The sequence below is a fragment of the Oryctolagus cuniculus genome, chromosome 9 (genome assembly GCF_964237555.1).
Source record: "Oryctolagus cuniculus chromosome 9, mOryCun1.1, whole genome shotgun sequence".
NCBI lineage: Eukaryota > Metazoa > Chordata > Mammalia > Lagomorpha > Leporidae > Oryctolagus > Oryctolagus cuniculus.
In genome coordinates this window covers 33,575,210-33,854,295 of record NC_091440.1, presented here as the reverse complement: position 1 = coordinate 33,854,295, position 279,086 = coordinate 33,575,210, and the positions used below count along the sequence as shown (strand labels likewise).

General features: G+C 39.6%; 2 protein-coding genes and 1 long non-coding RNA gene across 4 annotated transcripts; all 3 read right to left on the bottom strand.

Moving 5' to 3' along the window:
- Window positions 1-40,170: 40,170 nt before the first annotated feature.
- Window positions 40,171-205,920, bottom strand: LOC127492110 (uncharacterized). The gene is made up of 3 exons (XR_007921162.2): window positions 205,876-205,920; window positions 94,792-94,852; window positions 40,171-42,044 (listed from the first exon to the last, which is right to left on the bottom strand). It is a non-coding gene; the product is annotated as an uncharacterized lncRNA (long non-coding RNA).
- A 4,949-nt stretch (window positions 205,921-210,869) lies between these two features.
- Window positions 210,870-213,523, bottom strand: POU4F1 (POU class 4 homeobox 1). The gene is made up of 2 exons (XM_051850573.2): window positions 213,121-213,523; window positions 210,870-212,487 (listed from the first exon to the last, which is right to left on the bottom strand). Exons 1-2 carry the CDS (start codon window positions 213,241-213,243, stop codon window positions 211,345-211,347), a joined length of 1,266 nt encoding a protein of 421 aa, XP_051706533.1. The 5' UTR covers window positions 213,244-213,523; the 3' UTR covers window positions 210,870-211,344.
- Window positions 213,524-224,145: 10,622 nt separating this feature from the next.
- OBI1 (ORC ubiquitin ligase 1) lies at window positions 224,146-273,776 on the bottom strand. Of its 2 annotated transcripts, XM_051850571.2 has the most exons (7): window positions 273,616-273,729; window positions 257,444-257,507; window positions 254,141-254,276; window positions 251,672-251,763; window positions 247,719-247,967; window positions 246,247-246,335; window positions 224,146-226,934 (listed from the first exon to the last, which is right to left on the bottom strand). In XM_051850571.2, exons 4-7 carry the CDS (start codon window positions 251,738-251,740, stop codon window positions 225,395-225,397), a joined length of 1,947 nt encoding a protein of 648 aa, XP_051706531.1. In that variant the 5' UTR covers window positions 251,741-251,763; window positions 254,141-254,276; window positions 257,444-257,507; window positions 273,616-273,729; the 3' UTR covers window positions 224,146-225,394. The 2 variants fall into 2 exon arrangements, with proteins under 2 accessions (XP_051706531.1, XP_002713039.1); XM_002712993.5 differs by lacking the exon at window positions 257,444-257,507 and having other exon boundaries at window positions 273,616-273,776.
- Between the last annotated feature and the right edge of the window lie 5,310 nt (window positions 273,777-279,086).

The following is a 279,086-nucleotide window of genomic DNA, read 5'->3' as shown; positions in this document are numbered from 1 at the left end:
TTCAAAATGTTTTAGGCTCATTCACTTCAGAAGACACACATTAGCAAACTAAGCATAACTCTTTTAAAAGCAAGTAATTTTAAATACAAAGTTATAAAATGGAGAAAATAGGTCTGTGCATTAGATATTTATATAGAATTTAGAACACATACATTGTATATAACATGATAATTTGAGTTGGTACATAACAATGTGAATATATTTGCTTTTTAAAAATTGTAAAAATTCCAATATTTATACCACCTAGAGGTGAAAATTTGAGAAAATTTTTCATTTTTCCAGGTAATAAAGGAAAGTAGTGATCTAGATCCCTTGATACTAGGAAAGCTTTTTGCAAGATTAAATGGGATTACCATCAATAGGCCCACAGGGTGTTTGAATTTGAATTAGAATATAGAAATGTTATTAACAAAATTTACATTCCTCCCTTAACCTTAATCTAATTGTACCAGTATCATGGCCTCTAATATAAAGCAATTCTGCAGAATGACATGTGGTTTATAACCTATCCTTTTCATCCTAATCAGAAGCTACTGGTTCTGCAGAGGAAAATAGATGCATGAATTTTAAACTGGTCATCATATTCACATTTTTTAAAATGTATTACAAACCAATATTTTATTCATGAAACATTAAATATTATATTACTAGCAAAACATTTTATAGTGCCTTGAAATTCATTTTAAAGTGAGAGTTTTCATTTCCTCCTTGCCTATATGCTGTTTCGCAGCTGACTGTGCGCCATATTCCAAAACACCAATGACAGCAGCTTCCCTCTCTTACAGGAGTGATCCACCTGGATCCTCTGCAGACAAGGCCTTAATCACAAGAAACTGCATTAATGCTGATAATTTTTTGCATGGACATTGGCAATGTTCTTTGTGGGAAGGAGAGAGACACCTTGGAGTTACACTTTTTCTCACAGTCAGTTTCCTTCACTGTCATTTGTAGGAACCAGGACAAAAAGAATGTGGCCTCAAGGTAAAATATGGAAATAAATTATTTTGAGACATTCTCAATGATCCATGATTAAAGGATCCATTAAAATATCCTTTCCTTGTATTTAAATAGTCAAGCAAATGACATAATTGAAGTTGGGGAAGGAGGTCACATTACTAAGCTCCACTTGCTCTTCCTCATGTATTAAACTAACACACTGAGAGTTATGGCCCTAAAGTTAATGAAAATGTATACACTGACAATAGATTTCAGTCTAAAAATCCAATTCAGCAAACATTTTCATACCTAAAAATTTCTAAGTTCTAAAACTTTTTCTATCTGGAATTTTCTACAGTAGCAGCTGTTCAAGGTTTTTGTAAAGCTGAGAAAAATAAAATTGATAACAATACTTTCAGCTTGTTTACTTTGCAAGAAAGAGACTACTTCTGTATACTCTATCCTGGATTTATAATAGAGACAAATTACCAAGTCTAGTTTTAAATGAGATGAGATGTTCATGGGCAAATGCAAAAAGAAAGAAGAAACTTTTCCTAAAGCAAAATAATCATGTAATCACTCTGATGACATAATGAAATGGCTGGTTTTCAAAGGTTTTGTTATTTTATTAAAATGGAAAAGTCTAAGAATTGGAATGATGTGGAAGGATTATGTGAACTTTGACTTTGTTCCAAATAGACTTTGTCTACAAAGAACTCAGAGAGTAGGAGATCTTAGGAAACAGTTTCTGAAAAGTTGATAAGACAATTCTAGTGTATTCTGAACTATGGAACACTGCAATGCTGTCCAAGAGCAACAGAGAGAAATCACAAATATGGAGTGATCCTTACCACTATAAATGTCCAAGTAGCTACATTTTTTTAAACTTTTATTTAATAAATATAAATTTCCAAAGTACAGCTTATGGATTACAATGGCTCCCCCCCATAACTTCCCTCCCACCCCCAACAATTCCATCCCTCACATCCTCTCTCATCCCATTCCATTCACATCAAGATTCATTTTCAATTCTCTTTATATACAAGAGATCAATTTAGTATATACTAAGTAAAGATTTCAACAGTTTGCACCCACACAGAAACACAAAGTGTAAAATACTGTTTGAGTACTAATTATAACATTAATTCACATTGTACAACACATTAAGGACAGAGATCCTACATGAAGAGTAAGTACACAGTGACTCCTGTTGTTGACTGAACAATTTGACACTCTTGTTTATGGCATCAGAAATCTCCCTAGGCTCTAGTCGTGAGTTTCCAAGGCTATGGAAGCCTCTTGTGCAGTTCGCTGACTCGATCTTATTTAGACAAGGTCATAGTCAAAGTGGAAGTTCTCTCCTCTCTTCAGAGAAAGGTACCTCCTTCTTTGATGGCCCGTTCTTTCCACTGGGATCTCACAGAGATCTTTAATTTAGGGTTTTTTTGTTTTTGTTTTTGTTTTTTGCCAGAGTGTCTTGGCTTTCCATGCCTGAAATACTCTCATGGGCTCTTCAGCCAGATCCGAATGCCTTAAGGGCTGATTCTGAGGCCAGACTGCTGTTCAGGACATCTGCCATTCTATAAGTCTGCTGTGTATCCCGCTTCCCATGTTGGATCGTTCTCTCCCTTTTTAATTCTATCAGTTAGTATTAGCAGACACTAGTCTTGTTTATGTGATCCTTTTGACTCTTAGACCTATCATTATGTTAAATTGTGAACTGAAACTGATCACTTGAACTAGTGAGATGGCATTGGTACATGCCACCTTGATGGGACTGAAGTGGAATCCCCTGGCACATTTCTAACTCTACCATTTGGGGCAAGTCTGATTGAGCGTGACCCAAATTATACATCCTCTCCCTCTCTTATTCCCACTCTTATATTTAACAGAGATCACTTTTTTTAACTTTTATTTAATGAATATAAATTTCCAAAGTACAGAATATTTATTACAATGGCTTTTCCCCCATAACGTCCCTCCAACCCGCAACCCTCCCCTTATCCACTCCCTCTCCCCTTCCATTCATATCAAGATTCATTTTCGATTCACTTTTTAGTTAAATTTAAACACCTAAGAATAATTGTGTGTTAATTAAAGAGTTCAACCAATAGTATTAAGTAGAACAAAAAAAAATATTAAAAGGGATAAAGTATTAAGTTGTTCATCAACAGTCAGGACAAGGGCTGATCAAGTCACTGTTTCTCATAGTATCCATTTCACTTCAACAGGTTTCCTTTTTGGTGTTTGGTTAGTTGTCACTGATCAGGGAGAACATATGATATTTGTTTCTTTGGGACTGGCTTATTTCACTCAGCATGATGTTTTCCAAATTCCTCCATTTTGTTGCAAATGACCAGATTTCATTGTTTTTTACAACTCTTTATAGTAATTTCTGATGATTCTTTTTATTTCTGTGTTGTCTGTTGTTATATTTCCTTTTTCATCTCTGATTTTATTGATTTGGGTCTTTTCCCTTTTTTTTAGTTGCAGGGCCAATGGTGTGTCAATTTTGTTTATTTTTTCAAAAAACCAGTTCTTCATTTGGCTGATCTTTTGTAATTTTTTAAATTCAATCCTGTTGATTTCTTCTCTGATTTTAATTATTTATATTCTCATACTAGATTTGGGTCTGGTTTGCTGCAGTTTTTCTAGATCCTTGAAACGCATTGAAAGCTCATTTATTTGGTGCCTTTCCATTTTCTTGATGTAGGCACCTATTACTATAAACTTTCCTTTTTAAAAAGAAAAAATATCACAAAAAGTTAATTTTAATGAAATATTTTATTTAACCCACTGTATCCAAAATTTGTTGCAATATATAATTGATATAAAAATTAATAAGGTCTCTGCTTTTTTCACATTAAGTATTCATAATACATTGTGTATTTACACTTAAACCACACTCATATTGAACTGCCTTGAATAGGCATAAAAGCTGCTATGGCTAGAGGCTTCCACCACAGACAGATTTACAGTATAAACACACACAAACACTTTCTCTTTTATTTTATTCTTTTTTAGGTTTCTTCCTTCTTTCCTCTCCTTCCTTTTCTTTCTTTCCTTCCCTTCCCTCTTTTCCTCTCTTTCCCTCTCTTCCCCTCCTGCCCCTGCCCCTCCTGTTCTGTCGCTGTCTCCTGTGTCTTTTAGTGCTATATGCCAGGCATACAACAGTGAGCGACACAGCCTGAAAACAGTACATTTTTACAAATAAGATGAAAAACATCACTGCATCATTTAAAGATATATGAACTCATATGTACTAGTTAAAACTCAGCCACAATATAGCTTCAAGCTTTTTAGCAGCCAAGAGGAAGTGAAAAACATGAACAATTACACAATTCACAGCATTCTTGACCAGAAACTCTACGATATATTAAGCCAATTGCTGTAGAGAAGTGTCTTTTGTAAATCTAAACCTTTATACCAAGCTAAAATATGAATACAAATGGTAAACTACTCTTCTTCTTTAAGATTTATTTATTGTTTTTAAATATTTATTTCATTTTATTTGAAAGGCAGAGCTACAGAGAGGCAGAGGCAGAGGCGGGGGCGGGGAGGAGAGAGAGAGAGAGAGAGAGAGAGAGAGAGAGAGAGAGAGAGAGGTATTCCACTCCTGGTTCCCTTCCCAAATGGCTGCAATGGCTAGAGCTGTGCTGATCCAAAGCCAAGAGCCAGGAGCTTCTTTCAGGTCTCCCGCATGGATGCAGGGGCCCAAGGACTTGGGCCATCTTCTACTGCTTTCCCAGGCCAAAGCAGAGAGCTGGATCAGAAGTGGAGCAGCCAGGACATGAACCATTGGCACTGCAGGCAGCAGCTTTTACCCACTATGCCAGAGTACTGGCCCCAAGATTTATTTATTTATTTGAGAGGCAGAGTTACAGACAGAGAGACAGAGAGAGAAGTCAATCATCCGCTGTTTCTCTTCCCAAAAGACTGCAACAGCCAGAGCAGGGCCTATCGGAAGCCAGAAGCCAAGAGCTTCTTTTAGGTTTCCCATGAGGGTGCAGGGGCCCAAGTACTTAGACTATCTTTTACTGCTTTCCCAGGCCATAGCAGAGAATTGGATGAAAGAGGAGCAGCTGGGACAGGAACCAGTGCCAATATGGAATGCCAGCACTGCAGGCAGAAGCTTAACCCACTATGCCACAGCACCAGCCCAGGTAGACTACTCTTTAAAGGGAACATGTAGTGCCTTTTCAGCAGAAATGGAGGATTTAAGACTCTGCTTTCTAACATACTGGAAACCTGGTAGGTTAGTGGCATGGCAGGGGGCTAGGAAAGGGAGTCCATCACTCAATACTTTCTGAGGCCTTGCTCCAATACCCATGACAAAAACTCATCTGTAAAATGTAGCTTGGTTCCTAGGGGGAAAAAATCTGGTTGTTTTACTGTTCTATACCTTTTATCCCATCAAATTCTTAATAGTAGATGAGCTTTCTTCATTTTCATTTTATGTGTGAAGCCTTGAGCCTTTTACCTCTAACACAGAATAATAAGACAATATCATATAGCTAAAACTAAGCCTGTGAAATGAAATCCATTACAACCTTTATGTAAAAGAAACACATTGCATTTTTAATTACCAATAAATGTTTAGGAAAAAATTTCACTGAAACATCATCAATTCCACAAAATATAATAGAACTCAATCATAAAATGGTTGTTAAGTAACTTGGATACCTTTGAAGCAACATTCACATTCTTTAAGAACTGAAGTTCATTTTTTTATGTTACACAAAGGCAGAGATTCACACCACATCATTTAATTGTGATAAAGAAATACTGTTTTAATATGATATTTTAAATTTCCAATCTGCATTGAACATTTATTTCCATAATTGATTAATTGATGCTAAATGTGTAAATGCCTCAAAATGAGGGGCTACCTTGGAATCAGCATAAGACCCTCCATTGAAGTGGAAGGATAACAAATATACAATCTTCTCAATCACACAAAGGGGAAAATTCATACTACAGGGCAGTTGTAATCAAAACAGCATGGTACTGGTACAGAAACAGATGGATAGACCAATGGAACAGAACAGAAACACCAGAAATCAACCCAAACATCTACAGCCAACATATATTTGACCAAGGATCTAAAACCAATTCCTGGAGCAAGGACAGTCTATTCAATAAATGGTGCTGGGAAAACTGGATTTCCACGTGCAGAAGCATGAAGCAAGACCCCTACCTTACACCTTACACAAAAATCCACTCAACATAGATTAAAGACCTAAATTTATGACCTGACACCATCAATTTATTAGAGAACATTGGAGAAACCCTTCAAGATATTGGCACAGGCAAAGAATTTCTGGAAAAGACCCAGGAGGCACAGGCAGTCAAAGCCAAAATCAACTATTGGGATTGCATCAAATTGAGAAGTTTCTGTACTGCAAAAGAAACAGTCAGGAGAGTGAAGAGACAACCGACAGAATGGGAAAAATATTTGCAAACTATGCAACTGATAAAGGGTTAATAACCAGAATCTACAAAGAGATCAAGAAACTCCACAAAAACAAAACCAACAACCCACTTAAGAGATGGGCCAAGGACCTCAATAGACATTTTTCAAAAGAGGAAATCCAAATGGCCAACAGGCACATGAAAAAATGTTCAAGGTCACTAGCAATCAGGGAAATGCAAATCAAAACCACAATGAGGTTTCACCTCACCCCGGTTAGAATGGCTCACATTCACAAATCTACCAACAATAGATGCTGGAGAGGATGTGGGGAAAAAGGGACACTAACCCACTGTTGGTGGGAATGCAAACTGGTCAAGCCACTATGGAAGTCAGTCTGGAGATTCCTCAGAAACCTGAAGATAACCCTACCGTTTGATCCAGCCATCCCACTCCTTGGAATTTACCCAAAGGAATTTAAATTGTCAAACAAAAAAGCGGTCTGCACCCTAATGTTTATTGCAGCACAATTCACAATAGACAAGACCTAGAACCAACCTAAATGCCCATCAACAGTATACTGGATAAAGAAATTATGGGATATGTACTCTTTAGAATACTATACCGCAGTAAGAAACAACGAAATCCAGTCATTTGCAACAAAATGGAGGAATCTGGAACACATCATGCTGAGTGAAATAAGCCAGTCCCAAAGGGACAAATACCATATGTTCTCCCTGATCGGTGACAACTGACTGAACACCAAAAAGGAAACCTGTTAAAATGAAAAGTACACTATGTGAAACAGTGACTTGATCAGCATAGCCCTGAGTGTTAATGAACAACTTAATACATTATCCCTCTTAGTAGTTTTTTTTTTGTCTGTTCTACTTAACATGACCGGTTTAATTCTGTAATTATCACACAGTTATTCTTAAGTGTTGAAATTTAACTGAAATGTGATCCCTGTTAAACATAAGAGTGGGAATAAGAGAGGAAAGAGATGTACAATTTGGGACATGCTCAAGCTGACTTGCCCCAAATGGTAGAGTTAGAAACATACCAGGGGACTCCAATTTAATCCCATCAAGGTGGCATGTACCAATGCCATCTCACTAGTCCAAGTGATCAATTTCAGTTCACAATTGATCATAATGAAAGGACTAAGAGTCAAAAGGAGCACATAAACAAATCTAGTACCTGCTAATACTAACCGATAGAATAAAGGGGAGCGTGATCCAACATGGGAAGCGAGATACTCAGCAGACTCATAGAATGGCGGATGTCCTAAACAGCACTCTGGCCTCAGAATCAGCCCTAAAGGCATTCTGATCTGGCTGAAAAGCCCATGAGAGTATTTCAGGCATGGAAAGCCAAGACACTCTGGAAAAAAACAAAACAAAACAAAACAAAACAAAACAAAACACCTAAATGAAAGATCTCTGTGAGTGAGATCCCAGTGGAAAGAACAGGTCATCAAAGAAGGAGGTACCTTTCTCTGAAGGGAGGAGAGAACCTCCACTTTGACTATGACCTTGTCTAAACAAGATAAGAGTCGGAGAACTCAAGGGGCTTCCATAGCCTTGGAAACCCATGACTGGTGCATAGGGAGATTACTGATGCCATAAACAGGAGTGTCAATTTGTAAGTCAACAACAGGAGTCACTGTGCACTTACTCCTCATGTAGGATCTCTGTCCTGAATGTGCTGTACATTGAGACTTAATGCTATAATGAGTACTCAAACAGTATATTTCTCTTTGTGTTTCTATGGGGGTGCAAACTGTTGAAATCTTTACTTAATGTATACTAAACTGATCTTCTGTGAAAAAAAAAAAAGAAGAAGAAGAAGAAATTATCAATTCCCAACTTGACTCTCACTGGGATTAAACATGACAATATGTCTGATCTGATTTAATCATCATTTAAATAAATCATCTATTATTTTTCACTTTATGTTTATGTGTGGGAGCAAACTGTTGAAATCTTTACTTAATGTATGCTATACTGATCTTCTGTATATAAAGAGAATCGAAAATGTATCCTCATGTGAATGGAAGGGAGAGGGAGTGGGAAAGGGGAGGGTTGCGGGTGGGAGGGACGTTATGGGGGGGAAGCCATTGTAATCCATAAGCTGTACTTTGGAAATTTATATTCATTAAATAAAAGTTAAAAAAAAGGAATTTTAATAGACAGTAAAGTGCACAAAGTGTGGTTAGTTTCATCAGTCTCCCTTGCTGCCATTCTCCCATCCAAAAACAAACACAAGAGAGAATGGATTGCTGTACACTGACATTACTTTCATCAAAAGGTGAAAGACAAAAAAAAAGAGTTACATGCATTATAGTTTGAAAAAAAGATACTGATATCATGCTACCATTATGTTCACTAGAAGACACAGCTAAAATATCAAGAGTCCCTGAAGACTAAATTAAATGGCTAAAGAAGTATTTATTGATTTCTAAAGAAATATTACTAAGACAATAGAATCATAACTCATCACCCTTGGAATTGAAAGGGTCTTGTCTATTTCTAAAGTGGGATACAGATACCTAGAAAATATAATGATGTTCAAACTACCGTATGTTGTATTATGGGGAAAAAACATTGAATTGAAAAGAGAGGGGGGAATTATATAGACATTTAACCTGAACTAAATCTATTCTAGATATTTTCTCTTACTGTTATTATTTTCTTTCTTTCTTTTAAAATACTGCAAATTGCAATTAATTACTTTGAAATCCATTTTGGAGCTGCAATCACACTCTTTCAACTTGAGTTGACAAAATGCATTTATGCATTGCCACATTTCTAAAAATATGTGAAGGGTATACATATAGATACTAACGTGCATGAAAAACTGCTACCCACTCTTTAGGAAATAATTTTTCTCAAATAAGAGAAACATGTGTAATGATACCTTTTTTCTTTTTGGTTGACAATTGTCCTCCTTTTCTGTAGATTCTAATGGTCAAATAATGGATCTTGCCAACCATTATGAGCTTCACCCCAACTGGGGACCCATAACTTTTATTGTGGTCCATTATCTGGCCATTAGAGGCCACGAGTGTCCTAAGCACAATTCTGTAACATTTTGCTGAGGAAAAAGTGTAGAAATTGTGGAGGCAGCAGGTTTGCTAGTATCTGAAGCCAAGGAAATTCCAAAACCTCCTATATTGAGACAATTCATTTTCCTTATGCTGAAAATTTTTATTGTGTATGCCTTGTTGGATAAAGTTTTCTTATCCAGCCCTGCCAGGAAACCAACTGTTCAACCCAGTACTGGCTTGAAATTTTCCTGTCTGTGGTTTTTATAGGATCAATCCTATAATGCTAAGAAAGTTTTATATATCTAGTTAGCTTATAAGTTCTACTTAGTTTAGAAAAGAAGATTTTTGCTTAATTTGTTTGGGGTTTTGGTTCTTAATTTTATTGGGACATAACTGATATACAAAATATCACATGTATATGACATATTTTTCATGTAATTTAATGTAATCTTGGTCAGTTTGTGTACAAACCCATGATACCATCACTACAATAAAGATTCTAAATATACCTATCATCTCCAGAAATTTCCTTGCATTCTTTATTGTGATTGTTTAGTTTTGTTTGTTTCATTTGATAAGAACAGTTTTCATGAGATCTATGCTCGCAGCATATTTTGAAGTACACCGTGCCACATTGTTAACTGTACATACAGCAGCTCTCTGGAATGGTGCAAAAGATCTATTACTAGAAGTCTGGATCTATTACATCTCTCTAGAACATCTTGTATAATAGAAACTTTATAATCATTGAAAAACAATTCTCCATTCTCACTCCCTACAGCTTTTAGCAGCCACCATTCTATTCTCTGCTTTTATGAGTTTGGCTATTTTAGATAATCCATATAAGTGGAATCATGTGGTATTTGTCCTTCTGTGACTGACTCTACATATTGTATAATGTCCCTTAAGCATAATGCCCACAGGATTGCAAATGGCAGTACTTCTTGCTTTTTTAAGACTGAATAGTATCCCACTGTATATATAGGCTACATTTTCTTTATCAATTCATCTGGTGAAGTGTGTTTGAATTGTTTCAATAGTTTGGCTTTTGTGAATAACACTGCAGGTACAGATATCCCTTTAAGATCCTGATTTCAATTATTTTGGATATATACTCAGAAGTGAGAATTCTGGATCATAGGGTGTTTTTAATTTTTGGAAGACCCTCATTGTTTTCTTTTTTTTTAAAGATGTATTTTATTTTATTTGAAAGACAGAGTTACAGAGAGAGGTAGAGACAGAGAGAGAGGTCTTCCACCTGCTGGTTCACTCCCCAGATGGCCACAACGGCCGGAGCTGCGCCGATCTGAAGCCAGGAGCCAGGAGCTTCTTCTGGGTCTCCCACATGGGTGCAGGGGCCCAAGGACTTGGGCTATCTTCTACTGCTTTCCCAGGCCATGGCAGAGAGCTGAATTGGAAGAGGAGCAACCGGGAACAGAACTGGTGCCCACATGGGGTGCCAGCAGTTCAGGCCAGAGCTTTTAACCCACTGTGCCACAGTGCCGGCCCTCATTGATTTCAATAACAGCTGCACCATCCCTCATTCTAACAGCGTATATGGGTTCCATGTTTTCCACATGCCTACTGATATTTGTTATCTTTGGTTTGTTTGTTTGTGACAGTACCCTTCCTAACACATACGGGTTTTATTTGCCTTTCTTAAAGATTACAGATGTTGAGCACCTTTTCATTTGCTTATATTCTGCTGTCCATTAACATATCTTCTTTGGAAAAATGTCTGAACAAATAATATATTCTCATCTTAAATATTACTTATTCCACTTATGTGACTCTGAGTAAAGGATTTAGAAAGAGGATGACTTTGGGTTCTCAAGACCAGCACTAAATACACTATTATGACTATTGTAAAACTAAGGAAAACTCAAATGACATTAAGTGAAGGATCTAGTCTGTATTAATTCCCTCATTGAAAGAAAACAAGAGCATCATTTTAGCTATCATGTCCTTTGTTAGCTATTGGCAAACTCTTTGCTACACCTGCAAAACATCAAAATCATATTTACTTAATATTTGTATTATGCCTTTGGCTATTACCACACACTTTTATTAACCTAAAAAGGAGCACAGTTCAAAGTGTTGCATGTATTTTATGCCAACTGTGACTCATCTTTATCTAGAATGTGGAGAGGGGGTGGATGCTGTATTCCTTGAGCAGTATATGGAGTGTATGTCATTCAGAATAGCTCCAGTCCTCCATAAGTAATAAAATAACCTTTCACTTCCTTGCCATCTATCTCCCTAATCTCTAATAATTATGAAAACTGTTATGACTAGCAGAAAATATTAGTGGTTATCCCCTGTTTAATTCTTACATTAGATCCTGCATCTTCCATTAGCAGGAGTGTAAGCAGGAAAGCTTTAGGTTAAGCCATTCTCTATGGCACCCTGACCCAAGGGCACAGAGAGCGTTTCTGAGTCTGCTCTAATGGTTTTATCCTGCTGAGTGTGAGGCTAAAATTCTAGAATCTTAATTAGGAAAGGGCAAAAGGATAACTTTGTGGTATTCCCCAAACAGGATAATTTGTGTTTTTACTGTTAAGTACCATCTACACACCAGTGACTACTCAACAATATTTAACAAACAATATTTACTAAGCACCTACTATGAACCAGATTTTTTCGGTTTGGTTTGGCTTGTTTTAGATGTCAAGGATGCTAAGTTAAACAAGACTGATAAAAATCATTATTTTCATCATGTTTTCACAATTAAAATCAAGAAAAATCAAAGTAATTAGAAAAGAAAATTTCACACAATTGTCATGAAGAGAATAGAAATAATTTATTTTTGCATGACCATTGTGTATTAGGTGGATAGTAGAATCCTTTTTCTGAAAGAGTGACATTTATTCTAAGAAGCAAGCCACCATGAAAGATCTGAGGATGAATATTTCATGCAGAAAGTGGAAGAGAAGGCTCCAGGACTTCGTAATGTAACATTCTCAAGGAATGGACAGTATGACAGGAACAGAAAGACCAGGCATGGAGTCTGAAGAGTATAAATTAGTAAATGGGAAGAAATCTAGGTGACATAGTGCAAGGTTGGGTTATTTAGGAGGGAAGGGACAAAAACAGCTTGAATTTTAATGCAGCAAAGTATAATTGAAAGCCTTAGAAGTATTCAAGCAGAATTGTGAATTTTTATGATTATTCATAGCTTCTTCACTCTGTCTTCTCAGAACCTTGGATAGTTCCTTGCCCACATTAAGACTTTTCATCTACAATTAAGACATTGTAATGAAGTGAAACTCAGTGCCATACCCTGCATGACGCTTGTGCTAAATTCCTTTCCTTATGAAATAAATCAACCCCTTTATTTCATCTGAACCCACTGTGCTATATACATAAGCTGAGAAAGCACCTGTAACACTTGATCACATTGATAACCTCTCCATTAGTCTATAAATTCCTTTCAGGATTTTTTTATACTTGTACCTTCTTTGCCCAAAAGAGTACCTGAGATAAAGTCTGATGGGCAGCACACGATAAGAAAATTATAATGCAAGGATATAATTTTGCAAGGCCATCAGAATCAGAGGTGAGAACTTCTGAAGATGTTTCACCTGTCTCTCACAAATATAAGACTTAAAATACAAACTATACATACACACATAAATATATATGCACACCAATGACCACCTTTCTGATGTTAGTTTTTCTGTTTGCTACAACAGCACAAAAAGGCCATTACAACACCAAATTCATTCAGCCAAGTTTTACTAAACACTTTTTATGTATGACTAGAAGATGTGATTTTTGAAACTAAACAGATTACAGCTCAAAGAGTGGTACACAAATCACCACCATACAGGGGTTATATTAATTCCACTGAAAAGCTGGAAGAAGGAGTAAAACAGGTGAGTTTCACTCTGAACAGACCGGGAGCTTGTCCTGGAAAGGAAAATAGGAGTTTGAAACAATAGTGGTTCAATTGCTTTTGTCAAATGAGTTGGTGGATTTTGTCCAGCTGCAAGTGGCTAGCTTTCCACAACACTGTGGCCACTACATTAGGCTGATGTGTGATCTGCTTTAGGCCTTCCCTCCTTGGGCTTCTTGGCTTGGGGTTCAGAATTAATGGAGGAAAATTGATTAAGATGGAGGAGTAGGGAGGGAGCTTGCTGCTCGAGTCAGGGAGAAGATAGTTTGAAAAAAGTAGAGAGAGTGCAGTCTCAGGGAATAGTTAGGGAGAAAACAGCAGAGGAAATTCTGTGATAATTGGAGGAATACAGTGGACCTACATGGAGGGTGAAGACACGCACAACTTAGGACCCCAGTAGCCAGAGCCTCAATACAAGCGTTGGAGAGCAAGGTGAGTCCAGACTAAGCAGCCCAGGCCACTGGCAAAAAAAAACTGCAGGAAGAGCCGAGAGGGAATCTGGCTTGGAACCCCATGGGGGATAGTGTACCAGCCAAACTAGAAGATAAAAAACAAAGGGGGGACATGTTCTCTCTCCCCGATCATCCTGTAAAGTCATCCTGTAATTAGCTTACAGAAAGCAGGCACCATTTTGGGTATACATAACAGCTGTGCCAGCTCATGTCCCAGCCCAGCAAGCAGCCAAGCAGAGACTCCTGAGTCTGGTGGCGAGAACAGACAAGGGGCTAGATGCTCACGACTGTGGGAGGCATGTGTGCCAAGACTGTGAAAACACTGAGGCTGCATGAGAGGACTCAGGATGTGGCTAGGGCACTGGGCAGTCACTGTGGGAGGCTCCACATGATCAGGGCTCCCTGCTTACCTGACTAGGGACATTGCTAGGGAACCTAAGCTTAAACTGAGGACTGTACAGATACTTTGTGTGGTCCTTGTGGCAGAGCAGACCAATAATATACTCACTGGGGCTAGCACCCAGGCACTCATCTCCTTTGAGACGAGTCTACTCAGCTGAGTCTACTCCAACAGACAAGAAAAAACCTCCACTCTGATTAAAAAAGAGAGCGATTTACTTCACTAAACCTGTGTCTGAGGTGACACACTCTTCACTCTAGAGCACTGGCCACTCCCACCATTATCCTCTAGGTATTCCCTGAAAGTAGACACTCCACTAATCCTATTCAGACATAATACAAAGATAAAAGCCACACCACAGAAAAAAAAAAAAAAGAAAAACCAAGATATTCTCACAAATGCTGAATAACAAATGCACCAATCCAAGAAACAAGAGCACACCTTGATACTAGATTGTGAAGATGATGAGATTGAAGAAATGCCAGAAATGCAATTCAAAAAATTGATCATAGGATTGCTTAGAATTAATTTGAAGAAAAATTCATGAACTAATGAAATCTGACATAACATTAAAGAAAATTTTTCCCAAGAAACTGAGATCTTAAAGAGAAATCCAAACAAAATCTTGGAAATGAAGAAATCAATAGAACAAATCAAAAATACAGTGAAGAGCCTTAATAACAGAACCAGTGAAGAAGAAGAAAGAATATCTGACTTACAAGACAAAGTGCAGGAAATTATACAGTCGGAAAAAAAAATAAGAAGAAGATATTGGAAAACTAAAAAACACCTTTGGGAATCTACAGGATACTATCCAATGACCTAACATACGGGTTCTAGGAATTCCTAAAGGCATGAAAAGAAAGAAGGGATTTGAAGGCCTTTTTTTAGTGAAATAATAACAGCAAATTTTTCCAATTTGGAGAAAGAAAGGGACATCCTAGTGCAGTAGGTACATAGATCTCCTAATAGATATGACCAGAAAAGATCTTCATCAACACACATTGTAATCAAACTCTCTACAGTAAAACATAAAGAAAAGATTCTAAAATGTGCACAAGAGAAATGCCAGATTATTTTCAGAGGATCTCCAATTAGACTCACAGCAGACTTCTCATTATATACCCTACAGGCTGGGAGAGAATGGTGAGATATATTCCAAGTCTTAATAGTAAAAAAAATTGTCACCCCAGAATACTATACCCTGCAAAGCTCTCACTGATGAATGGACATGAAATAAAGACCTTTCATGACAAACATAAAATGAAAGAATCTGTGACCACCCACCAGCCCTACAGAAGATGCTTGAGGATATGATACACACAAATATATAAACATGGTCATCACTATGGAAGAAGATAAAGGAAGGAATGATCCCTGTAAAAGTAAAAAGGAAATCCAAAATAAAAAATAGGAATATTTATGAAAAATGTCAGGGCAAATTCTTTACTTGGCCAATTGCCTTGAATGGTGATTAATGGCCTTAATGCTCCAGTTAAAAGACACAGACTGGCTAAATGGATTAAAAAGTAAAATCCATCTATTTGTTGCCTACAAGAAACACATGTCACCAACAAAGATGCATGTAGACTAAAAGTTAAAGGATGGAAAAGATATTCCATGATAACACAAACCAAAAAACAGCTGGTGCAGCCATCCTAATATTAGACAAAAGAGACTTTAATACAAAAATTGTGAAAAGAGACAAAGAAGGGCACTATGTAATGATTGAGGGATTAATTCACCAGGAAAATATGACTATTATAAATGTATATGCACCTAATTACAGTGCACCTGGCTATTTAAAGTAAATGTTAAATGATGAAAAGGGAGACATAGACTCAAATACAATAGTAATGGAGAACTTCAATACCCACTTTCAGCAATGGACAGATCAACCAGACAAAAATATCAGCAAGGAAACAGCAGAGTTAATCAATACTATAAACCAAATAGACATAACAGACATCTATGGAACTTTTCACACTATAGTTGCAGAATACACATTCTTCTCACCAGTGGATAGAACCTTCTCTAGGATTAACCACCATGCTAGTCCATAAAACAAGTCTCAGCAAATTCAAAAAATTGAAATCATACCATGCATCTTCTCTGACTACAAGGCAATGAAGCTGGAAATCAGCAACTCAGGAATTCCTAGAACATATGCAAACACATGGAGAACAATCAACATTCTCCTGAATGAACAATAAAATCCAGCAACACATCAGAAAGATAATTCACCTGGACCAAGTGAGATTTATCCCTGGTATGCAAGGAGGGTCAACATTTGTAAATCAATTAAGGTGATACATCATATTAACAAACTGAAGTACAAAAACCATATGATTATCTCAATAGATACAGAGAAATCCTTTGATAAACTACAACACCCTTTCATGATGAAAACTCTAAGCAAACTGAGTTTTATGTAGAAGGAATGTTACTCAACACAATCCAGGCAATTTATGATAAACCTACTGACAGCATCCTACTGAATGGGGAAAAGTTAGAAGCATTTCCATTGAGAACTGGAACCAAACTATCCCTATTTGCAGATGACATGATTCTATATATATGGGATCCAAAAGACTTCACCAAAAGACTACTGGAACTCATAGAAAATTTTGGTAAATTTTATTGAGGGTTTTTGCATCTATGTTCATCAGGGATATTGGTCTGTAATTTTCTTTCAATGCTGCATCTTTCTCTGGCTTAGGGATTAAGGTGATGCTGGCTTCACAGAAAGATTTTGTGAGGATTCCCTCTTTCGATTGTTCTGAAAAGTTTGAGAAGAATTGGAGTTAGTTCTTCTTAAAATGTCTGGTAGAATTCAGCAGTGAATCCATCTGATCCTGGGCTTTTCTTTGTTGGGAGGGCCTTTATTACTGTTTCATTTTTGTCTCAGTTATGGGTCTGTTTAGGTTTCCTATTTCTTCAAAGTAGCAGGATATAAAATCAATACACAAAAATCAACAGCTTAAAAAAAATAAAAAAATCAACAGTTTGTATATACAGATTATGCTATAGCTGAGAATGAATTTCTTTTTTTTAACTTTTATTTAATGAATATAAATTTCCAAAGTACAGAATATGGATTACAATGGCTTCCCCCCCATAACGTCCCTCCAACCCGCAACCCTCCCCTTATCCACTCCCTCTCCCCTTCCATTCACATCAAGATTCATTTTCTATTCTCTTTATATATAGAAGATAAGTTTAGCATACATAAAGTAAAGATTTCAACAGTTTGCTCCCACACAGAAACATAAAGTGAAAAATACTGTTTGAGTACTAGTTATAGCATTAAATCTCAGTGTACAGCACACTAAGGACAAAGATCCTACATGAGGAGTAAGTGCACAGTGACTCCTGTTGTTGACTTAACAAATTGACACTCTTGTTTATGGCATCAGTAATCACCCTAGGCTCTTGCCATGAGCTGCCAAGGCTATGGAAGCCCCCTGAGTTCACTGACTCTGATCATATTTAGACAAGGCCATGGTCAAAGTGGAAGTTCTCTCCTCCCTTCAGAGAAAGGTACCTCCTTCTTTGATGACCCAGAGAATGAATTTCTAAGATCAATCCCACTCACAATAGCTACAAAAAAATCAAATACCTTGCAATAAATTTAAAGCAGGATGTCAAAAATCATTATAATGAAAATTACAAAACATCAAAGAAAGAAATTGAAATAGATGCAAAAATATGGAAAAATCTTCCATATTCATGGATTGGAAGAATCCATATCATCAAAATGTCCGATCTTCTGAAAGAAATTTACAGATTTAATGTGATACCAATCAAAATACAATCAAAATATCAAAGAGATTCTTCTCAGATCTAGAAAAACTGATGCTGAAATTCATATGGAAACACAGGAGACCTCGAATAGATAAAGCAATCTTTTAGAACAAAAACAAAGCTGGAGGCAACACAATACCAGATTTCAACACGTACTACAAGGCAATTATAATCAAAACAGCCTGATACTGGTACAAAAACAAATGGATGGACCAATGAAACAGAATGGAAACACAGAAATCAATCCAAGAATCTACAACCGACTTATCTTTAACCAAGGAGCCAAAACCAATCCCTGGAGCAAGGACACTTTCTTCAACAAATGGTGCTGGGAAAACTGGATTTATACATGCAGGAGTATGAAGCTGGAACCCTACCTTACACCTCAAACAAAAATGCATTCAAAATCGATTAGAGACCTAATTTTTTAAAAAAAATTATTTTATTTATTAAAAAGATATAGTTAAAGAGAGAGGTAGAGAAAGAGAGAGAGGTCATCCATCCACTGATTCACTCCCCAGATGGTCTCAAAAGTTGGAGATGTGCCAATCTGAAGCCAGGAGCCAGGAGCTTCTTCCAGGTCTCCCACATAGGTGCAGGGGCCCAAGGACTTGGGGTATCCTCTGCTGATTTCCTAGGCCATAGCAGAGAGCTGGATCCAAAGAGGAGTGGCCGGGACTAGAACTGGTGCCCATATGGGATGCCGGCACTGCGGGCCAGGGCATTAACCCACTGTACCACAGTGCAGTCCCTGAGACCTAAATCTATCACATGATATAATCAAATTATTAGAGAACATTGTAGAAACTCTGCAAGACATTGGCACAAGCAAATATTTCTGGAAAAGAACCCAGAGGCACATGCAATCAAAGCCAAAATCAATAAATGAGATTTTACCAAATTGAGAGGCTTATGTACCACAAAAGAAACATTCAGGAAAGTGAAGAGGCAACTGACAGAATGGGAGAAATTATTTGCAAACAATGCAATTGATAAAGGATTAATAACCACGGGGCCGGCACCATGGCTCACTTGGTTAATCCTCTGCCTGTGGGCCCAGCATCATATATGGGTGCTGGGTTCTGGTCCCAGTTGCTCCTCTTCCTGGCCAACTCTCTGCTGTGGCCCGAGAAGGTAGTAGAGGATGGTCCAAGTGCCTGGGCACCTGCACCTGCATCAGAGACAGGGAGGAGGAAGAACCTGGCTCCTGGCTTCAGATTGTACTCTATAGAATACTATGCAGCAGTCAAAAACAATGAAATCCGGTTATTTACAAAAAAAAAAAATGGAGGAATCTGGAAAACATCATGCTGAGTGAAATAACCCAAAGGGACAATATCGTATGTTCTCCCTGATTGGTAACAACTAACTGAGCACTAAAAAGGAAACCTGTTGAAGTGAAAAGGACACTATGAGAAATAATGACTTGATCAGCCCTTGTCCTGACTGTCAAGGAACAACTTAATACTTTATCCCTTTTAATATTTTTTTTCTACTTAATACTATTGGTTGAACTCCTTAATTAACATACAATTATTCTTAGTTGCTGAAATTTAACTGAAAAGTTATCCCTGTTAAATATAACAGTGGGAATAAGAGAGGGAGGAGATGTACAATTTGGGACATGCTCAATCGGACTTGCCCCAAATGGTAGAGTTAGAAATGTGCCAGGGGATTCCACTTCAGTCCCATCAAGGTGGCATGTACCAATGCCATCTCACTAGTCAAAGTGATCAGTTTCAGTTCACAATTTAACATAATGATAGGTCTAAGAGTCAAAGGGATCACATAAACAAGACTAGTGTCTGCTAATACCAACTGAAATAATTAAAAAGGAGAGAACGATCCAACATGGGAAGCAGGATACACAGCAGACTCATAGAATGGCAGATGTCCTAAACAGCACTCTGGCCTCAGAATCAGCCCTTAAGGCATTTGGATCTGGCTGAAGAGCCCATGAGAGTATTTTAGGCATGGAAAGCCAAGACACTCTGGCAAAAAAAAAAAAAAAAAAAAAAAAAAAAAAAAAAAAAAAAAAAAAAAAAACTAACTAACTATATGAAAGATCTCTGTGAGTGAGATCCCAGTGGAAAGAACGGGCCATCAAAGAAGGAGGTACCTTTCTCTGAAGGGAGGAGAGAACTTCCACTTTGACTATGACCTTGTCTAAATAAGTTCAGTCAGTGAACTCAAAAGGCTTCCATAGCCTTGGCAACTCATGACAAGAGCCTCAGGTGATTGCTGATGCCATAAACAAGAGTGTCAATTTCTTAAGTCAACAACAGGAGTCACTGTGCACTTACTCCTCATGTAGGATCTCTGTCCTTAAGGTGCTGTACATTGTGATCTAATGCTATAACTAGTACTAAAACATTATTTTACACTTTGTGTTTCTGTGTGGGTGCAAACTGTTGAAATCTTTACTTAATATATGCTAAATTGATCTTCTATATATAAACAGAATTGAAAATGAATCTTGATGTGAATGGAAGGGGAGAGGGAGCGGGAGATGGGAGGGTTGTGGGTGGGAGGGAAGTTATGGGGGGAAAATCCATTTTAATCCATAAGCTCTACTTTGGAAATTTATATTCATTATATAAAAGTTAAAAAAAAGAAGATCAAGAAACTCCACATCAACAAAACACACAACCAAGTTAAGAAATGGGCAAAGGACATCAAAAGACATTTTTCAAAAGAGGAAATCCAAATAGCCAAACAGATGTATGAAAAAATGTTCAGGATCACTAGCCATCAGGGAAATGAAAGTCAAAATCACAATGAGGTTTCACCTCTGCCCAATTAGAATGGCTTTCATATAGAAATGAATAAAGAACAAATGCTGGTGAGGATGTGAGGAAAAAGGTACCCTAATCCAATGTTGGTGGAGATGTAAACTATTAAAACCACTATGGAAGACAGTTTGGAGATACCTCAGAAACAGGAATATAGACCCAGCCATCTCACTCCTGGGAATTTACACAAGGGAAATTAAATAAAAAAATAAATGGATATCTGCGCCCCCATGTTTATTGCAGCTCAATTCACAATAGCTAAGACATGGAATCAACCAAAATGCCCATCAACTGAACACTGGATAAAGAAATTATGGGATATGTACTCTACGGAATACTACACAGCAGTTTAAAAAAAAAAAGAAGTCCAGTCATTTGCAACCAAATGATGAATCTGTAACACATCATACTTAGTGAAATAAGGCAGTTCCAAGGTGACAAATACCATATATCTCCCTGATCTGTGATAACTAATAGAGCTCCTAAAAGGAAATCTGTAGAAGTGAAATTGACACTTTGAAAAGCAATGACTTGAACAGCCCTTGTCTTGATTGTCAAGGAACAGGTTTTTTTCTCCTAATGGACAATGGGACTGGGAATCAGCATGGGAGGAGGAGGTAGGTTGAGAGTGGTTGTGGGATGGCAGGTATGATGGGAATTATCACTATATTCCTAAAGTTGTACATATGAAATTTGTACGCATTAAACAAACAGTTTCTTTTGGGGGAAAATAGCAAATGTAGAAGTCACTTCAGAATATATATATACAGCAGTCAAAAACAATGAAATCAAGTTATTTGCAAAAAAATGGAGGAATATGGAAAACATCATGCTGAGTGAATTAAGCCAGTCCCAAAGGAACAAATATCATATGTTCTCCCTCATCAATGACAACTAACCAACCACAAAAAAGGAAACCTGTTGAAGTGGACACAATGAGAAACAGTGACTTGATCAGCCCTTGTTCTGACTGTTGATGTACAATGTAATACTTTATCCCTTTTAGTATTTTTTTGTTCTACTTAATACTATTAGTTGAACTCCTTAATTAACATACAATTATTCTTAGTTGCTGAAATTTAACTGAAAAGTTATCCCTGTTAAATATAACAGTGGGAATAAGAGAGGGAGGAGATGTACAATTTGGGACATGCTCAATCGGACTTGCCCCAAATGGTGGAGTTAGAAATGTGCCAGGGGATTCCAATACAATCCCATCAAGGTGGCATGTACCAATGCCATCTCACTAGTTCAAGTGACCAATTTCAGTTCACAATTGATCATAATGATAGGTCTGAGTCAAAAGGATCACATAAACAAGACTAGTGTCTGCTAATACTAACTGATAGAATTGAAAAGGGAGAGAACGATCCAACATGGGAAGTGGGATACACAGAAGACTCATAGAATGGCAAATCTCCTAAACAGCACTCTGGCCTCAGAATCAGCCCTTAAGGCATCTGGATCTGGCTGAAGAGCCCATGAGAGTATTTTAGGCATGGAAAGCCAAGACACTCTGGCAAAAAAAAAAAAAAAAAAAAAAAAAAAAAAAAAAAACTAAATTAAAGATCTCTGTGAGTGAGATCCCAGTGGAAAGAATGGGCCATCAAAGAAGGAGGTACCTTTCTCTGAAGGAAGGAGAGAACTTCCACTTTGACTATGACCCTGTCTAAATAAGATAGAAGTCAGTGAACTCAAGAGGCTTCCATAGCCTTGGAAACTCATGACAAGAGCCTAGGGAGATTTCTGATGCCATAAACAAGAGTGTCAATTTGTTGAGTCAACAACAGGAGTCACTGTGTACTTACCCTTCATGTGGGATCTCTGTCCTTAATGTGTTGTCCAATGTGAATTAATGTTATAATTAGTACTCAAACAGTATTTTTCACTTTGTGTTTCTATGTGGGTGCAAACTGATGAAATCTTAATATATACTAAATCGATCTTCTGTATATAAATTGAAAATGAATCTTGATGTGAATGGAATGGGAGAGAGAGTGGGAAATGGGAGGAGTGTGGGTGGGAGGGAAGTTATTGGGGGGGAAAGCCCTGTAATTCATAAACTGTACTTTGGAAATTACATTTACTAAATAAAAATTTGAAAAAAAGAATATATAATATACATATAAAAATATATCATTAGCAATGGCAAAGAAAATTGGAACTTGAAAAGAGAAAATTGTCAATAATAGTACTGGCATAGTTCTATAAACCAGGTTTTGAGCATAAATTGCTTGTGTATAAACACATATCCACACTATACACAGCAATTTTAGGCCTGTAAATCTGGATAGCAACAGTGATACATCTTTTGAAAAACTTTCCCTTATGATTCTGAGGCATATCACTGGTATGGAATGTTGGAGGCACAATGAAGTCAATGACCAGCATGAGCAGGCATCAACTTTTTTTCATTTTTATTGATAAAAATTATATTTTTATGGTATATAACATGGTATTTTAAAATATGTACATATTATGAAATGACAAAATCGAGCTAATTAATGTGAATTTCCTTACATATTTATTATTTTTGTGGTTATAACACTTAAAATATTCTTAGCAATCCTCAAGAATATTATACATTGTCCATTGTTTTTAACTACAGTTATCATACTGTACTTACTCCTCCTGTCTGACTGACATTTCATATCCTTTGATCAATTACCAAAACCTTCTCCTCTACCCCTGGCAACCACCATTCTACTCTCTACTTCTATGATTTCTACTTCTTTAGATTCTCATATGAGTGAGATCATGCTGTATTTGTCTTTCCATCCTGGCTTACTTCACTTAAACATAATGTCCTCTAGGTTCAATCACAATGTCACAAGTGACAGAATTCCCTTATTTTTTAAGGCTAAGTAGTATTCCATTATGCATATGCATCATGCTTTCTCAGTGCCTTCCTAACAGGCATCAGCTCTTAAGCTTCATATTTGGTATTTTCAAATGGGAAACATGATTCCACCCAAGAAATTAAAATCTAGTTGGAGAAACTGGACACCACAAGACAAACATTACTGTACTTTGGATTAAGTGCTAAATGATACTTACAGGCTATTTATGCTTTGGAAATTCAGAAGAGAGCTGATTTAGTTAGTAAAGAATTCATGAAAGGGTATTAGCTGTGCCTTGAAGCAGTGAGTCTAGGATAGCAGACATTTAGTCATGGTTAAGCCACAACACCTTCCCAGCCCATAGTAGACGTAGTAAGCACAGCAGTCCCTTTCCTACTGAACCCAGAGTGAACCTCTCAAAGCCCTTCTCACATCAGTATCCCATTCCAATTGGTAGCAGTTGGCTAGTACTACAAAATTCTTTGTCATCCCTGATACAAATATGCAGAAAGGAAATTTTAAAGCATTTTGGTCAGGAGCAAGAAATGTAAGCCAGAGTGGAGATAATTGAGTTCATAGCATATTTTCAGATTGGAAAGTAGAAAATACAGTGGAGAGCAACAGGACAAAAATTTAGAAAAGTGAGTCTGGTGCTGTAGTGCAGCAGGTTAAGCTGCCGTCTGCAGTGCCAGCATCCTACATAGGTGCTGCTCCACTTCTAATACAGCTCTCTTCTGTGGCTTGGGGAAGCAGTGGAAGAAGGCTCAAATCCTTGGACCCCTGCACCCGAGTGGGAGACCTGGAAGAAACTCTTGGTTACTGGTTTTGGATCTGCCTAGCTCCGGCCATTGTGGCCATTTGGGGAGTGAACCAGTGGGCAGAAGACCTTTCTCTCTGTCATGGCCTCTCTCTGGCTGTAGCTCTGCCTCTCAAATAAATAAATAAATCTTAAAAAACATTTAGAAAAGTAGATACAGTTCAGCTTGTTAGGAGCTGTGACATTGTCTCAAATGTATCATACAAATATTTGATTAGTACGGCAGTATTATCCAATACCTTGATTTTATGATATGCTTCTATACACATTCATCCACATTCTTTATGTCTTTTTTCTGTATCCTATCTCTTTTTATACTGTGTCACTCCCCAGGGCAGTAACTCCAGAAATATTTTCCCTGCTCTAAAGTCTCATCCCATCAGAAACTTTCTCTAGCCAAAAGTAAAAAAAGAAAAAAAAAGCATGAAAACACTGATGTAATTTAAAGCATTAGTACTCCTTGTTTCATGGGCACTGGCTTTTTTAATAGAGTACCAGAGGTCTTAAGCTGAGCAGAATTTCTCACTCTGGCATTGTACATTTTGAAGCAGATAAATCTTTTTTTTTTAACTTTTATTTTATGAATATAAATTTCCAATGTACAGCTTATGGATTACAATGGCTTCCCCCCCTATAACTTCCCTCCCACCTGCAACCCTCCCCTTTCCCTCTCCCTCCCCCCTTCCATTCACATCAAGATTCATTTTCAATTCTCTTTATATACAGAAGATCAGTTTAGCATATATTAAGTAAAGATTTCAACAGTTTGCACCCACATAGAAACACAAAGTGAAAAATACTGTTTCAGTACTAGTTATAGCATTAAATCACACTGTATAGCACATTAAGGACAGAGATCCTACATGAGGAGTAAGTGCACAGTGACTCTTGTTGTTGACTTAACAAATTGACACTCTTGTTTATGGCATCAGTAATCATCACCCGAGGCTCTTGTCATGAGTTGCCAAGGCTATGGAAGCCTTTTGAGTTCACCAACTCTGATCATATTTAGACAAGGTCGTAGTCAAAGTGGAAGTTCTCTCCTCCCTTCAGAGAAAGGTACCTCCTCCTTTGATGACCTGTTCTTTTCACTGGGATCTCACTCGCGGAGATCTTTCATTTAGGTTTGTTTTTTTTTTTTTTTTTGCCAGAGTGTTTTGGCTTTCCATGCCTGAAATACTCTCATGGGCTTTTCAGCCAGATCTGCATGGATCTGTTTGAGATTTTAATCTTATAATATTATAAAATTATAATTATAAATTATTAAATTTAATAAATTATAAAATTATAATCTTATAATCTGTAAGATTAAAATCTAAGTACAGAGACTGTGCACTACAGAAAAACATTACCACACATATAAGTAAGTATAAATGAAAGATACAAGTATAGATTACATATGTTAACCAAATTCTAAGCATTATTGACTAAATATTATGGATTACAGAAAAATTTAACTGCTAATCAAAGTTGATCAAGAGACATATTGGTATTCCAGAGAGGTTTTAAGTGTTGAGTATGGGTTCAAAGAGCCTGGATTTGCACTGTAGTTTCACCCTTCCTGGTTGTGTGGTTTGAAACCTATTGCTTAGACTCTCTGAGCCTCCATTATCTTGTCAGCACAATGAGTATAATAGTCTCCATCAGTAGGCTGACATAAGAAGATAGGAGGATTAAATGGATTCATCTGTGCAATGTGCTTAGACCATTAGCTGGCACACAGTAACTACCACAGAAGTGATTCCTATTATTACTCACTATAAAGAAAAGAGTTCAATGTGTCTGAGGTAGACTAATAGAAATGTTAGGAATGCTCACCCTGGAATCTGACCTGGGATCTGGTTGGTTGCATGACAGACCAAAATTGGGTGAGTCATGTAATCTTTTCTGAGTTTCAGTCTCCTCATCTGTACAATGTAATAATAATAACTGTGCCTACTTCTGAGGGTTGTTTGAAAAATAAAGCTAATGATATATGTTAAGTGCCTGGTGACATGTCTACTGTAGTACTTAATAAATATTATCTTCTAATATTTAAACATATATTAGAAACAGAGGGACAAAAGCAGGAAGAATTTATCTTCTACAGCCATATTAACAAGCACTTACTTAGAGCTCCCTTCGTACCATGCAGTCAGGGGTACAAAGGTGAACAAGAAGGCATGATTTCTGCCACAGAGAAGCCTAGGTTCTGAAAAGAATTTCCAAATTTCTAATAAATTTCCTAAATTTTGACAGTAGTTGTCACAAAGTGCATTATGTTAATTTATAGAGAACCTTACCAATAGCATATAATCTATTTGTGGTTCTCCTTCTGACTTCAAGTGCTTCCTCCACTTACCTGTTTATCCTCATGACAGGTATTACTGATATGGGTTATTAAAGTATGGTAATTCTAGTCGGAGAACTCAGAGGGCTTCCATAGCCTTGGAAACTCATGACTGGAGCATAGGGAGATTACTGATGCCATAGACAGGAGTGTCAATTGGTAAAGTCAACAACAGGAGTCACTGTGCACTTACTCCTCATGTAGGATCTCTATCCTTAATGTGCTGTACATTGAGATTTAATGCTATAACGAGTACTCAAACAATATATTTCACTTTGTGTTTCTATGGGGGTGCAAACTGTTGAAATCCTTACTTAATGCATACTAAACTGATCCTCTGTAAAAAAAAAAAAAAAAAAAAAAAAAAAAAGAAAGAAATTATCAATTCCCAACTTGACTCTCACTGGGATTAAACATGACAATAGGTCTGCTCTGATTTCATCATCATTTAAAAAAATCATCTATTATTTTTCACTTTATGTTTCTGTGTGGGAGCAAACTGTTGAAATCCATACTTAATGTATACTAAGCTGATCTTCTGTATATTAAGATAATCGAAAATGAATCTTGATGTGAATGGAAGGGGAGAGGGAGTGGGAAAGGGGAGGGTTGTGGGTGGGAGGGACGGTATAGGGGGAAAGCCATTGTAATCCATAAGTCGTACTTTGGAAATTTATATGCATTAAATAAAAGTTTAAAAAAAAAAAGTTAATAGAAAATGTGTACTATGGAAAAAACTATGCAGGGATTTAAATATTTTTGCACAAAGTACATATCTTTTAATTCCATTTTTCTACAATCTCAATATTCCTTGTGTATATATGCTAAGCAATCTCCTATGAATCCCATGTTGTTTTTGTACTACCCAGTATTCAATGTGAGTCTTAACCTACTTGTTCTAAGGTTATACATTATGACTAAAAAAAAAATAAAACATCACATCTGCAGTTGTTAAAAAAAAAAAAAAAAGTATGGTAATTCTTGGGGTTCACATTGTGGTACAGTTGGTTAAGTTGACACTTAAAATGCCTGCATCCCTTATTGAAATGCTGGTTTGAGTACTGGCTCCTCTGCTTCGGATCCAACATCCCACTTAATGTGTCTGGACAGACAGTAGATGATGGCCCACCACCACCCATGTGGGAAACCCTGATTGTGTTCCTGGCTCCTAACTTCAGCCTGACCCAGCCCTGGCGGTTTCAGGCATTTGGGAAGTGAACAAGATGATGTAAGATATCGCTCTGTCACTGTCGCTCTCATTCTGCCTTTCAAATAAAATAAATCATTTTTTAAAAGTACAGCAATTCTTGAAGGAGGTGCCCAACATTGTTCAGTTATGACACTATAAATGTATCATTTAGGAGTCAGAATGGATAAATTCTGTTTCTGTGACAAGAAAAACAGATTAAGAGGCAGGATGCTTGAGTTCTAATGCTAACTCTATCTTTATGGCTTGGACAAACTCTTCATCTCTTAGTGTCTCTTTGTTTCCACATAATTCATATGGGAATAATGACTTTTGGATATTCTATTTGCTGCTGTTCTACTTCACTACTTGACCATTGTAAAGTCTTAGGGGGAGAGGATGCATAGAGCTATTTCAAAAACAGCAGAGATGAAAGGCACCATGACAACTGAAGCTAAAAGTTCATAACAGGAGACCCATGAAGAGGATGTAAAGATATTTCTTGAAAGAGAGATAATTTTTAAAAATTCAATTATAAGTCATATGTGGAAATTCATGACGTAAATGATACTTTAATTAGTGAGTGCTCTCTGGGCTGCAGTGTGACAAGACCAGCTTTGCAGAAAGGAACAACTACAACTGAAAGGGCATGTGATTTTTACTATAGAGGAAGGCAGCAGTAGCTTCCTACTGCAAGAGCGAGGTTGACGTCTGTTGTGCCGGGAAATATTAGCAACCTTCTTTTCTTCTCTTCTCTGGATGTTGAGTGATCTGGGATGAAAAACTAACAAGCCTGTCAAATTTGAAGGCTCGGCTTTTCTGACAGAAGGTCTGCTGGACTTTCTTATCAAGAGAGCCTTTATGCAGTAACTGGAACTCTCTCCCTCAGAAAGGAAACGGAGCTCATCAGAATCCCTGGACCCTTGACTTAGGGGGCATGCTGTCTCCGATGAAGGTCTTTTGATCAGGGAGCTTTTTTATTCAGATTTGACTGCACATTATGGCTAATCAATACCTCGCAACTGTCCAAGCCCCCAGTCAGACACGCTTCTCTCCGTCAGGCAGGGAGGCCTCCTAATTGAGGAAAAGTCAGAGACCTAGGCACCAAGCCCTCAGGCCATAGTCCAGCGCCCACTCTCTTTTCATAGCATTCTAGAGATGGTGGAAATAAAATTTAGAGACATGACAGGCACAGCCAAAGAGGATCAATTCCTGTCACTTGCCACCAGTGTTTACTGCTTCCCTAGGTCTTCAGAGGGTGTTTTTCCTTCATAGCTTAGGGGAACTTAACCTTTTAAAAATGGGAAGATGGTTTCTTCATGAATTTTAAATTATTTTTATCTCTAATGTCTAGTATTGTTGATTAGATTAAAATGATTATTTGCTTTCTTCCCCTAGACACCAGTTTTTTTTTTTTTTCAGTCACTGGTGAGGAAAAATGTAAATTGGTACTGGTATGAGTGGCTCCTGACTGAAGGAAACCTATTAGTAACAATGCACCTCAAGAAAAGAGCATGTTCTCATGAACCCAGTGTTGAACAGGAAATTGAGGCAAAATTCTGTTCTCAAATTTGTCACTTATATCCACCAACTCTTGACTTATCCAGAGGGGATTATGGAAGTTCAAATATCTGAGTGAAAATTTAAAATATCTGATCATTATTTATAGTTATTTCTTAGTATCCAAATTCTATTTTCATAAAATATCTGCAAAGGAAATTTTTTTCAGTTTTCATCTGCTTGTTTGAATATCTTTCAAAAACAACTTAATTTCTCTGTAACTATATCAGATAAGAAAACACTATAAGATATTTACATAAGAATTCTTGGTTCACCAATAAGTTTATATAATTTTATTGCATTTTGTGACCAATAAACAAAAATGTTTCAAAATGCTAATATTTGTCTAGGTTTACGACAGCTTAATGAATACATAAGGACCTGTATCTTCACCCTCAAAATTACTGTCACTTGAGTGAAAAATTAGTGAATTCGACAATTAAACTGATTTAGCTGTTTCCTGTTCTCTCTGCCATATATTTATATACAAATGAAACTGACTGGGTGTTGAATAAACACAGGTGTCAACATTTTCTAGCTGACAAGATGAAATTTTCAAACCTCCCAACAGACAATTTGCAACAAGAAATTCAGATGAAGTCTCTATTCTTTTCTTTTACTCTGAAAAGAAATTTTTACTCACACTAGGTAAGTTGCATTTACAAAACATAATCTGGGACTTAATGAAATTTTACAGAATATTTAAGGAATTAAATAACTAGTATTTTGGGTTAAGTGATTAAGAAGTTATTCTTCCTCCACGAAGTTTTTAGCTATGAAATTTTTCTAAAACACATTACACAATTATGCTTTAGTTAGAATAGCATGCTGAATGGAATATACAGGTCCTTTGGGCCTGGGATCATTATTTTTAACACCATCTCTCCCCAAACAGAAATGTGAGCATAAAGTTCTGGAAAATTTAGTAGCATGAATATCAATTCTCTGGACATACCCCATAATCTCTATTAAACTCCTGCGTTGTCCACTTAATTTGTTTCCATGCGCTTTTTTCCCCTGGGTTGAATGCAAAAAAAAAAAAAAAAGAGGGAAATTTCTAGTTAATAATGTCATCATCATTAATCTAGACTTCTATGCTGTATGTCTACATATTTAACCAAGATTTGTATAAGATGAGCAATTTTTATCAGTTGAAAAAATATGTAAAACCAAACCAGCTTCAAAGAAACCTGACTCTAAGTAGAACAAAACACCTTCTGGGAGATAGAGTGCTCACCGGGTATAAGATAGCTGACCTTGGGTGTGCTATTCCAATGATTCATAGAAGATATCCATACTTAATAATAGCTCTTCTTGAATTCCTGGAATACATCATCTATCTCCTCTGGGTTTAGAAAAGATCTCTATGTTCTAACTTAAGTACCTATCATTACATTTTTATAAAAACTCCTGTATATGCTTTAATTTTTGGAATTTTTGTGTTGCTGAAAATAACAGTACAAAAGGGTCTTCAGTGGTGAAGCGTTATCTCAGTGTAGTAGCCCTCTCTCCTCTAGTCTCAGTTTGATACTTGATCTCCTACTTAGTCTAGAATTTGGAAGATGGCATTGTAGTTTGAGGCTCCTATTATACCTGTCTACTTTTTCTATAAGATTCCATTAATTACATTCTATTCTTTCCCCTTTGATATCTCATTAAAATCTTATAAATGATCATGCAGTGACCTTGAAGGCTATGCATAATACATGAAAGTAAACCTGCAGTAAAATGTATTCTTTCACTCCTGACTGGCTACATCCCACACTTCTTTTCCTCTCCCAAGTGAATCCAATTGGGAAAGTTTTGCTAACTGAGCCAAGGTATGTGAGGATGTGCACATCTCTCAGCTCCAGTATCTTTCTTAGTCATGACAGCTGCAATATGTTAATGGCTTCTGTTTGGACGTGATGGCCTGGTAACTACTTAGGGTACTATGCTAATTAACATTGGATGGCAACAACAGGTGCAAATGTCATTTTACATTAGCATCATGCACATGCAAAAATAACTAGCAGCTCAGAAGCAAGCCAAGAAAATGTTAACTTGAGTCAGCAGCCTTGCAGTCTCTGAGTATAGTCTTTAATACCCATGATTAAAGGATTCACAGACTGTTATTGCTTTTTTTTATTATTCCTGCAAGGATGGTATTTCTGAATATATGGCGATGTCTTCATAAGCTTTTTAAAGATACGTTTCAAGAAAATGCACTTCTATAGCAGATAAAGTAAGATACACAAGGTCTCTATTTATGAAGGTTTCCTTATTGAATAAAAGTTCTGCTGAGCTACATTTATTGCATCGTGCACCTTCTGAAATGCACATGGTTTTGTACAGAGTGAAATCATATTAGTTTGCATGGGGGATTTTCCCAGGAGATTTATTATATTTTATTTATTTATTTGTGTATTTATTTAGAGGTTGGTCCTTCTTGAATCACATTTTTCTTGTATTCTAATGAAATTTAACAAAAGGGGAAACAGATTCCTCCTACTTAAGGCACTACTGTATTAAATTTAATGCTGAAATAGGATCTTTCTTTACCCTAGTAAATGGAAAATTCTCATACTAACATTTTAAATAACATTCATTCTGTAAAACAATTTGTCATAATTAATATCAAATTATTTTGCACATGTTTAATAATGATCTAATGATCACTAATTTATCATGCAAAATAATACCCTAAAAGGAAGTTTGATTATTTAATATTTTTTCAAAAAATTCTAGTTTGAGATTTGCATCATACAATCCAATAACACTGGAGATTTAAAAAGAAAAGTGAGATAATCCTGATGACAACACAAACCCTGTGGACTGAATTGGCTACCCCAGTCTGCTACTAACTAGCTGGGAAACATTGGCCAAGCCACTTTCTCTCTGACCCTCAGTTTCCTTATCTGTAGAAAAGGGATATTGGAAACATTTCAGGTGATAAGGAACTGCAATAGGGGTTCTGAATTGAATTCAAATTAGAAGGACTTGCACTTTGTTTGCAACTCTGACATGGCAGCACTAAGTATCCCATAATTATGTTTACATGTCAATGGCATTCGAACTTTGTAGCTAGTCTAAAGCTGGGTCAATGTCAGGTCTACCTTTTAATTTAAACAGCAATGATTGAGCATATTATGTGTTCACCATGTGAGGCAAATGTTACAGTACAGCAATTAAGCTGCATCTTAGGATGCCATGGTTTAGCCCCACCTCTGTCCACTATCCAACTTCCTGCTAATTCTCACCCTGGGAGGCAACAGGTGATGGCACCAAGTGCTTGGGTCCTAATTTCACCCTAGCCCAGCCCAGGCTGATGAAAGTATTTGGGGAGTGAAAGACCTCTCTTTCTCCCTGTCTCTTTCTTTCTCTTGCTTCCCCTTCCTTTCAAATAAGTGAAAAAATACACTGGATATGTGAATAAATTTTCAGTAGTTCTAAAACCATTTTGTTCCAGAACCCAACAGACTATTGTTTATATTATTTACAGTATTAGAAATTAAAATTGAGGGGCTGGCGATGTGGTGTAGCGGGAAAAGCCGCCACCTCCAGTGCCAGCATTCCATATGGGCGCCGGTTCATTTCCTAGCTGCTCCACTTCTGATCCAGCTCTCTGCTATGGCCTGGGAAAGCAGTAGAAGATGGCCCAAGTCCCTGGGCCCCTGCACCCACGTAGGAATACACGGAGGAAGCTCCTGGCTTCTGGCTTCGGATTGGCGCAGCTCAGGCCATTGTGGACAACTGTGTAACTCTGATTTTCAAATAAATAAATAAATCCTTTTTAAAAAAGAAATTAAAATTGAGAAATATTTAAATTATTAACATGTTATCATTTTATTTTTTTTAACTTTTATTTAATGAATATAAATTTCCAAAGTACAGAATATGGATTACAATGGCTTTCACCCTCCCACCCGCAACCCTCCCCTTTCCCGCTCCCTCTCCCCTTCCATTCACATCGAGATTCATTTTCAATTCTCTTTATATACAGATCAGTTTAGAATATATTAAGTAAAGATTTCAACAGTTTGCACCCACACAGAAACACAAAGTGAAAAATACTGTTTCAGTACTAGTTATAGCATTAAATCACACTGTATAGCACATTAAGGACAGAGATCCTACATGAGGAGTAAGTGCACAGTGACTCCTGTTGTTGACTTAACAAATTGACACTCTTGTTTATGGCATCAGTAATCATCACCCGAGGCTCTTGTCATGAATTGCCAAGGCTATGGAAGCCTTTTGAGTTCACCAACTCTGATCATATTTAGACAAGGCCATGGTCAAAGTGGAAGTTCTCTCCTCCCTTCAGAGAAAGGTACTTCCTTCTTTGATGACCTGTTCTTTCCACTGGGATCTCACTCATGGAGATCTTTCATTTAGGTCATTTTTTTTTTTTTTTGACAGAGTGTCTTGGCTTTCCATGCCTGAAATACTCTCATGGGCTTTTCAGCCAGATCCAAATGCCTTAAGGGCTGATTCTGAGGCCAGAGTGCTGTTTAGGACATCCGCCATTCTATGAGTCTGCTGTGTATCCCGCTTCCCATGTTGGGAAGACACAGGAGACCTCGAATAGCTAAAGCAATCTTGTACAACAAAAACAAAGCCAGACATCACAATACCAGATCTCAGGACATACTACAGGGCAGTTGTAATCAAAACAGCATGGTACTGGTACAGAAACAGATGGATAGACCAATGGAACAGAATTGAAACACCAGAAATCAACCCAAACATCTACAGCCAACTTATATTTGATCAAGGATCTAAAACCTACTCCTGGAGCAAGGACAGTCTATTCAATAAATGGTGCTGGGAAAACTGGATTTCCACATGCAGAAGCATGAAGCAAGACCCCTACCTTACACCTTACACAAAAATCCACTCAACGTGGATTAAAGACCTAAATCTACGACTTGATACCATCAAATTACTAGAGAACATTGGAGAAACCCTGCAAGATATTGGCACTGGAAAAGACTTCCTGGAAAAGACCCTGGAGGCGCAGTCTCTCACCAGGCTGCCAAGGTTACCGAGTTTGTGTACTCCGTGAGTTCTCTCACCCACCCTCAGATTTTCACAGCCTCAGTTCGTTAGCTCCACACTTTCACTAGGTTCTAAGGTTTTTCTGCTTGGCTGATGGCAGGCGCCGCTTTACGTATGTCCAAAATGGTGCCTGCTCTTTGTCTTGCTCGGCTTTGTAAGGTGAGTGGAGAGAGAGGCTCGTGTCCATGCCAGTTCCCCTTATTTATTCATTTTTTTCTCTCCTCCAGTCAGCCTGGTGAACTTTCCCCAGCGGGGCTTCAAGCCTCATTCTCTCTAGGCTCTTTCTGCCTTTCCTCACCAATGTCTCGGTTACCGAGGTTTTTGTCTCACCTCCACTTCCAGCGCTGGCGCGCAGACTCCGCAGCTGGGCTTCCGTGCCGTGGGCGTCCTTGCTCTCCCCGTAGGTCTTCCATGTCACATCCACTAGATCTGGAAGAGTTTCCTCTGCAACTTTTTCCCGAGCCTTTTCCTGAGACTACAGTAACTCCATTTTTATAAACTATCTTTTCCCAGACTATCAGTGCACACCCTCACTATTCCGCCATCTTGGCTCTACCCCCGAGTGAGAGCTTTATCTAAGAGAGAGAGAGGGGGTAAATCTGGGTTCACACCGAGCACCAGGAACCAGCCACGTGGAGGAGCATCTAGACCAGGAAGCCTAGGGTGGGTGGCCCAAAAGCCACATGCCTTGGAGGCGCAGGGCTACAGCAAGCCCCCTCCTGGCAAGAGGCCAGGGAAGCAGAAAAAATTATCATTTTAAACAATAAGAAACTCACTATGTGATGTAATAGGTAGCATGTTTTTACAAAAACCTATATTTTCCAAACAAAATTTTTGTAAAAAAGAGCAATTTTTACACTGTCTTAATCTCTTCAAGTTCTATCTTAATAGAAGACAGAAAGATGTTCATTTCTGCCTCTGCAAGCACATTGTTTTGGGACTTCACAGATCTCCTAAAATAGTCAAAAGGACTTCCAAAGGTCCCCAGACCATACTTAGAGAACCACTGAACTATGAATCTCTAATAAAGCAGAATGAAAACACTTGGCAGTTTGTTGGAAACATGAATAAATGCATATCATATGCATTGTGAAGAGCCAAAAAGACAAAAGCATGTGATATAAATCATTAGCCAGCTCGTAAAGAATCAAATTCCAGCACCTTCAAGAGACCCGTACTATGTTATTAAAAGTCATCAATTAATATCTTTAGAAAGGATTTACAGAGAACTTAAGAATATAGATTTTAGCATTAGATACAACTGGGTTCAAATCCTATGTCTTACTTGTATAAGCAAATTAACCTCTCCACTTTATTTTTCTTTTTGGAACCATGGAAATAATCACTCTGACTCAAAGTACTGCCATAAAAATTAAATAGGATAGTGCAAGTGACGTATTTAGCAGTGTCTCACATAGAGTAAACCTCAATGAATCCCAATGATTAGCAGAAGGAGACAGAGAGGTAGGACCTTCCTATTTTAAAGGCTACTCATTTTACAACCTTGATAATATTATGATCCTATGAAGTCATAATTGCTGCTCTAATGCAGTCCAGTTCAAACACACACACACACACACACACACACACACACACAAACACACACACACAAATAAAAATAAATGCCAAGGAATTCCACTTTTCACTTCTAATATTTTTTTTGACAGGCAGAGTGGACAGTGAGAGAGAGAGACAGAGAGAAAGGTCTTCCTTTACAGTTGGTTCACCCTCCAATGGCCGCCACGGCCGGCACACCGCGCTGATCCGTTGGCAGGAGCCAGGTACTTACCCTGGTCTCCCATGGGGTGCAGGGCCCAAGTATTTGGGCCATCCTCCACTGCACTCCCGGGCCATAGCAGAGAGCTGGCCTGGAAGAGGGGCAACTGGGACAGAATCCGGCGCCCCGACCTGGACTAGAACCCAGTGTGCCGGCACCGCAAGGTGGAGGATTAGCCTAGTGAGCCGCGGCGCCGGCTTCACTTCTAATTTTTGAAATGCTCAAAAAGAAATCCATTCACAATCACCCAGCTAAATTTCTCATATCTTGTTTTCCTAGCCAGTTATTTTACTTCATCTCACATAAATCCATACTATCTCCCATCATTCCCTAACTCATTTTGCTGTTGTCCACCACCTTCATACTTTTGCCACTTCTGGTGCACTGCTTTCTCTCTTTTCCAGGGACCTTTCTCCCAATCTCCTCTCAGACCTGTTCTCTCCCTGTCTGTCCTCTGTTGTGAATATCCAAACTCAGTCACCACTCTGGCCAAAACAGAATTCCTGAAAAGAAGGATTAAGGAACAGAGAGGGCCTGAGAAGTGGGATTGAGTTGAAGGAAGACAAAATAACAAGTCTGTGAACATTCCCGTGTTCAATAATTTTATAAAGTTCCAGCTTCCACTAATTTTAAGATATTTTATTTATTTGAAAGTCAGAGTTACACAGAGAGAGGAGAGGCCGTGAGAAAGAGAGGACTTCACCCCCCAGTTGGCTGCAATGGCTGGAGCTGCACCAATCTGAAGCCAGGAGCCAGAAGCTTCTTCCAGGTCTCTCATGTGAGTGCAGGGACCTAAGGGCTTGGGCCATATTCTACTGCTTTCCCAAGCCACAGCAGAGAGCTGGATTGGAAGTGAAGCAGCAGGGACTCAAACTGGGGCTCATATTGGGATGATGGCACTGCAGTCAGCAGCTTTACCCACTACATCACAGTGCTGGCCCCTCCACAGATATTTTTAAGATTGATTTATTTATTTGAAAGACAGAGTTACACAGAGAGAGAATGAGAGGTAGAGAGAAAGAGAGAGAGGTTTTCCATCCGTTGGTTCACTCCCCATTTGGCTGCAATTGCCAGAGCTGTGCCGATCCGAAGCCAGGAGCCAGGAGCTTCCTCCGGATCTTCCCATGTGGGTTTGCCTACCCAAGCTACAGTAGAGAGCTGGATTGGAAGTGGAGCAGCCAAGATTCAAACTGGCACTCATATGGGATGTTGGCATTGCAACCAGAGGCTTAGCCCACTCTGCCACAGTGCCAGCTCTATCCACAAATATTGACTGCATACCTTCTATATGTCCATTGCTCTGCCAGGTATTAGAATAAGAGAATTCATCTCAAGAAATTGAGTATGGTGGGAGATAAACTGAAAACTTACAAATGTAAAGCCAAGACAGAAATGAACAACTAAGAAAAGATTGGGGACCTTCCTATAAAGGCTGTTTTCTGAAATTCCTATATTAAAAAAGTCCTCCCTGAAATTCATGCAAATGCTTTTTTGAGTATTTATTTAATAAGAGGGGAGAGAAAGAAAGAGAAAGTCAGAGAGGAGGAGATAGCCCTTATCTACTATTTTATTGCCCAAATGTCCACTAGGTCAAATTGCTCACTCTTTGAGTTTTATTTTCTTATTAAACATGGGAATATTAGAGGAAGATGATAGAATGAATAGATAGCAGACTGACACATCAATGAAATATTGAGCAAAGGGCCTTTGTATATTTACTCCAAAACACAGAGTAAATTAGCCCTATACATTACTACTTTAAGTGATGCAAGATAATAATTTTTGAAGTAGATTCTAATATATTTTTTCATATTTGGCCTACCCTGTCTCCTTGTGAGTTCCCATCCATTGAAGCACCGGTATGTCTCACTTAGAGATCAATGGTATTCTAAATAGAAAGCAGATTTTACTCAGTTTTGAGTTTCAAGTTTGAATTTTTTCTAAGACTATAGCCTTAAAAGTCAGATTTGTTGAAAAAAAAAATGGATTTCCTAAATTCCAGCAGCACTAGCACATTGCAAAGGCAAAACAAACCTGAGCAATTCCAGCACAGGGGAGTAGAGAAAACAGGCAGGGTAGAACTTCTGACCAGGTTCCCACAACTACAGAAGGAAATAAAAGTTTGCCCAATGAGGAAAGAAAATGAGAAGACGGGAGGAACCCTTGAACACACGCATGTCCTCAAGAGTCCCAATCATTGTGTGCCAGAGCCCCTTCCATCTGTTCCTCTATCAATCTCCCCCTCGCTACTCAGAGAGGTCAGAAAAGACTTCACCTCTCTGAGTTTCCATCGCCTCCTCTGTGAAGTGCAGGGAAGAGAATATGACTGAATTCAGAGGGTTCTTATGAGGACTGTATGAGATAGCATGTGTAGAGTGCCAGAACCGGTGTCAGGCACATGGTACTCACTTAACAATGGTTAACTGTCATTGCTAACAGTGTTACTATTATTGTTGTTATTATTTTTAAAAAGATTTTATTTATTTTATTTCAGAGTTAGAGTTACAGACAGGGAGAGAAGAGACAGAGAAATAGGTCTTCCTTCTGTTGGTTCACTCCCCAGATGGCCCCAATGGCTGGAGCTGCGCCAATCTGAAGCCAGGAGTCAGGAGCTTCCTCCAGATCTCCCACGTGGCTGCAGGGGCCCAGGGACTTGGGCCATTTTGTACTGCTTTCCCTGGCCATTGCAGAGAGCTGGACTGGAAGAGGAGCAGCCAGGACTAGAACTGGTGCCCTTATTGAATGCTGGTGCCTCAGGTGGAGGATTAACCTACTACACCACAGCGCCAGCCCCTGTGTTACTATTTTTATTCACACTTAGTTGTGGTATGTCATCCGCTTCAGTCACAGGTTTGAGAAGAGAAATCAGAGAGATGACTGGAAGGTAAATAATAAGGTGTTGGGAAAGAATTCTGTAGGTTAGTAAACACTATTTTTTCCATTTATTTTTGTTTATTTTCATTTCATTTGAAAGACACATCCTCTATCCAACTCTTTGATTTATTCAACTGAATATTAATGGAGCATCTAACAGGATTATCTCTGAGCAGGGTGCAAACTTAGTGACTGCAAATAACCAGTTGGATCCTCACAAAACCCACCTGCCCCTGGCAGGAAAAAAAAAAAAAAAAACAAGAATGCTCTGTTAAACTCCAGGGAGCAGAGCTACCTTCTTGCTTCCTGCAGCAGTGTTCTCCACTTGTGTGCCACTCTTCTGGTCAACACTGAGGACCAGCAGAGGTTGTCCACAAACCTCTTCCTTCTTTTCCTTCCACCCTGTGACCTCTTTACCTTCTCTACCGTGCCCCTTCCCCCACCAACTGAGCAAATCCAAAGTAGAATGGAGGGTCTGGTCCTGTATAGGTATATTCAGAGACAATCATGAGTCAGGCAAGGCACTGCAGGATTTTCAAGAAAGAATTTTAAGCCTTTTTGTAAAATCTGGAGTTTTCTTTGCAAGAAAAAATAAATCATCCCAAATGTGCTCTAAAAGTTTCACTATTTTGAAGTAGAAGTTTTGAAATACACAATTGGATCAGGACCTAGTAATTCTCATTATTGTTTCCTCCCGTGTGCTCTGATAATTGCAGTAACTCTAATTGCAATTTTCATTTCTATCAACTCCAATAATTTCACTCAATCTGTTCCTCACTAGATGATTGTAGCAATAATACACCTAGGATGGAAGAACTCTCTGTGTCTACTTATGGACACCTGGGAATAACCAAAAGTGAAGGAGTTATTGCTGAGAACTGTTTTTTTTTTAACTTTTATTTAATGAATATAAATTTCCAAAGTACAGCTTATGGATTACAATGGCTTCCCCACCATAACATCCCTCTCACCCGCAACCCTCCCCTTTCCCACTCCCTCTCCCCTTCCATTCACATCAAGATTCATTTTCAATTCTCTTTATATACAGAAGATCAGTTTAGCATACATTAAGTAAAGATTTCAACAGTTTGCTCCCACACAGAAACATAAAGTGAAAAATACTGTTTGAGTACTAGTTATAGCATTAAATCTCAATGTACAGCACACTAAGGACAGAGCTCCTACATGAGAAGTAAGTGCACAGTGACTCCTGTTGTTGACTTAACAAATTGACACTCTTGTCTATGGCATCAGTAATCACCCTAGACTCTTGTCATGAGCTGCCAAGGCTATGGAAGCCCCCTGAGTTCACCGACTCTGATCATATTTAGACAAGGCCATGGTCAAAGTGGAAGTTCTCTCCTCCCTTCAGAGAAAGGTACCTCCTTCTTTGATGACCCGGAGAACTGTTTTCTTGCTGTGGTTTATTTCTTTGTCTTACACTTAGGTTTGCCACTGAAAACTACCCTCTTAGAATTATTTTTCCATTAAATAGAAGGTTTGAGTTTATTTCATATATAAATAGGCTTCCCCTTGGTCAGATGTGTGTGTGATGAGAGGCTGACACAAATCACTTTCACTTTGCACTCTTTCACACACTACCCCATACCACACCCATGCACCAGCTGACCCTCTAAAGGGGCACTAACTAGGAGGGAAAATGAGGTGAAAGAGAAAGGAAGAGCAGAAATAGAATGGTAGTAGTAGTAGCTTATCTACTGTTACCTACAGATACTGACAAAATGCCCATTGATCAAGCCCAAATTGCATATTTCAAGAGAATTTTTGCAGTGAATCATCCAGTCTGACCAATTTACTAATATATTTTTAGTTTTTAAATTTTCTTATTTATTTAAGAAGTAGAGGGACAGCCAGACAGATTTCCATCTACTGGTTCACTCCCCAATACCTTCAACAGCTGGGGCTCCACTGGGCTGAACCCAGGAGCCAGGAGCCAGAAGCAATCCAGGACTCTAATGTGGGTGAAAGGGACCCAAGTACTTGGGCTATCATCTACTGCTTCCCAGGGTTCACGTCACTAGGAAGCTGGAATCAGAAATGGAGCCAAGAACTAAACCTGGGCACTGATGTGAGATGCAGGTATCCCAAGTATTAGCTTGACCACTGAGCCAATGCCCACCCCTCATTTGATCTTTTAAAAATACAGACTTTATTATGTACTTTTTAAGGTTGTAACTTAATTTCAAAGCGAGAATATTGATGTTAAAACGATTACCCACTCCCCCCCATCTCTCTTTAATAATTAAATCTCACTGGATTTTTCTAAATAAATAGCCCAACATCTTATCCCAAATGAAATCTACTACAATTTCTGAGATGAAATTTCCTGGCTGTTTATATTTGAACATTTTACTGACAGTTTTGGTTACTATCATTGTATAACAAATTAACCCAAAGCTCAGCAGGAAACACAAGAATTTTATAAGGATAACAGATTCTGTGGATCAGTAGTTCAGACGCAGTTCTGAGGGAATGGCTTGTATCTGCTATGTGGTGTCTGGATTGCCAGACAGAATACTCACGGCCGAGGGTTGAAGTCACCAGCAGCATCTTCATTCGCGTTCTTGGTGCTCAGTTCTTGGAACTCAACTAGAACTGCTGGTGAGTGCACCCACACAGGCTTCTCCCTGTGCCCTGGGCTTCCTCACAGTGTGGAGGCCTCAGGGTGATCAGACTCTCAGGGTTCCGAAAGTGAGTGTCTTGGCAACCAGGTGAGAGCTGTGCTGTCTTCTATGACCACATTTCAGAAATCACATTGTATTCACTTGTACCACATTCCACCAGTTTCAAGCAACGCACAAGCTAGCACAGATTTGAGGAGAGGAAAATCTGATTCCACTTCCTTGGAGGCCAATGGCAAGGCTGTAGAAGAACAGTTAGAACAGAAAATTGTGCAGCAGCGATCTTTGGAACATACACCCTGCCCACTGGATTTAATAAACAACAAGGATTTATCACTGAACCCATTCATTATACACCATGGTATATTATGATTCCAGGTTATTGATTTGGTTTCTCACTTTTCAGTCCGTTGTTTGGCAGCTGGAAGATCAAGAAACACATCATTATCCCCTTTGTAAAATATTCCTTTTCATTAAAAAAAAATTGATAAATGAATGTTGGTGAGAAACAATGTAACAAGTAGAGGTTCCTCAATTATGCTTCTGAACAGCTTGATGAAGGATACTATTTTGTGAAAATACAAAAGAAAAGTGTATTTTAGGATTTTTCTGTCTGTGTCATTGAAAGGAAAGATTCAGCTTAAAGAGTATGAGAAGGGCAGTGTTAAAAGATTGCAGTGAGGACCATCCAGCTCTTAAGCCATATTCAGAAAATTTTGGACTAAAATAAAAAACACAAGATGTGTGAAGATGTGCATACGAATAAGAGTTTCTACGGGACAAATAGCATTAGAATATTGCACTAAAAAAATGTCGGATTCCCTAAAATGTTTAAGAAGTATGTGTGCTCTGAGAAGAAGTTTGGCTCTATGTATGTAATTACTAATTTTTGTAATCTCTTGCATTTTGGATATTATTTGGCAATATAACACAGAAATGTTAAGCTCTCATGTATACTTTTAATAATTATATGACTTTAAAGCAATGGTTTAAGAGGAAATTAAGAGATATGCTTTGCACTTCAAACCCACCACATATTAGTAAGCACTGCTGAGCCAAAAGTTAACATGCCACATCCTAATAAAATGTTATCCTTTAAAGCACTGAACAACTCCAAGTCCTAGAAAAAAGTCTTCTTCAAGAATGGATATTTAGCTAATGGAATTATAACTCCTTGCCTTGGCTTATGAATTGTGCTTGCTAAAGACAGCTTTCTCAGGAACCTGTGCAGCATTTACGGGGCTTTTAACTCAAAGAGCCAAACCCTGGCTGGAACCACTAATACCAAGCACATATTATTTTCATGCACTTCCATTTGTGTGTGCAAATACCCATATTTGCTCATGGAAATTGCACAGGCAAGGAGATTATAATTTAGAAAAAGGACAACGCTATTCAGCATGCACCAATGCATGAAAAAATACATGCTTTCAGTGCATGCAGATAGCCCACTCTGTGAGCATTTCAAGAAGGGAAAAAATTATTGTGCTTGTGTGCATGACGGGTGAGCTGACAAATAATGAGGATGCATTTAAAGGAACCTTCTAAAAGTTACCATTTTCACAGTAATTTCATTCTAGTTTTGCTTATATAATTCTGTATTATTTTTCAGCTTAGAAAAAAAATCTAGCTGGGAACAAGAATTACCTACTCTATTTCCTTTTCTTTAATTTCCAGCGTCAGTTTTCATGGTTATTTTTGCTCATTGTTTCTGCTTCCTGTGAAAATATGAGTGTGGATAGCTCTTTTTTTGCCTAGTTGGAAGATATTCCATAGTATGAAAACCAGCCTCTCTTGCTTCTGCTACCATAATTAACTTTGTTAATTCTGATGTTTTCTCTTTCTATTTCACTCCATCTCCTTCCTTATCTAAATAGTGACTGATTGTCTCTCTGTAGCACTCATTATTTTATCTTCTTAAAGAAGGGATTGACTGGAAATTATATTGGAGACTAAAATATTGATGCGCCTCAGCATCTTTGTATGATGCTTTTGTGAGTTTGGGTTTCTCCAGCAGTCACATTTGCAGCAAGTAGAGTCAATGTGTAGTAACAACATAAATATCACCATTCTTACTTTCCAATAGCTCAGACCTCTGCAAAGTCCTAATCTTCACTAGCTTCAGGATATCTCCAACCTGTCAGTGTGATTACCCACTATGCTATAGCTGTTGGATGCACCGCTACACCATTTCACTTTTGTTGTATGCCACTGTCCACATGGTGCATGCATCTTCATCTGCCAGGAGCTATCTCTGGATGCTGCTGTCTCCACGTACACACCACAGCCTTCTATCACTGATAATATATCTGGCCCCATGAAGATCCAGGGTTATGGGTTGTTGTTTTGAGCACTGAACAAGAATGTGTATCCTCACGTATGACATTATGTTAGATGGTTGCTACAGAAAAAGTATGTTTGTGCCTCTAAACCTTGCCAAACAGGTCTCTTCATTTTAATTTACAGATCCTGCTCATGAGTCAAAATAAGACTCAGACACTAGTCCAGATGATACACGGAGGAGACTTTTCTGTGTCAAAAGACACTACTATCCAAGAAATGTCCAGAATATCCTAGGTGGTGGGGTTGGATCAAGCCTCTCATGCATGACAACCTCTCTGCACTAGATGAGTTATTATTGTGAAGTCTCTAGATCCTTCCAAAAATAGATTTTTAGTGGGCCATTCCCACCAATCCAGTTGACAGACTCACACACATTTTTTAACCTCAGCAATCAACACACCCTGGGATTTACTTAATGCCCCTGCCACACATTGCATTCTTTTCTATTGGTTCTTCTATCTAAAGTAATTATTTACCTCATTGGTTCTCTGAGGTATGGGGATAATATTAGATTCAAAATCTCTAGGGGAGTTCTGTCATTTTACAAGTTATTAAAAGTCACTTTTCTTATGCTATAAGAAAAAATGAAGGGCAAGAGAAGGAGACAGAGACAAATGAAGAGAGAAAATTTAGAGACTGAATAACTGACTACAAGAACTGACTAGCAGAGCTAGTATCGGGGTTGTCACCTCACATGTCACCACTCTGAGGAGAATCACCACACCAGAGCCACAAGAGAATTCAGAGAAAGGGGCAAAAAGAAAACTCATGTAAATGTCAGTCTCTTTGCTTGGAAAGCACTCATGTTTCCTGCTGTTAAAATAGTTACTTCATATGCTGAATGATTTTGTTTTAATCTTATTAGATTAGGCTAAAGGGACATTCACTTATTTATAAGAAAGAGACATGAAAGAGGAAAGCACTCAAAATATTAAAAAAGGAAGAAAGAGAAAGAAGGAAAGGGAGAAAGGTGGGGAGGAAAGAGAAATTAAAATTTATTCATTAACTATTTACCCAAGCAAATGTGTATGGATACATAAGGAATAATAGTTTAAAAGTCACTGTTTAGATTTGTCATAAAGTTACAAAATAAATAAGACAACCACTAGATTTATCAAATTATCTGATTGTAAGGGAGAATGGAAGAAGAAAGATAAAGACATAATGACTTATTTCTGAAAAACATCTAAGCCAGCATCATGTAAATTTTTAGCTTCTTCATGAAGGTAGTCCTTAGATATGAAAAAATCAATAATTCTTATAAGAAAAACTATTTATCTTAACTTACTAATGTTCATGAGTCATTTTGAATTGATAATAAAGTTATCTTTATCCATTTTATTCAAAATTAAAGCTTCACAAGGATAAAATTAAAAATTACCTATTTAAATCATGGTTCATTTGTTATTAAAGAAAATTCCATTTAATTATAATTATCTATCTAAAACTATAATATGGATATATAAAGGGTCTTAAAAATATTTGTGGAAATGGTACATCGTTAAATTCCATTTTTACATAAATGCTTTAAAGCCACTCATATATCTAGATATACTCATGGAAACCATGGTAATTTTGGCTAATCATAATTTGTTCTAATTTTGATATTTTAGGTATTTTAGGGACAAAAGGAAATGTGTTTTGATAAAGTCATAACATAGCTCTACTGTTAAGACTTGAATTAAAACAAAAAACACATAATTAATATCCATGGGCAACTGGACGACTTAACTCATAAAAGAAAGTTTTCTAATCAGACATTACTTTTAACATTGCCAATAGGAGGATTCCATCATGCCTCAATTTTTGAACCATTAAATCCTTACATGATAATATAGTATTTCAACAATTTATTATAAATGTTTCAACTTAATGTACAGCATGATTTGGAATACTCATATAAATGTGGATACCACAATTCTGAGAAGAAAATACTAAAAATGAAACATTTAAGCATGTTGTATAATTTTCACACACTGAGAATAAACACCAAATTACTATTTCCAAATTCCTCACTATTTAAAAATCAGTGAAGCTCTTTATTTGTACAATTTATTTTGCTTAGTCTTTGTTAATTAAAAGAAAAGTTTAAAAATCAAACTCTGACTAAACCCATTTTGTAGTTAATACATTACCACAGAGCAATTACTGTCTAATTACAACATATGTGTATGACTCAGCCTTTGTTCTTAGTAAACATTTAAAATTTTAACAGAGTAACTTGTTTATATTACAATATAATCTTCTTTCAGCTAAAGCAGGTTCAGCAAAGATCAGAGGTTAATAAAGTCTAGATTCATGTCAACAATGAGATCAACTCCAACTAAGCTGTAGCATCTGAGGTCTAGGACTGTGTGCCCTTTCTTGCCTGGGTAGTGGAGCTGCACAGAATCATAATTGTAATTAATTACAAAATTGATTATAGTAAGGACTTGTCTCATTTTAAATTCTCCTCTAAAAAGCCACAAAACTAAACTTTCTGTACTTTAACCAAGAAACTTGCCTTGTATTCACCAGAGGTGTCAAAAGACTGTCTCTTCACACACTTGATCTTAGCCAAAAGACCAAGAAGTGATGAGAGAGAGACTGTCTCTTATTATCTAGCATTGGCATATAATAGATGATAAATTAATGTTGAGTGGACAGATGGATGGATGGATGGAAATGTTCTGTTTCAACCACAATTACTTGCTAAAATCTAACCAAATGCATTTAATCAAAGCATCTTTTTCCTAAGTGGTTTTTGGTGCTTTAGGCATGTGCTCATTCTGATTCTGAAAATAACATGTTATCACTCTCTTTATTATTTGTCCAACAGCCTTCTCAAGCATTTGCTCAAAGAGTTTCTTCTCTTCATTATAGCTTTTCCAATAGCTCTCTTTGCTGAGCTTGAGCTGTGGGCTGGAGCTGTCCAGCCTTTCAGCATCATCTTTAAACATAAGTCTAATGGCCACCTATTTCCTTTCACACATTAATGGCATCTCCACTCTGTGGAGGATGTTGTGACACTACATATAAGACTTCCACTTGGGAGGCCCACATCCTATATCCGAGTGCCAGCTAGGGGACCGACCGACTACCCAGCCTCCAACCCAGCTTCTTGTTAATGAATCCTCAGAGGCAACAGATAATGGCTCAAGAGCTTGGGCTCCTGCCACCCACTTAGGAAACCCAGATGAAGTCCCAGGCACCTGCTTTCAGCCTGCAGCAGCCCCAGCCATTGTGGCCATTTGTGAGATAAACTGGCAGATGAAGGATCTCTCTCTCTCTCTCTCTCTCTCTCTCTCTCATATGAAAATAAAATATTGTTTTAAAAAATCCCCACTCAAGACAAATGCACTCTGCCTTTCCATTTATCCCAAACAGTTTCATGTATGTAACAATTTCATGTTCTAAATATTGGTTAGAACAGATTTATTTTGAAGAGGGAAATATAAAAAATGGATTAAACCATTTTATTAGTCCATTTTGCACTATTTGGCACTTATTTTCTAAAATCAGAAAAATCACATAAAATTCCATTTGTTTTCTTTATTTGATAAGTCCAGGGTTGACCAGACCAGAGATAGGAACCCAGGACTCAATACTGGTCTCCCATATGGTTGGCAAGGACTCAAGCACCTGTGCCATCACCTGCTGCCTCCAGGGTGTGCATCAGCAAGAAAGAAGCTGGAATCAAGAGCATAGCCAGGATTCAAACCCAGGTGCTCTACTATGGTTTGCAAGTATCCTAAGCAGGAGCTTAACCAAAATACCAAAGGCCTGCCCAGAAAAAAAAGGGTAAACTGCTATATATTACCTTTCTAGCTATCATTATAAATCTGAAATAAAGATCACAGTTATTACTACTAAAAGTTTTCCTTGCTGCTCATATCAAAGCACCAGTGAGATTCGTGGCTGTTCTGCTTCTCTGCTTCTCATCCACCTCCCTGCAAGTGTGCATGAGAAAATAGCAGAAGATGACCCAAGTCATGGGGCTCCTGCCACCCATGTGGGAGACATGGATGGAGTTGTAGGCTCTTCGTGTGGCTTGGCCCAGCCCTGGTTGTTATGGCCATGTGGGGAGTGAAGCAGCAGATTTCCCTCTGTATCTCTACCTCCATGTTTCTGTCACTCTGCCTTTCAATTTTTTATTTTAATTTTTAATTAGCTTTTAACAGATTTGATAGGCTTTGTAGATACAATTGTCTTTTCCCCCAAAGAAACCTTTTATTTAATTAATACAAATTTCATGCATTTCATAAGAACAACTTTACGAATACAGTGATTCTTCCCAGCATACCCGCCCTCTCACCCACACTCTCACAACTCCTCCTTCTCCCTCTCCCATTCCCAGTCCCATTTAAGATCCATTTCTAATTAACTTTAAGACCAAATCTATACTAACTAAAGAAGTCAACAATTTGCACAAAAAATTCTTCCTCAATAGTTGAGACAAGGGCTGTTCAAAGTCCTTGCATCTCAAAGTTAATTTCACTTCTTTTTTTGTTAGAAACTTACTTAATTTTGAAGATGCGCCCAAGAATGATACATCTTCTGTGAGCACTTAGACATAACTATGAGACATAAGAATATTCTACACTTAATACATTAACTGATAGAACAAGTTTTTATCTTTAATTAAGGAAACACCCAAGAAAACAAGGAATGGAATTGGACACTTAGGCGTAACTAAAACTTATGAGACTTATGAATATCTTCCATTTAATACACTAAAATTAAATAAATCTTTGAGAACAAGTTTTACTGTTAACTCTCATAATACAACTCTTTGAGGACAGAGGTACTGCATGGGAGTTAGTGCACAGTGAATCCTGTTGTTAATCTAACAATTAAAATTCTTATGTATGATGTCAATGATCATCTGAAGCTCTTGATATGAGCTACCTAGGATATGGAAGGCTTTTGAATCCACAAACTCAGTCAATATTTAGACAAGGCCCTAAGCAGAATAGAAGTTCTCTCCTCCTCTTGGAAAGAAGTACATACTTTTTGATGACCACTTCTTTCTACTGGGGTCTCACTAACAGAAGTCCTTCATGTAGGACACTTTTTGCCAGAGTGTTTTGGCTTTCAATGCCTGAAATGCCCTTGTGGGCTTTTCAGCCACACCAGAATGCCTTAAGGGTTGATCATGAGGTTAGAGTACTACTAAAAGTGATTGTCTTGCTATGAGTATGCTGTATGGACTGCTTCACTACTTTTTAATTCTATCTACTATTATTACCAGATACTTTTTATGTGATTTATTATTATTACCAGATCTATTTACATGATCACTTTATATTTTTAAAGCTTTATTTATTTATTTATTTGGTTTTTTTTACTTTGATTTAATAAATATAAATTACCAAAGTACAACTTCTGGAGTACAGTGGCTTTTTGCCCTCCATAACTTCCCTCCCCCCTGCAACACTCCCAACTCTGGCTCCCTCTCCCATTCCATTCACATCAAGATTCATTTTCAATTCTCTTTATAAATAGAAGATTAATTTAGTATATAGTAAGTAAAGATTTCAACAGTTTGCACCCACACAGAAACACAAAGTGTAAAGTACTGTTTGAGTACTAGTTATAGCATTAGATCACATAGTACAACACATTAAGGACAGAGATCCTACATGGGGAGTAAGTGCACAGTGACTCCTGTTGTTGACTTAACAAATTGACACTCTTGTTTATGGCGTCAGTAATAACCCTTGTCACGAGCTGCCAAGGCTATGGAAGCCTTTTGAGTTTGCCAACTCCAGTCTTATTTATACAAGGTCATAGTCAAAGTGGAAGTTTTCTCCTCCCTTCAGAGAAAGGTACCTCCTTCTTTGATGGCCTGTTCTTTCCACTGGGATCTCACTCACAGAGATCTTTCTTTTTTTTTTTTTTTGCCAGAGTGTCTTGGCTTTCCATGCCTGAAATACTCTCATAGCCTCTACAGCCAGATCCGAATGCCTTCAGGGCTGATTCTGAGGTGAGAGTGCTGTTTAGAACATCTACCATTCTATGAGTTTGCTGTGCATCCTCCTTCCCATGTTGGATCGTTCTCTCCTTTTTAATTCTTTTTTTTTTTTGACAGGCAGAGTGGACAGTGAGAAAGAGAGAGACAGAGAGAAAGGTCTTCCTTTTGCCGTTGGTTCACCCTCCAATGGCCGCTGTGGCCAGCTCGCTGCGGTTGGCGCACCGTGCTAATCCGAAGCCAGGAGCCAGGTGCTTATCCTGGTCTCCTGTGTGGGTGCAGGGCCCAAGGATTTGGGCCATCGTCCACTGCACTCCCTGGCCACAGCAGAGAGCTGGCCTGGAAGGGGTGCAACCAGGACAGAATCCGGCACCCTGACCTGGACTAGAACCCGGTGTGCTGGCACCGCAAGCAGAGGATTAGCCTATTGAGCCAAGGCACTGGCCCCCTTTGACTCTTAATCTTTTCATTATGATCAGTTGTGAACTGAAACTGATCACTTTGTTGGTGAGATGGCATTGGTACATGCAACCTTGATGGGATTGAATTGGAATCCCCTGGCACGTTTCTAATTCTTCCATTAGGGGTAAGTCCGAGTGAGCATGTCCCAAATTGTACATCCTCTCCCTCTCTTATTCTCACTCTTATATTTAACAGAGATCACTTTTCAGTTAAAATTTAAACACCTAAGAATAATTGTGTGTTAATTAAAGAGTTCAACCAATAGTATTAAGTAGAACAAAAAAATACTAAAAGGGATAAAGTATTAAGTTGTTCCTTGACAGTCAGGACAAGGGCTGATCAAGTCACTGTTTCTCATAGTGTCCCTTTCACTTCAACAGGTTTCCTTTTTGGTGCTCAGTTAGTTGTCACTGATCAGGGAGAACATATGATATTGTCCCTTTGGGACTGGCTTATTTCACTCAGCATAATGTTTTTTCAGATTCCTCCATTTTGTTGCAAATGACCAGATTTCATTGTTTTTGACTGCTGTATAGTATTCTATAGAGTACATATCCCATACTTTATCCAGTCTACTGTTGACGGGCATTTAGGTTGATTCCAGGTCTTAGCTCTTGTGAATTGAGCTGCAATAAACATTAAGGTGCAGACAGCTTTTTTATTTGCCAATTTAATTTCCTTTGGGTAAATTCCAGGGAGTGGGATGGCGGGGTTGTATGGTAGGGTTATATTCAGGTTTATATGATCACTTTAACACTTAATCCTATTTATATGATCACTTTAATACTCAACCTTATCTATATGATCACTTTGACACTTAAAATGCTATTTTTACCACCCAGCTTAAGAGGATTTGAAGTCACATGATGAGTTTTTAAACTGTATTGTTAGAAGTAAGTCCATAGGAGTATGTGCAAAACTATATAGCTTACACAGTTACAAACTTCATACATTCCACAATTACATCTTTAGGAACATAATGATTCTTCTCCCAGTGCCTTTCCTCCCACCCATGCTCCTACCCCTCTTCCTTCTCCTTCTCTTAATCCCACTCTTATTTTTACTAAGATCATTTTCAATTAACTTTATACACATATGAACTCTATGTTAAGTAAAGATTCAACAAATAATATGAAAAAAACTGTTCCTCAACAGTCAATAAAAGGGCTTCAAGTCATTGCTTCTCAAAGTGTCAATATCACTTCTAAAGATTGCCTTTTAGTAGCTCTATTAGTTATCAGAGTCAGAGAGAACACATGTTATTTATCCCTTTAGCACTGGCTTATTTCACTAAGCATAGTGATTCTCATATTCCTACATTTTGTTACAAATGACCAGATTTCCTTTTTTTTACCACTGTGTAATATTCTTTTTTTTTAAAGATTTATTTATTTATTTGAAAGTCAGAGTTACACAGAGAGAGAAGAAGCAGAGGGAGAGAGATGTCTTCCATCTGCTGGTTCACTCTGCAATAGGCCAAAATGGCTGGAGCTATGCCAATTTGAAGCCAGGAGCCAGGAGCTTCTTCCAGGTCTCTCACTCAGGTGCAGAGGCTCAAGGACTTGGGAAATCTTCTCCTGTTTTCTCAGACCATAGCAGAGAGCTGGATTGGAAGTGGAGCAGCAGGGTTTCGAGCTGTTGCTCACATGGGACGCTGGCACTCCAGGCTAGGGCATAAACCCGCTGGGCCACAGCACCAGCCCCACTGTGTAGTATTCTGTGGTGTACATATCCCATAATTTCTTTATCCAGTCCTCAGTTGACAGGCATTTTGGTAGATTCCATGTCTTAGCTATTGTGAATTGAGCTACAATAAACATGGGGGTTCAGGAAACTCCAACATATACTGATTTCCTTTACCTTGGGTAAATTCCCAGGAGTGGGATGGCTGGGTCACATGGTAGGTCTATATTCAGATTTCTGATGTATTTCCATATGGTCTTACATGGTGGCTTTACCAGTTTGCATTCCCACCAACAGTGGATTAGGGTACCTTTTTCCTCACATTCACCAGCATTTGTTTTTTGTTGATTCCTGTATGAAAGCAATTCTGATAGGGGTAAGGTGAAACCTCATTGTGGTTTTGATTTGCATTTTCCTGATAGCTACTGATCCTGAGCATTTTTTCATATGTCTGGTGGCCATTTGGATTTTCTCTTTTGAAAAATGTCTGAGTACTTTGCCCATTCCTTAACTGGGTTTTGTTGTTGTTGTCGTTGTTGTAGGTTTCTTGATCTCTTTATATATTCTGTTTATTAATCCTCTATCAGTTGTATAGGTTGCAAATAATTTTTCCCATTCTGTCAGCTGCCTCTTCACTTTCCTGAATGTTTCTTGCAGTACAGAAGCTTCTCAATTTGATGTAATACCATTTGTTGATTTTGGCTTTGATTGCCTGTACCTCTGGGGTCTTTTCTAAGAACTTTTTACCTGTGCCAATGTCTTGTAGAATTTCCACAATGCTCTCTAATAATTTGATGGTAATAGTTCATATATTAGGTCTTTAAACCATTTTAAATGCATTTTGTAAGGTGTAAAGTGAAGGTCCTGCTTCATACTTCTGCATATGGAAATTCAGTTTTCCCAGCTTCATTTGTTGAAAAGATTGTCCTTGTTCCAGAGATTGGTTTTAGCTCCTTTGTCAAAGATAAGTTGGTTGTAGATGCTTGGATTGATTTCTGATGTTTCCATTTTGTTCCACTGTTCCATCCATCTGTTTTTGTATCAGTACCAGGCTGTTTTGATTATAACTTCCCAGTAGTATATCTTGAAATCTGATATTGTGATACCTCCGGTTTTGTTTCTGTTGTATAAGGTTTCTTTAGCTCTCTGGGGTCTCTTGCATTTCCATATAAACTTCACCAACACTCTTTATGTATCTGAGAAGAATGTCCTTGATATATTGATTGGTATCACATTGAGTCTCTAATTGTTTTCAGAAGTATGGACATTTTGATGATATTGATTCTTCCAATACATGAATATGAAAGATTTTTCTATTTTTTGTTTTTTCTTTTATTTCTTTCTTTAATGTTTTGTAATTTTCATCATAGTGATCTTTGACATTCTTGGTTAAATTTATTCTAAGGTATTTGATTTTTTTGCATAGCTATTGTGAATGGGATTGATCTTAGAAGTTCATTCTCAGCCTTGGCATTGTGTATCCAAATGCTGTTGATTATTGTGCATTGATTTTATATCCTGCTATTTTACCAAACTTTTCTATGAGTTCCAATAGTCTCTTAGTGGTCTTTTGGATCCCCTATCTATAGAATCTTGTCATCTGCAAATAGGAATAGTTTGACTTCCTCTTTCCCAATTTGTATCCCTTTACTTTTGTTTTCTTGCCTAATGGTTCTGGCTAAAACTTCCAGGAATATTGAATAGCAACGATGAAAGTAGGTATCCTTATCTACTACTGAATCTCAGTGAGAAAGCTTCCAACTTTTCCCCATTCAATAGAACACTAGCCATGGGTTAGTGATAAATTGTCTTGACTGTGTTGAGAAATGTTCCTTCTACACCCAATTTGCTTAGAGTTTTCATCATGAAGGGTGTTTTATTTTATCAATTGCTTTCTCTGCATCTATTGAGATAATCATATGTTTTTATCTTCAGTTTGTGGAGATACTTGTTGGTTTCTTCTTTGTTTTTTTTTCACTGTGGTGGCTTTTATCTTTAGACTATGCCTCTGTAGATTAGTGGAGTGTCTACTTTTTCAGTGAATACCTACAGGCATGTGGTGGGTATGACCAGGGAGCTCTTTTCAGTGCTCCAGGGTAAAGGGAGTGTTCAAGGTGACACCCAAGTTGGGTGTGGTAAATCTTTTTTTTAAACAGAGGGGAGGTTTTTCTGCTCTGTTGGCATGGACTCAGCTCACCTCCTTTCCTCAAAGGAGACCATTGCCTAGGTGCTAGCCCCAGTGTGTATAATGTTAACCCACACTGCCATAGGAACCACACAACAAATTTGTGCAGACCTTGGTATAAGCAGATATTCCACATAAATGTCCCTCGCCAGGGAATCAGGGAGCCCTGAACATATGGAGCCTCCCATGGGGATTGCCCAAAGTCCCGGCCACACCCTGAGCCCTCCCACACAGCCTCAGTGTTTTCACAGTCCCAGCACACAAGCCTCCCACAGTTGTAGATAAAATTCTAAGAACATAATGATATTCCCTTCCTACTTCCCTCCCTCCCTCCCTCCTGCCTTTCTTCCCTCTCTCCTATTCCCTTTCTTTCTATATCATCTTTATTTTTTGAGATAACATATTTTAAATTGACATTACAATAAAAAGGCTTAATACCTCACCAAATAAGAAATTTAATAAGTAAAAAGCAAAAAGACCCTAGATTAGTGGGAATACAGACAATAGCTATAAACAATAATTGTACCCATATACAGTAAAATTTAAAGTAATGACAGATCATTAATACTGTATAACATTCTTATCTATTGCTTTCACAAAGGTATAAAAGAAAGCTTTACAAAACTATATTTGCAGCAACCCTGATAACACACAAATGTTTCTTTCTTCTGTTTGATTTTTAAATTTTAGCTTCCAGTTATAAGGTAGAACATGCAATATTTGTCTTCCTGTGTATGGCTTATTTCACTCAACATGTCTTACAGTTCCACCCATTTTGCTACAAATGGTAGAATGTAATTCTTTTTGATAGTTATATATATGCACCACATTTTCTTTATATACTCATCTGATGATGGACACCTTGGTTGATTCCAAATTTTGGGTATTGTGAACAGTGCTGCTATAAACATGTGATACATTTATTTCTTTGATACATTATGTTCTTTGGGGTATATAGACAATGGTGGGATTGCTGGATCACATGGCAAGTCTATTTCTACTTTATTAAGAAATCTCTACACTGTTTGCTACAGTGGTTTCACTAACTTACATTCCCATCAACAGTGTATAAGTGTTCCCTTTTCTCCACATCTTCACTGGCATTTGTTATTCTCTGTTTTGAATTTTAGCCATTCTGACAGGGTTGAGGTAACATCTTGTTCTGGCTTTGATTTACACTTCCCTGATGGCTAGTGATGTTGTGCATTTTTTCATATATTTGTTGGTCATTTGTATTTCTCCTTTTTGAGAACTCTGCATTGAAGTCCTTTGCTCATTTCTCAACTGGGTTGGTTGTATTTTTTTTTTGTTATTGTTGAGTTTTTAAAGTTGTTGGGGCCAGCACTATGGCACACTAGGTTAATCCTCCACTTGTGGCACCAGCATCCCATATGGGCACTGGTTCTAGTCCCAGTTGCTCCTCTTCCATTCCAGCTCTCTGCTATGGCCTGGGAAGGCAGTGGAGGATGGCCCAAGTCATTGGGCCCCTGCACCCGCATGGAAGACCAGGAGAAAGCACCTGGCTCCTGGCTTCGGATTGGTGTAGCTCTGGCCGTTGCGGCCATTTAGGGAATGAACCAACGAAAGGAAGACCTTTCTCTCTGTTTCTCTCTCTCACTGTTTGTAACTCTACTTGTGTAATAAATAAATAAAAATCTTAAAAAAAGTTGTTTAAAGTTGCTGATACATTCGTGATATTAATTCTTTGTCAGATAGGTGGTTTGCAAATATTTTTGCGATCCTGTTGGATATCTATTCATGCTATTGATCAGTTCCTTTGCTGTGAAAAAGCTTATGAGTTTGAAGTAGTCCCATTTGCTTAGTTTTGCTTTTGTTTCTGGTGCTTTGTGGTCATATCAAAGAAGTCATCCCCTAAACCAACGTCTTGGAGTGTTTTCCTAAGTTTTCTTCCAGCAGCTTCATGTTCTCAAGTCTTAAATTTAGGTCTTTAATGCATCTTGAGTTGATTTTTGTATATGGTCATGTCACTTTGCATTTCAAATACATAAAATAAATCTTAAGAAAGCTATCCTTCCAAAAACATCTTCTTTGGTATAATTTGTGTAGAAGTATTATTGACAGTAAAATAAAAAAGAAAGATGAAACCATTTAGTTTCTATAAGCACTAGGAAGTATTTCCACCCCCCATCCCCCAAATGCATTTTCACACTGGTGCTCTAGACCTGGAAGTTTGAGGAGTTTCACACACTCTCTGAAGTACATCCCAAGCCATAGAGTTTAAAATATCTGCTTTAATAAGAGAGTTAAAAAAAAGAAAAACACAAGACAGTGGTGTAAAACTTCTCACAGGTGAACTATATTGGGGCATGTGAGAGTTTCTAAAGACTTCTGCTGTTTTAATGGATTCATTCTTTCAGCAAAACTAATTGTGCCACTACTATGGACTAGGTGCATAGGTGTAGCAGTGAATAAATTAATCCACTGCTTTGATTATACAGATTTGATTGTGCAGAATCCCAGCACCTTTCCATGGAGACAGAGCTAAGGTTAAAACATCTCCTGGGAGCACAATCACAAACAATTCAGCACTGAAATGTGCTTGAGGGCCTATCAGTTGACTGTTTCAGCTGAGGGACAGCAGGATATTAAGTGGTTAGTGGATTTTCCCAGGTTTCCTCCCCCAAGAGCTGGAAAACACCAGCTTTAAGTGAGTCCTCAGGACTTAAAATTTACTCTAAAACTCATTTTGTTTAAAAAGATAAAAGAAGCATTTTTCCCAATTCCACTATAAATTTGTTCCTTAATGAAGGACAATATGTGTCAAAAGCCTCAAAATTCTTAGAATTCATTAACTCATAAAATGCAAAAACACACAATGTTTGTTTTTGCTATGTTTGCCTCAACAAAGAAAATAGTCTCTTTCCATCAACAGTCCACTGATGATATTGAGTTCATGCAATCATGCCATAAGTTCTATGTGGCCATGAAGAAGCATTTATCAGATGAGTGTGATCTAAACTGCAAGTTCTGAAATATATGTTTTAGTTTTATAAACTAAAGGTGCAAAATACTGTCTGTACATCCATTTGTGTAAAAAGAAAGGCTATATGGTAGGGGGAATCTTTAAAACATTCATAGGAAGTGTGCATCATGAAAATAATTGTGTGCCGATATCAAATTTTGCACCAAATTTTTGAAATCATCTTGCATTTTCCATTACACATTATCTGAGATTTTACTATATGTATGTATTTTAAAAAATAAATAAGATGATTCTAAAATGAAGAAAAAGGGAAATAACATACTGCTTTAGGCTAGGGAAAAATAGTAGCAAAAATGTGCAGTAAGTACATACCCAGGGCAGAGTTGGAGAGAAATCTGATCTGCAGTGGAAAATTTACAGAAGAAAGAGGGACCCGATGGATCAATGTGGAAGGTTAGGACACACAGCAACAAACATGGACATAACATACCCCTGTAGCCAAGAGCCACAGGAAGCATCAGCTTTGGAGAGTGAGATGACAGCAGACTGCAGCAGCCTGTGTCACTGACAATATAGTCAGAGGGAGAGCATGGAGGAGTACACTGTCTCTGAGTCCAGCATAGAGTGCTAAGGGGGACCCATCTAACCTGGTGGGAAAAAAGGGCTAACAGTGGTGCCCAGAAACTGGCTAGGAGAGGGTACCATTTTGACATCGTAGTAGCTGTGGCATGCACGCAGCAACTGATAGGGACAAGGCACTAGCTTTACATCACTGACTTTGAGATTGGCTGGGAGGACTGAGAGGGACCTAGGCACATATGTAGGACTGTGAAGTGCCCTCAGCCTCTCTCAAAATATCATAGGCTTTGGGGTTTAAACCACCAAGGTGGAACACACACAGGCAGCTGGTTCTGGGAATGCCTAAGCTTCTCTGTGGATGGGAAAGGCTAGTGGGGCAGAGTGGATCCTAGCACCCTGTGAGTGTGGGAACCTCAAGTGATGAGACAATAGGGTGCAACTTGAAAGAGAGGAGGTGAGGGTGTGATTATGCCAGCAGAGATGATCATATCCTCTTGCCTGCTAACAACAGAGAAGATATACCATGCCCAACTTAGTTGTCACCCTGGATACTCACCCAATGCTTGAGCACTAACCAGAGCTCCCTGGCCATACCCAACACATGCCTCTGGTTATTCATTTAAAAAGCAAATACTGCACTAAGCCACAGAGGCACAGTTCAAATATAAAAGCCATCAGAGGATAAAACCAAGAAGCATTTCCACAAATGCCTAAAAATAAAGACAGAAATTCAAGAAAAAAAGAATAAGAAGACAGCGTGACTTCCCCAAAGGAACATGACAACACTTCAATATTAGAATTTGAAAACAAAGAGATGGATGAAATACCTGAAAAGGAATTCAAAAGATTGATCATAGGATTAATCAGAAACAATGAGAGGCAAATTCCTTTAGGATTCCATATATGATATGGAAGAAAAATTCTCCCATTAGATTGTGATTTTGAAGAGAAATCAAACTGAAATATTAGAAATGAAGATTTCAATAAGTCAAATAAAAAATATAATGGAAAGCCTTAACAAAAGATTTGGTGAGGCAGAAGAAAGAATCTCTGAGCTACAAAACAGATCTTTGGAAATTTCTCAGAATAAAAGAAAAAAAAGAAATTAGAAAAATTAAAAACAGTGTGGAGATTTATAGGATACTATCAAACAACCCAACATATGGGACTTAGGAGTTCCTGAAGGTGTGCAAAGAGAGAATAAATTAGAATACTTATTCAGTGAAATAATTATAGAAAAGTTCCCTAATTTAGAGAAAGAAAGGGACATCAAGTATATAAGGCATATAGAACTCCTAATAGACATGACCAGAAAAGATCTTCACCATGACATATTTTAGTTAAACATTCAACAATAAAACAAAAAGAAAAGATTTTAAATGTTCATGAGAGAAATGCCAGATAACATTCAGAGGATCCCCAATTAGACTCACAGCTGACTTCTTATCAGAAACCCTACAGGCTAGGAGAGAATGGAGACACTGTCCAAGAATTAAAAGAAAAAAAAAAACTGTCAACCTAGAATGTTCCACCCTGTAAATCTCTAATTTATGAATGAAAGTGAAATAAAGACCTTCCATAACAAACAGAAATTCAAAGAATTTGTCACCACTTGTCCAGCTTCACAAATGATGGTTAAGGATGCTCTACAAGCAGAAACACAGAAAAAAGTCATCATTATGAAAGAATATGGAGGCCAGTGCTGTGGCACAGTGGGTTAATGCCCTAGCCTGAAGCGCCATTATCCCATATGGGCGCTGGTTCGAGTCCCAGCTGCTCTACTTCATGTCCAGCTCTCTGTTATGGCCTGGGAAAGCATTGGAAGATGGCCCAAGTCCTTGAACCCCTGCACCCACATCGGAGACCCAGAAGACCTGGCTCCTGGCTTCGGATAAGCACAGTTCCAGCCATTGCAGCCAATGGGGGAGTGAACCAGCGGATGGAAGACCTCTCTCTCTCTCTCCCTCTGCCTCTCTTCTCTCTGTGTAACTCTGACTTTCAAATAAATAAATAAATCTTTAAAAAAAGAAAGAAAGAATGTGAAGGCAGACAATCTCCCAGTAAAAGCAAAAAGGAAATCCAAAGCAAACAATAGAAATATTATGGGAAAATGGTATGGCCAAGTAGTTACTTACCAATAGTAATCTTGACAGCAAATGAAAAAATTCTCCAACTGAAACATACAGACTGGCTGAATGGTTTAAAAAATAAGATCCATCTATTTGCTGCCTAAAGAAATAGACCTCACCAACAAAGATACACACACACACTGAAAGTGAAAGGAAGGAAAAAGATATTCCATGATAATGGAAAATAAAATTGAGCAGGTGTGGGCATCCTAATATCAGAAAAAATAGACTTTAACATAGAAACTATTAAAGATAAAAAGAAGGGCACTATGTAACAATTAAGGGGTCAATTCAACAGGAAGATGTGACTATAATAAATGTATATGAACCCAATGACAGGGAACCTGTCATTCAAGGTTTGAATTGAATTTGTCATTCAAGACAAATGTTAATGAAACTAAAGGGAGACATACACTCCAATACAATAGGAATGAGGGACTTCAACATCTCACTTTCATCAGTGGACAGATGAACTAGAGAGAAAATCAACTAAGAAACAGAAGAAACTCATTGAAACTATGGACTAAGTGGACCTAACCTGTATCTTCAGAAGCTTTCATCCCACAGTTATAGAATACATATTCTTCTCATCAGGGCATGGAACTTTCTCTAGGATAGGCCATATGACAGGCCACAAAACAAATCTCAGCAAATTCAAAAACACTGAAATGATACCATGCATTTTTTCTTACCACAATGGAATGAAGCTGGAAATCAACAACTCATGAATCTCTAGAACATATGCAAACACATGGAGAATGAACAACATGCTCCTGAATGAACAATGTGTCATCGAAGAAATCAAAATAGAAACAAAAAAAATTCTGGAAATTAATGAAGATGACAACATATCAAAACTTATGAGATACAGCAAAAGCCAGTCATAAGAGGGAAGTTCATAGCAATTGGTGCCTACATCAAGAAATTGGAAAGCCATCAAGTAAATGAGCTATCAATACATCTCAAGTACCTAGGAAAATAACAACAAACTAAACTCAAACATGGTAGGATGAAAGAAACCATTAAAATTAGAGAAGAAATAAACAAAATTGAAACCAAAAAGCCAATACAAAGGATCAGTGAAACAAAGAACTGGTTTTTTGAAAAAACAAACAAAAGTTATACACCATTGACCCAACTAACCAAAAACAAAAGGAGAAGACCCAAATTAATAAAATGAGAGATTGAAAATGAAATGTAACAAAAGATACCACAAAACAAAAATTATCAGGAACTACATACAGGGAGCTATATGCCAACAACAAAATGGAAAATCTAAAAGAAATGGAAATTCTTGGACACATATATTTACCAAAATTGAGTCAAGAAGACATAGAAACCCAATGAGACCAATAAACAAGATGGAGATTAAATAAGTAATAAAGATCCTCCCAAGAAAGAAAAGCTCAAACCAGAGGGCTTTGAATTCTACCAGACTTTTAAAGAACTAATTCAAATTTTTCTCAAGCTTTACCAAATAACTGCAAGGTAAAGAATCTTCCCAAACTCTTTCTATGAGGCCAGAATCATCTTATTCTAAACTAGAAAAAGATACCACAGAGAAAAAGAACTATAAACCAATACCCCACATAAACACTGATGCAAAAATCCTCAACAAAACACTAGCTAATCGAATCCAAAAACACATCAGAACAATCATTCATCCAGACCAAGTGGGATTTATCCCTGGTATGCAGGGATGGTTCAACATTTACAAATCAATAATTGTGATACATCACATTAACAAACTGAAGAATTGAAAAAAGTATCTCAAGAGATGCAGAGAAAGCATTTGATAAAATACATCCTTTCATGTTGAAAACCTTAAGCAAACTGGGCATAGAAGGAACATTCTTCAGCACAATCAAGGCAATTTATGAAAAACCCATGGCCAGCATCTTAATGAATGGGGAAAAGCTGGAAGCATTTCCACTAAGATATAGGAGCAGACAAGTTTTCCACTTTCACCATTGCTATTCAATATATTCCTGGAAGTTTTAGCCAGAGCTATTAGGCAAGAAAAAAGAAATGAAAGGGATGTGAATTGGAAAGGAGACAATCAAATTATCCCTGTTTGCAGATGACATGATTCTATATATAGGGGATCCAAAAGACTCCACTGAGAGATTATTGGAACTCATAAGAGAGTTTGGTAAAATGGCAAGATATAAAATCAACACACAAACATCAATAGCCTTTGTATACATAGAAAATGACATGGCTGAAAAAGAACTTAGAAGATCAATCCCATTCACAATAGCTACAGAAAAAATTAACGATCTTGGAATACATTTAACCATGAAGGTGACAGAATTCTACAATGAAAATACAGAACATCAAAGAAAGAAATAGAAGACACAAAAGAATGGAAAAATCTTCCATGTTCATGGATTGGGACAATTAATATCATCCATATGCCCAGGCTACCAAAAGCAATTTACAGATTCAATGTGACTCTAATCAAAATACCAATGACATTCTTCTCAGATCTAGAAAAATGATGCTAAAATGCATATGGAAACACAAGAGACCCTGAATAGCTAAAGAAATCTGACACAATAAAAACAAACATTTATAATTATTAAATAAAAGTTTAAAAATGCTAGGAAAAAATTAAAAATGCTAGGAAAATTCATGCAGAAGTATGAAACAAGAACCCTCCCTTACACCTTATACAAAAATCAATTCAAAATGGAACAAAGACTGGGGTCAGAGCTGTGGTTTGGCAGGTAAAGCCACCTCCTGCAGTGCCAGCATCCCATATGGGTGCCAGTCTAAGTCCTGGCGGCTCCACTTCTTATTCAGCTCTCTTCTATGCCCTGGGAAGGCAGTAGAAGACAATCCATGTCCTTAGGCTGCTGCCTCCATGTGGGAGACCTGGAGGAAACTCCAGGCTCCTGGTTTTGGATCGGCCCATCTCCGGCCATCGTGGCCATTTGGGGAGTGAACCAGTGGATGGAAGACTTTCTCTCTCTCTCTCTCTCTCCTTCTCTCTCTCTCTCTCTCTCTTTCTCTCTCTCTCTCTGCCTCTGCCTCTGCCTCTGCCTCACTATAATTCTGCCTTTCAAATAAATAAATCTTTTTAAAAATGGATCAAGGACCTAAACTTATGATATGATACCATCAAATTACTATAGAAGAACATTGAGGAAACTGCAAAACATTGACACATGCAAAGACTTCTTAGAAAGGACCCCAGAAGCACAGACAATCAAAATCTATATAGAATTACATCAGACTGAGAAACTTCTGCACTGCAAAAGAAACACTCAACAAAGTGAAGAAGCAACTGACAGAATGGGAGAAAATACTTGCAAACTATAAAACTGATAAAGAATTAATATTCAGAATCTATAAAGAACTCAAGAAACTCAACAACAAAACAAACAATCCAGGTAAGTAGTGGACAAATGACTCGAACAGGCATTTTTCAAAAGAGGAATTTCAATTGGCCAACAGACACATGAAAAAATGCTTGGGATCTCTAGCCATCAGGGAAATGCAAATCAAAATCACAATGAGGTTTCACCTCACCCCAGTTAGAATGGCTCTCATACAGAAATCAACAAACAAAAAAACTGGCAAGAATGTGGGGAAAATGGTGCTTTAATCCACTGTTGGTGGGAATGTAAACTAGTACAGCCATTGTGGAAGACAGTATGGAAAGCTTAAAATAGATATGCCATATAATACAGCAATTGTACTCCTGGTAATTCAACCAAGAGGAATGAAATCAGCATATGAAAGAGTTATCTGTAACCCCATGTGTGGGGAGCAGCCCGGACTGGACTGAGTTACTGGAATTAAGACTTATTCTATGCATCTGCTCTCCCACAATATGGCGCTGGGAGAGAAGTAAACAGCTTCCGCACAGCTGCCTCCAGTTCAACTAATAAACTGTAGGACTTGCTCCTGATTGGAGGAGAGCAGCGTACTCGGCGTGTGGGCAGCCGAGTTAGGATTGGCGGAGGAGGACTATAAAGGAGGAGAGAGACAGCATGCACCAGGAACATCTATGGGGAACATCTAAGGGAACCCGTGCAGCCCCCGAGAGAGCCGGCCGGCGGTGTGCTGCTCCCCTGCGGAAGTGGGGAATGTGGCCAGGGGGAACTGCCCTTCCACGGAGGTGGAAGGGATAGTAGCCAACCCGGGAAGGACCAGCAGCAAACCCGGGGAGGGCCGAGCAGACAAAAGAACAGCGCAGGGTCCTGTGTCGTTCCTCCACGAAGAGGGGGAGCGACATAATGGTGCCGTGACTCGGATAGGAAACCTAGCTTGGATAGAAAACCTAGCTTGGATAGGAAACCTAGGACGGATATGAAACTTAGGAGGGAAGAAACGGGAAGAAGCAGGAAAATACCAGAGAGAGAGACTAGCAAACAGCCTAGGGAAAAGCCGGACGAAAAGGGTGCCGGAAGAAGCTATTGAAAGCCTAGGCATAGATTTGGATACGGACTACGGGGGGAAGCTGGGAGAAATCTCTAAGGTCGAAAGCGAAAGTGAAAAGCTAGAACAAACAGACTCGGATGCGGACTGTGGGGAGAGGCCAGGAGAAATGAGGGAGGAATATTGTTGGAAGAAAACTTAGGGAAACATACCGGGTAGAGAAAAATGTTAGGGAAATTGAAGCCGTGGGGGGCAGGCCAAGGCGGACACGAAAGCCACTTTGGGGTTCTCAAGTTAGCCCGGGAATGGGGGGCGAAAAGTTGAAACCAGAAGCTGAAACGTAAGCCAGATTGGGATCCATCTGATTAGCCCGGGGAGCAAAGGACGGGAAGCCAAACCATGGGGCGGAGACGTATGCTGGGTTGAATTCGCCAGGCTAGCCCGGGGAACTTAGATTGAATGCTAGTGGCGGACACGTAAGCTACGCTGTGTTACTCGCGGAAGCCGCCGCGTGCAGAGAGAGCACGGGGCGTGAGTAGATAGGGAACGGGGCTGGCGCGAGGCCGTGGTGCAGACGCGAAGGGCATGGAGACCGCAGAGCTCGCGAAGCCAAGCCGCGCAAAGCCGAGCCGCGCAGATGAGAGAGGCTGAAGCGGCTCAGAGCCAGCTAGGCGCCGAGAAGCAGCCTCGGGGCGGGGCGAGGCGCCGGGAAGCTGCGCGGAGCCGTGAAGCTGCCGGCAGGGCGAGGCGCCGGGAAGCTGCGGGGATAAGAGAAACAGAAGTTTGGAAGTGGAGTGAGAGAAATGGGAATGTTGGCAGACAGAAGTAAAATGGGAGAAATAGGAATGCCCGGAGATAGAGAAATAGAGAAATAGAAAGGCCTCCCTACAATACAACAATTAGAAGGCTTGGATTCGGTCTGCCCGATTAGTGAGGCGATGAGCACCTGGGCGGCTAGCAGCTTATGCGCCGCAGGTCACCGAAGACAGGCACGAATTAACATCAGTAAGGCCTCCCCACAAAAAGGCAATGAGAAGGCTTGGATTCGGTTTGCCTGATAGGGCTTGTAAGCCCCTGCAGGCAGAGCAGAGCATGCGCTGCAGGGCACCGAACACAGGCACGCATCAGCGCCTAAAAACCTCCTCACAACATGGCGAAGAGAGGACCCGGATTCGGTTTGCCTGATTGATAGGACTTGTAAGAGCCTGTGGCAACTCTAGCAAGTAGAGCAGAGTGTGTGCTGCGGGACACTGAAGACAGGCGCGTATCAACGCCAAAAAATAAAAAGAAAGGGGGATCTGTGGGGAGCAGCCCGGACTGGACTGAGTTACTGGAATTAAGACTTATTCTATGCATCTGCTCTCCCACAATATGGCGCTGGGAGAGAAGTAAACAGCTTCCGCACAGCTGCCTCCAGTTCAACTAATAAACTGTAGGACTTGCTCCTGATTGGAGGAGAGCAGCGTACTCGGCGTGTGGGCAGCCGAGTTAGGATTGGCGGAGGAGGACTATAAAGGAGGAGAGAGACGGCATGCACCAGGAACATCTATGGGGAACATCTATGGGGAACATCTATGGGGAACATCTAAGGGAACCCGTGCAGCCCCCGAGAGAGCCGGCCGGCGGTGTGCTGCTCCCCTGCGGAAGTGGGGAATGTGGCCAGGGGGAACTGCCCTTCCACGGAGGTGGAAGGGATAGTAGCCAACCCGGGAAGGACCAGCAGCAAACCCGGGGAGGGCCGAGCAGACGAAAGAACAGCGCAGGGTCCTGTGTCGTTCCTCCACGAAGAGGGGGAGCGACACCCATGTTTATTGCAACTCAATTCACAATAGCCAAGATATGGAATCAACCCAGATGTCCATCAGCTGATGAGTAGATAAAGAAATTGTGGTATATATACACTATGGAATACTAGTCAGCCATAAAAAAGAATGAAATCCCGTCCTTTCCAACAATATGGATGCAAGTGGAATCCATTATACTTAATGAAACAAGCCAGTCCCAAAGAGACAAATATCATGTGTTTTCCCTGATCTGTGGTAACTAACAGAGCACCAAAAATGTAATGTATAGGAGTGAAATTGACATTTTGAGATTTGATAATTGTTTACAGCCTTTGTCTCTACTGTTGAGGAGCAGTATTTTTTCTTCTTACTATTTGTTGAACTCTTTGATTAACATAGGGTTAATTTTATGAGTATAAAGTAAGTGGAAAGTAGATCATTTTAAAAACTGAGCAGTAATAGGAGAGGTAGGAGGAGGAAGGATGAGAGCATGGGCGGGACAGATGGTAACAGGAAAAGAATCACTATGTTCCTAAATCTGTATACATGAAATTTTACACCTTAAATAAAATTTAAAATAAATAAGTATATAAAGGCTAGTTTAAATATTGATAAGGGGTATTTTTTGAGAGACAGAGAGATAAAAAGTCAGAGAAATCTCCCACCCTAAGGTTCACTCGTCAAATATCTGCAATAGCTGGAACTAGGCTAGAGCCTAAACAGGGAGCTAGGAACTCAAAGAAGGTCTCCCAAATGAGTAACAGGAACTAAACCACTTGAGCAATCACTGTGGCACTGTCGTCTCATAAGGTCTGCTTTAGCAGAAAGCTGGAGTACCAAGCCAGACTAAGGTATCAAACCCAGGTTTTCTGATAGGAAACATGGGCATCTAAACTGCTAGGACAAACATCGTTCCCAGGGAGAGGCTTTTTAAAAACATGATTTATTAATTTTTTGAAAGCCAGGATTACAAAGAGAGTGAAAGATGAGAGAGATCTACCATCTTCTGGTTGTACCAATCCCCAAATGGATGCAACAGCTGGGCTGGGCCAGGCTGAAGCCAGGAGCTTCATCTCCCACATGAAGTACAGGAGCCCAAGCACTTAGGCCATCTTCTGCTACTTTCCCAGGTGCACAACAGAGAGCTGGGTGGAAAGTGGAGCAGCAGGGACTCGAACTGATGCCCAAATGGGATGCCAGCATTGCAGGTAATGCCTTTACCCACTAAGACAAAATACAGGCCACAGATGGGCTTTTTTATGCATATTTTAACTGGAAATTCTAGGTTTAACAAGTTCCTAAGAAAACAATTGACAAGAAAGCAATATGAACTATAAAGAAACCTCGTTATTCTAATAAGGAAAAATGGGAGCAATCCACATATGCAACAAAAAAGAGTGTGGAAATTAATGATAATGTTCTTAAAATAAAATTTTCCAGACATAGAAATGTCATAGAAATACAGTTATTGACATGAAACACTTTAATTAAAGACAGTGTAAGTAAAAAAAATGCAGGAAATGAATGTATATGAGTTGTGCCTGTGTGTGTGTGTGTGTGTGTGCCCATGCATTGATTAATGGTGTTTACTGGGTAGAGAGATTATGAATACTTTGTATTCTCGTATGTATTGTGGGGAGCAATCCGGACTGGACTGAGTTACTGGAATTAAGACTTATTCTATGCATCTGCTCTCCCACAATATGGCGCTGGGAGAGAAGTAAACAGCTTCTGCACAGCTGCCTCCAGTTCAACTAATAAACTGTAGGACCTGCTCCTGATTGGAGGAGAGCAGCGTACTCGGCGTGTGGGCAGCCGAGTTAGGATTGGCGGAGGAGGACTATAAAGGAGGAGAGAGACGGCATGCACCAGGAACATCTATGGGGAACATCTAAGGGAACCCGTGCAGCCCCCGAGAGAGCCGGCCGGCGGTGTGCCGCTCCCCTGCGGAAGTGGGGAATGTGGCCAGGGGGAACTGCCCTTCCACGGAGGTGGAAGGGATAGTAGCCAACCCGGGAAGAACCAGCAGCAAACCCGGGGAGGGCCGAGCAGACGAAAGAACAGCGCAGGGTCTTGTGTCGTTCCCCCACGAAGACGGGGAGCGACATAGTGGTGCCGTGACTCGGATTAGGAAACCTAGCTCGGATAGGAAACGTGACTCGGATTAGGAAACCTAGGGCGGATAGGAAACTTAGGAGGGAAGAAATGACTTGGATTAGGAAACCTAGGTCAGATAGCAAACTTAAGAGGGAAGAAACGGGAAGAACTGGGAAAATACCGGAGAGAGAGACTAGCAAACAGCCTAGGGAAAAGCCGGATGAAAAGGGTGCCGGAAGAAGCTATTGAAAGCCTAGGCATAGACTCAGATACGGACTACGGGGGGAAGCTGGGAGAAATCTCTAAGGTCGAAAGCGAAAGTGAACGCTAGAACAAACAGACTCGGACGCGGACTGTGGGGAGAGGCCAGGAGAAATGAGGGAGGAATATTGTTGGAGGAAAGTTTGGGGAAACATACCGGGTAGAGAAAAATGTTAGGGAAATTGAAGCCGTGGGGGGCAGGCCAAGGCGGACACGAAAGCCACTTTGGGGTTCTCAAGTTAGCCCGGGAATAGGGGGCGAAAAGTTGAAACCAGAAGCTGAAACGTAAGCCAGATTGGGATCCATCTGATTAGCCCGGGGAGCAAAGGACGGGAAGCCAAACCGTGGGGTGGAGACGTATGCTGGGTTGAATTCGCCAGGCTAGCCCGGGGAACTTAGATTGAATGCTAGTGGCGGACACGTAAGCTACGCTGTGTTACTCGCGGAAGCCGCCGCGTGCAGAGAGAGCACGGGGCGTGAATAGATAGGGAACGGGGCTGGCGCGAGGCCGTGGTGCAGACGCGAAGGGCGTGGAGACTGCGGAGCGCGCGAAGCCAAGCCGCGCAAAGCCGGGAAGCTGCGCAGATGAGAGAGGCGCGGGCTGAAGCGGCTCAGAGCCGGAAAGCTGCCAAGAAGCAGCCTCGGGGCAGGAGCAGCCGGGAAGCCGCGGGGATAAGAGAAACAGAAGTTTAGAAGTAAAGTGAGAGAAATGGGAATGCTGGAAGATAGAAGTAAAATGGGAGAAATAGGAATGCCCGGAGATAGAGAAATAGAGAAATAGAAAGGCCTCCCTACAACACTGCAATGTGAGAGCTTGGATTCGGTCTGCCTGATTAAGTGAGGCGATGAGCACGATGAGCACCTGCGGCGGCTAGCAGCTTATGCGCCGCAGGTCACCGAAGACAGGCACGAATTAACATCAGTAAGGCTTCCCCACAATGCAACAATTAGGAGGCTTGGATTCGGTCTGCCTGATTTAAGGCGGTAAGCACCAGCAAGCAGCTCGACCAAAGTATGAGCTGCAGGTCACCGAAGATAGGCACGAACCAACACTAATAAGTCTCCCCCACAATACGGCAATGAGAAGGCTTGGATTCGGTTTGCCTGATAGGTTTTGTAAGCACCTGCAGGCAGTTCTAGCAGAGTAGAGCATGCGCTGCAGGGCACCAAACACAGGCATGCATCAGTGCCTAGAAACCTCCTCACAACATGGTGAAGAGAGGACCCGGATTCGGTTTGCCTGATTGATAGGACTTGTAAGAGCCTGTGGCAACTCTAGCAAGTAGAGCAGAGTGTGTGCCACGGGACACCGAAGACAGGCGCGTATCAACGCCAAAAAAATAAAAAGAAAGGGGGATCTGTGGGGAGCAATCCGGACTGGACTGAGTTACTGGAATTAAGACTTATTCTATGCATCTGCTCTCCCACAATATGGCGCTGGGAGAGAAGTAAACAGCTTCCGCACAGCTGCCTCCAGTTCAACTAATAAACTGTAGGACCTGCTCCTGATTGGAGGAGAGCAGCGTACTCGGCGTGTGGGCAGCCGAGTTAGGATTGGCGGAGGAGGACTATAAAGGAGGAGAGAGACGGCATGCACGAGGAACATCTATGGGGAACATCTAAGGGAACCCGTGCAGCCCCCGAGAGAGCCGGCCGGCGGTGTGCCGCTCCCCTGCGGAAGTGGGGAATGTGGCCAGGGGGAACTGCCCTTCCACGGAGGTGGAAGGGATAGTAGCCAACCCGGGAAGAACCAGCAGCAAACCCGGGGAGGGCCGAGCAGACGAAAGAACAGCGCAGGGTCTTGTGTCGTTCCCCCACGAAGACGGGGAGCGACATGTATGATTATCTGTGTTTTCTAACAGTCCTAAGACAAGGCATTGTCATGTGTACACGATCAATTAATGAAAGGAAAAAGGTCAGCTTTGGAATAATAAACACCTCCTATTTGCAAAGTTGCATCAGTAAACACATTTGCACAGTTTTGTTCTGGGATGAACAAATAATCATGGGATGGCAAAATTCAAAACTGCAAGGAAAAGGGACTAAAGAGAGGCAAGAATTACTATTACATAAGGACATGGCCCAAGGTAGAAACCTAGACTGAGGGCTCTTGAGCTACAGGTACAATGGAATCAGGTAGCCCTGGTAGAAGGAAGAGAGAAGTGGATACACAGATCACCAAGAGAAAGGAGAACCCTAGAAGAGCTTTGTAAGTGCTTTGTAAGTGCTTAATGAGATTTGCCTTGGCTGCCTCAAACTCTCCAAGAATAAGCAGCAGGAAAATAATCCAAGCTTAGTTTTCTTTAAACTTACATGGAAGTTCAGCTGACTTGTGAATTGCTTTTCTTGAAATTATCTCTCTCTTTGAGGCTATTCTACAATCACAACATAAATGGCATTTTTTTTCGTTTTCACCAGATATTTTCTAAGAGTAAAAGCTAGCTGGAGGCTGCAGTGGCCATTGGAGGGTGAACCAACAGCAAAGGAAGACCTTTCTCTCTGTCTCTCTCTCACTGTCCACTCTGCCTGTCAAAAAAAAAAAATCTAGCTGGAAACTTAGTTTTTGACCTGAAAAAATGCAAAGGACTATTTTCTTTAAGTTATCTTGCTTGGCAGACATGTATACCAGCAAATGTACTTAAACCTGCTATTTGGAGATTCCTAAAACTTGAATAAGACAAATTTCTTCTGTGGGTGTGTTATTCCTCAATCAACCTTCAAGACTGTTTTATTTCTTCTCCTTTTCTAATCTGTTTAAGCTATAGGGAAGAAATTAGAGTTCTTAAGTGTACTATTTCGGTATTTACCCCTCTCTTTTTTAACATGCTCACAAATCAAAAAAAATAAACATTTTTCTGTATTCTTCCATACTTATACCTTCTCTGCAAAAAGTGTTGAACTCAGACTGTGTACACAGGATAAGTGTCAAATACTATAAAAGTGAAATAATAGAAGTATCCCCTTCCACAAAGCACTTAAAAAGAGAAACAAAACATACAGTCCATGCCTTTGCAAAAGAAGCCTCTAAAATAGATAACAAATTGCACTCTATGTGTGGCACATGTATTTCCAACTCAAGACAGGAGAGATTTCTTATCCAAGGATATATACGAGCCTATGACAAATCAAGGTATTGAATGACATTTACAATCTGGTTCTATAAAAATTCTTATGTAGCAAATGAACAGAAAATTTAAAAAATCAAAGCAAAACAAAAACAGAATACATATGATGTCAAGTGCTGAACTGCATCACAAAAAATGTAAATCTCATAGGAGTGATATGAATGAGATTCATTTGAGCTGAGAGTCTTTTTTCCCATGTCATTGAGATCTAGTAAGTATGTAGTAAAATGCAGGAAACATACTAATGAGAAAAAAGCTGAAAAATTTTACACAGATATCAATCTATGCAACCAGCATTCACATCAAGATGTAAACAACCCAGCACCCAGGTGGAAGACTTGCTCCTTCCAGTCAATGCATACCCCAACAGCAAAGTTCACTACTTGTATGCTCTCTGGCAAGAGAGATAAGTGAAGCAAAAACTCTGATGTGCCCAGAAAGAAGGAACAGAATGTAATTACAGAATTGGGTTGAGGGGAAAAAGGCGGTGCAGTAGGGAAGGAGATTACTTCTCTCATATAGGAGAAAATAGCTTTTTAAAAAGTGGAAAGAATGCAGTCTCAGGGAAGAGTTAGGGAGAAAACAGCAGAGTAAATTCCTCGCAAATTGGAAGGATAGAGTAGAACTACATGGAGGGCACAGATACATACAACTCAGCATCTGGCCCCAGCAGCTGAGAGCCTCCACACCAGCATTGGAGAGTAAGGTGAGACCAGATTGCAGCAGCCCAAGCCACTGGTGAAAAACTTGTGACAAAAAATGTCCTACATGAAGGAATTCTGTGAGTGAGACCCCAAAGGAAAGAAGGGGTCATCAAAGAAGGATGGACTTTTCTCTGCTTTGCTTAAGGCCCTGTCTAAATAGTGACGGAGTTTGTGGTCTCAGAAGGCTTCCATAGCCTTGGTAGCTATGTGAATTGAGTAGCAAGAGCCTTGGGTGATCACTGACATCATAAATAAGAGTGTTATTTGTTAAATTAACAACAGAAGTCACGTGCACTTACTTCCCATGTAGGACTTTTGTCCTTAATGGGTTGTACTATGAGCATTAACTGCACAAGTTGTTCTCAAACAGTACTTTATACATTGTATGTGTGTGTGGGTGCAAACTACTGAAATCTTTACTTATATAGAGTTGGTCTACTGTATGTAAATTTAATTAACAATGAATCCTAATGAAGAATGGCCTGGGATAGCAGTGGAAGATGTCCCAAATACAGGTTCTAGGAGTTCCTGAAGGCATGAAAAGAGAGAAAGGATTAAAAGACCTTTTTAGTGAAAAAATAACAGAAAGTTTCCCTAATTTGGAGAAAGAAAGGGAAATCCACGTTACAGGAAGCACACAGAACTCCTAATAGATATGACCAGAAAAGATCTTTACCACAACACACTATAATCAAACTCACCAGAGTAACACATAAAGAAAAGATTGTAATGTATACAAGAGAAATGCTAGATTACTTTCAGAGGATCTCCAATAAGACTCACGGGAGACTTATCAGAAACTCTACAAGCTAGGAGAGAAAAGCAAGATATATTCCAAGTTTTAAGAGAGAAGAACCATCAACCCAGAATACTGTATCCTGCAAAGCTCTCATTTATGAATGAAGGTGAAAGAAAGACCTTCCAAGACAAACAGAAATTGAAAGAATTTGTCACCGCCCATACAGCCCTGTAGAAGATGTGTAAAGATGTGCTGCATGCACAAACACAGAAACATGATCATCAATACAAAAGAAGGTAAAGGAAGAAAATCTTCCAGTAAAAGTACAAAGTATTGGAATTCCAATACAATCCCATCAAGGTGGCATGTACCAATGCCATCTCACTAGTCCAAGTGATCAATTTCAGTTCACAATTGATCACACTGATAGGTCCAAGAGTCAAAGGGATCACACAAACAAGACTAGTGTCTGCTAATACTAACTGATAGAATAAAAAGGGAGAGAATGATCCAAAATCGGAAGTGGGATACACAGCCGACTCATAGAATGGCAGATGTCCTAAACAGCACTCTGGCCTCAGAATCAGGCCTGAAGGCATTAAGATCTGACTAAAGAACCTATGAGAGTATTTTAGGCATGGAAAGCCAAGATGCTCTGGCAAAAAAAAAAAGACCAATATGGAAGATTTCTGCAAGTGAGATCCCAGTGGAAAGAATGGGCCATCAAAGAAGGAGGTACCTTTCTCTGAAGGGAGGAGAGAACTTCCACTTTGACTATGACTTTGTCTAAATAAGATCGAAGTCAGCGAACTCAAGAGGCTTCCATAGTCTTGGCAACTGATGACTAGAGCCTAGGGAGATTTCTGACGCCATAAACAGGAGTGTCAAATTGTTAAGTCAACAACAGGAGTCACTGTGTACTTACTCCTCATGTGGGATCTCTGTCCTTAATGCGTTGTCCAATGGAATTAATGCTATAACTAGTACCGAAACAGTATTTTACACGTTATGTTCTGTGTGGGTGCAAACTGATGAAATCTTTACTTAATATATACTAAATGGATCTTCTGTATATGAAGATAATTGAAAATGAATCTTGATGTGAATGGAATGGGAGAGGGAGTGGGAGATGGGAGGAGTGTGGGTGGGAGGGAAGTTATGGGGGGGAAAAAGACATTGTAATCCATAAACTGTACTTTGGAAATTTATATTTACTAAATAAAAGTTAAAAAAAATAAAGTAAATCCAAAGTAAAAAAATAGGAATATTTATGGGAAAATGGCAGGGCACAGTCATTACTTATCAATAGTCACTATGAATGTAAATGGCCTCTCCAGTTAAAAGACACAAACTGACTGAATGAATTACAAAAACAAAACCCATCTATTTGCTGCCTACAAAAAATCACTTGTCACCAACAAAGATGTATGCAAACTGAAAGTTAAAGGGTGGGAAAGATATTCCATGATAACAGAAATCAAAAAACAGCTGGCATAGCCATCCTAATATCAGACAAAATAGACTATAACAAAAAATGTTAAAAGAGACAAAGAAGGGCACTATGTAATGACTGAGGGATCAATTCAACAGGAAGATGTAACTATTATAAATGTATATGCACCTAATTACAGGGCACCTGGTTATTTAAAAGAAATATTAAGCTATCTAAAGCAAGGCATAGACTCAAATACAATATTAATGGGGACTTCAATACCCCATTGTCAGCAATGGACAGATCAACCAGACAGAAATCAGCATAGAAACAGAATTAATCAACACTATACCAAATGGAACTAACAGATATCTATAGAACTTTATATCCCATAGTTGCAGAATACATATTGTTCTCACCAGTGCATGGAAGTTTCTCTAGGACTGACCACATGTTAGGCCATAAAGAAAGGCTCAGAAAATTAAAAAAAAATTGAAATCATACTATGTATCTCCTCAGATGACAATGCAATGAAGCTGGAAATCAGAAACTCAGGAATCTCTAGAACATATGTAAATCATAAAGACTGAACAACATGCTCCTGAATGAACAGTGGGTCACTGAAGAAATTAAAAGAGAAATCAAAAAATTCATGAAAGCAAATGAAGACAATAATACAACAAATCAAAATTTATGGGAAACAATAATAGCAGAGTTAAGAAGAAAGTTTATATGGCCGGCGCCACAGCTCAATAGGCTAATCCTCCACCTAGCGGCACCGGCACATCGGGTTCTAGTCCCAGTCGGGGCACCAGATTCTGTCCCGGTTGCCCCTCTACCAGGCCAGCTCTCTGCTATGGCCCGGGAGTGCAGTGGAGGATGGCCCAAGTGCTTGGGCCCTGCACCCACATGGGAGACCAGGAGAAGCACCTGGCTCCTGGCTTCAGATCAGCGCAATGCGCTGGCCGCAGCGTGCCAGCCGCAGCTGCCAATGGAGGGTGAGCCAATGGCAAAAGGAAGACCTTTCTCTCTGTCTCTCTCTCTCTCTCTCACTGTCCACTCTGCCTGTAAAAAGAAAAAAAAAAGAAGAAGAAGAAAGTTTATAGCAATTGGTGCCTATATCAAGAAATTGGAAAGGCACAACATAAATAAGCTATCAATGCATCTCAAGGATCTAGAAAAACAACAGCAAATCAAACCCACAACTAGTAGGAGGAAAAGAAATAATTAAAATTAGAGAAGACATCAATGAAATTAAAACAAAAAAATCAGCAAAATGAAGTTGATTTTTTGAAAATAAAATATATAGACACATCATTGGCCCAGCTAGCCAAAAAAGGGAAGAGAGAATACCAAAATCAATAAAATTAGAAATTAAAAAGGAAATGTAACAACAGACACCACAGAAATAAAAAGAATCATCATAAATTACTACAAAGAACTGTATGCCAACAAACTGGGAAACCTAAAAAAAAATGGATAGAAAATTCCTGGGCACATACAACCTATCTAAATTGAGCCATGAAGACACAGAAAACCTATACAGATGCATTACCAAGATGGTAACTGAATCAAAAGTAAAGCCCATCCCAACAAAAAAGGCCCAGGAGCAGATCGCTTCACTGCTATATTCTTCCAGACATTTAAAGAAGAACTAACCACAATTCTTCTAAAGTGATTCAAAACAATTGAAAGGGAGGGAATCTTCCCAAATTCTGTCTATGAATCAGCATCAACTTAATTCCTAATACCAAAAAAGACACAATGAGAAAGACAACTACAATTTCCCTGATGAATGTAGATACAAAAATCTTCAACAAAATTCTAACCAATTAAATCCAACAACAACACATCAGAAAGATTGTTCACCTGGACCAAGTGGGATTTATACCAAATATGCAAGAATGGCCCAACATTATCAAATCAATCAATGTGATACATCACATTAACAAACTGAAAAACAAAAACCATATGATTATCTCAGTAGATGCAGAGAAAGCATTTGATAAAATGCAACAACCTTTCCTGAGGAAAATTCAAAGCAAATTGGATATAGAAGGAACATTCCTCAAAACAATCAGGCAATTTATGAGAAACCTATTGCAAGCATCCTATTGAATGGAGAAAAGTTGGAAGCATTCCCACTGAACCAGAGAAGGATGCACGCTCTCACCTTTGCTGTTCAATATAGTCCTGGAAGTTTTAGCCAGAACCATTAGGCAAGAAAACAAAAGTAAAGGGATACAAATTGGGAAAGAGGAAGTCAAGCTACCCTATTTGTAGATGACATCATTTTATAGATAGGAGATCGAAAATACTCCACCAAGAGACTATTGTACCTCATAGAAGAGTTTGTTAAGTAGCAGGATATAAACTCAATACACAAAAGTCAACACAGACAATACTCAGACAATGACAGGTTGAGAAACAGCTTCTAAAATCAATCCCATTCATAACAACTACAAAAAAATCAAATTCTCTGGAATAAATTTAACCAAGGATGTCAAAGATTTGTAAAATGAGAATTAAAAAACATTAAAGAAAGAAATAGAAATTGAGAAAAAAAAATGGAAAAATCTTCCGTGTTCATGGATTGGAAGAATCAACATCAATATCATCAAAATGTCCATTCTTCCAAAAATAATTTACAGATTCAATGTGATTCTAATCAAAATACCAAAGATATTCTTCTCCTATCTAGAAAAAAAATGATGCTAAATTCATATGGAAAAACAGGAGACCTTGAATAGCTAAAGCAATCTTATACAACAAAAACAAAGCTGAAGGCAACACAATATCAGATTTTAAGATATACTACAAGGCAATTATAATAGAACAGCCTGGTACTGGTACAAAAACAGATAGATGGACTAATGGAACAGAATAGAAATGCCAGAAGTCAATTCAAGCATCTGCAACCAACTTATATTTGACAAAGGAGCTAAAACTAATCCCAGGAGCAAGGACAGTCTCTTCAACAAATGAAGCTGGGAAAACTGGATTTCCACATGCAGAAACATGAAGCAAGACCCCTACCTTACACTTTACACGAAAATCCATTCAAAATCGATTAAAGACCTAAATCCTGGAGAACATTGGAGAAACCTGCAAGTCATCAGCATAGGAAAAGAGTTCTTGGAAAAGATCCCAGAGGCACAATCAAAGCCAAAATTAATAACAGGGGTTCCTCAAATTGAGAATCTTCTGTACTCAAAAAGTAATTCTCAGGAAAGTGAAGGGCAACCAACAGATTGGAGGATATTATTTGCAAACTATACAACTGATAAAGGAATAATAACCAGAATCTACAAAGAGATCAAAAAACTCCACAACAAAACATACAACTCAGTTAAGAAATGGGCAAAGGACATAAACAGATATTTTCAAAAGAGGAAATCCAAATGGCCCACAGACACAAAAATGTTAATCAAAGCCACAGTGACGTTTCATCTCAGCCCAGTTAGAATGGCTTTCATAGAGAAATCAAACAACAAATGCTGGCAAGGATGGCAAAAAAGGTACCCTAGTCCACTGTTGGTAGGAATGTAAACTGGTAAGGCCACTGTGTAAGACTATATGGAAATATGTCAGAAATCTGAATATAGACCTACCAAATGGCACAGTCATCCCATTCCTGGGAATTTACCCAAATGAGCATATGAAAGAGTTATCTGCACCCCCATGTTTATTGCAGCTAAATTCATAATAGCTAAGACATGGAATCAATCTAAATGTCTGTCAACTGAAGATAGGATAAAGAAATTTTGGGATGTATATATTTTATGGCGTACTACACAGAAGTTAAAACAATGAAATCCAGTCATTTGCAACAAAATGGATGAATATAGAAAACATACTTAGTGAAATAAGCTAGCCCCAAAAGGACAAATACAATATGTTCTCCCTGATCTGTGAGAACTAATATAACATCTCAAAGGAAATCTCTAGAAGTGAAATTGACACTTTGAGGAGCAATGACTTGAACAGCCCTTGTCTTGACTACCAAGGACAGTTTTTTTTCTTCTTTTCTTCTGCTATTTGTTGAACACTTTACTTAACATAGAGTTAATCACATGTGCATAAAGTCAATTGAAAATAGATCACAGTAAAAAATAAGAGTGGGAATAAGAGAGAGAGGAGGAAGTTTGTAACTGTAAAGCTGTATAGTTCTATAATACATTCCTACAGACTTACTTCTAATGGTACAGTTCAAAAACTTGCCATGGAACCCTAAATCCCCTTAAGCTTGCTGGTAAAAAAGCAATCTTAAGCATTAAAATGATCATATAGATAGGATTCCGTGTTAAAGGGATCATATAAGTAAGATCAAATATATAGTAATAATAATAGAATTAAAAAGGAGAGATTATTCCAAAATGGGAAGGAACAGTCTACACTGTAGACTCAGAGTGCCAATCACTTTAAATAGCACTCTGACCTCACTCAGAATCAGCCCTTAAGGCATTCTAGTCTATCTGAATAGGCCATGAGAGCATTTCAGGCATGGAAATCCAAGACCTGTTGCAAAAAAAAAAAAAATGACCTACATGAAGGGTCTCTGTGAGTGAGACCCCAGTGGAAAGAAGGGGCCATTAAAGAAGGCTGTACTTTTCTCTGAAGGGAGGAGAGAACTTCCACATTGCTTATGGCCTTGTCTAAATACAGATGGAGACTTTGGATTCAAAAAGCTTCGAGAGATTTGGCAGCTCATGTCAAGAGCCTGGAGTGATCAATGTTAATTGTTAAATTAACAACAGAATTCACTGTGCACTTACTTACCCTGCAGGGCCTTTGTCCTCAATGAGTTGTATTATGAGAATTAACTGTAATACTTGTTCTCAAACAGTTGTGCGTGTGTATATGTGTGTGGAGTTGGTCTTCTGTGTATAAAGTTAATTGAAAATGAATCTTAAAGGAGAATGGGACTGGAAATGGGAAAGGGAGGAGGAAGTGGGTTTGGAGGGCAGGTATAGTGGGAATAATCACTATACTTCTAAAGTTGTATTACGAAATTTGTACTCATTAAATAAAATTGAAGACAAAAAACCACTGAAGTTCCTTGGTAATGATGTAGGATTTCGTAAGAACAAAACAGATGGAGAGAAAAAATTCTATGAATGTTGTGAAGGCCATAATACCATGTATGTCAATTTTATATATTCTGACAGTCATAAATTTATTGTAAAAAGAGAATATGCCCTAATATCAGGAATGATAACAGCCATGTTGAATAAACCAGTTCCGTTGTGGAAAAATGAAGCCACTGAATTAAATTTTAGAATGAATTATCCCTTCACATATATTAATATTAAATATATTTATTTCATCTCTAAGGTTTGCTACACTAACTGCTCCACTGAGAATGTCAAATTCCCAACTGCACCTGAAATTACACTGGAATTGCTAGTAGCTGTGAAATTCCTAGAATGTTAAATAAAATAAAGTCAAATAAAGTGCTAAATTTTTTAAGCATTTAATTCACATAGTGAGAAATTGTCTCATATTTTCTGTTGCCTACATGAAATGAAGAATTATAAAAGTTTACTGAAAAGCAGATAGGTTATTGTCAGAGCTGAAATTTGTTCTCTGCATAAAAAAGTTAATGACATTTTGACAACTGAAAAAAAAATTGTAGGTGGTTATGCTCTATCATTTGGATGGGACTTTTAAAATTACAGCATTAACCATAAATGCTGAGAATTAAGTATTAATGCGCAAGTATTGCATGTAAACACTGTAACTACCTTTGAGATATTTTAGTAGCTTCCTAAAAAAACTTGTTTTTAATTTATGATAGCCATCCCCAGCATTGCTCAAGTTACATTAATATTTCAGTATAAAACATAAGTTAGTTAAGATACTAATTTCTCAAATACATAAGAAATGACTTCATGAGTGTCATTTGATGAAAATAAGAAGGGATGATCAGGCTCACAAAATGGTAAGAAAGCTATTGCCGTTTCTTTTCAATATTTCTTGGATCATCCTAAGTAGCATGGAAAGTAAATGAAGAAATAAAGAAAGAATATCAGAAAACAAGATAAAATTATCGTTATTTGCAATTAGTATGCCTGTGTGTGTGTAAAAATATATATATAATTCAAATAAATCTATTAAAATGTAGTAAAATTAAATATTGGTTTAAGAGATTCCTAAATTTATTGAAATTATTGAAACTAGCTGATGAGCATATATTTCTTATATTTGAAGATTCCCACAATGAAATTTTGGGTAAAAATGACTTTAGCAACATTCCTAAATAAACACCAACATATGGGACCAGCACTGTGGCTTAGCCGGTAAAGCCACTGCCTGCAGTGCCAGCATTCCATATGAGTGCCATTTCGAGTTCCGGCTGTTCCACTTACAATCCAGCTCCCTGCTGATGTGCTTCGAAAAGCAGTGGAAGATGACCCAACTGCTTGGGCTGCTCACCAATGTGGGAGACCTGAAGAAAGCTCCTGGCTTCCAACTGACCCAGCTCCAGGCACTGCAATAATTTAGGGAGTGAATAAACAGTTGGAAGGCCTCTATCTCTGCTTCTGCTTCTCTCTGTGTGTAAATCTGCCTTTCAAATAAATAAATAAACCTATTTTTTAAAAAATAGATGAGCCGGTGCCACGGCTCACTAGGCTAATCCTGCAACTTGCGGCGCCGGCACACCGGGTTCTAGTCCCAGTCGGGGTGCCGGATTCTGTCCCGGTTGCCCCTCTTCCAGGCCAGCTCTCTGCTGTGGCCCGGGAGTGCAGTGGAGGATGGCCCAGGTGCTTGGGCCCTGCACCCCGTGGGAGACCAGGAGAAGCACCTGGTTCCTGCCATCAGATCAGCGCGGTGCGCTGGCCGCAGCGCACCAGCCCCGGCGGCCATTAGAAGGTGAACCAAGGGCAAAGGAAGACCTTTCTCTCTGTCTCTCTCTCTCACTGTCCACTCTGCCTGTCCAAAAAAAAAAAAAAAAAAAAATAGATGAGACAACTTGCTCCACCAGATACCAATGATTATTATAAAGATATAATATGATGAAAGTGCTGATGGTACATGATAGCCAAGTAGACCAATGGAAGAAAAAACACAGAAACAGATCATTACATAAAGAGACAGTGGTTTACAATAATAATGCCACTTCAGAGTGGTGGAAAAATAATCTTTTCAGTAAATGGTATTGGATAGGTCAAATGAATATGCATGAAGAGAAAAACTGATCTCTCTATCATAGATAAAATCTATCCCAAGTGATTTGTAGGGATAGATGTTTAGCATAGGGGTTAAGACACCACTTGGGATGCCTGCACCCCATTTCAGAGTGCCTGGTTTGTGTCTCTGTTGCTCTGCTTCTGATGCAGCTTCCTTCTAATGCATGCTTTAGAAGGCAAGTAATGATGGCTCAAGTACTTGAGAATCTGAAACCCATACAGGAGACCTGAATTGAGTTTCTGGCTCCTGGCTTCAGTCTGGCTCCACTCCAGCTGTTTCAGGCATTTGGAAGGTACACTAGAGGATGGGAGATATCTCTCTGTCTCTTTCTGAGTTTTAAATAAATGTAAAGGATATTAATGTTAAAAATAACAACAAAGAAATAAACAAGTGTTTTATAGCTATATATATGAATACTGAATAATAAGAACATCAACAATAATAATGGAAAATAATATACAACAGTATCTTTAAGATCCTGGATTAGAAAACAGAATCAGCCCTTAAGGCATTCAGATCTGGCTGAAGAGCCCATGAGAGTATTTTAGGCATGGAAAGCCAAGACGCTCTGGAAAAAAAAAAAAAAAATCTCTGTGAGTGAGATCCCAGTGGAAAGAACAGGTCTTCAAAGAAGGAGGTACCTTTCTCTGAAGGGAGGAGAGAACTTCCACTTCGACTAGGGCTTTGTTTAAAAAAGATCGAAGTTGGTGAACTCAAGAGGTTTCCATAGCCTTGGAAACCATGACTAGAGCTAGGGAGATTTCTGACGCCATAAACAAGAGTGTCAAATTGTTAAGTCAACAACAGGAGTCACTGTGTACTTACTCCTCATGTGGGATCTCTGTCCTTAATGCGTTGTCCAGTGTGCAGTAATATTATAACTAGTACCGAAACAGCATTTTACACGTTATGTTCTGTGTGGGTGCAAACTGATGAAATCTTTACTTAATATATACTAAATGGATCTTCTGTATATAAAGATAATCAAAAATGAATCTTGATGTGAATGGAATGGGAGAGGGAGTGGGAGATGGGAGGGTTGCAGGCGGGAGGGACGTTATGGGGAGGGGGGAGCCAATGTAATCCATAAACTGTACTTTGGAAATTTATATTTACTAAATAAAAGTCTAAAAAAAAAACAAAAAAAGAAAAACATGTACTTCATAATTTTTTCATTTTAAAATATACATAAAAATGACACATAATTGTGCATATTCATGGAGTACATATTCATGGAGTATGATGTGATATTTTGATATGTGTATGCATTGTGTAATGGCAAATCAAGGTGAGTATATCTATCTCTTCAGATATTTATAAAGCATTTATGGTAAAAACATTTAAAATCTTTCTTCTAAATTTTTAGAAAAATATATAATACAACTTCATTATCTTTATTCACCCATCTATGTATTAGAGCAATAGAAATTGTTACTCCTAACTATTCATAACTTAGTACTCATTAAATAAAGATCTCTTACTTAGGTTAATAAATAAAAAGGTAATATATTATGCTATAATAAATTAACAACTTCTGTTGATTGAAAATAAGGTACCATCAGGAGTACAAAAAGGCAAGCTATAATGTAAAAAATACTCTCAACAATTTAACAAAGAATTCACATTAAAAATTAAAAATTCATAAAAATGTGTTACAAAGACATATAAAAAATTGAAAAGGGTGTAGGACATTTGAACCAAAATTTGCAAAAAAAGGATATCCAAAGAATCAATAAGTATATGTAAAGGAACCAAGTTCACAATGAGGTACCACAGCACAATCACCAGAAAGGTGAAAAATAAAACCAACTAATAGCAAATATAAGTATGCATTTGATGCAATGAGAATTCTCATATACTGTAGGAAGAATAATCTACTACAGTTGAAGATATGCTTCCACATATTTACCTAACAGAAATGTATGCCATGCATACAAAGAGACATGAACAATAATGATTATAGTAGCATTGTTTATAACAAATCCTGACTAATGTCTATAAACATTAGAATAGATAATTAAATTGCAACATATCAAAACAATGGAATACTAAATAACAATGGAAATTAATGAACTATGGTTCTCAGCAACAAGATAGAAAAACTGCATGAGCATAATGCTGAGTAAAAGAAATCAATACATACTATAAGTAGCTTTTTAAAAACATATCCATTGTCTTGTGTTGCTTAGCCTGGACCACTGGGCAGACCCTACAGCAATGACATGATTCTTTATATTCCCTAGCTTAAGGGGTACTGAACAACCAATAGCTCTATATTACATACTAGGAGGACAAAGTGGGGTATGTGCAATAACTAATTAAACCTGCTGCACTTACATTAACAGTAGATTCATAAAAAATATATCAAAAAGATTTATGATGAAGCCAAGTAGTCCCATGATTTTGGCAAGGGAAGCCCCCATCTTCCACCAAATGGGAAAAAGTAAAAAGTGATCTCCCTTCCCTGACATGGTTTCTTTCCTTACTCTTTTTTGCCCGACTTTGCTTATCCTAATTGTCAGATTTGTTTCCTCCAGAATTCAAGTTTCACACAAAAATGATGGTCATACAGGGAGTCCAGTCATTGCCAATGACTGATAGCACACTTTTAGCTTCTCAAACCAAATCTCTATATCAACTGGTGAAGGATTTTCTTCCCTGACTAGGCAGGGACAGCACTCTGAGAGAACATGAAGAAGCTACAGAAGATTGACCTTACTCTGTCAATCCTGCTTAAAGATTAAGGAAAAAAGTCTCCAAGCCTCTCTAATATGGTTGCAGGCTCAGCATACCCACACTCATCATGCACCTGAGCCACATTTCCCATCATGCACCAGATGCCATGACATTTCCTATATTCCAACATGTGCTCTGCAGCCACACATACACTAGACATCACAAATTCCTAGAGATCACATGTATTGCAACCCTGCCCCAAACTCCCCCTCCTTTAAATACTCAACCAGCCCCTGCCCCAGGCAACAGCCTATTCTGTAAAGGACAACCCTGAATCTTGTCAATTGTAGCACTCATTTTGTCATGGGGTTGCTCACAGTCTGAGTGTACATTATCTCCTAAAATAAATTCTACATTGCTGATTCTCTTATAAAAGGATACAAAAATATATACCATATGATTTTAATTATATAAACTTAAAAAAAAAAAACAGGTACATCTACAAGTTGGTGCCAGAATTCAGGGTACTGTTCATCTTTCTTAGGAAGAGAGGGTAGTGACTTGAAAGAGGCCTGAAAAGGGATTCTGGAATGCTGTCTCCCATTTTATTTCTTTACCTGTGCAGTAACTATAGAAGCAATGTCTGGGGATATATGAGTTATATATTTGTGTATTATAGATTTTAAAATATCTTGGAAAATGAAAAAGAAAACAACAAAATCAAGACAAAATTTTAAAAATAAAAAATTGAGATAGAAACAACCTTTTAGATATCTTAGATTATTTTTTAAATTATCATTAAAATTTGTTTTAAGCACAGAAGATGAAATTAGATCCAGACACGGCATAATTCATTGAACAATAATATTGTGGAAATCACTTTAACATAGACAGATGAAAAAAAATCTCAAAAAAGTTAGAGGAAAGGGAGGAGAGAACCTCCACTTTGACTATGACCTTGTCTAAACAAGATAAGAGTCGGAGAACTCAAGGGGCTTCCATAGCCTTGGAAACTCATGACTGGAGCATAGGGGGATTGCTGATGCCATAGACAGGAGTGTCAATTGGTAAAGTCAACAACAGGAGTCACTGTGCACTTACTCCTCATGTAGGATCTCTGTCCTTAATGTGCTGTGCATTGAGATTTAATGCTATAACGAGTACTCAAACAATATATTTCACTTTGTGTTTCTATGTGGGTGCAAACTGTTGAAATCTTTACTTAATGCATACTAAACTGATCCTCTGTAAAAAAAAAAAAAAAAAAAAAGAAAAAGAAAAGAAAAGAAACTATCAACTCCCAACTTGACTCTCACTGGGATTAAACATGACAATAGGTCTGATCTGATTTCATCATCATTTAAAAAAAATCATTTATTATTTTTCACTTTATGTTTCTGTGTGGAAGCAAACTGTTGAAATCCTTACTTAAGGTATACTAAGCTGATCTTCTGTATATTAAGATAATCGAAAATGAATCTTGATGTGAATGGAAGGGGAGAAGGAGTGGGAAAGGGGAGGGTTGTGGGTGGGAGGGACGGTATGGGGGGGAAGCCATAGTAATCCATTATTCGTACTTTGGAAACTTATATTCATTAAATAAAAGTTAAAAAAAAAAGTTAGAGGAGATAGTATGAGAGTATTTAACATTTTTCTGATAGGTATTCAGAAGGAAAAAATATGATAGACTAATAATACTTAAAGAAAGACAGCTAATAATTTTCTAAAATTGAAGAAACACCTGAGTCTAGTGGTAAATTTAAAAATCCCATATGAAGTACATGGTAGGGAAACTGAAGAATATCGAAGACCTGAAAAGCTGCCATGGAGAAAAGAATACCAACAAAAGAACAATAATTAAACAGTAGATTTCTCGTTAGCAATGGTGTTTAACAGAATACAATAACATTTCTCATGTTTCTAGAAGGAAATAATTAAACTGTAGATACCAGACTAACATAACATTTCTTCCACTATAACTGGTCTCTTTTAGACTTCATTTGTCACTTTCCTTATATAAATTCTGTAATATATTGTCTATCAAGTAAAGAATTCTCTCTTGAAAACCTTTAATGCTTACCTTTGTTTCTTTTTCCTACATTCTCCTAATTACCAGTTCTATATGAACTCACACAATTTGTCTTTCTGCTCCTATTCCTAGATTGCTGAGTATTGCTGAAGGGAGAGAAGGAAAGATGGAAGGAAGGAAAGGAGGAAAGAAAAATCAGCTAACTTGGCTATCTAAATTATGCACAACAACTGGGAGCTTCAATCTGCTTAATACTGCTTTTACTTATACCTTATTATCTCCACTTTACATTCTTCATGTTATTTATACTGCACTTCTTTTCCTATCTACAACCCTTTTGTTTTTACTCTTTATTGTCAGCAAAATGCTTCTTATTTCTCAAGGGGAAAAATGTACAACCTCAAGTTACCAATTTCTTTTTTTAAAAGATTTATTGTATTTATTTGAAAGAGTTACAGAGAGAGGTCTTCCATCTGCTGGCTCACTCCCCAAATGTCCCAATAGCTGGAGCTGAGTGGATCCAAAGCCCTAAACATAACCCTAACCCTTAATCCTAATCCTATCCCCAACACTAGCCCTAGCACTAAACCTAACCCTAGCCTTAGCCCTAAACCTAAACATAACCCTAACCCTAACCTTACACCTAAACCTAGCCATAGCCCAAGCTCTAATCCTAACCCTTAATCTAACCTTAACCCCTAAAACTAACCCTAACCCTAACTCTACCCTAGCCCTAGATCTAACCCTAACCATAGCCATAGCCTAAGTGCTATCACCAGCCCCAGCCCTAAACCATTCCAGGAGCTTCCTACAGGTCTCCCAAGTGGGCACAGGGGCCAAGGACTTGGATCATCCTCTGCTGCTTTCCCAGGCACATCAGCAGGAAGCTGGATCAGAAATGGAGCAGCCAGTACTAGAACTGATGCCTGCGCCACAGGCCTGGGCTTTAACCCGCTGTGTCACAGTGCAGGCAAGTTACCTATTTCGATGAGATCAAAATCAAATGAAATTTTAGAGTGTCTCTGTAATCAAACTAATTGAAATGGCTTAATTTCTTATAGAAAATATCCATAATTTCATGTTTGCTGTACACCATCACTATCATCACATAAAAATAACTATAGCTGAGACCAGTGCTGTGGCATAGCAAGTCTTTAAAGTCACCACCTGCAGTGCCAGCATCCATCTCTGCTACAGCCTGGGAAAGCAGTAGAAGACGGCCCAAGTGCTTGAGTCCCTGCACCCACATGGGAAACCTGGAAGAAGCTCCTGGCTCCTGGCTTTGGATCGGCACAGCTCCGGTCGATGCAGCCAACTGGGGAATGAACCTGTGGAAGGAAGACCTCCCTCTGTGTATGCCTCTCCATCTCTTTCTATGTAACTCTGACTTTCAAATATTTAAAAATATATAACTATAGCCATAATATTGAACTTTTTATCTCAAAATGAAGAGCTTCCACAAATAGTCTCACTATGTGCAAGATAAATTCTGGATCTCCAATCAACAGACAAGGATTGATTTGTACAAAATAGCACTGTGTAGAACTAAAAATAAAACTCAAGTTCTCTGTTTCCAAATCTACCCCTTCATCCACTGATCTACACTACTACTCTACTTAAAAATATTAGTGTATTATCTGTTTTGGGACAGGATGATTTTGCTGGTAGTTTGGGTAAAGTTTCTATCTTTTAGAGAAAACATTGCTAGACTAACCATTTCCTTCAACAGAAATGTCAGATGAAAAACTCAGGTATAGAGCTATTTATTAGATGAACTGCAAATTTGCCTTCCCTTTCACCCCAGTGAAATCCTTCCTTCCATTCAATATTGCTTGTTATCTTTGATGCCTACAGCTATGACTGCTCATTTACAAGAAGTATTCTCACATATGTTAGTGGAATGCAAAAACTCTTTGCTCTCAACTTCAGTCATAATATTGTACTTGACCTAGCTAGCAAATATTTAATGTTGATATGCTCTAAGCAAACATACAATTTTTTATTATCTCCTGCTGTAAATAAACAGAAAATTAAAACTCTTCAGGCTAGATTCCATTCCCAAATTTGACTTCCACTGAAACCATTGAAAGCTATATGTGCATTTACAAAAAATTTAACTTTTTTTTTGTAATTTACAGGTAACCATGAGAATTTTAGAAAGGACCTTTTGAACAAAACTGAAAACATTAATTTATTCATTAAGACTTTTTAAGTAAAAAAAAAAACATGTTCAAATGGTTTATAAAATTGTTGGTATATTTCTATTGTGATCAACAAGTTGAAAAGTAAAATTAAGAATAAAACAAAGTAAAAAACTGAAGTATGAGACAAGTTTCCACAGGGGAAAAAAGGTGAAGCTTTGAGGTCATAATGACATGATTGGAAATCCCAGATATGAAATTACTGTCTGTGTCCTTAAGCTATTCCTATAATGATTATGTAGTCATTTAAGAAATTGCTCTATGTGTCAGGCATGGCTTAAACAATTCACCAAAACTCGTTAAGTCGGTACTACTATTTGTCTCCTTGTTTAGTTGATGAAATTGAAGCTAGAAAGGTTAATTTGCTCAAAGTAATACAAAGTGTGGTAGAATTAGGATGCAGACATAACCAGTTAGTCCAACATCAATAATCTTAACCCAGAGTTTGAAGACTGATGACCCTGGTGTTAAATATAACCCACAGCATGTTTTGTTTTTCATGAACAGTGTTTGTAGAATTAAAACATTTGACTGAAAGTACAAATTTCTGGTTTCTGAAACCCTGGAAACCCAAGCAATAGCAAACTGACATTTCAGCACAGAATCAGTTGGCTGGGGCTGAGTAGCAGCTGCCCCTTAGACAAAGCACACAATTATGGGTCCCCACAACTGCATGTTGTACTACATCACCTGCTTCATTCACTAACATCACCTACCTGACTCCTGCACGTGTCTCTGGTCATATCTTTGAACACTGCAAGCAACATATGTCATCTCTCTGAGTATCATTGTTATCATATTATGAAATGGGAATATCAAGGCCTATTATACACTTCTACAAGAGATAAATTCAGCAATGTACTGAGTGAGCAAATAAAAGGCATTTAATAAAATAAGAATTGTTATTCTGTTAATTTAAAAAACAGGAAAATTAAGTATATCTTTCAGCCAAGGAGTCAATTTTAGATACCTTGAGAAATATTATTTATATCGTAGCTGTCAATCAATTTAAGTTGAAAATTTGCTGATTTTTTAAACACATACTTTCTAAAACTAACTTGCAACAAAAATGAAAAATAAGCAAAAAAAGACCCATTGCATTTTCTTTAGGAAACACCTTAAAATATAGTCAGTGCCCAAAGAGTTTTTAATCTAAAAAGTAGAGGCAGACAATTCTAGACAATTGACTATAGGGGACATAGAATAGCATATTACCTATGCATTTTTTTAACCTTTTCCCAAAAAGTATATAATACAAGGCCATCAGACTAAAATTAATAGTTAAGTTATCAAGTGAAGAAAACTTAAGGGTAGAAAAACTTGTAATTGGTAAATATCAGTACCACATGCCTCTCTGCTGAGAAAGGTTGCAATTTTGGCTCATGGTGTTCTGGAGGCCAAAGCTAAAGGAGAGGTAAAATCTCTCATTAGACTCACATGCCCATCAAGTGACAAACTCACATAGCTTTCTTGAAACTAACATTGGAGAGAAATATATTCTCACCATCAGACTTTTCATAAGAACTGAATATTAAAGTTTACATCTATTCTTTCTGGCAAAACTCTGGGTTGAACCCAGAAGCTAGTAATATTTTTCTATGAAGGACCAGATACTAAATATTTTAGTCTTTGTGAGCCATGTGATTTTTCTTGCAGCTACTCAACTCTGCTATTATAGCATGAAAGCGGTCATGGACAACATGTAAACCAATGGCTCAAATGTGCTGCAATAAACTTAGTTTCAGAAAACAGGCAGCAAGATGGGTTTGGCCAATAGGTTATGATTTACTGGCCCATGATTAATGTTGTTGGTTTAATGCAAAGTTGTTTGTTTCAAAAGATCTTTTTAAGATTTATTTATTTATTTATTTGAAAGGCAGAGTTACAGAGATCTTCCATCTCCTGGTTTATTCCCCAACTGGCTGCAATGGACAGGGCTGGGCCAGGTTAGTCAGTAGCCAGATGTTTCATTCAGGTCTCCTACATGGGTAGCAGAGGCCTAAGCACTTGAGCCATCTTCAAATGCTTTCCCAGGCCATTAGTAGGGAGCTGGATTGGATGTGTAGCAGCAAGGACCTGGACTGGTGCCCATATGGGATGCCAGCATAACAGGCAACATCTTAACCTGCTAAGCCACAGCACTGGCCCCTCAAAAGAGTTTTGAAGTTGAATTCGTGAAAAATAAAAGCTGTTTTTTGATCAACAATGACTTTATGGAACTGACCACCGCCCCCTCATGGCTTGAAGCAGAGGATAAGAAGTGGATCAAAACTGCTATAAGCATGAAACGGTGCTTCTTAACATTATGTGGCATTATGTGGGTACACTGGTTTATTACTTATGATTTTACAAGAACAAGGTAGGACAGACTGAAGTTGTGGTGCAGTGGCCATATAGAGTAGGGCCATGCAGATCCTGTGCCCTGCTGACACTGGAGGCTTCCAGGGCTCTTGACAACTGTGACAAACCAACATTATTTCCGAAGAGACCTATGACACAGATGGTTACTATGTGCCCTAGAGCAGCAAAGGGCCACTGTAAGGGGGGCTATAAAAATTGTCTAGAACATCTTCTGAAAGGTTCTGAGGAAATCAGAGACTTAAAGTTGCAGGGAATTTTCTTGTTATTTTTGTTTTATTATTTTTCATGAGCAGTGGTCAAAAATATCCCTTGTCTCTTAGATCTTTCCTTCCCCCAAGGGTCAATGACTCAGCAATGTCTGAAGGCAGCGAGAGTCCAACTCAATCTAAAAGAATCATCTTCTGTAAGTTTTTTTGTCAAGTGAAGATTCAAGAAATACTAAACATGAAAGTGATCATTCTAAAGTGAAACACTGAGTAATCATTCAGAAAAATATTGTTGAACTTGATTCTGTATCTTCATAGAGAAGGCAATCTCAGAAGCATTACTGAAAGGTTCAGAGACTCATGTAATAAATTATTTTGGAGAGGTCAGGGAAGAATCCACTGACCTCAGTGGAGGTCATTGAACTCAGTGAACTCAGTCTGAATAGAATTAGATGAAAAAGGTGTAGAGGCCGGCGCCACAGCTCAATAGATTAATCCTCCACCTGCGGTGCTGGCACACAAGGTTCTAGTCTCGGTTGGGGCGCCGGATTCTGTCCCGGTTGCCCCTCTACCAGGCCAGCTCTCTGCTGCGGCCCGGGAGTGCAGTAGAGGATGGCCCAAGTCCTTGGGCCCTGCACCCACACGGGAGACCAGGAGAAGCACCTGGCTCCTGGCTTTGGATCAGCGCGGTGCGCCGGCCGCAGCGACCATTGGAGGGTGAACCAACAGTAAAGAAAGACCTTTCTCCCTGTCTCTCTCTCTCACTGTCCACTCTGCCTGTCAAAGAAAAAAGAAAAGAAAAAGGTGTAGAAACCATTGAGGGGTAAGAGGATGCTCAGCAACAGAAACTTCCTGGACGAAGACCTGTGGCTTAAGGAACATAAAGATTATAGAAGGAAAGCATCTTCATCATATGTTTCATTGGAAGAAGACAAAGGAGACAAAGCTGGAGCATTAGGCAAGACTACCATTTTAAAGAAATGTTGAGAGAGAAAAAGGCCAGCAGCAGGAGCTTCCATTCCTCAGTAGTTCATTCCAGGGGATGGATCAGACAATAGTCAACATGTCCACCTTTGATGGGGGCCCTGATCTGAAAGAGAATGGATCAGTCATAGGGTCTACACATGACCTTGTAGCACACAATCTTCAGTAGCACAGCTATGAGAAGGATACAGTTCCCTAAATCTTACCAATAGACACCCTGTAAAGTAAAGAGGGCAACATGTCAATGCTCTCCTGGCACTAAAGCATTGAGGTGGAGGCCCTCGGGCACCTAGCCCTCTTGAACCTTCAGCAGGTTTTGGAGTCAGTTGCTCTTTTACCCAAGGTGAAAAAACTAAGTCTCCCTTTGTTTTCTTCACTTTCCCACTGCGTTCTTGATTCATATGGGATACAGTTGTTGGAGCTTTCCTGGAGCCAGCATTGTGGCTTTCACTGACAGCCTCCACTGTAACACAGGTAGCCCACAGTCCTGCTCTGTACTCAGATTTTATCCATGCCAGGAAGCCCTCTTCAGTATTGGAATATTCACACCTCTGCCTGGTTTGAAGGAGAAGAGATGTCTTGTAAATAATGTTAAGGCATTCAGACAGTAATCACTGTAGCCCTTAAAAACTCTATGGTTGTGTTTCATTGCGATCTTGATGGTTCCTAGACCTCAGACTCCCCAAAGAATGTCGAGTCAGCACATGCCATCTCTGGAAAAGCAGGTACAGCACTTGCAGCTATGATTTACCCAAAAAAAGGTGTGAGGGAGAAAAAAAGGAAACAAATGTATCCATGTAGCCAGACAGCTACCTGCCAGTGACACACAGGGGAAAAATTACACCGTATATTATTCTAGGAAATGGGTGAACAGTTTATATCAACAACTTGCCTCCTGCTGTAAGTTTTTTGTTTTTTGTGTTTTTTTGGCCCAGGGAGTTTTAGAATGACTTTTACTGTGTTCCCTTGTTTTAACAATAGAACTTGACAACAGAAACAGCAGTCATAAAGCAGTGAAGAATACAGTAAAGCCTCTGGGGCAGTGTGGTACAACAGGAAGTGTCAACAAACCATGTGAGTAATTAGAGCAAGGTTTGAGTCCTGCCACTACTTATCTATGTGACCTCAGTGAATATTTCAAATTCCTTGAGGCTCATTTTTTTTTATAATCATAAATACCTCATGAGATTGTGGAGGTTAAATTAGGTAATGTGTTGATTTATTTTCTCTATGAAAGCAGGCATCAAGACAGTCCATTAGGGAAACACTTGTTAGGGAAAATGGAGAGGGAGGCTGAGAAAGCAGTCAGATGGCAATGCAGCATTTGGATGCACGTATTTTGATTCTGATTCTAGGAAAGTTCAACAAGGCCAGTAGGGAGTACTCAGTCTGAAGTCACTCAGAGAACTTCACATTTCCCAGACACAGATCTGTCTCAGCACCCCTGTTATGTCCACCCACTGGCTGGAAACAGCCCATACAAAGCTGGTGGCGGACGTTACAGCCTTACAGCTGAAGCCAGACAATTTGCTGCCTGCTGAAGGAGCTCTGAGAGACTCATCTTATAGCCTCCCCCAATAGCATATAGAAAGCACTTGCACAATAATTGGCATATAGAAATCATTCAATAAATGTACTCCCCCCAATTACCAGGTATTTTGTTGGGATGGTGAATAATGAGTATAGTCTTCATAATTTAAATCAATTTTAAGATATAAGTTAACATTTGTCAACCTAAACAACAGAGAGTGTCTCAAAAGATTAAGCTCATTAGGGAATAGTATTGGAATAAGATTATGCGTCACATAGTAAACTAAGTGTGTAATCAAGGAGGTTGGAGTAAGTGAGGTTTATTAGCAAAAAGGGAGAAATTCATATAAGTTGGTTGGATGCCAAGTTCATTGGTCTTAGGGACAAAAGAGAAAAGTTGGCACTGTCTCATTGGTGTTTATGTTCTATGGACAGCATCTTATCTGAATTGCTGCAGTCTTATGGACAGTTAAGGTTAGGAGTGGGTATTTGGACTAGCAGTTAAGATTCTAGTGTCTTGGTTTAATTGCAGTTGTACTCCTGATCCAGCTGCTTCTTATCGTGTATGCTGGGAAACAGTAAGTGATGGCTCAGTAGTTGGGTCCCTGCCATCAACATGGAAGACCTGTTTGGAGTTCCTGGCTCCTGGGTTTGGTCTGGTCCAGCCCTGGTTTTTGCAGTGTTGCAGGCATTTAGAGAGTGAACCAGTAAATGGGAAATCAATCAATCAGTCTCTCCTTCTCTCTATCTCTCTCTCCCCCCATCCCTTCCTCCCTCCCTCCCTCCTACCCTCCCTCTCTCACTCTTTCACTCTCTCCCTCTCTTAAATAAATAAATAAATAAATAGATAAATAATTAAAACTAATCATTTTAAAAAGAATATTAAGGACAAATTTGTTACAAAAATATGTGTATGCATGATAGGCAAGAATTGAAGCAAGGGGTGTATGTAGCCTGTGAAGGAATTTCTTGTGTAGTTCCTAGAAAATCCTTGAGACAAAACTTACTTGTGATGAGTAGCATGAACTTTTCTCCTTCATGATTTCCTGGCTCTGATTTTATGTGCATCTGAAAAGAACAATTTCATCTTGGTATCAGCAGTTTTCACACTTTTGATTATTGTAATGCATTATGCAAATTGATAGCATCTCATTCAAATTTGGAAAAAAAGACACCCTTCATCATAAATTTTTGGAGAAAAAGATGGTAAAAGGTTAGCACTCTTCCAACAAGCACACATTGTCCATCTTCACTCACCATTAAGAGTAAAGTTCTCAGGATAGCAATGTTTTCCCAGATTCACAAGTCTAGAGGTAAAATATTTCTAGCCAGTTTACACAAATTTAACTCATGACCTTAATGTTTTCAAGAAATAAAGGCATACTCCTGTAGGTTCCATCTGTTCCTAAAACATTTCACTCTTTGACATCCACAGAAATCATCTGCTACATGAAGTTTTGATAGTCTAAACTACTATAGTCTACAACTCAAGAGAGTTCAAATTTCAGCCTCCCTTTTTTGTTGATGCAGGTTTTCCTATAAAAACAAGAGTCTACACTTGTGTATCACCATATCTTTCTAATCATTACACAAACATCTTTTTCTAGCAATGTACAGGTGGCAGATAATGCATATTTTATACTGGCTTAGTTCCAGGCATCCAGGGGTCCAGCACCAATCTTTTTTAATAGAAAACTTTTATTTAATAAATATAAATTTCAAAATTACAACTTTTGGATTATAGTGGCTCTTTCCCCCTTAACAACCCTCCCACCCACAAGCCATCCCATCTCCTACTATCTTTCCCAGCCCATTTTTCATTAAGATTCATTTTTAATTATCTTTATATACAGAAGGTCAACTCTATACTGAGTAAAGATTTCAACAGTTTGCACCCACACAGGAACACAAAGTATAAAGTATTATTTGAAGATTAGTTTTACTGTTAATTCTCATACTACAACACATTAAGAACAGAGGTCCTACATGTGGAGTAAGTATATAGAGACTCCTGTTGTTGATTTAACAATTGACACTCTTATTCATGGTATCAGTAATCACCTGAGGCTCTTGTCATGAGATGCCAAGGCTATGGAAGCCTCTTGAGTTTGCTGACTTCTATCTTATTTAGACAAGGCCCTAGTCAAAGTAGAAGTTCTCTCCTCCCTTCAGAGAAAGGTACCTCCTTCTTTGATGGCCCGTTCTTTCCGCTGGGATCTCACTCACAGAGATCTTTCATTTCGGTCATTTTTTTTTTTTTTTTTTTTTTTTTTTGCCACAGTGTCTTGGCTTTCCATGCCTGAAATACTCTCATGGGCCATTTAGCCAGATCCAAATGCCTTCAGGGCTGGTTCTAAGGCCAGAGTGCTATTTAGGGCATTTGTCATTTTATGAGTCAGCTGTGTATCCTGCTTCCCATATTGGATCATTACCTCTTTTTCATTCTATCAATTATTATTATCAGACACTAGTCTTATTTATGTGATCCCTTTGACATTTAATCCTATCTTTATGATCAGTTATGAACTTAAACTGATCACTTTAACTTGTAAGATGGCATTGGCACCTACCAACTTAATGGGATTTGGAGTCCCATGGCAAGTTTTTAGCTATACCCTTAGGGGTAAGTCTGAGGGAACATGTGCTGAACTGTACATCTCCTCCCTCTCTTATTCCCACTCTTATTTTTAACAGGGATCAACTTTCAGTTAACTTTAAACACCTAAGAATAATTCTGTGTTACTTAAAGAGTTCAACCAAGGGTATTAAGTAGAAAAAGAAAATACTAAAAAGAATAAAATAGTAAGCTGTTCCTCAACAGTCAGGACAAGGGCTGATCAAGTGTCAGTTTCACGTCTACAGGTTTCCTTTTAGGTGCTCAGTTCGTTGCCACAGATCAGAGAGAAAATATGATATTTGTCCCTTTGGAACTGGCTTATTTCACTCAGCATGATGTTTTCCAGATTCCTCCATTTTGTTCTAAATGACTGGATTTCATTTTTTTTACTCTAGCAACAGTCTTTTACTACATGTTTGACCTTGGAAGTATTACTCAACTTATGTGAATCTCAATTTCTTTATCATAATATTGGAATAATAGTAACATCTCTTGAAAAGTCGTCATGATGCCTAGATACAATGTACACAAAACACCTACTGTACAGCCTACCTAATACATAATAAGTAGTCAATAAAACTAGAGGTCAGCATTGTGGTACAGTGGGTTAAATCATTGCTTGCAATGTGGCCATCCCATTCCAAAGTCCCAGCTGGTCTTCTTTCAATATAGCTCTCAGCTATTGCTCCTGGGAAAGCAGCAGAATTCGACCAAAGTACTTGGGTCTCTGCTACCTCATGTGCGAGATCTGGATGGGGTTCCAGGGTTCTGGCTTTGTCTTGGCCCAGCCCCAGCCATTTTGCCCATTTGGGAAGTGAATCAGTAGATAGAAGATCTGTGTGTGTGTGTGTGTGTGTGTGTGTCTGTCTGTCTGTCTCTTCCTCTCTATCACCCTGACTTTCAAATTACAAACTTTTAAAAAAATAAATTATAGCTAATATCATACTTCCTAGCCACTTAACCAAAGGAAGAGGTACAGTGGATTTGTTTTTATAAGTCCCATAAAATGCCATAAAACTTATCAAAAATAAAACCTGCAACAGTGAACTCACAATAATTAATGCCATGATAGCTACTTTATATGATTAAAATAATAATAATAAATAAATAAGTATATGATTATGGGCTCCTTTCTTTGTAAAAATAGTAAAAGTAAAATTTAAAACTAATAATAACTAAGCCTCATAAAGCCAAAAGTAGAGTTGTTCTCTAACATAGATTCAAACAACTGAGGTACTTATTGAATTGTATACATAAAATTAAAGGTAAATGTTACCATATATTTGTTACCAGTTGCTTCATAGCATATTTGAAATCAAAGCACCGATAATCTTTACAAATCAGCAGCAGAGAATCAGCATTAGATATTTTTGGCATCTTCTTTAATATTTTCTTAGTTTATTTCATACTTTGATTTTTGTATGCCTGAGTCCAAGTATACACTCCTTTTCAATCAAATTGACTTATTCTTTCCCCTAGGAAACAGAGCCTTCTCTGAAATGTATGGATCCTCTCCTGCCAAGAAGAGAAAAGTCTCCCTATCTTAATCGGGTCAAGGCCCCGCCTTGCTAGGCCCAGAGGTTGCTCAGCAGTGGCCAGTACAGAGAATGATTCCTGCTCCGCAACTGTCTGTTACCATGGAGACATGCTAATTAGCGAATGATGAGAGAGCAGAGGCATTCAGTCTATAAAACGATGATAAAGAAAGGGAAATGAATGGAAAATTATGGACAAAGAAAACGGAAAGCATCTTGTGACTGTAGGTAAATTACAGCTAAAGATGTCCTGGAAGGATAGGATTATAATGAAGAAGTGGAAGAGGGTTGTGATGAGAGAATAGCAACATCACTCACAGACCATGAGTTTGATGAAATGAAGCATTGAGTCTGTAGCTTGAGAGAAGAAATGGAAAATTCCAATTGTACCAAGTACAAACTCACAGATACACACAAAGTTAAAGACTAGAATTTTAAAGATGTTGAAAATTATTTTTTTTCTACAAAGAAGGAGGTATGACATCTGGGATCATCAAAATAGATTGTAAATCTCTGAAGACATTTTTCTGCTAAAACTTGAATTCACATTAGCCAACCCATTACATATGCTGGGTAGAATGTCAATGCAGCAATGCATAAGATTCCCATCCAATTCTCTGAACCAAACATGCCCTTGGATTTTTCTATCCAGTCCTCCAAGAAATACCAGCATAGAACAGGGACTGTAGCTGACAATTTTGGGAGCTGTTTTTAAAAGATAATATAGAGAGAAGAGTGCTCTACTTAAACATGAGGACTTACTTAACTAAGGGATTTTGGAAACTTGACAACATTTCTCTTCTAAAAAAAAATTTCACATTAATATAGATGCTTTCTATTTTGTTTTTCACATATTATATATTTATTATGCATTATTGCTGTATTATATAGAGCAGTTAACACATTTTGCAAGGGATATTTTATTAAAACATAAAAATGTTGTGGATATAAGCAGGATAATCCAGCTACTAGTGAAGGGCATGCTATTATAATCAGAAGTAGCCCAGATATGAAGGAAGAGATTTGGCCCATTGTATTGGTTTGATGAGAGTAATGGAGTTAGATGATTTCTCATATGCAAAGTTCTTCCCATTTGTCCATGCAGATGAATGAACTCACAACCTCCAGGGCCTTGGAAATTCTCCCAACCTTGGATTTTCCTTTTCTATCTAAAAATATTGTCTTTACCCCACTAGACATTTGTACCTGCCTCCCTTACAGAGCTTAATTTCTGACATTCTGACTGTTTGATCAAATAACTTTCTTTTCTGGACTGTAAACTCTCCCAGGACAGGAATTGTAGTTCATGTCCTTTAATATTCTCCAGTATCCCCAGTATCAAGTATAGTGCTATGAATAGAAGTATTTGTTAAATATCTTCTGTATAAGTATTTATAGTAATTTACATTTTTTACCTATTTGAAAGGCAGAGAGAGAGAGAAAGAGAGAATCTCCCTTCCTTCCTCTGGTTCATTCCCCCGAATGCCTATAATAGCCAGGACTAGACCAGGCCAAAGCCAGGAGCTAAAGACTCCAGCCATATCTACACAGTGGCAAGGGCCCACATACTTGAGCCATCATCTGCTGCCTCTGAGGATGCATTAGCAAGAAGCTGGATGGGAAGCAGAGGAGCTCTTCCCCCAATTAGCACTCCAGTATGTGATGTGGGCATCACAAGTGGCAGCTTAACCCACTGTCCCACAACACCTGTTGCCCTATAGTAATTTATAACCAATAGCTACTTTGTACAATGATGTAAATTTTACAAAGGGATTTCATGCCACTTGAATGTAAATTCCTTAAATGTCGATGCATCTCTATCATCAGTACTTCTACTCAGTGGATAATTATTCAGGGACATTGCTTCTTTCCAAAGTAATAGTTCCTCAGCCGTATGATAATGCTTGAAACTATCTCTTCCTGTCAGTAGAGATCAAACTCTGCCAGTATGTATGTATTAAAAAGTAAACTTTCTTAGTTCATTTTCCTCTGGAGCTGATAAATGCCAAAAGTGAAAGTACTAGGAGATACAAAAAACTTGGGTTCTAACCAGTTGAATGGGCTCCTAGTTAGACCAGAACCAAGTCCAGATTCTAGGGGGAATAAGCTCAAGGGTAGAATCAGCTATAGGGTGGGTCCCAGCAAGGTGGAACCCATCTGACTGATGAGTGAGAAAGCAAGAACACTGACTATTCACTTCATTCTCTCTCACTCTGTTTTCTCTAAAGTTTTTTCTTAATCATGGTTTTAAAATTGCCTTGTCTGGCCAGCACCATGTCTCAACAGGCTAATCCTCCACCTGCGGCGCCTGCACATGGTTTCTAGTCCCAGTCAGGGCGCCGGATTCTGTCCTGTTGCTCCTCTTCCAGTCCAGCTCTCTGCTGTGGCCCGGGAAGGCAGTGGAGGATGGCCCAAGTCCTTGAGCCCTGCACCTGCATGGGAGACCAGGAGGAAGCACCTGGCTCCTGGCTTCAGATCAGCGCAGCATGCCGGCTGCAGCGGCCGGCCGCAGCGGCCATTGGGGGGTAAAAAAATGGAAAAGGAAGACCTTTCTCTCTGTCTCTCTCTCTCTCACTGTCCACTCTGCCTGTCAAAAAAAAATTGCCTTTTCAATGTAGATCACATTGAAAATGTTTTGTGAAAATCATGTTGAGGGAAGGAGTGTCACATGCTCTAGGAAAATCAACTGCTCTTCCTGCTTTACTCCTAGTGTCACTTGAGAGTTGAACAAATACATCAAGGAAGTATTTGGATTTACAGACATGAGACACCTAGGTCCTAACCACTCTCTTACTCTAAAATATCTCCTCATCCACACTGCAAGAGTATCTGAAACTCCCACAATAACAGTCATTATGGGTGGAGAACTCCAAGGCTCACATAGAAACATAGTTAGCTACCACCATCAAAGAATACTAAGGGACCCAAAGCATGTCCATTTGGATAAAGCAGAGGGAACACCTCAGAGTACCGTATCCCAGAGAAAGGGAAGGCCCAAGTGGTGATGCTTTAATAAGAGATTCTAAGCAACCAGCAAACACCTTGAGAATACAAAGTAACTGAAGACCACAAGGTCAAGTGGATGAAAAGAAGTCAAGAAACAAAGATGGGAAGACTACAATACAAATTCAATGTCACATGTTTTAACTCAAGACATCTTTGATGAAATTCAAAACTAGGTCATCTTGCCCTAGGCCACTACACACAAAACATGGCTTGCACTTTGAATAGGTGGTACCATGCCATACATTAGACTAGTTCCTGTTTATACTATAGATGACAATAATGTAATTGTAAATGGGTGTGTGTGTGGGTGGGTGGGTGCATATCCACAAAATTTTTAGTTTGCACTCAAGTAATAAACCTAGTGGTTCTCACAAAGAAATGCAAATCACAATGTCTTCCCATAGAATTTTAAACAAAAACATTCTAAAAATTTCTAAATTTCATTTCATGAATTATTTGTTTCCCTTCTACAACCACTCCACTAAATTTGGCCAGACACTTTGGAAGTTTAGTTGATCACAAGTACACTTTCCCAAAAAAGAGAACAGAAGAGCTTACAGTAAATCCATTAACTCAAAGCTAAAACCCTGGATTATCACTTTTTTAAAGATTTATTTATTTACTTGAAAGTCAGAGTTACACAGAGATAAAAGAAGAGGCAGAAAGAGAGAGAGAGAAAGGGGGGGGGGGTCTTCCATCTGCTGGTTCACTGCCCAGATGTCCTTAATGGCTGGAGCTGCACCAATCCGAAGCCAGGAGCCAGGAGCTTCTTCTGTGTCTCCCACAGTGCTGCAGGGGCCCAAGGCCTTGGGCCTTCTTGTACTGCTTTCCCAGGCCATAGCAGAGAGCAGGATTGGAAGTGGAGCAGCCAAGACTCAAACTGGCGCCCAAATGGGATGCCGGCACTGGAGGTGGTGGCTTTACCCGCTACCACAGCACTGGCCCATGGATTATCATTTTTATAGCAATATCACACTGCATATGTCAGGCAGCAGATATGTATTCCAGTTTATAAAACTGCCTAGGTGTGACAGAATTATTAATCTATCTTCACACAAAATATTTTTGCAAATTTTGAAAAAGATTCCTTTTCTCAGATCAACAGAGGACTTACAAAGGGTTCTTCAAAAAGTTCATGGAGGAGCAGGCTTTTGGCTTAGCAGTTAATTTGCCACTTAGGGATGCCTTCTCATATCAGATATCCTGGCTTTGAGTTTTGGATGCACTCCTGATTCTAACTTCTTGCTAATGTGCACTGTGGGAAGCAGTAGGGATGTCTCAACTGATTTGGTCCCTGCCACCCACGTATTGGACTTAGTATTGAGTTTCTGACTCCTGGCTTTTGCCTGGCCCAGCCTTGGATGATGTGAGTATTTGGGGAGTAAATCAATGGTGGGGTTTTCTCTATCTCTTTGCTTCCCAAATAAATAATTTTTAAGAGTGGGAATAAGAGAGGGAGGAGATATACAGTTTGGCACATGCTCACTCGGACTTACCCCTAATGGTAGAGCTAGAAACATACCAGGGAATTCCAATTCAATCCCATCAAGGTGGCATGTACCAATGCCATCTCACTAGTCAAAGTGATCATTTTCAGTTCATAATTGATCATAATGATAGGATTAAGAGTCAAAGGGATCACATAAACAAGACTAATGTCTGCTAATACTAACTAGTAGAATTAAAAAGGAGAGAACAATCCAACATGGGAAGCAGGATACACAGCAGACTCATAGAATGGTAGATATCCTAAACAGCCCTCTGGCCTCAGAATCAGCCCTGAAGGCATTTGGATCTGGCTGAAAAAGCCCATGAGAGTATTTCAGGCATGGAAAGCCAAGACACTCTGGCAAAAAAAAAAAAAAAAAAAAAAAAATTGGCCTAAATGAAAGATCTCTGTGAATAAGATCCCAGTAGAAAGAAAGGGCCATTAAAGAAGGAGGTACCTTTCTCCGAAGGGAGGAGAGAACTTCCACTTTGACTAGGGCTTTGTCTAAATAAGATTGGAACTGGCGAACTCAAGAGGCTTCCATAGCCTTGGCAGCTCATGACAAGAGCCTCAGGTGATTACTGACGTCATAAAGAAGAGTGTCAATTGTTAAATCAACAACAGGAGTCACTGTGCACTTACTCCCCATATAGGATCTCTGTCCTTAATGTATTGTACTACGTGAATTAACAGTATAACTATTATTCAAACAGTACTTTATACTTTGTGTTCCTGTGTGGGTGCAAACTGTTGAAATCTTTACTTAGTATATACTAAATTGAACTTCTGTATATAAAGATAATTGAAAATGAATCTTGATGAAGAATGGGATGAAAGAGGATGTGGGAGATGGGATGGTTGCGGGTGAGGGGGTGGTTATGGGGAGAAAAAGCTGCTATAATCCAAAAGTTGTACTTTGGAAATTTATATTTATTAAATAAAAGTTTAAAAAAGTGTACAGAAAATATGTATATTAAAGAACTATGCATGGATATCAAAAAATTTGGCATCAAACTAAAGGTATCTTTTAATCCATTTTCCCATCAACTTCTTGAAGTCCCTCATATTTAAATGGTAGCGTATATTTTCCCAATTTAAAGAAAAATCATTAATATCATTTAGCCTTACTAGTGCAAGTAGATTTACTCCTTAAATATATTCAACACAGACCTATGTCTGGTACTTAAATTATAATTTATTTTGTAACCATAGAAATGGCAATTTAGGAAGCATTCAAGAATATAAAGAAGTGATTGCAACACTGAGTAAAACACTGGCACTCAAGTGGTTCATCTCCTTGAAATTGCTCTGTCCTAAGCATTCAGAATCCCAAATTCCTGCACCACTTCTTATTACACGTACAGACTGCCTACTAGTCTAGATTTCTGACACAGGCTGCTATCTGCAATGCTGGTTCCAACTTACCACTCTTCAGTGCCTCTCGGTGGCTTCTGGTTTTTGTCATTTTTTAGTTCCCATGTTGATATTTCTTAATAATAGAAAGATGACACAACAAAAGTATAAATATTCTGCCCTACCCATCAGGTCCTCCCACCACACAAAAGGCTAGAATTCCACTTATGAGTGACCCTATTGAGGAAACAAGGGCAGAGAAAGCAATAAGGAGTTTCAAAGTACAAAAATATAAACTGGAAAGTAAATGTGTGTTTATTTTTCAGTGTGTCCCCTCAGGTGATAAACCTAGGGATCTTCACAAAAGAAATGCAAATCAGAAATGATCAGAGGTTCACAAGTAATAAACTAGCACTAAGTTAATAACAGGATGCTGTAATTTTTTTAAAACAATTCATAGGCACACAAAAGTAATCACATTCTCCATATTAATCAGTTCTAGTCAGACCTTTATCAAGATGCACTGCTCTGCATTAGAGTGTATTAAAGAGAAAAGAATAATTCAGGGCAGATTCAGAACATTGCCACCAACATGATTAAAATGCTAGGGAAAGCTCAGAGGTGGTTTAATTACTGTCTTCAGGTGTATGATGGGCTACACACAGAGCACCACGGCCATGGAAGAAAAGAATCAAAGCCATGTTTTAGCTTAGCAGAAAGCATTGCATGCAGACCTAAGGAAACATCTTCTGACTTTTTGAGTATTAACGAAAAATTGATTCAAACAATGAATTGGGTTAAAATTCATTTTCAAAGGTCTTTCAAAATTAGATAGTTCTTCATCATTATAAGAAAGGAATGAGTTGGAGAGTTCCTCTAATTTCTCTAGTTCAGTCGATTATTATCTGTGATTCTATGCTGATTTATCAATTATTCAAACAATTTAGAGAAAAGCAATTTTTCTCCATAAAGCTGATATTTAAGCAGCAGATACCCAATACCATGTGTCTAGCTTGCTTCAGGACCTCTTCAATTGAAAGGCATTACAAGATTGAGATTACCAACAAATCTAAAACAAATTTTTAATTTTGTTAGGCTCAGTAAGAACTTATGGTTTATTCTGAACTAGAAAAATATGTACTTACTTAACTAAAACCAGCCAAAGCCAAAGTGTTCTGACTCTAATGATATGTTCTACTCTACCAACCCCTGCTAAGTTGTTTTAAAACACTGGAGTAATCTCATAATGGTACAAACAGGGTACAACTAGGGAGAAATGAGAAATACATGTCTATCATGACAGATAATTTCTTCAAGGAGATGAACCCTTTTATTCTTTCATTCTCCCCATCCCAACATCTAACAAGCACTCCTATTGTGGTATTTTGTTCCTCAATAGAGGTAAAAGCATTTACATAGTTCATCAGGATTCTCTAAAAAGAGACTAAATTTTCTGTGCAATGTGAAGACAAACTATTGATGGTTTCGAATTTTTTAATGCTTATACTTTTTTTTTTTACCAATAATATGATGTGAAAAGAGTTTTAAAAAGATAACCTTTTATTCTTGGAAAATGGGAAGTACCTTTATAATAGGTGCAAAAATATTCAAAGAAATATCAAATAAATGCAAGATAATTAGGAATGGCACAAAAAAGTACAAAAGGGGGGAATTTTAAACACTGTTTCTCATTTGTTTAACTAATTAAGTATGAGGAAAGATATTTAGTATTTCACATGTAAGTTTTGCAGAATTTTTTGTAGAATGCCTTAATGTTACTCTTAAAAAATCATCTAAAAAATCTGGCTGTTTAGTACCCTCTAGAGTTAGCTGTCTTAATTCCTCTAATACATCAGATTTATTCCACCAATGTCAAAGTAAAGCTTACTTTTCCCACTGCTAACATATTAAACATACCAAGTAACTGCTCACACTTTCTGCTTATGAACTTCAATTTATGATAGCTATCCACAGAATTCAAATAAATTTATAATGCTTCATCAAAGGAAAACCACTTTGTGGTTAGATTGTGCTCGTAGATATTTTTCCTAGATAAAAATATTTATCTGTAGCTGTGTCTATAGTAAGAAAATAACAGTGCAGGATGGCATTTATTTAAATTATACAAGCTGAATTACCTTTGCTACTATTTTTGTCTTAAGTGGATTCATAGGCTTTTATAAGTTTAAACTAAAGTCTATATGTAGTTAGCACTTGATAAATATCAGTGATTTATTTGTGAAGAAAGAAGTATCTTAGTCTACACAATTTCTTTGTTTTGTTTTTGCTAAGTTAAGACAACCCAAAAAATGAAAAACTTTTGTTTTTTGAAAGAATGTTTACAAAATAATGATATAAACTCCACATTTGGGAAAAAGATTTGCAAAACATATATCTGATAATGACTTGCATCCAAAACAAAAAAATTCATTACTAAAAAAGAATACATAGTGCTCAGATTTTTTTAATGGACAAAGATTCGAAAAAATCCCCTTACCAAAGAGTTATGAATAGTAAAAAAAATATGAAAAAATACTCACGACCATTAGTCAATAGATAAATGAAAATTAAAACCACAATGAGCTACCATGACACACCAACCAGAACAGCAAAACGCTTTAAACTGACAGTATCAAGTATAGACAAGGATGCCCTCACACACTGCTGCTGGAATGTAAGATGCTTCAACCACTTGGAAGAACACTCATAGCTTGGCAGTCTTATAAAGTTAAACATACATTTACCATTTGACCAGTCAATCCCATTTATAGGTATTTGCCCAAGAAAAATGAAAATATATATCAACACAATAAACAACTGGTGAATGGATAGTCAGATTGTAATACAATCACACAAAGATTATTCCAGAAATAAAAAGAACAAACTATTGATATAAGCAACAACATGAATGAATCTTAAAAGCAACACGCTAAGAGAAAGAAGTCAGAAAAAAAAAGCCACATGTAATTCAATCCATATGACATTCTGGAAAAAAGGCAAAATTATACCAACAGAAAACAGACAAGTGATTATTAGACACTAGGAGAAAGGGACTGATTATATAGACATATAAAAGTCTTTAGAGATGATGGAAATATTTTATATGTAAATTGTGATGGCAGTTACATGGTCACACTTTTTTCAAAAATTAAAAAAAATTCCATTAAAAATAGATAATTTTCAGTTTATGTAAGTTATACTTAAATATATCTGACTTTTACAAAAATATATATGTGTGAATATGTATAATATTTGCATGCACATGTGCATACATATATCCACACAATGATGACAACAAAGCAGCTTGCCTTTCAACGGCAATGCAAGCTGTAGAAAGGATTAAGTCAAACCCACAACTGAATTCCATTTCACTGGTTAACTCTATGCCAGCAAAGCATTTTAAAAAGAACAAACACCACCCACAACTTCCATGAATTAACACTGTTACACTACCATTTCCAGTCACATAACTAAAATTTCATGTTTTATTTGACTTTTTGTTTTTCTTTTTCTTCAATTATTAAATTATCTAGTTGGTGACCCAACTACCACCACCTGTCATAACATGTGACACATGTCCTTAACATGATTTCAGAGTCATTTTCCAAAGAGCAATAATGATGATATACATGGTAAAGCTTTTATTTTCAATGGATTCTACCCACAAACATGGGAATCCTAACATCACTGTAGCAAGCCCAGGGTGGTGATAGCTGGGGGAAAAAACATCATTTAGGAGGATTCATTTCCACCTTCCTTTAGACCTTTTGCTGTAATCTCTTAAATAAAAATCTCTTTTTTACCTTGACCATTAATACTGATAATTATATCTGTATTTCTTAAGAATATTATGAGTTGCCATTTCTGCATAGTAGCAGATTGAATTTATTCACCTTACGGATATATTATTATCACAGATAATAACTGCAGCATGATAATTATCATTAATTATTCATTTGGATTAAGAGGCAAATAGGCTTGTATTCAAGGGTCTTCCAGAGCACTGTTCATTGTTCCTGAGCCCTGTGTGCCAGTGTGACTAATTCATACTCTTTTCTGAACCACTGTTGACATCTGACGGGTCCCATATGTATTTATTTGAAAATATAATAAAAGGAATAAGTACAACATCTCAGGATGCAGTCACTAAAATAGACATATGGTTTCTTCTTTGCCCTTTAAGTGAGGGTATGCAATTGTCTGTTGAAGCCAGGCCTCTGTGAGCAAGCACTGCTTTGGTAACTATGTATGTAATTCCCTTTTTGTGCCTCCTTGACTCAGACTATTTAAGCTCGTATACACCGCTGTATCTACATAACAGCTTTTTGCAAAAATAATAATGTAGTAAATGAAATACTTTATTCTTCATTGAATAAAGTGTTTTAGCTGGGTTGTTTGTGCTCTGATTTGAAGCTGACTTCAGTTTAAAATGCAGTAAGAGCCTCTGCAATGTTTAGGAAATCTACATAGAAATGGAGAAGGGAGACCAAAAAGAAAAGAGGATGATGGATGTATAAACACCACTATTTTGATGATTTTTAGCGAATATGCCCCAAAATTGAAATGTGTTAGCATGCATATTCTCTTTTGTTTCTTCCTTAGGTCTTCTTCCTTATTTTTTGGAATCTGTCATTCATATTTATACTTTTGAAGTAGATATAAAACAGCAGCTTGAGAAGTATGCCATTAGAGCTAATGTTGGAGATAGGTTGTAGCTCTTAAGTGTCTTTATCCTAGGACAGCATTTCAAAATGACTTCAGGGTTGTTGTTGTTCTTCCATTTGTCTGTATTGGTGATGCAAGAAAAGGACCAATCCCTGGCACTGAAAATTGCTTTTTAAAGAGTTTTAAGTCTATATTGGTCAATATATTTTCATGTCATCATTCATTTCCTCCCAGTTATATTCCACTGGGGTACTAGTAGGTCAGATAGCATTATTCCCATTTATATATAGGAAATTGAGTTGTCAGAAGATTAAGTAGTATTTAATTAGAAGTCCAGTGATGGGACTAAATCAGGAGCCTATGTCTTCTGACTCAGCTCCTCTTTCTGTCACTTCTGAGCACAGCTGTGAATAGGCTGATATGATGATGAAGAAATAGGAAGAAGTCTGAAAACTCTGCCAGATGGAACTGCACTAAATGTCAGAGCAAGAAGGGACGCCAGGAGTGGTGGCTCCGAGACTTTCTTTGCTGGTGTTATGCAATGCAGGTTTCATTTTAATTTATATCTTCACTATGAGAAACACCAAAAAAGAGAAGAGTCACCAAGACAGTTATCATGTAAGAATTTCTTCTAAGTTTCAGTCCACATTTCTAGGTCAAAGCAAACTCAGGGAAAGGATAAAACAGTGTTATGATGGGAATAGCATTTATAGCAGGTGTTATATACATTTTTCCTTTAAACTCTCATAACCTAGTAAGACAGATATTATTCTTATTTCATAATAAAGAAATAACTATTTTTTAAAAGTAGATTTGGCTGAAAAGAACCATGTCTGTCAAATATTCCTTACAATTTTATTATTATTATTTTCTCTAATGGCAAGAATATACAGCCTATGCCATTTCTCTCACCCCCGCCCCTGCCCCTTTTCCCTTTCAACACTTGGCTAATCAGGAAATAAAACAATGATTTGAATCTAATGACAGGGTGGTCATCCATGAAAGATCCAAATACAAATTTTATCCACTAAAATTACAACAGAAAAATGCCAAAATTTATAGAATATAGCAACAAAACCAACAAAAACATTATTAACAAATAGGACCAAATCTCATTATATATATTCACTACCCCACATCAATTCTACCCAGAGAAGGAAAATTAAATCAAGCAGGAACAGAGAATACAAAGCCATTAATTGATAAACTGGGATTTACTTTATAAATGCTGCATCTATTTCTCAGAAATTACACAAGGCTTTTGATCAGCCAGCCAAATTATTACAAATAAAGATAATTACTTATTAGAAAATAACTTAAGTCTTCACATGACCAAAATACGGTAAAACAGGTGGTGACTAAACTCTTAGAATGAACTTTATACAGCAGAATACGTGACAATACTGAGCAGCTCTTCAAAAAATGTATTGTGGGAACAATATTTAACATGAGATCTACCTCCTTAACTGATTTTTACTCATATGATGCAGCATTATAATCTGTGCACACATCTATAGCAGACCTCCAGAATTTATTTATCTGCTATCTATTGATCAGCAACAAGCTCCAGCTACTCGTCCTTTCCTCCTGTTCTTCACACTACTAACAATTCCAGTAGTCATTCAAATCTTACAGAGGAGCAATGGTCGGAGACATCTTGGTAAGCAGCGTATTTGTACTGTTAACAATTCAGGATGTACTCTTGAGTGGAAATCTCTTTTAATCTACAGTACTTATAATAATAATAATTGGCACTTAGTAACAACTTATTATATGCCAATTACTGCACTTGGTAAATTACATACATCATCTGCCGAGGTAATAGATATTCAAGTAGTTTTCCCTTACCAAGGAGTTATATAGGAAGGATTCTCAATCTATGGGAAATAAACTTCTTTGACAATTAGCAAAGTAGGAGATTCTGCCTTTAAAACTTTTTTCTTGTGGTGAGCATTTGGCTTAGTGTTTAAGACACCACTTAGGGCATCCACATACCATCTGAACAGTTTGGTTCAACTCTCAGCCCCACTTCCAATCCAGATTCCTGCTAATGAACATGCTGGGAGGGCGCAGATGATGCTTCAAGTTGTTGAGTCCTGCCACCCATGTAAGAGACTCAAAATGAGTTCTGGGTCTCTGACATGGGTTTGGCCTAGCAGCAGCTCTTTCAGGCATTTGGGGAGTCAATAAGAAGATGGAATCTCTCTCCCTATCTCTCTCTATCTCCCTTTCAAATAAAGTGAAAATTAATAGATAAAAATTTAAAAGAATGCTTCTTCTTAAGGATTGTACTTTATATTTACTATCCATTTATTCATCAATGAAAATTTACTGAGTACCTGACCTGGTACCAGGCTCTAGGAACCAGAGATATAACTGAATAACACAAGGAACACAAGTCTCCTGCCCATGGTCAGTGTACATTTTAGTAGGGAAGACAGATTAAATATGGATATTGATAGTAGTGAAAAGTACTATGCAGAATAATAATGTAGAATGAAGTAGTAAAGAAGGACATTATAATTGAGGGTAGTTGCATAGGATGGGGTAGTCAGAGGCCCTGTAAACTGATGTGAAATGAGCAAAGCTGTGAGAAAAGGGAAAGAGTGGGCTTGGTAGATGCTGGTGCATTCCAGGCAAAAAGCAATCAAATGCAAAGATATGCATATGAGTGCATGTTTTCAAAAAAAAAAAAAAAAGGAAAGAAAGAAAGAAAAAAATCAGAATCCACAAAGCATCTTGCACGGGGTAAAAATTTCTTGCTGACTATATTTAATTTGTTGTCAACCTCTTTAATTTTCCCGGAACATTTTTTTTCTCTCTTGCTCTGAATATATTCTCTTCTGACTGAGAGTCTTTGATCTGATTGTTTATGTATTTCTTTTTGGCCATGTTATGTTGGCATTCCTGTCAACCTCCTAAAATCAGATTCTAAAAATGGAATATTCTTCTAATAGTCGTGATCACTTGAATATAAAATAACCTGGCACCATGAAAAAAACAGAGCAGTGAATTGTAGTTGCTTTACAATTGAATTACAATAAGCTTTGATGGGTGGAAAGAAGAAGCCAGATTACATGAATTGTCTCTCCTGATGCTTTTCCTATTTCTGAAAGGAAAATCAACTTTAAATAAATCATGCATATTTTTAAAAAAAATAACTAAAAGCTATCACTTCTTGAAAGCCAACAACAATGCAAGGAACTCCATGAAGCACTTCACGTGTTATTTCTAATCCTCACAGTAACCCTGTGAAGTAGATACCACTGCCCCCATTTTTAGGGAAGGAAGCTGAGACTCAGAACAACTGAGCCAAGGTTGTCAGCCAAGTCTCCCTTGCTCCAAAGCTTGCACTCTAAATCATCATCTCCTATTCACAGTTAAGAAATAGCAAATATTTTCAAACACAGGAATGATACAGTCAGGTTTCTGTTGAAAACAGAGAATTATGGTAGCAGTGCAAGAGTACATTGCAAAAGGATAAGCTTGGATATAAACAAAATAGGAGAAAATTCAGTTCAGGAGAGAGAGGATTAGGACCTCAAACTAAAGGTGTTCTCAGTAGTGATCATTTAGCAATCAGCTACCTACCTTCTAGAGGATGTACATATAGTTTCCTGTGCAAAATCAAGTGAATATGGATAGAAATACCTCTTTAATATGCCACAGAATAATAACTTTACCATGTCTCATGTAGTCTTGCTTTAGCAGAACACGGCTCTCTATTGCTTTCTGTCTTGGGTCTCCCAGTGGTCCAAACCATACCAGAAAAGGAGTTACAATCAGTCCATGTGCACAACTATGGAGAGTTGTAAATGTGTCACTGGATGGACAATAAAGATGTCTCAATGACCCCTAATACTCAGAAATCCCAAGGAGTTCTCCTGAAGCAAGTGCTAGTTTCAGCTCTCTCCCCTGACAAAAGTGATAAAGAGGCTCTGATATGTTTACACAACTGCACAATTTTCAAACTTTATTGAAAATGTTACTGTAATTCAGTTCACTAATCTAAATCTCCATACAGAACACATTGAATCTACTTTTTTGCCAAGCTCTTGAAAAGATGGAATAATTATGCATATGAATGGTGTCTGCTTCCTTCATGTAAAAAAGAAAGACATTATATACAGATAAGATAAATAGAGAATGCAGAGAAAGAGATACAGTATAATAATGATAAGAAACCATAATATCTGTGTGGAAGTAAATACAAAATTGCCACCCATTACTCCAATGGGGAGAAAGTTAGTAGGCAATTAGCAACAGCAAATGCCAAGTGGAAGGATATTTGTAAGGCAACAATAAACATAGTCTCTACCCAATGAGACAGAAAGAAAGAGCAAGCAGAAGCTCCAATAAAGCAAGTACAGCAGCCACAGGAAGGACTGCATTTATACAATGAGAAAATAAAATTAATCTTTCCCATTTCTCATCATAACTTCCAGCAATTCCAGTGTTTAGCTTGTTCTTGACTCACAGTGGCAACTGCCACATTTGGAAAATTATAGTAATAATAAGCCACATGACATGAAAAAGGTTGCATTCAGCTAACTGAACATTATCAGTGCCTATTCATGGGACAAGGAAAACCCTTCCAAAAAAAAGAAGTATAAAATAGAAAGCAATGAATCAGCCCCTGAAAATTAAAGCACAAATAATTATGCAGTTATGAAGAAAGACCTAAGGGATATAAAGTAGTCTGCTCAGCTACATTTATACGCACAGGAAATAATTACAGTGAAGAATTTTTAAAATGAAAACACACAATCACTGGGAGAACATGTAACATAACAACTAATTTTCAGAATTTACCTGACCCACAACATTCTAGGTCAGTTGAAATATTCGTTAGCTTCAATTATCTTCAGAGAGACTTTATCATTTTCCTCAATAATTAATTCATTATACAGGGAAGTTTTTGACATACATGTAGATATAAGTTTATGTGTGTCATACATACAGGGGAGGAAGGTAGCAAATAATTCATACAAACATTTCTCAGTAATTGAGAAAAGTCCTGAATGCATGCACATTTCATATGCATTATCTCTTTGAATCCTCACAGCCCTTTTAGATGACTACTATTATTTCATATCTCACATGAGAAATTTAGCCTTTAAAACTTTGTCTTAAAGTGAAGCTGGAATTTTAAATCCAAATGTGTCCAATTGGTGAGCCTGAGCTTATAACAGTACAGAATAAAATATAAGATATAGTTTAGAAGAGGATTCTAGAAAATAACAGGGACTCAAGCCCAGGCAAAGAATTTTGTCTCTGGGCATGATATTCTCCCATTTAAAATCACTTAACAGCTTAAATCAATATTCTTTACTATGAAGGAAAACTGATGCTCATGGTGGTGGTATTGGTGGTAGTGATGGAGAAGGCAAAGATGACAGATTATAGTGATGACAATGATGATTATGATGATGATGATAAGGAGGAAAGGCAGACATCAATGACAAAAATGGCAATGTCCATTTTGTAGATGAAGAAAAGTAAGAGGTTAAGCAACCTGTTCTAGGTCACTTGAATAAACTAGAAGCCAAACTAACCCAACTAAAAAGTCTGTGATTCTAGCCATTCTAATAAAATCCTAGAACATTGCTTCCCCATCTAAGCACCATCTTTCATATTCCAGCTGCATTAGCTTCCTGTTAGTACATAACAGAGTACTACAAACTAATATGTCTAAGACACCTATTTATTATCTTGCTACCCACAGATCAGAAGTCTGAGTACAGCCTAGGTGCATCCTTTGACCATGGTCTCACAAGGATGCATCCTGTTCAGGAGTTCAGTGTCCTCTTCTAAGCTCACATGTTGGCAGAATTTAATTTCCTATGGTTGTAAATCTGAAGTAGCTCCCCTCTTGGGGCTATTACTCAGAGGCCTCCTTCAGCTTCTAGAGATCCCCCATATCCTTCGCCATGTAGCCCACTCACAGACCCTCGTCCAGCCTCGCAGTTTAGCTTACTTCATCAAAGATTGGAAGCAATCGCTCTCTGACTTCTTTTTCAAAGAACTCAGCTGGTTACATCATTTATACACAAAGCAATCTCCTTTTTGTTTCACTGACACTGATGAGAAACCTAAATTATATGTGCAAAACCCCTATGCCTTTGTCCTGCAATGTGCTATAACCACAGAAGTGATATTACATCATCCTTGTCATACTCTATAGATAGAAGTTGTCAGTTCCACCCATATTCAAGGGGAGGGAACTATAGAAGGAATCTCAAAAAAGTTCATTGAAAATGCATATTATGAGAAAACTGTGCATAGATTTCCATTTTCTGCACTAAAATAAATGTCTTTTAATTCCATTTTCTATGAACTTTGAGATAACCCTGCACAAAGCCATTACTCACTGGGGATTATTTTAGAATCCTGCCTACCACATCAGCTTTAGCACAGCTTCCTTTTTTTCATTTTTTTAAACTTTTATTTAATAAATATAAATTTCCAAAGTACAACTTTTGGATTATAGCAGCTTCCCCACCCCCATAACCACCTCCCACCTGCAACCATCCCATCTCGCACTCCCTCTCCCATCCCATTCTTCATCAAAATTCATTTTCAATTATCTTTATATACAGAAGATCAATTTAGTATATACTAAGTAAAGATTTCAACAGTTTGCACCCACACAGGAACACAAAGTATAAAGTACTGTTTGAATACTAGTTATACCGTTAATTCACATAGTACAACACATTAAAGACAGAGATCCTATATGGGGAGTAAGTACACAGTGACTCCTGTTGTTGATTTAACAATTGACACTCTTCTTTAAGACATCAGCAATCACCTGAGGCTCTTGTCATGAGCTGCCAAGGCTATGGAAGTCTCTTGAGTTCACCAACTCCAATCTTATTTAGACAAAGCCCTAGTCAAAGTGGAAGTTCTCTCCTCCCTTCGGAGAAAGGTACCTCCTTCTTTGATGGCCCCATTCTTTCCATGGGGATCTCACTCACAGAGATCTTTCATTTAGGCCAATTTTTTTTTTTTTTTTTTTTTTGCCAGAGTGTCTTGGCTTTCCATGCCTGAAATACTCTCATGGGCTTTTTCAGCCAGATCCAAATGCCTTCAGGGCTGATTCTGAGGCCAGAGGGCTGTTTAGGATATCTACCATTCTATGAGTCTGCTGTGTATCCTGCTTCCCATGTTGGATTGTTCTCTCCTTTTTAATTCTACTAGTTAGTATTAGCAGACATTAGTCTTGTTTATGTGATCCCTTTGACTCTTAATCCTATCATTATGATCAATTATGAACTGAAAATGATCACTTTGACTAGTGAGATGGCATTGGTACATGCCACCTTGATGGGATTGAATTGGAATCCCCTGGCATCTTTCTAACTCTACCTTTAGGGGTAAGTCCGAGTGAGCATGTGCCAAACTGTATATCTCCTCCCTCTCTTATTCCCACTCTTATATTTAATGGGGATCACTTTTCAGTTAAATGTAAGCACCTAAGAATAATTGTGTGCTAATTAAAGAGTTCAACCAATGGTATTAAGTAGAACAAAAAATACTAAAAGGAATATAGTAGTAAGCACCACTTCCTTTAGGAGTTCTTTGGTCACCCCTACAAATGAATATCTCCCAAGTCCAATCTACTTTCCTGCACTTAGCCATCACAGAATTTAACCCCCACAGCATCCTTTGTGCTTTTTACCCACTAATATTAAGTCCTTCCAGCCAGAGATCTCTTTGGAGTCACCACAGTATCTCTAGCATCCTTCCCATTTCCTGTCACTTTTTTCAGCATGAGAGAATGGGGACAATGATTATACAAACAGCCATACAAACAGCATGAGAGAATGGGAACAATGATTATACAAACATATAAAATACTAGCGTTTATTGATAAGTAAGGCTTAAATGTCAGGTTATCTTTTTGGATTTTTTCCCAGTGTTCATATTGAGCCAATATTTTCACAGACATTTATGACAACTCAATATATATTCTTCACATCACTACTAACAGCAGATTTCTGATTCATTTGTTTTCATACTATTTTCTGATAGAAATACTCCCACAGTTGGGATGTGAATTGTGTCTTACAGTTTTACAATGCATTATTGAGTTCTATGAGATTATATAAATGTATAAATAAAAATAACCTATATTAAAGACTGAAAAATAGTCCTAAAATTCTCAACAAAATGGATGCAACTGGAAACCATTATGCTCAGTGAAATAAGTCAGTTTCAAAATGGCAAATATCATATATTGTCCCTGATTGTGGTAACTAATATACAGAGTACAAAAAGATGTAACGTAAATGAGTGAAGGTGACATTTTCAGATTTGAATATTGTTTATACCATTTTTTATATTCTTGAGGAACAGTGGTTTTTCTACTTACTACTTATTGAATTCTTTATTTAGTGAAGGGTTAATCTTGTGATTATAAAGAAAATTGAAAGTATGCTGCTATAAATATTAAAAGAAAAATAAGAAAAGAGAAAGGGAGGATAGGATTGAGGAAGGGAAGGAGAGTGGGGTGAAAAGTATCATTATGGTCTTAGAACTGTATATATGAAATATATGAGATTTGCTCCTTCTTTATAAATCAAAACACTTAAAAAATAAAGAAAGTGAAAACATGGAAATGTTATATTAGTAGAATCTTTTAAAATCCTTACAAGCAAGAAAGTCCATGAGGAGAAAACAACTAAATATTTTGTAAAAAAAAAAAAAAAAAAAAAAAAAAAAAAAAAAAACCATAGAGGGCAAAGTTGTGGTAATTGAAAATAGGTGCAGTGGAGGGGAGTGGTGTTTAAAGTCCCAAGATGTAATTCCACAATTATCCATCTAGATAAGCAATTCAACATACAGTAAAACTATAAACTAATTCTTACCATTCACTTAAAAGTCCACAATGCTATGTCTCTGCATCATTGGTAATGTAAAATCCAAACTACTCATTTCACCCTTAAAAAATATTACTGCAATTTATTTTAAAATTTTCACAAGTGGAGGCACAAGATCACTGGAATATTTTTTCAGCTTGTAGCTGAAGCTCCCTGTTGTGTGAACTATTCTGCTTTAAGCTTTGTGAATATAAAATACAACAGAATGGACAATATTTTAGAATAGTTTGCTTTCTTTTTGTGTGAGACTATCATCAGGATAATTACAAGAAGGTACCAGTGCTACAATTATTAAAGACTAAAAAGGACACACTTGGAATTCAAATTATTGCCTAAAAGAGTCATTTTAAAAAGTTCTAACTCCATAACCAGCTTTTTGCTCCATTAAATAAAGGTGTATCATTTTTTTAAATGATTTCAGGATTCTCGATTAGTGAAGGTCCTAACTTTAAAAGTTCCAGGGAGAAAAATCTTGTAAATCATTCATGAAAATAAATGTGAGTCCACTTGCTTTGGGCTGTATGGAGTGGGAAGAGGAGCAAGGGTTGGAGAAGAAATGTCTGGTCTTTCAAAAAATAACATCCTTCAGATGATAAACAAAGGAGATGAGGCCCAGATAACAGGGTTTTTTTCTTAGTTTGGCACAGAACACTCTGTGCCAACTGTGTTCTGTCATTCTAATGAGAGCAAGCAGAAGGAGGATGCACAAAGCTCAACGAAGCTTTTGCGGGCTGATGAGAAATTAGCAGTGCAATGATACTTCAGATCTATATTTGTCAGGCTCTTACTGTAAACTCTGCTTTCTACTGTCTATTAATAGCTGGCATTTCTGCAAGTCTGTAGTTCAAAGATAGCCAATGTCCCTAATGATGACCTGAGGGCAGCCGGCGCTTCCTGCCCCATCAGGAGAACATGCCCTTTGCACCTGAGTTCCTATCATTCCAGGCAGGTTTTCATACTCTGCAGCACATCCTAGGAGGCCTTAGGTCTTTCCTAGAATTTATTCTAGCAGCTCAGAATTCTTTCTCATGGCAATGTGGCACTATAGCCAGTGTAGGAGACTCCATAAGTACTTGTTCAATTAACGAATGGAAATGAATACTATAATTGTTCCCCCATGCTTGTCTTAACTCTTTGGGCTAGGTATCAAGCACTTTCATGTAATGCATGTTGGTGACTTTCCTCATACTGATCATGATCCTCACCCTTTCCCAAACATATTATACTAATGAATCTCTGTACTCTGTCCAAAGGCTCCTCAGCATTTCTTTCTCACTGTTCCCTCATATTCTAAGAGCTTCCATTAGGGTCTGCCATGTAGTCAGAGCTCAGTACACTGCTTCGACCAGAATCTCTTTCCTAAGATGTTGGGAGAGATCCTTCATTGAACTCAGTACTTACAGACATATGCTCTATTCTCAATTGCTAGTAACTGCTTCTCAGACATTCCCAGATTTTCCTCTATCGGTTCCTCCTTTCTGCATGTCCTCCATGCTTGAGCCTGTCAATGTGCATTTTTTAATTCTCAAAGGCCTAGTTCAAATCTCCTTTTCTGACTTGAACAGGCATTTTTCAAAAGAGGAAATTCAAATGGCCAACAGACACATGGAAAAATGCTCAGGAACACTAGCCATCATGGAACTGCAAATCAAAACCACAATGAAGTTTACTCACTCCAGTTAGAATGGCTTTCATACAAAAATCAACAAACAAATGCTGGTGAGGATGTGAAGAAAAAGGTACCCTAATCCACTATTGACAGGAATGTAAATTGGCACAGCCACTGTGGAAGTCAGAATGGAGATATCTCAGAAATCTGAATATAGACCCAGCCATCCCACTCCTGGGAATTTACCCAAAGGAAATGAAATCAGCATCTGTATCCCCATGTTTATTACAATTCAATTCACAATAGCTAAGATATGGAATCAACTCAGATGTCTGTCAACTGAAGACTGGTAAAGAAATTATGATAAACGTACACGATAGAATACTACACAGCGGTAAAAAAAAAATGAAATGAAATCTTGTCACTTGCAACAAAATGGATGCAATTGGAAACCATTATACTTAGTGAAATAAGTCAGTCCCAAAACGACAAATATCTTCTCCCTAATCTGTTGTAACTAATACAGTACCCAAAATGTAATCAATGTATAGAAGTGAAACTGACACTTTGAGATGCAATGACCCCATGCAAATGTGCAATCTAGCCCATGTGAACAGTAGCACCTACAGGGTATGGTAGTGCCCTTTGCTGTGATGAAGACTAGAGTTGCAGGAATGTCCTCACCTGTTCTCCACCCCATTTCGATCCAGAGGGACAAGGTTAAGCAGGGTCTAGGAAAGTGCTGAAGGGAAACATGAGTAACTTGTAAGCATCTCAGCTGATTTTTGGAAATAAGCAGTGTATAAAAAATAGAGAGCAGGCTCTTAGCCTCCTGGTTGAGATATCTATGCCCTACATGGGAGCCTTCAAGATGAAATTTCTTGAAATTTAATCATGAACATTTTGGAATATTTGGAAAAAAAGCTGCATAGTATCTAACAAAATCAGGAGCATGAAAGAGTGAATATGTCAAGTTTACCCAAAGCTCTGATATTTACTCTCAACCTTATACAATGACTAAAAATCAATTCAATTTGGTAGACTAAAGAAAAAGAACAAAGAAAAAAATTACCATCACAGCTGTAAAATTTTTGAGGCAATTTATTAATTGACTGAATTTTTATTTTTAAAATAGTGTTTCCAGTGCTAAACAAAAAAGGTATAACCTTTGGATTTCTGAGCTGATAGCATGGTACTCTGCATTTCTGAAATCGCCTAATCAATTTGATTAGTGAATGTTTCTTACAAGGTTTGTAAATGACATGTACAACAAGGGTTGTTTTTTCCCCCAAGATAACTCAGTTAGCTTGACAGCCTGTTTACAATAGTACCCTGAAGACACATTCAACTGTGCTCAACTATATAAATATACATTTGAGATACATACTCTGGCTCATAACATTTGTTAACATCTGAAATGTGAAGTCAATTCAGTTAGCGTGTATTCTTTGTACTTCTTTAAACACTATGAAAGAATGAGTACACCTTAAATGTTCATCTGTGAAATCCTTGTACATTTGGCATGTACCACTGTGGAGGTCAGAAAGTAATTTAGATTTCAATAAAGTTAGGGATTTGTATGATCCAAAGAGACATTATGAAAATATATGGCAAGCAGAGATGGAATTCCAGTTATGAGAAATGAATGATGCTCTGCTAAGGCACACCCTTCTAGGAGCTAAGCTTTTACCAGTTAGAATTTATATCTTGTTCTCTAGCATGCTAAGTAAAATGTCAGTCATAGAAACACAAATACTGCATGTTCTCCATCACATATGGGAGCTAAAAAAATAGAAGGGCTGGTGCTGTGGCACAACGGGTTAATACCCTGGCCTGAAGCGCCAGCATCCCATATGGATGCCAGTTTGAGACCCAGCTGCTCCACTTCCAATCCAATTCTCTGCTGTGCCCTGGGAGAGGAGTGGAAGATGGCCCAAGTCCTTGGGTCCCTGTACCCATGTGGGAGACCCAGAAGAGGCTCCTGGCTCCTGGCTCCTGGCTCTAGCCATTGCGGCCAACTGGGGAGTTAGCCAGCCAGATGGAAGACCTCTCTCTCTCTCTCTCTCTCTCTCTCTCTCTCTTTCTCCCTCTGCCTCTCCTCTCTTTGTGAAACTCTTTCAAATAAATAAATAAATCTTTTTTTAAAAAATACAATACAAACATAGAATGGTGATTACTAGAGGGTGGGGAAGTGAAAATTTAGATTAGAAAACAGGAAATTGTGGCTTATGGATTATTGATAAGTATACTAATAAGATGTTAATTATAGGGGAAGCAGGGTGAGGGGTATATGGGAACTCTGTACAACCCTACAAGTTTTGTTCTGTAAATATAAAGGTATTCTTGAAATTAAAAAATTTTTAAATGTATCTCTTTGATCCAAAACATCCCATAGGAATGTTGTGTTGGAATGTAGTCATTATTCGGAATATTAATATAGATCAACTATCAACATCATAGACAAAAAGGATCAAGAATATCTCTGGAAAGCCAAGAAGAGTGGATGTGACTGAAGACTTGTAACAATAGTGTTAAAATACAATGTCTATGACTCTTCCCACCAGCTTCTTAAGAGCCCCTATTCCATTCAAATTCGTTCAGAGTAGCCCTGAGAATTCTGAAAGGGGGGTTTCATCTGCATTCTAAAAACTTCTCCTCATTACCAGGGTGCATCTACCTCTTTGGTCATCTTGTAGCTACCAAACACCAAAGGGGCAACTGGACCATCAACTGCCGATAGCTTCAGTGCTGTGGCTGCTGAAGTTAGATGCTGAAGGAATGCATGGATTTCCTTTGGATGCCACCTTCCCTCCACGTAAAGTTCTAGACTGTCACTGTACCTTTTGTGTTTTAGCCCTAACGTACCATGATTTTACAAATTTGCTTACTGTTTTCTTACAAACCTTATGTCCTAAGACTGGCTTGAATCCTTGGGATTGAATCACAAGGACATATTTAGTGGAGTCAAGTGGGAACACATGGCACTTGGTCCTTTCCATCAGGGAAATACCTTGGACTCCCAAATTAAGAGACAATAGAGAGACTTTCCGGTAAAAATAGTGGATTGAACATATACTTTAAATTATATTTTGTCCTAAAAATCCACTGAAATTAATGAAGTTATAATTTCTCAAAACTACATTGCTTTCTGGCTTCCAGTGTTTCTGTTAAGAAATCAGACCTATTTCTAATTTTGATCCCTTGTATGTGACTATTTGGTTTGGGTTTTGTCCTCTCTGAAAGAAAAATTTTAAGTCTGGATAGAGCCAAGCTACCACTTAAGTGTGAGATTGATGAAAGGTACTTTTAAACCCAAAAGTGTCTCAAAAAGTTTATGCCCTCAGAAACAAAAAAGCGGTCTCACCCTAATGTTTATTGCAGCACAATTCACAATAGCCAAGACCTGGAACCAACTAAATGCCCATCAACAGTAGACTGGATAAAGAAATTATGGGATATGTACTCTTTAGAATACTATACCGCAGTAAGAAACAATGAAATCCAGTCATTTGCAACAAAATGGAGGAATCTGGAACACATCATGCTGAGTGAAATAAGCCAGTCCCAAAGGGACAAATATCATATGTTCTCCCTGATCGGTGACAACTGACTGAACACCAAAAAGGAAACCTGTTGAAGTGAAATGGACACTATGAGAAACGGTGACTTGATCAGCATAGCCCTGAATGTTAATGGACAACTTAATACATTATCCCTCTTAGTATTTTTTTTGTCTGTTCTACTTAATATGACTGCTTTAATTCTGTAATTAATACACAGTTATTCTTAAGTGTTAAAATTTAACTGAAATGTGATCCCTGTTAAACATAAGAGTGGGAATAAGAGAGGGAAGAGATGTACAATTTGGGACATGCTCAAGCTGACTTGCCCCAAATGGTAGAGTTAGAAACATACCAGGGGATTCCAATTCAATCCCATCAAGGTGGCATGTACCAATGCCATCTCACTAGTCCAAGTGATCAAATTCAGTTCACAATTGATCATAATGAAAGAACTAAGAGTCAAAGGGATCACATAAACAAGTCTAGTACCTGCTAATACTAACCGATAGAATAAATAAAGGGGAGAGTGATCCAACATGGGAAGCGAGATACACAGCAGACTCATAGAATGGCAGATGTCCTAAACAGCACTCTGGCCTCAGAATCAGCCCTAAAGGCATTCGGATCCGGCTGAAAAGCCCATGAGAGTATTTCAGGCATGGAAAGCCAAGACACTCTGGCAAAAAAAAAAAAAAAAAAAAAAGAACAACAACAACAACAACAACAACAAACCTAAATGAAAGATCTCTGTGAGTGAGATCCCAGTGGAAAGAACAGGTCTTCAAAGAAGGAGGTACCTTTCTCTGAAGGGAGGAGAGAACCTCCACTTTGAATATGACCTTGTCTAAACAAGATAAGAGTCGGAGAACTCAAAAGGCTTCCATAGCCTTGGAAACTCATGACTGGAGCATAGGGAGATTACTGATGCCATAAACAGGAGTGTCAATTGGTAAAGTCAACAACAGGAGTCACTGTGCACTTACTCCTCATGTAGGATCTCTGTCCTTAATGTGCTGTACTTTGAGATTTAATGCTATAATGAGTACTCAAACAGTATATTTCACTTTGTGTTTCTATGTGGGTGCAAACTGTTGAAATCTTTACTTAATGTATACTAAACTGATCTTCTGTGTATATAGAAAATTTAAAATGAATCTTGATATGAATGGAAGGGGAGAGAGAGCGGGAAAGGGGATGGTTGCGGGTGGGAGGGAAGTCATCAGGGGGGTGGGGGATGCCAATGTAGTCCATAAGCTGTACTTTGGAAATCTATATTCATTAAATAAAAGTTAAAAAAAAAAAAGTTTATGCCTTCAGATGCTTTCTCCAGAAACTATTAGAACATTTGTTACAACAAACAAAGGCAATAATGAAAAAAAAAAAAAAAGAAAAGAAAAAAACGATGAGAAACAAGAACAGAAGACCTAACCTTTACAGGTGCAGGGGACCTGCAAAATGAAGAAATCTTCACAGGAGTATCGAGCAGCCTGTCCAGTGTGAGCCAGAGGCTGGAGGTTCTGGGAGAGACATCTTCAAGAAAATGAAGTTGTTGGTGGGCACCGCAGCTCACTTGGCTAATCTTCCGCCTGAAGCACTGGCACCCAGGGTTCTAGTCCCGGTTGGGGCACCAGATTCTGTCCTACTTGCTCCTCTTCCAGTCCAGCTCTCTGCTATGGCCCAGGAAAGCAGTAGAGGATGGCCCAGGTCCTTGGGCCCTGCACCCACATGGGAGTCCAGCAAGAAGCACCTGGCTCCTGGCTTCGGATTGGCACAGTGCACTGGCCGCAGCGCACCAGCCATAGCGGCCACTTGGGGTGTGAACCAACGGAAAAAGGAAGACCTTTCTCTCTGTCTCTCTCTCTCTCACTGTCTAACTCTGCCTATAAAAAAAAGAAAAAGAAATGTGTGCTGATCTGTATAGCTCCTCCCTCTCTCATCCCCACTCTTATTTTTAAGTGGAATCTATTTTCAATTGACCTAATACATCTATGATTAATTCTATGTTAATTAAGGAGTTCAACCAATGGTATTAAGTAGAGAAGAAAAAAAAGAAGCACCTGGCTCCTGGCTTTGGATTGGCGCAGAGCGCCGTCTGCAGCACACCGGCCATAGCGGCCATTTGGGGATGAACCAACAGAAGTAAGACCTTTCTCTCTGTCTCTCTCTCTCTCTCTTGCTGTCCACTCTGCCTGTCAAAAAAAAATTTGTTAACTAGCTGAGGTGAATGAAGGTGTTGATGAGAGATTTAAACAACATGGAGTGAATCAGTGTGAATAACAGAAAACTACAAAAACAATTCTAAGTTCAAGTACTAGTTGTTTAATGTGTTGAAAGGTTATCACTGTACCATGACTTAGACCTAAAATAGTTCACAGAATTAAAATCATGTCCAACATAAATGCTGATCTAATAAAAAATTTTAATAACTATATGGGAGGACAGGGCATAAGAAATGGTCTTCTGTGTGTGTGTTGGAAACAAGGGAAGAATGAGTGTAAGGTGTTAAATATTCTATGTGGGGAATCACCAGACAACCCCCTGAGACTGAAAAAAATCAAGAAGCAGCAATAAGTGTGTTATTTAGACATATTGTAGTAAATAGCAACATAATCAGCTTTAAATGTGAGAAATGGTTACCTCTGATGAAAGGGACGTTGGGGATTGGAGGGAAAATGGTAATGACAGCTGACTATTAACACAACTAATAAATCTGGATGACTTTAAAGCATTGGGCATATATGAGCATAAGTTTAATAAAAATAAAAGCTCAAAATTTTTCAGTGAGCCAGTCATCATCATAGGCAACCCTATGAGTACACTCAAATCCCAGGCTGTATCCAGGACTGGAACAAAGTTAAAACGAAGTATGTAGTCATCAGGAAGGCTATCACAGATACTGTGGCCCACTTACTTCTGACAAGAGTTCTTGAAGGATAGATATTTGTGTCATCACTTTGCAGATGAGAAAACTGATACTCGATGAGATGAAATGATTGCTTCCAGTCACAATTCATTCACTCATTCAGTTACTCAACAGACATATCTGGATCATCTCTTCTGCAGAGCCAAACCAGAATTGGTACAGTGATTTTGTTGACTCTTCCATTCTATCTCCCACAAATACAGATTCCCAAAACTAAAGAGATCTTCTGCAGACTGTTTAAAAAATATGATTCTAGAAGGAAGGAGAGCCTTTAAAAATACATAATTCTGACTATGCAAGTGAGACTAATTTAAGTGAGAAGGAAATGAGATTGAAGGTCAGAGTACCCAAAATAGTTACGAAATTATCTCCCTCATGAATTCAGATTTTTAATATACCAAATGGGCCAGAAAAAAAAAGCTCAGGACCAAAAAAAAAAAAAAAAAGCACATAAAAGAGGCACAAGTAAGTAATATTGAGTCACAAAGTTTGCAAACCAAAACAAGATAAAACGTTATTAGCATTTCAGTTCACTAGAAAAGGCTAGAAAGAATGTAGAAAGGCAAGCTATGTGTCTGCAGTGCAAAGACCACTGTGATGTTAACAGATATCAAAGCAAGAGCCAAGCTAGCCTTCAAGTTTTTGTTTTCTCCATCAAGGAAAATAATTTCTTGACTGAAAAGGGTAGAATAAATATTGCTGAAAAATGACTGGAGACCAAAGAATGAGAAGACATAGTGAGTTAATGCTTGAGGAACTTATTTGAACATTAATAAGCTTAATTCCTTAAGCTCAGTATAATTGCATGCAAGGCTGCTGCTGATTTGCTATATATCTCTATATAGATATGGTTAGATATATATTTACATATATATTTTTTCATATATATAATCATCTTTGAAAATAGGGGATCTCTGGAGAAACAATATCAAAATAAGAGTAAAGGTTAATTTCAGAAACTAAAGACTGATAAGATTAAATAGGGTCTACATCAGACTGTTCAGCTGTTTAATACATCTTTAGAATGAAGGGTGAAGCAGCAGATGCATAGAAGGGCAGATGTCCTAAACAGCACTCTGGCCTCAGAATCAGCCCTGAAGGCATTTGGATCTGGCTGAAGAGCCCATGAGAGTATTTCAGGCATGGAAAGCCAAGACACTCTGGCAAAAAAAAAAAAAAAAAAGCCTAAATGTAAGATCTCTGTGAGTGAGATACCAGTGGAAAGAACAGGTCTTCAGAGAAGGAGGTACCTTTCTCTGAAGGGAGGAGAGAACTTCCACTTTGACTATGATGTTGTCTAAATAAGATCGGAGTTGGTGAACTCAAGAGGCTTCCATAGCCTTGGCAATTCATGACAAGAGCCTAGGGTGATTACTGATGCCAAAAACAAGAGTGTCAATTGTTAAATCAACAACAGGAGTCACTGTGCACTTACTCCCCACATAGGATCTCTGTCCTTAATGTGTTGTACTATGTGAATTAACGGTAAAACTAGTACTCAAACAGTACTTTATACTTTGTGTTTCTGTGTGGGTGCAAACTGTTGAAATCTTTACTTAGTATATACTAAATTGATCTTCTGTATATAAAGATAATTGAAAATGAATCTTGATAAAGAATGGGATGGGAGAGGGAGAGGGAGATGGGATGGTTGCGGGTGGGAGGAAGGTTATGGGTGGGGGAAGCTGCTATAATCCAAAAGTTGTACTTTGGAAATTTATATTTATTAAATAAAAGTTTTAAAAAAGAATGAAGGGTGAAGCAAAGAGAACAGAGAGCATAGACTATGTAAAGTAAAAATTGTGTGAGTATCCCTAACCATAATGACCTGCTTTCACATCCTTGGCCTTATTATGGTTGCTAAAGCTACCTTTTCTCCTCCTTTTTTCCATTGAAAACATCTAGCTGTTAATCAGGAAACATGCAAGATTGATCTTAAATCAATCTTCCCATTTTCATGGCCACCAACTGGCTCAGCCCTTTCTTGTCTCACTTAGGTTTTTCCATAGAGTTCTATAACTCTATAGTTCTCTAACTCGTCCTCCCTCTTCCTCTCTCTCCCATCTCCAACTCCTTTGTCCAGAAAAGAGTCCTTCAAAAAATACAGACTAAGGGAAGGCATTTGTTTTAATGCTTAAGACAATACTTGAGATCCCTGCATTTCATGTCAGAGTGCCTGAGTTCAAGTCCTGGATACATTTCTGACTCTAGCTTCTTAATATCTCAAAGAGTTGGGTGCCTGCCCCCTGGGTGGGAGACCAGAACTGGCTCCCAACTTCTGTTTGGACCAGTCCCAATTCATTCGGGTTATTTGGAGGTGAACCAGTGGATTGGAACTCACTCTTCCTTTTTCCTCTCTCTCTCCCTGTCTCACAAATAAAATAAATAATTTTCAATGCAAAGTAAAAGATTTTGTTCTATTGCATGAGATGCCTTAGTGGCTTCCCATTGTATTTCATGTAAAAACCGTATCTCTTAACAACAGCTTTTGTATACACAGACAATGCCATGGCTGAGAAAAAATTTCTAAGACCAATCTCATTCACAATAGCTACAAAAAAAGTTGAATACCTTGGAATAAATTTAACCAAGGATGTCAAAGATCTCTACGACAAAAATTACAAAACTCCAAAGAAAGAAATTGAAGAAGACATTTTAAAAAAGGAAAAAATTTCATGTTCATGGATCAGAAGAATCAATATCATCAAAATGTCTATTCTTTCAAAAATAATTCACAGATTCAATGCAATACCAATCAAAATACCAAAGACATTCTTCTCAGATCTAGAAAAAATGATGCTGAAATTCATTTGGAAACACAAGAGGCCTAGGATAGATAAAGCAATCTTATACAACAAAAATAAAGCTGTAGGCATAACAATACCAGATTTCAAGACCTACTACAAGGCAGTTATAACTTAAACAGCTTGGTACTAGGACAAAAACAGATGGATAGACCAATGGAACAGAATAGAACTGCCAGAAATCAATCCAACCATCTACAACCAACTTATATTCAACCAAGAAGCTAAAACCATTCCCTGGAGCTAGGAATCTCTTCAACAAATGGTGCTCGAAAACTGGATTTCCACATGCAGAATATAAAGAACCCTACCTTACACTTTACACAAAAATCCATTCAAAATGTATTAAAGACCTAAACCTATGACCTAGTACCATCAAATTATTAGAGAGCATCGGAGAAACCCTGCAAGACATTATCCTAGGCACAGAGTTCCTGGAAAAGACCCCAGAGGCACATGCAATAAAAACCAAGATTAGCTGGCGCTGAGGCTCACTAGTCTAATCCTCCACCTGCGGCGCTGGCACCCTGGGTTCTAGTCCCGGTTGGGGCGCCGGATTCTGTCCTGGTTGCTCCTCTTCCAGTCCAGCTCTCTGCTGTTGCCCGGGAAAGCAGTGGAGGATGGCCCAGGTCCTCAGGCCCTGCACCCACATGGGAGACCAGAAGGAAGCACCTGGCTCCTGGCTTCAGATCAGCACAGCACGCCAGCCTCAACACACCAGCCATAGCAGCCACTTGGGGTGTGAACCAATGGAAGGAAGATCTTTCTCTCTCTCTCTCTCTCTCTCTAACTCTGCCTGTCAAAAAAAAAAAAAACCCACAAGATTAAAAAGTGGGATTACATCAAATTGAGAAGCCTCTATACAGGAAAAGAAACAGGAAAGTGAAGAGGCAACCAATAGAATGGGAGAAATTATTTGCAAACCTTGGAGCTGATAAAGGATTAATAACCAGAATCTATAAAGTGATGAAAAAACTCAACATTAGCAATGAGACAACCCAGTCAATAAGTGGGCAAAGGACTTAAATAGACATTTCTCAAAAAAGGAAAACCAAATGGCCTAAAGACACATGAAAAAATGCTTAGGATCACCAGCCATCAGGAGATGCAAATGAAAACCACAGTGTTTCACCTCACCCCAGTTAGAATGGCTCTCATAAAAAAATCAACAAACAAGAAATATTGGCGAGGATGTGGGGGAAAGGTACCCTAATCCACTCTTGGTGGGAATGCAAACTGGTAAAGCCACTATGGAAGCCGGCGCCGCGGCTCCATAGGCTAATCCTCTGCCTTGCGGTGCCAGCACACCGGGTTCTAGTCCCAGTTGGGGTGCCGGATTCTGTCCCGGTTGCCCCTCTTCCAGTCTAGCTCTCTGCTGTGGCCTGGGAGTACAGTGGAGGATGACCCAAGTCCTTGGGCCCTGCACATGCATGGGAGACCAGAAGAGGCACCTGGCTCCCAGCTTCGGATCAGCGTGGTGCGACAGCTGTAGCGTGCCTATCACAGTGGCCACTGGGGGTGAACCAATGGTAAAGGAAGACCTTTCTCTCTCTCTCTCTCACTGTCCACTCTGCCTGTCAAAAAAAAAAAAAAGCCACTATGGAAGACAGTTTGGAGATACCTTAGAAATCTGAATATAGCCCTACCATACAACCCAGCCATCCCACTCCTCAGAATTTACCCAAGGAAATTAAATCAGCAAATAAAAGAATCATCTGTACCTCTATGTTTATTGCAGCTCAATTCACAATAACCAAGACATGAACTCAGCCTAAATGCCCATCAACAGAAGACTGGATAAAGAAATTACAGGATATGTACTCTATGGGATACTACACGGTGGTTAAAAAAAATGAAATCTGGTCATTTACAGCTAAATGGATGAATCTGGAAAATATCATACTTAGTAAATAAGCCAGTCCCAAAGGGACAAATATCATATGCTCTCCCTAATTCATGACAACTAACAAAGCACCTAAAAGGAAACCTGTAGAAGTAAAACTGACACTGTGAGAAGAGTTTATTATTTCCTTTTATTTATTTATTTTTTATTCTTTTTTTTTCTTCTCTACTTAATACCATTGGTTGAACTCCTTAATTAACATAGAATTAATCATAGATGTATTAGGTTAATTGAAAATAGATTCCACTTAAAAATAAGAGTGGGGATGAGAGAGGGAGGAGCTATACAGATCAGCACACATTTCTTTTTCTTTTTTTTATAGGCAGAGTTAGACAGTGAGAGAGAGAGAGACAGAGAGAAAGGTCTTCCTTTTTCCGTTGGTTCACACCCCAAGTGGCCACTATGGCTGGTGCACTGCGGCCAGCGCACTGTGCCAATTCGAAGCCAGGAGCCAGGTGCTTCTTGCTGGACTCCCATGTGGGTGCAGGGCCCAAGGACCTGGGCCATCCTCTACTGCTTTCCTGGGCCATAGCAGAGAGCTGGACTGGAAGAGGAGCAACTAGGACAGAATCCGAGACTAGAACCCAGGGTGCCAGCGCCACAGGTGAAGGATTAGCCTAGTGAGCCCTGGCTCTGGCCCAGCACACATTTTCATATACTTACCCCTAAAGGTAAAGCTAAAAATTTGCTGTGGGACTTTGAATCCCATTTAGCTGGGTGGAACTAATCCCATATTATGTGAACACATTAAATATGGAATTAATCATACAGATAGGATCATAAGTCAAAGGGATCCCATAAATAAGACCAAGTGCCTAGTAATAACAATAGATAGAATTACAAAGGAGAGAAAGTTTCAACATGGGAAGCAGTCCACACAGCAGACTCTTGGAATGACAAACACCCTGAACAGCACTCTGACCTCAGAATCAACCCCTAAGGCTTGACTGAAAATACCATGAGAGCATTTCAGGAATGGAAAGCCAAGACATAGTGGCAAACACAGTTCTGCATGAAGGATCTCTGTGAGTAAAACCCCAGTGGAAACAAGGAGCCATCAAAGAAGGATGTACTTTTTTCTGAAGGGAGGAGAGAACTTCTACTTTACATATGGCCCTTTCTAAAAACTGACAGAGTTTGTGAACTCAAAAGGTTTCCATAGCCTTGGCAGCTCATTTCAAGAGCCTCTGTTGAACACTGACATCATGAATAAGAGTGTCAGTTGTTAAGAGTGTCAATTTGTTAAGTCAACAACAGGAGTCACTGTGCACTTACTCCTCATGTAGGATCTCTGTCCTTAATGTGCTGTACTTTGAGATTTAATGCCATAACTAGTACTCAAACAGTATTTTTCACTTTGTGTTTCTGTGTGGGTGCAAACTGTTGAAATCTTTACTTAATATATACTAAACTTATCTTATGTATACAAAGAGAATTGAAAATGAATCTTGATGTGAATGGAATGTGAGAAGGAGCAGGAGAGGGGAGGGTTGAGGGTGGGAGGGTGGTTATGGGGTGGGGGGAGCCATTGTAATCCATAAGCTGTACTTTGGAAATTTATATTCATTAAATAAATAAAAGTTAAAAAAAAGAATTAAAAAAAGAGTGTCAGTTGTTAAATCAACAACAGGAATCACTGTGCACTTTCTCCCAAGTTGGACCTCTGTCCTTAATGTGTTGTACTATGAAAATTAATGGTAAAACTTGTCTTCAAACTGTACTTTATACTTTGTGTGTCTGTGTGAGTACAAATAGTTGAAATCTCTCCTTAGTAAAGAGTTACTCTCCAGTATATAAAGTCAATTAAAATGAATCTTAATGGAAAATGGAATGGGAGTGGGAGTGGGAGGTGGGATGGGAGTGGGGGTTGGAGGGCAGTAATGTGGGGAACAAACACTATATCTCTAAAAGCTGTACATATGAAAATGTGTGTTCGTTAAATAAAAATCTTCAAAAAAGCTGTGTTTGTTGCCTGAATGTTAATGGACAACTTAATACATTATCCCTCTTAGTATTTTTTTTTGTCTGTTCTACTTAATATGACTGATTTAATTCTGTAATTAATACACAGTTATTCTTAAGTGTTGAAATTTAACTGAAATGTGATCCCTGTTAAACATAAGAGTAGGAATAAGAGAGGGAAGAGATATATAATTTGGGACATGCTCAAGCTGACTTGCCCCAAATGGTAGAGTTAGAAACATACCAGGGGACTCCAATTTAATCCCATCAAGGTGGCATGTACCAATGCCATCTCACTAGTCCAAGTGATCAATTTCAGTTCGCAATTGATCATAATGAAAGGACTAAGAGTCAAAGGGAGCACATAAGCAAGTCTAGTACCTGCTAACACTAACCGATAGAATAAATAAAGGGTAGAGTGATCCAACATGGGAAGTGAGATACTCAGCAGACTCATAGAATGGCAGATGCCCTAAATAGCACTCTGGCCTCAGAATCAGCCCTAAAGGCATTCAGATCTGGCTGAAAAGCCCATGAGAGTATTTCAGGCATGGAAAGCAAGACACTCTGGCAAAAGATCTCTGTGAGTGAGATCTCAGTGGAAAGAACAGGTCTTCAAAGAAGGAGGTACCTTTCTCTGAAGGGAGGAGAGAACCTCCACTTTGACTATGACCTTGTCTAAACAAGATAAGAGTCGGAGAACTCAAGGGGCTTCCATAGCCTTGGAAACTCATGACTGGAGCATAGGGAGATTACTGATGCCATAGACAGGAGTGTCAATTGGTAAAGTCAACAACAGGAGTCACTGTGCACTTACTCCTCATGTAGGATCTCTGTCCTTAATGTGCTGTGCATTGAGATTTAATGCTATAACGAGTACTCAAATAATATATTTCACTTTGTGTTTCTATGGGGGTGCAAACCGTTGAAATCTTTACTTAATGCATACTAAACTGATCCTTTGTAAAAAAAAAAAAAAAAAAAAAAGAAAAGAAAAGAAAAGAAACTATCAACTCCCAACTTGACTCTCACTGGGATTAAACATGACAATAGGTCTGATCTGATTTCATCATCATTAAAAAAAATCATCTATTATTTTTCACTTTATGTTTCTGTGTGGGAGCAAACTGTTGAAATCCTTACTTAATGTATACTAAGCTGATCTTCTGTATATTAAGATAATCGAAAATGAATCTTGATGTGAATGGAAGGGGAGAGGGAGTGGGAAAGGGGAGGGTTGTGGGTGGGAGGGACGGTATGGGGGGGAAGCCATAGTAATCCATTATTCGTACTTTGGAAACGTATATTCATTAAATAAAAGTTAAAAAAAAATATAAAAAAAAAAAGTGCTCACTTGCAATGAGCTGTGAATGTGATCATCATGGCTAGGCAGGACTCAGACAAACCATTATCTCTCTGCCTACTGTGACCACACCCAGTTTCTGTCTATAAGGAATTCAGTTTTATTTTAGCTTTGATAGTTGGAGTGCAGGCTTCAGATACAGACTTATACTGATCCCACAGAACCCTGTTATCCCATAGACTTCATGTGGACATCAGTGCAAACTTCTGGGAGTTACACTGTGGGAACCATGCTGTTAGTCTGAACGATTTTCAGGAATGAAACAAGATAGATGTCCAGAATTCTAAAAGTAGGACATAGGATAAAAGGAAGTGGAACTATTTAACACAAGAAGATAAATTATTTGAAAGTACCACTCGTCAACTTCATTTTGAAAGTGCTATATAATAACTGTGACAGTCATGTTGGATTTTTTTTTTACAGGCAGAGTGGACAGCGAGAGAGAGAGAGAGAGACAGAGAGAAAGGTCTTACTTCTGTTGGTTCATCCCCAAATGGCCGCTATGGCCAGTGTGCTGCAGACGGCGCTCTGCGCCAATCCAAAGCCAGGAGCCAGGTGCTTCTTTTTTTTCTTCTCTACTTAATACCATTGGTTGAACTCCTTAATTAACATAGAATTAATCATAGATGTATTAGGTCAATTGAAAATAGATTCCACTTAAAAATAAGAGTGGGGATGAGAGAGGGAGGAGCTATACAGATCAGCACACATTTCTTTTTCTTTTTTTTATAGGCAAAGTTAGACAGTGAGAGAGACAGAGAAAGGTCTTCCTTTTTCTGTTGGTTCACCCTCCAATGGCCGCCGCGGCTGGCGCGCTGCGGCCAGCGCACCACGCTGATCCGAAGGCAGGAGCCAGGTGTTTATCCTGGTCTCCCATGGGGTGCAGGACCCAAGGACTTGGGCCATCCTCTACTGCACTCCTGGGCCATAGTAGGGAGCTGGCCTGGTAGAGGGGCAACCGGGACAGAATCCGGCGCCCCAACTGGGACTAGAACCTGGTGTGCCGGCGCCGCTAGGTGGAGGATTAGCCTATTGAGCCGCAGCGCCGGCCTGGATCTGTTCTTAATGCCAAGGATGGGATGCCCAAGTGAAAGCTGAGAAAGGGAGATTTGCACTTCAAAGACAGATGGGTTCCAGGGTTGCTGCTGTGGCATAGAAGTTTAACCCTCCACCTGGCATCCCATATGGGCAGCAGTTCAGGTCCCGGCTGCTCTACTTCTATCCGGCTCCCTGCTAATGTGCCTGAGATAGCAATGGAAATTGGCCCAAGTTCTTGGGTCCTTGCACCCACACTGGAGACCCCGATGAAGCTCCTGGCTCCTGGCTTGAGCCTGGTCCAGCCCCCACCACTGCAGCCATGTGGGGAATGAACCAACAGATGGAAGACCTCTCTCTCTCTCTCTCTGTCTCTCTTCTCTCAAATAAATAAAATCTTTAAAAGAGAGAGAGACACAGAGAGATATTACAACATGGATCTACAGTTTCTCTGTAGTCTATTAAGAGGACTGACTCCCAAGCAGAGAGATGAACCACTGTCACTGGGGTATGTAAGCTCATGCAGCTTGTTCTTTTTGAAGTACAGACCAAGAACACATGTGTAATGGGAGGTCCGTGCCTCTAAGGTCCCTTTCAACTCTAAGTATAGTGGTTCTGAGCCAGTGGAGGGCCCACAGAGGCCCAACCAGGATAGGCTTGTGTGTGAAGTCGGTAAAAGAGCATAAGTTAAGCCATGTTCATGTTTGTACTGAGATTTACTTTTGTGCACTTATTCTCTGTGGAAACTGTGGAGCTGGTGAGTGCAACATTCCTCATAAAGCTTTCCTATTATCATTGATCAGGCCACCTGGCTGGTGATCATAAATGAATAAACAGATATAAATTCCCAAATAAGCACTCGGTTCTGTCTTTGTGTACACTAAATGCAATTTTTTCTGTTATATCCTGTGGTAGCAGAGGAAGGTTTTGATAATTAAATAATAGAAATGATTAAATTGGGAATCATTCTCCTAATGAAAGGAAATTACAGTTATGAACTTTTTTGGCAGCTTTAGTATATCTCATTACCAACTCCTCTCCCCCTTCCAACCTAAACACACACACACACACACACACACACACACGTGAGCCCTCTGGTAGGAGTCAATTGAAAACATAGCTAAAGCGCATTAACAGATATCTTCATCCCAACACTCACACTAAACTTGCCCTGGTAGAAATGTTTTTATTAATAACCTAAAAATTTAATGAGAGCCCTATCTTTTAAAAAAATATCCACTGCTCCTTTTACACTAAATTTATAACGAGCCTTTGGGAAATTTCTGAAGTTCTTATACACGTATTAATTCCCATTAATTAACATAAAGGCTAAAATGCAAATAAAAGTAGTTGCAGTCTTTAGAAAGGGCAGGGCTCAGAGTAGGAAAAGAATCCCTGACTCAGGATCTTTTCCATGCTTGAGTGAGCTGCTGCCTGATTCTCGGTGCTAGCTCCCTGCTAAGACCAACACTGGGCTGTAACAAGATTTAGACAATGCCACTCAAGAAACTGGGGTTACATCCCCAGAGCAGCATGACAGAATGTGCATGAGGTGATGGAAAGGCTAAGTTCATATCCAAGTTATATCTTACATGACTTTATACAAGTTATTTATTTGTACATGAAATTTAAAAGGTACCTCACAAAAGCAACATCAATCGGTAGCAATTGGTGGTCACAAGCATTTTTCTAGAGTCTACTTTTTGCTACTTCAGAAATATCTAAGGAATCCCCCCAGCCCCATTTAGGAATTGGCAAAAATGACATTTCCCTCATTTTGACCAGGAGAAAATGCAGGAGAGAAGTCAAAGGGATTCTCCCAAAACATAATGTTCTGAGATGCCTAGAATATTATTTCAGGAAATAAAAACAAAACCAGCTATTATGTCCACGATGCACAGATGCTGTAAATGCTTCCCCAGGCCCTGATATAATTGGAAATGGAGCTGCTGCATTGCTCCTGCTTAGCAACACACCCCTCCCCAGATGTACAGCTACACAAGCATTACTCAAATATTATGCCAGAACAAATGGCCACATCAGAACTTGACCCTGGCATGTGAAAGTTGATGCTTGGGCCTCGAATCCTTTCCTCCAGCATAATAGCCTCATAGAAGGAGGATGCTAGCAGGCATTCTTCATCATCTGGCTTTTGAACACTTCAGTTCTCTGATTGTCCTATAGTAAGCTCTGCCACACCAAGCGAAGTAATTATGTGCCCAAGGAAGGCACAGAATGTACTTGCTGTACTTACAGAATATGAAGGGATTACAAGGAAGATTGCTGTGTTAGAACAAGTCACTGGCAATTTATTCCAACATGAGGAGGGTGCCCCAGCCCGGCCAGTGGGTTACAGCCAGGAGACAAAAGGCTTCCACTGCTTCACTTTGGATCCAGAGAAAAATCTGGCATAACAGAGAGGAAAGAGGAAGGACAGAAAACTGAAGATAGGTTTCTTTTTTTTTTCTTTAATGGAAAGTAGCTACAAGTTAAAAGAGTGCTTCAGGAACACAAGGGAAAAGGAAGACATATACAAGCTTAATTAATAGAATTCAGATGAAAGAAGGGTAAAGCAATTAAATATTCATTATAGATCCCATAAAACTATGATAGAAAACAAACTCTCAATCAAAAGATGCATTGGAGAAACAAAAACTTTTAAAAGTAAGAATTTGGTGGAAACAAAAAAAAAAAGGAACAAGTTACTCAAATTGGATATCATTGTGTGTGTGGCCTAGGCTTTCCATTTATTTAGATGATTTGAAAGTGGCAGAGGAGACATTTGTGAAGGGAGATAGTGTGGGGGTCATAGAAGAAACTGCACATAGCAACTGGACAAGAGGTGATGTATCTGTGTGCGAGTCAATTCAATGTACTCCTTGATGAATCAAAAGCAGAGAAGTCCAGGACTCAGGAAAGTGAAAGCGAGCTGGAGGATAAATATAAAATTGTAAGAAGAGAAAACATTTTCTAAAATGCGCTCAGATTCCTGACAGCATCTTCAATTTATTATCTTGTTCATTCCTCACAATAACAGGTAGAAATAGGTTCCATCATCACCCCATTTCACATGCAAGGAAAAGGATAGTCAAGAAGATAAACGTGTTGAAAGATGCAGTTATCACCTGACAGAGACAATATTTGAATCCAATAACTCCTTGACTTCAATGTTTGAATTAAAATTTATTTAAAATTGTAATAACTGTATCACGTATGTCAAACTTCTCCTCAAAATCTCTTTAGATATGTATATATTTAAAAGAATGTTTTTTTCCAAACGTTATCCTCCTTAAATAACAGGTAAACTGAAAACTTAAGGGGGAAGGAGAGAGGAAGGTGGGGGCACCTAAAAGATGGGCCGGGAAACCGAGTTATGAATTTATATTTTAAAAGATTGAGAAAGTTTTCTTTGATTTGCATTTTCATCTGAGCTAATTGATGCTTTGGAAAACTCAGAGTATTTCAAAGCACCAGCCTTTTTTAAGTCCAGGCAAACGCTCTCATGTTTCTTCCCAGATCGCTCAACCACATCTCTCCAGCTCTCGCAAGACATTAATATGTAATCTCCACCGAGCCAAGGATCTGGTCACGCAGTGAGTGGCAGCACCATAGTAACATCACTGATGAGTGGATGGAGGGATTGATCACCCTCCTCCCACCTTCCCCAACATTACGCTTAGGGACTTGCTATTTCTACAAATCAAAGAAAAGTGTGTGTGAATCATGTGCTCTTCTCTGTGTGCATCTGATTCTGAGAAGAAACACTCTCTCCTCCCCTGATAATCATCAATAATCTCAAACCGCAGAGTAGGATCCTCAGCAGACAGACATCTGCAAAGAAAAGAAAAAAGCTGTAGCCCCAGCCATCCAGAACATTCTGGCAGGAAGTTCAGTGTGGCCTCAGATAGACCCAGACCTACCACTCTCCCCTCTTCCTCTTGCAGGGGATTGGGATGGGTGGTTAACAGCAGAGTCACTCCAATCCTGTCTGGTAATGAAAGACGTCATAAAGTTAGCAAGTCACCCTGGGCAGATCCATCCTGCAAGTTTTAATATTGCCATTCAACTGTGAGGCGCTCATGAGTGCAATGAGGGGCCTGTGTTTGGCATAGTGGTGGTGCTGGCATCCCATATGGGCAACTGTTCATGCCCCAGCTGCTCCACTTCTGATCCAGCTCCCTGCTAATGGCTAGGGAAATACATCGGAGGATATCCTAAGTGTTTGGGCCCCTGACACCCATGTGGGAAACTAGGATGGAGCTCCTGACTCCTGGCTTTGGCTTGTCCCAATGCTGACATTAGGGTCAGCTGGGGAGTCAAACAGCAGATGTAAAATCTCTCTTTCTCTGTCTCTCCCTCTCACTCTCTCTAACTTTTCCTTTCAAATAAATAAATAAATCTTTTTTTTAAAAAAAAGGAGAGTAATTAGGCAGAAGTGGGAAATCCAGTTTGTAGGTTTTAAAACAAATAGCATAGTAATCATTATATGCTATAACATCTTTGCTAAACATTTTGCTGACACTCCTTTCCCAGTTTCTTAACTGAGGTCTTAAACTGTCATTAGCTCTTCATTAATATAAAACTTCCATCCAAACTTCAACCTCTTCTGCAAAGAATCCTGCTTATTGAGTACAATTCTCTAAGTCCAAGTGTAGTAATTACTCCCAGGAATTAGTGCATTGTTAGACTAGAGGAATTAAACTTATATAGGTTGATGATAGTGTGCCTACCAGTCTCAATGAACCACAGGAATCTAGTCCTTCAATTTTTTTTTTTTTTTTTTTGACAGCCAGAGTTAGACAGTGAGAGAAAGACAGAGAGAAAGGTCTTCCTTCCGTTGGTTCACCCCCCATATGGCCACTATGGCCGGTGCACTGCGCCAATCCGAAGCCAGAAACCAGGTGCTTCCTCCTGGTCTCCCATGCGGGTGCAGGGCCCAAGCACTTGGGCCATCCTCCACTGCCTTCCTGGGCCACAGCAGAGAGCTGGACTGGAAGAGGAGCAACTGGGAACCGGCGCCCCAACCAGGACTAGAACCTGCAGTGCTGGCACCACAGGCGGAGGAATAGCCTAGTGAGCTGGGTGCCTGCCCAGTTCTTCAATCTTGCAACTGCCCCCACCCGCCCCCGCCAAGCACTCGACATTCTTTCCGCAGGACTCCCTCCCTTCCAAGTCACTCCTCTGCTGCCAGGTCATAAGAATACGTGTTTTTCCATAAGCAACCTCTGAGAAAGGAAACATGCAGTTTAACAAGCATTTGCTCCCCCAAAGATGGGACATTTACCTTTCTATACTTTCTCCAAGAGCCAAAATTAAATGAGTACCTTAACCTGGTTTACTAAATTAAGCAATGAAATGTATTCAAGTTTCCCCCTTCTGGTCTAGCCTATGTTTTTCCTTAAGCTTTTGCTTACCCATTACTTCAGTGTCTTCAGGAGCACAAGTAAAACAACCACAACAAAAAAGCCTATGAAAAGCAATAGCTATACTAGGGAGATTTTCTTTTCCCTGAGATCTCAGAAATTCTAAGTTCAACTTCTTTGATGTTCCACCCATGATGTTGCATAGTACATCACAACTCCTTTTTTTCTTATTATATATAGTTTTAATACCCTGAGAAAGAAAAGTGCTGAACTCTATCTGATATTTTACTGAACTCCTGAACTATTGTGAATTAAGTATGACAGATGCCCTAATGCTTGAGCTAGGGAAGTAGTTCTTTTAGTTCAGGCAAGGATTGTTTCCATTAAAAACCAGAGACCTCAGTTCTAACCCTGGCAACGGCCTCTCCACATGATTAATTATTTTTATGTGCACTGTAGTCCATTAGGGAAGTGTCAGTGTGCCTTAGGACGGAGATGCTTTCACATGGATTCTTTTGCCTACTTTGTCCTACCCTCTGTCTTCATCTAACAAAATAATCACATTTCCTGTACTTTGGTGTCAGATATTTTTAAAAGTCCTTATGAGTTTCCCAGTTTAAATAGTGCTTCTGTCCAGCATCATTTTCTTGAAGAATTCTATGTTAGTGTCACTAAGCTTGTAGAAACATAGAAAGATAAGTTAGAAAAATTCAATCAGTAACATGACTTTTCCATTTTTATAGATAGCATGATTGGCTAGAATTATTGCCTATTTGGTTCCAGTATTTTTCTCAACACTTCAGAACTAATGGCTGAGTTCTACCTGACAGGAAGAGGACCACTGATAATCTCTTCACATATAACTTCGTGAAAATTAAATGTTTTCTAGGATATTTAGAAAGAGGTAGACATTTTAAGAAATTAAGAGATTTTGTTTGTTTTGAACAAACTCAGTACATTTTCCAAATCAGTTCTTGTTCTGGAAGATAAAAACTGCATCTCTATCCAAGAGGCAGATATACAAAATATTCTCCTTGGTTTTGACTTTTATCTTGCACCATGAAATTCCATTATGGTACTACCCCTCAATAATTTATTTCCAGCCACCAATGTGTACAAGAGCTAGAATCTATAGAAATGTGTGTCATCCTCTATTTTGGTTGTTATGTCTAATTTCTTCTGAGAATAGTTAAAACTGGTTTTAAAGTCAAGTTTTCAAAGTTGTCACATTAATTGTTGCTCCTGCTTGCTTGTGGCTCTCTTGGTCAAGAAAAATGAAAAACAGAAAAAAGGAGAAAGAGGAATAAGCAGTGCATCATCATTTTCTAAGTCATGATTATATGGTAGGTGTTGGGCTAGATACTTTTTTTTAAGATTTTATTTATTTATTTGAGAAGTAGAGTTATAGACAGTGAGAGAAAAAGGTCTTCCGTCCATTGGTTCACTCCCCATATGGCTGTAATGGTCAGAGCTGCGCCAATCCAAAGCCAGGAGCCAGGTGATTTTTCCTGGTCTCCCACACAGGTGCAGGGGCCCAAAGACTTGGGCCATCTTCTACTGCTTTCCCAGGCAATAGCAGAGAGCTGGTTTGGAAGAGGAGCAGCCAGGACCAGAACTGGCACCCATATGGGATGCTGGTGCCTCAGGTGGAGGATTAACCTACTGCACCACAGCGCCAGCCCCGAGCTAGATGCTTTCTATCAATTATTCCTAATGTTCTTGTCTACCCTGTCACTTGTCTCATTTTACATTTAAGGAAATTATGACTCAGAAGTATTAACTGATATGTCAGAAGCCACACAGCTGCTAACTGGCAGAGTTGAAATGATCTCTCTCCACGTTCCAGTGCAGTACCACCTGGAGGATATTAGAATCTCTGCTATAGCCAAGTGTCAGGTCACTCAAAGCCTCACAACAGCTTCCCAAGCCTATAATCCAAACACAGGTATCAGCTAGTCACTCACTAAGTAGTTAATATTAGAGCTAAATTACTCCAGCTTAAGGATTTGATAAGTATCAAAAACCAAATGTTCTGATAGGGCAGAATAGAAACTAATTTTCACTGTAGATCCATCATACACCAAGGGCAGGGCATTCATTCTCACAACTCCAACACTGGTGCACTTGAAATTTCCCTCCACCATAATATGCTCAAGATGTGAATGAATATGTTTAGAAAGGCTTTAGTGAAAGAAGGATGAACAATACTAATAATTATAATTAAAATTAATATTTCCATAATTCTTGGTAATAACTTGCATGGATCACTTGGAGGAGGAAGAGTGAAAGGCTTAGAAGTAAACCACTACAGGTAAAACTTTACCTGAGCTGATAAACACTTTCAACTTCTCATTTTCTCTATTTACTCTCAAATTCTGGCTATGAACATATGATTTAACATATTTATTGAATATAGAAAAGTATAATAAAATATAAATGCCATACTTCTAACTCAGCATTCGTCCCATCCCACTAATGAATATTTTTAAAAAGTTTTGATCCAGTTCAAATTATATTTTCTGTGTATCCCACCAGGTTTGGTGTTCAAAGTTTTGTGAAAGATGCAAAGATGTGTAAGACACATTGGAAATGTAGTAAGAGTGCAAGTAATATTAAGATCATGTTGATCACAATTGTAAGGATGAAGAATAAATAATACCATAAAACCCAGACAAGATCCAATCAAGCCCAAAATAAGGAAGCTTTAGCTTCTAACTTTTTGACTTTAATGTTATAAATTTCTCTTCACTGTAATTCAGAAATTTTCAGGATTTGATTCACTTAGTCTATACCATCTCTATCAAAAACCAGACTGAATCATCTAAAAAATAAGATGAATCATGGTCTGTGTGGGGAGCAACTCGGACTAGACTAAGTTATTGGAATTAAGACTTATTCTATGCATCTGCTTTCCCACAATATGGCGCTGGGAGAGGAGGAAACAGCTTCGACACAGCTGCCTCCAGTTCAACCAATAAACAGCAGGACCTGCTCCTGATTGGAGGAGAGCAGCGTACTCGGTGTGTGGGTAGCAGAGTTGGGATTGGTGGAAGAGGACTATAAAGGAGGAGAGAGACAACATGCACCAGGAACATCTAAGGGGAACATCCGCATAACATCTGAGCAGCCCCCGAGAGAGCCGGCCGGCGGTGTGCCGCTCCCCCGCGGAAGTGGGAAAAGTGGCAGGGGGAACCGCCCTTCCACAGAGGTAAAAGGGACGGTAGCCAACCCGGGAAGAACCAGCAGCAAACCCGGGAAGGGCCGAGCAGACAAAAGAACAGCGCAGGGTCCTGTGTCGTTCCTCCATGAAGAGGGGGAGCGACATAATGGTGCCGTGACTCGGATAGGAAGCCTAGGCAGGGTTTAGTGTCGTTCCTCCACAAGACGGGGAGCGACAGTCTGGAATTCAGAAAAACAGAAAAATCAAGGAGGTGCTTCACTGGAACTTAGGTATTCATGCATAAAGTATGACTGGGTTCATTTACAAGCTACTTCCTACCTCAATTTTATGGTAGCACCTACACTACACAAAAGAGAAATCCAAAATTAAGAAAAAGCAACTTGCCCAGGATCACAAATAAGAGGTAAAAGGAATGAAGACAATCGATTTTAGACTCTGACTCAAAATCTCATATACATAATGCCAGGTTCTTAAAAAAATGTTGCTCCACTATTTTAAGATCATCGAAGGCAAAGAAAATTAATTTTGAGAGCATTTTATATTTGAAATTTCTGATTAACTCTATCTCCTTATTCTACTGCTTGTGACATATTCTGAAAAGTATAATCTGGTTTAAGTGATCAGATACTAAAATTACTCCTATTTCACATTTAGCTTTTTATTTTAAAAGCTCTGAAACTTAAACTATTAATAACAGATTAGTATGATATTTTTTGAAATCAAGGTGTCTCTAGATTTGATTCTGACAGTTTAAAGAAGTTATTGAATTATTTTAAGCAGAAATATATCATGATTACTGAAAGGCCATGGATGTTAAGAATAAAAATAACAGTGACCAGAGTTTCACAGGCAACTAAATTAAAAACAGACAAATGGAACTAAATCAAACTAAATACTTTCTATAGGAACTGGTATTGTGGCATAGTAGATTGGGCAATCACTTGCAAAACCTGTATGCTATATTGGAGTACTGGTTTGAGTCACAGCTTCTCCACTTCTGATCCAGTTTCTTCCTAATGCATCAAGGAAGATAGCAGAAAATGGCCAAAGTGCTTGGGTCCCTGCCAAACATGTATAAGACCGGGATGGAGTTCCTGGTTCCTTGCTTTGGCCTGGTCTAGCCCTGGCTGCTTGGAGGATGAAAGATGCTCTCATTCTGTCTGTCTGTCTCTCTGTGTGTATGTATATGTGTGTGTGTATCTGCCTGTTTTTGTTATCCTGCCTTTCAAGTAAGTTAGTATGTAAGTAATAAATAAATAAAATTTTTTAGAAAAAGTTTATACACAGCAAAGGAAATAATCAACAAAATTAAAAGGCCACCTACAGAAAACACCTGATGAAAGCCTTGTATCTGGTACAAGTCTAGTATAAAATATATAAGGAATTTAGACAACTTCATAGCTAAAACCAAATAATCAAAAACTGACCCCCAAAAAGCAAAACAAGACAAAAAAAAAAAAAACCTGAGTAGACATTTTTCCAAAGAAGACATGCAAATAGTCAACTCCCATGTAAATAAATAGTCAACATTACTGGTCATCTGGGAAATGCAAACCACAGGAGAAAGCATGTCACTCCCGTAAGGATGGCTACCACCAAAAAGGTAAGACACAATAAATGTTGACAAGGGTGTGATATAAACTCATTTTAAAAAGAAGACCCTGCCATTTGAGACAATGTGGATGGACCTGGCACAGGAAGACAAATACTGCATGCTGCCACTTATGTGTGGAATCTAAAGAAGTCAGACTCAGAAACAGTGGAAAGGTGGTTGTCAGCAGCTGACAGGGTACAGGTCAAAGTGTATAAAATTTAACTTATAAGATGAATAAGTTCCAGAGACTTAAAATTCAACATGGTAACTAGCTAATAATAATGTATTATATACTTGATGGTGCTAAGAGAGTAAATATTAAACGTTTTTAGCATACTAACACAAATAGTCACTGGATAAGGTGATAGATATGTTAATCATGGTCATAATAATGAATACATTTATCAAAGTATCATATTGTACACTTTAAATAAAAGCATTTTTGTATTAAAAATAAATTAAAATTATAACAAAAATACTAGAGTTTAGGGTGTGCATCAAGGATAATTAAGAAAGCCAAAAGGACAAGTTGCAATGGTATTGTAAAAGGCTTTATTTGCAGTCCTAAATAGTTCAAAAATGAAAGGCTACTGCTAGTCAAAACTAAAAATAAAATGTCTTTAAATAGAGGAGTGGCATGATGGCATTTAATCTTGAAGGTAAAGCCCCAGTAGTAGCAAAGGGTAGATTGGTGTGGACAGTGTTTGGCAGCAGAAAGACCACTTGGGAGGCTGAGGCAATAATTCGGGCTCAAGATTGCTCAAATCTGGGCAGGACAGAAAGGCAAGAACAGTTTGGAGAGACATTTATGAGGAGAATTTTTTTTTTATGGATTGGAGTTGGGAACTTAGAGGGCAAAAGGAAGATGGAATAATTATGTGTTACAGAGAAGGGTCTCAGGAGGAGGACTGGGTGTCAGATGAAAGACAACAAACTCAGCATGTGGTGTTTGACTTTGCTGAAGACTCCATAGATGTATAGACATTGTCCAGTGGGTAGCTGGAAGGAAAAATCTGGAGCTCAACATAAATGAAGTCGAATAATGAACTGAACCCACCTTGCTCTGAAAAAGTCCTGGCTGTTGAAAGGCTTTTCAAAAAGAAGATGGAGTCTTGCCCTCTTCCATCACCCTGTGTTCATATCCATTCCCTTCCATGCAGTGACTTAATCCATATATTAGAAGAAAATTGGTGTAATTAAATTTTTTTTTCATCAACACTACACAGTAGCAGAAGACTAAGGGTTATAAACATCTTTATAATTGAAATCTTCTGCCTGGAGCAGGCATTTGGACTAATGGTTAAGACATGGACTAGGACATTAGAGTATCTGGGTCCAATTACTTGGCTCTACCTCCTGACTCCAAATTCCTGCTAATGCAGACCTCGGGAGGCAACAGTGATGACTCAGACATTTGGGTTGTTGCTGCTACCCATGTGGCAGACTGGAAGACCTGGACTGAGTTCCTGACTCCTGGCTTCTGCCCAGGACAGTTATTGTGGGCACTTGGGGAGTAAACCAGCTGATGGATGCACTCTCTCTCTCTCTCTTGCTCTTGCTCTCTCTCTCGCTCTCTCTCTCACTCTCTCTCTCTCTTCTCCATTTTCCTTTCTCCAAAATAAATAAAAATTAAATAATCTATGAGAGGAATGACTATGTTTCAATATTGTCTTGAAAATGATCCTATTTATTTAAGAAACACTTTTCTATATGCCTATTATGCATCAGGCACTGTGCAAGGTCCTAGGAATATAATAGGAAACAGAAATATATATAAATCCAGTTCAAAGGATTTTCCAGTCAATGGAAAGAGACAAATCTCACTCAAATAATCACACAGGTGTAATTGAGGGCCCTAAGAGGAACAGAGTCCACAGTTCTGTGAGATATAAAAGAAAAAGTCACTGTCCTAGAGAAGACCTCTTCATGAAGATGATAGATGATGCTTGAGACAAATTCTGGAGGATGAATACGGCATGGCTGAAGAAAGTGAGGAGAGAAAGACCCTGGTGAGAGAGCATGATGAACTTGGGAAGCAGGAGTAAGACCTTCGAGGCCACGCACCCCAGTGAGGAAGAGGGAAAGGAATGCTGTAAGCCAGTGTTAGAGATGCAGGCAGGGCTTGCAGGCCTTATAAAAAGATTATTCTTTAAACCAAGAGCAGTGGAACAACTGGAGGGTTTATGCAGAGAGATGACATGATCCAATGTTCATCTGAGGAAATTTTTGCCTAACAATGCAAAGGACAGACTGGCTCCCTGCTTGCCTTGGTTAAAATGTTAATCAACACTGCTCTTTTTCAAGGTTGATTTTTTTTATCTTCCTTTCATCTTTGCAGAATGCTTAGAATGGGATTGGATCAAGCGAGGGCAGACTTGGAAATGAGTCTTGTGTAAGATTCCATTACCATCCTCCTGGTACTGTGGACAGCTTTGTAATTCTTAAAGTGGAAGGGTTGACTACTTAGAAATCCATGTCCAGTACAGAGTGTGTGATGGGAAAAGCAAGGTCACCCTGGCACTAATTCCCACAGTGCCACTTTCTGGCTAGAAAACCATGAGAAAATCATTTAAAATCCTCCCACTGTAGATTCTGCATCTTAGAATTAAGGCAGAACAATGAGCAGGCTCCTTTCCACCCTTCTGATTCTGTTTAACGAAAATGAAAAAAAAAACACACACACACAATTCTTAAATCAAAACCCTATATGTTTCCATAGGCAAAGAAAACCATTGACACAATGAAATTCATATCTATAGTAGAGCATGTGGATATATTCTCTAAAATGCAATGTATTTTTAACCCACCTTTTAAAATTAGACTAATTAGCTAAATGCGTGCTCCCATTTATTTCTACTTATTAGTGAGTATAAGTACTTTGAAATTTGTCTTTGGGCTCTTACAAATCCTGAAATAGGTACACTGTCTCCTTTTTATGTGAACCAGGTATGCAAATAATTAACAGAATCATTGGTAATTTTTTCTTTTCATAATCTCAAATCCATAAGGAATATGTAGATAATTTAAGCTTCATTGTTTTAAACTTTAGAATACACCATAAAATACTGATACTACAACTTGCATCAAACAAGTAAACATTTGTTATAGGGACAGTAAAATTTACTTTTCACAAAAGGAGCCTACAGTAATAATGCATTCAATTCTATTTCCCAGAATGCTTCTTAAGTATGTTAATAAAGTCTTTATTGTGTCTGCTTATAAAAGTCGCCACCATTTCCCATTAGAAAGTCTCTGTTTATTCATCAAACATTTACTGACAGTGACTGCTGGGAGCAGCCTCAGATTTCTACTCCATTACACGTTTGTGGCATAAAGCACATTAATTATAGATATATTACAATATTCAACTCATTGAGGAAAAATTAGATGATCAAGGCTCATTTTCCTTGACAATAAGCAAGTTAATGAAAATACTAATTACCTGATGATGAAGTGGAGCCTTCAGGATTGAATGCTTAGCATCTATAAAAGAGTTCTGTGAATCCAGCACAGAATATTAAAGCCAGAAGCATAGGAAGTCTATGAGGGGCACTTGCAATTGCCCAGTGCCCCTTAATCTGAGAGAAAAGGGTAGTGAGAGATGAGGCAGAGTTTGGGAAATCATTTGGAACAATTCATTGAAAAATTATACTACTTATCTAAAATTTTTAAATTAATATTATCTGGAACACAAATCAACTTCATTGCAAATGGTTATACAAGGAATAGGCTCATTGTCAGTGGGGACACACCATCTTTTAGTTACCCATCTTATAATAGTGGAACTATTTTCAGCCATTTTAAAATTACAAAGGAGAAACTCTCTATTAAAAATTCCTTCTCTCTACTGGAAATTTGGACTGAACTGTGAAAATTCTAGGCACAGGGAATTCAGTTCACATTAAAAAAAGGGGTTTGGGACCCTCCAAAACAGGGCCTTTCTAAGTAAGAATATAAAAACATGATTAACATCATTTGTTACCATGGGAATGTGAATTAAAAGTGAAATACCTTTATATATCTTTCAGAGTGGACAAAATGTTTTTAAAACTTGACAATACCAATTTCTGGCCAGGATGTGATGCAGTAGGAATGCTTATTCATTGGGATGTAAAACTGTATAACCACTTTGAAAGAGAATCTGGCAGTTTCTTACAAAATTAAATATAGTCTTAACATGATCACACATATTTACTCAACTAATCTGAAAACTTATGTCCACATAAAAACCTGCACATAAATGTTTATATCAACTTTTTCATGATCATCAAAAACAGACAACCAAGATTTCTTTCAGTCAGTGAATAGATAAACAAATTATGGTATGTCGACATAATGGAATACTATTTGGCAACAATAACATAGTGGGCTATCAAGCCTCATAAAAATTTGGATGAATGTTAAACGCATGTTTCTAACTGAAAAGGCTGCATACCAAACTCATATGATTCCAATTATATAGTATTTCATGGGAAATGCAAAACTATAGAGATCCTAAAGAGACCAGTAGTTGCCAGGGAATGAGGAATGGGAGGTGAGGATTAAATAGATGAATTCAGCTATTAGAGCAATGAAATTATCATGTATAACACTATAATGATGAATTAATGACTCTGTGTGTTAAAACCCTAGAATTTACAGCAATGAGAATGAACCTTAATTAGACAACTTTAAAAAAATCATTCAGGAGGCTGGAATATGCCAAGATGAAATGCCAAATGTGACAAAAGAATCTAAGTGTAGAGGCAGGTATTTGGCACAGCAGTTAAGCCGATACTTGGGACTCTCATACCCCATATAGGAGTGCTTGAGTTTCAGTTCTGGATCTGCTTCCAGTTCCAGCTGCCTGCTAATGTGGGAGACAACAGGTGGTGGTTCAAATGGTTGGGTGCCTGCCACCCACTTGGGAGACCTGGATTAAGTTCTGGGTTCTTGACTTCAGTTTAGTCAAGGCTCAGCTGGGCATTTTGAGAGTGAACCAAAGGATGGAAAATCTCTCCCTCTAGCATTCTCTCTCTCTCTTCCTTTAAAATAAAATGAAAATAAATATTTTTAAATAGTCTAAGTGCATTAGCAATGTAACTAAAGGGTATGATGGAAAAACACTGTAACTTAAGTAATTTAGAAATCAGTATAGTCTGTAAGACTACAGCAAAGGATACTACATATAAACACTGCACTCTCTAGTTGATAAAGTTGTTTTCCACAACAGTATAGGTTCGGAATTCTGCAACCACTATGCATGTACACTAGAATTAAATAATTAGGCAAATGATAGATGGCAAAAGTCCCATTCTCACTGTTGGAATGGAATATTGTAGATAATCAAGGAAAGTAATCTAGAATGATCCTTACAGTAATAGACTAGAGTTAGAAATCAGGATATTTTCAGTTTAAATATAGGTACAGATAGCTCTATGCATAGACAGGTATATTCTACATAAAATGTACATATTTATATTGCATATTTTTTAAACAAAAGTATAATGGCAGGAGTATCTCAAAGGGATACAGGAGCCAGTTGGAAGAGTTCCCAATGACTAAAGCTGAAAGAATTTGAGCAAAAGGTTAAAGTAGTATTTTTGCATTATAACAAAGAGAATTAAATGATTATCTTTTAGTCCCTACTGAACAGATAAACAAATACAAGTGCAAGAAATGGCAAATCTCTCATAATGTATGCAGCTATTCCTCTCTCAGGGAAGTGGAATATAACTCCTCCCTCCTTAAGTGAGGGTTCACATAGCGGAAGGAAGGATATCAGAGCAAGGATATCTGACATTCCCTGAGCCAGGTGACCAAGTTTGATATCAACAGTAGTAAGTTACATTGATTAAATTTTATGTACCCTTGACATATTATAAGAGCACTTTATTTCTATAGTCTCCCTCTCTAGCACCTCTGTGATCTTCCTTCCAAGAATGTACTTCAGTCTTAATTCCAATTAAGGGGTAGCCTACAAAATGTCCTCAAAACTGTCAGGGTCATCAAACTCAAGGAAAATTGAAGAAACTATCACATCCAAGAAGAAACCTAAGGAGATGTGACAACTAAATGTGTGTGGTATCCTAGACAGGATCCAGGAAGAGAAGAATGGTAGCTGAAAGCCAAGAAATATGAATAGAATATGGCTCTTGGTTGATAATAATGTAGCAATATTATCTGATTGACTGTGACAAATGTACCACTCTAATGTAGGAGGTTAGTAATATGGAAGGAGTGAATGTAGGGCCTAGTAATAAGTCACCAAATGAGACACCTGCTTCCCACATCAGAGTGCTTAGGTTCAATGTTTACCTCTTACTCTTAAGTCCAGCTTCCTGCTAATGAAGACCCTGGAAGACAGCAGTAATGGCTCAAACAATGGAGTTTCTGCCACAAACATGGGAGTTCTGGATTGAGTTCTGGGCTCTCAGTTTCCATGGCTTTGGCCTCATCCCAACCCAGGCCATTGCAGGCATTTGGAAAGTGAATCAACCAACAGGAGCTGTGTGTGTGTGTGTGTGTGTGTGTGTGTATGTATGTATCTCTGTATGTGTGTGTGTATCTGTATCTTTGCTTTGTAAATAAATAAATAATAGGGTAGGTCAGTGTGGCACACAGGGAATTTTATGTGTTATTTTTGCAATTTTTCTACAAATATAAAAATGTTCTTTAAAAAGGGGTTTATTTTTCTAAAAAATTGAGGCCTTTTCCACACTCACTGGAATTACTTATTTGATTTCTTAATATGGCCATCTAAATCAGAATAAGCAAACTGCTGAGTATATCTTCTGATTTCATTCCAGCATCAATTTGCATTTTCCATGCTCTTTTGAATTCAGCTAATGGTTCTACATAGCCTCTTCCTTTTCCTGTGCATTAGCCATTGAACAAATTCCAAATCACTCTGCTTCAGAGTGGCCAGAGATCCCATTTGATGGATGGACATTTCACACACCTGTTTTTTGGAGTCTTTGATTGATGTGCTGGGCTATGTTTAGTATAATTTCTCCTAACAGGGAAGAGAGGAAAAAACATGGTGCAAGTTGTAGTCCAGTTTGCTGCTAATTCAAAAGGCTTAATTTAGAAAGAGTTCCTTAATAATTCAACATGGACAATTCCTTGATTCCCATTGACTTTCAATTCAATCAGAAAAGCCACATCTTGGATTTTCCATTATTATGAAGACTGATGTCTTTTATAAGAGCAAACAACTATTCTGGCAGATTAATGGTCCTTCTTGTCACCCTGCAGTGAAAGCTTATTTGGAAATCTTGTGAAAGCACTTTGAATCCAAACAATTTAATCAGCTGACTACCAGTGACTTTAACATACTCCTCTGTCCCTGGGTCAGCTCTTACAACCCTTGCCTACCAAAGTTCAGCAAGATCTTGGGATAGATGGTGCCTCTCCTGAATTAAGTGTCACCTATGGTAAAATGTCCAAGCACTTGGCATTGAGACAAGTGGACTCACTCATTTCAGATTTCTCACTTACTCTGGAAGTTACTTAACTTCTAAAGCCTTTATTTTCTCTCCATTAAATGGGAACAACAATAATTGCCTGGCCTGTGCTATAAACATATGGAAGGATCATGCATTTATTCAACAAATATTTCTTTTTTATCTATTTTTTATTTTTCTCCCAGAAACCTTTTATTTAAGGACTAAAAACTTCATATATTTCATAATTACAACTTTAGGAACATGGTGATTCTTCCCACCATACCAACCCACTCACGCACTCTCCCTCTTTCTCCTCCCTCTCCTATCTCCATTCTTATTTTTCACTAAAATCTATTTTCAAATTAACTTTATACCCATATCATTAACTCTATGTTAAATAAAGAGCTCAATAAATATTATGGGGAAAAAAAAAAAACTGTTCCTCAGCAGTCAAGACAAGGACTGTTCAAAGTCACTGCTTCTCAAAGTGTCAATTTCATTTCTATAGATGACCTTCTAGGTTCTCTATAAGTTATTACGGGTCAGGGAGAACATATGGTGTTTGTCTTTTTGGGACTGGCTTATTTCACTAAATATGATGTTTTTCCCTGGAGCACTGAACAGAGCTCCCTGGCCACATTCACCACATGTCTTTGGGTATTCACTGAAAAAGCAGACACTCCATGATGCCACAGACGCTTGGCTTAAAGATAAAGTCAACAAATATTTCTTGAGTACACACAATGGTGCAGGTAGTGTGGAAGACAATGAACTGCAACAGTTAAGGGAGAAAAAAAGAAAATTGTTGATCTTAAAGAACTTAAAACCTGGGGCCGACACTGTGTTGTAGCAGGTAAATGCTGCCTACAGTGCTGGCATCCCATATGGGCATTAGTTTGAGACCCAGCTGCTCCATTTCTGATCCAGCTCCCTGTTTATGTGCCTTGGAAAGCAGTGGAAGATAGCTCAAGTCCTTGGGCCCCTGCACCCACATGGGAGACCTGGAGGAAGCTCCTGGCTACTGGCTTCGGATCAGCCCAGCTCCAACCACTGTGGCCACTTGTGGAATGAACCAGTAGATGGATGATCTCTCTCTCTCTCTCTCTCTCTCTCTCTGCCTCTGCCTCTTTATAACTCTTTCAAATAAATAAATAAATCTTTAAAAAAAAAAAAAACAAAATATGAGCCGGCGCCGTGGCTCAATAGGCTAATCCTCCACCTTGCGGCGCCGGCACACCGGGTTCTAGTCCCGGTTGGGGCGCCGGATTCTGTCCCGGTTGCCCCTCTTCCAGGCCAGCTCTCTGCTATGGCCAGGGAGTGCAGTGGAGGATGGCCCAGGTGCTTGGGCCCTGCACCCCATGGGAGACCAGGAAAAGCACCTGGCTCCTGGCTCCTGCCAGGATCAGCGCGGTGCGCCGGCTGCAGTGGCGGCCATTGGAGGGTGAACCAACGGCAAAGGAAGACCTTTCTCTCTCTGTCTCTCTCTCTCACTGTCCACTCTGCCTGTCAAAAAAAAAAAAATATACAGGACTTGGTTATTAAAACTACAAAAAGTAGTTATGAGGATAAGGATCCTTGGTGAGGGATAATTTTAAATATGGAGATCCAAATAAGCCTCACTGCAGGCATTGTGGTGCACCAGGTTAAGCTACAGCTTGGGACACCTGCAGCCTATATTGCCATGCTCCATTGCTTTTTTCATTAGCAGGGAGCTGGAAGGGAAATAGAGCAACTAGGACACAAATCGGCATTCATATGGGATGCCAGCATTGCAAGCAGCAGCTTTACCCACTATGCCACAATGCAGGTCCCTATTGCACACTTCTGATCCAGCTTCCTGCTAATTCTCTGGTGGAATTCCTGGCTGCTGTCTTTGGCCTTCCCCAGTCCTAACTGTTGAAGGCATCTGGGGAGTAAACTAGAGGATGGAACATCTCTCTCTCTCTCTCTCTCTCTCCCCCCTCTCTTCTGCCACTTGGCCTTTCAAATAAATAAATACATCTTTAAAGAAAAACAAATTTTTTAAACACAGCCTCCACTTGATAAAAAATAAGTTCTCACTGAGAAGAGACATTTGAGAAAAGAGCTGAAGGAGGTGAGGGAGACAACCAGGAAGGTATCTAAACAAAGTACCTTTCAGGAGAGAGAAGCAAGGGATTCAAGAGTAGAGGGGAGAGGCCCACATTGTGGTGCACCCAATTAAACTCCTGCTTGAAAAGCCAACATCTCATATAGGAACACTGGAGTCTAGGCTGTTTTGCTTTCAATCTAGCTTTCTGCTATATGTGGGAAGGCACTGGAAGATGCCTCAAGTGCTTGGATGCCTGAATCCAAGACCCAGATGGAGCTCCTGGCTCCTGGCTTCCAGTTGACCCACCCTTGACTATTGGAGCATATTGGGGAGCGAACCAGCAGATGGAAGATCTCTTTATGTGTGTGTCTCTCCCTCTCTTTCTGTTGTTTTGCTTTTCAAATAAATAAATGATTTTTGGGAAAAAAAGTAAATGGGAGTGCCTAATTTTGATCACTGGTCTATTATATAAAACGTTAATGTTGCAATAGAGAGAATACTAAGTGAATTCTCTGTACTATTTTTTTAACTTTTATGTAAATATAAAATTGTTTCATAATAAAATGTTGAAAGAGCTACACAGGAAGTAACTGGAGACAGTAGTACAGGCAACACTTTCATAAAGTTTTCTTGAGAGAGAAAAAACAATGGATGGTACCTTGAGGAAATGGGGTCAAGAAAGGTTTTTGTTTGGTTTTGTTTTTTGCTTGCTTTAAGTTAGGAGAAACAACACTATGTCGCATGTCAATGGCAGAAAGATAAAAACTGATGATGTAGAAAAAATATAAGTATCATTGAAGCAATGTTCTTGAAGAGCAAAGAAAGATGCAACCAGGGTCCCTGTGGATGCACTGGCCATAGCCACAAAGGGCAGGTCACAGATTTTAGATCCTGCATGCAGGCAGACATGCAAATCCTTTCAGATTTGCTCCATATTTCCCACCAAAGAGGGCAGCAGGTCACACATGAGAGTGAGGCTGGAGACAAAAGTGCAGGAGTGTTGGTTTTAAAGGGAGTGAAAAAAGCATGACACACTCACCTATAGATAGTAGGGAGGAGGACTGGTGACAGCATCTGAGATGCTGAGCAGTAAGTTGCATGCATACAAGGAAGAAAGACTGGGAACAGAGAATGCCAGGCGAACTGGTTGATGTTCTGCTCTCTCCCTTCTCATTATCAATAGCAGTAACCTAAATTGAGAAACAGGCCATAGCAAGGAAAAGTTCTGAGGCAATGGCAAAGCTCACCTCTAGTGCCTCAAGGATGCCATAAAAAGACCTAAGAACCTTCACATATCTAATGTTGAACAACTCTGCCTCAACTACTATGCAGCAGAAGCCAGATTATGCTACATGTTCCCATTAGAACAAACTAAGTGACACCTCACAAATACATGCATTTAATTCTGTACTTTCAAAATCTATAATTTTTTAAAAACAGTGATTTTTCTCATAAGTAGAAAATCCAAAAGGAAAGCCTAAAAAGAAATTGAAAAAAATATTCTATCTTTAACAGATGAAGTGCTGTCCTGTGATATTAATGCCCCTGCTGATTTCAGAGGAAGATATGTTTCCCCAACTACCAAGCTTCATCCCAGAAACAGGGTTGGAAAAGAGGAATATCCCGGAAGAATTGTATCTCTCCACTCAGCAGTCCAGAGGAAGACTCCTAATTGAGTGACATTTCAGCCAAGAGCCAAGGGAGATTGTTACCGCCTACCTAATAAAGCTCCTAGTGCTTCAAGCTGGTTCCTTATCCTTAGAGAGGGGGAAATGGGAAGTGGGGGTTGGGGGGAGGGAGGGATTGTTTAAAGTTCCTTGAGCTAGTGGCTAAATTCCTCTCCTGCAGAAGAGAACAGACGAATAACCATGAATAAAATGTCAGACACAATAAGATGGAAAAGCTAAGCAATTATTTTTGGTAATTTGGATTAAACACACCTGTTAATTAAAAAAAAAAAAAAAAAAAGGAGGGACTGAAGTTCTGTGTAGCTCTCAAAGCGAATCAGATTTCCAGATAATTGCATGTCACCCAGTTCAATTCCATTGAAGTAACTCAGAACAGATCTCTCTGTCCCCTGAAATCCAGATTAAATTGTGCTTGGCTTCTACCCCAGAGAAATCTGGGTGTCTCCCACCCTTCCACTGGCACAAAACAGCCCCCAGGAACCTAGGTTGTCCCCCAGATAGGGCACAAAGTCTGCATGTGTCTCAAAAATATGAACATGAGAAGTGACTCATTTTTCCAAGTTGTTTAATTTCAAACTTCTATCAAATTCTATCAGGGCTAGTGGCTGACCCAAGATATTTGTTAGTGTCCTGGTTTTGACCTGAGCATTTTTCTATAATTTTATCCCTCCAGCATGGCATGTTGCAGTTAAGTTAAAAAGACTGTGGGACTATTAGAAAGAAATTACAGAACTGGAATCTCAAGTACAATTCCAACAGTTGTAAGGAACTAGCTGGCCTGGAAGCCCTAATGCCTCCATTAATAAAGCTATTAATTTTGAAAAGCTTTGACAGCTATAACATCTTTTTTAAGAAAGTGAAAGCACTTTTCCTTTATCTCCAAAAGGCCTTCTCCTTTGTATGTAGCAGCTGCCTCAAGCCCCCTTCTACTGCCTGTTTTAATTTGTCTTTAATATCAGATGTGCCTTATCGATTTCTTCTGTGTATATTTTCATTCTGAATAATTCAGAGGCACGATTTTTTTCCCATTATGGTCAATAGCAGGAGCAAATTTTGAGGATAATCAATTGAGCCCTGACTGACGATTCCTGCTGTTGATATCCCAGAAGTGAGGGAGGGGGAACAGCAGGGGATAATACGACCTGACAGTCAATCACAGCTATCAGCAAACGAGCCAACACGGGCTTATGAGAGGAATGAAGAGTCATACCGCAGACCCAAAAGGCCTGCTAATAGTTCACTCTTTCTAATTCTCATCATACAGCACTCCAGCTGTGCCAGGGGGCGTTACAGTCCATTCTCATATTCTACTTTCTACTAATGGAGTTTAAATACCATGTTTTCAAGGTGCCATCTCCTTTATGTATATGGACACCCTCGATGTCTCAACTCTTAATGATTTGTTCATATTTTAGCCAAGCTTTTTTTCCAAAAAGGGGGAGGAAAATTGGAAAGCTTCCAGGGAATCAGCCCAGGGAATAAATAATTGTCACTTTTTAATTCAGATACTATGGTTGAAATTAATTACTGTAGAGCTGACAGACAATACAAGTTGATCTATTCTCCTCTCACCTGCAGTAAGAACAAATTTTCTGTGCCTGTTTTGACACTCATCCAAGTCTTTGACACATTCAATTTACTGCAAAATTGACAACCATTTATCTCATGAAGGAATCCAAGTGTAACAATAAATATGGGTCTTTATGCACAATATAACTAATACAAGTCAGAGTAAACCTAGTAAGTACCAAACTGTTAGGCTTCCATAATTATTTTATATCTTCCATTTCTTCCTTAGGATATTGTTATAAAAATCCTGATTTAACAAGATATGCTAGAGGCAGGCAGGATTTTTTTTTTTTTTTTTTTGCATTCTCTTAGGGATGTGGAGATCAGAACCAAGGGAGGAGAGGAGGCTTAGGTTAATACACACAGTTCAATTTCAATTATATGGAGTAAATGGTCTTTTTCAGGTCTGATGATTTTTGAAAATTATTAGAAGGTCTGGTGTGATTTACATGCAGTTTGCCTTGACCTATAAAGATAAAGACCTTTACATTACTTGATTTGAGAATTTGAGTGGAATTATGTCTGCTTGTCATAAACAGCTATTTCTCAATTTTAATCTTCTAATATGTAACACCAACAAAGCAATCACCAAAGAATTGTTGGTTATAAAATAAAGGCCATAGAATTAATATTTCCTACAACAGATATCAGGTTTTGCTTATCTCCTTAAGAAATCCATAAAATTTCAAAAAAACCATTTGCGATTAATTCCTAAATAGCTTAAATAATAGTTCAATGTATACAAACCAAAAGAGAAAATTAGAGGTCCTGTTCTAGTTTACCATAGATAACTTATTTATAAATCTCTGTGATTTATTATTAATATCCTTATACAATAATCACTCATGCATATAAACACAGTTAACCTTAAAATTTCATTCTGATTCCTGCTTCTTTACAAACAAAATATTTTGGACTTAGAAGTCATTAGTCTTAAAGAATTTTGAAGATATTAAAGAATTTTGTTATTATATTTTACAGGGAAAAGAAAAGAAGTAGTGATTCCTTGTTCATGATCTTATTTTATTCATTAATACATTTCATGGAGAAAAAATACTCTCCCTAGAAATGACAGTGCCTTTAAAATTAATTCTAGGATTAAGACCAGTATGTCAAAAAAGTAAAGAATAAGTTATTTGTAAATTTAGAATTTATTTTGTAAATATGAACAAGGCTCTCCTAAATTACAGTGTCAGTACTCAAATTATAAAGTCAGTGCTCCAATTGCTTTCTTTGAGATAGGTCATTATTTGGCTTGTTCTTCTTCTCAAAGGGAAAAACATAATATGGGGATGACGGACTCTGAGAATTAGGTGGTAGATGAAGCTGAGATGTTGCCTAAAAATGGAGAATAAAATGAGAGAAGAAAGGATTCATTTTGGTGAATGATCGGTAATATATGTAGCAACCCACATTTACTAGAGTTGACTTATTTCAGATGTCAATCTAAAACATGTAATCAGTAACAACCTGCAACACAGCCTATTCTAAACCAAAAACTGAAGATATTTAACTAAGTCAAAATTAATAATTCTTTCAGCCTTCTTTTCCTAGTCAGCTATCAATGTCTTATAGGCTGATATTAAAAGTTGATACCAATGTTGATACTGAAAGTATTTATCTGTCATGGGTTAAAATAAAAAGGAAAATGAATTGGTCTAAATAAGACTTGAGTTCTAACACTAGTACAAAAAGTGCTATGAACTAGTTGTGCCATCTTAGTTGGACTAGTAAATAAAAATAATAATAGTAGGAACTATCTTCTTTTTAATGTTTATTAATTTATTTTTATTTGAATGGTAGAGAGAAACAGAGATCTTCCATTCCTTAGTTCACTCCTTAAATGCCTACAATGGTTGGGGCTGGGGCCAGGCCAAATTTGGGAGTCAGAAATGCATTCTGAGTCTCCTACATGGATGACAGGGACCCACATACTTGAGCTATCAACAGTTGCCACTCAGGATGCACCTTAGCAGGAATCTAGAGCCAAGAGTAGAGGTAGGTCTCAAACCAAGGCGCTCCAGTATGGGAAGCAGGTATTGATACCCAAGCAGTGTCTCAACCACCATGTCAAATTCCCTCCCCAAGGGAGCTACCATTTACTGAAAATTTTCTTTCAGTTAGAGATAATCTCATTTCATCTTCACAAGACCCCCATGAGGTAAGAGCCATTGCTATTCCCATTTTGCAGATGAGGAACTTAAGGCATATGGAGGTAAAGAATTTTCCTGAGGTAAAATCCTTCCTTACTCATTTTTATATGCCCTTGACTTTTTATTTGCTTTGCTTTACTTTTTTTATGAAGGAGGTCCTTTTTCATTTCCCAAATGCTTCCTGTCACTCTAGGTAGAGAAGAGATAAAGAGCTTTCATAAGAAAGTCAGTGAAATAAATGAGGAAGGGGCATCACAATCAGCTCACTGTCCACCCCCTCAAGAATCTTGGCAAATGAAAAAAAGAAGGCCATAACAGGAGCTTATGATAATGACCCCAACATACCTAGATGATCCCACCCACTTTAAATCACCTTGCAAAGGAAATGCATGACTATAACAAGGGATAGCAGTATATGGTAAATAAATAACTAAAGAACATGCCTCATTTTTGGCAATGACCTTTTGTCCAGATTTCTAACTCTTAGCCCAGGGAGTCTCCGGTATTGTGAAACTGAACTAATTGGAATGTTTGATATAAAGCGCACCTCTGTTCAAAGAAGCTCCATGTCTTCACAGAGTTAATGAGGTGAGTTCAAAGAAACCAGTACCTACCTCAATTTCAGGCATAGTTGTATGGTCAGGGAATATATATATAAAAGAACAAGTATAACTTTGACCAAACCCTTTCTGCCATGCTCTGCAGAAAGTTTATGTAACTCCCACATAAGTTCTACAAAAGTTTATGTAGCTTCTTTGAGGTCTGGTTTCCTCCTCTAAAAAAATATAACAAAATCTGTTTCACAAAGCATAGAGTATTTATGTGGAATCAGTAAAATAATGGGGATACAGCACCTGTCCCAAACCAGGAGCCCAAAAATGATCAGTTCCTATGCTTTGACTTCTCATGACAAAGAGATGCTTCTCTCACTCCACTGTCAAGAGAAGATACAATCTTGAGAACTTACTCTAAGTTTGAACATTTCTTACAGAGGAGGCAGCAGGATCTCAAAACCCTGGATTGAGAGAAACACCAGAGAAAAGAACAGGTAAGATCAGTGTCCCCAGCAGGTGCCTTAATTTCCTATCAGTGTTTCCAAGCTAATCATGGAAGTCCACGTTTATTCTAAACAATACTGTCTAAGGAACACATAGCCCCCATGTCATGTGATTGGGTCCAGACCAGGTACCTTCTGAAGTGTCCCATAGATCCCCACATACCCAACAGCATACACTCATATCTATTATATTTCAGGTTATAAACATTCAGCAACATAGGATATATTGAATCATAATGGATTATATTTCAACAAAATAAATGACAGATCTTATATGTACATTTAAGACAGAAAAATGTGTCTCTTATGCAGGCCATAATTGTGGAACTTATGCTAATGGAAATCATTGTAACACTTTATTCATAAGGGTCATTTATAAATGATGTATGACTGTCCATAAATGTCTCTCTTATTTTCTATTAATAGTTAGGAACATTATTATTTTTACATAAGCCAAGTGTGATGCTTTTCAAATGGAAGTAACAATAGGTATAATGTGTTGGAATGAGTCTACAGATAAAATAAGCATATTTCTGCTTGGTTATTAACTACAATAAAGTATTTCCACATGGGTTATTTAAGGTTTTATTTAGATTTCATCTTTAATTTGGAAAAACCTCAGGGTGCTATTTTCAATGAAATGTATCAATCATAACACTTGGAGCCCAATTATTACACTTCAGCTAAATTACTTACTGTGATCTCACCATTTAAAGCACACTTCAAAACCACAAGTGGGTTGTCATAAAAAGATTTCCTTTTCTCAGACTCTTGTTTTTTCACTAATAATATTCTTTAATCTAATTTGTTTAAGGGGAAGGCTCCAAAACACATTGACATTACCAGGCTCAGTAAGGGGAATATAAAATCCACAGTCATTGCTCTTTTGGTTTGCTTTTCCATCAGATGCAATGAGTCAAACACTATCTGGCCCTTCTTCCCTACATAGAAGAAAGGAGGTTGGAAAGTAGAAGTGGAAGTTCTTGAATGATCTGTGGGGATCTGGCAGATCTTGTTTGTTAAATGTTTGTTTGATAGTATTTCACAAAATGGTTTTCTTCAGATGCAGAAGGGAAAGTCAGTTCTCTCCAGAATGATTTATCTAAAGATGTTTCCATCACAGGGAGCCATCCAGAGACAGCATTCATTCTACTCTAGCTCTGCGCACTTCCAAAAGGTAGGCATAGGAGGGTCATCTCTGTTGGGAAATCTCCCCAAAGGGAGAGAAACAGCATATAAATCTACCTCAGGATTAAACTGTGCTGTACCATATGAGATGAGAGTGTGCAGGGGAAGGCAAGGAGAAAGAGCATGCCTTCCCCTTCCTCCTACTTTTCCCACTTCTTTGACTATTTATCCTACCCTCTGCATACCCATTGGAAAGACTGAGTAGCGGCTTCCTGGTGCTACAGAACATTTGCATAACTATGAAGGCAGTAAAAAGACCAGTGGTTTCCAGGGACTGAAGGGAAGAGAGGAATGATTAAGTGGACCACAGAGGATTTCCAGTGCTGTGAAACCACCCTGAATACTAAAAAACTGAATATAGGTCATTGTACATTCCCCAAACCTACAGACAGTGCAACTCCAAGAGTGAGCCTAATGTAAACAACAGACTTTGTGTAATGATGATGATGCATCTATATAAGTTCATTCATTGTACTAAATGTACCACTCTAGTTGGGAGATGTTGGCAATGGAAGAGGCTGAGCATATAGTGCAACAAACATATTGGAAATCTCTGTACTTACCTCTCAGTTTTGCTGTGTATCCAAAATTACTCTTTAAAGCATGAAATCTAGTTCAAAAAGTGCACAGTGTATGTGAGGATAGCATTTTTAGTTTCTTCTGGGTGACACAAAGAATAACAGGCATCTTGGAAGATGACACAAGAGCTGGGAGGAAAAGCAGACCCTGCTTGGGAGAAAGGATCCCAGGCGCAGAGGCCACTAAGCAGAAGGCCATCTCAGTCAAACTCATATTTTTGCCCTGGCCCAGATGTGTCTAAAAGTTTCACACTTTTGCACAGTTCCTCCCCCAGGAGTATCAATTCACTGGGGGGGTCACTTGCTTATTTCCGCCAGTCTCACTGCCTGGGAAACGTCAGAAGAGCCGCAGCTGTGCCATTCAACTTCACTTCCATCCTTTGTCTCATGTGAATGAAGGCTTGGGGACAAGAAGGCTTTTTTAGTAACATGTGAAATATTCAATTTCTATGACTTACACTAGGAAGGCCTTTCAACCCCACCTGGAGCTGCCAGACACATGGGGCATGGCAGACGGACAGAGATTCTGGCTGGAACTTTGTATCTTATGCCAGGATCAGAAGCTTTATTTCTCTGGCTGCACCTTTGGAGTTCAATCACAAAAATGCAAGGCCAAGAGAAAAGAAACAGTGCTGAATACATATCATTGTCTACTTTAAGACACTGTACGCATATCCTGGCATATAGTAAGTCTGCAAATAAATGACTGAATAGAGAAGAAATGGATGGATAAATGGATTAAATGTACACAGGTATTGTTCACTTAACTCACACAATCTTATGAGGTGAAAATTCCTGCATCATTGTTTCCCACTTCTCCCACCATCATCCACATGACACTGAGGATGGAAGAAAAAAGATGAGGAAATGGAAACTAACACATAGAAGTTAATGTGTTCCAAAATCATTTTTGTGGCTGTTATGCTTAATATGTGCATTCCTCACACAAATCAAGATATTACTTCAGAAAACTGGAATAAATAAAATCCCAAGGGGACACGCTATGTTCTAGGTAGTATTACAGGTATGAGGATAGGAAATAAGAAAAATATTTTCTCTCTCTCACTGCCAGGGAGCCACCCAGTAGTCCCAGTAATGGATAGAGCTGCGTGTCTTGGGCAGTCCTCCTTTCCACGTTCCAGCTTTGACATAGGTGGTATAACTAAGAACAACTAGAAGATGTGCATCTATTTACCAGGGAAACTCATTTATCCCCAAGCTTCTAATTATTAAAATCCAGTAATACACAAGTCAATATCAAGATAAAGAGGGAAGATAAAGAGTGGAGAATAATGTGTTACTCCTTGAGGAGTCAGCTACTCTCAGGATGATAGACAATGAATTTGTATGTTGTAGCTAATTGGAGAACGCTTTGAGGATTGGAGGAAGTTTGAGGAGATACAACTGGCCACCAGCCAACTACAACACTGTTTCCCAAAAGGGTCTGTCCATCAGAGTAGAATAACAGAGTTCCTCCCAAACAGTCAAGGGAGGAATTCCAGGAAATGGCAAAATATATTAGATTTCACATCATCCACCAACATAAAATGATGTATTAACATTCTCCCTGAATTTAAGATGTCTATTGATTTTTTGAATCTTAGCTTATTTAACTAGGTTACATTTGCATTATGTAGTATAAAATAAACATTTTAAGTTATTTCTGCTCACATCTCAGATTGAGTATTTTGTACAAGATATTTCTTCTTGGCCTGAATTTATGGAGTGAACTGAGGTGTTACAAGTCAACCAAAGTTAATCATCAAATATTTATGTGTGTTAAATACTGCATTTATTCCTGGTCAGAGTCCAAAATAATTTTTAAATGAGAGCATATCTGATAGTAATATCAAATTGAGAGAGATTTGTGAATGATTTGTGGCATTTAATAACTGAGATGAAGTCTGGTGTTATATAAGAGAAAGAAAAAAATGTTCTGTCTGAAATAAAATAGAAAAAAGTGAGACGACAGTTTAAGCAAGTGTTTACTAATATCTTAAAGCATAGCACTTGCCTGGGAGTCTTATATCCCAGCAGCTAAACTACACAGAAAAGTAAGACCTAGGAAATAAGGGACAGGTGTTTTGGAAAATAGCAGGTTGAGCCGCCACTTAGGACACACACATCCAATATCAAGGTGCTGGTTCAAGTGCCAGCTACTGCTCTTCTGATATAGTTCCCTGAGCATGTATTTACCTGTCCCCTAAAAGACTGTTGTCAGGATTAGTGTTGACAGAAGTGCCTCAAAGCACCAACACATACGAAGACACTTCAAAAAGTTCATGGAAAATGGGATTAAAAGATAAGTTTATTTTGGTGCATAAAAAATTGAAATCCCCACACTTTTTAAAATTTTTATTTTATCTGAGGGAGAGAGCAAGTGAGAGAGAGAGAGAGAGCACACTAGGCAGGGGGAGAGAGAGAGAGAGCGAGCACAAGCGCTCACACTCACGCTCCTACCCACTGGTTCATTCTCCACATGCCCTCAACAGCTACGGTTGTGGTTGTGCCAGGAGACAGAAGCAATCAAGGTCTTCCACATGAGTGGCAAGAACCCAATTACTTGAGCTATCACTGCTGCCTGCCAGGGTCTTCCTTGGTTGGAAGCTGGAATCAGCAGCTGGACCCAGGTATTGAACCCAGATACTACATTATGGGGTACAGGTATATTATTATTATTATTATTATTATTATTTAAGGTAAACAAATTTCATATATTGCATATGTGCAGATTTTGGAACATGGTGATACTTTCCACCCTACCCTCCCTCCTGCCCATGCTCCTACCCTTCCTCCTCCTTCCTCTCTTATTCCTCTCTTAATTTTTATAATGGTATATTTTCAGTTTACTTTACACTCTAAGGTTAACCCAATACTAAGTAAAGAGCTCAACAAACAGTAAGAAGAAAAAAACACTGCTCCTCAACGGTAGAGACAAGGGCTATAAACAATCATCAAATCTTAAAATGTTAATTTCATTCTTGTAGATTAGATTTTAGGTATTCTATTAGTTACCACAGATCAGGGAAAACATATGGTATTTGTGTTTTTGGGACTGACCTGTTTTACTAAGTATAATGATTTCCAGTTGTATCCATCTTTTTTGCAAAAGACAGAAATAAAGCTATCTTAACCACCATCTGAACACTAGGCCATACATCTGCTCCAGTTTTTTTTTTCATAATATGCATTTTTCACAAAACTTTTTAAAGATCCCTCCCATGGATGGATTTCAAAATTTCATGCACCAAAGTTAACTTATTTTTTACTTCTATTCCCCACAAACTGTTTGAAGTACCTTCGTGACAGGATCTCCCAGGAAACTGATTATGGGCTTGTGTTTTCCCCAAATTCATATGTTGAAGTCCTCATCCCATCACCTGAAAAGGTGACTATACTTGGAGAGCCTTTAAAGAAGTAACTAAAACAATATGAGCCATATGAGGAAAGGGTAACCCAATATGACTGATGTCATCATACTAAGAAGACATTGCAGAGACACAGGCATACAGAGAAGTGACCACATGAAGGGACAGCAAGGGGTGGTCATCTGCAAGTCAATGAGAGAGGTCTCAATAGAAATCAAATTAGTGACAACTTGATCATGGACTTCCAACATCCAGAACTGTGAGAAAATACATCTCTGTTGGTTAGGCTGACCACATTAGTGGTGTGTTTTTATGGTAGCCCCAGAAAACGAACACAGACATTCATGACCATCTTCTTTGAAGAGCATTGTTTGAGAGAGGACTGCCGTCTGGCAGTTGATTGACCATTTAGTGGATGTACTCTCCTAGACTTTAAGCCTTTTTATGTGCTTTACATTCATCCCCACATCTAGTACAGTGGCCTGCCACACAATACACTCTCAGAAAGTATGTGTTGAATGTATTAATATGTGAGGATATAAGTGAATGAATAGATGCGTGCATGCATGCATATTATTCAGAGCTAAGTTTGTACTGCTAGATAACCTACAACAAACAGCTGACAAATCCACATGAACAATGGCTAACTGCTTGTTATACGCCAGGAAATGTGAAGTAACACTATAAGAATCAAATGCATAAATACTTTAGGCTTCTTGAGAGTTTTTAAAGTAAAAAAAAGATTCATGTTACCCCTTATAACTTTTGTAAACCCAGTAAATAATCACTGGTCCAGAAAGGCATTGCTATATATGGGAAAGACTAACAGGTTTAGCTTAAAAGATCGTTCTCTCCTTCTGCCACTTTCCCGAAGTCCCTAAAAAAAGTAATTTAGTCACTATCGACTTTAGTCTCTCTTTCCACAAACAGTAATATTGATATAGATCCTACTACGGCATAAAGCTACAGTGAAGATCAAGTGAGGGGGCTGGCGCTACAGCGTAGTGAGTAAAGACACCGGCTGCTGTGCCAGCATCCCATATGGGCGCCAGTTCTAGTCCCAGCTGCTCCACTTCTGATCCAGCTCTCTGCTATGGCCTGGGAAACCAGTAGAAAATGGCCCAAGGCCTTCGGCCCCTGCTCCTGCCTGAAGACCTGGAAGAAGCTCCTGGCTCCTGACTCCTGGCTCTTGGCTCCTGGCTTCAGATCAGTGCAGCTCTGGCTGTTGTGGCCAGTTGGGGAGTGAACCAACAGATGGAAGACCTCTCTCTCACTCTGTCTCTCCTCTCTCTGTGTAACTCTGACTTTCAAATAAATAAATCTTTTAAAAAAAATAATCATGTGAGAAGCTCATAATGGTAATCCTTTTAAAAAAATATTTATTAATTTGAAAGGCAGAGTTTACAGAGACAGAGAGAATTTTCTATCTGCTGATTCACTCCCCAAACAGGGAGTGAATGGTCAGGACTGTGCCAGGCCGAAGCCAAGAGCCAGGAGGTGGCTTTATCTGCTATGCTACAAGGCCTGCCCATATAATAGTAATCTTGAATCAGTAAGTAAATATGAATTTATATTCTGCACATGAAGCTTTCACATGAAAAAAACATCCATAAGAGATTTTTAAAGCATTTCATTTAAACAAATAATCTGCTTTGAAAGTTCAGTCCAAGAAAAAGTTTTCCTAGGAGCAGGTGTCATATCACAGTGGCTAAGATGTCACATGGGACCCTTGCATCCCTTATCAGAGTACCTAGGTTTCAGTTCTAGCTCAGCTTCCAATTCCAGCTCCCTGCTAATGCATGTCCTGTAATGGCTGTATATACATGGATTAATTTCAGGGCTCTCCATTCCGTTCCATCTATGAATTGATTTTTATGCCAGTCCCAAGCTGTTTTAATTACTGTAATTTTGTAGTATGCTTTGAAGTCAAGTATTGTGAGGCCTCCAAGCTTGGTTTTTCTTGCTCAGGATTGCTTTGGCTATCAGGGTCTTTTGTAATTCTATATGAATTTCAGGATTTTTTTTTCTAACTCCATAAAGAACGTAATTGGTATTTTGATAGGAATTGCACTGAATCTGTAGATTGACTTAGGTATTACAGACATTTTAATGATATTGACTTCTGATCCATGAGCAAGGAATATCTTTCTATTTTGTTCATGTCCTTGATCATTTCTTTCATCAATGTTTGCTAATTTTCATTGTAGATATCTTTCACTTCTTTGGTTACATTTACTCCTAAATATTTGATTTTTGTGGCTATTGTGAATGGAATTTCTTTCTTGGTTTCCCTTTTCTGTGAGTTCATCATCAGCATCCAAAAAAGCTACTTTTTTATGTTTATTTTGCAACCTGCAACGTTACTGAATTGGTTTATCAATTCTAACAGCTTTCTGGTGGAGTGTTTAGGTTTTTCCTATGTACAAAATCATGTCATCTACAAACATAAATAATTTGACTTCCTCTTTTCCAATTTTAATGCCCTTTCTTTCTACTCCTTAATTGCTCTTCCTAAAACTTTCAGTACTATATTTAGGTTTCTTTTTAAAGATTTATTTATTTATTTGAAAGTCAGAGTTACACAGAAAGAGGAGAGACAGAAAGCGAGAGAGAGGTCTTCCATCTGCTGGTTCACTCCCCAATTGGCCACAACAGCTGGAGCTGTGCCTATCCAAAGCCAGGAGCCAGGAGCTTCTTCCAGTTCTCCCACGTGGGTACAGGGGACCAAGGACTTGAGCCATCTAATGATTTCCCAAGCCATAGCAGAGAGCTGGATCAGAAGTGGAGCAGCCAGGTCTTGAACCTGGCTTTACCCACTATGCCACAGTAAGAGTGGTGAAAGTGGACATCCTTGTCTTGTTTCAGATCTGAGGGGAGGTGCTTTCAGTTTTTCCCCTTACAGTAGGATATTGGCTGTTTGTCATATATAACCTTTATAATTTGAGGAATTTTCCTTCTATATCTAATTTGTAGAGGGTTTTTATCATGAAGGGTGTCAAATCTTAAATGTTCCCTCTGCATCTATTGTGATGACCATATGGTTTTTGTACTTCATTCTATTGATATGATATATGATATTGATTGATTTGCAAATGTAGAATCACCCCTGCATTTCTGGATAAATCCCACTTGATCATGATGTAGGATCTTTGAAATGTGGTTTTCGATTCAATTTACTCGTATTTTGTTGAGACTCTGTACCTATGTTCAGTAAGGATATAGGTCTGTAGTTTAATTTTCGTGTTGTGTCTTCGGTTTTGGTATCAAAGTATTACTGGCCTCATAAAAAGTCTAGTGGAATTCTATCCTGTTCTATGTTTTGGAATAGTTTGAAGAGTATTGGAGTTACTTCTTCTTTGAATGGTTTGAAGAATTCAGTAGTAAAGCTGTCAGGTCCTAGACTTTTCCTTGATGGAAGACTTGATTACTGCTTCTATCTCATTGCTTGTTATGGGTCTGTTTTGGTTGTCTATATCTTCTTGATATAATGTTGGTAGGTTATATGAACCCAGGAATTAATCCATTTGTTCTGGGTTTTCCAGTTTATTAGTATATCTTAATAGTTTCTTATGATCCTTTGTTTGGTGATGTCAGTTGTAATGTCTCCTTTTTCATCTTTAATTTTATTTATTTGAGTTTTTTCTCTGTTAGTCTGGCTAAAGGTTTATCAATTTTATTTTCTCAAAAAAAGTCAACTTTTTGCTCTGTTGATCTTTTGTATTTTTTTTAGTTTCAATTTCATTTCTTTCTGCTGTGAACCTTATTATTTCTCATCTCCTGCTGATTTGGCATTTGGTTTGTTCTTCTTTTTCAAAGTCTTCAAGATGATCATGAGATCTTTAATTTGAGACATTTCTCTTTTTTTAATGTAAGTACTTAATGCTATAAACATCTCTCTTAATACTGCTTTTGCTGTATCCCACAGGTTTTGATATGTTGTATTTTCATTTTCATTTATTTCACAAAAGTTTTTAATTTCCTTTTTAACTTCTTCAATGACCCATTTATCATTCTGTATCATGTTGTTTAATTCCCAAGTATTTACAATTGTTCTATTTTTGTTCTTGTTGTTGAAATCTAGTTTTATTCCTTTATGGTGTGAAAAGATACATGGTATGATTTGAATCTTTAAATTTGCAGAGACTTGATTTGTGGCCTAATCTGTGATCTATCCTAGTAAATGTTCTGGGTGTTGATGAGAAGAATGTGTATTCTGCAGTTGTTGGGTGAAATGTTCTGTATATGTCTGGTAGGCCCATTTGCTAGATACTATGCTCCAACTCCAATGTATGTTTATTGATTTTTTTTTTTGGTCTGGATTCCCTGTCCATTGATGAGAGTGGGGTGTTGAAATCACCCACTATTGTTATACTGAAATCTTGGGATATTGAAATCACCCAGTATTGTTATACTGAAATCTATCTCTCCCTTTATGTCTAATAATATTTTCAGTATATCTAGGCAATCTTGTGTTGAGTGCATATATATTTATGATTGTTATATCTTCTTGCTGAATTGCACCTTTTCTCAAAATATAGTGTCCTTCTTTACATATTTTTTTGCTTTTTTATTTAAAGTCTATTTTATCTGATACCAGGATGGCTACTACACCTGCTGGTTTTTGGTTTCCAATTGCCTGATATATCTTTTTCCAACCCTGAAGGTAATTACTTAAAACTTTATTCTTTGATCAAGTCTGACTCTTAGATTTATGACTTTCTAAAATTATTATAGTAGTACCAAAGAGCATGTTGAAGTGAAAAACTGAATGACTTACAATGAGTGACAACTGTGCAAATCACAACAGAGTTTATTTTGTCTTATTTATTTTAATATATGTCGTTTCCAAAAATTTAATATAGAAAGCATAAAAATTTCTTTCATAGACATATCCATTTTGCCCTTAATTACACATAACTAAAAGAAGGAAAAACAAAAAGCAAGAGTGAGGAGAAAAGAAAGGGCAAAATGCAGAAAATAAACTCAATATTTAGCAAAATTCTGAGGTATAATCTAATTAAATTGTCAAAAATATTGGCAACTCTTTAACATTTTAATAAATGGTAGTAAAAATAAATAAGTGTATGGATTTCTAATATATGCAAAACATATCTTCTCAATTTCCTGTTCTTTACATTCAGCAGAGAAAATACCTAGCTTCGCGTTATACAAACATGAGCTATTGCATTTGTTCTTATAGAAGCAATATCTCAACACATGGTCCATTAGGAAATCATAGCTAACACTTTAAAATCCAAGCTGTGACTAATCCCATCGTATCATCTTATGTGATAAAGTGATCATATTAAGTATGGAATTGATCATATGCATAGGACCATCAGTCAAAGGGATCACATAAGACAAAGTGCCTGTTGGCAACTCATGACAAGAGCCTAGGGTGATTACTGATGCCATAAACAAGAGTGTCAATTGGTTAAGTCAACAACAGGAGTCACTGTGCACTTACTCCTCATGTAGGATCTCTGTCCTTAATGTGCCGTACATTGTGATTTAATGGTATAACTAGTACTCAAACAGTATTTTACACTTTGTGTTTCTATGTGGGTGCAAACTGTTGAAATATTTACTTAATATATGCTAAATTGATCTTCTGTATATAAAGAGAATTGAAAATGAATCTTGATGTGAATGGATGGGGAGAGGGAGTGGGAAAGGGGAGGGTTGCAGGTGGGAGGGAAGTTATGGGGGGGAGCCATTGTAATCCAGAAGCTGTACTTTGGAAATTTATATTCAATAAAAGTTAAAAAAAAAATACAAAGTGCCTGGTAATAACAATAGAATTACAAAGGAGAGAAAGTTCCAACATGGGAAGCAGTCCACACAGCAGACTCATGAAATGACAAACACCCTAAACAGCACTCTGACCTCGGAATCAGCCCCTAAGGCCTGACTGAAAACAGCATGAGAGCATTTCAGTTATGGAAAACCAAGACATAGTGGCAAACACAGTTCTGCATGAAGGATCTCTGTGAGTGAGACCCCAGTGGAAAGAAGTAACCATCAAAGAAGGATGTACTTTTTTCTGAAGGGAGGAGAGAACTTGCAATTTTCATATGGCCTTGTCTAAAAACCAACAGAGTTTATGAACTCAAAAGGCTTCCGGGCCGGCACCGTAGCACAGGTTAATCCTCTGCCTGTGGCGTCAGCATTCCTTATGGATGCCGGTTCAAGTCCTGGCTGCTGTACTTCCAATCCAGCTGTTTGCTATGGCCTGGGAAAGCAGTAGAAGATGGCCCAAGTCCTTAGGCCTCTGCACCCACATAGGAGACTGGAGGAAGCTCCTGGTTCCTGGTTTTGAATCGGCACAGATCCAGCTGTTGCGTTCATCTGGGGAGTGAACCAACAGAAGGAAGACCTTTCTCTCTGTCTCTACCTCTCACTATCTGTAACTCTACCTCTCAAATAAATAAAATCTTTTAAAAAAAAGGCTTCCATAACCTTGCATAACCTTGGCAGCTCATGTCAAGAGCCTCAGGTGATCACTGATGTCATAAATAAGAGTGTCAGTTGTTAAATCAACAACAGGAATCACTGTGCACTTGCTCCCTATGCTGGACCTCTGTCCTTAATGAGTTTTACTATGAGAATTAATGGTAAAACTTGTATTCAGACTGTACTTTATATTGTGTGAGTACAAATGTTTGAAATCTCTCCTTAGTAAAGAGTTGGTCTTCTGTATATAAAGTCAACTAAAAACAAATCTTAATGGAAAATGGAACAGGAGAGGGAGTGGTAGTTGGGAATGGGAGTGGGGTTGGGAGGGCAGGAATGGGGGGAACAAACACTATATCCCTAAAAGCTGTACATATGAAAATTTGTATCCATTAAATAAAAACCTCCAAAAAAATAAAAAATCCAAGTCCGAGTTGCTCCCCACAGCTATGTTTATTACAAACAAACAATCTCAAAATCTATTAGTGATAATATAAGTTTGGATTACTGTTTCCAGTATATTTTTGTCAAGTAAATCTGAAATAAAATTTCCCCCATTCTGTGTAATTGAATGGGTAGTAATAATTGATCTTAGTTCCACATTTATGATCCATGTGCCATCATAAACTAAACTGCTTCATTGATAAATGGAGATAGAAATCCCTGGCCTCTTTGCCTCCTGTAATTAGTGTGTGAATATAGTCAGAAGAGTAGATATATTTGATGAGAATATTTATTAACTATGGATGAATTCAGATTTTATGAATAAAAATACTTTACAAATGCAATATACCATTAATACAATGTTCCAGAGTTTACTCCAAAAAAGACAAAAAGAATGACAAATCATTTCCCAAATCTCATAAAACTTGCATTCAAGAAATTTTTCTAAGTGTTGACAATCTTTGAATTGTTTTTTTCTATGTGAATCTTATTTCCTTTTCAGATAAGCTTTGATTCTTCACTTCTAAATGTAACAAATTAATGAACTATTACCTATGCCATTGTAGATAGAGCTACTATTCTCATATATACAAATAGAAACTATATTTTTGTGAATTTATCACTTGAGTATCCCATGTATATTTCCTTTCTTAAATATTTTCTTTGGGACTGATATTGTGGTACCATGAGTTAAACTTCTACTTGTGATGCTGGCATCCCATATCTAAGTACCAGTTTGAGTCCTAGCTGCTCTGCTTCCAATCCAGCTTTCTAATAATGCACCTGGGAAGGGCAGCCAAAGATGTTCCAAACATTTGGGTCCCTAAAAACCATGTGGAAGGCTTGGATGGAATTCCTGGCTCCTGGCTTCTGCCTGGCCCAGACCCAGCTGTTGCAGCCATTTGCAGAGTGAAATAGCAGATAGAAGATCTCTTCCTACCCCCATCTATCCCTCTGTCTCTGATTGTCTGCATTTCAAATAAGTAAATACTTTAAAAAATATTTTCTAAATTATAAAAATTCAAAAAAAAACTTGAAAAAATAATACAATGGACACTCATATGCCATCATTTACATTTAAAAATCACCAGCACTTTCCATGTGTGTATAAGTCCAGTCTTTTCTAAAAATTATTTATTTATTATTTTTAACTTTTATTTAATAAATATAAATTTTCAAAGTACAGTTTATGGATTACAATGGCTTTTTCCCCCCCATAACTTCCCTCCCACCTGCAACCCTCCCCTTTTCCCCTCCCTCCCCCCTTCCATTCACATCAAGATTCATTTTCAATTCTCTTTATATACAGAAGATCAATTTAGCATATATTAAGTCAAGATTTCAACAGTGTGCACCCACATAGAAACACAAAGTGTAAAATACTGTTTGAGTACTAGTTATAGCATTTATTCACATTGTACAACACATTAAGGACAGAGATTCTACATGAGGAGTAAGTGCACAGTGACTCCTGTTGTTGACTTAACAAATTGACACTCTTGTTTATGGTGTCAGTAATCACCCAAGGCTCTTGTCATGACTTGCCAAAGATATGGAAGCCTCTTGAGTTTGCCAGTTTCGATCTTATTTAGACAAGGCCATAGTCAAAGTGGAAGTTCTCTCCTCCCCTCAGAGAAAGGTACCTCCTTTGGTGGCTCATTCTTTCCACTGGGATCTCACTCACAGAGAGCTTTCATTTAAGCCCAGTCTTAATACACCACAATATCATTTGCTTACTAAAAAATTTTAAATCATAAGCTTTTATGTAAGAAATTTTATAAATATCATCTAATATTCATCTTATATTCACGTTTTCCTAATAGTCCTTGACCAAAAAAAAAGTCTTAGAGCTCATTTCCCATTGATATAGTTGCTGTTTATTATAGTTACTTACTCTAAGATGTATGCATTTATTTACTTATTTATTTAAAATGTGGAGCATCAAAGACAGGGAGAGAGACAGAGAGAGAGCTTCCCTCTACTGGTTCACTCCCCAAATGGCTGCAACAGTTAGGGATGGGTCAGGCCAAAACCAGGGGTTAGAAACTTCATTTGGGTCTCCCACCTGAGTGACAGGAGCCCAAGAACTAAGGCTATTTTCCACTGCCTTCCCAGGTACACTATCAGGAAACTGGAAGCTCTTAGAGGGGGCAAGGTATATTACCTCATCCAGTTCAAGGTCCCACATACTTGAAAGCAGTAATTATACAATATCCAGGTAATTCTCTTTATTGGCCTGCTCAGTGTTTGCGGGAAAGTGATTTTTTAACAGAAAATTAATTTTGTTCTCATAATTAAACCTACCATTTGGAAATGTTTCCACCTAGGCAACCTGTATAGTTTCTAGCTATTTTTTTCTCCCCCATCCTTGTTTCTACTTCTTATTTCTTCATCTGTGAAACAGATCCAGATAAGAGTATATGGAGTTACGGAAGGCAGTAAAAGAATAGCTTCCAGATAGTATGCTAACTCTACTGCTGTTTACTTTAATTCCTCTTTTCTTTTCTCCCTATTTTCCTCTTTCTCACTCAATTTACACTATTCCCTCCTAGAAAGAAAAAAAAAATGTGGTCATTTGTGAATAAAAAGGCCTAATTTTATTCTTTTATTAATAAGTATTAAATTCAATATGCTTATGGTTAGACAGATATGACTCAAGATCTTACAGATTATGCTGTAAATGCAAAAATAAAGGTATGCCCAGCAACTTAGAGAGCTCATAGGAAGAAATAGCCTTAGCAACACGACTCAAAGAGCTGTTGAATGTCAACATCTGCCACCATAAGCACTGATCAGGGATGAAAAGTTGCATCATTTCCTTATAGCAAGAAAAAAATATTTGTAGTAGTCTGTCTATTTTAAAGAAATAAGAATCTAAGGTGGAGATTTTTATAAACATAACCTAATCTCAAAGAGTAAGTCTTTAGGAAAAAAGTTTCCCAAGAGATTTGTTGGAGATTGAGAACAAAGACCTGGGACCCTGGGAATAATCTTACTGGGCAGAATTTGTAAAATAGCCCTGCATGGGCCCTAGTAGTACTTTCTTGGAATTATTCTTCTAGCCTCATTTACCAGGCATCCTTCAGGAGTAGGTATGTATGAACTTGTCATTTGATGATGTCATACCAGGCAAGAAATTAGCTTAGTGGTTCAGATGCCAGTTAAGATACCAGTGGGTGTAGTGACACAGCAGGTAAAATCGCCACTGCAGTGCTGGCATCCCATATGGATACTATTTCGAGTCCCGGCTGCTCCACTTCTAATCCAGCTCTCTGCTATGGCCTGGGAAAGCAGTAGAAGATGGTCAAGTGCTTGGATCCCTATACCCATGTGGGAGGCCCAGAAGAAGCTTCAGGCTCCTGGCTTCAGATCAGCGCAGCTCTGGCCATTGCAGCCAACTGGTGAGTGAACCAGCAGATGGAAGACATTTCTCTCTCTCTCTTCCTCTGCCTCTATGTAACTCTACCTTTCAAATAAATAAATAAATCTTTAATAACAACTACAAAAAGGTACCAGTGTCCCACATTGAAGTACCTGAGTCCCATACTCAGGTACAGCTCCTGGCTTCAGCTTCCTGCTGATACAGACCCTAGGAAACAGTGATGAGAAAGCAATTGGGTAACTGTCACCCATGTGGGAGACCCAGATTGAGTTCCTAGCTCCTGTCTTAGATCTTGACCTCCTCATGGTTACTGTGGGCAATTTTTTAAAAGATTTATTTAATTTATGTGAAATTCAGAGAGACTGAGAGAGAAAGGTCTTCCTTTCACTGTTTCACTCCCCAAATGGTTGCAACAGCCAGGGATAGGTCAAGCTGAAATCAGGAGCCATAAGCTTCTTCCGATTCTCCCATATGGGTGGCAGTGGCCCAAGCACTTGGGTCATTTTCTGCTGCTTTCCCAGGACATTTTTCAGGGAGTTAGATCACAGAATGCTGGTGTCACAGAAAGCAGCTTTAGCCCACTATGCCAGGCCCTATTGTAAGCTTTTTGAGAGTAATCCAGTAAAAATGCAAGCTTGCTCTCTCAAATTTATATATATATATATATATATAAGAAAAAAAAGACTAAGCCTCATACAGGCAACAGTGCTTCAAGATTGATAAACTCCACTCCAGGACCCTAAGTCCAGCTGCAGAGAGCCATGTTCTAAAGTTCAATCAAAGTCACCTTTTCAGTGAAACTGCTGTGGGAGCTGCCACACAGACATTTAGCAGACTCATGTCTCAATTTCTTCATGTGTACAGTGGGGACCACACTGATGGCCCCAAAGGCCCACTTTGATGAACAGTTCATTAGCAATTATAAAGTACTTTGAAAATGTAAATGCTGAATTATCATTTTAATCAACAAATCAACCTTGGTGCTTCCAACTCAATCACTCCCTCCTGACAAAATGATAGAAAGGATCATTGACCTGGGCAATTCAGAGCCAAAAACTCACCCCTTACACAAACAAAGCTCCCCCAGATACCCACCTGGAGCCCTTTCATGCTCAGGAGCAATACCATTGCTGCATTTCAACTACTAATTACCAAACAGGAAATGCCAAATGTGATGGGCATTCAAGCTCCTACTTGACAGACACCTAAACCACAAGGAAATTCTGGGAAACCAAAGAACAGGCCAATCTCCAGTGATCTAGGCACCACATTTCTCTGAGTGCAAAAGTTTTCAGTTATAGAGGTATGTATTTATTAATTTTCTGACAAATATTTTCTAAGCACCTGAAATGTGCACATTAGAATGAAATTCTTCACTGCTTGGAATCCTTTAGCAATATGGGTATTGCTAGAGGGTTAGCTCTGTCTCAAAGCCAGGTATTCATGTTTCAGATGTACCTAATAGCAAGGATCAGGTTGGGGCAAGGATGGGGATGCACAAACTCAAGCACATGAGACCTTACTCTGTGCCTGACTTTGTCTGGCCTTCATCTCTCTCAAAACAGTTAGTGTCAAACATACCTTTGTAAAAATTACTCAAACTCAGATAAAGCAATCAAGCTCTGGATTAATTTTAACTGGACACTCCTTAGGTTACAATAATAAGCAAGTGAATTCCTTTAATATTAACACTACACATAGAGGTGAAACCAGAGATGTTTCCCTTATCATTTGTTGAGTAAATGATATCATTTGGATCATAAAGGTAAATAGAAATAAGTATTAAGAAAATACTCCACTAGAGGATCTGGCATATTTTTTACTAAACTTAGTTAATAATTTCAGGTAGAGTAAAACATAGACTCTTAAAATGGTTGTGTTTTCTTTCACGGTTAATCTGAGTCACTCAGAAGTTAATATACCTACTTATCTGAGTCATTCAACACTTCAGCACTTACTGTTAAACATAAATTTGGTACGACTGCACCTGTTATGAATTTGTAAAACAAAAGTAAAATACAGAATGAATTCTGTATTAAGAAATAGGAGATGAAATCAGGACCAAGCATACCATATTCAAAACCTGGGACCAGAGAGTCACTTAAATTCTCTTAGCTTGAATGTCCTCCCCTTTAAAGTGAGATGAATAGTAAGTTCTCTTCCTACACCTAGGGACATAGTGTGCCATTCAAGGGATGATGCATGGAAAAGCATTTTGTGAACTATAAAGCACTCTACAAACTCAAGGGGTGGTGAAGTTGATTACTTCCATTAAATCTTCATAAAATAAGTGGGTGTATTTGAATGAATAAAAAAGCTGGATAGATATTAGTACAGTGCCTGCGGGTAGCAATAAATTGATTTTTTTTTTTTTTAACAGGCAGAGTGGACAGTGAGAGAGAGAGACAGAGAGAAAGGTCTTCCTTTGCCGTTGGGTCACCCTCCAATGGCCGCCGCGGCAGGCACGCTGTGGCCGGCACGCTGCAGCCAGTGCCCTACGCTGATCCGATGGCAGGAGCCAGGTACTTATCCTGGTCTCCAATGGGGTGCAGGGCCCAAGCACTTGGGCCATCCTCCACTGCCTTCCCGGGCCACAGCAGAGAGCTGGCCTGGAAGAGGGGCAACCGGGAAAGAATCCGGCGCCCCGACCGGGACTAGAACCTGGTGTGCCGGCACCGCTAGGTGGAGGATTAGCCTATTGAGCCATGGCGCCGGCCAATAACTTGATTATTATAAGGAGAAACATGAGAAGATGTTTTCTTCACATTGTATTTGATTTAAAAGGTATAACTGGCTTTAGCTATCACATTTATAATTTTTGCAATAATCTCTAAAATAGTCATATTTAAGTGGCATGTGATAAAAAATAATCAATTCAGAAAGTTACCATAAGTGGCAATAATAAAGAAAAGCATAAAATATTCCTCTCCATTCCAAGAATGTCAAAGGTTTCAGAGTCATAGCTAATTGATAAAGTTTAATATGCTTTCAGTTTATAGTCATGAATAGAATATCATTTTCAAGATAATTTAACTCTCTGATATTACCTAGGCTTACGGTATACTGCCATTTATTATGAGTAGATACATGACAAAATATAATAAATGAGTGCCTAAGCAGGTGAAATGGAATATGGGTTTCCAAAAGAGTCACAAAACAAGCTTACAAATTTAGCAAATATCTAGTTACAACTGTTAGCAGTTATTAGTACAAAAAACTAATATAAAAGATTAAAATATCTTAATAATAATAAATTTTATGATAATGTATAGTCTTCATTTTTTTATACTCTCCTTAAAAATATTTGCCTTCACATTTTTCTAAACACTTCTGTTTTAAAATACTAAAAGTTTTGTTTTAAAAGTCTACATTCTTTTATTCTCTACATGGAGAAAACGTAGATTAATTTTTATATTATTCTATATGACCAGACTTCATATATTTGAAGATAAGTTTGGAAGTAAATGTACACTCAAGTCAGCTCTCTAAGATTGCTATCTTAGAAAGCAGGGAAGACACAAAGTGAGAATCACTGATGGAGTAAAAGAAAAGAAAGAATCAAGTTATTATCTCATAGCTTCAGGAATCTAGGTATGGGTTAGCTGAGTTTCTCTGATTCAAGGTTTCTTGAAGAATCAAGCTGTCAGCTGGGATTATGGTCATCTCAAGACAACTGGGCTGAAGAATCAGTCTGCAAATTCATTCACATTGCTGTTAGGCTGGAGATCTTCATGAGCTGTTGGAATGAGGGTCTCAACTCAGTTCCCCACCATGCCACATGTGTCTCTCTACAAAACTGCTCATAATATGACAGTCTGCCTCCCCTGGGGCAGGTACTCGAGGAGAGAGTGCAAGAGCACCACTAAGGAAATCACAGCCTTTTTATAACCTAGTCTCAGAAACTACATGCCATAACAATTGCTGTATTCCATTAATTACAAGCAAGTCACAAGATCCAATACCCCTTATCTTCTCAAAGGGAGACGATTACACAGAGCACGAGTACCAGAAGGCAGAAATTATTACAGCCCCTTTTAGAGCCTTCCTACCACAATAGCATTATATATCAGGTTTAGGTCACCTCAGAAATACAAAATGATGACAAATGAATTTGTGATAAGAATGAAATAAAATGAACATGATCACTATGATTACATTAATAAAGTACCTTTCATGAATCCATTTTTTTCTAAAACAATGTAATTTATTCATTTTCAAAACTGTTTTGCATCATGCCTCTAAACAACAGCAAGTCCCTAATATATGTCAAGCTCTAGGCTCAGTGCTAACAGGACAAAAAGAGACAGTCTAACTTCAAGGGGCTCTTAGTTTTGAACTTTAAATTTCCTTTTTACTTTTGTTACTCAGGCTTTTTGTTTGTTTGTTTTATTTAATCAAGGAATGATTTCTCAATTGAATGAGTGTGGACTCAATTGTGAACTTTCAAAGAGTTAAAAACTTAATTGTCAGTATTTCAGGGAACATAAAGCTTCCTTAAATAAATAGATGAAGACTAAATTCAAGTTATACAGACTAATGCATAATTAGATGGCCTGTCTTATGTCACAAGGTAAGTATAGATAATGGAATAAAAGAATCCATCTTATCTTAGTGTCTATACAGTTATCTGTACACTAGCTATTACTTCATTTCTGAGTTCAACAAGCCAGCCTTTGCAGAACCATCATTAATTCCGCAAACCTACTTACATAGTTCATTTTATCTCTTTAACCTATTAATACCCTAATTTATTGTCATCACAAAAGTCATTACATTCTGCTTCTCTGTTAGCATCATCATATTCAGCTTTTCTACACCTTTGTCTTTGCCTTAAAGCATTTAACTATGGCACCACACAGTTTTACATACCTCCTCTTTTACTTTCGAAATAGACCATTATTTACCATAAATATATGAGCCCTCCTTCAAAAAGCCACTTCATAAGTGCATAAGCTCTTTGGAATTCTCATTTTTAGGGAGTCTGTAATCACCTAAGATTGATTAAGTCTCTCTCAGGTGACAACAGCCTTATGGACTAATTTTTTTTTTAAGATTTATTTATTTATTTTGAAAGGCAGAGTAACAGAGAGAGAGGGAGAGACAGAGAGAGAGAGAGCTCTTCCATCCACTGATTCACTCCCCAGGTGGCCCTAACAGCCAGCACCAGGTCAGGCTGAAGCCAAGAGCCAGAAACTTCATCCAGATCTCCCCCTTGGGTGGCAGGGGTCCAAATACTTGGCTGTCTTCTGCCTCAATTCCCAGGCCATTAGCAGGGAGCTGGATTGGAAGTAAAGCAGCAGGGACACAAACTGGCACCCATATGAGGTGCTGGAGTCATAAGCAATGACTTAACCCACTATGCCACAATACCAGCCCCATAAACAACTACTTTTCCAATCTAATGGGTGTTGATTTTCACCTTCCTGTACAAATGAAATCATGCCTATTTCTATGATTCACATTGGAATATTTTATATCTCCAAAGTTTATTTTCTATTTTAAAATCAGAATAATGGATAATCTGTCAAAAAAGAAAGAGCTAATAAGGCAAGATAATTGTGTCTTAGATCTGAACTGACTCTATTTAAATAATTTTCAAGGAGAATCATAATAATATGGTGTGTTGATAGCCACCTACATAAAAGTGAATTCAGCTATGTTTCTTACATTTTAGTATGGCAAGGTGAAAACTACAACAAATAAAGGATACTAATCTATTCATATTGCTATTGACTTGACATGTCCTGGGAGATATAAAATGTTGTACAGGATACACTTACAGTTCTTGACACCATATCTGCTAAGTTTCTGGCATTGCAAGTCTAATTCATAGGAATAAGTATAATGAGCTATATGAGTTCCAGGAATCTGGAACTGAAAAATTTAAAGAGAAATAGATTTTCAAAGACAAGATTTTAAAAGATAGAATTGAAGGACCCAGAACTGTGGCATAGCAGGTAAATCTGCCACCTGCAGTGCCCATCCCATATGGGCATCGGTTCAAATCCTGGCTGCCCCGCTTCACATCCAGCTCTCTGCTATAGCCCTTAGGAAAACAGTAAAAGATGGCCCAAGTTCTTGGGTACCTGCACCCACATGGGCAACATGAAGAAGCTCCTGGTTCCTGGCTTCAGATCTGCTCAGCTCCAGCCATTGCAGCCATCTGGGGAGTGAACCAGAGGATGGAAGATTCTCTCTCTCTCTCTCTGCCTCTCTCTAGTTCTGCCTTTCAAATAAATAAATAAATATTTAAAAATGAATTGAATTACATAAACATCACTGGATAAATAGGTTGATATCACAAAATCTAAATGTATATAGCAATGAGTCTATAAAAATTTATGCATAAATTGCTGTCAGTTAACAATTAGGCAACATGGGACCTGTAGAGAAACTAAATGTGTTCATGGCTTCAACTGTGGTTAGTAATATACAATGAAGAGCAAAACTGGGCCTCCAGAGGAATACTGCAAAAAAGTTGTAGACAGATGTTCTGAACCTCACAGTCCAACACAGGAGTGTATTCAGGTCAAGATATAAGGTTGAACAAGCAAATAAAGAACAAGAACAGATTTTGTTGTGTTACTTACAGAAGCAGGTACAATAGAACATTTTCTTGATATGAACTTTCTAAAAAAGTACTTCGATTAGGTCAGAACTACAGCTATACTAACATCAGATATCTGAATCTAATTGTAGCTATATTTTTAAAATGTAGTGTTTAAGAGTTCTATTTGTGGTACATAGAAAATGGATTGTTTTTAAAAACAAGAATCCAGTGGACCAAAGAGCAATGTGATTTTTGTAAATGAATTTGTTTTATATTAGTCATTCATTTAAACTTTCTTAGAAAAGTCATTTTAAATCTTTTACATAGCCTTCCTCTTACTAACATCCAGATAAATATAGAAACTGATAAAGTCCATAAAAACACAAGTTACACTGGAATGACTGGGATTTCTTTACATACATTACATTTGATTCCTCAGTAAGAATATGACATAGGAGTAGAATTCTATGTGAACTTGGCCTGTATCCTAGATATAATTTTGCTACTACTATACATATGGAAACTATCTAAGATTATAACTGACTTCAGAAGTTAACAGAGTTATTTAAAATATTTCCCAAGAAGCCAATTTACCAAATTTCCACCCCATCCCCTGTCCTCTACCTACTGCCCACACCACTTACACCCCCAACCCTGTCACATTCATACATACAGACACACCACTTCTAAAAGTCCTTCAAAAAACCATAAGATAATTCTATTTCTAGAGTCAATATAAACCTCACTCCCAGCCTTCTCCAGCCCTGTCATGAAAAGAATCAGAAAATGACATCAATTGTCCCACATAGGAAAGGATGCATATAATTTATTAGTAAAAGTTAGCAGGCCAAATTCATACTTTCACACATTGCATCCTGGATCTAGTGAGATGGACCCAGAAGAGAGTGGCTTGCTGTTGATTAGGTAATACGCCCACACGATTAGGCTTCCTGTGAAAGGAAAATCCAAGTGCTAGTCTCAGCCTTGATTATTTCCTCCTGTTTCTGTAAAGCACAGCAAAGAATATAATTGGAATATCCAAAGGTTACTACCACAGTGAAGGTGGCTATTTTAAGAAGTATAAAAATATGCTTGTACAGGTAAACTACATTTCTGCTCCCTTATTTGGAGCTGTAAAACTTAGGAAGACAAGGTTTTAGCTAGTCTATGTTTAAAATATAAAAAATAATAATCAAGAAGGATGGCTTATAACTGCTATAGTGGGAACACTAAGTTTTCTTTTACATTTTTTGAAAAAGAGTGGCAACCAAAAATACATAGTATTTAATCAAACAGGTTTAATGTATGGAATTTTTGTAACTGAGACATAAAGTTAAAGCTCACCAAACCCTAGAACATTTAAGGTAAAATAACAGAAAGAAAAGGACTACTAGCAAGAACCAAAGTTCAGTATTTTTTACCTTTACTTTAGTACCCTTTTGTGCTCCTAGTTTACATATTTTATTGACCTGATAGTGAGAAGAAAGCCCAAAGAGAAAATCAGAGATGATTGGGTACTGCAAGCCCACCTGGTGGCAAAGAGCCTGGGCTATGCATAAAAACTCCAAGTACAAAACAAAATGTAAAGTACATGAGTGAATTGACATTTTGACATATAATGATTTTTTACAGCCATTGTCTATATTCTTGAGGCACAGCAGTTTTTTTTTCTTTTTTTTTTTTTGTTAAAATTTTTTTTAATTTATTTAATGAGCATAAATTTCCAAAGTACAGCTTCTGGACCACAATAGCCTCCTCCCCCCCCCCCCATGTCTTCCCTCCCATCCACAACGCTCCCCTCTCCCACTCCCTCTCCCCTTCCCCTTCACATCACAATTAATTTTCAATTATCTTTATATACAGAAGATCAATTTAGCGTATGTTAAGTAAAGATTACCACATTTTGCTCCCATACAGAAACATAAAGTGTAAAATACTATTTGAGTACTAGTTATAGCATTAATTAAACACCTAAGAGTAATTGTGTATTAATTACAGAGCTCAACCAATAGTTTTAAGTAGAATATAAAATGCATCTTTTGCATTGTTGTGGCTTCCCCCCGAGCTCCCTCCCTCCCGTGGCCCTCCCCTCACCCACTTCCTCTCCCCTCCCCCCCCTTCATCACGTTTCATTTTCAATTACCTTCATATACCGAAGATCAATTTAGTATATACTAAGCAGGGATTTCAACAGGCTGCACTCACACAACCGAACCAGGTATAGGGTATTGTTCGACTAGTAGTGTTGTTTTTGAGTTTCATAGATAAACATATTAAGGACAGAGATCCTGCGAGGGGAGCATGAACCCAGTGACTCCCGTTGTTGATTTAACAATTGGCACTCTTATTTATGACGTCAGCAATCACCCGAGACTCTTGCTATGAGCTGTCTAGGCTATGGAAGCCCCTTGAGTTCACCAACTCTGAATTTGTTTAGTCAAGGCCATATCACAGTGGAGGTTGCTTCCTCCCTTCAGAGAAAGGCGCCTCTCTCCTTGAAGGCCTGATCCTTCTGCTGGAGTGTTGTTCACCAGGATCCTTCATTTAGATTGTTTTTTGCCACCATGTCATGGCTTTCCATGCCTGAGAGACTCTCATGGACCTTTTAGTCAGATCCGAATGTCCCAAGGGTTGATTCTGAGACAGGAGTGCTGTTTTGGGCATTTGCCATTCTATGAGTCTGCTGTGTGACCTGCTTCCCCCGCATGATCATTCTCAACCCTTTTGATTCTATCTTTCATTATTTGCTTACACTGATCTTATTTGTGTAATCTCTTCGACACTTACCCTATCTTTTGGATCAGTTGTGTATTTATATTTGTCTCTTTACCAAGTGTGCTGGCATTGGTACCTGCCTCCTTGGTAAGATTGAGTTGAAATCCCCTGACACATTTCCAGTTCCACCATTGGAGGTAGGTCTGAGTGAGTATGGAGGCACAGCAGTTTTTCTACTTACTCATTGGTGAATGCTTTATTTAGTGGAGAGTTAAGCTTGTGATTATAAAGTTGAAAGTATGGCATTGTAAAAATTAAAAGAAAAAAAAAGAGGGAGGAAGGATGGGAGTGAGTGAAGGAGGGAGGGTAAGGTGGGAAGTATCATTATATTCTTAGAACTCTATATTCAAAATACCTGAAATTTGTTCCCTATATATAAATTAAAAAAAAAAAAAAACCTCCAAGTCTTTGAAACAAAGGGTTGTGCAGCTATTCATTTGCTTGTTGACTTCTGTTAAAGGTTTATGGATGTCCCATAATTTTGAGACCCACATGAAAAAGAATCACAGGCTTGTCTTAGTAATGAACTCTCAGACTGACATTCATGGTCAGTTTTTCTTGCCACTTAGCACATTAGGAGACCCATTTTAATCTAATTGATATAATCCACATGCACATGGTTTAATGCCTCCTTGTTCTTAGTTCTTTCTTGGCATTTTAGCAATGGCCAGAGAACAAAGCCTGCTTCCTGCCTTTCTTTAACATATGTTTGAACAAAAATACAAACACAAATATAACAAACATATAATGCTTACTCTAGACAGCACTGCAGTCTAGCACTGCACTATTTTGATATTAATGCATTAAATTTTCCCATCACTCAGTGCTGTAGAATAAATTATCATCACTTTTCTGATGGAAACAGTGCAGCGTGGAGAATCTATACAACTTGCTCAAGATTACATGGCTAATAAACCCAGGCATTCTGATTCTCCACTCTATATTCTTACATAACATGGTATACTGATACTCAAAGTAGTTCAGAGTTGCATGTATTTATTAAAAAAAAATAAATTAAAGCTGCTGATATTGCAATAGACTTCATAAAGTCAAATGGAAATAAAACTTGGTAAATGGAGTTTCATAGCCAGGAAAGAGGCAAGGAATTTTGTCAAAATGAAAAACAATGAACATGGAGTATCCACATGGAGAGTGAAGAAGTCAACCTTAGCAGAGTGGATGGAATAAGGAAAAAATTAAAGATCATTAGAATGGGGGCCGGTGTTTAAGCTGTTCCCCACCAGCCTGGCATCCTACTGGAGTACTGGTTGGAGTCCTGGCATCTCCACTTCCAATCCAGCTCCCAGCTACTGTGCCTGGGAAGGCAGCAGAAAATGGCCTAAGTCTTGGCTTCAGCCTGGCTCAGCCTGATCATCATAGTTATTTGGTGGGTGAAATCAGTGGATGGAAGAGCTCCTGTCTATGTGTGTCTGTCTCCTTCTCTCTCTAACTCTGCTTTTCAAATAAATAAATAAATCTAATAAAATGATAATTAGAATGCAAAAGATTATGGAAATCAAGAAAAGTTATAAACATGAATTTCTAAGAAGATGAACTTAAAATTTAGTTAAAACATATTATCTTTTTTTTTTTTTTTTGACAGGCAGAGTGGATAGTGAGAGAGAGAGAGAGAGAAAGGTCTTCCTTTTGCCGTTGGTTCACCCTCCAATGGCCGCCATGGCCGGCGCGCTGCAGCCGGCGCACCGCACTGATCTGATGGCAGGAGCCAGGTGCTTATCCTGGTCTCCCATGGGGTGCAGGGCCCAAGCACTTGGGCCATCCTCCACTGCACTCCCAGGCCACAGCAGAGAGCTGGCCTGGAAGAGGGGCAACCGGGACTAGAACCTGGTGTGCCGGAGCCGCAAGGCGGAGGATTAGCCTAGTGAGCCACGGCGCCGGCCAAAACATATTATCTTTAAAATGCATTTTTTTCACATTCCAACAGAAATAAGATTCTCTTGAGATGTAGAAATCACTAAATGATTATTTCACTCTTGGTAAAACTGAATAGGAGAAATTACTGACTGTTGGGTAAAGATCAATTCATGTTTATTTTTTTATGAGGGAGACTGGGCATACAAGAGAGCCAAAGTTTCAGTACATTACAAAAGTTATTTTGATTTACATATAGTCTTTTTGATTTCTGCCCACTAGAGATACAGTTCGGCACATGCTCAATCGGAATTGCCCCAAACCGTACAGTTAGAAATGTGCCAGGGGAGTCCAATTCAATCCCATCAAGGTGGCATGTACTAATGCCATCTCACATCAAAGTGATCAGTTTCAGTTCACAATTGATCATAATGATAGGATTAAGAGTCAAAGGGATCACATAAACAATACTAGTGTCTGCTAATAATAACTGATAGAATTAAAAAGGAGAAAACAATCCAACATGGGAAGTGGGATACACAGCAGACCCACAGAATGGCAGATGTCCTAAATAGCACTCTGGCCTCAGAATCAGCCCTTAAGGCATTCAGATCTGGCTAAAAGGCTCATGAGAGTATTTCAGGCATGGAAAGCCAAGATACTCTGGCAAAAAAATAAAAAAAAATAAAAAAATAAAAAAAAACACCACACCACACACAAAACCTAAATGAAAGATCTCTGCGAGTGAGATCCCAGCGGAAAGAAAGGGCCATCAAATAGGTACCTTTCTCTGAAGGGAGGAGAGACTTCCGCTTTGACTATGACCTTGTCTAAATAAGATCAGAGCTGACGAACTCAAAAGGCTTCCATAGCCTTGGCAACTCATGACAAGAGCCTCAGGTGATTACTTATGCCATAAACAAGAGTGTGAATTGTTAACAACAGAAGTCACTGTGCACTTAACTCCCCATGTAGGATCTCTGTCCTTAATGTGTTGTACAACGTGAATGAATGCTATAACTAGTACTCAAACAGTACTTTACACTTTATGTTTCTGTGTGGGTGCAAACTGTTGAAATATTTACTTAATATATACTAAATTGATCTTCTGTATATAAAGATAATTGAAAATGAATGGGCCGGCGCCGTGGCTCAATAGGCTGATCCTCTGCCTTGAGGCGCCGGCACACTGGGTTCTAATCCCGGTCGGGGCGCCGGATTCTGTCCCGGTTGCCCCTCTTCCAGGCCAGCTCTCTGCTGCGGCCCGGGAGTGCAGTGGAGGATGGCCCAAGTGCTTGGGCCCTGCACCCCATGGGAGACCAGGAGAAGCACCTGGCTCCTGCCTTCGGATCAGCACAGCACACCGGCCGCAGCGCATTGGCAGTGGCGGCCATTGGAGGGTGAACCAATGGCAAAAGGAAGACCTTTCTCTCTCTCTCTCTCTCTCACTGTCCACTCTGCCTGTCAAAAATAACAATAATAGAAAAAAAGAAAGAAAATGAATGGAATGGGAGAGGGAGTGGGAAATGGGAGGGTTGCGGGTTGAAGGGAAGATTTTTGGGGGAAAAAAGCCACTGTAATCCAAAAGCTGTACTTTGGAAATTTGTATTCATTAAATAAAATTTTTTAAAAAGAGATACATCAAATTCATATTTAACCCAAAGTGCATTTAGAATCATGAGGACTGCTTGGAGAAAAGAAGGCTGTGGGAAATTATCTCAATTCTCTTTAGAAGATTTTTTTAAAAGAAAAAAAAAAAAAGAGAGAAAAGAGAGAGGCAATGAGAAATTGTTTCCCATCCACAAACTGCACAGAAGTGAGAGGGAACACATCTAAATCATCTCTAGGGAAAAGGTGATATGATATATGACCTGGCCGAAAACACTGAAGCTAAGAAGGCAGACAGCCACCAGAAAAGTTAAGAAAGAGAGTAAAGGAGATGAGCTTAGGAACACTGCCAAAAAACTGGAAGAAAAGGGGAGCAGTTTCATAACCTCTCAGCCGTTTCCAACTTCTTATACTGTTCCAGAAAAGAAAAAGTGTGCTTGATAAGAATGATTTATTGAGCAATTATCTGTTTCCACCCCCAGCTCTCTGGAATTGGACAGGAGACAAGTCTGTGAATTATATTTGCGGAATTCTTCAGAAGAGCTTCTTCTAAAAGATGCACAATTTTCCAGTTAGTCACAAGACAGCATCAAAAGCAGAACCGGGCTCCTTGTTATTTATTAAGATCTGCTTTCCACACACAATTTCTGTAATTTCAACTTTCTCTTTGTCTCTGTCTCTATCCATGTGCAGATCTCACTAATTTGAGATCATGTATCACCATTCTCACATAAACAAACCATGAACATTTTGCTTGCTCAAAATTCTTGTTCCCTTTATAACCTCTCCCAGTGCTCCTTCATACTGATCCTCTAATGGACTGTTACCCCAAGCAAATTGCATTCCTCCATGTGATGCCCCATCTCCTCTTCCAGCCATGTTCTCTTGGTTTCCCCATCTATTTCTTTTTTAAAAAAAAAAAAAAAAGATGTATGTGTTTATTTGAAAGGTAGAGTTACAGACAGACAGAGGGAGAGGCAGAGGCAGAGGCAGAGGCAGAGGCAGAGGCAGAGGCAGAGGCAGAGGCAGAGGGAGAGGGAGAGGGAGAGGGAGAGGGAGAGGGAGAGGGAGAGGGAGAGGGAGAGAGGTCTTCCATCCACTGGTTCACTTCCCAAATGGCCACAATGGCCAGAGCTGGGCTGATTTGAAACCAGGAGCCAGGAGCTTTTTCTTGGTATTCCACATGGGTGCAGGGGCCCAAAGACTTGGGCCATCTTCTACTGTTTTCCCAGGCACATTAGCAGGGGGCTAGATTGGGAGTAGAGCAGCCAGGACTCGAACTGGTACACATACAGGATGCTGGCACTGCAGGCAGCAGGTTTATCCACTGTGCCATAGCACTGGCCCCTCGACTTGCTTATTAGCAAATACATCATAGAAGGAAAATTTCCTAAGTTCTCTACCCCAGTAGGTTTCTTAGCACTCCAGGGTTTGAGTCTCCCTTACTCTTGTGCTTCCCTGCTTCTTGTGACTGCTGTGGTTATCACTAGCTAATATGGGAGGAAGAATCTGGGGGAATGCATACTTTAGGTTCAGTAATTACTTACATTTGATTTGGGTAGTCTGAGTACTCAAAAATCTGTTTTATCTGTTCATCCTTCAGTCTCAATTGTGGTAAGTCAGTCTCATTTGTTATCTGCTGTCTTGGTGAACCGGCAAGTGCCAGACATGGGATGACTTCCTTAGCATCTCAGTCCCACACGTAAGGACAATCCAAGGAAGAATGATAACAAATTGTAGACCACTGGTTTGTGTTTATCTGAATTCTTTCAGCAGGGAATACCAGTATCTTAGATTAGTGAACATTATTTATTTTGCTTTTGTTCCTGAGCTACATGCACCTGATTGTTTCTGCATTTTCTGCATTATAAAATTGAAGGAAAACCAGGTCTGGGGCTGAATATTTTCAATCAAATCAGTGACAAGGTGACTGGTACCAAGCTCATTTCACTTAAGACTCAAATTGGGGTCCCTGACGAGAAAGACCAGTTTTTTATCCGTAAGTTAAAGAAAGCATTTCTTATTTCTATTGAACAACCAGGAAAGGAAAGCTTGTGCAACAATCGGAAGAGCACTGCAAATATCAGGGTTACCAAGAGTCACCCAGAAACCTGTAAAGTAATTTAAAGTAGTGATAGAACAAGTAACATAGTGTGCTTCTATTGATGCAGTAAACCTTAACCCCTGAACCCAACTTGTACTTGCAGTGAGAAGTCAGAAAAACTGTTTCTAGTTGATCTACCAAAGAAATTTCCTATAGTTTGGGAAAGATGTTGATGGTTTTGTCATTTAAATTATCGATAAAGCACTAAAATATGTGACTCTACTGAAATTCTCTCTCCAGAAAGAAAGTGGAAAATTCTTTTTTATTGTCCAGAATTCTTTTATTTTTGTTTTTAACACTAATTATGCCATGAATTCATAGGGAACGGGTTGCAGCAGCTCAGGCTCCTTTCCACAGGTTCTGACAAAGTGGAGTTGGACCCAAGTACCTTTCTCTTTGGCTTCCTTCTTTTCCTCTTCATTTTCCTTCACACATTTCAGAAACTATCTCAGCATTTAGAGTGCTTAATATGCTCAATAAACACATTAATTCTCTCTTGGCAAGAATCTTGCCCCTAACTTGTCTGTTTATAACAATGCCAACAACATGCTGGGTCACACTGTAGATTCCTCCAGTTCTGCATGGTCACATTTATGAGGCTTTCCTCTTTGAACAGTATCCATGTCCTTGATGTTTACAATATCACCTCTCTTGTAAATGCACATGTATGCAGCCAAAGGAACAACTCCATTTTTCCTAAAAGGCCTGGAAAACTTGTATCAGGTGCCTTTCTTCTTTCCCTTTCTGTTCATCATCTTTGCTAATTACTGGAAGATGGCGGTTCTTGCCAAAAGGCTAGAAAAAAAAATTTTTTTTTTTGACAGACAGTTAGTGAGAGAGAGAGAGACAGAGAGAAAGGTCTTCCTTCCGTTGGTTTACTCCCCAAATGGCTGCTACGGCTGGCGCTGTGCCAATCCAAAGCCAGGAGCCAGATGCTTCCTCCTGGTCTCCCATGCGGGTGCAGGGCCCAAGCACTTGGGCCATCCTCCACTGCCTTCCCGGGCCACAGCAGAGAGCTGGACTGGAAGAGGAGCAACCAGGACAGAATCTGGCACCCCAACTGGGACTAGAACCTGGGGTGCCAGCGCTGCAGGAAGAGGATTAGCCAAGTGAGCCGCGGCGCCAGCCTGGAAAATTTTTTAAATAAATTATTTTATGGTGATAAGTGGGTCAAGAAAACATTGTACTGTGAGATTTAAATACATCAAAGATATGTAAAGATACCAGAGTTATGATTTCCTCAATTCTCTGCAAGGTAAACAAGCAATTCCAAATCTGGATTTATTTAGAAACAAAATTTTTAAATATCACCTACCTAAAATTATAGTGAGCAGCTACCTTGGAAGTAGGATTAAGACAAGATTAAATTCAATGGTTTAAAAGTGAGTAAAGATGAAGCATGATACTTTGCATCATTAACAGTATAACACATGCACATAGAGATACTAAAACAGCTAAAAAGGCAAGGACAAAATTAAACAGTAATGATGATTTATAGTAAGATACTCTGAGACATGACAGAAGTCTCAATACACCAAAAGGAAAATCTTGTTTGCTCAAATTATTTGTTTCTTCTGTCTAATGAATGTAATTCTAATATACAAGTGATAACACTGGCATTTCTTTGAAATGTTGATTCAGTTTAATTATGAAAATCACCAAGGTATTTTCTAGCTGCTGCATCACTCCCTGTACTAAGATTAATCACATCAACATCATTCATTTAATCTTCAAAGAGGAAGCAGTTGTCCACAAAAGCCTTCAAATAGCTTCATTAGTGCAATTTTTCAGTCTCAAACACTTAGCTGGCAGCATATGATTGAGAGTAAGGTCATTATATTCATCTATTTCCTAATCTAATTTTTTAATATTTCTATATTTAATGTAGAAATGTGTGGAGTTGTTCCCCTTTCTTTGTTTGGCAAACAAATAAAAATAGGAAGAAAATATGGGTTTTGATTATCAAACATTGGGTCACACTATGTCGTCAAGTTATGAAATTTAATGCACAGGCCCAAAGATGGTTCATTTCCCCTTTTGGGGTTTGTTTAATGTAAAAAGGATTGGATCCAGAAACATATTTTCTTACCTCCTGTAGACAAAGAAAAACTTGGAGCAAGAGAGACATTTCCTTATTTCAGAAACTAGACTTAAAACTGTCATTGCAATTAAATTCCTTTGGTGTTTTAAAATGCAAGATAGATTTTATATTTAGAAACAGAAATCATCAACTTCACTTATATTTCTCCACTAATACCCACTTCAAGCATTCCTTCCATTAAAAGCATTAATTGTCCCTTCCCTCATTGGAAACCAATAGGTGTCAGAGTCCCATAAAATAATACTATAGATATTTGATGCACTGATCAAATCATAATAACAAATATTGAAAATCACTCAGTTGCAATCAAAAACATTCTCAGAGAGACTCTGCACAGCCTGGCACCTGTGGGGTAGAGTGGTAGAGTCATCTATAATTATCGTACCTACACCAAGGGTTATAAAATGTGTCAGAAAGTAAAATTTGCTGAGGCCAGTTACCAAGAAGCAAAACTTGCTAACTGGCACATTAAACATTGCATCTTATAAAGGAATGATTTATTTGACTTTTGACTGGTCCACTTGCAGAAATCATTACATTGCAATATTCAGTGACTGTGCAAAGGAGAAAGAAAGGATAAATCATGCAGAGACATTCTCAAGTTAATAGCTAGAGACTATAAGAGAATAATGCCAAATTTTAAAAGACAAGATCTGCCTGTGATGGCATAAATAATGTGGTATATGTGCAAGTCAGGAAAAGGGATCAGGGCTTTTGGTCATGAAAACTGTCTAACCAATTGCAATAATATTATGAAATTGCACAAATTTTTGTTTCCACAAATTCTGTTAAAAATCATCATATTTATAACCTTTTATAAACTGTTTTAAAATTAATTATGAGGTGTTTTTCTGAAACCGCACTCTAATTGACATAATTTTAAGATAAACTATAAATGAGAGTGCCTGATCTTTGAAAAGGTCAGAGTTTCCATTTGTCCACCTTCATGAGAAATCATCAGAGTAAAATGGGACTGTATGAGAGAGAAGAAGAAAGTACATTACTTACATGTGATCAATATGATAATCAGAAAAAATTTCTGTATTTTTTAATTCAAGTATATATGAAGTTTTAATATCTACTTTATGTAGAACTGTGTTAGACAGGAAATACAAAAATAGAAAAGAAAATCTCTTCTCTTGAGAAGACTTCACTATTTCGATAAGACAGAAGCACAAGTATGTCATTACACTGGATGCCAATGTAAGATAAGTGATGAGAGAGATAAAGAACACGCCTCACAGGTCACAAGCAGATTGTTCCCAGCTGGAAAACCATGGAAGGCTTCACAGCATAAGGACATCTGAACTTCACAAGATGGGTACTATGTAGAAAGGTCACCATTGAGGAAGGAAAGATTCAACCTTACAGTTTGAAATATTCCACCTACCCTCTCCAATATTTCATGCATTTATATCTTCTGCAGGGAATAATAAAAGTTTTTTTTTTATTTTAGAAACAGCAAGAGAATTATCTTATCGAAATAAATTGAAGAAAGTTCAGTACTCATTTCAGTCTACTTTTTAAAAAAGTGAACCTAAAAATACTCATTTTAATGGTTAATGCCAGACATATAATCCAGATAGATATAAAAACTAATAATAAAGCTGAGCAAGTATACTTAATTATACTATGAAATACATATTATGTTTGCTTTTCATGAAAGAAAGTAAGTTTATTTATATTCCTATAAAATCTGGCTGAAAACCTATTTAAACCTTTTAATCACATAGTTTTGTTAACTTTTTATTGTTTCTATATAATTTTTGTACTGCCTGTCTGGAGTTTAAAGTGGAAATTTCATTGTGGATATAGGGGAAAACCCATCAAAATATCTGCAGTAAAATAGGAATTCACTTTATTATTTAATAAAAGTAGAAATTAAAAAAAACAATTAGTAGAGCTCAAAGAATTCATCTAACTTGGAAACAACCCTGATTTGCTTCTGGTAATTTCAATTATCATCTTAAAAGTAAGCAACCCTGTTTTGAAGTACCTGAGAATATTGGGAAATCAACAAACTAAAATGTCCCAGGAATGCGTTTCCTGTTTGCAAGCATACAAAGGATAAATAAAGGTAGCCTGACAAAATATGAAGAGTTCAGGAAACAAAAATGATTTTATATAAGACCTAATCCAAGTCCCATCCTAAGTTTCTCAATATGTCTTACTAATATAAGAGGATGTATTGGCTATTTTAGTTCTGCAAGTAACTGAAAAGCCTCCTTCACAGAACTCTAAGGAGCTTAGAATCACCTTTCTGACCATCTTTCCTGTCTTCTATATATCCTCATAAAATATTTACTGTTCTTCTGAATGACCACTCTGATTATCCTTAGACTCCTTTCAGATTCCCTGATGATGTCATGGAAATGTTAAACCCATTATGCTAAGTTAGGACCTCCATCTGCAGTGACCTCTTGGCACAAGCTTCGAGGACAGCATGATATTTTTACATAAAAGTTAGTCTTCATTCAAATCCTCCAGGTCTGATCCTGAAAAAACACTGACAGCTCAATCAACCCTAATAAATACTTAACTAGGTTCATGGAAAAAAAAATAATAATACAATTCTGCCATAAAATCCATTACACATTTACAACTGAGTCATAAAAATATCTGTTAAATGCACAATTATTTTACATTTTTATTGGAAAATAAGCATTTATCCTCATTTGCAGGTTTAACCCAAAGGTGCTACATGACATTCTTTTTCATTAAGCTATTAGGGAGTGACAAGTGACAGTGCCCAACTCTAATTATCTTTAATGTAGTGTTTCAAATTGATCATGCATAATGCAATTACAAATCATAATTAAATTAATTTATATTGATTTAAGGTTTTATAAGTTGTTAATAACTACAGTACAGTACATCTATTTCCATAACCTAACATTAATATTTTCAAGCTGTCAGAGCACTTCCTCCTTTTCATTCCAGTTTTGTTCTCATTAAAAAGTTCACAAACTTCTAACTACTTCATGCAGGTAGAAGTTAACTTCAAAAACCTACGTGGTAGAAGTTTCAGTATTTAAATAAGGTTTCTAACACACTTGCACACTCAGGGTCATCTAAGTTTAAAAATCATCCACCTCAGAAGCAGCTTGTCCTCCCCTGCCTCCCCGCCATTCATGCCTCCTTGGCTGCCTCGCTGGCTGGTCGTACATTCCTTGCACACAACACTAAGTTCTCAACACCTATTTTGAAAGATTGACCAATTCAGGTACACCGTGGAAATGTAGAATTCCCCCCCTCAACATTACTGAGAGGTGGAGAAGGGTCTGGCACCCAAGGAGAAGCCGAAGCAGTCTTTGCCCAGCTAACAAAGCCTGCAGAGCTGGGTCTCCACAGATTGCCCCTTCTCTCCTCACCCTACCCATATCAGGGCCAGCAGTTCCTTCATCAGTCTCCCCATCTGAAGACCACGCGAACAATCAACAAATGGACACACAGTCCTGCAAAATCCAAGACCAACTCCTCCCTCCTCTTTCTCTCAAGAACTGAAGGGAAGTTGAGGGCAAGCTGCGGGTGAGATAAGAGGGCAAGATAGACTCAGGGCTGAAAGCCCTAATACTATCACTCAGTTGGTCGGACCGGTGTTGCCGTAAAGAATCATTCCCATAACCCCGAAAACCTGAAGTGTAGGTCCAGCTGGGACCCACTGTATAACCCTGAGACAGAACTTGGTCCTTCCCTACCCTTAAACCCTGGAACTGGGAGAAGGGCTGTGTGGACCGTCGTCCTAACATGCAAGGGTAGGCTCAAGAGTTGAAAACATTTTTTTAAATCTTCTCAGCTCCTCCCTGCATACATTAAACACCTTAAGGTTCTTAGAGGGGAAACATGAAAATGAAGTAATCAGATTCCGAAAGGCCAACTTGGAAATGGAACTGCCATGTTTATCAGAAAGGCTCAAAAACAAGGATTGCAGGGCCACCCGGACCCCACCAAAACAGCTTCGGGGTTAAGGGAGGCTCAGCCACAAGCACCTACTAGGGCGCCCACGCGGGGAGCAAGTAGAGGCCCGAAGTCCGCCGAATGCCCCAAGTCACGGGGACGCGCGCCCACTTGGCTGTTCACTAGCGCCCCCTGTAGGTCTTAGGAAGAAGGGAACCCGTGCCCGAGCGCATCAGGAGCACCTGCCCGCCAGTCCCTTCGGGGAGCCCCTCCTCCAGGAGCATGGCTAACCATGGGACCCAAGGCATCCTCGCCGCTGCCCCTGAGCCCTGCGCCTTGGAGACAGAGCCCGGCGCAGGGATGGCGCTCCCGGGAACCGAGACGCAGGAGTGCGGAGTTGCGTGGGGAGAATCCCACGACCTCACCACCTCTCCGCCAGCCATCACACGACCGAAAATCAGAGGACTCTGCGATCCCAAACATGAACAGTGGAGAGAGTTCAAGGGAAAATGCACGGACACCCAAACTCACTCGGTGCTGGCTCAGGGCTGCGAGGGGCAGTCAAGGTCGGGTGGGGGACTCAGGAGCCCTCCCTGTAGGGGCCGCCTTTGCTCTGAAATCTCTTTTTGCACCTGGGCAGGCTCCATCGGGACGGCTTTGGATTCAGGCAAGCTAGACCAACACTTGCTGCACTCGTCCCGTAGTTGTGGAATGGTTATGCACACGCACACACACAAACGCACACTCGGCGCCCCGCAAGAAAGCAGAGGGGTCCAGAACTCCGCGGAGCTGCCAGCGCCTAGTTCGCCTCCACGCGCATTGCGCAGTCCACTTTCTTCCCAGCCGACCCGACCGACCGGCGGCGGGCCTGAGCCCTCGCCACGCCCACGGAGAACCACAGCGCTGGCTGCGTGGTGCCCAGCCCCCCGAGGCCCAGGGTCTCCCAGACAGCTTTAACGGGCACTAAAGGGCTGTTTTCCAGCCCGGTTCTGGAAGCGTCCCTTTCCATCCGCGCACTCTGCCAGGACAGATGGGATGGTGTCTCCCTCTTCCCAACCCTACAGAGAAAAACCTCGTGTGGACCGCTTTTTTTTTTTTTTTTTTTTCCGCTGTGACCAAAGATTTCCGAAAGATTATTGAGTTATGAAGGGTTCTTTGAACTAAAAAGATTCCCAATGAAGGGGCAGAAGAGGGACAGCTGAAAAATTCCGATTTCCAGGCATTGTAGCTACACAGGAGGATACATTAATCTAATCACTTTTAACACATTATTTTCCTTAACCAAAAATATCCAGAAATGATGGTAAGGATTCCTCTGCACTTAAGTCACAGCTTGGCAGTCCAGGGGATATTGCAGCTCTGAGACTGGAAATGCCAGTCATGAATTCCGTATGAACTGAGTTTGGATAATGAAAATGAAGCCCTACCCACCTTAGTTTGGGGGTGCCTATCACCAAGAAACCTATTTTAGAATTTGGGGGGGGGACTCCCTGGTTTTCATAGTCTCCCAATTAAGAGTAACTTACTATTTGCTTGAAAAGGTGGGTTGAGGTTTTGTGGGATTTTTTTTTTTTTTGGCCTTTTTTTTCTTTTTTTGGCATCAGTATGTGTAACTAGCAATCCAGGTTGTTAAGTTTCCAAGCAGGAATCAGCTTAAAATGCATAGATTCTATTATATGTACAATTTAATCACAAGGTATTTAAAATAGACATTTCCATCTAAAATCCAATCAGAAATCAACCCAGTTCCTCTAGGCATTAGATGATCATCTCGATTTTGCATTTGTAAACTGGGAGAAATAAATGTGACTTGTGGATACCAAGAGGTCAAGTGCGGCTGCTCAAATATTTTTCTTACAAAATGACGGATTTATTAGACAAATAAGTAGCCCGGCTGATGCAAAACCCCCAGTGATTGAATTTTGACGTTAAGTCAACAACAACTCGAACTACATCAGTGCTTCAAGATTTAGTTATGATGGTAGAGATTACTGAACAAATAAGAGCCAGAAATGAATACAGATTTCAGAGGATCTGCCCCTGGCACCCTCTTTTTGACATTCTCCTCCATATGCTTCTCCTATTCACACTGTATTATAATTAAAGGACTTGCTTATGCCTTGCAATTGGAAAAGAACTTTAAAATAATTAGGCATATTTCTCTGTTTAAAAAAAGGACAGGCTCAGGGAGAAATCCAATTGTGTTTCATAATAAATTCCTTCGTGGCCTGAAAGTCACCCACCATTAGAAGGCAGGGAGTATACAGTGAGTGGTTTTCTTTCATTTTTTTTTTTAAGATCTTATTTTCATTAGAAGTTTTGAAGACCTCTTCTTCCCCCTCCCATGCCCATCCTATAAAACACAGCTTTCTAAAAGATTTGAGGACTTGAGCCACTTTAGTATCCAACTGGTGGGTCAAAATTCACTGCTAAATAATTAAGCTGCCTGTAGAATTTTAGGAATATTTAGATTTCACCTCTCCCATTCAATGGCTGCCCCCCAATAATCCCTCAGAGCTCTGTCCACGGTCCTGAAAACCTTACTTGAATCTTGGGGGAAGGGAGGGCATCACTCATGCAGGCTTTGGAAGAATCACTTGAAAGGAGGTCTAAATAATTGAGACTACATTTAAACATAAAGCAGTTCATTTCTCGTTTTTTTATGGAGAAAGAGACTAATCTGATCCTAGGGTGAATATCTGCTTTTTATTTATTCTATGTGTGATTTCCTTATTGTAGTGGAATAGTGACTCAATTTCCATTTCAGTCTTATAGATCCAGCCAGAATCCATTCCTTTTACTTTCTCCTTCTCTGTTCCATGATTTTCAGCTGCAGCTTGATTCCTCTTAGTTTATGGAACTGCTTATTTTTCCAGGCCAAATCCACATCTGATTTTAAGCCTCTGTCTGATCAAAGGCTTGAGACAATTTCTCTTTATAGCTAGAAATGTGTTTTCTGGGTATCTAGGCACAGGCTGCTAGAGCTATAAACTGGTACCAGATTTTTATCCAAGATTTTATGTAAATACAATACTAATCCCACTCTGCAAAAATAAGTTGACCATCAGGCAGGGCTTCCCTCCTTGTTGGCCATGTATTAGGGTCCCCCTCATTGGCACAGATGCCTTCCTCTTGCTAGGTTTTGAATCATCTATTGTGTTAATTGTTCCATTGGTAAGTAAACCCGGAAACCCAAAATTGCTAACCTTGAAACAGCAACAGAATCCACTAAGTAGGAAGGACTGTTTCATAATTATTTTTGCCATGCCCTAGGATTAGATAACTAATTGTACAATGAAGCTCTTATACTATGGAGGAGGAATTTAGGGAGGGAAGGGTGGTTCTCTTTTCTTCTTTCCTTTAAAATACTGAATGGTATCTTCAATACAGCAATAATTCTGTTTACAGTTTGCCCAAATTTGTTTCTGGATTTATATTTCAATATGCTCTTTAGGATGCAAAATTCCTGTCAAATTAAAGAGTGCTCATGTCTTGCCCGCTTCCAGCAAATCACTTGCAGCACCTAATAAATCCAGCGGGGGTTCCTTCCATGGCCTGATGCTGCTGAAATCATTATTGTCCTGCCTTGTTTCATGTCAGAGGCCTCTTCGTCTCATCTGTCATGAAACCAATTTCACTTTATTTACATCCATTTGCTAGTTTAATTACTGTGCTGATGAATAGCCTGAAGGAATTAAGTTACGAGTCTTTGGAAACCCAAAGCGACAGATATATGGGCTACCTTTTAACTACAGGGAAAGAAATGAAGGCTAGTGGCATGTACCAAAATTTAAAGATAATACGTGTTCCTCCCTATTCAGCTACTCTTGAAATTCAGGATGATGATTTCTTTATGGATTCATCATCTCCTAGGTGAAATTTAAGGCTTTAGAATTCCTCATATTTGTAGGCTGACTGCAGTTCACCAATACAATGAAATGCTTTTTTTTAACTAGGAGTTACAGATGATTTTCCAATCAAACCAAATAATCTCTAGTAGTGACACTTTAAATTAAAGGCACCTACCAGTATTAACCTTCCCCTGTAGCTGAGAACTTCACTTCTATATAAAGACAGATAGGTTTGAGAAAATGAAAAAACATTTAATACAGTCAATCTATTGTGCAGTACAAAGCACTCCACTTTCATACTATAAATATTGTAGATTTCATTATATAATTTTATTTCTTATAATTGAGCATAATTTCTCAATTACCTTCTATAATGTGTTTTTAAGTCATAAATAAGAACATTCTGCTGTGCTATCTCTCCTTTCTGTGTCCAGTATAATAGAGTACTATGGTCTATGTTAATGACAGAGAGCTTTTAGTGTGAGTGAATACTAAGCTCTCAAATATGTATAAGCAGTGAATCATTTGCATATATATTTTTCAACCTAAGATCAATAAACTTTTTAGTCATTCCATTATCTTATAAATCTAACTACTACAGCATAAAATTACTAATCATGACAATAATAAAAAAGAATTTTCTAGGATATTTTCCCAAATTCTATCATTAATTATAGATTTAAAAACAAAGTTGGTAATCTAGAAATTGTCTGCATGTGGCCCATTCTCACTCACTGCCAGTTAAAACAATTAAGTAAATATGCCAAAACTGATGTTTTATTTTCTATTTTGTCTAGTCCCAGGTAGCATGACACATGAAAAGAATGTAATTTTCAAACCTAAGTACCTGTTTTCCTTTCATTCTTTCTGAAACAGATTCTGACATTTAAAAAATCTATACTTTCATTATTTCCCTAGAAATGATGAGTTTGAGGCATATGACATACATATTCATCACTTCAAGAAAAATTTAAATATTTTTCATACAGATTTAGTATACTCCCTCAGTTACAGCATCTTCATACTGAGTATATAATTACTCCTCGAATTGTGCCAGCTTTCTTATCTAGTTATCTAATTGAAAAGTATTTTTAAACATTCAAAGGCAAGAGATATTTCTATACAAAGCAGAAATGAGAAAGATTGTGGTTTTAAATGTCTTCTCATTTCCTCTCATCCTATCAGAAAGAAATAACTTTTTTCATCCTGTTTCACTGGTCAAAAAGCCAGCTTAAAAGAAGGAACAAAAATGTAAACATTTTCTGTTTACTAGCAGAACCAAAAGTGGCAAAAACTCTACTGTCCCTGCACATATATTCCAATAAATTATGTATTCATTACAAATTCCCCAGGCACCTCCTCCATGCCTCTTTGCACCCCCTAAATACACATTTTCCCTATCCCCCCTCACGACTTTTAATAAAGCTCATCTACTAAACAGCATAGCAACAACTTTTTTTTTTTGTACCGAGATAGTCTTGGCTATAAATTTTTGCAATAAAGGAAACCTAAACAGGATACTCCAGGTAAAATTCCTTCTTATTTCAATAGAACCAGACCCTATGCTAATTCTTTAGCACACATGTATGAACAGCGTTTAACTTGACAGAAAGGGAATCTGTACTACTGGGTCTTCTTTAATATTTTTATGCATTTTTAAATAAAAGAAATGAACATGAAGGGGGTTTAACATGCTTCCTCTTTCCCTCTCCCCCTCCCCCATCTCTCTCATTCTCCCCCTTTGGAAGACTCTCTCCTCCCTCTCCAGCTCTTTTTGATTAATAGATCCATGTGGCTAACGGCCTGACATATGGTGTGCGAAGCAGCTTGAGATAGTACCTTAGGCATCCCCTACGGCCATTAACATATTAGGGGCTTATGTGCAGTCAGACAGTCAGACCTCATCTAGAGCCAGCATTTTCAGAAAAGCTGCACCCCAGAGCTGTTTGATAGAGAGTTTCAATAATGCACCACTCTCCGATTTTAAGGGAGTTGCTCTGGTGTGAAACACTGGGACAGAATTGGAACAAAGTTTAGAAATAAGATTCAGTTACACTGGACAACAGAAAAAAAAATGTGCTTCAGGTCTGTTTGTATATGGATATGCACGTGGAGGCACAGCTTTAAGCTCACAAATGCTCACCAGCTCTCGAGTATCATCAGTAAACAGGCAACGTCAGCTGCCTGGATTTATTTTGTTTAAAGATTCATTTTGCTTAAAGTCTTCTTTATACCTAGAATACTAGCAGTACAGTAACAGTACAGTTACCGATAGGAATTCTTCAAAAGCAAGACCAAAACAGTTAGAAGAGACACTACTCTGAAGCATGGAGCTTGATTTTCTTTCCTAGTAGAAACACTTTAAAATCTGTGAGCCATAAAACAAGAATGGATGCGATCATATTTTAATAACATTTGCAGATCAGAACCCCATAGAGGCAACAAATCTTATTGTACAAAATCTAAAAGTTTACAAACAAAAACGTCTTTACAACAACTCTGAAGGGTGGCTAAAAGTCTCTACGATGCACATGTGTTTACATTTTAAAAATTGTTTTTGGTGAAGGAGATATATTCAAAATCAAAGCATACGTGCCACTTGAAGCTTACTTAATTCACTTTAAGCTCATAACTTGAAATTCGCTTTGCCCAGGCTCTTCTTCCAGCCTCCCGCTGATAAACCACTGTACCCCTTTTGAACTGTACTCGGGCTGTTTGCTTGGCAAATAAATGCTGTTCCGCCCTATTAAACCTTTTAGGTGGTTTCATCTTCGGATTTCTCAAATACAGAGCTAATAAGGAGGTGCTTTGAAGCTGTTTTACTTTCAAACTATGGCCCTGAGGCGTTAAAAACGCGCAAAAGGTAACTAGGAAAAGTAAATTGCCACGAGCAAGGCGCACCTCCCACCCCTTTCAAAACCGCTCTGACCCTCTGCGGTGCACTGCGTGGTGGCCAAATATCGCCCCGTTCCTGTGCAGAGCTGCGACCCGTTGGCAGCCCCTGGGGTTCTGAACCGGTGCCACACCACCAACGGGGTGAGGAAAGAGTAGGCACTTTTAAGTTTAAACGCCCAGTCTCTTGGGGCAGGGGAAAGACGGGAGGTAGAGATCCAAAAGCTTTCCCAAAGTTTATTCTAGACAAACTGGTATGAAGTGGAAGGTAAAGATTCGGATTCTGCAACTTCTTTCAGCAGCAAGAAAACTTTTACATGAAGCGTGGCGGTGGTGCCCGAGTCTGCTCTTAGGCGCTGGGGAGGATTTCAAACCTCGGGTTCAAATTACACCTTGGAGGAAAGACTCTGGCTCAAATGCGTGCCTCAGATACACCTGATCCTCACACCCTCCGCGCGCACGCACACACATCACACACGCGCGCGCGCGCGCGCCACACCTTGGCTTAATACGGGCGCAGGAAGCAATTGAAACGTATCCGTTTTATTTAAAACTGAACAAAGGCGTCACTGACTCATTTAGGTCCATTTCCAGAAGAAATGCAAGCCCTCGGGAAATACCTCTGCCCAGAGTCCAGTGGATCCTATCTGCCTTTCCAAATGCATGAATTTCCATTGCTAACTCATAAAACACGTTTTAAAATTGCGCAAAGTGCAGAGCGGTAGAGCGCCAGTGCCAACCTCAGAGGTCCTTGTCACAGCTAGCTTCTCTTTCTTTCATCGCAACCCTTTCTCAAAGTCGCATAAGTGGTCAAAATTAACATAAATCATTATTAGTTATTAGAATTTGCTCTAAATTACATTGTGTATATCGCACCAGCCCCATCTGCCGCCCCTGCTCTCACAGCAATAGATTGCAGATAAAATAAATGTCCTTACCCCATTAGAAGGTTCCTGTCTCTGTAGCCAAAAGCCAAACAAAAGCAATAAATACCGGGCTTTTTCTCTCCACTATTCAGCTGTGACTCTTTTCATCAGCTCTTCCCCTAGAAAAGCTCAATAGCTGCCCGAAAATATTGCATTTTATATCAGCAAAGGGCGATTAATATTGCATTAACTGTATTTAACATTTTTTAAGCGCGAGTAATCTACAATGAGTTAGTTTCTGTTGGTAAGTACAGGGGGTATCAGAACTACTGCAGACCACGGAAGATATCCGTGTGAACGTATTATTTGCTTCACACCGTGCATTTATATAGAGAGATAGATATACACACATATGTATGTATGTATGTATGTATATAATGTTAGAGGGTACCGCGCGATGTTTGAAGTGGAAGAAGCCGCGCTAATGGTCTGCTTAAAGTATTCTGACCCTGTCTGGAGACAGCCAGGTCTCTGCCTTCATTAAATGTTTATTGTCAACACTTGGCGGGGCGCGGGGCGGGGGGAACAGAAGCTGGTTTAAGTGAATTTCCACGCTGGAAATGGTCAACACTTTCTTTCACTCTGATCCACGTATACGTTACGCTGCACGGAGGCCAGGCGTCAGAGACATCCGAACAACTTCTGTCGGTAATTCGTTTTCCCCACTCAGTGCTCGAGGTCGTTCTTGCCCCTCCACCCTTCCCTTAGCCAGTTCTCCTTCCAGGATCCCCTGGATCCCTTTCCGTTTCCCTGCGCCTCTTTTTATCCTCATCACTTTCTAAATCGGAAAGAAGCGACCTCCTGCGGATGCGGGCGCCGGGCACAGACAGGGACGCAGACAACTTTTTGCCCCACTACTCAGTTCCAGGGAGTAGGACCGGGATCTCTGGCTTCTCTCGGTGTCGAGACTTCCGACCTCAGCTTTGAAATTTAAGATCCCACTGAGGTGCCCAGGACGAAAACCTAGCAGCAGCCAGCTTTCCTAGCGCCCAGGTAGAAACCCTTGTCTGATAAAGTCCATTCGGTAACAGGGTTTGGTAATGTGCGCCTTAACACCACCACCGCCACACACACACACACACACACACACACACACACGCCAAGGCCGTATCCCTCTCAATTGTTTCAATTGCTTCAAAACACACAAACCAGTTTTGAAAGTTTTGTGGCGCTCAAGGTGACTGAGGCAAACTGGCCGGCTCGGCGGAGGGGCAAAGGGCAAGAGTCTTTAACCTCTAGGAGACACTGGTCCGTTCCCTTTCCTCTCCGAACAGCCTCAAAGACACTTACGAACGGGACCGGACCTCCGGGAGCGCCCACCTTGGAGCAGTGGGACGCCAACTCTCCTCGCCTCAGGGACTCGGCGCGCAACGCGCATGTGCGGGCTCGGCGCGCTCCCCGCACGCTCGGTGCGCGCCCCGCCACCCCCGCAGCCGGCGCCCTCCGGCCACCTCTGCGCACGCGCGCCGGATGCCCAGGCCTCAGGCTGTTAACCGGCTCGGGCCCTCTGGGTCCTGGCTGACACCCGGTCAGGCCCCGCTGGCCGGTCGCTGTCCCGCCGTCCGAGTGGCGCTGCGACCTCCAGCAGCTGGAAGCCTCAGGGCAGGCGGCGCAGGAGTGCCGACCGGGCGGGTCGCCGTCGTTCGCCACGGACGCGGGAGCCGCGGCTCGCGCGCTTCGGGGCGCTGAACCCCCCGGGCTGGGGGTAGCGCAGTGGGAGAGCGGGAACCTCGCGGCGGGTCAGGGGTGGGTGGGTCCCCTCCTGGCTGCAAATTCGACCCAATCAGTTCTGCTTGGAAAAGGCACACCTCAGCCTGTCCGCCCCGAAGTCCTAAAGCCACCGGCAGCCGGAGAGGACACAGAAGCCCCCCTGAGACCGCCTCGGAAGGGACTGCTGGAGTCGGGGTAGCGCTCGGCCGCCGACTCCCAGACCCGCGTCCGGCGCTTCCCGCGCACCGCGTTTCGGGGAGGGAGTCCGAGAGGGCCGTCCGTCTCCCGTCAGGCTGACTTGACAACAATTACGAAAGTTTTTAATTAGCGTCTTGTTATCATTCCTTTTATTAATTTCCAGAACTCTGCGGTCGTGAATTATTCAAAGGGCGAGCCGACCCGAGAGGCGCGGCCGCGCGCCCTCGCCACACGTGCGCGGCCCCACTCCGGCCGCGCCGCCAGCCCGCTGCCCTGGGAGCCCGCGCGGCGCCCGGAGCCGCGGTGGCGCGAAGGTTTGATCAAATATTAAATAACGTAATTATAGCGACACGGCTTATCTCGCAGGTGGAAAAGAGGCCCCCGTGAGAATTAGAATTCGGCTGCTATTTTTAAAAAATCAATTAAGCTTGCGGTCTTCTTTGAAAGGGCCCGTCAGGACCGCGCGGCTCGGGTCGTGGCGCTGACACTGAGGCGGCAGAACCGAACCGGCAGTGTTTGTGGACATCACCTCCAGCGTCCCGCTGGCGTCCAAGGCCATTATAATGGGATGGGGAATGCTGGCTTTAGACGAGGTCCAAAGCCCCAATTCCAACTCCAAGGACCAAAATGTTGAAAGCCCACCCGCGTGAACGACGGAGCAGGGGAGCGTTACGCAGGTGCGGCCCGGAGCGGCTGGGAAGCTGGGGTAGCGACCCAGGGCTGAGGCTGGGGAGTGGAGCAGGGGCTGGCCGGAGGGGTACGGCGGGCTGAGGGCCGGGTCCCTTCTCTGCGCGGCCGCGTGTGGGAGCGAAGTCCTCATACCACAAGAAAGTAAAAACCGGTACAATCAAGGCAGCGGGTGCCTACGGTTTATTTATGAGTGTCATCGAGTGTGAGAGCAATGTCAGAACGTGCATTAAACAAAAACGTATTCGGAAAGTAGTTGATGAGTCTTCAGAACGTCGTTTCTTAGACCTACAGAAGGAGCAGGACCCCGAGCTTGGACGGCAGAAAGGAGCAAACTGAAGACGGTGGCCTAAAGGTGACAGACGCATTTGACGCTTATTTTTCTTTTGCCTTCCCTGCTCCACCGCCTGGATTTCCTGAGAAGCTGAAATGCAAGCGGAGCCCAATTTTCCCACTCTTTCAAACTCACTTTGAGATTTTCTTTAAAAGAACCCGAGCCACACATTTTATTCGCAGCCACTCATAGGGGTGGCAATCCGTTTAGAATGAGGTTCTGCTCTTTAGAATCGGAAAACTTTCAAAGGTCAAGCTGTCACTGAGTGGCAAGACTGTGCACTCTCTTCTGGAGGGTATTTCTTCATGGACTGACAGTTAAAGGCGTCTTACTTTCCATCCATATACAGGTCCACTCACCAGAAAGCAAAACATTTTTTCTTTGTTTTGCACAGTTTCCTACTACATGAAATAGGAAACTCTGCAAAGCAGGTATGTTCAGGATCTGTTTTTATTAACATAATAGCTTTCTTTTTACTCGGTAAGGATTTTACTTAATACAAAACAATCGCTTAAATTCTTAATACAAACATTGGTCATTATGACATAATACAAATGTATTTGCCTGCAACTCTGGGGGCAGATTAAAAAAAAAAAAAACTCCGTAAATCTTTTCACTTGTTCATTCCTGGTTCTTCAACAATGAAATCCGGTCATACTTTTCTATAAAATAACATTCTTTTTACAAATGCACTTTATTTAAAACTTTGATGATATATCAAGTTAATAACAAGAGAAACAAATCAATTTTGATGGAAGAGATCTATTTTTAAAAATACCTCTAGTGCTCTTTTAAACATTAACAACTGTTTAAAAATCACAGCTTTTTTAAAATGTACTATTCTTTTTTGAACATCAAGTGTTTTTCACAGATTTGCCGGTAAAATTAAAAAGATTTGGCTAAAATAGGTTGACTTCAGAAGATATAGTCCCAGCAAGTAAGAAACTTTGTACATTTGGCATCTGCTTTTGTCCCAGGTCACCAAGAAATGAAGAATCCCTGGTCACTCTGGAGCAGTAGGTGGCACAGGAAATGTTCCAAAAGAACAGAAGCATTTACAAGGTATCTGGGCAAATCGGTGGATCATTTCGAAATTTGACTTCCAAAGAAAAGTCATTTGGTTACAACAGTTTTAGAAGCGCTTTTTAGCCTAAAACAACACAAATAATCCCCAAATGCCTTTGTTCCTAACCCTTGATTTAAAAGTTTCTCAGGTGCCTGGTTATTGTTACCTTCCACCACTCTGAATTGAGTGCTGTTTTTTTTTTTTTAAATAAGAATAACTTTGATAACACAGGCAACTAATATAGAATTCATTTTATTCAAAGCACCACTGTTCACATAAGTTTTTTGAAAGTGAATTCTGATTCAGGAAAAAAATCATTCTCACCCTTTGCTTCATTTTCAATTCACTATTCACCATATTCTCCTTCCTTTTTTGTTTAATTGGTTGAGTTTTTTGTTGTTGTTGAATTAGGTCTCATTTGTTCAACGGCTCTACCAGGACCTGGCCCAGTATAAACACAAAAATGCACCCAAATCAAAAAACTACTCTTCTTTCAGTTACGTTTTATTTGTAAGTGTATTGGGACACATCCCCCTGTTGTATTTTGGCGCACAGAAATGGTTCTGATAGAAATGGGGCAAGAGGAAGGTGATCAAAAACATAACCAAGGAGAAAGCTCAACAGACATACATGGACAGGTAGATCAATTCGTGAGACATTTCAGGATTAACACTGGCGGTTTGTAACCACTGTGTGAGTGTATTAAATAAAATATTTACAATAATCTTCCTTTTTTCATTTTCCTCTAAATACAAGAATATGACAAGAATGCTGTGTTTTCAGTGGAAACAGGCAGTAGACTGTGAAATCACACTATCCACAAAACGGTCTACCAGAAAGCTAGCCCAGTTTAGTGCTCAGTTTCAAATGCATAGAATGTTTGCGCTGCAAACAATGATATACAATATAAATAAATAAATAAATAAAGCCTAACCAGAGTGAGACCTAATTGTGTTTTTCTTTCTGCATCTTTCAGATCATGCATGATTTTAATCTTGTTAAACAGCAGGTTTTTTTTTCCTTTCTCATTTGTTCTTCTTTTTTTTAGTTACAATTAAAGAATGGTAACAAACCATCTCCACATGAGATCCAGAGTGTTTTGTACACGAAGCAGGCATTTTACCTAACCACCTTCAACTGTCTTTCTCATTAAAAAACAAAAACAAAAAAAACCATCAGCAGCTTATAAAGTACCTTGATTATTACTATGAAATACTATACATGATTTTCTATTTGGGAGACTGATAGTGCAAATTAAAGTTTTTGCTACCCAACATTTATCCTCAGTAATAAATGATCCTTCAATAATAATGATGATAGCAATAATAATAAGGAAATAGTTGTTTTGCTTCCCTCCTCCCTACATGCAGATCTCTTTGAAATAAACAAGGTGGGAGTGGGAGGCTTTAAATCTGTCTTCCTCTCTTCTGGGATTTAGAAGATTTTCTCACAGCCAAGTTCTGCCCCAATGGAAAGCACAAACTTCTCAACATTGCAATGACTCCATCTTCTCCAAGAGAGGAGGAAAGGGGACCTAGAAGAGCAAGATGAGTCTTGTTCAGTGGAGAAAACGCCCAGGAGAGGCTCAGAGTCTCTCTCCTAAATATCTCCCACCCCACCACCCTATTTGAATCAATAGGGGAGAAAATCCGTTTAAAATAAACCTCACTCTGTAAAATAAAGAGCAGCTAAGGTGAAGTTCTTTGGGGGGAAAAGCTTAGTTTGAAACTGTCTGTTTTCTGTATCTTAGATACAAAAAAAAAAAAAACTTGTTAAAATTGTTTTATTTTCCTAGGATAATTTATTTATTTTGGAGGCCCTACATTCCACCTTCTTGTCAGCTCCAAGACTGCCTCACTCTCCCTAATGTTCCACAAGCGACACGGAGCCAGGCCACAGAGGCGTAGGCTGGGCCATTGCAAAGTGTGGATTCCACCTAACCATACAGCCTGTCTCCCAGTCCCAAACCCCTTCTTCAGCTGTGCCCCTACCCTCCTTCCGGTGCTGGACAGCAGCCATTGTGGTTTCATTTGAAGGCAAAAAATAAACCCAAGGAAGATATGAATGGGGTGGTGAGACTTAGAAGGGAAAATTAAGTCAAACACGCAGACAGAACAACTAGCTTTGCTACCCAGAATTTCACCTTCCGATTCATTTGGTTTTCAACTCAGCTCCTGTGTGCAGGGTTGGGGCGGTAGTCATCACCGGGCCTTGTCTCTTCCTTGGGGGTAAATGAAGCTGCAGATTATGGTTCCCCGGAGTTAAATTTCTAAAGCATTTTTCTTCACTTTTGTTCTGTTTTGTCTTACTTTGTCTTTATTTGTCTAGCTTTATTTTTTTTTCTTTTTTGGTGGTTGGTAGGTTTTGTTTTGTTTTTGTACATAGTTCCTTGGTCCCAGGAGATTCTGATAAGTGTCTCTGGTCAAAAACTGTCCATTTCCCTACCCTTCCCGGTCTCCCCCCACCCTACCCCCAGAACCATCCTGCTCCTCAGAACCCATGCCCATCTTCCACTCTCCTTCCCCCAACTTCCCACTCACCAAAGGCTCCCCCCTTCGGGCCCCTACAGCTTCTCTGTCTCCACACTGGGTCCCTGGCTGCTAGGCTGGGGGACAGGAAGGGCAGGGGGCAGAGAGGAGCGCGCAGAGGACCTCCCCAGTTGCAAGCAGGATAACGGACACTAGGAACCAAGGGGCAGCAGACCGGGGGAGCCCCCTCCCCTCCCACCACCAAGTGCCCCACGGCTCCTCGCTCTGCCCCGCCCTCAGTAAGTGGCGGAGAATTTCATCCGCTTCTGCTTCTGTCTCTGGTTGCAAAACCACACCCGCACCACGTTCTTTTTGAGGTCCAGTTTCTCGGCGATGGCGGCGATCTTCTCCGACGAGGGCCGGGGCTGAACTGCGAAGTAGGCCTCGAGGGAGCGCTTCTCAGGCGCGGCGATGGAAGTCCGCTTGCGCTTCTTCTCGCCGCCGTTGAAGAGCTCGGGCTTGTTCATTTTCTCCCGCTGCGCGCCCTCGGCCTCCTCGAGCCACGCCTGCAGGATGGGCTTAAGCGCGATCATGTTGTTGTGCGAGAGCGTGAGCGACTCGAACCTGCAGATGGTGCTCTGGCTGAGCGAGCCCACGCCCGGGATCTTGAGGTTGGCCAGCGCCGAGCCCACGTCGGCCTGCGTCACGCCCAGCTTGATGCGCCGCTGCTTGAAGCGCTCCGCGAACGCCTCGAGCTCGCGCGGGTCCGTGTCCGAGTCGCAGATGGACGCCAGGCCCGCCGCGCCCACCACGGCCGCTGCCGCCGACGCGGCCGCCACCTGCCCTGCAGCCGCTGCCGCCGCCGCCGCCGCCGCACCGTGGTGCGCCGCGGCCGCCACCAAGCCGGGGTGCGGAAGCCCGGACGGCATGTTCATGGCGGCCGCCGCCGCTGGGTGCGACAGGTGGCCCAGGCCGTGCATGTGCGGGTGAGGGTGCGCCGAGCCGCCCAGCAGCCCGCCACCCGGGCCGCCGCCGCCCCCAGGGCCGCCGCCGCCGCCGCCACCGCCCCCCGGGCCGCCGCCGCCGGGGCCGCCGCCGCCGCCCGGACCGCCGCCGCCCCCCGGGCCGTCGTGGGCGCCACCGCCGGCCCCCGCCGCGCCCGCGCCGCCAGCGCCGGCCATGAGCGCGAGCGACGGCGAGGAGATGTGGTCCAGCAGGTCGCCGGGCTCGAGCGCCTGGTGGTGGTGGTGGTGGTGGTGGTGGTGCGCTAGCGGCACGGTGGACGTGGACGTGCAGGGCACGCTGTTCATCGTGTGGTACGTGGCGTCCGGCTTGAAAGGGTGGCTCTTGCCCTGGGACACGGCGATGTCCACGGCCGCCAGCGCCTCGGCCCGCGCCAGAAGCGTCTCGTCCAGGCTGGCGAAGAGGTTGCTCTGCAGCTGCAGGCGACACAAACCAAACCAAACAAAACCACAAAACCAAACAAACAAAAAAAGAGCACAAACAGAAAAAAATAACAACAACAAAACGCAACACAACACGCACACACACACACACACACACACGCCGGAAAGCACAACAAGCAGAGGGCAGACACACAGAGCAAACCAAAATAACACCAAGGGCGGGATGGGGGACACAGAGGGGACGGGGCACGGGGGTGTGCAGAGGGGGCCACAGGAACACATTCCAGGGACGGGCGTGGGAGACGAAAAAGGAGGGGAGAAGAAGAACGAGAAATGGAGATGTAACTCGCAGCTGGGGACCCGAGCACGCACACACCGCCTTCTGGAGGCGCGAGATTAACAGAGAAAGTGGAGGGAAGTCCAGAGTCACGGCCCCAGCGCTCCCGGCTCCGGTCGCGGGCGCCCGGCGCGGACACGGCGGCGGCCGGGGGACACAGCACTAAGCGCCGCCGGACAAAACGTGCCTCGCCGCGGGACTCCGCCAACACCCCCTGCCAGCAAGTCCCCGCACCCGCACCTGCACCGACCAGCTCCCGACATGCAGCGTCTCGGCCAGGGGGAAGGGGCGGGCGCGCGGGCCGGGGCCGCGGGCGTGGGGGCGCTTACCGGCGGCGTGGGCAGGCAGGCCCGCCGGATGGCCTCGGAGCTGGAGTGCAGCGACGGGTACTTGTGCTCAGGGAGGGTGGGATGCATGGCAAAGTGAGGCTGCTTGCTGTTCATGGACATCATCTTGACGGCTTGGCATGTAAATCCAAAAACACTCCGAAAGTCCGCGGGAAAGTACGCACGCCGGCTCCCCCGGCCTCCCTTCCGAGGCGGCGGCCGAGGCGGCCGCGGCAGCTGGCGGCGACTGCGCCGCGGGCGGCTGCTGCTCCTGCTGCCGCCGGATGCTCCCTTGGACCGCGCAGAGCGCCGCGCGCCGGGCTCGCGTTCCCGCTTCTCCGAGAGCTCTAGCCCGGCGCGCCGACGGGATGCACTCCTCTTACACCTGCGCCCCACTTCTCGCGGCCGGCCCGGGGAGCTCTCGCGAGAGCTCACGGCCCCACCGCGCTGACAGGCATCAGCTGTCTCCGTCTGTCTGGCGCGCGCTCTCCCTTTCGGCGGCGCGGTGCGTCTGCGCGCGCGCGCGCGCTCCACCGGCAGCGACCGGCGCGTGGGAGCCACTCTTATAGTGACCACCGGCAAGGACAGCGCAGGTGATGCACCTGTAGCTGCCGAGGCATGCGCACTGAACGCCTCACCTTTCCCACCGCGGGTCTACAAAGATCAGAAGGGCCAGCTATTGTCTAAGGGTAGGCACCTTTAGAGGGAGAAAGGATGCGAGCACGCCTCTCTGTGGGTTGTTTTGTTGTTTTTTTTTTCCCCTGTCATCTCACGCACGGAATATATGCGCATTATTTAGGCACACCTCTCCGGGATGCCTAACAAGCTGTTATATAATGTATACAGCTGGGCATTTGTATGTTAAATTATGCCCGTGAATTCTTCTGTATACAGAGAAAAATAACAACCCAGAGATTCAGAAGGTGCTGTCTTTTGCTGCAAGGACCAGCTCCTTTCAAGGTGTATAAATATATTCCTGGAGAATACTCGTGGTGACAGGCATTTGTTTGAAGCAGTCAGACGCTATTGATTTCCATATAATCTAATTTCCTCTGCATACTTTGTTGCTGTTGTTGTTGTTGTTGTTGTTGTTGTTGATATAGCTGTGTCAGGCACCGCCAGTGACAGCCACTTAGGAGCCAGAGGAGCGTGTGCTTTCTACTCGGAAAGGGATGTGTGCGTTTCTCGTATTGTTTGTCTCCTTTAACCATGTACAAGCCCACGTTTCAAACGAGCTTTGCGTGATCTGAGGCTTTTAGTAATCAAAAGGAAAAAATAGTGAACAGGGTGCAGCTTGGACCCTTTCCTCCAAGCGTGCGGGCGCGTGCACGCGCACACACACACACTTCCGAATGCTGGAAACTCCAGTAACAGGAGACTGCTTCAGAAAAAGATAAAATTTCTGTCCCTTCCCATCATTTTGGCTCTTTGCCTCTTACTTCTGTTTGTTTATATTTTTCCATTGAAAGTTAAGAAAGGATCAAGCTAACTTACAGGAAAGCGTGATTGAAAATAATTCAAACCAAGTTGAAAGAACAGGCATGAGCTCTGGTGCAGCCTTAATTCTGTTTTGTTTTGTCTTGTTTTGTAATCACTGTGAAATCAAGACCTAAGAAGAAGAGTAAATCAATTAGCCAACCTGTAATATGGCTCTTAGGTGGCAGGCAGATCAAGGACTTCCCGGGGGAGCCATAGTTCAGGTGCCCCGAGTCCCCAGAGATGCAGCGCTTACTCTGGGTGATAATAACGGCCCAGATGTTATCTCATCTGCGCAGGAGAGCTGCAGAGCTGCAAGGGGCTGCTCATGGGAGGCAGAAATCAGATGAGTAATCTTCCAGGTCTCTCCCACACCAAGGAGGTCTACATTTCCACCAGAGTACGAATCTCATTTCTGCAAACCTAGATCTGCAGTTCCCGTGGATTTTATCTTTCCTTTGCATGAACGCGTTTGTATTTAGCATACCCGCTCACCTACTCAGATTCCAAGAAGAGCCCACAGGCGTCACCAGGGTCTGCTGTGTCTGTTCTTTCCTGTCCTCCCACCCCCTCCCTTCCTTCCAGCCCAAGAGGGAAGTGAGAAAGATGTTCACTTGCTGGCACGATCGGGAGCCGCTTCTCCATTCATTACGCGATCCTCCAGGAGCGCTAAATGCAACTTTATCTCAGCAGGGAATGGACCAGGAGCAGGACGTCGCTGGATGGAGAGAGTGAGTCCTGTGGTACTCCTCACACCGGGTGTCCCGGCTTAACTTAATCCTTCCTGACACCCATCGCGGCCATTCACTGGTGCTCTCCCATGGGGCAAAAGGGTGGCAGTTGGAAGGGCTCCTGGCGAGGGCTGGTGCCTGGAGTCCTGCACTCCACCTCCCGGGAATCTCTGGCTTTTAGAGACCCTGAAGGGTAAAGGGCAGATGGAAACACAAATGCTGCAGGTTTGTGCCCAAGGTGGCCCTGCTGAGAGGGAGAGGAGCCCCCTAAATATCTCAAGCAGACTCTGGTTTACCCGTCAGCCTTTGGGAGGCCTTCAGTAACCCCAGCCTGGAGGCATGGCCTGGCCCGAGGTCAAGAGTCCACCATTTGTCATGGACTCTCTTCCTGGATCACCAGTCTTAGGGCAGTGTGAGAATACTTGTCCACCTGGCTGGGAGGTCAGATCTTTCCCCCAGAATATCTCCTTTTTGCTGAGGCTGTGAATATGAAGGCTGCAGGCAAAATCTTTCCTTTTCCTCCCCTCCCCCCAAGTAGAGTGGAAGCCCATCTAGGCCACATCTATTTTCCACCATTGCGTTTGTAGAAATAAATGTTCCCCGTCATACAACACGTGGGTATAGAAAGGAAAAGCAGTCAGTTGGAAGGGGCCAGTAGGAAAAAGAGGGGTTTCACCAGCAAGGACTGGTTGAGATTACAAGTGGATCATGGAGGAAGTTTCCTTAAAAAGAACACGAATTCTGGGGAAAGGATTGGCTGTGCGTGCGTAGGGCAGTGCATCTTGAATCTAGCTTGTTCTTTTTTCAGAAGCCTTTTTATTTTAAAGCCCCTGCCTCATTTACTTGCTACTGTGTTTTCCTTCCTCAAATGCTTGGGAGCACCGGCCTAACTCCATGCAAGCCAGCAGAGATACAATGAGTTAGACAATCTGTGTACTTGCCCTCCAGAAGCTGCCAGTCTGTGAGCTGGGGAAGCCACAGGTGAAAGGTGTTTACGATGCAATATAACAGGTGTGAAGAGAGGGAGTTGTATACAAATATGAGGTAGGGCGACAGCAGTGCTGGCAGGTGTCCTGACACATTCCTGAGGGGCTGAGGGGCGGGTCTGTAGTCAGCTCCTGTGACCACAGCAAGTCTTTCTCCACGTACAGTGGGACCTGGGCTCAACTCACCCATATGTCACTGCTTCGTTTTCCTGGTTTGGCAACTGCTGTAACTAGTTGGTCCCTGCCCGCGCAGATGATGCCCACATGGGGTCTGAGCTTTGGCAGAGATTCCTGGACATTCTTCTCCCTCTCCTTCTTGTTTAATGACCAACACAGATCGCTCCCCTCCCCACCTCCGTCCCAGAGCTGTGCATTTTATCAAGAGAGGGATAATGAATGCAAAGCTATTGATTTCCAAGGAATTTCCGCCCCCAGGGACAAGGAGTCTATCTTCTGAATCAGAAACACATTTCTTTCCCTCATTAATTAATTTTCTCCTCCTCCTTTGGCAGGCCTCGCTTCACATTTTCTTTGGCGTCGCCCCCTTCCCGAGCTCAGGGAGCAGCCCTTCCTTGGTTGGAGAGAGGACCGGCGGCAGAGGCGCTGTGCAAGGGCCCGTGCCATCTCCGGTGAATTCTCCTCGTCCCCAGCCCCACCCCTCTCTGGAGCGCGCGGCTGACAGCGGCTGCCTACTTGGGTGCTGCCTCTCTTTTTCCAACCGGGGAGCCTGGAAAGTTCGCCTTTGACTCCGCAGTCACTACCTCCCCTCCTCCCACCTATGGGATTGAACCGGGTTCACGTGTCCGAATATAGGCACTTGGGGTGGTCCCTGGGAATTGTCGACGAGAGCATAGAGTTTGTTTCGTGTACATGGGCAGGAGGCCGGATCCCCTGCTCTTTCTGGAACCCGGGAATGTGGCCGCACCTGCAGAGCCCGGACACTTTGGGTCCTAGCGGCTGAAGGCAAAGCTCGGCTCCTCGCAGACTCCTGGCTCTCCGTTTCTCTTAGGCAGTTGGTCAGTTTGCAACGAGGCCCATTTCACAGTGCAGCCAGCGCCCAGCGGGTACCGGAAACCTCCAGGGCCCAGAGAGGTCTGGCTGTAGGGGGCTGCTCAGGTCTTGAAGGGACAGGTATGGGAACCGCAGGTCCAGAGCAGGGCTTACGGGTCTGGGGCAGCGCGGAGGTGCAGCGGAGGAGAGAACGGCGCACTACTTTGGTCCCCAGTCTCTCATCCACTCCTCGTGCATCTCGGCCACGTTGTTCCCCGGCGGTAGCGACGGAGCTCCTTCAGGGTTCCAGCACCCGCTTCCCGGCTCCTGTTCCGCAGCGCCCACTCCGCCCGTCCTGGACGGCGGCCCGCGGGGCCCAGTGCAGTCCCCGAGGACTTAGTCCCCGGCCGGGCCTCAATACCTCTCGCTAGGGCTGGGAGATTGCCTGGAGGCCACAGTCCTCCCTCCCGGCCAGCCACTGCCCAGCACCCGCAGCCGCTCGCCCACCTGGGTCCCCAAGGCCAGGGGTGGGGATGGGAAGGGGTCGGGGGTAGTAAGGCCGTCCTCTTCTGGGGCTCTCTGGCATTCAAATTGGGACCGGCAGATAAGGTTCCCAAGTAAACCGGTAGAAATGCCTTTTCTTCTTTGTTTCGGCAACTTTCCCGGATCTGGACTACCCCGCCCCGAGACGTCGCTGATGACCTGGCGTCCCGGATGATGCGTCCCAGCAAAGTTCGATGCCCGGCACCCTCACTGTTGGTGCGCCATACGCAGAGCCACACTCGTGTCCGTCCCTCGGCCCCCATCTCTCCGTGGACATAAAACCCACCTACCCAGTGAACGCCCTGGGGGGGGCTTCGTGACAGCTCGGTCTCGCCCTGACGGGGGCTCGGCCTCCAGCTCCTGTTTGCCAGACGCGTGGCGCAGCCCGCGTGGATACCGCTGTACCTCGGGCCCCTGTGAGTCATGTCTCTCAGGGAGCAGAGGCGCCCCCGGACCCGCTGGGCTCTGCCCGGGCCAGCTCAGAGCTGGGCGAGCGCTCTGGGCGGAGCAGGGGTTTCCAGGTTCCCTCCCGAGTTAAAGCACCAAGAACAAACAAGCAAAACTGCCCAACCAGATGGAAGTTCTGTCCCCTTCCCTCGCCCCTCCTAGCCTCCTGCCGGCCGCTCCGACCCGGACCACGCACGCCCTAGTTGCACCGAGTTCTCCGGGAGAGGACAGACAGACGGCAGGAGACCCCTCCCAGGGGCCCACGAGCGTGGTTCCGAGGACCGAGAGGCCGTGGGGCGCCGGTCTTCCTCCTCACACTCTACCTCAGGGAGCACGATCCCCCAGAGGGTCTGGAAGCCGCGGAGGAAGCCGCAAGGCCGCGAGTCCAAACCCGGCAGGGAGGAGCTGGGTCCAGCCGCCCGGCTCCGCGGCTCGCCGGCGCCGCCGCCGTTGCCCCTCCTCCCCGCTGCCCGCACAAATCAAAGCCCCTTGCGAGGGACTGGGAAATAGTTGCCTTGTCATGTAACACATTGCCCTGATTTATTATAAAATTTTAACGAAATCATGCATATTTTAACAGCCTTTAATCACTGCATGAAAATTTAATTCATGGACTGTAGCGCGTTTAAATAAATGAAGTGTTAATTCATTAGGATTAATTAATTTGTTAAAGGATTGTGTGCAAGGTTAAGGTGGAAAGAAAACTCTTTGTTGGTTTCGCGCCTTAATCGCAAGGTTTCTCGAGTGATAAAAATGGAAGAAAACCGCAGAGTCTGCCGTTCGGGTGGGGCCCGGGCGGGAACCGCAAAGAGCGCCCCCGGGGACGCGGGGAGTGGGGCTGCAGGGCCGAGGCCGACCCCCCACCCCCGGTCCTCCCCGGAGGTCCGCAGTCGGGGAGCCTGGGAGGAGGGGGCGGTAGGGCGGGCACTGGCGGCGGGGATCTTGGAGCGCTGAGTTCTCTGCCTCTGAGGAGGGGCGCAGGACCGAGGCTGACGGGCCAGGTCCCACCTCTCTACCTCCCCACCCACCCCAAACACAAATCTGACTCTGTGGTTGAAGCGAGGTTGCCCCTTCCGGCCCTCCTAGGGCCAAGCCTCGCCTAATGGACAGATGAAAGGCCAGCCCCGCCACCTTCTATGTCTCTCAGCGCCCAGGGAGTCCAGTGTCTCGCCATCGGGCCGCCGGCCCAGGCGGTTAAGGGCGAGCCCCGGAGCCTCGGGAGATTCGGAGGTGGCCGAGCAGAGCCAAACTTGCAAGCTCAGGCTGCAGCAGTCCGGGAAATCTTTTTTTTTTTTTTTTTAGTCAGGACTCCCTGACATCCTCTACGAAGCCCGTCGCTAAACGGGCGCCCTTCCCAGAATATCTGTACCCACAGAAGGGACGCCCCCTACTGTGCCGAACTCTTACTCATCCTTCAAGACCCGGTGGAAATAGCTGTCAGATTTCCTCAGGCATCACGTTATTCCCAACACGGACTCTTGTGAGAACCATCCTCCTTCCCCACAGTAAGCCTCAGTAAATGCCTAAGGGAAATCCTTGCTCCAGGGAGAGGACCTCTACACCCCCAGTTATCAACGTATCAAGCCCACACATCCATACATTTGTTAATCCAACCAACATTTCTTAGGGAGGAGTTGCTTGCTAGTAAGATTCAGCAGGACCTAGGAATCCACCTGGTTTCGAAAGGGGAGCTTTATCTCAAGGCTTCTTCAGTCACAGAAAATTGAAGATCATGTGAGCTCCAGATGGGTTCTTAAAAGAAATCTGCATCTTAATAGATGCTTCCTCGCTCAGAGTGGGGTTCCGAGAATTAGGCAATAAATGTTCACTGTGCACTCTGAGATCCTCGCTTAAAAGGTTTTCTCCTTGCCAAGTGTTATTAGAGGGATCAGGTTACATCGTGATAGGCAAAGGCTGTGTAGAAGGACTCCCACAAATAGGAATGAAAGATATTCTTATGAGGCTTTGGGAAACTTCTAATCATCTAGGCCCCACAGCATAAGCCCTTAATTTCAATTTGATCATCTCTGCAAATATCATCTGCAGGTACTGAAGTGAGGGGCGGAAAATCTAGTTTCTGTATTACACTTTGAATAACTGAAAAGCATTGAAGTACACAGAAACAAGTGCCTGAAACACCATGTAGCCCTTTGTTTCGTGGCATCTTTAGTGGCAGATACCAAAGAAATGACAAGAAAACAAAGCACATTTGAAACTACGGGAATGGAAATCTTAGTCCACCATTTTTAGTTTTTGTGTCAGCTGACTCAATAAAACAGAAAAAAAGTACACCGGTTTTCTTTGGAGTGGAATGAAGATTTTAAAATTAAAAGATGAATGCTGAAAGTCATAGCCAAAGCCTAGCTTCCTGTCATAGTTCCATATCCAAAGCATTTTAACAGTCAAAATATGTTCCCATACAAGCATGAACTGTTGGAGCAAGCGATTGGCCTAGCATTAAGATACCTACATCCCACTTTACAGAACCTTGCTTTGATTCCCAGCTCCAACTCCTGATTCCAGCTTCCTAGAATCTCGGAGGAAACAGTGATGGCTCAAATAATTGAGTTCCTGCCATACACATGGGAGACCTGGGTTTGGTTGCCAGCCCAGTCCTAGCCATTGCAGGCATTTAGGGGGTGAACCAGCAGATGGGAGGTGTTTCTGTCTTCTTCTGCCTTCCAAGTTTTAGAAAAAAAAAACAAAATTGAATGATATGTTATCACTAGTGCATCTTTTCTATAGTGAAATTAACCAACAGGGAAAGGTTAAATCCATCTAAACATCAGTTAATGTGAATCTTTAAAATGGCACACACACAACTCTCATCACTGAACTTTGGTTTAGTTCAGCAACATAGGCAAGAATCAGATGCTACTCGAGTAAAAACAAAACAACAGCTAATAGTCCCAAAATATATTTTTTAATTTTTTTAAAAAAGCTTTATTTGAAAGGCAGAATTTAGAGACAGAGGGCGGAATAGATCTTCCATCTGCCAGTTCACTTCCCAAATGGCTGCAGTGGCCAGAGCTGGGCCAGTCCAAAGCCAGGAGCCAGGAGCTTCTTCCATGTCTCCCATAAGGGTGCAGGGGCCCAAGGACTTGAGCCATTCTATACTGCTTTCCTAGGAGCATTAGCAGGGAACTGGATTGGAAATGTAGCAGCTGGGACTTGAATCAGCACCCATATGCAATGCCGGTGTTTCAGGCCTTGGCTTTAACCCACTGCCCCACAGCGCCAGCCCCCAAAATATTTTAAAAGAAACTTTGAAAAATTTCAAATCTATCATCTTTTGGTCTACAAATACAAACTACCCTATATGGGAGTGGGAGAGGAAGAGCATGAACTCTGGAGTCAGAAACCCTATTCCAAGATGTGGTTCTACCCCATTCTATCTCTGAGATCAACAATGCTCAATTACTTTTCTGTAAATTGGGGATAATAATAGTACTTGGCTCATTGTTTGAAAAGGGAATTTGGGGGTCGGTGTTGTGGTATAGCAGGTTAAGCTGCCACCTGTCATGGCGGCATCAAATATGGTTGCCAGTTTGTGCTCTGGCTGCTCCATTTCTGATCCAGCTGCCCTGCTAATGCTCCTGGGAAAGCAGCAGCAGATGGTCCAAGTATTTGTGTCCCTGCATCCATGTGGAAGACCTGGATGAAGTGGCTCCTGGCTTCAGTTTGGCCCAGCCCTGGCCATTGCAGCCATTTGGGGGAGTGAACCAGCAGATGGAAGCTCTCTCTCTTCCTCTAACTCTTTCAAATACAATAAATCTTTTTTTTTTTTTTTTTTTTTTTAAGAGGAAGATTCGATGAGTTAGCAAAATACTTGGTCTCAATAGGTTTTGTTTTGGTTAGTGCTTATACAGACATTTGAAAATCTGTAAGAACATCCTATTTGTCATGACATCAGATTTTGATAATGGAGGATACAAACAAGAATGCGATTAAAATAAAAACCTGCATACAGCATGGGTTTAATGAAAAATCAAACAACTGCTTTAGGGAGGATGGAGGGATAATTTCTGAATGTAGGCAGCTAGAAAATATTCTGGTAGGTGCTCTCATTCCGGTTAGTCATGGGTGAATCAGGCTATACACTCCACATTTCCATCACAGTGTCAGTATATATTTGGACTAAAAATGGACACATTCTTGCATATAAACAGAATTAGTGAGGCTCAACCCTTGTTTGAGTCTGTTTGGGATGCTATAATAAAACATCTTATACTGAGTGACATAAATATATTTCTCATTTCTGAAGGCTAGGAAGTAGAGAATCAAGGTGCCAACAAATTTGGTATCTGGTGATGGCTCACTCTGTTTCAACATGGTGCCTTAGGATGGAAGGCAGAGTAAGGGAAGTCTCTGGGGCCTCCTTTCTAAAGGCACTAATCCCACTCCTGAGGGCAGAGTCCTCATAACCTAATCAAGGCCTGAAGGCCCCAACTTTTAATACCACCACCTTGAGGGTAGGCTTTCAGCATTTGAACCTTGGGGGACCTGCAGAATGTGCACAATATCCTTAAATTTACCCCGTGACAGAACAGTTTAAATTTCTACATTTCAGTTTCTAATGTATATTTTTAAAAGGATTTATTTATTTGAAAGTCAGAGGTACACAGAGAGGAAAGGCAGAGATAGAGAGGTCTTCCATCTGCTGGTTCACTCCTCAATTGGTCACAACAGCTGGAGCTGTGCTGATCCGAAGCCAGGAGCCAGGAGCCTCTTCTGGGTCTTCCAGGTGGGTACAGGGGTCCAAGGACTTGGGCCATCTTCTACTGCTTTCCCAGGCCATGGCAGAGAAATGGATTGGAAGTGGAGCAGCTGGGACTTAAACCGGCATCCATGAGGGATGCTGGCACTGCAGGCAGCCCCAATGTATAAGTATATTAACAAAGGCATTTAAGCTGTTAATATCTCTGAAAGGATCCAATAGCTTTGACATATCAGAAAGATAAAATGATGGGGGCCATCACTGTGGTGTAGCAGGTAAAGCCGCCACCTGTGGTGTCGGCATCCCATATGGGCACCAGTTCTAGTCCCGGCTGCTCTACTTCCAATCCGGCTCTCTGCTATGGCCTGAGAAAGCAGTCTTGGGCCCCTGCACCCTCGTGGGAGACCAGGAAGAAGCTCCTGGCCTCCTGGCTTCGGATAGGCTCAGGTCCGGCAGCTGCAGTCAATTGGGGAGTGAACCAGCGGATGGAAGACCTCTCTCTCTCTGTCTGCTTCTCCTTCTCTCTCTGTGTAACTCTTTTAAATAAATACATAAATCTTTAAAAAGAAAGATAAAATGATGAACAATTATTGGAAAGTATATATAACAAGTTATGCTTTACATTAACTTTCTCTGGCTACTGTTACTTATAAAGTGAAGGGCATATCTCTCCAAATCATAAAAGAGATTTGTTTCACTTTTTATAGTTTCATTGAATCCTGAGTCTATTTAACAAGGGTGAGCAAATTCTTCTATCACAAGCTAGACAGTAAATATTTTAGGCTCTGTGAGCCACATGGTCTTTTGTAACTATTAAACTCTGCTGTTGCAGTACAAAACCAGCCATTTATAATACATAAACAAATGAGTATAAATGCATTTCAGTAAGACTTTATTCAGAAACACTGAAGCTTGAATTTCAAATAATTCTCCCATGTCATGGAACTATATACTTTGGATTTTTAAAAACCATTAAAAAGTGTAAAAATATTTTTTGCTCACAGGTCTTTCAAAGTCAGCTGCAAGCCATATCTGGTGTATGGGTCATAGTTTGTCAACCCATGTAATATAAGATCAAATAAAATTATGTTTTCCTGGTCTGTATAGGTTAATTCAATATTTGAGACATCAAGAAATATAACACTTATGACATTCTTTATTCAATTCACATAGAAAAACATGCAGTATTAATGAAAACAATATGGTATTAATGTAAAATGTTCAGTGCACATTAGATAAACAAGTCATTAGCATACAAACCCATTTTTAAACAGACCAAACACGTTTAGAATAATACAGTTTTTCAAAGCCTAAATTAAAAATTGTGCTTAACTCTTACCTATCCTCCCCCCCATCAATTCTCTCCATAAAACAAAAAAGTTTGTCCTACATAAAAGCTATTCTATTAGCCAACCGAAACTTCTTTTTCTTTAAGTATGGAAAATAGCAAGCAAAAATGCTACCATGCACACAGTTTCCACAAAGAACAGTAACATGCAGGCAAGACCTTTATCACTCAAACACACACAAACACAGACAAAGACACACACACACGCAAACACACACGCACAAATTAAAAGAAAAAAACCTCCCTTGGGATACAAGTGAATTAATACTTGCAATGAGTGCTTTCATACCTATATACCTGCAACAATGAGAGGGTATGATATTTAAATTCCTCTAAAACCAACTGCTCCATACACATAAAAGATGAGCAAATATAGGCTGATATAAAATGAGTATTTTCATACAAAAATGTATTCTTTTACACTAGCAGAAGGTTTTCACAAAAACTATACAAAGCAGAATGTTAAAAAAATGCAAACATATACATATAACCTTAAAAACAGTAAATGAACATTGGGCTAAGGTCAGAGTGCTATTTTTCCATCACGGTCTTTCATAAAATTAGGCCAACATTAACATAAATAAAAAAGGGCAGACAAAATAATTTTCATACTAGGAAAAGCTTTAAAGGAACCCAATTCTCTTTATGAGCACTATAGAGACAATACTAAAAGCTTCAAGAAATCCAAGTTCTGAAGACAACTGAGGCTCACTGACAGGCCTTTGTATCTGTTAAATAAGATTACAGTAAAGAAAAATATACCCAACCCAGATATATATAATGTTCATTAAAAAAAAAACAAAAAACAAAAAACAAACAAACAAACAAAAAAAACCTCAACTTTCTCTGGTCTAAAGCTTCCTAAATAAGAATAAAAACCAAAGTCTTTTCAAAATGAACAAAAATATTCTGGTACAAGTTAATCCACCATTCTCACTTAATTCAATACTGTATAGAGCTTTTACAAGGGGAAAAACAACTTTTAAAAACTTTCATATTTCTCTTGGAACAAAAACACGAAGGACAGCTTTCTAAAGAGTCAACTTTTAGTTGCTTTAGATGGGCTGGCATTGGAAAGGCTGCTCTGGATTTTTCTTTTTGTTGACTGATTCATATTTTTATTCCTCTTTTCAGGCACAAAGGAAGTAGACCAAGGAGACTGAAGGTGGTTACCAAGACCATGCATCTCTGAGGACATCTTAAACAAAGATGACCCAAACCTTTGATCTTCAAAAAGTCGATGTGAACTGCTTAACAAAACATTCTGGGAAAATTCTGTCTGAAACAAACAACTGGGTGGTTTAATTTCATTAGTTCCTGGATTAGAAGTGGGATGGAGTGAAAAATCTTCATTCATTTCTTGGTCAGATGGAGAGAGGAGAAAAAAAGAAGCAGGTTTCCATTCATTTCCATTTGCTAACTGATCAGTAGTTAGAGAACCTTTGGAAAGGCTTAGTTTAGTTCTTTCTTCCAACTTTTCAGGTTCCTCAAGAAATTCACTGCCTTGAGATGACTTTGACAACCCATCCAAATCCACTGACTTAAAACCGTTATTACAAGGGCTCTTGCTGTTGTCCGACTCTGACATCATTGAATCCAATTCAGAGATTTTGTCAAGATAAGCAGCATCCATTGATGCTTCACTGGATGTCCGTGTCCGGTTGATTTCAAAAGAGCGAATAGAATTTAACTTCTTGGATAAACATGAGCCCGATTTCTCACTCAGTTTTGAAGATATTTCTCCAACAGAATTTGCCATGTTATTCCCTTCTGAACTCTCAAAATCCAAGCTTTGGGCATAGCTTGTAGAACAGCAATCCCAAAATCCTGTCTTTGGGGAAGTAAAACATTCTGATTTCTTTTCATTTTCACTTCTACTTATATCATCTTCTGAAGAATCTTTATTACAAACATTTGTAGAATCACAAAAATCATCAAATACCAATTTTCTTAGATGGTTTGAGTGCTTTCTGGAACTTCCTGCTTTGACTACAGAGCTCTCTCTATTTTCTGGAGTATTAAGCTGAAGGCAACTAAGAGACAAAGGAGTACAAGGAGCTGGAAGATCATAAAGTTCTTCATCTTTGTAGGGTACACAATCACTTGGTTTATTACCCCATTCTCTTTCCAAATAAGCATCCATGTTTGCATCTGTCACATCTAACATTATTTCTACCCGTTTTTGATATAGGTCTTTGTTCTTAGAAGAATTAGGCTCTGTTTTGCTGGTACTTTCTTGTCTGGCAGAACTGGTGTCAGACAGTCTGCTGCTGGAAGGCTTTGTCAGGTGAGAACTTGAGGTGGATGAGCCAGACTGCGTTCTGGCATTGTCACATTGATTCTTTGACACCATATCCTCTTCACTATCCTTGATCCTCTTGCCATCTGCAGAAAGTACTCTCTGGCAAATGGAATCCATAGCTTCCTTCTCTTCACTTGAATGTTTTAGTTGTGTGACTTGAGATTCTAGTTCCTCTATATACTTATCACTTCGCTCCAGGGCTTTCTTGAGCCGATTAGTTTCACGTTCATACTGTTCAACTTTGGACTGAAGAGCAGCAACTGTAAACCTTCCAAACCTATAAAGAATGGAAGCAGAGTTAATCTTACAGATCAATTGTTTTTCTTTTTTTTTAAAAGTTTAAGAATGCAAACTTCCCAGGAACTTTTTAACTACACATGGCAGTGAGAAGTCAGAACACTTAATGAGTAGAACAAAAGCTATGGCAGATGTAGTATCTTCATAAAATGGTCTCCCTCCTGATGTAATATAGTAAGTACATGATAATAACTGCAAAGATCTTAAATAATATTTCTGTGGCTCAATCAGTGCAGTTTTAGCAAAGAGGAACAAATTTACTGATGATTTCCCTTCCAAGAGCTAGCTCTGTCATGTTAGCTCAAATATGCATGAAGAGTTATCCCCTAAAACAATGGCAAAGATTTATGATAACATTTGAACAGTGGTCCACATCTTGAAATATTTACATTCAATCATTTTCCTATCATACAGCAGCGCTTTACAACACATTTCTTACACAATGTCACCTTGTCAAACATAAAATGCCAATTTGAAATTCAGAAATCTTAGTAGTCCCAGGAAGAGTGGTTTTAAATACTTATTTGGACCCTTTCAATTATAGTCTCCCTTGATCTGAAGGTTTTCCTTGGCCTTTCTAAGCACTGGGCTTTAATTTATTTCAGCTCTACTTATTTTTAGCATTTTATAACTGTATGGGACATCAATCTCATTTCTTTCAACTTTGAAAAATAAAGTCAGTGCCTGTGCTTCCAATATACTATGAATAAAAACATTTTTACATTTTCTTAAAGGGAATATTTTGGAGAGTGACAAAAAAGAATGTATCAAAAATTCAGTCTTTTAACCTAGCATTATCTTTTTTCTATTATTATGTCAATAATAGGTACCAGGTTTAATTCAGAAAGTAATTTTTGAGGACCTAGTATAGGTTTGATGGTATATCTGGTTGGAGCTGAGGAGTAAGACAGTTTCAGCTCCAAAGGACATAAAATATCTAGGTTAAATTCTATCTTATCACAAATGAAAATTCTAACTTTCAGGAAACTGCTTCTTATAACCCAATAAACATAAACCTTACATTCTAACTCCATGAAAAATATCATCTCTCTCCTAAAGTTCTTTCCGAAAGTGCTAATCATCTTTTTGATAATTAGTTTTTTTTTTAATTTTTTTTTTTTTGAGAGGCAGAGTGGACAGTGAGAGAGAGAGAGAGACAGAGAGAAAGGTCTTCCTTTACCGTTGGTTGACCCCCAATGGCCGCTGTGATAGGCGTGCTGCGGCCAGTGCACTGCACTGATCCGAACCCAGGAGCCAGGTGATTCTCCTGGTCTCCCATGCGGGTGCAGGGCCCAAGCACTTGGGCCATCCTCCACTGCACTCCTGGGCCACAGCAGAGAGCTGGATTGGAAGAGGGGCAACCGAGACAGAATCCAGCGCCTTGACCGGGACTAGAACCCGGTGTGCTGGCCCCGCAGGCGGAAGATTAGCCTATTGAGCCATGGCGCCGGCCTGATAATTAGTTTTTTTTTTTTTTAAAGAATTCAAGAATTATTTGCAGGAAGGTGCTTGAGAACTACTATTAAAAAGTATCTATATCTGGATTTACCTTCTTTTTTTCCTTAATTATAAAAATAATCATGGGGCCAGCACCGTGGTGTAGTGGGTAAAGCTATTGCCTGCAGTGCCAGCATCCCACATGGGCGTCAGTTCGAGTGCTCTCTGCTATGGCCTGGGAAGGCAGTACAAGATGGCTCAAGTCCTTGGGCTCCTGCACCTGCATGGGAGACCTACAAGAAGCTCCTGGCTCCTGGCTTCAGATCAGTGCAGCTCCAGCTGTTGCGGCCATCTGGTGAGTGAACCATTGGCTGGAAGACCTCTCCCCCCCCCCCCCACTGCCTCTCTGTAACTCTACCTTTCAAATAAATAAATAAATCTTGTAAAATAATCTAAGAAAAAAATAATCACAATTGAGTAAATATATTAAGCATAAAAACATTACAAAGGAGCAGCAGCCAACAGTGATTGCACATGTTAGAATTAACCACAATATATCATTTCTTAATTTATTTTTGTTCACTTGAAAAACAGAGTGGTAGAAAAAGAGACAAGACGAGATATTCCATCTGCTGGTTCACTCCCCAAATGCCTGCAATAACCAGGGATAGGCCACAACAAAGTCAGGAGTCTAGAACTCCATCTAGACAGAGACCCAACTACCTGGGCCATCACCTGCTGCCTCCCAGGCTGTGCATTAACAGAAAGCTGGCTCAGGATAAGCTCAGCGAATAGGACCCAGGCACTCCAACATAGGAAACAGGCTGAGCCAAATGCCTTATCCTACAACATGTTCTAGCCTTTTATTTAATATCCATCACCAACTATAACCCCCAATCAAGTTCACTTTCCAGTTCAGACCTGACGTAATTCCTGCTCTCTGTCACCAAGGGGAAAAAACACAGAGGCAAAGGTAAATAAATACAGAAGCAGAAAATCTCAGGATCAGAAGAGGCTTTAAAAGACAAGATTGCTGGGGCCGGTGCTATGTTTCACACATTCAACTGTTCACCTTCTTTATTTCATTGATACTAATGAAAGCAACAGAGATTGATATATACACAGTATAGTTTTTAAACTACAGGTTTGAAATTTAATACTGCTCCATCCAAAATACTTCATTTTTTACCTTCATAAAAGACTACAAATAGATGAGACATTTGACATAGGTATTAGGGGATTTTTTAGCTTACCCAAGATACCTTTATTAAATTTGGCAAAGGACAATTTATTTTATCATACAGATAATTATGATTAAAGATACATATCTGATACTTTACTTCAATGGAAGAAGACAATGAGGATAAAAGCTTACTTATCATTGCATGTTAATACTTTCTTTTCACACTAATTCAAGATATTTCCAGAGTATACAGCATTAAATGAAGCAATGCTGGGGCAAGCCAGAGGGATTTCTAATATCATTTACCATACTTCCTTTTCCTGAGAAAATTTCAAAATGGGAGTATTTTATAAACATTCCATTAGAGACCAAAACGCTTTGATTTCAAAGTAGCAATGATGGCCAAAGGCTTCATTATGCAAGAGAAAACATTGTAGCGCAGTTTGGGAGCTGCGACTGATATTGAAAGTGTATTCTGCAGAACCTGAAAGGATTTTTCAGCTTGCAGTGTGAACTCATGCATCCATTCTAGATGAACGAAAAGGATGAGGGTTCCCCTTATCCAAACAGCCACTGGGGTAGGTACAAGATTATTCTTGACTATACTAGAATTAGAAGAAATAAATTCGACCTTTGAGGTACTATAAGTAGAGTAAGAACATCTCTGACAACAAGAAGTTCTCAAGACCACATGTTCTCACAGGCCATTACTGGAAGAAACAGGATGTGATTGAAAGTGATCAGAAAGAAGGCACAAACGTGGTAAAGAATAAATGCCAACATCAATGATCAAAAGAACTAAGTTAGGGGTCGGAATTGTGGCACGATGAGCTAAACTGCGACCTGCATCAGGGTGCCAGTTCAAGTCCCAGATGTTCTGCTTCCTACCCAGTTCTCTGATAATGTGCCTGGGAAAGCAGCAGATAATGGCCTAAGCACAAGGGCTCCTCACCCATGTAGGAGACCTGGGCGGAGCTCTTGGCTACTTGTTTGGTCTGGACCAGCTCCAGCTGTTGTAGTTATTTGGGGAGTAAACCAGGAGATGGAAGATCTCTTTCTGTTTTCCAAATAAATCAATCAATCTTAAAAAAAAATAAACAAAAACAAAAACAAAAAACTAAGCTCTAGTGCTCTATACTACTAACTTGTTATAAAGATTTAGGCAACCTACTTTGCCTCTCTAGTTCACAACAACCTCAACTAAAGGGATAAATATAGTGGTCAGTGGTTGCCAAGACAACCAAACTTCAGAAAGGTCTTCATGAAGAATGAGGATACCATAGAAGTGAGCCCGCTTTCTTCCTAATGATTCTTTGGTTTTATATATTTTCTCTACTTGTTAGCTGAGGTAACGCTGAAAACTAACAGCAATATTTGGATCCAGACCAGCTTTTGAGGGCTAGCCTATATGACAGGTTTTCAGTGTTGATTTCCTTGCTTTATATGGTTCCAAATACACAAATTTCAGTTGCCATGTGCTATGGTTTGAAAAAATTTTGGCTCCCAAATTCGTGCTGACATTTAATTCCCATCCAGAGATAGACTATGAATCTCCAAAACCATGAGCCAAAGTAATTTTCTTTTTTTCACCAGTAGCTTCTCTCAGTATCTGTTACAGAGTCAAAAAGCTGACTAGTACACTATGTTTTAGCTAAATAATACTGGCCACCACGAACGTTTTAATTTTAGTTACCATATTATATTAACTGTGAGTATGGACAAAGTAAAATATTCACTTAGAGTTTTCAGTTTACAGTTATCAATAGGTCACTTCTCTCAAAGTCTGTCAGTGATTAGCCACTGTGCATCTGTTACTCAGTTATCACATAGGCAGTAGTTGTGCTGGCTCCTTGTCTCTCAGTGAAAAGCTTATGTGATATTTCAGAAAAGCAAACAAAAGATATATTTGGAAATAAAGATGAAGGTGTAGCATAGAAATATAAAGTTATGATGATGGAAGTGAAATTAGAATCAAAGGTGAATGTATTTATGGAAAAAAATAGCAGACCATTGAATATCATAACAATGCCAGTCCATTCAAGATACTCTATGTATGACAGAGGAATTTAGTAGACACAAACTAATGGCATATATGAAAAGCAGCTGTGGCAATAAAAAAGATGAAGATGCCTACAGGAATTGACCAGTTGAGGAAAAAAAAAAAAAACTTCACATTAAATCAATGAGGATATTTCATGACATTGAAAGCAGACAATCAAATACTAGAAGTTGAAGCAAACTTAGGAGTGTAAAAATTCATCAATTAGGAAAGATAATAGCTTTATATCATTGTTTATATTATAAAAAAGTAAACACTATTCAAATTATTTTCTCTAAGTGTCTTACCAAGAAATAACAATTTCTTAGTGTTTCGCATGTTTCAAACTATGCTGCAGAAGTATTAGTACACAAAAATATTATTTTTACTTTTTTCATATCCACATACATTTATAACTGATAGTACAGAGCCAGTGTTTTGACAAAATTGTTAAGGTCATAGAAAAATTGTGTTTCTTTTCCCATTAAGATTTCTTGGTGAGATTTTAGCATGCAGTCATTTTTATGGCCCTGTACACTGTGTAAATTGAGAATTATCTATATTAAAGCAATGGTTGATTCAAGAGAAAGCCAAATTAGTTTATGTCAATCTCAAATTATTTTAAGAACTGTCACTTTTACCAAAAGAATGTTTACACAGCTGTAATTGTGTATATTCTCATCCCTTAATTTCAGATCCTAGAAAACAATCTTTATGATTTTTGAAAAACATTTTTTTTCTTTATTTAAGGCAGAATAACAGAGAGAGAGAAAGAGGTCTTCTATCTGCTGGTCCACTCCCCAAGTAACCACAATCACCATGGCTGCACCAGACTGAAGCTAGGGGTCAGCGCTTCCACCTGGATCTCCGACGTGGGTGGCAGGGGCCCGGGCACATGATCCTTCCTTTGCTCCTCCAAGGGTACACGTTAGCAGGAAGCTGACCAGAGCACAGGCAGGACTTGATCCTAGGCACTCTGATTATGTTGAGTGTTCCAAGTGGCACTTTAACTTGCTGACCTCAATCTAATCTTCTTTGTTTTAAACATGGAGAAAGGTCAAGTTTTAGAGGGAAGAGCTTTCCATTGTTCATTTCTCTTTCCTAAGTACATTCCCCAAAAGCACAATTTAGCAGGTAGATTCCTTGAGTTTGCAAAATCTTTGTTTTGACTACACATATCTTTAGTTAGTAGCCTGTAACATGACCTCTTCAGGAATCTGGTTTTTTTTTTTTTTTTTTAATAAAGATTTATTTATTTGAAAGAGTTACAAAGAGAGAGGGAGACAGAAAGAGAGATCTCCATCTGCTGGTTCACTCCTCAGATGGTCACAACAGCAAATGCTGGGCCAGGCTGAAGCCAGGAGCCAGGAGCTTCATCTAGGTCTCCCACATGGGTAGCAGAGGCATAGGCATTTGGACCATCTTCCTCTTCTTCTTCTTCTTTTTTTTTTTTAACAGGCAGAGTGGATAGTGAGAGAGAGAGAGACAGAGAGAAACGTCTTCCTTTACCGTTGGTTTACCCTCCAATGGCCGCCGCGGCCGGCGCGCTGCGGCCAGCGCACTGCGCTGATCCAATGGCAGGAGCCAGGTACTTATCCTGGTCTCCCATGGGGTGCAGGACCCAAGGACTTGGGCCATCCTCCACTGCACTCCCTGGCCACAGCAGAGAGCTGGCCTGGAAGAGGGGCAACCGGGACAGAATCCGGCGCCCTGACCGGGACTAGAACCCAGTGTGCCGGGGCCGCAAGGCAGAGGATTAGCCTAGTGAGCCGCGGCGCCGGTCTGGACCATCTTCTACTGCTTTACCTAGGCCATTTGCAGAGAGCTGAATTGGAAGTGGAGCAGCTAGGATACAAACTAATGCCCATATTGGATGCCAGCATTGCAGGCAACAGGTTTACAACACAATGCTGGCCCTAGAAATCTAAGTTTTGATGAGAGTGGAGGAAAAAGCATGGGTTCCAGCACTGTTCTCTGCTGTAGACATTTGTATGCAGGGTGGAAGGGCAGCACATCTTACAGAGGACAGGGAGAACCAGGACTGTAGGGAACTATAAGCTCTATTTGGTAGTGGTGGAGGAAGCTCAAACACCCTGGCATCCTTTTTCTCTAATTTGTTCCCTATGTGTTGTATCTACATCATTCTTGCCCCTGTGTTGGGAGGGTGAGGGAGAAGCATTCTATTTCCAACTCATGAGAAAAGCTTTCAGAACTGGCCTATGCATTTTGTTGCTAAGCTGCATGATTTGCTATCACTTTCCTCAAGACAGTTTTGTCTTTTGGAAATTAATCATTTGGTTATAAAAATACTGTATTTGGGGCCGGCGCCGCGGCTCACTAGGCTAATCCTCCGCCTTGCGGTGCCGGCACACCGGGTTCTAGTCCCAGTCGGGGCGCCGGATTCTGTCCCGGTTGCCCCTCTTCCAGGCCAGCTCTATGCTGTGGCTCGGGAAGGCAGTGGAGGATGGCCCAAGTGCTTGGGCCCTGCACCCACATGGAAGACCAGGAAAAAGCATTTAGCTCCTGGCTTCGGATCAGCGCAGTGCGCCGGCCGCAGCGGCCACTGGAGGGTGAACCAATGGCAAAGGAGACCTTTCTCTCTGTCTCTCTCTCTCACTGTCCACTCTGCCTGTCAAAAAAAAAAAAAAAAAATAATAATAAAAAAATAAAAAAATACTGTATTTGTAGAGAATTTGTTAATCATTCTGTCTATGGCCAATTCTAGTCATACAACAATTCTACAAAAAATATGTTTAATAAAATGAGGCACACTGAAAGAAATGGAGGAAATTCTTGCTAAAGACTCAAAAGAGAAAATTCATTCCCTGGCCATTTAAAAAAAAAAAAAAAAAGCAAAGTGACCTTTGGTTAGAATTTACCAAGAGTTAGTGTAACAAATAAATCTTTAAACAGTAAAAGTGACTACTGATGACTGTAAGAGCAGCCACATATATTGAGAGTTTACTTAGTGTCAAGCACATTACTTACATGCTTGATACCATAGTCCTCACTTCACTTTATGTAAGTTCAGTTACCTGTGGTAAACTGTAGCCCAAAAATATTGAATGGAAAATTATAGAACTAAACAGTTTGTAAGTTTTAAATTTCATATCATTCCAAGTAGCATGATGAAATCTGCCATCCTTTTCTGTCTTGCCCAAAACATGAAATCATGCCTTTGTCCAGCATATCCATGCTGTGTAGGCTACCTGCCTATTAGTACATTAGTAGACATCTTGGTAATTAGTTCAACTGTTCCAGCATCATAGTGCTTGTGTTCAAGTAATTCTTATTTTGCTTAATAAAGGCCCCAAAGTTCAGGAGTAGTAATACTGGCAATATGGAAATGCCAAAGAAAAATGATAATGTGCCTCCTTTAAGTAAAAAGGTGGAAGTTCTAAAGAAAAAAAATTGCATGCTGAGGTTGCTAACATGTACAATAAAAACAAATGTCCTATCCATGAATATTCGAAGAAGGAAAAAAAATAGTTCTAGTTTTGATGTCACACCTCCAACTTCAATAGTTATGGTCACAGTACATAAGTACTTAGTTATGAAAAAAGTATTAAATCTGTGTATACAGGTACAGAGGAAAAAACATTGTATAAATAGGGTTTGGAATTTTATATGATTTCCCATGTCTATTGGGGGTCCTGGAATATGTCCCCAATGGTTAAGGGGGACAACTGTATATATTATTGCATTTAATCATCATGTCCACTTTATGAAGCAAATCCATTATTCTTATTTTAAGGATGAGATAAGGAGTTTAAAAAGTTTAAAGTTTTGTTCGGGTAGACAGCAGGTGAAGTGACAGGAATTGTATTCAATTCAATTCAATCCAAGTCCTTGATTCTAAATATCGTGATTGAAATCCTATTAACATGAGGTCTTTTCTCAAATATTATCAGCACCTGTTCATACTTCCTATCAAATCATAAGCTAGATTTACTGAGCACAAGGAAACAACACACAGTTGACTGACTAGCTTTGTTGTACTATCTATATATTAATATATACATTTTCTAATGGAAATCTGGCAAGGAAAGAATAAAACAACTGTAGGAAAGTGTGTATCACAGTTGATAAAATTTATGATTTACTCTGCTTTAGGCACAAGTTCAGGAATATTTTGAAACTTCCAAAGATAATTCATTAAAGGAAAGTACAGCATAGACAGAGCCCTGGTGAATTCTAAACCAACTATATTTACCAGACATATGATGACTAAGTCTGAACCAGAACCATGAACTGAAACAACCATATTAAAGTGGGCTAAGTGTACAAAGTATACAAGATCAATTTGTCTTATGGCATAATCAGCAGTAATCTTCAACTACAAAAAAAGATATTTATTATTTGAAATGGTATAAAGCTACATAGAAAATTTTAGGGCCTTAATATTCATAAATTTTGAGGACTCAAAAAAAAAAAAAAAAGCAGGACATACAGCAGACTCAGAATGACCAATGCCATAAACAGCATTCAGCCCTTGAGGCATTCAGATCTGGCTCAAAAGCCCATGTGAGCTTTTCAGGCATGGAAAGCCAAGACACTGGCAAAAAATGACTTACATGAAAGATCTCTGTGAATGAGATCCCAGTGGAAAGAAGGGGCCACCAGGGCCTGTGCAGCGGGTTAATGCCCTGGCTTGAAGCACCGGCACCCCATATGAGCTCCGGTTTGAGACCCGGCTGCTCCACTTCTCATCCAGCTCTCTGTTATACCCTGGGAAAGCAGTAGAAGATGGCCTAAGTCCTGGGGCCCGTGCACCCATGTGGGAGACCTGGAAGAAGCTCCTGGCTCCTGGCTTTGGATTGGTGCAGCTCCGGCTATTACAGCCAATTGGGGAGTGAACAATTAAATGGAAGACCTTTCTCTCTCTCTCTGTCTCTCTGCTTCTCTTCTCTCTGTTTAACTCTATCAAACAGGTCAATAAATATCTTAAAAAAAGAAAGAAGTAGGTACCTTTCTCTGAAGGGAGGAGAGAATGTCCACTTTGATTATGGCCTGGTCTAAATGATGTCAGAGTTTGTGGACTCAAGATGCTTCCATAGCCTTGGCAGCTCATGACACGAGCCTCAGGTGATCACTGACATCATAAATAAGAGTGTCAATTGTTAAATCAACAACAAGAGTCACTGTGCACTTACTCTCCAGGTAGGAGCTCTGTCTTTAATGTGTTTTACTACGAGAATTAACAGTAAAACCAGTCTTCAAACAGTACTTTATACTTTGTGTGTCTGTGTGGGTGCAAACTGTTGAAATCTTAGTATAGAGTTGATCTGTATATAAATATAATTAAAAATGAATCTTAATGAAGAATAGGATGGGAGAGGGAGTAGGCGGTGGGATGGTTTGGGAGTGTGAGGGTGAGTATGGGGGAAGAACCGCTATAATACAAAAGTTGTACTTATGAAAGTTATATTTATTAAATAAAAGCTTTCTATATATAAAAAAATACAAGCTATGCTATATTTTCTCCTAGTTTTTTATCACAAAACAGAAAGTACTTCAGTATTTGCCAGAACAGAAAAATGCCACAATCTCCCCATTAAAGATTAAGCTGGCATGACATGAGAACTACTCTCCATCTTCTAAAAGTACTATCTAAAAAGCAAGGTAGGCTGGCGCCACGGCTCAATAGGCTAATCCTCTGCCTGTGGCACCAGCACACCAGGTTCTAGTCCCGGTTGGGATGCCGGATTCTGTCCTGGTTGCTCCTCTTTCAGTCCAGCTCTCTGCTGTGGCCTGGGAAGGATGGCCCAAGTGCTTGGGCCCTGCATCCACATGGGAGACCAAGAGAAGCACCTGGCTTCTGGCTTCAGATCAGCGTGGTGCGCCAGCCGCAGCGTGCTGGCCGCAGTGGCCATTGAGGGGTGAACCAACGGAAAAGGTAGACCTTTCTCTCTGTCTCTCTCTCTCACTGTCCACTCTACCTGTCCACAAAAAACAAAAACAAAAACAAAAGAAAACAAAAAGCAAGGTAAAGTTGGTCTTGCAAGCTTTCAACTACACAGCAGGTTTTAAAAATAATAGCTCATATTATTTACACAATTTTAAGGTTACTTTGTTGTTGTTTTTATTTTATTAAACGGAGCGTGCAATGGTGGTTAAAAGTGTGGTACTGAAAATTCATGCTAAGATACCCAGATATTCTTTTTTAAAAATCTTTTTTTTTTTAATTTATTTGACAGCTAGAATTATAGGCAGTGAGAGAGAGAGAGAGAGAAAGGTTTTCCTTCCGTTGGTTCACTCCCCAGTGGCTGCTACGGCCAGAGCTGTGCTGATCCGAAGCCAAGAGCCAGGTGCTTCCTCCTGGTCTCCCATGTGGGTGCAGGGCCCAAGCACTTGGGCCACCCTCCACTGCCCTCCCGGGCCACAGCAGATAGCTGGACTGGAAGAGGAGCAACAGGGACTAGAACCCACCGCCCATAGGGGATCCTGGTGCCGCAGGCGGAGGATTAACCAAGTGAGCCACGTTAGCCCCAGATATTCTTAATAACAATGAACTGAGTGTTGGGCAGCATATGTAAATTCAGAAGAAACAAATTAGTCTCTTTTGTGGTAAATAAGGGCTGACCCATATATAGGGTTAGCAGGGGTCACAAGTGGGAACTCAGAGCTAAACTATGTTTTCATACTAGCTACTTTCCCTCCTTGTCTTCCATGGCTACAGGGACTTGGTTTCTGACCCTTTATTTGGAAATGACATAGTTTCCATTTTCAAGGCTTCCTTCCTTTTGTTTGGATAGTACATTGGGAGAAAATTGCTCAAAATAGGATATCATTCTACTTTTCCTATAATGCATGTGAAGATAGACTACTCTTTTTATTGTGGAATAAATTTATTCTATTGAATAAATATATTTCATTCTGATTCCATGCAGAAATGCCCCAATTTTCTGTTTCTCCTCTTCCAAAAAGATCAACCTTGAAGTTTGCTTGGAATTCTAATCTTTTGTGGGACAGAACATTGAGACCTGTTATTTCATATTTTTTTTACAACTCTTAGAGTAATAAAGAACTTTCTTCTTTTCCTAAAATATAGTAACTTTAACAACACAATTTCAGTAGTAGAAAAGAGCACAACTATAGTTCAGTAATAAAATCATAGTTTAAAACTTCTGGTCTGGGGCTGGAGCTGTGGAGTAGTAGGCTAAGCCTCCACCTGTGGTGTTGGCATTCCATATGGGTGCTGATTCATGTCCCAGCTGCTCCTCTCCTGACCTAACTCTCTGCTAATGGCCTAGAAAAACAGTGGAAGATGGCCCAAGTGCTTAGGCTTCTGCACCCATGTGGGAGACCTGAAAGAAGCTCCTGGCTCCTGGTTCCGGATTGGCTCAGCTCTGGCCATTGCAGCCAACTGGGGAGTGAACTAGCTGATAGAAGACCTTTCTCTCTGTCCCTGCCTCTTTCTGTCTGTAACTCTACTTCTCAAATAAATAAACAAAATCCCTCCCCCTCCCTCTCTCTCTCCCTCAAAAAACTGTGATCCAGCTACTTCATAATTATTACTCTGATGACAGTTACTGAGGACAAATGAGTGCTGAGGGGCTATGAGGGAAGAAATCAAGAGATGTAGAAGTCACCATCCCTGTTCTCACATTTTATAACATCTTTGACAACATTATTGCTTAGTTATTAGCATGCATTGCAGGCTCCCAAAATATCTTATCAATACAATAAAGACAAGCTGACAGAAAACTGTAGTCTATCCCCAATTAGCTGAATATCATAGAAGGGCCCCCTCAGGCAGCTGAGGGCCTGAGCACAACTGGCTGTCACAGCCTGGCCTCAGGGTATCATCAGGTTTCCCCGACAGTCTACAAGTTCCCCTTCCGGGAAAACCAAAGGGCACAGCAGAATCAGTCATCAGATCAGGCTGGGGTCAAATACTAGGAATAACGGCATTTGTCAGAGCAAAATCATGAGAAACAAAAGGTCAGAATAGGTCAAGAAGGGACAACTGCCAAACTCAGCCAGACCAGAAGTGCTGATGTGGAAGCGGAAGGTCTAATGGCACTGGCATGTTTTAAGACACAGTTTACAAAGAACAGACTTGTGAATCTGAACTGGGCCACAGTCCAGAGTCAGTATAAGAGTAGGTAAAAGCACAAAAATTTGGTTCAAGTAAAGAGATTTAGACAAAAAACCAGTACCAGAGCTAGGGAAACACTAATATTGTCTCCTCTGTTTCTAACTCCCAAGCTTGCAGCAATTTAGACAGGAATACAGGATATTCCTTGCTCTCCTCAGTGAGGGAAGTGCCAAGAAAGCCTTGATTTCCTGACTACTTCAAGCCTTCATAGTTTAAGCTTCAATGAAGCTCAAAATCTTAACCTTCTGGACAGTTCCATTTAAGTGGCATTGGAGACGTTAAAATATAAGAACCCTTTCCTTCTGCTATGCCCCAGAGAAAGAAGATGCATACACAAGTATGAATATGTGTGTTCTGCATAAATATACATATGCATACATTTTTAAAAAGTCTTAGTGCTAATGAGCTGGCAGATAAACTGGGCGTGACAGTCATGCAAATGGTTAGCATATAATATGATGTTTAAAATAGGATATCACAACACAAAGAAAATGATTCTTCTATCTGGGGAAATCATGGAAGGTCCCTCCATCTGGGGAAATTATGGACACAAGTTGACAACTGGGCAAGATCTCAAAGGATGGGCAGAATGAATCAGAAAGAATTAGAAAGAGGCTAGTAAGAAGAACAGGGAAGGCAAGAAAAAAGGCATTAAGTGAAGCTTCAAAAGCATGAGACAACATAGTGGACATGGGCCAATGAGAAATTCTGTGGGACCCACTGAGAAATTTTCAGTATGGTCAGAGAAGAGTACAAAAAGACAGATGCTTGACAAGAGGCAAGAAAAGTTAAGTTGAAGTTATATAGTAAAGAACTTTGTATACTATACAATATTAAAAAGCTTGGGCTTAACATTCAGGCAATGGGAATCACCAAAAATTAAACGGGAGCGAAATGATCAAACCTATATCTCAGAATTGAGGCAATGATATAAGATACTTGAGGGTTTAGCTTGCAAAAGGGTAAACAGTCAGAGGGTTTTTATATTAGGTTAAGCTAAAAATAATGTGGATCCAAACTAGGGGGAATAAGAAAATGGATCACAAAGCCATTGAAAATAGGTGGGTTAGAAAAAACAACCAGGTTTAGGGTTCAGTTGAAAGGACAGAGACTGTAACATTTTGCTATTTTTACTTTAGGCAACTAGATAAATATAAATAAAGTAGTAATATCATAAAAAGGGTAAGAATGAAGCAAGAGGATAAATAATTTTCTGTGTGGGACTAGGGATGAGGAGAATGGATACATTTAGACACACACACACACACACACACACACATTGTCCTACTCCACCTATTTCTCTTATGTCATATATTTTGTGAGGATGATTTTGTAGATTATTTCCTTTAATCCTCATAGGGACACATCATCCACATTTTACTTAAAGAAAATGGTGGTCCCAAGAGATTAAGTAATTTAGCCAATGTTATTTACTCATTTAATTATTTAAAAAATATCTATCAAACTTCTAAAGCCCCAGGCATCCATGTGGGAACTTAGAGTTTAGAAAAGAGGAGACAACAAACAGAGCAAGCAATTAAAGGAGCAGGAGTGAAGATGATAATATGGGATAAATACTGTAACACTTGTTGGTTTTAACTATGGACTCTGTCATCAGCCCATTTCAAATTTTAATTCATTTAATCTTGACTACAATCTACAAAATAGGCAGAACCACCAGCCCATTCACAGATGGCCAAAACTGAGATACACAATGGTTAAAAGTCTTCCTCCAAATTACACAGACATTAAATATACAGGGTCAGTGTTCAGCGTCCTGGAGAACCTTTGTTCATAACCACCAAGTCCTATTGCTTTAACATAGCATTGTCTCATACAACAAAATAAGTAGACAGACCTGAGGGAGAGAGATGCCTTAGATTGATTTATCAGAAAAGGCCTCTCTGAACATGATGACCAAAGGAGATATCTAAGCAAAGATCTGGAAGTAGAATATTCTCAGCAGAAGAAACTAAGTCCAGCATGTTTTAGAAGAATGACAGGGGAGCTGGACTATGGTGAGCCAGGGGAGTGAAAATGAGAGTAAGTACAAGAGGCACATGTGGACTAGCTAGTGAAGAGTCCGTAATTCATTCTTTCTCTCTCTCTCTCTCTCTCTCTCTCTCTTTCTTTCTTTCTCTCTCTCTCTCTCTCTCTTTCTCTCTTTCTTTCTCTCTCTCTTTCTTTCTTTCTTTTTCTTTCTTTTTTTGATTCATTTATTTGAAAGACAGAGTTAGAGAGAGGGGTAGAGAGTGAACCCGCTGGTTCATTCCCCAAATGGCTGCAATGGCTGGAGTTGAACCGATCCAAAGCCAGGGGACAGGAGCTTCCTCCAGTTCTCCCACGTGAATGCAGGGGCCCAAGCATTTCAGCCATCTTCCACTGCTTTCCCAGGCACATTAGCAGGGAGCTGGATAGGAAGTGGAGCAGCCGGGACTTAAGGGATAACAGCGCTGCAGGCCAGGGTTTTTAGCTGATGCGCCACAGTGCCGGCCCCTGTATTTCATTTTAGGAAACACTGGGCAGTTTTAGGAAAGAGATCTAAATAATCTGATTTATATTTTATTAAAATGCAATTTTTAGTATGATGAAAAATGAACTGGGTATGGGAATGGGGGACAGAGTAGAAGGGAAATTTGAATTCAGTTAGTCTGTCTCAAGAGCTAAGCTCTTCTTAGCCACCATGCTTTGTGGTGAATGTAATGTATAGGACCTTTACTGAGAGTACAAAATAGACAGGTGGAAATATGAATCTGCAGTTCAGGAGAGAGGATAAAGAAAAAGATTTAGATTTTGTTTTATAATCTTGGACCTACAGGAAGATTATTATGCAAGCCAAACATAAATACAGCAAAAAGAGAAGAGAGTCCAGGTCCTAATCTATTAAGTCTATTCTTGCCTCTCTGGAGCACTTCTTTTATATTCTACTAACATAAAATACTGCTGACTGTCAAGTTAGTAAGCAGAGCTTTCATCTTTTCCCCAAAGGAGCTGGACCATGGGTAAAGACTGGTCCATAATGACAAGCCTTGGGGATCCTGTGCAGTAAAATGAGCTGTATGCAGGCAGACATTATCAAACTCACAGATCTAACTCACTAAAGACACAATTACAAAATATACAACATTCCTGAACATATATTTGTAGAAAGGAAGGTTAATAATCCAATTATAACCAAGTCTGATAGAAATGATCTGCAAAGTCTTGTACATGGAGTTTTGTATTCCGTATTATAAAATGAATTAGTAGTTGGTCTGCTAATGCCTCATAATAGCTGGTGACATGCTATGATCCCTTTCTAGAGTGCTGAAGCAAAACAAAACAAAACAAAAAACAACTAAACAATAAAACCAAACCAAACCAAAACAAAAATACATACAAACAGAACAGAAAGGCCTGGCAAAGAACAGAAATTTTAAATGTTTTTTAAGTCAATTGTTAATATTTCTTCAAGTTAAAAAAAATCACTAAGGAACTCCTAACTCAATCAAGGACAATATATCCACATGTTCTGGCACAATTTAGTAGTAGCTGAATTCAAGGAGATTTAGGAATAAAACAAAAATCCATTACTAAAGTGTTCCCTTCAACTTTTTCCCATTCTTCATGTTTCTTACCATGCAGAGGCCTAGTCATTCCCCATGAAACACTGAGACTAGCAGGCTTTTTTTTCTTATAGCAAAGGGTGGTAGATATAGCAGACTCCTGCTAATCAACTGCCCAAGTAGACTGTTGATGGTTAAAATGCATAGAGGAAAAAATCGGATAGAAAAATTTTTGTTTCAATGAATCTGAGAAGGAAGCCACTGTGTTTCCTGAGCAGCGACATGATGTGTGGCTACATGATGTGTGTAGGAAAGGGACGAGAGCTTAAGCGACCACTTGGCACTCTAATTAGCTCAAGCTGCTGCTTCTGAGAATGACTTCTTCCTCACTGAAATCTCCATCTCTTTAAGCTGGGCTCAAAACTTGATTTTCTGATAGACTTTCCCTTATAACTGCAATCTACTTGACATTCTCTGTACCTGTATTACCATCTCTGTTACATGACTTAGTATCTGTTCAGCATGTTTCTTGTATATTTGTTTCTTGCTTTCATTACATTGAGTTTTCTGGAAGCAGTGATTATGTCTTGGTTTTAATCTTTCATTATAAAAATTTTTAGACATTCACAGTAGAGAGAATAATAAAATAAAGTGGGGAAAGGAGGAGGGGAGAAAAGGTTGATTGATGGGTATGAAGTTATAGCCAAATAGGGGTAAGAAATTCTTGGGTTCTATTGTACAGTAGGGTAAACATAGATAATGTATATTTTGTTATTAAAAAAACCTAGAAGATAAAATGTTTGGATGTTTTTGCTATAAAGTAATGTTAAATGCTTGAAAGGATAAAGATGTTTACCTTGATCAGTATATATATGTATATATGTGTAACTAGATTGCTTATTGGGTACTATGTGATTTCCAGAGCCTGCATCAACAACAAACCCTACTAAATCTGCATCTGGGACTTTCAGTCCCTTGAACTGTGAGAAAATAAATCTCTGCTTGTTAAGCCAATCACTTTATAGTATTCTGTTGTGACGGCCTGAGCTAATAGGCTTTCCTAATGTGCTTTCTTCTTAAGTGTTTAAATTTTGAAGCTCTCCTGTATGAGTTGTAGAATATGTTTTCCTGACTTGTCAGATATATCACATATTGAGACCACAGGTTTAAAAAGATATACCTTGACACCTAGCCAAGTAGACAAGGGAAAGGTAATTAGTCAAGGCACTGCCTAGACTGAGGGAATAAAATGGGTGATTTGTATGTTGGCATTTACTTGTAGTAAGAGCTCTCCTCAGGTGAACCATATCTTGATGTTTTCAGCTGCGGTCAGCTTCTCTCTGAATCCCACTAGAATGTGGGGATGCAGAGTAAACAAGGCTATAAATCAAATGCATTGCAAATTGATCTAGAGTAGGGGTCAGCCGAAATCGCTTTTCAAGTGAAACTGTTCCCTTCCCCTGAAGGGAAGGAATGGAAGTTAAAGATGGAAAATTATAGTTACATTGGATTCAGATGTGTTGCTGATTGTTTCTGAGCAAAGCCCACGTTTCTTCAGGTGAGATTTTTCAGTTATTTATCTAGTTGGACCTGTCGATATTTAAAAACAGACATCTCGTGCTGATATTAAATTTGAAATCTGGTGGGCAACTTTTCAAGAAATAAAAGCTATAAGCAAAATAGCTTTAGTTCCATTCAGTATGCTGTGGGAAATGGCTAATGGACAAACATTATTATGACTGGCAAGGCGAGCTGCCAATAAATGATAAGAGCAGAGATTCAAGCCACCACATAACAGCAACACTTCCTAAGTTTATTTCACTAATTTGTCAAAGTAGGATATTATCTAAAGTGAAAGAAAATTAGGGTTGGAGAACACAGGGGAAGGAACTATTTAAAAGTTAAAAGCTATGCTTCTTTCTCTATTGGTTAGTTATCTCTGCTCAAAGCAATTATGGTGTATGTCTACCATTTCCTGATACCACATTTGGCTTTAGTGAAAGCAGTATCTCCTCCTTCACAAATGACAAGCAGAGAGCTATTTCTGGTAGGATAAATTTCCATTGTTTACTCATTCCTGTCTTACCCTTTCCCAACAAAAACAATTGGAGCCCAGACATTTCTTGGACTAAAAGGGGTACTTCTGATATGCCATCCCTTAGAAAGATTGCCAACCTTGGAGGGCATACTGTTCTCTCACTTGTCATTTCTTTTTCCTTGAAAAAGAACCTCAAGTATTCTCTGCAATCTTTTCTTCATCTTCAACACCTAACTTTTTCTTATAATTCCAAACAAACTGTCAACACTTGTTATCTAATATTTTATGAAAAATAATGAACATTTCATCACAAAAGAAAACATTTAATTTTTTTGTTCCAATTAACCCAAAATTCAAAGAACAATGCCATAAATTCTATTTCACATAGGCATTTTAGTTTATTGGTTAAGAAAACAGACTCGGGCTAGACTAAGTTCAAATGCTATTTCAACCACTAACTAGATGTGCAGATTAAGATAAAGTAATATCTTTATGCCTTTGTTCTCAGTAGAAATTAAGAGAATGATTACCGTATTACAAGACATGTTCTCCATGGCAAAGAAAAAGAACTATATGATCATTAACCATTACTGAGATCATCTTGGAAAATATCAGGAAGGCATTACTTTAATTTCACTAATTGTTAGTACTATTAAATAGCTCTGTATTTAAGACCTGGTGCTCACCTGTCGGGTCAAATAAAACCATCTTATCATTATCAAATAAGGAGAAAGAATAAGAGTGAAACCGTTTTTTAAAAAGGTTAGCCTTAACTGAGACTAAGATTTTACCGATAACACAAAGTACATCCTTGACTTTTAGAGGCAAGATGTTATACTTAAACTTACATGATTAAATGAAGAGCCAAAAGAAAACCAGATACTATCATAGTAGCCTAGTCTACAACTCTGACACAATATGAAACAGTCCTTAATTTGCAAAATACGCACTTCTGAGGTGATCTGTTATCAACTTCAGCCTTTAGTCGTAAGTTCTCCCTCACCAGGCCACCATTTTCCAATTTCAATTTTTTATTTGCCTTAAAACAAACAAAAAGTTTTAATTAAGCACAAGATAAAACAAAAGTACATTGTAAAAAGTATGAAATGAGCCATCTATATTTTGAAAGGTGTAATATCAAAAAATTAAGTTTTAGAACATGGTCGTCAGAAACTTAAAATGAGAAATACTTGTGAGATTTATGAACATGATGAAGCATTTTTAATGCATATTCCCTGAGCACTTTGCAAATCTATCCAGGGAAATAAATGAAGCTATGTGAGTTAGCTGAAAGTGACTAAGGAGCCATACTATGGTAAATATAGGTTTTTTTTCTTCACATAACTGAACACACTAAGCATTACACCACATGCAATTATTTGCAAACTAAAGCTGAAGAGTTAATCCTGGAGTTATGAGATTGATGTTTTTTGGTTGTTTAAAAGTATTTTTTCTAGTGATAATAGCAATAATACGCTTCAACCACTTGCATCTTTCTTGAAAAGGCTTTCCCAAAGCCCTGGCTCCCAAATTCTGGGATCCTTAAAATTGGGTCAATATTTCCCAATAAATTCCATGGATTGTCCCTTGAATAAAAAATAAAAATAGGGCCAGCACCGTGGCTCACTTGGTTAATCCTCTGCCTGCGGTGCCAGCATCCCATACGGGTGCCGGTTCCAGTCCCAGCTGCTCTTCTTCTAATCCAGCTCTCTGCTCTGGCTCGGGAAGGCAGTGGAGGATGGCCCAAGTGCTTGGGCCCCTGCATCCACATGGAAGACCAGGAGGAAGCACCTGGCTCCTGGCTTTGGATCGGCACAGCACACCAGCTGTAGCAGCCATTTTGGGGGTGAACCAACGGAAGGAAGACCTTTGTCTCTGTCTGTCTCTCTCTCACTGTCTAACTCTGCCTGTCAAAAAGAAAAAAAGATATGATAACAGTAGTTTCTTCTTGTCTACAATAGATGTTCCAAGACCCCCAGGCAGCAACTTTACCCATTATGCCACAATGCTGGTCTCTCAATGATATTTAATGAGAAAAAATGTTCCTATTGTAAATAAATGCTTGTTGAATTCAAAAATTTGTTTGTTTGTTTAATTTTGAGCAGTAGAGAGTGAAAAGGAAGGAGAGAAACAGAAAGAGAGTGTGCCAACCTCCATCTGTTGGTTTACTCCCCAAATGCTCACAACAGATCCAGGTGAGGAATCTAACTATTTGAGCCATCACCACTGCCTTCCAGGATCTGCATTAGCAGGAAGCCAGAGTCAGGACAGGAGCTGGATATTGAACCCAGACTCTGATATGGGATGCCAGTATCTTAATAATGATAACAAATGTGTGCCCCTATTTATAATTTTAAAGGTGCTTAAAATACAGAATTTTTAAAACAACCATAATAGATTTCTTAAAGCCATTACAACTTACCTCCTTTAACTTATCCACATCATCTTTTACTTTTTCATAGATTTCATTAGCCGTTCTGAGCTTTTTCTTCCACTCTGCTATAGTTTCTGGGTCAACTGTATTTGGATTATCTGCAACTGGATGTTTGTCTTCATTTTGGTTGCCCTGCATCAAGGTTAAAGGATCCAGAATAGTCTTGATCTGTGATTCCAAGCTCAGATTTTTACTCTTAAGCTCTTCCACTTCCTTCTGTAAACAATCTATTTCATCCTGAAAAAGCATTACATAGTCACTAGGTAGACAGACACTACACACATACATTTGCTAAGCTGGGGCCAACATGTTTTTGAATGTTATACTCAGAATTCTGTGCATTAAAAGATGTTTACATATCAGAATAATTTTGGAGGGAAAAAGTCACATTCATCTTAAATTCTCCAGAGGTATTCTGACTTTGATAAAAACTGGCTTTATGCTGTTTTCATTTATATTCAATGGTTTAAAAATAAGAAAAATATCAAAATCCTGATTCTCTTTAAGATAACCAGAAAACAAGAAGACAAGTGAATTTCAACTGGGAAGTAGATTCTATTTGGGAAGAAAATTCTGAGGCAAGTTTAACTTCTTTAATGAGGGGAATTAAAAAGTACAGTACCAATCAGGCTGATTTATTAAGGTCTTGTTTGATGTTTATATTTTGGCATCTGTATCTGCAAAGGAATGAAACCATACCTCACTTCCTTCCACTCTCTATTTAAGAATAAATCTATAGCTGTTTTTTTTTTTAATGTTTTTTGGATTCTGGTTCTTCAAGTACTATAGTAACTGTTCTATGTATTAGTTTTCCCACTCTAGAACTGCTTGTCTTAATTTTTTTAAAATAAGGATGATCTATCTATCTATCTATCTATCTATCTATCTATCTATTAACTGACCCCTCTATCTGTCTGTATGAAGAGTGACAGAGAGATCTTCCAACCTCTAGTTCACAACCAGGGTTGGGCCAGGCTGAAGTCAAGAGCCAAGAACTTCATCTAGGTCTCCCATATGGATAACAGGAACCCAAGCACTCTATGACTGTTACCTGCTGCCTCACAGTACATTAGCAGGTAACTGGACCAGATGCAGAGGTGGGAATCTAGCCCAGCTACTCCTACATGGGATGTGGGCATCCCAAGAGGTGGCTTAACCTACAGAACCACAATGCCCACCCCAGCTTATTATCTTTAATACAATAATAACTAAACATTTGGGTTGCAAGTCTTTTCTGAATGTTATTTATTCATGCGTAAGTTAGGCATCTTACACCAAGGTTGTTAAAAATTGTATGGCTGGGGCTGGTGTCGTGGCACAGCAGGTTAAATCCGAGTCTCAGCTGTTCCACATGCAATCCAGTTCCCTGCTAATATGCCTGGGAAAGCAACAAAAGATGGCCCAAGTGCTTGGGCCCACGCCACCCACGTGACAGACACAGATGGAGTTCCAGATCCTGGTTTCAGCCTGACCCAGCACCAGCTGTTGCAGCCATTTGGGGAGGGAATCAGCGGACAGGTTTTTCACTTTGTCTATCTATACCTCTGCCTTTTAAGTGAAAAAATAAAACTTAAAAAAAATTTTTATGGCTAAAAAGTAAACTCCAAGAAACTCAATATGTCAGTGCTATGGTTTAAATATTCTCTCCAGGGGCTGGCGCCATGGCACAGTAGGTTAATCCTCTGCCTGCGGTGCCAGTATCCCATATGGGCACAAGTTCTAGTCCCGGCTGCTCCTCTTCCATTCCAGCTCTCTGCTATAGCCTGGAAAAGCAGTGGAAGATGGCCCAAGTCCTTGGGCCCTTGCACCCACATGGGAGACCAGGAAGAAGCACCTGGCTCCTGGCTTTGGATCAGTGCAACTCTGGCTGTTGTGGCCATCTGGGGAGTGAACCAGTGATGGAAGAGCTTTCTCTCTGTCTCTCCCTCTCACTGTCTGCAACTCTACCTCTCAAATAAAAAAAAAAAAAAATCCTCTCCAAAACTCAAGATGGAATTTAATTGACATTGTGATGGTATTAAGAGGTGGAACCCTCATGAGTGATCAACCTGCAAGAGCTTCACCCTCATAAAGCGGTTAATGCTACCATCGAGGGAGTGTGTTTATTATAGAGGGAATGGGTTCCTGATAAAAAGGATTAGTTCAGGCCTCCTTCACTCTCTTGCTAGCTCATCTTAGTTTGCCCTTCAGCCTACTGCTATAGACGACACAGCATGAAGGCCTAGCCAGATGCCAGTGCCATACAGCTGGACTGTCTAGCCTGCAGAACCATGAGCCAGATTTCTGTTCATTATAAATTACTCAGTCTCAGGAATTTTATTATAGTATCAGAAAACAGAACAAAATAGAAAATGAGCTCCCAAAAAATTAATCTGATTAGTATCTAAGTATGGTAGGTATTTTTTAAATATATAATATTATATTTTAGAGTTAACACAGACAGCACTATTTACTATCTTAAATTATATTTCAAGTTAAATTCATAAGAAAATTATTTTTTTAATTAATATATTAATGAATGAACAAATAAAAATATTTGTTTATATAATCTTATCTCTGGAAAACACACACATGAATGAGCATTTTTAATCATTTATGCTGTACTGTATTTCAAAAATTTTTTAAGGCAGCTGAGGCAGTTTTTATAGTTTTTTTTTTTTTTTTTTTTTTTTTTTACATTAGAGTCATAGACAGTGAGAGAGAGAGACAGAGAGAAAGGTCTTCCTTCTGTTGGTTCACTCCCCAAACGGCCGCCATGGCTGCTGCTGGGCCGATCTGAAGCCAGGAGCCAGGTGCTTCTTCCTGGTCTCCCATGTGGGTACAGGAGCCCAAATACTTGGGCCATCCTCCACTGCGCTCCTAGGCCACAGCAGAGAGCTGGACTGGAAGGGGAGCAACTGGGACTAGAACCTGGCACCCATATGGGATGCTGGTGCTGCAAGTGGAGGAGGACTAACCAAGTAAGCCACAGTGCCGGCCACAGTTTTTATAGTTTAACTTAAAGATATTTGTGTCAAAACAGGAGATCAATAATATGTTTTGTAAATTTAAAACTATTCTAAAAATTATTTTAAAAAATCCCCTATTTAGTCAACACAAAGTAACTGGGTTTACTGTCTACCTTTCAACAAGTGTATATATATATAGTCATCAACCCTTACCAGAAATAATTCATAAGATTTAAGTAACTTTTATTATAGTACAGTATAATAATTATTCTATTATCATTATTGCTAGTCTCTTACTGTGTCTGGGTTATAAACTAAACTATAGGATAGATAAGTATGTATAGGAAAAAACATATTATACATAGGGTTCAGTACTATCTGTGGTTTTAGGCATCCACAGGGGGTCCTGGAACATAACCAATGCAGATAAAGGAGGACTACTATATTCCATTATCATGGATTTTCTCAGAAAAACTACATCCCCATGTCAAATCAGCCTGTTCATTCACCTTTCCCTGTGCTGGTAGCTCACATGGATAATCACTGTCACAGAATTATCAGGCTTCTAAAAATCAGTGAACTTAGTGGTAGAAACAAATGATGATTTTGTGAGAGTCAGAGTGACTTTCACAAAGAGGGTTTCTTTCCATTATCTCCTAACTTTTTGAAGAAGCACATAAAAAATGACAAGTGGACACAGATACAAATTTTAAATTAAAAAGAAGAAAAAGGAAATGCTTTCATCTGTTCCTTTTCTCTGGAATCCTATTCATTCATTCTTCAATATGAGTATTTAAAGAAAAGGAAAAATCCCTTTTGTATAATAGGAAAAGAAAAAAGAAAAAGAACTTATTAGATATCTAATAAAGTATTTTTTACCCAATACTTAAAGGTTTCAATGGATGTTTACTTACAGAAGTCCAGGAACTAAGGAGGCTCAATTTTACCTTGAATTCAATGCTGACATCATTTTAAACGTTAATTATTATTTACCTCATATTCTTTGTGGAGTAACTCAAGTCTAGTTTTCCGAAGGTGCTTCCTGACTGTATGGCTTAGCATAGGTTCACTTTCACTTGTTCCTCCTACAGGGAAAAAAAAATCGTAATTTATCAATCTGATTTGGATGGAACAAAAATGAACCTTTTTCTTATTGTTTCATATAGCTCCTTTGCTTAATATCTACCTTTTCCCTTCTATATTCACTTTAGGCTGCCACTTGGGCCTTTATCCTAATCATGAGAAAAGACAGTATTAACATCATAAGAAATATCCTCAGTCAAATATCATGTCATGTTTACTTACTTACATATGGCATTATGGCAAACTCAGTGGAAGAAAGGGTTACATATAATCAGTTATCACATTTATACTACTGCAAATTCTGAAAATTAGACAACTGTTAAATAATGATAAAACCAATTATTATAGTTAACCAACTGCTCATATAAAGAATATGTATCAGAAACCATGATAATATATAATAATTATAATGAAGGGATCCAAATATGCCTGGTTACTGGAAACACAATTTAAAAGATTAATGTGTCTCTTCAAGGACTCCAACAACTCAGTTACAATGACTGTTAGTCACAGCATTAATTGCATGACATGACATGTTACAAATACGCCAAAACTGAGTTCTTCCTGAGAGCTAGTCACTTATTCTGTGGTTACCTTCTTTGTATTTTTTAGCAAAATGATGGCAAATTTATTTTACAGATGATCTTTTTTTAGGAGGTTCAATACAAATGCAAGCACAGATGAACTACTTTACTTGAGAGAATTTATGAACTATTACTTAGACATGAATGACTAAAAGCAGGAGAAAGTTGTGAAGAAAATCTCAATCATCAAACCTTATACTCTGCAAGAAAAGACCTCTCTGGTGAGTTTCATTATTCATTAGGTAAGAAACTAGAGACAGATTAACACTACAGCATGCAACACAGCAGAGAATTAGTTCCCCATCAGATTTCCCCTAAGAACTTGAGAGAGAAATCAAAGAGTAAACTCTAATTCCTCCTTTGGATTGCTTATTTTAAAATCCCCACTAGTTCTTTTGTTTTCTAGCATGTTACCTTCCTTTTCCACTATAAAAAATCTTAGGTCCATTTTCCCTAAGTTGGGAGTAATAAAATGACTTCTTAAGTTTTCTGTAAGATGTTTTTTTGTACATGGCTAACTATACATATACTTGCGGTTTTTCCTAAAGCAAAAACAAAAACAATCACTGTAAGTTTTGTAATCTAAACAAAGTGACTTAAATGAGTAGAATAAAACCAGACACTAAAAAGGTTCTTTTCTTTTAAAAGGATCCTCTAATTCAGGTTTTCACCCCCTCTCATCTGCATTAGTGTTGCACTGATTTTTTTTTTTTTTTTTTTAACCATTAATCTGGACTCACATTCTCCCTTACCTGAGCCAGAACCCACTCCATGACCCACTCACATGTTGTCTGTTCCCTATAGTCCAAGTAATATTACAAAGCACATTCTGGCTCATTTTACTGATTTGCTCAAAACTATCACACCCACTTCACTCTTTTTTCTGTGATATAGGGTAAATTCTTGAATTAGTTCCCACTCAAGGTTCTCAATGCTAATGCCTCAACTTATCTTTTCATTTCTATTTCAGTAGTCAGACCCAAATCAGACAATTAATAACTTAAAAACATGCTGTGTGTTTCCTAACAACTAAACTTTAGTTCACACTGTTAATTTTTTTAAGACTTATTTATTTGAAAGGCAGAGCTACAGAGAGGTAGAGGTAGAGGCAGAGGCAGAGGCAGAGGCAGAGACAGAGAAGGTCTTCCACCAGATGATTTGCTCCCCAGAGGGCCATGGGGAGCAATGGTCGGAGCTGTGCTGATCCAAAGTCAGGAGCCTAGAGCTTCTTCCAGATCCTCCATGCAGGTGCAAGGGCCCAAGGACTTGGGCCATCTTTTGCTTTCCCAGGCTATAGCAGAAAGCTGGATGGGAAGTGGAGCAGCCAAGACTCGAATTGGCACCCATAAGGGATGCTGGCACTGCAGATGGCAGCTTTACCTGCTATGCCACAAGTGCTGGCTCCAGTTCTTGCTATTCTTGACAGTGCTTTCTAATCTTACAAGTTGAAATTTTACTGATTCTTAAATGTCCTACTTCATAAAGCTTTTTTCAATGTTCTTTTTGTTTTGCCCTTAGTATCTGCTATTTTGAACCACTAAAGTTTTGGCTAATATGCACAGTAAATATTAGAATGTACATTTAGTGAGGCTCAAAGGATTATTTCCCTAAGCTTCTCTACAAACTGCCTTGTTCTTGATTGTTCCACATACATACACAAAATTACTAACCCATTCAGTATGTTGTTGATCAGATAACACCACTGAAAACTATGTAGTTCAGTATTTCCCCAAATATGTATTATTTAGAGATTGGTTTCAATCTGTTTTTACATATGCATAAAATAGGCACTTACCAATAATTTCTTTGCAAGGATTTTCAGGAGTGATGGGGACTCTGCATGCTGGACACTGGCTATTATTCTTCAACCACAAATCAATACAAACTGAACAAAATACATGGTTGTTGATGCATATGACAGGCTGGCGTACCTTTGAAAAAAAAAAAAAAAGAGAAACATTACTTTTAGTACAGGACAACAGACACAAGTAGAATCCCAATATGCTTTAGTTTAAAACAAATTGGTCCTCTAGAGTATAGCAGAACAAGTGGTTAAGAGGGAATATCCAGAAGTCATAAGAATGCTCTTTCTGAACTTCCACTTTGACCATGGTCTTGTCTAAAAATTATCAGAGTCAGTTAACTCAGGGGGCTTCCATAGCCTTGGCAGCTCAAGACAAGAGCCTAGGGTGATTACTGATGCCATAAACAAGAGTGTCAATTTGTTAAGTCAACAACAGGAGTCACTGTGCACTTACTCCTCATGTAGGATCTTTGTCCTTAGTGTGCTGTACATTGAGATTTAATGCTATAACTAGTACTCAAACAGTATTTTTCACTTTATGTTTCTGTGTGGGAGCAAACTGTTGAAATCTTTACTTAATGTATGCTAAACTGATCTTCTGTATATAAAGAGAATTGAAAATGAATCTTGATGTGAATGGAAGGGGAGAGGGAGTGGGAAAGGGGAGGGTTGTGGGTGGGAGGGACGTTATGGGGGGAAGCCATTGTAATCCATATTCTGTACTTTTGAAATTTATATTCATTAAATAAAAGTTTAAAAAAAAAGGATGCTCTTTCTGTTGATCATATTGTTTCTTATATGAAGTGTTTCAAAAAGTTCAAGAATGGAAAAAAATGTAAGTTTATTTTTGTACAAAAATTTTGAAATCCATGCATTTTTTGTTCAATAAATTTATTTTTAAAATTATTTAATCATTTATTTGAAAGGTAGGGAGGAGGAGGAGGGAGAGGGAAAGGGGGAGGGAGAGCAAGAGAGACAACTTCCATACCCTGGTTCATTCCTCAAATTGCCACAACAGCTGGGGCTGTATCAGGCCAAAGCCAGCAGCCAGGAACTTTACTTTCAGGCCTCCTACATGGGTGGCAGGAACCCAAGAATTCAGACCATCTTCCACTGCTTTCTTAGGCACATTAGCAGGGAGCTAGATCTAAAATGGAGCTATCCAGAACTTGAACTGCTGTCTATATGGGATGCCAGCATTGTAGTTGGCAGGTTTAAACCAATGCGACACATGTCAGCCCCTCAATAAATTTTTTTTTAAATTATTTATATTTTATTATGTTTAAAGGTAGACTTACAGAGTAAGAGAGGGAGACAGATCTTCCATCTGCTGTTTCCCTCCTCAAATGGCTACAACAGCCAGGACTGGGGCATGCTAAAAAGCCAGGAGCCTAGAACTCCATCTCATGTCGTGGCAGGGATCCAAGCACTTGGGCCACCTTCTGCTGCTTTTCCAGGCACATAAGAAGGGAGCTAGATTGGAAGTGGAGTGGCCAGGACTCAAACGCCCATATGGGATGCCAGCATTACAGGTAGCAGCTTAACCTGCTGCGCCACAACACTGGCCCCCTTTATGAATTTTCTGATGACCTCTTACAGGCACAGATTTCAATATTTTTTTGTACTGGGGCCAGCATTGTGGTATAATGGGTTAAGCCACCACCTGAGACACAAGCATCCCATATGAGTATTGGTTGAGTCCTAGAGGATCCACTTCTGATAGTTTCCTGCTAATGAGCCTAGGAAAGCAGAGGAAGATGTCCCAAATAATTGGGCCCGACACATACTTCAGGACCTAGATGGAGTTACAGGCTCCTAGCTTTGTCCTGGCCCAGCCCTGCCTATTGCAGCCACTTGGGGAGGGGGCCAGCACATGGAAGATCTCTGTTTCTTTTCCTCTCTCTCAGTAACTCTCCCTTTTCAAATGAGTAAAATCTTTTAAAAAATAAATTAAAAAAAAAACTAAAAATTTTTGTACCAAAATAAATTTTGATTTCCTTTTCCATGAGCTCCAAAATTTTTTATTTACTTGAAAGACAGAAAGAGAGAGAGAGAGAGAGAGAGAGTGATTGATTGATTTCCCATATATTGGTTCACTCTCCAAATGTCAGCAACACCCAGTCTGCACTAGGTCACAGGCAGGAGCTAGGAACTCAATCTTGGTCTCCCAAGTGAGTGGCAGGAACCCAACTACTTGACTTGAGCCAGTATCATCTGCTGCCTCTAAAGCTGAGCATCATCAGGAAGCTGGATTCAGGAGCAAAGCCAAGACCTGAATCAGATACTCCAATATAGCAGGCATCCTAAATAGCTTTTTAACCATTGTGCACAGCACCTACCCACATTTTCCATAAATATTTTGAAGTACACTCATATATGTATAATTGAGATACTAGCTAGGTAGTTGATAGCTGATCATACAGATGGAAACTTTTAACATATTATAAAATGCTTTATTCTGCACTTGATCTTAGCCAAAAGGCTAAGCAGCAATTGGAATGTTTTATTCTGTATCCTAACCACACATCTGGACTAAAAAGAAAATGCTATTTATTTCACTAAGGCTGGGACAACACACCTCAAACTATTGAATTTTAAAATTATAAAATGGCAGCAACAGAGAGTTCTTCAAAGATCATTTAGCCCAAGCATCCATCTTATGCTTGATCACAATAACAAAGCATTGACATCTGCTGTAGTTTGATCATGGTTTGTCTCTGTCAAAACTCATGTTGAGCCTTAATTCCCCAATGTATTGCAATAGTGAGGGCTTTAAGAGGGGGTGATTAGGTTTTTAAAACAGATTAATGCTGATGGCACAGAATGGGTTAGGTTTCACAAGAGTGAATTAGTCCCTGTGAGAGGAGGTTGTTATGATAGAATGAGCTTGGCCCCTCCTTGGACTCGTTTCCCATCTCACCAAATGACCTCCCTCTCACATGCACTCCTGCCATGTGATGTCATCCACCATGCAATGCAGCCAGGAGGCCCTTGCTGGTATCATGCCTTTTGGACTTTTCAGCCACCAGAACTGTAAGCCAAATAAACTTCTTTAAATATACTAATCCATTGTCCAGTATTTTCTTACAGCAACACAAAATGGACTAAATATCTTACATAAATCTCAAAAACTAGAGGGATGAAAATGAAAACAAGCCAAATAGCATGTATCCCAATCTCAAGTGGTTTATAATCTAAACAGCAAACAAGGTTGACAGAAATACTGACATACACCAAATATGAATACACAAATGTTTGACTCCATTTAAACAAGTATAATTAATAATCCCTTACATTTATACAGTCGTATTTTACAAAAGACTTTCAAATGCTTTCTTTCTTTTCAAATGACACAACCCTGTGAGGTAAACAAGGTAAATATATATTATAAACAAGGAAACCAGTGCATGAAGAAATTTAGTAACTTATTGGGACAACACACCTGTGTGTTTAACTGTGTGTAGTTATATCAGGAAGAAATAAAAAACAGAAAAGCTGCTTTGTTCATGATATTTATAATATCTGGTATTATACCTTTGCTTGTTTACATATTTACTGTATATCTTCCTTATTAGAGAACAAGCACTTTTTTATTACATTGGTAAGTTTGGCCTAAGCCTGTTTATGTTCTTGGGTGACAAAATTTGGTCCCAAGCGAGCTCTATATGTAGTAAAACTGCAACCTAGTATTTAAACAAACTGTAAACTTACTTAAGAGCATAATCTTGTAACAGACAGCAGTGCCAATCACAGGGTATAATGTGATCAGACCCTGCCCATGTGAGGCAAATGCTCACGAGCCATTCAGGCTGTTTTTGTAGGTCACTTCCTTTTATCTAGCTACACATACAACTTGCATAGATGGTGGGGTAGGCATTCTGAATCAACTTTGGTTCAGAATGCTGCCTGGTTCTAGAATTTTTTTCTTACTCAAATAAACCTTGTTAAATTTAACTCATCTCCAATTTTTCTTTAATAGTATCATTTCTAAATACCTGGTGCCTAGAAGGCAACATACTACTTAATAGGTGCTCAACAAAGATCTGCTGAATTAATTCATTGCTATTAGATACTACTTAACATTCAATGAGTGGGAGGAACTTGCCAGGGGGAATAATAACAATATTTTTCAAATAACATGATTTAACAATCAAAACAAAAACAGCACAAAAGGGATTAGGTTTTCATTTGATTTACACAGTATTTTCCTTATGAGACTCAAAACATTTTAAAGTCATTTTCAGTATTTTTTCCAATCTAATAATAGAACAATACCAACGTAGAGCCCTTCTTCACTTGGGATGAAAAAAAAATTAAGGGAAAGCACAATAAGCAGAGAGAAAATTAAGAGACAGAACCAACACAAACCACCTTCCTCAGAGAAAATGCTTGTGTTGTTCTATACCTGCTTCAGATAGATATTAAGAGTGAAAGCAGTTCATATCCTTAAAGTCACAGGGGCCGGCATTGTGGCGTGGCAAGTAAAGCCACTGCCCGTGATGCTGACATCCCATGTAGATGCTGGTTTGAGATCCACTGCTGTTTCCCATCCAGCTCCCTGCTAATGCGCTTGGGAAAGCAAAGGAAGATGACCCAAGTCCTTGGGTCCTTGAACCCTCATGGAAGATCCAGTTCCTGTCTCCTGGCTTCAGTCTGGCCCAGCCTTGGCTATTGCAGCCATTTCAGGAGTGAACCAGTAGATGGACGATCTCTCTCTTTCTGTCTCTCCCTCTCTTTCTGGAACTCTGCCTTTCAAATAAATAAAAAAATTTTATTTTAAAAAAGCAGTCACAGATGCATTGCTATTCATGAAAAAGACAATCATTTGAGTCCCATACATTGTAAAGAGTTCTCTAGTCTCAATCTGCTTTTCCAAATATTCTGGTATTCCCTTGCTTATGAACACACCTAAGAAAACTGAACAGAGAGCATAACTAAAGATGAATTTAAACTTCTTCTTGGAGGAACCTAATTCTAATTCATTCAGTTCAACGGGTTTGACTTTATTTTTTAAAATTTTGATTATTTATTTTTACTTATTTGAGTAGCAGAGAGACAAAAACAGAAAGCTATTTTTTTAACAGTTTGGAACTACACATCACTCTTAATTCCCATTTAGTTCATTTTTTAAAAAATTTTTTAAAGATTTATTTATTTATTTGAAAGTCAGAGTTACAGAGAGAAAGAGAGGCAGAGATGGAGAGATGGAGAGAGAAAGAGAGAGAGAGAGAGAGTCTTCCATCTGCTGGTTCACTCCCCAATTGGCTGCAACGGCCAGAGAGCTGTGCTGATCTGAAGCCACGAGCCAGGAGCCTCTTTCAGGTCTCCCACGCAGATGCAGGGGCCCAAGAACTTGGGCCATCTTCTACTGCTTTCCCAGGCCATAGCAGAGAGCTGGATTGGAAGTGGAGCAGCAGGGACTTGAACTGGTGCCTATATGGGATGCCCACACTGCAGGCAGCAGCTTTATCTGCTATACCACAGTGCTGGCCCGAGAGCTATTTTCCATCCATTAATTCACAACTCAAATGACAATAACAGCCAGGTTGGCCAGCCAAAGCCAGGAGCCAGGAACTCAATCCAGTTCTATCTTGTGAAAAGCAGATAACCATCACTTGCTACTTCCCAAGGTGCACATAGGAGAAAGCTGGAATGAGGGCTCAAACCCAGACATTCCAGTATGAGATGCAGGTACCCTAATTAGTGTTTTAAGTAGTATGCGAAATGCCAGCCCCATAAACAGTTTTTTTTTTTTTAACATTTTTATTAGTTTTTAGCAGATTCTATACACTTTGTAGATACAATTCTAAAAATAATGATATTCCCTTTCTCTTTGCTTCTCCCTATCTCCCTCTCACTTTCCTTTTTTTTCTCCTTAGTTTTTGAGATAATAACTTTTAAAAAAAAAAAGATTTATTTATTTGAAAGGCAGAGTATACAGACATACAGAGGCAGAAATATATATAGAGAGAGATCTTCCATCCACTGGTTCACTTTCCAAATGACTACAGAAGCTGGAGCTGGGCCACTTCAAAGCCAGGAGCTAAGAGCTTCTTCTGAGTCTCCCATGTGGTTGCAGGAGCCCAAGGACTTGGATCATCTTCCACAGCTTTCTCAGGAACATTAGCAGAGAGCTGGATCAGAAGTAGAGCAGCCAGGACATGAACAGGTGCCCATATAGGAGGCCAGCTTGCAACTGTTGGTTTTACCTACTATGCCATACTAGCCCCAAAATAACATCTTTTAAATTTACATTATAGTAGAAAAGTTTAATGTTTTGCCAGGACTTTTTAAAAAATAAAGACCATTAGCAGTGTCTCACATTCTTCTTCCAAAGTGCTCCTGCCAACAGCCAAGTATGAATACTTATCTGTAAAGTATTCCTGGCCAGAGTTTCAAGTGGCAAACAAGCCTGAATTTTCTTAGCAAGTTCTAGTTTTTTCTTAAACATTCATGTGATTTGGAAGTCCTGACCAAAAAATACTCCTGCATGTTTTGTTTCAGCTTTATGGGGGCCAGCAGTGTAGGCTAGTGGGTAAAGCAGCTGCCTGTAATGCCAGCATCCCATCTGAGTGATGGTTTGAGTACTGGCTGCTCCACTTTGATCCAGCTCCCTGCTAATCACCTGAGAAAAGCATCAGAAGATGGTTCAAGTGCTTGGGCCCCTGCCACATATGTGGGAGACTCAGAGGAAGATACCAGCCCCTGGCTTTGGCCTGGCCCAGCACTAGGGGAGTGAGCCAGTGGATTAAAGACATATCTCTCTGTGTCTCTCTCTCTCTAAGTCTGACTTTCAAATAAACAAATAAATGTTTAAAAAAAATTTTGGCTTTATGTCACGAGATCCTTTAACACCACAAAAATCTCAAACTTATATGTATATTCTGTAGATTCCCTCAAACACATATGTCTGGGTACACACACACACACACACACACCCCTGCAGTATTACTAGAAGTACCTTATGTTCTCAAATTAAGAAAAGAATTAAAAATTAAAAAAAGTTGGCTAAAGAAGGAATACTTATCTTTCAAATGGCTCTTACTTTTAACCAATGACAATTTATTTTTACATGTCATGAAGTCATCTGAAATAGATGAAGGCCAGTGCTCAAGACATAAACTTGTGCACATCACAGGGGACTCCAAGATGCTCCTCCCTCTCTCATAGACGCTCGGCATTAAAAAACACATTTAAAGTAATTTGTGTTTTCTATGTATTTGTTCCCATAAAAAGGTTAACTATGTCTCCAATCTAAAAATCTATTTTGAGCAATTCAGTGGTTGGCACTATCATTTACTAAAATGGCAAAAATCAGTTCTATTGTGGCCACGGTAAGTTTGTGATCCAAGCCCACTTTTGACTGATTTATTTAAGAGTATGTGTGTAGGGGCTGGCGCTGTGGCACAGTGGATTAACGCCCTGGACTGAAGCCCTGGCATCCCATATGGGTGCCGGTTTGAGACCTGGCTGCTCCACTTCCGATCCAGCTCTCTGCTATGGCCTTGGAAAGCCATGGAAGATGGCCCAACTCCATGGGCCCCTGCACCCACGTGGGAGACCCAGAAGAAGCTCTTGGCTCCTGGCTTCTCCAACCATTGTGGCCAGATGGGGAGTGAACCATTGGAGGGAGGACCTCTCTCTCTCTCTCTCTCTCTCTGCCTCTCCTTTCTCTGTGTAACTCTGACTTTCAAATAAATAATCTTAAAAAAAGGAGTGTGTGTGTTTGTGTGTGTGTGTGTGAGAGAGAGAGAGAGAGAGAGAGAGAGCGCGCGAGCATGTGCTTGAGAGCACTTTCATCCACTGGTTCACTACCCAAATGGCTGCAATGGTTAGGGCTGTGACAGACTGAAGTCAGGACTCTGCAACTCCATCCTGGTCTCCCACATGGATGGCAGGGCATTTTGTTTCAGGGAGCTGGATGAAAAACACAGTAGCCAGGACTCAAACTGGTATTCCACTCAAACTGACACTCCAATATGAGAGGAGTTCCAAGTGATGGCTTAATCCACAGTGCCACAATGCTGACCCTCCTCCCCCATCTTTCCCCTTCCCCCCAGTCAACTCACTTTTAAGTCAACAAGTCTAGCAAAGCAGGTTTTGAGTGTTACTGACATAAAAGATAATGATACTTAAAAGCCACAGGGTTGTAGGTGATCCTCTGCATGGGCAAAACAGCTGGAAAAAAGAAGGCATTCCATCAGATCGAGGAAGAGCAGGAACAGCCAGCAAAGGAAACTGAAAAGAAGAGGGGTGTGTGATATTGGAAAGGAGAATATGGTATCACAGAAGTAAAGAGAAGAAAGTTTTACAAGAGTGAAATAGTGGCCAAGTACATAAAATATTGATGAAAGATTTAGTTTGATGTGATTTGAGATGAGACTATGGGATTTAACTGCACAGAAGTCACTGTGATCTGTTACTGGCAAGCCCTACTTCAGTAAATAGTGTGGACAGAAACCTGACTGGAGGTTGAGAAACAATGAAAGAACTGAAGACAGAGAATGTAGACAATTCCTTCATGTTTTAGTGCAGAAGAAAGCATAAAAACAAGATCATGGTTGGGAATGCCAATGGGAATGATACAGTAAAGGGATATTAGTGATGGGGAATGAGATCCAAAGCACAAGGGGAGATTGACTTGTGCACAAGAGAATCGGTCTTCCTTTTGTAAGAGGAGTATTGTGAGGGACTACCACATGGCCTGAATTCTATCAAAAGCCTATATTTCAGACACCGCCACATAGCCTGAATTCTGCTGAAGGCATGACTGGCCAGATTGCAAAGGTGATGGGTCAACTTATGTCAATGGCAAAGGTCATTTGACATGATGCTGAGGCAGCTAAGGAAATGCCCTCGTAAACAGCAAGTGGGATGCTCACCCCAGTTAATAATTAGTCCCCCTCAAGACTCCTCCACATTATGAATGCTCTCTTACTCCCAGCTTCTGAGCAAACAAGTCCTTCCTGTAAACACTGAAACTCCCCCACTGTTTTCTGTTTCACTGTTTAAACTCCTTCATCATGAAATCTTGTTTCCACAAAACTGCACATTTTTTTTATGATTAATCAATCATGTCACTGTTGATAATAAATAGTTGGAGTAATCAGACATTTGGGCCTCTGCTTCTGCCTCCACCTTTGGCTGTAGACAGAGTATCCCCTGATTTCCCCACATTAAAATCTTTAATCTGAGTCTGCTTCCTCAATCTATTGTGACACCATTCCTCTGTTCCTTTTTCAGGTTAACCTGATACTCTGCCATGCTGGACTCAGCAGAGTATAAAAAAACACAAAGGATTACTACATGTTAATGAAAATATGAGGAACTCATGTTCAAAATGTCCCAACTGCTTATATTTTGTCATTAAAAATATGGTGAGGTTACAAAGGTAATTCAAAAGTTACTAGAAAAGACACGTTTATTTTGGTGCCAAAAAGTTTGGAAATCCACACAATAGGGGTTTTCAAAGAGTTCAAGAAAATATGTATTATAAAAAAACTATTTGTGGATTTCCAAAGGTTTTTTGCACCAAAAATATATCTACCTTTTACTTCCATTTGCCACAAACTTTCTGAAGTACTCTCATATTAGCTGCAAATGCAAAGGAAAGTAGGGCATAGAGATTAAAGCAGTTATTTTGAAATGTGAGGTAGTGGTGATGGCTCACGTGCCACCCACATTCTCCCAACCTGGACATGGGTTCCTGGCATCCAGGTATTTGATTCATCCTTTTTAGTTATCTTCAATATCCAGCCTGTCATAAAACCCCGGTATTTTATATATCAAGCCAAAGAAGCTATTGATTTTAAGAATCACCAATATTTTACATACCCTTCAGAAAAAAGAATGGAAAACCACTGTCAATTATAATTGTAAGATGCCTTCACTTGTAAAGTACAATCAGATTCCAGACATTATGAGAAAGATATACACCCCAGAATAGCCAAAGTATGGCAAATCTATCTCTAAGGATTCTATTATCTGTCACCCATCCTTTCCTTTTCATCATCACCCACTAATGGATGTAGGCTCTCATTCTTTTACACCTGATTTACTGCAATAAGTTCTCCCCAAGTTTCCAAATGTCCACATCTGTCCACCTTTCATAATAATGCCAAACTACCTTCTCAAAATCTGGATCAGCAGCTTTAACCGCGCTTTAAAAAAAAAAAAAAAAGGGTATTTTCCTCCTGTTTTAACTTTATACAGAGCATTCAAAGAACATAATCTAGTTCTTAAAACAGTCATTTCCTTTGATCTGCCATTTCAACCTATACTTCAACCACACATATCTACTAGTTGTTCACCAAAAGAATGATGGGTGGCAGGGACTTCCTAGTTATGAAATTTTCAATTTTTAGGTTGCTATGTCCTACTGGCCTCTCCATATTTCCTAACCTATATAAAATCTCTCCTGACTTTTAAAATACAAATAAAATGCTACCTTTCTATAAAGCCTTCACTAATCCTTTATTAGCATTAATGATATCTTTGCTTGATAGGACACTCCTAATTCATTTACTCAATGGTCACTTCTGTGCTGTGCTTGGAAAATGATTTATATCCTGCCTTTCCTATTAGATCGCATGCTCCTGAGAGGCAGGGTCTGTATTTTGCTTTCTTTGTATCTACCTACAACACCCAGTACCATGCCTTGCAGACTCCAAGATTTAAAACAAGTGAATTCTAAAAAGGTTGAAATAATGCTCCCAAAAATGCCTGAAGAAGCAAGAGGACAATCACTATTTCTAAGCTGTGAAAACACAAATGTTTGAATTCTCCAATCAATACACCAAAATGATACAGAACAATCACAGGCAGATTACTTGCCTCTGTCTGCTAAGGGACATTAAAAATGTCAACCATAGGAGAATCATTTTCACTGTTGAATACCTGATATTATCACTGTTATTGTATTAAGTTTCTGAAACAGTTGACTAATTCATTTCTTTGGACCAGGTATTTATCAGAGTAATTTGCAGACAACTGTAAAATCTAGCTTAGAATAGAAACTTACAAAGGAGGAAGAACTACTAAACTAAGCTACTTGTTATTTATTTACTACCTGTAGTAGCTAAACACAAAGAATCTTGCTCTCCTTCAGTTCCTGTATACCTACTTCCTCTGTCCAGATCCTGCTATATACTATCCGCAAACACGCACATAACTGTCTTTTTTTTTTTTTTTTTTTTTTTTTTTGACAGGCAGAGTGGATAGTGAGAGAGAGAGACAGAGAGAAAGGTCTTCCTTTGCCATTGGTTCACCCTCCAATGGCCGCCACGGCTGGCGCGCTGCAGCCGGTGTACCGCGCTGATCCAAAGGCAGGAGCCAGGTGCTTCTCCTGGTCTCCCATGGGGTGCAGGGCCCAAGCACTTGGGCCATCCTCCACTGCCTTCCCAGGCCACAGCAGAGAGCTGGCCTGGAAGAGGGGCAACTGGGAAAGAATCTGGCACCCTGACCGGGACTAGAACCCGGCGTGCCGGCGCTGCTAGGTGGAGGATTAGCCTATTGAGCTGCGGCACTGGCCGCACATAACTTTCTTTAATAACAGCCTCCCAAGGAACAAAAATGACAATAATCTGCCCAACCTATTAGACTTTCTATCCAATTTAATCTCCAGGGATATCTGTGGCAATAAAATGTAACTCCTATGAAAAAAAATGTAAACAACAGCAAGAGTATGTGACATGTACATCACCAAAATCACTTGAATTACAGATGTTAAAGTGATATACTAAGGTAATGTACCCTGAGGCAGGTGAGAAAAAGGAAGAGGAAAGAGGTGTAAAAAGTAGGCTCTTCTTACTAGAATAGGCCTAAAGGGAAGTCCTTGGAGCAGAAAGATTAATCCTATAATCTGTTATTCCTCTATGTCGTTTATTTTTTATCTGGAAATGTTTCAGTCTTGAAAGACTCCACTACTGAAGTCCCTTTCTTAAAAAGAAAATATACTTTGGAGGCGTCATGCCTAATGCTGTTGTCCATTAATATTTACATCATCACAGACTTACCAATTAGAAGTTATATATCAGTTTAGGGCAGGGTTTTTCAGATTCACTAGTAGTAAAATTCAAGAAAGAATTTTTTGTTGTAGAGGTCTGTCCTGTATATTGCAGGATGTTCATGAAGCTATACCCATGAGCTCTAGTCCTCCCTACCTCTTTACAGACAATCAGAAATGCCTCCAGTCACCGCCAAAGTCCCTGGGAGGCAAAATCCACATCTACCCTATTGAGAACCACCAGTCTAGGATAGTTTAATTCAATTTCTGCTACTATAATAAAATGCCATATACTGGGTAATTTATAAAGAAATGAAAAGTATTTATTACAGTTCTGGAGGCTGGGATATCTAATACCAAGGTGCCAGCACCTGGTGAGGGCCTTTGGGCTGTGAAATCTCATTGTGGAGAGGCAGAGACCAAGTGAATGTGTGCAAAAGAAATATACACAGAGGGCTGAGTGAACTCTTATGATAACCAACACAGTCTTTCAATAATAACATTAATTCATCCATGTGGCCTCATGACTTGACCACTTCCCAGTATGTCCCACCTCTCAACACTACTGCACTGGGGATTAAGTTTCAATAGAAATTTTGGAGGAGGCATTCAAATTATGGCAGGTATTCACATTAATCTTTCTACTAGGCTAATGAAGTTGGTAATAACAAATCCATTTTCAACTTTGGAAATTTGGATTCAGGAAATGATACTACCAGTTAAACATGGTAGAGCCAGCATTTGTATTCAATGTGGTGCAACACTGCTTTAAATCTTGCAGTACTCTCTCAACTAGGAAACAATTCTTTCTTTTCTTGGGGCATTTAATAAAAAAACAATTTATGAGGAACAAATACGGACACATGCCTAAAACAAGTGGGTAATAGGATACTGAATATCTGCCCTCTCAAATTCAGGGGTTTGGTTTTGGTCTTCAAAGTCTTATGTTTCTGATATTAGGAGGTTGGAAAATCATTTCAGTGTTTGAAGTGATTAGATCAGACTGGGCCACCAGCGTGGAGGCTCCATGATTAAATCCTGGAAGCTTTATAAGAGACAACACGAAAATAAATAGTCACACATACTAACTCCTAGTCTCTTGCCTCATGATGCTCTATGTTATTTTGGGACTCTACCCACCAGAACGTTATCACCAGGTGCTGAACCTAAGGGAGAGCCACTCAACCTTGGACTGTGAGTCTCTAGAATTGTGAGCTAAGTAAACCTGCTTGTTCTCTCTATAAGATATCTCTATAAGTTCTCTCTATAAGTATCTTAAGGGCTGACACTGTAAAGCAGCCACCAGCCAAGCCGGCATCCCATATAGAAGACAGTTCAAGTCCTGGCGGCTCCACTTCTGATCTGGCTCTCTGCTATGGCCTGGGAAAGCAGCAGAAGATGGCCCAAGTCCTTGGGCCCCTGCACCCACTTGGGAGACCCAGAAGAAGCTCCCGGTTGCTGGCTTCAAATCAGTGCAGCTCTGGCCATTGCAGCCATTTGGGGAGTGAACCAGTGGATGGAAGACCTCTCTCTCTCTCTCTCTCTCTCTCTCTGCCTCTGCCTCTCTGTAACTCTTTCTTTCAAACAAATAATTTTTTTTTTAAAGATAGTGCCTTAGGTATTTCATTATAGTTACATAAAGTTATTATATAACACTAACAGGGGTGATACTGGCAAGAAGCTACAGATTATCTTTGCCAACAACTTGATAATTATACTTAAAATAAACTCCACTGCCCTTTTGGTACCCTTGATATAAATAAAAGCCAACTCTCTTCCTTGAAATAAAAATTATTCTTTCTTGCATTTTATCAAAACTTTCCGAGTTTCCCTAGTGAAGACCTAGAAAGACTGTGAAAAGGAATTAGGTTGCCGTATAGAAAAACTGTAGTAGGAGGCCCCAGTGCTTCCATCTTGGGAATTTGGAAACTTTTCAAGACAAAGTTCTAGGTTGTTCTTGCAACATTTTATGAAATATATGGCTCTAGGCCAGAATTTAGTTCTTAGAATGTAAAAACTGTTAGAAATTATTCAATTAGTGCCTACTGATCTGGGTCCCTACTCCTACATAGGTGAAGAGAGAAAATATACCTCCCCTTTCTACATCCCTACCAGGAATGTTTTAAGATTAAACTAGAGGCCGGCGCCGCGGCTCACTAGGCTAATCCTCCGCCTTGCAGTGCCGGCACACCGGGTTCTAGTCCCAGTCGGGGTGCCGGATTCTGTCCCGGTTGCCCCTCTTCCAGGCCAGCTCTCTGCTGTGGCCAGGGAGTGCAGTGGAGGATGGCCCAAGTGCTTGGGCCCTGCACCCCATGGGAGACCAGGATAAGTACCTGGCTCCTGCCATCGGATCAGCGCGGTGTGCCGGCCACAGCGGCCATTGGAGGGTGAACCAATGGCAAAGGAAGACCTTTCTCTCTGTCTCTCTCTCTCACTGTCCACTCTGCCTGTCAAAAAAAAAAAAAAAAGATTAAACTAGAAACTTATTTTATTTTACCTTTTTAGACAGGCAGAGTGGCTAGTGAGAGAGAGAGACAGAGAGAAAGGTCTTCCTTTTTCCGTTGGTTCACCCCCCAATGGCCACTGTGGCCGATGCACCACGCTGATCCGAAGGCAGGAGCCAGGTGCTTCTCCCGGTCTCCCATGCGGGTGCAGGGCCCAAGCACCTGGGCCATCCTCCACTGCACTCCCGGACCACAGCAGAGAGCTGGACTGGAAGAGGAGCCACTGGGACAGAATCCGGCGCCCCGACCGGGACTAGAACCCGGTGTGCTGGCGCCACAGGTGGAGTATTAGCCTATTGAGCCAAGGTGTCAGCCTAGAAACTTATTTGTGAAATACACAAGTCAACTATTATAGCAATCCTGATCATTATTTGAATTTATCTATACTTTGTTTTCATCATACTGTAAGTATGGAAAACAAAGTATTTTATACTTTTCTGATAGTTATTCCATTCTTCAGATTTATTTGAATCTAGAAAACAGAGAAAAATGCAGAGCTTGTACTTCATTGTTTTTTCATAGAAAATTATTTGTTAAAATTATGCACAAGTCTCATCCTTAAATCTACTTTTTGTATCAGTGGCACAGTTAGGACTCAAATGTGAGCCCAATATACTGAAGTGGATGACGTGCTGCTCAATAAACAGATTGACATCCCCCTCCCACTAACATTAATAAATGATTATCGTCAACCTAGAATGAGGATGTTAAATTGCACAGGACTCTGCCGCTAGCCCTACCTTTCAACATTTTAAATCAACAATATGGGTGAAAAGTAAAGCAGGCAGTCCTCATTGAAAGAAGGGATCCTTTTAATAGTATTCCTAGTGGACACTTCAAGAGACAGGCACTCTTACATTGTAAGAAAGCTGATTTCAATTCAGGTTACTTTAGACAGAAAGTTTGCCTTTAATATTAAGCAGAGATCCTAATTCTGTAGAGCTACACAAAGCTTGATTCCCTTTCAAATTAAAAATACTTTAATTATTTAAAGGTTTGCTAGCATGTCTATTCATTCTAATACTACCCATGTTCTAAGCTCAATTTCAGTTCTTTTCAAAATGATTTCAAAATACTCTGGTTTATTTATATTTATATAAAAGTGTGGTACCCCAAATGTGACTCACACTCAAATCAGGAATAACTAAATATGATATACTAATGTTGAAGAGCATTAGCAGTCTTGTGGTTTGGTACTTCTTTTGAGAAACTCCATCATTCATAAAATCGACCGTGGACCACATCTGGCTGTTACTCAAGGCAAAATGCAAACATAGCCAAAAATGCAAACACAGCCAATAGAAGTACTACATGCCACAACAATTTGGTTTCACAAGTTTGATCCTAATAAACCCCTGGGATTATCTAGAGATAAACTGGTTTATATCATTCAGGTGGCAGTACTGAAAATGTTCATTAACAGATAGTCTGAGCAAGCCCATTCCCACATTTCTGCTCGCTGGCTTAGTAGTCTAAGGCATGGAAAAAATTAAGAAGAAATAGGCAAAAAAATATGTTACACATAAATCACCCCATAGGATGGATATCTAACTTCTTCAGTCCACACAGAGATATTACTTAAAATATTGGCAAAGTTGCTAAACATTAGGCAAAGAGAATCTATCTTTTGGAGCCAGCAACTGTGGTGTAGTAGGTTAAGCCTCCACCTGTGGTGCTGGCATCCCATACAGGCGCTGGTTCATATGCTCGCTGCTTCTCTTCAAGCCAACTCTCTGTTTATGACCTAGGAAAGCAGTGTTAAAATGGCCTGAGTGCTTGGGCCCCTGCACCCATGGGAAACCTAGAAGAAGCTCCTGGATTCTGGCTTCAGATTGGCCCATCTCTGGCCATGGTGGCCACCTGGGGGTGAACCAGCAGATGAAAGACTTTTCTCTCAGCTTCTACCTCTGTCTGTAACTGCCTCTCAAATAAATCTTAAAAAAAAAAAAAAATCCACCTTTTAAGATTGAGGTAGAGGCAGCAGTAGTAAATGAAAAATATCTAAACCTTCCAATTTTAAGTACATTTACATTCAAAAGACAAAAGAACCAACCAGTGGATACTTAGGCTCATTCTCCTTCTCCTTCCCCTCTACCACTGGCATTTAATATCTTCAAATTTAAGCTCCTTCCTATCTCCTTCAAGACAATGTACTTTTTTTTTAAAGTGACTGTTCAAGGATAATGACCCCTAATTGTGGAATGAGGAAGAGAGCACACTGATAACTGAGATTTGGGGACAATTTACAAGGATGGCACAAAAACCATTACAGTGGAAGACGGCTAAGCAGGAAAGTCCTTAAGATCTCAGCTATGGATACAGATGCTTTATATCATATAGATGGAATTCATATCAGGGATAGGCCATTTCTAGTACATGACAAATATGATATGTGTGGAAAACCAAGTAGCACAGCAGATTGGATTTGCTTTAACCATACAAAAGGCAAAAGAAATATGGAACTAGCTAAAAACCATGGATATACTATGACAATTTCCAAAACCAATAGATCCTTAGTTGAGAATGTGAACTTTCATTTATAAGTGCACTAGACTCACAAAGCAACTGGGTACAAGAACAGTTACTAGAAAAGGATTTTTTTTTTTTTAATCCAGTCGAAGGGCCTGCTTCGGTGCTCACAGTAAGAACTAACAGTTATTGGATACTATTACGTGCCAGACTTTATTGCTAAGCATTGTATATGCTTCATTTAATCCTGCCCCAAATTCAGCCACGGGAATTGATACTACTGTCATTGCCACTTTACAGATAAGGAAACTGAGGTTCAGAGAGGTTAAGTAACTTGTATAAGGTCATATAACTAGTATGTGGTAGAAACTAGAGTGGAACCCAAAGTAGTCTGAATGTACAATTCGGCCAACACACCATTCTACTTCCACAGCAGGCAGAAAAAGTCTGTTTACAAACTGTCAATCTTTTCAATTTTATCTGATTTGATTTTAGAATAAAGCTACCTAAACAAAACTAAGCATGGAGGGAAAAGATACTAAACATGACTACTGTCATGGATGAACCCAGGTGAGTGTTTCAGAAAGTATTCTACTGAAGACATTAATGATAATAACAGAAGTTTGATCACCAGTATCTCTAAGCTTTAGTTGCTCTATTGCATGAATGAGAAAACTGGTACTGTCTCATAGTATTGGTGTGAGAAATAAACAACATAACTACACACAAAAGCATTTTGTAATATGCAAAGCACTAGAAAAGATTTATATCTTATCTGAAATGCTGGGAGCAGATACTTCAAATTCTGGATTTTTTTCCCCCAGACTTTGGAGTATCTGCATATACCATAGGGATGGGATACAAGCCTAAGCACAAAATTCGTTTATGTTTCTTATATACCTTATCCACATAACTTGAAGTAATTTTATACAATATTTTTAGTGCAACTATATTTTGACTATGACCCATCAGATGAGGTCAGATGTGGAACCTTCTACTTGTGGCTTGTGTCAGGACTCAGAGTTTTGGGCTTTGGGACATCTTGGATTTCAGATTTTGATGCTCTACCTGTATTTTATTAGGCAGCACTTTTGTTAACTACAAAAAACACAGGCTTGATAAGTAAAACAGGCAGAACACATTTCCAACATAATTGCAAAAGACAGACTATAAACTAATGGAAAGTATATATACTATATACAACTAAGATATCTCAGAAGAATATTTTTATCAGCTTAATTTAATGCCAGGGTTTGTGGAAATTCAGAATTTATCATATACTTTTGGGGTCCTTACGTCAGGAGCCAATTGTGCAGGATTGTAGCAAATAGAAACATCACTTCTCCTGCTCCCACCCATGCATGCAGGCATGGTAGCAAATGCCAGCTCAAATACCACTCCTGAGGAGGCCATCCTTGATCTCTCCAGTCCGAAGGATCAAGCTGACGCCTAGCCGCTCTCGCAGACATTGGCTATTTCGTTAGCATTTCTTTCTGACTGGTATCAAGAGTTAACGGTTGCTTCCCATCTTGACTTCCTCCCAGTTCCCACAGACCCTCAGCCACCTAAGGCAGATAGATGATGATTCTGGCTGACTCAAAAAGCTTGCTATATTAAGTATGCATTTCTCAATTCTAAGCCTGAAGCAGCAGTCTCAGTCTGCACCTGGGGGTGAACATACACCAAAAACTTAAAAACAATTCTGTCTGGCAAAAACCTGATTGTGCACAGTATCTGCTCCCTTCTTGATCTATACGGTCAAGAAACGCTCTTTAAAAAAACTGAACGGGAGGCACAAATTTAAACGAAAGAGAGGAAACCTAAGGGACGCATCAGAACACTCACAACTCCGTTTCTAATTCGGAACTACTTTCTCCACCTTGTTCCACACATTAGGCACCTTCGCATCACAAAGAGAGGGTTTCTATCTCGTGATTGATCCCTCGTTTCTAAATACCTTCCAGGGACACGTACTATTTGCTTCCAAAATTCTGAACCCAGAGCAGAGGCCAAACTCAAGGCCGGGATAAGAAAAGGTTCCCCAATTAGCACAGCAGGCCGGAGAACAGGTACTTTGGTTGCACAGAGCGCTAAGGAATCTTAGGCGGGGTACCTAGAAAATGTGCTTCAGGGCCACGCACCGCACGAGGTTGCACAGGGCTAAAATGTGACTGCGATGCGTTTCTGACCGGGCCTCCTCCGCGGCAGGCGTCGGCCCGTGAGGGCCGCCTCGCCGGCCTCCCCGTAGAACCCGGGCCGCTGTCATCCTCCTCCCAAAGGCGCCCAGATGAACCCCTTCGTCACGGCGCGCCCCCTCCGTCGCCCAGGTTGCGGACCCCCTCGCCTAGGAGAACGCGGGCTAGCGTCCTCTCTGGTCTCGGCGCCTCACGCCCCTTCCTTCCCAGCCCCGCATGGAGTCCGCCCTCGGCTCTAGCGAGCAGCTTCATCCCCAACCCCGTTTCGTAGCTGTGCCTGGAAACACCCATTACCTTCCCCAAGCATATGTGGCATGTGATGGGCAGAGTGAGCGACAATGTAACGTTCTGCACGGTCTGAGCCATGGCAGCGTTCAGAATCCCGCCAACACGGAAGTCCCGCCGACAGCGGCTCCTCGCCACGACTGGGGACGCGAGAGGCCGGCTACGGCGGCCGGGCAGGGCCACAGTCCGCCAGGGAGAGGAAACTAAAACGCGCTTTGGAAATGCGCCGTCGCTCGGGCTTTTCGTTTTAGTTAAGCTAAAACTAAACTAAACTGCTTTCTCTCACTAGGAAGCTGTAGGGTTCCTGAAAATGGACAGGAAGATGGTTTGCTCCAGGCATCGACGATCCTGAAAATTTAAGGAAAAGCGTAATAGTGTCGTGAGGGGAGAACGACGCGGGAAGACGACTTTAAGCGCTAAGATGTTTTACCCCGGAAGGTTGGATGTGAGGTAGTTTTCTCCCTCAAGATAAAATTCCACACAACAACCACACAATACAGTGAAGACGCGAAGACACTTAACTTTACATTTTGATTTCTCAAAACAACTTTCCACCTTTCTCAGCTGGCTTTCCCTCAAACCACAGGGTGTGCTTCAGAGGACGCGATAATTCACTGGAAAAACGGTGATTGTCTCCTTATCTTAGGGTATTGCGGGAGCAATCTAGTTGTGTTTAATCGCAGCTTTCCTTGAGGACTCTCACTTTTGGCCTTTCTGTGGAATCCACTTCAAGAAAATTTAAGGATTATAGTGTTCCAGCTCAGAATTCTGCCAATAGTGCTGGCTAGCAGCTTGCACAATCACAAATGCGATTATTATTTATTTATTTACCTACTTATTTATTTAAGACAAAGTGAGCTGCTATTCACTGGTTTATTACCCAAGTGCCTGCAAAGGGGCAGGGAAGGCAAACCAGTCCTCCCACGTGGGTGCCAGGGACAAGTCCACTTGAATCATCACCTGCTGCCTCCACTGGTCTGTGTTAGCAGGAAGCGGGAATCATGAGGTGGAGCCCTTGAACCCAGGCCCTGCGGTAAGATCCTGAGTGTCTTCACCACTAGGCCAAGTGTGGCAGTCTGCACAATGCTTTTTAATGCCTTCGTTTCAAGTGCATGATTGGATAGGAAATGTACCGCTGTGTTGGTGAACTCCAAAAGGAGAATTCGTGAAGTTATAAATTAGCATTTCCTAAACCACGAAAAAGCAAAAATCTAAATGAATCTCATGCAAGAGATTTGAGATTTAGCTGTATCTCACTTTAAGTGAGGAAGAACTGATGTGATAACTTATGCAAACAAATATAATCTGTGAGTTGGGAGATGTAGAAGCAAGACCAATGTAACAACTATTACAATCTTTCTGACAAAGAAGCAGTGTGATCTCAAGAAGCCAAGAGTGGAACAGGACTGCTGCTGTGGAAAGCAAAGCCTCAACAACTTCCTAGATCTATGGCCTCAAGCAACTTATCTAACGTTTCTCAGTATTAGTTTCTTCATTGTGTGTGTGTATGTGTGCGTGTGTTTGTGTTTGTATCACATGAGGTCAACATATGCTTACTGTCAAGTCTGAAGGAGTAGGTAGGGACCAGTGTTGTGGTGCACCCAGTTAAGTCACCACTTGGGAGGCTGGCATCCCCTATGGGAGTGCAGGTTTCAGTCCAAATTCTCTGGTTCTGATACAGCTTCTTGCTAATAACAACCTGTGAGGCAGGGCAAGATGGCCCAACTCTTTGGACTCCTGCCACCCATGTGGGAGAATAGATTGGAGTTCCTGGCTCCTGACTCCTGGATCCTGGCTTTGGCTTGGCCAAAATATGGCTGTTGTGGAAATTTGGGGAATGAACTAGTAGATAAAGACCCCCACCCCCACCCCATGCATGTGTATGTATGTGTGTGTGTGTGTATGTGTCTGTCTGTCTCCATCTGTGTTTCTCTGCCTTTCAAATAAATAATCTTTTTTTTTTTTTTAAAGAACAGGCAGTAATGTGATTGGAGCAGGTAACAGTTCACTTAAAAAAAAAAAAAAACCAAATCCAGTACAAAATTGGCTCACAAATGACAGTAAGAATTCTTCCAAACAGCTCAGCAATTTCATTTCCTAGGAATTGGAAACCATCATATGCTAGGAATTGGAGAACAGGCAAAATAATTATATTGATTCTTTAATTAATGACCACTTTTTTTTCAGAATACCTGACATAAGAATCATCTGGTTGGATTATTCTTAGTTTTTTGAAGGCAAAGTAATTTTTTATTTGAGTTCCTGAATTCTCATACTTTGCTAATGCATTCCTTCACATTCCTAACTATAAACCCAGGCTTCAGGATGACAAAGCTCCCAGTCATCACCCTCTGTAATTCCGGTGTTGCCTTTTACCCCATATTACTGTTTTCTTCCCAATCCTCTTCCTGCCCAGGCTTGTACCTTACATGGTATTTTAGGGCTGCCTTCTACACTCTATGAGGTGTATGACTGAGCATATACTGCCTCTGACATCCGTCCCTGGAAACACTGAAATAGGAAGACATATTGAATGCACTTTAAAAATTATTTATTTGCCAGGCAGAGATATAGAAGGAGAGGGAGATGTGGAGAAAAAAGATCATCCATCCAATGGTTTACCCCTAAAATAGCTGCAACAGCCACCTCTAAGCCCTCCCTCTAGGTCTCCCCACATGATTTGGCCACCTTCCACTACTTCCGAGACACGTTAACAGGAAACTGGATTGGAAGCAGAGTAGCCAGAACTCTGGGACTCTGATATGGGATACCAGTGTTGCAGGTGGCTGCTTAAACTATTGTTCCACAATGCAAGCCCCACAACTTCTTATCTAAAAAGACTTTTCCAGCCCTTACTGAGACAGATTCCTTTTTCACAAATCATCCTGATTATTGGTTAGTACCTGGTCACAAAGAAATTTAAAAAGTCATGATCTGTTTGTTAAGGGGATACTAAAATCTACATAATTTCCAGTATCTCTTTTTTAAGATTAATTTATTTATTTGAAAGTCAAAGTTACTCACAGAGAGAAGGAGAGGCAGAGAGAGAGAGAGATCTTCCAGCCTCTGTTTCACTCCCTAGTCTGCCGCGATAGCTGGAGCTATGCCAATCCGAAGCCAGGAGCCAGGAGCTTATTCTGGGTCTCCCCGATGGGTGCAGGGGCCCAAGGAATTGGGCCATCTTCTACTGCTTTCCCAGGCCATAGCAGAGAGCAGGATCCAAAGTGGAGCAGCCGGGACTAGAACTGGTGCCCATATGGGATGCCGGCGCTTTAGGCCAGGGCATTAACCCGCTGCGCCACAGTGCTGACCCCGGGGCATTTTGAATTTCAGATTTTGAGGTTGGAAATGTTCAATTTGTTGCTATTTCTGAACTGATCTTTTGTATTATACTTGTTTTTGTTTTCCCTCACAACAGACTATGTTTCTTAAGGTCATGAATTGCATCTAATATATCTACTGTTTGGTAAGTGGCTATTCGATACCTTTGTTGTAAATCCAGGCTGTTTCATTATAAACAATGTCTTTACTTGTTTTTTATTTTACCTCAAAATAGAAGACTGTGTTTTTTGAGAATTTTAAACATAGTAAATGTTCATTTTAAGAAAATGAAGCTCTTAAAAATAGAGAATGATAAGCAAAATCTGTGTATACTTTTGCTCTCTATTAACGTTCTACAACATAGAGTTACAGACAGCTTAATTCATATATTACTGTATGCATAAACACACGTAGGATCAAGGCATACCATAACATATTTACTTTTGTCACTTAATGCTTTGTGGAGACACACACGAACACATTCAAATAATATTATTAGCCATACAAGTGGCTTAGGATTCTCCCTGGGTCCCAATTGATTTTGGCCAGTTCTTAGACTTTGTTTTTAATAATGCAAATGGTCTAAGGTCAAGAACTATCCCTTGGGCCTGTGCCGCGGCTCACTAGGCTAATCCTCTGCCTGAGGCACGGGCACCCCGGGTTCTAGTCCCGGTCGGGGCGCTGGATTCTGTCCTGGTTGCTCCTCTTCCAGTCCAGCCCTCTGCTGTGGCCCGGGAGTGCAGTGGAGGATGGCCCAAGTGTTTGGGCCCTGCACCGACATGGGAGACCAGGAGGAAGCACCTGGCTCCTGGCTTTGGAATAGCGCAGCGTGCCGGCTGCAACATGCCGGCCAGCGGCCACTTTAGGGGTGAACCAACGGAAAAAGGAAGACCTTTCTCTCTCTCTCTCTCACTCTCTCATTGTCTAACTCTGCCTGTCAAAAAAAAAAAAAAAAAAAAAAAAAAAAAGAAAGAAAGAAAAGAACTATCCTATCCCCTCTGTCTGCTATAAAAAGAGCGTTTATTTTCTTTTTTTTTTTTTGACTGCTCACGTTGTAAAGAGGTATTCTTTGTCACAAATTGTTAAATGATGCTGTCATTACTCTACCAGAAAAACATAGATTACACAGATCATTGACTTACTATTTAATTTCTCTCTCAAATTCTTAGCTAATTGGGGATCTGAAAAGTTCTATAACCTGGAATAGGCTAACAAATGTGTCCTAAATCCTTGGAATTGTAGACTTTTTGAAGTGGAAAGGCTCTAAGGAGTTGTTATACAGGCATTTCCTGGATAAGGTAAACCAGCAGATAAGAGTAGAAATGAAGCTGAATCTCGGCTCATACTTGATGGACTCTCTCGGATTGTTGGCCCAATGCCTTCATGTAAGTGCAAGTTGTATTATTATTAATAAAGTAGTTCAGTAATAAAAAGTCAGTCATAATTGAATTTCTTTGCTAAGAAAACCATCAAATAGCTATGGAACACCTTTTACCCCTTGTTTAAATCAGATTCATTTTTATGATAAATTATTTAAAAGCAAGTTTAAAAAAATATAAAATCTTAAGTGCTATTAAAAATTGATTAGGAATGCATTATTCTTTCATTGACCCAGTTCAGATTGTTTTTTAATTTTTTTGTTCAAAGCTAATAAATTTGAGTAGATGTTTCAGACAGACGTTTTATAATCATTTGGTCATCAGTCAATTAATCACAACTTCATAAATATTGATTTCAGATTACATTTATTTTTCATTCCTGAAAGACAATTTTTTGTTTGTTTTAAATTCATTCACCCACACCCAGATTGTGGTTAAAACTGAGAAAATTCATAAAAATTGTGTTAAAAAATTAATCAGGGGTGTTGGCCCAATTGCACAGGCGACAGGCATGGTACCGTCCTGTCAGAGACTGGGACTTCTGAGCTAAGATGTCTCAAGAAGATGGCATTAAAGATGCTTATAATTGCAGCAGAGAAGCTTGGGATCCTCTTACTCTTTTTTTTTGTTTTGTTTTGTTTTGTTTTTGTTTATTGTTTATGTTGTTCTTTTATTTTAGAATAGTTTAATACATGTTGTCTTCTTTCACTGCAAAACAGAGGTTAGCATTCATTCATTTAATGCATTTTCTTTTAAATGTTAAGGAAGAACTAACTCAGA

Bases quoted from the DNA above. Each gene is read 5' to 3' on its own strand.
- POU4F1 (XM_051850573.2), bottom strand. From the start codon at position 213,243: ATGATGTCCATGAACAGCAAGCAGCCTCACTTTGCCATGCATCCCACC. The intron at 212,488-213,120 runs GTAAGCGCCCCC...TGTCGCCTGCAG, and splicing joins CCTGCCTGCCCACGCCGCCG to CTGCAGAGCAACCTCTTCGC.
- OBI1 (XM_002712993.5), bottom strand. From the start codon at position 273,687: ATGGCTCAGACCGTGCAGAACGTTACATTGTCGCTCACTCTGCCCATC. The intron at 254,277-273,615 runs GTAATGGGTGTT...TTTTTTTCAAAG, and splicing joins GCCACATATGCTTGGGGAAG to GTACGCCAGCCTGTCATATG. The intron at 246,336-247,718 runs GTAAGTTGTAAT...GTTTGTTTTAAG, and splicing joins ATGTGGATAAGTTAAAGGAG to GCAAATAAAAAATTGAAATT.